Below are 288,358 nucleotides of genomic sequence, written 5' to 3' on the forward strand. Positions count from 1 at the left end.
TGCATTTTGCTTCTCATGACATATATTTTTCAAATCATTCATTACATTGCATGAAATTTCATCCTATGACCATTTGCTCATTCATGACCATTTTGGAGGGAAATTTGTAAATTCAAAATTGGTTAATCACATGAGCTAATTACCATTGCCATTGTGTTCATTGGAAGATTTTAAGTGAATTTGAGCATCCATATGCTACTGTTCACGTGTGGATTTGCATGGCACCTCACAATTTCCATTTTTGGTCACACACCTTATTTTGCTTAATCTCAATTAACCAATGCAAATGTGGATTAGCAATGTGATTAAGACACCATATAAATACCAAATCATAACAGAATTCTGGAGTTTTTGCTCATTCTAGATCCAAATTTCTCTTCCCTCCAAATTTTTCTCTCCATTGAAACTTGAATTTCTTCCACACAAGCCATTGATTTCATTGCATATTCTTGTTCTCTGATCCTCATTTAGTGCAGATCAAGCTTTGATGTGAAGAATTCGAGTGGAAATTAAGGACATGAAGCTCAAGAACATGACAATGGAAATTGAAATCTGAGCTAGATCCAAGCATCTCCAAGCCTCAATTATTGCACAAAGCTTCAAGTTATCATCTCAGGAGTAGATCTGGATCAATTGAAGCCTTGAATCGCTCGTTTTCTCATACTTCTCTTCAAGAGGTAGGTTTTTCGAACCTCTTAATTCTCCATTCTTTTGCTATGTTTATGTAGAGCTTCTCATGCTGAGCATTCTGGTAGTTATAGAATTGAAATTGGTCGTGTATTGAGCAAGTTATGATGATTTGAAGTTTTGAATGTCAAACTATTTTTGCTCGATTCTCATGATTTGTGATGAATTAGACTTAGTTAATGCTTGATCTGTATTCCTCATTGAATAAGCGTTCCAATGACGTACATATTGCATGAATCTGGAATTTTTTTTTGATGTTGATCACTGTAGCGCCACCGTCTTCATGAGGAAGACGGTGGTTTCCACCGTGCATGGCCGTGTGAGCACTGTAGCTAGGGTTTTCTGGTTCGTTTCTGGAAAATGTATTGTCCAAGCGCCTTTAACCGAAGCCTTGGGTGTTCGACCCTTCCTTGTTGCATTTTATTTGTTTTAATTCATTTTGACTAGCGCTTGCATGGCATCCTATTGTCGCTTCTATTGGTTCATATTCGTTGAATGCCTCCATGCAGGCTTTGACCAGTGATGTGGCTTGCCACATCAATAAATGGAACGGTGCGTTTTGAGGCGCGCCTTGAGCCTCTAGTTCTTGTGTTCGATTCTGGCAGGATGCGTTTCTAATTTCCATTATCCATTTCATATTATATTTCATGTTTTTACATTTTTATTTCATTTTCATTCATGTATTTCAAAAAATCATAAAAAATAGAATAATGATCCAAATCACTTCCAATTTTTTTTCTACATGATCATGTGAATGTCTTCTATTTTTTGATGTGAGTCTCTGGAATTGTGCCTTGCTGGAATTTTAAATGTGATGTATTCTTTGAACATGTATGCATATGTGACATGCTTCATTCATACTATTGTGAAATGCTCAATAATGATCCAATTGCCATGAAATTTTGTATGCTGGTTCCCAGCATGTTGCTTGATGTTTGAGGCTTGGTTGTGCATTTTTAGCATTTTTCATCTCTGTTTTAGACACATGATTGTGAGGTGTGACAATGTGTGTAACACAATTTGATGTCCTACTTGTGCATTTTCATTTCTAGGTCAAATGAACTCTGTTGAATCTAATATTTGGCATGGTGATTATGTTTGACATGTTGTGTGCACATAAAAATTTCCAGAATTGTTTGTTTCATTTCTGTTTTAATATGGAATTTCCATTCTTGATGATCAATTGTGTGCTTTGAATTTGTCTTTGCCATAGCTTGCTCATGAGATGACTTTGCTTGATGCTTTTGACTTGGTCCTTTTTAGGACATGTTCATGATTGATTAAATGAGCTTTATGTTGAATATTGGTTGCTGTTTTGACTTTTTGATTTACCTTTGACCCTAGGCTTTACCCTAGGGGTTTGTACTCACAATTTGAGCTTTGCATTTCAGGTTCATGCAATAAGTCCTAATGGATGATGTGATCTCCTTGCTTGAAATATAATTTGCTTTGTTTAACTAATGTTGATTGTGTTGTAGGTCCTTGGGTGGCTAACTCATTTGAGTTGTTGACTTACATTGTGTATATTGGTTGTCTGACTGTTGACTGTCTGTTTGGTTTGTCTGAATATGGATATTGACTTGTTTGATTTTCTTACAGGTAATTTAGTAGCTTTAACTCATTATTTGAGTTGCTTTGCTTTGCTTGTGGTTGGCATACCACTTAGGTAATCTCTTTAACTCCATGTAGTCTGGAAGACCTGCTATCTTTGGCAGGCACCTGTCTGAAGCCCTCCTTAAGAGGCTATGTTCTTGATTGTTTAATTTTGTGCTAAAGACCTCAATGAGGCATGGTTACATATTAAGACCTCCTAAGTGAAGAGGCATTGGCAAATAGAAGGGATGTGCAATCCATCCCCTGCTATTCAGTTGAGTCTTTCATCTTGCTCGCACTATGTGCTGATGCATTTGAATAAACACCCAAGATCATTGTATATGGAGTCAGTCATATGGAGTAGAGTTCCTCATTCTGGACTCCCACACTTTCTTTGACTCAAGCTCACCCCGGCCAGGGTTAAGAGCTATGAGGTCTAATCCTCATTTCCCATTTCATCTGCTCACCCTGATGGTCAATGTCAGAGGTTAAGAGCCTGAACACCCTTACATATCTGGCTTGTTTGTCGAGGTTGATATGACCCCTTGACTAAAGCCCAGCCTTGTATGAGCCTTTTGATTGTGTACAGAATGTGCTAATTGATTGATTGTTTGCTTACTTGTGCATCCTTCATGTTGCTTTTGCATATTGTTTTCATTTTGCTTTTGTCTTTGTTATTTGTTTTGTTTGAGGAGTCAGATGTAAGACGAGTGATTGGCTATCTGTTTCCTGTTCCTTTCGGGGAGCTGGATATAAGACCATTTAGTGGCAATCCATTTCCTGTTTTATTTCTTTTGTGGAGTCAGATGTAAGACCAGTGATTGGCTATCTGTTTCCTGTTTTATTTCTTTTGAGGAGTCAGATGTAAGACCAATGATTGGCTATCTGTTTCCTGTTTTATTTCTTTTGAGGAGTCAGATGTAAGATCAGTGATTGGCTATCTGTTTCCTATCTTGTTTTCTTTTTGTGGAGTCAGATGTAAGACCAGTGATTGGCTATCTGTTTCCTATTTTGTTTCTTTTGTGGAGTTGGACGTAAGACCATTTATTGGCACTCCGTTTCCCTTTTTTTTTTCGGAGTTGGATGTAAGACCATTTATTGGAAATCTATTTCCAGTTTTGTTCTCTTTGAACCTGCTTACTTGCTTATTGCTTTGTTGCTTATTCCAAAGGATGGTACTTACTTGGATCATCTACATATGATCTCAAGAGAGGAACTCCTAATGAAGTTTTACTCCTCATTCCCACCTTTTGATTCCTTACAACCTCCACTTGCATTTTTAACCCATACCAGAAAACTTTGTGCAAAATTTTCATCTCTTTTCAAACTTGAAACCTAGGCCTTAAGCCTCTGATTTTCAAACTTCATTTTCACAATACTTCTTCTGAATTGAATCTAATGTCAACTTTGACCATTTTTTGTGAATACTCTAATTGCTTAATTTCACTCACTCAATTACTTTTGTGGCCCTTGTCCATTTCTTGATAAGTCTTCATGCATTAGCCGTAGATCTGAATTATCTTAGTGGTTGATGTGAATCTCACCGCATCCTTAGTGAGTTGATTGTAAGACTTCCATACTTGTTATAGGGTTAACCCCTCACTAGTATGTTGAAGCTATCCTCGCATGGTGGATTGTTGGTTCAGGTTGAGTGTTCTCCCTTTGATAATGAAAGACCTTAAGGCTCTTATTTAAAATCAATCCACTCACTTTTTTGGAAATCTTTTAGCCGAACTACGAGGTTTTGATCCTGTAAAGGTACGTAGGCAATGGGTTCATCAATCCAAACACAAAAATAATAAATTTGTACATTCTTTTCTCACCTCTTCCCTCATGTTTGCACAATAAATATTTTCATAAAACAATACTTTTTACAACAAGTTGTGAAAAGGGTTCCCTAGGAGTACCTAGGATGCATTGGGTGCCTAACACCTTCCCTTTGCATAATTACCCCCTTACCCAGATCTCTGTACCCCTTTTATTAGTTTTCTTTGTAAAACTTCTTAGGCTTTTGTTCGCTTTCTAGCCATTCCTTTGGATAAATAGAAGTGCGGTGGCGACTCTATCTTTGTATGCTTTGCTTTTGATTTAGTCAATAAATCTAAAGGCGATGAATACACCGCTACAGAAAAGTGGCGACTCTGCTGGGGAATGTCTTTCCTAGTGGTTTTGCCAACTTTTTACACTTTGTTGTATTATATTGTTTATTGTTTATGACATATTTTTGTGCAATTTGGGATTACTGTATTGTTTGTAATGATTGATTTGCTTGATATATCAATTGCTTGCTTGCTTAGTGATTTCTGGGAGATGAGTTCTATACCCGAACTCGAGTGCACCTTATGATAGGAGAATGGCATAGTCTCGTCGACTTGTGTGGAGTTATTCCTTAGCAAGTTGACTTGCGAGTCCATTCACTTGGTGGAGGTCATGTTGGATTAATGGTATCACACAAGTTATTTATGGTTAGGCATTATTCTTCCAATATGTGCCTTAGAAGCTAAGGACCTTAGTTTACCAAGCCCATCTTGGACTATTTTTAGGATGTAGTGCGGAGGTCGTTCAAATGTCAGATTTGATGCGATTGTTACGCGATACTACACTCATAAGAGTCTCTCTTGAGAATATTTTTGGAATACGAGTATTCGTTCCTCCGATAATATTCGAAAGATGGGATGATGACTATGGGAACCTCTGGTAGAACATGTTCGGCAGGTTTAAACCATAGTACACTCCCTTTGGGTGGTTCTTAACCGAGACTCCATGCTCGTGACTCACAACAAACCCGTGATTCACGGTTGATCCGTTCAACTATCGTTAATATCAATGGAACTTGGGTGTCGGTAAGGTGCAAACCCTAATCCATCAAAATAGATGATTGATATTAAGGATGGTTGAACCGTTTGTATATCGTTAATATCAATGGAACTTGGGTGTCGATACGGTGAAAACCATAATCCACCAAAATGGATGATTGATATTAAGAATAATACGAGCTATCCCATGACCTTTGTCTAGTGTGCTTTGCTTGATCCTTGAGTGTGATTGTTGCATTCATGCATTCATGCATTCATCTGCATCCATATCATCAGAAAAAAAAAGAAAATTTTCAAGGAACTTAAGGGGTTTATTTGCAAAATTTTCAGATATGGAAAGACTAAAAAGGCATACAAAGAAGTACAGCTTCAGACAACCCGATCTGAAAGAGTTAAGGAATTTGACATCCTATGTATTAGATCCCTTGGGTTTCAAAGCTCGTTATGGGAAGCTTTTGCCTCTTCTGACTACTCAGGTTGACGAAGGATTGATGGGCACTTTGGTGCAGTTCTATGATCCTCTGTATCATTGCTTCTCTTTTCCAAACTTTTAGTTGTTGCCTACCCTTGAGGAGTATGCTCATCATGTGGGTATTCCGATTCTGGATCAGGTGCCGTTCATTGGCTTGGAGAGTATTCCTACTTCTCGAGAGATAGCAGACTTGTTGCACATAGATGAATCCTTGGTTAAAGCTCATATGACTTCCAAAGGTGGAATTCAAGGTCTCCCTTCTGAGTTCCTCATTGCTCAAACTACCGTTTATGGGAAGGCCATGAGTGAGGATGCCTTTGAAGCCATATTTGTGCTTCTCATCTATGGATTGGTATTGTTCCCCAACATCGACAAATTCGTGGATGTGAACGCTATTAGGATCTTCTCTGTTCTTAATCCCGTTCCGACTCTATTGGGTGATGCATATGTCTCTTTGCATCTGAGGAATGCAAAGGGTGGTGGCGCTATTGTGTGCTGTTTTCCTCTGTTGTATAAGTGGTTTATTTCTCACTTACCTCAGACAGTCGCTTTCAATGAGAACAAGGGATGTCTACGGTGGTCTACGAGACTCATGTCTCTCACTAATGATGATATCTCTTGGTATGATCGTGCATATGACGGTGTCCAGATCATCGACTCTTGTGGTGAATTCTCCAATGTGCCTCTTCTTGGTACATGTGGTGGGATTAGCTACAACCCTATCTTAGCACGTCGTCATCTTGGGTTCCCCCTAAAGGATAAACCTAATAACATTCTGTTAGAAGGTGTGTTCTTTCAGGAGGTTAAAGATCCCCAAGGCTTGAAAGCAAGGATGGTCCGCGCTTGGCGCAAGATTCACAAGAAGGGTAGAAGTGAGTTGGGTCCGAAGAACTGCATGGCTTTGGAGCCGTATACTACTTGGGTGAGGAAGAGAGCATCCGAGTATCTCATGCCTTATGATTATCCGAGACCTACACCTTTGGTTGTGGCTGGGCCTTCAACCCTCCCTAACCAAGGAGTAGAGGAGTTGAGAGACGAAGACCTTTCACGTGCCTGGATCCGTGAAAGAGAAGAGTTGCTTCAACAGCTTAAGGAGAAGGACGCCCTGATCGAGTTCCTCGAGCATCAGGTCATCGATGATCGGAACGATGCATGAACTTCTCTACTTCCTCAGTCTTCCAAGTTCTGGAAAAGGAGGTATGACAGACTCGCCAAAGAGAAGGCGGATATGGAAGCAGCATATGAGAGAGAGGTTAAAAGGCTTCGTGCAGCTTATCTTCCGGCATCCCGAGCTTCTAGGGATCCATAGGATGTTTATTTTCCTTTTCTCTTGTAATTATTAACAATGTTGTACTTCTTTTTCTCAAATATATTTGATGAGATATTTTCCATATGCGATAAAATGCTTAATATTCAAAAATTTGCAAAACAATACCCTAGAGTTCCTTCAAAAATGAAAACAAATCATATGCACTAGCATTGCATGCATCATTTGCATAAGCAGGTGTTTGTTCCGGTCTTCTTGTCTGTGGCCTAACTCTGTGCTCTTCATTTATTTTGAAGACAAGCTGACTCATCGGTACTACACCAGAGCCAACTATTCTAGATTGATGGATCATCTTGAACAAGAGAACCGCGAGCTCAAAGAGGAAGTCGCCAGACTGAGTGCCTTGATGGAGTCGTTCTTGTCGCGGCGGGATTTTTCACGAGATTAAGTATTGATTGAACTTAACCCGTTTGAAAAATATTTTAAATGCAAGAGTCGCCACCGTCTTTTATTTTATCCAAAAAGAGGAAGGGAAAAATAACGATAAATCCCTTTAGAGTTACGGGTTCGGGGGTTGGTTATGCAAAGGGAAGGTATTAGCACCCTCTACATCTGTGGTACTCCACAGGAACCTTTTTGCTTATGTTTATGTGAATGCTTTGCTTTTTTCGCTTTGATCGTTTGATTGGGGAGATGAGAAAAGAACTTGATTTTATTGCTTTTTGGACTCGATAAAGTCGTAGACTTCATGCCTACGTATCTCCAAGGCGCAATGGAGAAATCAGAATCCACGTAGTTCTCCCAAAAGAAAAGGGGAAAGTCTGTTTTGTTGATTTTAGATTGGCGTGTCTTGCCATCTCTTGCTCGAGCTAGGCGAGAGGCTTCGAGACTGACACGTCCTTTTGAAAATGTTTTTAAACTGAAAAGCCAAAGCTGGCAAAAGATTTGAATGAGCCTAAACCCTGAAACAATAAATAAATGGGCTCATTATAAGGAAGCCCAAGAGTAAGCTTGTGAGTGTGTGAAAAGGGTTTCTTAAACGACGACCGTTGGAATCGCGTAGGGTTTCTCTTTTTTGGATTTTTCGATTTTTTAACATAAAACGTGAACAATACGATTAAACACACAATACAGAACATAAAAAATGCGAGAAAGTAAATTATTACAACATAGTTAGCTATGAATAGTTAGTATTACAAATAGTTAGTGGAGTTAATCGAGCTGAAACTGAAACGAAACGGTTAGTAACAACATAAACAAATATAAAAAAACAATATAAACATTTACTTTAGACAAAATAAACATTTGATCTAAATAAACATTTAATTAAAATAAACATTTAAACAAATAATTAATTTAACTAACATTTAAATAAAACATATATCCAAAATAATAATAAAAGATAAACAATATTTAGTAAACAAAAGTAATATATATATATATATATATATATATATATATATATATTGACAAATAATATATAATAGACAAAGATAATATATATATATATATATATATTTAGATAAATAATATATTAAAACACATGTCGGCAAGCCGGAACTTTGCCGATTTCAGAGATAAGTGAAGAATATTACCTTGTGTGAAGAGGATGAACTTCTGATCGTCCAAATGATCGACCGAAAGCTGGAAACCGTCACTGACGCAGTGCTGGCTGCCTTCGTGAGTACCTGACTTCAACGTCGCTTTTGATCGGTGAAACGACGCCGGAATGAAATGAACCTTGGATATTTGTGACCTGGACTCAAAGAACTTTAAAGATATGAAATCGGTTTTGTGTTTCGGTGAATAATCGGGACGATTTTGGGTTACCGAAAATGAAGAACAAGTGAAATACGGTAATGCTTTTGGAAAAATAATTCTTTTCAATTCTCTGTTTCTCTCACCACACGTTTTTTCCTTACTGATCCACCTCCTCTTTTTCTTACTAACCACATCTATATATATATATATTTAGATTACTTAAACAATAAGAAACCCAAAAAATATCTAACATAAATTAATAATATATATTTAGATTACTTAAACAATAAGAAACCTAAAAAATATCTAACATAAATTAATAATATATATTTAGATTACTTAAACAATAAGAAACCTAAAAAAATATCTAACATAAATTAATAATATATATTTAGATTACTTAAACAATAAGAAACCTAAAAAATATCTAACACAAATTAATAATATAATTTATATATTATATAATAATAATAATAATAAACTAATATAATATTAATCCTAATTAAATAAACTAATTAACAACTAAACACAATTAATATTAAGCACAAATAATATTAAACGGCACACGATTAAAATACGATAAAATCGAGCGACACAAACGTGATAAAAACGATGACAATTTGCACAGCAAAACAGACAAATTGATAAAACCAATAAACCAGTAAACCGGTAAACCAGTAAAATCAACAACACGACTCAAACAGACTCGATTAAATCACACGACACAACACGTAATTAAATAAACAACCCTAGGCAATAATAAAATCAACACGACATCACGAAAACGCTGACAAACACAATCACAAAGAATCGGACAATACGAAAACTCTAATATATTCGAAATACAGTCAAAATACCGACAAACAAACAATTAAAAAACCGCACAAAACCTAATCGAAGCGATGCCACGCACAAAAGAGATAAGCGAGATAAATACGAGGCAACGATATCGGCCAGGTTTTGCTAAAACAACGAAATACAACACTGTAAGCAACGAAAACACACAAAACCTAATCAAACCAGTTGTCATGCGAAGTTTAAGAAATTGAGATGAATACGAGACAACGAGATTAATCAAGATGTGGTCAACAAAGCCAAAGTCAAATTTTGGGGTGCGACAGATGCCCCTATTTAATTAACTTAGGCCAGATAGCCGGAGGCTATCGAATGGCGTAAGGTAATTAATTATGACAAACGCCACAAAATTTGACCGCAAATGCATGTATGCATGATGCAAAAGACAGACAGACACAGAGACACAGGAGTGCAAACTCTACTGGGGAAGGACATACACCGACTAAATGCATGAAGGTAAACACTGAGAATACTCAGCTGGGGAAGATTCACTAACTATTCATAGATGGAAAATAGGAGGAAAAGAGATATCGACTTAATGTTGACGATACATCACTATCTCATAGATGAAAGTGGGAAAAGATCAATATAACAAGAGTACGGATGTGACAGTACATTACCAACTCAAAGATGGAGGTAACAGAAAAGATGAATACCAACTCAAGGATGAAGGTATAACAAGGGCATAATAAGAATCGAATTGCGTTAACTCATTGTTGACAGCTCACTACCCACTCATTGATGAGGTAAACAGGACATGCCAACTCAAAGTTGAAGGCAAGCTTCAAAAGATTGATAATAACACTGCTAGGGAAATCAAATTCCAACTCATTGATGATGGTGTAGATGAAGAATCAGATCTAAGGATCATTGTGCAGACTTACAGTTGAATGCACACTACCAACTCATTGATGAGGTAGACAGAGAAATGCTGACTCAAAGTTGAAGGCAACCACCGATTCATTGACAAAGGTGTTTAAAAGAATTTAGAACATATTCTCCTGGAGACGTTTATCATTACCGACTCAAAGATGACGGTGGAAGGACAAAATGTACCTAACTCATAGATGAAGGTACTCCATCAACTCAAAGACGAAGATGGAATCAGAAGTTATCTGTGCAGACTCAAAGATGAAAGCACACTATCAGTTCAACAAGGATCAAACATACCCTACTCATAGATGAAGGTACTCCATCAACTCAAAGACGAAGATGGAATCACAGGAAAATGTCCGAACTCAAAGATGAATGCATACTACCAGCTCATAGATGAGGGCTCACTATGTACCTAAATCATAGATGAAGGTACTCCATCAACTCAAAGACGGAGATGGAAACATAAGAAAATTGTGCTGACTCAAAGACGAAAGCACGTTACCAGCTCAAAGATGAAGGTAACAGGATAAAGTGTACCTAACTCATAGATGAAGGCATTCCATCAACTCAAAGACGAAGATGGAATCAAAAGAAACCTGTGCAAGCTCAAAGATGAATGCACACTACAAGCTCATAGATGACGGTACTTCACCAACTCAAAGACGAAGGTGGAATCAAAAGAAATCTTGCTAACTCAAAGATGAATGCATATTACCAGCTCAAAGTTGCAGGTACTTCACCAACTCAAAGACGAAGGTGGAATCAAAAGGAATCTGTGCTAAACTCAAAGACGAAAGCACGCTACCAGCTCAAAGTTGCAGGTAGAACCATGGAACTTTCTGTGAGAATGTTATCAACTCACGGATGTAGGTAACTCAAGTTTGTAACGGGTACCAACTCAAAGATGAAGGTATAAAGGACTTGGACACAATATCTGTCATGTCTGTTTTACTGAATGAGAGTCACAAAGACTATATTGTTGCCTTCTTTTACTGGCAATTTCTGAGCTTTATCTGGAGACACGAGGTTCAAACTAGGATAGAACTAGAATGAAACGGTCGAACAAGACTTCAACTGAAGAGGAATGAACTCATTAGGATTTACAACTGAAACAACCATCTTCCACGAGGCATAGATCTCTGTGGGGAACATGACCAATAAAAGGTATTTTGCTGCTTATGGGGATACTCTACATGGAGAGATTGACCCAAACCACGACATAAAAAAAAGCAAAAGGGTGCATATGAATGCAAGAATGATATGTCACAGATATGCATGAATATTTAGTAATGAATGCATGATGGACAGACAAAACTAGGAATAACTAAAAATGTTAACAGCTGCATAAGGACTTGCTGGAGATTTGCACTGAGACTCGCTGGGGAGTAGTACAAAGACTTGCAGGGGAATTGGTACAAGAGCACCATATCCAGGTTTCTTTAAAAGTCTGTCTCTGCTGAGGATTCCGTAGAAGAATGGAGATGCCTTCTACTTCAAAAATGCAGGAGATTCCCTGTGGTTCTTGAATTTGTGAGGTATATGAGGATTGGACCTTTCTGAGGACTCCGCTGGGGATACAAGGTGTTATCCTCTGGAAATAAGATGATATTGTAAGAGAAGTCCTGCAATTCTTGAATTTGCTGATAATGCAGAAGGGATTATTCTTCTGGAAGACTCCGCTGGGGATAAAGTCTGCTGGGGATAGGTGGTATCTTTCCAGGGAATAAGAATATAGGGGAAATCTATCCTTGATTTTTTTGCTTTAATTATCATGGAGACTTTCTGTATCTCAAGACTCTGCAGGGGATTATGGTGTCTGATATCTGGTTACGAGATCTTTCCTCTAGGAGACTCTGCCGGGGAACAGTGATGTCTGACCTTTGAATATAAATGAGAATTCAGGAGAAATCCTGCAATTCTTGAATTTGCTTAAAATGCATAACACACTCTTCTTTTACTACAAAACATTACTAAGGAGGATACATATCCTTCTATTGAATGGACAGAGAGCAACAGGAGATTCCCTGTAGTTTCTGAATATCAACTTTCTTCACTCGCTGAGGGATGGAGACCTCTGTATTACTCCTGCTCAGGGAAATCAAATCTTCCTTCTCATCCTCTGCTGGGGACATTGCTGATCCCGCTTTAATAAATTACTGGGGAAATACCTGTAGTAATCCCATAGGCCAAATCTGTAACTTAAAACCCTGGATCAAAGTCTTCATGATCAATTAACCGGGGAGTCTTCATGATCAATTAAATTGGGGAGTCTTCATGATCAATTAACAGGGGAGTCTTCATGCCCCAAGTGAAGGGAATAAACTTCTTGAAATATTTCTTGCATGATCTCTTGAGGAAAACTAGGAAGCATAGCTGGGGATATCCTGAATCACAACCTCTGCTGGAGAAATATTACTGCCAAGACACTTGTGGAGATTTTTTTCATCATATACATATAAGGATAGTAATATGAACATGTCTAGTTGGAATCACATGATTTCAGAATTACTGGGACCACGTGTCTCAATCCTTTTATTGATGTCCACAAATCAAAATAAATAATCTTTATATTTTTCAAAAACTGTTTTTAATTCAAAACTTTTGTTTCAAAACATATCTGTCAAAGTAAAAGAACTTTCGTAAATTGAAATGAAAATTAAGAGTGCCAAGAAATATAGAAAGGCTCAAATTGATTTGATAGGATGGTAATCAGCCAACAGCGTGATTCCATAGATCTTTACAAATTGGAAAATGGTAATTTCGTGGAAAAAGGGTACGTTGAACTACAATGACATCATTCTCTCTTCCACTTTTGACACCTGTATTGCAGCCTTAAGAAAGTTGGAGAACTGTTGAAAATATTCTGATACTTCAATGATCTTGTCTCCGTTATGCAGTTACTTGCCTGAAATCCCTAACTTTTGCCTAGATTGCCCTTTCGGGTTTTCAATCTACCGGGATAATATTTTCTTTGTTTTTTATGTCTCTAATTTTTGCCTGGACCGCCCTTTCAGGTTTTCAGTCCACCGAGACGCTCATTTTTGCCTAAGCCGCCCTTTCGGGTTTTCAACTTAGCGAGCTGTTCTTTTCATTTTTTAGGCGAAGTATTTCTTGACTGCATCTGTATTCACGGGACGTGGAAGCTCTTCACCATCCATGTTTGTAAGAATTAAAGCACCGCCTGAGAAGGCTTTCTTGACAACATAGGGTCCTTCATAGTTAGGAGTCCACTTGCCCCTAGAATCATTGTGAAATAGTATCATCTTCTTGAGTACAAGGTCACCCTCTTTGAATTCTCTCGGCTTAACCTTCCTATCAAATGCCTGCTTCATTCTCTTTTGATGTAACTGTCCATGGCACAAGGCAGTCATTCTTTTTTCTTCAATCAAATTCAACTGATCGTATCTGCTTTGACACCATTCAGCCTCTGACAACTGAATTTCCCTTAGTATCCTCATTGATGGAATTTCAACCTCTATCGGTAACACAGCTTCCATACCGTATACAAGTGAAAATGGGGTTGCCCCAGTTGAAGTACGGACTGATGTTCTATATCCGTGTAGTGCAAAAGGCAGCATTTCATGCCAGTCTTTGTAGGTAACAACCATCTTTTGAATGATCTTCTTGATATTCTTATTTGCAGCTTCAACTGCCCCATTCATCTTGGGACGGTAAGGAGAAGAGTTGTGATGCTCGATCCTGAAACTTTCACATAATTCATCCATCATTTTGTTGTTCAGATTGAGCCATTGTCAGTGATGATCTTGTTTGGAATGCCATATCGGCAAATGAGATTATTTTTGATGAATCTGACCACCACTTGCTTTGTCACCTTTGCATACGAAGCTGCTTCCACCCATTTGGTGAAGTAATCAATTGCCACGAGAATGAAACGGTGTCCGTTGGAAGCTTTGGGTTCAATCATACCGATCATGTCAATGCCCCACATTGAGAATGGCCAAGGAGCAGAAATCACCTTAAAAAAGGTTGGTGGTACATGAACCTTATCAGCGTAGATCTGACATTTGTGACACTTCTTTACAAATTTGCAGCAATCTGATTCCATGGTCAACCAGTAGTAACCAGCTCTCAACATCTTTCTTGACATAGAGTGGCCGTTTGCATGAGTACCAAAGGACCCTTCGTGAACTTCTTTCATCAACATTTCTGCTTCCTTTTTGTCAACACATCTGAGTAAGACCATGTCATAATTCCTCTTATAGAGCACATTCTGATTAAGGAAGAAACTGCCTGACAATCTTCTCAAAGTCTTTTTATCTTTTTCTGTTGCTCCAAGAGGATACTCCTGAGTCTGAAGGAAATGCTTGATATCGTGGTACCATGGTTTATCATCAAAACTGGCCTCAGCTGTAAACACATGTGCTGGTCTATCAAGTCGCTTGATCACAATTCTGGGTACTTCGTTTGGAAAACCCACTTGATACATTGAAGACAACGTAGCTAGAGCATCCGCCATCTGATTCTCATCCCGAGGAATGTGATGCAACTCAACCTTGGTGAAGAAAGTCAACAATCTTCTTGCATAGTCTTTGTATGGGATCAAGCCAGGGTGGCGTGTTTCCCATTCTCCTTTGATCTGATTGATAACTAACGCTGAGTCACCATAAACAGTAAGATTTTTGATGCGGAGGTCAATGGCTTCTTCAAGACCCATGATACAGGCTTCATATTCAGCAATGTTGTTTGTACATTCAAAGCAAATTCTTGCCGTGAAAGGAATATGAGAACCTTCTGGAGTGATAATGACTGCACCTACTCCATGTCCATAAACGTTGGAAGCTCCATCAAATACTAAACCCCATTGAGAATCTGGTTCAGGTCCTTCTTCAGGAAGTGGCTCTTTACAATCTCTGGATTTTAGGAACATGACATCTTCATCAGGAAACTCATCCTCATTATCATCGTGATCTTCAACGGGTTGGTGAGCAAGGTACTCAGCCAACACACTGCTCTTGATAGCTTTCTGGGTATGATACTCAATGTCGTATTCTGATAACAGCATCTGCCATCTGGCAATCTTACCAGTGAGTGCAGGCTTCTCAAAAATGTACTTGATTGGATCCATTTTTGGATATCAACCAAGTGGTGTGACTTAACATATACTGCCTCAATCTCTTAGCAGCCCAAGCCAATGCACAACATGTCTTCTCGAGTAAGGAGTATCGTGATTCACAGTCAGTAAATTTCTTGCTTAAGTAGTAAATGGCATGCTCTTTCTTTCCAGTTTCGTCTTGTTGACCCAGAATACAGCCCATAGAATTCTCAAGCACTGTCAAATACATAACCAACGGTCTTCCAGCAACAGGTGGTAACAAGATAGGAGGCTCCATGAGGTACTCTTTGATACTGTCAAATGCTTTCTGACAATCCTCTGTCCAAACACAATTCTGACTCTTTCTCAGCAATTTGAAGATAGGTTCACAAGTGGCAGTCATGTGAGAAATAAACCGGGATATGTAATTCAATCGTCCTAGAAAACCTCTCACTTGCCTTTCGGTTTTTGGTGCGGGAATCTCTTTGATAGCTTTTACTTTATCTGGATCAACTTCAATGCTTTTTTGCTGACAATGAAGCCCCAGAGTTTACCTGACCTGACGCCAAATGTGCATTTGTTCGGATTGAGGCGAAGACGGAACTTCCTCAATCGTTGAAACAACTTCAATAGATCTACTAAGTGACCTTCTTCTGAACGAGACTTCGCGATCATGTCATCCACATAAACCTCAATCTCTTTGTGCATCATGTCGTGAAAGAGCGTTGTCATGGCTCGCTGGTAAGTAGCACCTGCGTTCTTCAACCCAAACAGCATCACTTGATAACAAAATGTTCCCCATGGTGTTATGAATGTAGTTTTTTCCATGTCTTCGGGAGCCATTTTGATCTAGTTATACCCGGAGAATCCGTCCATGAAGGAGAATATGTCAAACTTTGCTGTATTGTCTACCAACATGTCAATGTGAGGCAGGGGGAAATCATCCTTTGGGCTTGCTCTATTTAAGTCACGATAGTCGACACACATTCGTACCTTCCCGTCCTTCTTAGGAACTGGCACAATATTTGCTATCCACTCTGGATACACTGAAGTGGCAAGAAAACCAGCATCTATTTGCTTCAGAACTTCTTCTTTAATTTTGACGGCCATATCTGGATGTGTTCTTCTTAATTTCTGTTTGACCGGTGGACATTCTGGCTTCAAAGGTAGCTTGTGCTCTACGATGTCAGTGTCGAGACCAGGCATACCTTGATAAGACCAAGCAAACACATCTACATACTCTTTCAACAGGCTGATCAATTGCTCCTTGACCTGTGGGGATAACAATGCTCCAATTTTGACTTCTTTCACATTTTCTTCCGAACCCAAGTTGATTGTTTCCAAAGGTTCCTTGTATGGCTGAATAGTGTCTTCTTCATTTTCAAGCTGGCGGGCGACCTCTTCTGGAATCTCATCCCACTCTTCCTCTTCAGCTTCGAATACAAAATGTTCAAAGTAGGGAGAGGGCATGATGTCATTGTGTTCAACGGGTTTAAGTAACCTGTACAAACAATTGTTTTTAGAGGACTGACCATGACATGCAAAAATGTGTTCTTTTTAAGGTTTTTTGTGTTACCATTTTCCGAAAAAGCTGAAAAGATAAAAGGACACAAGTGTATAGGAACACAAAAGATCTTTTTCATGGATAGTACGTTTTTGACAAAAGTGCCCATTTTACAAAATTAATGCTTCGCGCTTTGGGCTAAAGCGGAAGATTTTTGAAAACTGAAAAGCTTAATCATTTTGATATGTGGACACAATGTGGGATGTCAACTGCGGTCCAGTTCTTCATAACTACTCCAGTCGCCATTCTGTCTTTCCCTCGAAGAGCTTTTATCTCTTTTTGTAATTCCGCAAACTGATCCTGGAATTCATCCATTCTATCATTGAGACCAGGATCCTCACTTGGGGTAGGGTCGTGATAGACAGGTTCTCCTAGGTGAGGAGTATAGTGAACTACGGGAGGCACATTAGTGAAGACAGGAGCATTTGGTGGAACGAACTCTTGTTGATATCTATCTTGATTAAGATCCCTGGGTATTTCCCAAGGACGGGATGCTGTGATGGTAACAGAAGTGACTGGGACAGCGTTGATTTCTGAAGCGATGACTGTAGTGACGGGTGCTGCTGTTGTCTGATCCTGAATTTGAGGTTGATTCTGTGCCGAAGTCTGTCCTGAATTATGAACTTGAGCCCTAGCCTGGGCTTCCTCTGCTTGTAGACGGGCGGTTAACATTTGGTTACGCATCTCTGCTGCCTGTGCTTGCGCCTGGATCTGTGCATCTTGTGCTTCGGCAACCTGAGCTTGTGCTGTTTGAAGTTGAGCAGCTTGGGCTGCTTGGTTTGCTATCAATGTCTCGACCATAGCAGAAAGGCGGTCAACCTGAGCTTTCAATGCTCGGTTCTCGTTATCTGTTATCTCCATTCTTCTTTTGTAGTTGGCTCTTGTGTTGTAATTATGCGTCAGCTTGAAATGGATCTGCTGGCGGGAAGCAACTGTTAGAAGACTGGACCAAGACAGACAACCTGTATGCACGTGATGCATGGATATGCAAAATGAATGATTTTCCAAGGAACTCTAAGTGGAGGAAAAGATAGAATTGCAAACATTTTTGATAACAAAACAAAATTTTCATTTTAAGCATTTTTATCAAAATATACAAAGTTATCAACCCAAAATACAACCAAGAAAACCATTTAAGGATATGTGTCATCAGGATGAGCATAAACAAGTAGTAGTTGTCCTTCAAGTCTCTCAATTCTTTCTTCATAGGCCTTCTGCATAAAAGCTTTCTCCTTCACCAAACTGTCTACAAGACCTTTCCATGCACCTGAGGACTGTGGAATCTGGGAGTAATCTGTTGTGCCTGAGGAAAATAAATCCTCTTGCACCCTTGGACGTTTACCTGCACGATCTTCTCCACTCTGCTCCTTTAACTGTCTCTGAAGTTCTTCATTTTCCATTTCGAGCACCTGGGCCTTATCCTTCCAAGCGTCTCTCTCTTTCTTGACCCTCTCCAAGGTGGCTTGAAGTTCTTCTTTGTCATCTAGCGGAAGGTAGGGGGTCTTCAACGGAGCGGGTTTGATAGGATCATGATGTGGGTATGGCATTTTCAACTGTATAGCTCTGGCTCTGATCCACTGGAGGTACGGCTCATATGAGGTACAATCTTTCTTACCCAATTCAAGTCTCCCTTTGCGACAAACACGATGCCAAGCTCTTACTACTCTCTCTTTCATGGTAGGGTCCTCCTCGTTATCCCTCAAGAAAATACCTTCTAAAAGAATGTTAGGAGGCTTGTCCTTCATAGGGTAATCGAGTTGTCTCCTAGCAAGTACTGGATTATAAGAAATGATTCCCTTTGTGCCCATGAGGGGCACATTGGGGAACTCCCCGCAACTATCAATGATCTTCACATCGTCTAAAACTCTACTATACCATGCAATATCTGACTGGGTAAGAGACATAATCCTCTGTGACCACTGAAGTCCTGACTTGCGATCCCAAAAAGTAGCTGACTTAGGAAGATGAGAGACAAACCATTTGTAGAGTAACGATATACAGCAGACTATGGTTCCTCCTCCTTTCAAAGTACGGTAATGGATGGAATGATAGGTGTCTCCGAGCAAAGTTGGAACAGGATTATCACTTAGGAAGATGCGTATAGCATATGAATCCACAAAACCTTCAATATTAGGAAATAGTAACAAACCGTAGATCAACAAGGCGAACAGATGCTCCACAATAATATCACAACCTTGACTGGCAAAATAAGAAACCTTCCCCATTAAGAACTTGGCAGTGAAACCTGGAAGTCCTCCTTTGGTGGTGAAGTTATTCTTGAATTCTGACTTCTTCATGTACAACACTTTTGCAAGAGAACTGTGCTCGGGTAACTTTTCTGAACCAGAGAAAGGTACTGTATCAGCAACTGGGATGTGAAGCAACTGGGCATACTCTTCCAATGTAGGCTTGAGTTGAAAGTCTGGGAATGTGAAACAGTGATAGACTGGATCATAGAACTGTACTAATGTCTGCAATAACCCTTCTTCCATCCTAAGCGTCAATAAAGATATAAGTGCCCCATATCTGTCTCTGAAACCAATAGGATCTGCGATCGAAGAAACCAGTTTCTTTAGTTCATCTATCTTTGGATTGATGAGATTGTACTTTTTCACACTTCTCCGTCCAAAATCCATGTTTCCTGCAATATTTGCAATCCTCACTTTAAGTTCCTTGGAAAAAGGTTGAAATGATGGGAATGAATGCATGTCATGCATGAATGCAACAAACACAAACATGGTCAAACAATACAAGGCTCAAAGTTCATCACCAGCATGGAGTTTAGGACAAAGCCCCAAGATAAGTTCTAAGGTTCACCTGCCAAACGGGTTCTAAAAGTTCCCAAGGTTATGGATCCTTCTTCGGATAATACCGGGTTAAGCAACTGCTCGCTTTCCAATATTATTCTCAAAAGAATCTCGCTTGAGTGTGATATCGCGTATCAACCAAACCAGACTTTTGGTCCGAAGTGGTCACCGCATCACATCCTAAGTAAGGCCAAGATGGGGTAAAGGTAAACTAAGGTCCTTGGCTTCATGGGCCCGTCGAAAGCAACAATGCCTCACAAATGACTTGTTTAGCACTATCACCCTCAAAGAGGCCTCCACCAAGCGGACAAAGGCTCAAGTCAACTCGGTAAGGATAGTCTCCTATCAAGTCAACCTGAATTATCATCCATCCTATCTCAAATGTGCCCCAAATTCGGGTATAGGATTTATCACAAGTATCCCCCAAAACCCAAAATAACAAACATTACAAACAATACAATTTAGCAAATATTCACAAAGCAAACATATAAACAAGCAAAGATAGGCTAAACCCTCAAATAAGTTTAATCATGATGTCCCCAGCAGAGTCGCCATTCTGTCGCGGCGGGATTTTTCACGAGATTAAGTATTGATTGAACTTAACCCGTTTGAAAAATATTTTAAATGCAAGAGTCGCCACCGTCTTTTATTTTATCCAAAAAGAGGAAGGGAAAAATAACGATAAATCCCTTTAGAGTTACGGGTTCGGGGGTTGGTTATGCAAAGGGAAGGTATTAGCACCCTCTACATCTGTGGTACTCCACAGGAACCTTTTTGCTTATGTTTATGTGAATGCTTTGCTTTTTTCGCTTTGATCGTTTGATTGGGGAGATGAGAAAAGAACTTGATTTTATTGCTTTTTGGACTCGATAAAGTCGTAGACTTCATGCCTACGTATCTCCAAGGCGCAATGGAGAAATCAGAATCCACGTAGTTCTCCCAAAAGAAAAGGGGAAACTCTGTTTTGTTGATTTTAGATTGGCGTGTCTTGCCATCTCTTGCTCGACCTAGGCGGGAGGCTTCGAGACTGACACGTCCTTTTGAAAATGTTTTTAAACTGAAAAGCCAAAGCTGGCAAAAGATTTGAATGAGCCTAAACCCTGAAACAATAAATAAATGAGCTCATTATAAGGAAGCCCAAGAGTAAGCTTGTGAGTGTGTGAAAAGGGTTTCTTAAACGGCGACCGTTGGAATCGCACGTGAATAATACGATTAAACACACAATACAGAACATAAAAAATGCGAGAAAGTAAATTATTACAACACAGTTAGCTATGAATAGTTAGTATTACGAATAGTTAGTGGAGTTAATCGAGCTGAAACTGAAACGAAACAGTTAGTAACAACATAAACAAATATAAACATTTACTTTAGACAAAATAAACATTTGATATAAATAAACATTTAATTAAAATAAACATTTAAACAAATAATTAATTTAACTAACATTTAAATAAAACATATATCCAAAATAATAATAAAAGATAAACAATATTTAGTAAACAAAAGTAATATATATATATATATATATATATATATATAATATATATATATATATATTATATTATATATATATATATATATATATATATATATATATATATATATATTATATATATATATATATATATATATATATATATATTTATATTTATATTTTAGACAATAAATATATAGTAGACAAAAATATATATATGTACATTTAGACAAATAATATATAATAGACAAAAATAATATATATATATATATATATATATATATATATATATATATAGACAAATAATATATAATAGACAAAGATAATATATATATATATATATTTAGATAAATAATATATTAAAACACATGTCGGCAAGCCGGAACTTTGCCGATTTCAGAGATAAGTGAAGAATATTACCTTGTGTGAAGAGGATGAACTTCTGATCGTCCAAATGATCGACCGAAAGCTGGAAACCGTCACCGACGCAGTGCTGACTGCCTTCGTGAGTACCTGACTTCAACGTCGCTTTTGATCGGTGAAACGACGCCGGAATGAAATGAACCTTGGATATTTGTGACCTGGACTCAACGAACTTTAAAGATATGAAATCGGTTTTGTGTTTCGGTGAATAATCGGGACGATTTTGGGTTACCGAAAATGAAGAACAAGTGAATTACGGTAATGCTTTTGGAAAAATAATTCTTTTCAATTCTCTGTTTCTCTCACCACACGTTTTTTCCTTACTGATCCACCTCCTCTTTTTCTTACTAACCACATCTATATATATATATATTTAGATTACTTAAACAATAAGAAACCTAAAAAATATCTAACATAAATTAATAATATATATTTAGATTACTTAAACAATAAGAAACCTAAAAAATATCTAACATAAATTAATAATATATATTTAGATTACTTAAACAATAAGAAACCTAAAAAAATATCTAACATAAATTAATAATATATATTTAGATTACGTAAACAATAAGAAACCTAAAAAATATCTAACACAAATTAATAATATAATTTATATATTATATAATAATAATAATAATAAACTAATATAATACTAATCCTAATTAAATAAACTAATTAACAACTAAACACAATTAATATTAAGCACAAATAATATTAAACGGCACACGATTAAAATACGATAAAATCGAGCGACACGAACGCGATAAAAACGATGATAATTTGCACAGCAAAACAGACAAATTGATAAAACCAATAAACCAGTAAACCGGTAAACCAGTAAAATCAACAACACGACTCAAACAGACTCGATTAAATCACACGACACAGCACGTAATTAAATAAACAACCCTAGGCAATAATAAAATCAACACGACATCACGAAAACGCTGACAAACACAATCACAAAGAATCGGACAATACGAAAACTCTAATATATTCGAAATACAGTCAAAATACCGACAAACAAACAATTAAAAAAATGCACAAAACCTAATCGAAGCGATACCACGCACAAAAGAGATAAGCGAGATAAATACGAGGCAACGATATCGGCCAGGTTTTGCTAAAACAACGAAATACAACACGGTAAGCAACGAAAACACACAAAACCTAATCAAACCAGTTGTCACGCGAAGTTTAAGAAATTGAGATGAATACGAGACAACGAGATTAATCAAGATGTGGTCAACAAAGCCAAAGTCAAATTTTGGGGTGCGACAGTTCTTAGCAGCTCAGAATCAGCCGTCTTCAACACCTGCAACTCCTCCCCAGAGGACTGTTATCTCTGAGGTTGCTTCCTCAACAGTGCCAGCTGCCAGTGTCCATTTTGTGCCAACAGCCATGCCAGCCGGGTTTCCGTGGGGTATGCGTCCTGGCTTTATGCCTGATATTCCTGCACCAACATTTGCTTATATACCGGCATCTAGCCCGGTCATTGTTGTGCCTCCTCCTGTCGTGCATACCGTTCCCAGGGTAGACGACACCATCTATCATTCTGAGCTATCTGAGGGCCCAGATTTTCATGAGAAGATGGATGCTATGAATGACCAATTTCTTGAACTCCGCAAGGAATTGAAGACCCTTCGAGGAAAGGATTTGTTCGGCAAGTCTGCAGCCGAGTTGTGTTTGGTTCCCGGTGTGAAAATACCTGTCAAATTCAAAGTCCCAGACTTTGAGAAGTATAAGGGGAACACCTGCCCGCTCAGCCATCTGGTTATGTATGCATGATAATGTCTACTCAAACGGATAATGATTAGCTGCTCATTCATTATTTCCAGGACAGTCTGTCTGGTGCTGCACTGCGATGGTATATGAGTTTGGACAGTGCAAACATTCGTTCCTTCAGTGATCTTGGCGAAGCCTTCGTCAAGCAATACAAATACAATGTGGATATGGCTCCCGATCGGGATCAGCTCAGGGCCATGTCCCAGAAGGACAAAGAGACATTTAAAGAGTACGCCCAGAGGTGGCGAGAGCTGGCAGCTCAGATTACTCCTCCGCTGGAAGAGAAGGAAATGACCAAGATCTTTCTAAAGACCTTGAGTTCATTTTATTACGAGCGGATGATTGCTAGCGCTCCTTCTGACTTCACCGAGATGGTGAACATGGGGATGCGTCTAGAGGAGGGAGTCCGTGAAGGACGTTTGACCAAAGATGAAGGCTCTTCTAGCAAGCGATATGGGGCATTTGCAAAGAAGAAAGATGGAGAGGCACATGCTGTGCAATCCCATGTGAAATCCCGAAGACCCTCTGCCAGGAGGAAGACCGCACGTCCAGCCGGTAATCAGCACCAGGTGGCTCATATAGCACCTGTTTTCAGGGATAATTCGCAATATCAACAACAGCATCGTCCTCAGCAACAGGCTTACCATCCTCGCAACAACAGTAATCAAGCTAGTACGAGTTATGAGAGGAAGAAGATCGCTTTCGATCCGATTCCGATGTCATACGCAAAGCTGTATCCCTCTTTGATAGAGCGGAAATTGATTACTCCCAGGGACCCACCGGCTGTACCTGCTAACCCTCAGTGGTGGTATAAGCCTGATCAACATTGTGTTTATCATTCGGGTGCTCCCGGCCATAATGTGGACAACTGCTTTCCATTGAAGACTAAGGTTCAAGACCTTATGAGGTGCGGAATTTTGTGCTTTGAGGACATTGGTCCCAATGTTAAGAAGAACCCATTGCCCGAGCATGGGAAGTCTGTTAACATGGTCCAGGGTTGCCCTGGCAAATACAAGGTCAAATATGTTAGCAATATTCGACAATCGCTTGTTGAGTTGCACCGTCTGCTATGTCAGTACAGTCATTTGGAGCATGATCATGATAAGTGCCGAATTTGTTCCGTTAACAGATTGGGATGTCGCCAAGTGCGTAGAGAGTTGCAAGAATTGCTGGATGATGGGACCATCGAGATCCTTCAGAATAGAAATGTTGATGAAGATGAGCCAGAGGTCAATTTGATTTCTCCGGTGTTCAGGATCCCTGAGCCTGTTGTCATTCGATATGATGGTAGCAAGCAGAAGGTTTCTCCTGCCCTGATTATCAAGCCTGCCGGCCCTGTCCCTTATTCTTCTGATAAAGCAATTCCATTCCGCTATAATCCTATTGCTGTTGAAGATGGGAAAGAAGTTCCCTTGCCTTCTCCCTCTGTTGTGAACATAGCTGATGTGAGCGGATTGACCCGTAGTGGTCGCGTGTTTTCACCCCCGAAGCCTCAGTCTAGAGCTGACTCTGTTGAGCGTCCGGTTCAGAATGCTGTGAATTCTCCGAACCCGACACCTGTTGTTAAACCCTCCTCTGTACAAAAGACTCCTACTTCTTCTGTGGCCCTAGTGGCACTGTGAATGAAGACTGTGATGAGATGTTGAGGCTCATCAAGAAGAGTGAGTACAACGTTGTAGACCAGCTTCTACAAACACCGTCCAAGATCTCCGTGTTATCCTTACTTCTGAATTCAGAACCCCATAGGGAGGCTCTGCAGAAAGTTTTGGACTTGGCTTATGTTGATCATGACGTCACTATTGAACAGTTTGACAGCATTGTTGCAAACATTACTGCTTGCAACACATTGAGTTTCTGTGACGCTGATCTCCCTGAGGAGGGAAGAGACCACAACATGGCTTTACATATATCCATGAATTGCAAGAGCGACGCCATGTCCAACGTGCTGGTGGACACTGGGTCATCTTTGAATGTATTGCCGAAATCCACTCTCTCTAGATTGTCATATTAAGGGCCTCCCATGAGGCAAAGTGGAGTTGTTGTGAAAGCTTTTGATGGGTCGCGTAAGACTGTGATTGGGGAAGTTGATCTCCCAATCAAGATTGGACCAAGTGATTTCCAAGTTACCTTTCAGGTTATGGATATCCACCCATCTTATAGCTGTCTCTTTGGTAGACCATGGATTCACGAGGCTGGCACCGTGACATCCACCCTACACCAGAAGCTGAAATTCGTTAAGAACAAGAAATTGGTTGTGGTAGGGGGAGAAAAGGCTCTCCTGGTTAGCCACTTGTCTTCTTTCTCATACATTGATGCTGAGGATGAAGTTGAAACGCCTTTCCAAGCTTTGTCTATAGCGGAGCCTATTGAGAAGAAAACTCCTTCATTTGCTTCCTATCGAGATGCGAAACTGGCCATTGAATGTGGTGCAGTTGCTGGTCTAGGAAAAATGATCGAGCTTGAAGACAACAAATCCCGGGCTGACATTGGCTATTCTTCTGGGGTCTTCAACGACAAAGGGCTGTTCAGGAGTGGAGGTTTCATCCACGCCGATCAGAGTGAGGAAGCTGCTGCTATTTTGGAAGAGGATGCGGAGGATACTGACAATTTTGTCATCCCTGGTGGGATCTGCAACAATTGGGTCGTAGTGGATGTTCCTACGGTCATTCATAAGTCAGCGTAATATGTTTTATTTGTTTAAAAACCCTTCTCCCATGCCAAAAGGAGAAGTGATGACATTGTTGGCAACATTTATACAATGATATTTCATTCAATAAATTCATGTTAAATATTTGTTTTTCCATTTGTTTTCACTTTTTGCTTTTTGCATGAAATTGGTGATCACAAAAAACCCTAAAAACAAGAATAAAAGCAATCTTTTCATCTGCATAATGATTGCCTTGTGTGGTTTCTAAAAAGCTTTTATATTCAAAATCATTATGCAGGTTGGTTCTTAAACCCATTGAACATAATGGTCCAACGCCATCTCCCAATTTTGAATTCCCTATGTTCGAAGCAGAGGAAGATGATGTTGAAGGGATTCTGATGAGATTACCCGTCTGCTTGAGAACGAAGAGAAGATCATTCAGCCGCATCTTGAGAATCTGGAAACAGTCAATTTGGGGTCTGAAGATTGTGTTCAATTAGTGAAGATTGGGGCACTCCTTGAAGAGTCTGTCAAGAAGGGGTTGATCAATTTGCTACGAGAATATTCCGATATCTTTGCTTGGTCGTACGAAGACATGCCAGGTCTAGATACAGATATTGTGCAACATTTCCTGCCTCTGAAGCCTGAGTGCGTGCCAGTGAAGCAGAAGCTCAGAAGAACTCATCTAGATATGGCAGTGAAGATCAAAGAGGAAGTTCAGAAGCAAATTGATGCGGGGTTTCTGGTGACTTCCACCTATCCTCAATGGGTGGCCAATATTGTGCCTGTGCCTAAGAAAGACGGAAAAGTCCGTATATGTGTTGATTACAGAGATTTGAATAAGGCTAGTCCGAAAGATGATTTACCTCTACCACCCATTGATATATTGGTAGACAATACAGTCAAATTCAAACTCTGTTCGTTTATGGACGGATTTTCCGGATATAATCAAATCAAGATGGCACCCGAGGATATGGAGAAGACAACATTCATCACACCTTAGGGAACATTCTGTTATCGAGTGATGCCCTTCGGTTTGAAGAACGTCGGACCCACGTATCAACGAGCAATGACTACCTTGTTTCATGACATGATGCACAAGGAGATAGAGGTCTATGTCGATGATATGATTGCTAAGTCACGAACGAAAGTTGAACATGTTGAGCATTTGTTGAAGCTTTTTCAGCGTTTGAGGAAGTTCAAGCTCCGTCTGAATCCCAACAAATGCACATTTGGAGTCCGTTCTGGCAAGTTATTGGGTTTTGTTGTCAGCGAGAAAGGTATTGAGGTTGATCCTGCAAAGGTCAAAGCAATACAAGAGATGCCTGCGCCCAAAACTGAGAAGCAAGTCCGAGGTTTTCTTGGTCGCTTGAACTATATTTCCAGATTTATATCCCCCATGACTGCCACATGTGCACCGATATTCAAGCTCCTCCGGAAAGATCAACCTCATGATTGGACCAAGGATTGCCAGAAAGCTTTCGACAGTATCAAAGAGTATCTGTCTGAACCTCCGATCTTGTCTCCGCCTATAGAAGGAAGACCCTTGATCATGTATTTGACTATTCTTGAAGACTCGATGGGTTGCGTACTCGGTCAGCAAGACGAATCAGGGAAGAAAGAGTCTGCTATCTACTACCTGAGTAAGAAGTTCACTGATTGTGAGTCTCGATACTCTATGCTTGAGAAGACGTGTTGTGCTTTAGCTTGGGCTGCTAAGCGTCTACGCCAGTACATGATAAATCATACAGCTTGGTTGATATCTAGAATGGATCCAATCAAGTATATCTTCGAGAAGCCTGCTTTAACCGGGAGGATTGCCCGTTGGCAGATGTTGTTATCTGAGTATGATATCGAGTATCGAGCTCAGAAAGCTATCAAAGTTAGTATCTTGGCTGACCACTTGGCACATCAGCCGATTGAAGATCATCAGTCTGTTCAGTACGACTTCCCAGACGAGGAGATTCTGTATTTGAAAATGAAAGATTGCGACGAGCTTACACTCGATGAAGGGCCAGAGCCTAGATCCAGATGGAGTATGGTGTTTGATGGCGCTGTAAATCAGTACGGAAATGGAATTGGGGCGGTAATCATTACTCCTCAGGGCACACATATTCCATTTACAGCAAGGCTAAATTTCAAATGCGCGAATAATATGGCTTAGTACGAAGCCTGCATTATGGGATTAGAAGAATGCATTGATCTATGGATCAAGCACCTAGTCTCATTCCATACAGAGATTATGCGAGGAGGATTTCAACGTTCTTTACAGAAGTTGACTTTCATCATATCCCTCGAGATGATAATCGAATGGCAGATGCTCTTGCTACACTTGCTTCAATGATTGTGGTCAAGTATTGGAATGAAGTTCCCAATATCACCGTGATGCGCTTGGATAGACCAGCTCACGTGTTTGCAGTTGAAGAAGTGAATGATGACAAGCCTTGGTATTATGATATTAAATGTTTCCTCCAGAACCAGGTCTACCCGCCTGGGGCATCTGTGAAAGATAGGAAAACTCTGAGAAGGTTGTCAGGCAATTTCTACCTCAGTGGAGAAGTGTTGTATAAGAGAAATTTTGACATGGTTTTGCTCAAGTGCGTGGATAGACACGAAGCAAACCTGTTGATGACTGAGGTCCATGAGGGTTCATTTGGTACTCATTCCAATGGACATGCCATGGCTAGAAAGATGTTAAGAGTAGGCTACTATTGACTGACAATGGAGTCTGACTGCTGCAAATATGTGAAGAAATGCCACAAGTGTCAGATTTACGCGGATAAGATTCATATTCCTCCGACACTTCTGAATGTGACTTCATCACCATGGCCGTTCTCTATGTGGGGAATCGACATGATCGACATGATTGAACCGAAAGCGTCCAACGGACACAGGTTTATTCTCGTAGCAATTGACTACTTCACCAAATGGGTTGAAGCAGCGTCGTATGCTAATGTGACCAGGCAGGTGGTCGTGAAGTTTGTCAAGAATCAGCTGATATGCCGTTATGGTGTGCCTGATAAGATCATTACTGATAATGGATCTAACTTGAACAACAAGATGATGGAAGAGTTGTGCGTTGAGTTTAAGATTGCACACCATAACTCATCTCCTTACAGTCCCAAGATGAATGGGGCTGTTGAAGCTGCTAATAAGAATATCAAGAGGATTATCCAGAAGATGATAGTCACGTACAAAGATTGGCACGAGATACTGCCATTTGCTTTGCATGGATATCGTACATCTGTCCGCACTTCAACAGGGGCAACCCCTTTCTCTCTTGTTTACGGCATGGAGGCTGTTTTCCCAGTAGAGGTGGAGATCCCATCAATGAGAGTCTTGATGGAAGCCAAGTTGACTGATGCTGAATGGATTCAGAGTCGTTATGACCAACTGAATTTGATTGAAGAGAAGCGATTGACTGCCATGTGTCATGGTCAGTTATATCAGCAGAGAATGAAGAAAGCATTCGATAAGAAGGTCAAGCCTCGTGTGTTCCGAGAAGGTGACCTTGTGCTCAATAAAGTCTTGTCTTTCGCGCCCGATTCTAGGGGCAAGTGGACTCCAAACTATGAAGGTCCATATGTTGTCAAGCGAGCCTTTTCAGGCGGTGCTTTGATGCTTACAACAATGGATGGGGAGGATTTCACTCGTCCTGTGAATTCAGATGCAGTCAAGAAATACTTCGCCTAAAAAGAAAAACAGAATAGCTCGCTAAGTTGAAAACCCGAAAGGGCGGCTTAGGCCAAAATGAGCGTCTCGGTGGATTGAAAACCCGAAAGGGCGATCCAGGCAAAAATTAGAGACATGAAAAAATGAATTTTGCATCCCGCTAGATTGAGTACCTCTCCCTGGGGCAATCTAGGCAAAAATTAGGGATTTGGCAAGTAACTGCATCCTGACAAGACTTTCTGTTTCACAACTGTCTTTTCGTCAGAGATTCTCGCTCAGTCATCGTCAACTGATGCTTCGAATACATCGGATTCAAGTTGGTAGAGAAATGGTCATTATGTTCAATGTAGCTCTCTTCCAATATATATCACCGATTTCAAATTTTGTACAGATCTATGGAGTCTTGCCATTTGCAGGCTACCATTCCATCAAATAAATTTGAGCTTTTATCCAATTATTTGCACTCTTATTTGTTTCAATTCAACAAATGTTTTGCATGTTTTAATTGATAAAATGTCATTGTTTTAAACAAATAATTTTTTTCAAATTTTGTTTTTAAACAAAGTGAACATTCACAATGATAAAAGGATACTTAAGAATTTCTCAGTGCTCTCCCAAGGGTGGCATGTTTTCCAACAGGGTAAGACATTTGTTCATATTCCTGGCATGGTTGTATCCTTTTTCTCCAGATTGTTGTTGGGGTTTCTCCCCAAGCGGAGCTTCTGTTGAGATTCTTTCTCCCAAGCATGGTGTTTGTTGGGATTTCTCCCGAGCAGTTTTTTGTTGAGCAGAGCCTTTGTTAGGACTTCTCCCCATCAGAGTGCTTGTTGAGGTTTTCACCTCTCCTCCCTTCAGCAGAGCAGTGATTCTTTCCTCCTCAGCAGTTGTGTTTCCTTTTGGAAGGTTCAGTATTTGGTGGTTGATCCCCAGTTCTCCTTCTCTGCCTCAGATAAATCCCCAGTAGATTTGTGGATGGCGCCTGTGATGATTCCTCCCACGCAGAGATTGGGTGATTTTTTGATGTTTTTGATCCCCAGTAGAGTTGCTTGTGTGGCAGAATCTACTTATGTGATCTTTTCTCCCTCAGTGGGTTTCCCCCCAGTGGAGTTTGTTTGGAGTTGCTTTCGTGGCAGTTTTCGCCTGTGCAATGAGCTCCTGTTCCCCAGCTGGGACTGATGATCCATCCTTGCAGATGATCTTGTTGTTTCCTGATCCCGGCAGATTGTTTATTCTCCGTGGATCCTGGCTTTCTCTCCTGTGGTGTAGTACCGAGCGTTTGATTCCTGGACCTGTTTGTGTTAAAAATGTCTGTTTTGTCAGCATTCATCAAACATAAATCACGCATATTCATGCATACTTTCAACATTCAGATATTCATGTTGCATTTTTTGCCATATATCTTTTGTTTGTTGTCTCCTGCTAATGGTGATATAGATCTCCCCAATAGGTCTCCCTAAGCAGATGCCGGGTGTCTAATCTCTCGATATAGAGTCAGCCCCTTAAGCAGAAAGTGTCTGTCCTTTCCTTCTGCATTTCCCCACTGAGATATATCCTCGTGGATGACGGTTGTTTCCGTTTCCTCCCAACACATATATTGGGATGGGTTTTCCCTTTTGAGTTCTTTCCTCATTAGGACGAGTCTTGATTCAGTTTGCCTTTTAGTTTGATCCTAAATTGGCCTTTTCGCAATTGTCTCTTGTGCTTCCCTGTGGAATAAATGGATAAATGCTCGGTAACCGGCAATCATTCACTTTATCCTCAGCGGAATTTGTGGCCTCTACCCAGTAATCAGTAGTTGTAAGTCCTAACCTTCGTGGTTTTCTACCCAGTAACCGGTAGTTGTAAATCCTATATACCTTTTTCCCGCTTTGCGGAATCTGTGGTTGTTTACCCAGAGATTGGTATTTGTGAACCTTTTGTTCCTCAGCGAGAGTCGGTGGTTTTCTACCCAGTATTCGGTAGTTGTAAATCCTATTTTCTTTCTCTCCAGCAGGGTGTGTGGTGTTCTACCCAGTATATGGTAGTTATAAACCCTTTTTGTTTTCCCCGTGCGGAGTAGTGATCCTTTCGCTCCCCACGCAGAGTTTGTGGCTTCTACCGAGTAACCGGTAGTTGTAAGTCCTATCTTTGTGGTATTCTACCCAGTAACAGGTAGTTATAAATCCTACTTTCATCCCCTAGCGGAGGTGACCTTTGTGGTTCATCCTGGTTGATGGCGGATTTTGCGGTCTTCTACCCAGTATTCGGTAGTTGTAAATCCTATGTTGTTGTTGTCTCCCTATCGGAGTCTGTGCTTCCTTGAGGAATAGTTGGATAATTGCTCAGTAACCGGCAATCATTCGCCTTATCCTCAGCTGAGTTTATGGTCTTCTTCCCAGTATTGGGTGGTTGTAAATCCTAATCTCTCCCCTTTGCAGAGTTAACCTTTTGTGGCTCATCCTAGTCGATGACGGTTACTCTTGGTGGTTATCAATATCCAGTATTCGATGTTGATCTTTCCTCACCCTCTTCTGGGTAATTGCTCTGAGTAAGCAATTGTATCCCCAGCATGTCTTTTTTTTCCTCCTTGTGGATAATTGCCGTATGCTAGCAGTTTTATCCTCAGCGGGTCCTTTCACCGTTTGCCAGTGATATGTTCCCCAGATCATTGATTTTTTATCAATGCATCCCCGGTGAGTCCTCTTTCATTTACCCTTTTGTTGGTAATGACTATTGCTCCCTTTGATCGGTCATCTTTATATACCTAGTTTTGGTATCCCGATGTCCTTTCTTTTCGGTTGGCTTATCCTTTATTAACCCAGTAACCGGTTGTGGATAATCTTCCATGCGAGTATATTATCCACGTTCTGACGATAATGGATAATATATCTCATGCACTCTTCAGTCGAAGCCTGTTGTGTTTCCCCATTTGAGTAAGATTCGTGTTCCTTTTGCGGAATCGAATATTCATTTCTACCCCTTTTGAGCGTATCTCCCAGTAACCGGTGATATGTCTCTTGGATAATTTCCGTATGCTTGCAATTTATCCCAGCGAGTTATCTTTCGTCTACCCTGTTGTTGTTGGTAACGATTGTTTCTCTTTTCGGTCGGTCACCTATTATATACCCAGTAACCGGTATCCCTGGTGTTCCTTCCATGCGAGTATACTATCCATGTTCTGACGGTAATGGATAATATATCTCATGCACTCTTTGGTTGAAGCCTTTTGTCTTTCCCCATTTGAGTAGGATTCGTTTTCCCTTTGCGGAGTCGAATATCCATCCTGTAAGTCGATTTGCTTTTTCAAGCCCTCCTTTTGGATGATGAGTGTTTTGGAAGTAAACCCTAATTCACGCTTTGGTTGGTCACCTATTATACCCAGTAACCGGTATCCCTGGTGTCCCTTCCTTTCTGCTCCCTATTATGACCTTGGTCCCCTGCGGAGTCAGATTTTCCTGAGTTGATATACCTTTTTCAGGTCTTCCTCAGATGTTTTGGTTGATTGATATCTCTCACCCTTATACCGGTCTTAGATATTCATTCTTCCTGAGCTTGTTGTTCTTTCACCCAGTAACTGGTGTTCAGATCACATGTCTCTTTGAGCTTGTTACCCAGTAACCGGTAACACCTCATCCTTTTGCTTCCTCTGGAGAGTCTTTGTTAAACATTCCCCAGCGGATTTTCTGTTGTGATTCACCCCTTTGTTGTGTTGGCGTTTTCCCCAATACATGCATTTTCCCCAGCAGGGAGGTTCTGTGTGAATCTTTCCCCAGTCCGAGTCCGGATTTTTATCCGAAGTATCCTTTGTGGATAGTTTTGTTGTATTGGCGTTTCCCCAATACATGCATCTTTGAGTCAGTTTGAGTCTTTCCATCGGATTTGTTCCCTTTGGAGCTCTTTTTCCCAGTGTCAGTCCTTTACTCCCCAGTAAAGTCTCCAGTTCCAAGCCGTGTCCTGCTCACGCATTCTTTTTCTTTTTTATATCCCCATGAGAGTCCCGTCAGAGTCTCTGTTCCATTAGGAAGTGTATCATTCATGTGGATTTGTCTTGTCTCCTGATTTTCTTCTTTGTGGACCTATGTTCCCCACAGAGCTTGTTTGTTTTGCATTCATACATTTGCATCATGAGGTCTCTTAGGGACCAAAATTTGTCTCATTGTTGTTATTTAAGCCCATTCTACCACGTCGAGACGAAGATTTTAACCTTCATTTCTCCGGCTAGAATGACCTTAAATAGGGGCATCTGTAGGACCCCAATTTTGTCACTAAGATCCCTCATGGCATCATATCATAGCCTTACATAAACCTCAAGGATCATTGGACACCTTGCTTCCTTCCCTGTGGGTGGGATCTTTCTTGAGAGTGATTCTTGATCACCAAGCATTGCTTGCATTTGTGTATCATTGCTTTTCTTTTAATCACTAACCAAAAATGTACAAAAATATGTCATCTAACATTTGTCTTGCAGCTTAAACAGTCAACAGGTCAAGGGAATTCAAGTGAATCCTTTGTGCAAGATATGAGGGTTCCATTGAGATATGGATAATGTGATCATTATATTGAGCTTATATGAGCTAGAGGTTCATTGTGAAGCAAATTCCTCAGGTGGTTGAGGCCCAAGTTCATCATAATATTTTCAGGTCATCTAAGGGCCTATGCCAGTCAACTGAAAATCAACTAGGGTTTTTGAATTGGGAAATTGAATTTCTTTATCCCATTCATTTTCAAACAAGGCCTATTCATCATGTCAATCATTTATATTGAAGAATTTGAAGCCAGTACAAAAGTTTCCAAAAATGGAAAGTGACCTGTAAATTCAAGTTTCCAAAAATGGAATGTTTTTGGACCAAATTAAACTCAACTTTCCAACATCAAAGGAGCTTCAAATGAATATTTGTCCAACATGAAAGTTTAAGATCTCTCTCTCCCATTTCCAAAAAGTCTAAGATCATGAGCATCTGATGAATGGTTGAGGAGATATGATCCAATCATTGCCAAGTGTGCATGGAACTTCAAAAGGCCATAACTTTTGACTCATAGCTCCAATTTGAGTGCCTCTTTTTGCATTTTGATTCTCATGACATATATTTTTCAAATCATTCATTACATTGCATGAAATTTCATCATATGACCATTTGCTCATTCATGACCATTTTGGAGGGAAATTTGCAAAATCAAAATTGGTTAATCACATGAGCTAATTACCATTGCCATTGTGTTCATTGGAAGATTTTAAGTGAATTTGAGCATCCATATGCTACTGTTCACGTGTGGATTTGCATGGCACCTCACAATTTCCATTTTTGGTCACACACCTTATTTTGCTTAATCTCAATTAACCAATGCAAATGTGGATTAGCAATGTGATTAAGACACCATATAAATACCAAATCATAACAGAATTCTGGAGTTTTTGCTCATTCTAGATCCAAATTTCTCTTCCCTCCAAATTTTTCTCTCCATGGAAACTTGAATTTCTTCCACACAAGCCATTGATTTCATTGCATATTCTTGTTCTCTGATCCTCATTTAGTGCAGATCAAGCTTTAATGTGAAGAATTCGAGTGGAAATTAAGCACATGAAGATCAAGAACATGACAATGGAAATTGAAATCTGAGCTAGATCCAAGCATCTCCAAGCCTCAATTATTGCACAAAGCTTCAAGTTATCATCTCAAGAGTAGATCTGGATCAATTGAAGCCTTGAATCGCTCGTTTTCTCATACTGCTCTTCAAGAGGTAGGTTTTTCGAACCTCTTAATTCTCCATTCTTTTGCTATGTTTATGTAGAGCTTCTCATGCTGAGCATTCTGGTAGTTATAGAATTGAAATTGGTCGTGTATTGAGCAAGTTATGATGATTTGAAGTTTTGAATGTCAAACTGTTTTTGCTCGATTCTCATGATTTGTGATGAATTAGACTTAGTTAATGCTTGATCTATATTCCTCATTGAATAAGCGTTCCAATGATGTACATATTGCAGGAATCTGGAATTTTTTTTGATGTTGATCACTGTAGCGCCACCGTCTTCATGAGGAAGACGGTGGTTTCTACCGTGCATGGCCGTGTGAGCACTGTAGCTAGGGTTTTCGGGTTCGTTTCTGGAAAATGTACTGTGCAAGCGCCTTTAACCGAAGCCTCGTGTGTTCGACCCTTCCTTGTTGCATTTTATTTGTTTTAATTCGTTTTGACTAGCGCTTGCATGGCATCCTGTTGTCGCTTCTATTGGCTCATATTCGTTGACTGCCTCCACGCAGGCTTTGACCAGTGATGTGGCTTGCCACATCAATAAATGGAACGGTGCGTTTTGAGGCGCGCCTTGAGCCTCTAGTTCTTGTGTTCGATTCTGGCAGGATGCGTTTCTAATTTCCATTATCCATTTCATATTATATTTCATGTTTTTACATTTTTATTTCATTTTCATTCATGTATTTCAAAAAATCATAAAAAATAGAATAATGATCCAAATCACTTCCAATTTTTTTTCTACATGATCATGTGAATGTCTTCTATTTTTTGATGTGAAGTTCTGGAATTGTGCCTTGCTGGAATTTTAAATGTGATTATTTCTTTGAACATGTATGCATATGTGACATGCTTCATTCATACTATTGTGAAATGCTCAATAATGATCCAATTGCCATGAAATTTTGTATGCTGGTTCCCAACATGTTGCTTGATGTTTGAGGCTTCGTGGTGCATTTTTAGCATTTTTCATCTCTATTTTAGACACATGATTGTGAGGTGTGACAATATGTGTCACACAATTTGATGTCCTACTTGTGCATTTTCATTTCTAGGTCAAATGAACTCTGTTGAATCTAATTTTTGGCATGGTGATTATGTTTGACATGTTGTATGCACATAAAAATTTCCAGAATGGTTTGTTTCATTTCTGTTTTAATATGGAATTTCCATTCTTGATGATCAATTGTGTGCTTTGAATTTGTCTTTGCCATAGCTTGCTCATGAGATGACTTTGCTTGATGCTTTTGACTTGGTCCTTTTTAGGACATGTTCATGATTGATTAAATGAGCTTTATGTTGAATATTGGTTGTTGTTTTGACTTTTTGATTTACCTTTGACCCTAGGCTTTGCTCTAGGGGTTTGTACTCACAATTTGAGCTTTGCATTTCAGGTTCATGCAATAAGTCCTAATGGATGATGTGATCTCCTTGCTTGAGATATAATTTTCTTTGTTTAACTAATGTTGATTGTGTTGTAGGTCCTTGGGTGGCTAACTCATTTGAGTTGTTGACTTACATTTTGTATATTAGTTGTCTGACTGTTGACTGTCTTTTTGGTTTGTCTGAATGTGAATATTGACTTGTTTCATTTTCTTACAGGTACTTTAGTAGCTTTAAATCATTATTTGAGTTGCTTTGCTTTGCTTGTGGTTGGTATACCACTTAGGTAATCTCTTTAACTCCATGTAGTCTGGAAGACCTGCTATCTTTGGCAGGCACCTGTCTGAAGCCCTCCTTAAGAGGCCATGTTCTTGATTGTTTAATTTTGTGCTAAGACCTCAATGAGGCATGGTTACATATTAAGACATCCTAAGTGAAGAGGCATTGGCAGATAGAAGGGATGTGCAATCCATCCCCTGCTATTCAGTTAAGTCTTTCATCTTGCTCGTACTATGTGTTGATGCATTTGAATAAACACCCAAGATCATTGTATATAGAGCCAGTCATGTGGAGTAGAGTTCCTCATTCTGGACTCCCACGCTTTCTTTGACTCAAGCTCACCCTGGCCAGGGTTAAGAGCTATGAGGTCTAATCCTCATTTCCCTTTTCATCTGCTCACCCTGACGGTCAATGTCAGAGGTTAAGAGCCTGAACACCCTTAAATATCTGGCTTTTTTGTCGAGGTTGATATGCCCCTTGACTAAAGCCCAGCCTTGTATGAGCCTTTTGATTGTGTATAGAGTGTGCTAATTTATTGATTGTTTGCTTACTTGTGCATCCTTCATGTTGCTTTTGCATATTGTTTGCATTTTGCTTTTGTCTTTGTTATTTGTTTTGTTTGAGGAGTCAGATGTAAGACCAGTGATTGGCTATCTGTTTCCTGTTCCTTTTGGGGAGCTGGATATAAGACCATTTAGTGGCACTCCATTTCCTGTTTTATTTCTTTTGTGGAGTCAGATGTAACACCAGTGATTGGCTATCTGTTTCCTGTTTTATTTCTTTTGAGGAGTCAGATGTAAGACCAGTGATTGGCTATCTGTTTCCTATCTTGTTTTCTTTTTGTGGAGTCAGATGTAATACCATTTATTGGCACTCTGTTTCCCTTTTATTTTCGGAGTTGGATGTAAGACCATTTATTGGCAATCTATTTCCAGTTTTGTTCTCTTTGACCTGCTTACTTGTTTATTGCTTTGTTGCTTATTCCAAAGGATGGTACTTACTTGGATCATCTACATATGATCTCAAGAGAGGAACTCCTAATGAAGTTTTACTCCTCATTCCCACCTTTTGATTCCTTACAACCTCCACTTGCATTTGTAACCCATACTAGAAAACTTTGTGCAAACATTTTCATCTGTTTTCAAACTAGAAACCTAGGCCTTAAGCCTCTGATTTTCAAACTTCATTTTCACAATACTTCTTTTGAATTGAATCTAATGTCAACTTTGACCATTTTTTGTGAATACTCTAATTGGTTAATTTCACTCACTCAATTGCTTTTGTGGCCCTTGTCCACTTCTTGATAAGTCTTCATGCATTAGCCGTAGATCTGAATTATCTTAGTGGTTGATGTGAATCTCACCGCATCCTTAGTGAGTTGATTGTAAGACTTCCATACTTGTTATAGGGTTAACCCCTCACTAGTATGTTGAAGATATCCTCGCATGGTGGATTGTTGGTTCAGGTTGAGTGTTATCCCTTTGATAATGAAAGACCTTAAGGCTCTTATTTAAAATCAATCCACTCACCTTTTTGGAAATCTTTTAGCCGAACTACGAGGTTTTGATCCTGTAAAGGGACGTAGGCAATGGGTTCATCCATCCAAACACAAAAATAAAAAATTTGTACATTCTTTTCTCACCTCTTCCCTCATGTTTGCACAATAAATATTTTCATAAAACAATACTTTTTACAACAAGTTGTGAAAAGGGTTCCCTAGGAGTACCTAGGATGCATTGGGTGCCTAACACCTTCCCTTTGCATAATTACCCCCTTACCCAGATCTCTGTACCCCTTTTATTAGTTTTCTTTGTAAAACTTCTTAGGCTTTTGTTCGCTTTCTAGCCATTCCTTTGGATAAATAGAAGTGCGGTGGCGACTCTATCTTTGTATGCTTTGCTTTTGATTTAGTCAATAAATCTAAAGGCGATGAATACACCGCTACACTTTCAAAAACCAAACATCATTCATCATCAATATACCATACACCTGGTCATTTAAGATAACACATTTCACTTATCATGAATATTCAAGAATATGTGTCGCAGCGGAAAATAATGAATACTCATGCTTTTCATAAAATGATCCATGTCCCATACCATGATCATCTCTCAATAATCTCCTCAAGATAAAATAAACCATATCCAGAATATTTGGCACTATGGCATCTCAAACAGCAATTGCAATCAAACATGTTCACAAGTAATAACATAATACGTATCCAAATAAGATATGAGTTCAATACTACTAATCTACCCCGTGTTACATGACCAGAGCATTGACTCACTACCTAGTCTCCAAACAAGAATACGGAAGCTCTCCGGCTAAATCTCGAATGAGCTACCTTCCACTTACTTCAGCAATACTACTCTTGAGTATCTGCGCGATGCCCATGTAAAGGAAACATTCAAACAGAAAGGGTGAGAATTCAAATCATTATGAAGAAGCATAATAAGGCACAATGATTAAATCAACAATTAAAGGAATTCATCACACTTTGTATAACCATGTAAATAATACTAACCAATATTTATTTCACATGTTTCAAACATCCATCAAAACTCAAGGAGTATAATATTCAAATCCAATACTATATTCCCAAATATACACATAACTACAATTATCACAGAATCACATATTTTGCCAAGTTAAGTATCCAAACATCACCAAACTCAATTACCATATCTCATACACACATCACAATCACAACAATGCATACACTCGATGATCACATAACTTTAATGTGACTCAATGCAAGACATGTGACTCTATGCATGTGGTACCTCAATGTGAACCCAACGTTTCACCGCTTTCCGATTCAATATCTAGAATCCAAGCCACGCTTCCGATCCGGACAAGATCAAAGCCACTACGTCTATTTCCAATTACGAATCAACGTCTACTACGCCTATTTCCAATTAAGGATCAACGTATGCTACATCTACTACGCCTATTTCCAATTAAGGATCAACGTATGCTACATCTACTACGCCTATTTCCAATTAAGGATCAACGTATGCTACCATGTGAACCCAAAGTTTCACCGCTTCCACCATGAAGCCGACCATGCCATGAATGAATGTACAAATACCAACACATATGCAATTAAGATCATCTCTACCATCTTAACATTCCACATATCACCATAATTCAACTTTATGAATTATCCACCAATGGTACATATACACATTCATAACAATTACACCATTCACATAATATGCAATTAAGACCATCTCTACTATCTAAACATTCCACATATAACCATAATTCAACTCTATGAATTATCCACCAATAGTACATATACACATTCATTACAATCCACTATTCACATATATATGCTAATTATCAAATACACACACCTAGATTTCATTCCAAATTGAATACAACTTTTAAAATCTCAATTTTTCATTTTTCACAGCAAGTAACCGGTTAACGCTCGGTGGGTAACCGGTTAACATAAAACAGAATCAATTTCCTGCGTAGATTTTCAAGCAAGTAATCCAGTTTCCTTTTATAGCAGGTACAACCATATCAGTTACCATGACAATGAGTATGTCAACTGAAACAATCCTGCAGCATATGTCTTCCATTTAAGCTCCAGCAGGTACAACCAATATCAGAAGCCTTGTCAATGTATGTGGCATTCTGAAACAATCCTGCTTGCATATGTTCTTCATCTTCAGCAGGTACATAGGATATCTCATGTTAAGACATCACACAAGACATCTTGTGAACACTCTTTGTTTTACCAAAATTGCTGCCAACTCTTAGAATCAACAAACTCCCCCTTTGGCAAATTTTGGCTAAAACATATATCTGTCCTTTTTGTTCACAGGGTAAACTATCAGCAGTTAAACCATATAACAGTAGTTTAATCAGCAGCAGAAGCAAAACAATTACTAGCTATGGCTACTAGTAATACACATATGCACATGGGTACTTCTCCTCCCCCTCAATATGTGCACTAATCAACAGAATTACTAGTTATGGATGCAACTAGTAAAACACACAAATGCACAATACACCAGGGTACTTCTTCTCCCCTTAAATCTGTGCATTCAACAAAAACAGCTACTGAAATCTCCAGCAACTGTACCAGCCAGAATGTCATATGACATCTGCTACAACATCAACACCTGTGCACAATATCAGACATCATGTTTGACATCTGTAAACATACAACCATACTGTTGTAGCACCTGTGCACTTCTTCCAATAATAGCTGTCCTCCAGTCCAACCACATACAACTTCCATAACAGCACTTCTCCCCCTTTTTAGTCAAAATTTACCAAAGGTGACCAATCAGACAAAATAAATGTCTATTAGTCTAGCAGAGAAAGTTAAAACATATGTTATAACACTAAGCATGTTAAAACAGAATATTCAGGAAGTACACAACATCATTATACACAGCAGACAGCTGAGATAATGAACAAATTCAAGGAACTCATTAAGAGCCCTAAATATTACATAACAATCATCACGAGGACTGCCACAAAATACAAAAGCAGAAAGAACATCAGCTTTCCAAACAGCAGCAACTTCCACCATCCCTTCCAGCACCCCTCCAAGTCTTTAATACATCCAAGGACAATTAATCAGAAGAAGTATCTTCTTCCCCTTCACCTTCATCTTCACCTGTACCTTCAGAACTTTCTGAGCTTCCAGAACTTCCACTGGATTGGGATTTTGATCTTGTAGTTGAGTCATTCCCAGCCTTTTCTACTTCTTCCTTCTCTAGGCTACAGATAAGAACTTCTAAAGCCTCTTTTCTAGCCTTTACCACCTTTATCATATTGTCCAATTCCTTGCAGGTCTCTCTTAGTTGGTCAATCAGACTTCCTTTGGGTGCAGACTCCCTTCTGGCAGATGTCATGACATCATTGACATGACTTCCCTCAAACAGCTTATAATGGATGGACAAAGGGGTTTTCCTCCTGCTTGGAATATCACTTGTACTCAGGATTCCTGGTTGTTGACTCAGGATGATCCCACAGATGATAGATGGGAATGATATGGGCAACTTAACAGCATTGGTGGAAGCATGTCTAATGGTTTGTTCAAATATGAACTTGCCAAAATCATAGTTAACCCTTGTTCCAATAGCATGAATGATCCTCCCAGGAGTAATGGAGATGGTTGATATGTGATTAGTAGGAACCCAATTTGCAGAACCAATCTTATGCAAGAAGGCATACTGTCAAAGGCCTTCTGGCAATCCTCGGTCTAATCATGACGTTGATCTTTCCGGAGAGGCTTGAATATTGGCGCACATGTGGCAGTCATGTGGGATATAAATAAGGAAATATAATTCAAGCGACCAAGAAAACCTCAGACTTGCTACACAGTTTTGAGCGCAGACATCTCTTGTATTGCTTTGACCTTGGCAGGATCAACTTCAATACCTCTCTCGCTGACAATAAAGCCCAATAACTTGCCGGAACGAACTCCAAATGTACACTTGTTGGGATTCAGACGGAGTTTGTACTTCCTCAAACACTAAAAAAGCTTCAACAAGTGCTCAACATGTTCAACTTCTGTTCTTGACTTTGCAATCATATCATCAACATATACCTCAATCTCCTTGTGCATCATATCATGAAACAAGGTAGTCATTGCTCGTTTATACGTGGCTCCGGTGTACTTCAAACCGAAGGGCATCACTCGATAACAGAATGTTCCCCAAGGTGTGATGAATGTTATCTTCTCCATATCCTTGAGTGCCATTTTGATTTAATTATAACCGAAAAATCCGTCCATAAATGAGAAGACATTGAATTTAGCTAGATTGTCTACCAACATATCAATATGTGGTAGAGGAAAATCATCTTTCGGACTAGCCTTATTCAAGTCTCTATAGTCCACACACACTCAGACTTTTCCATCTTTCTTAGGCACGGGTACAATATTGGCCACCCATTAAGGATATGTAGAAGTCACCAGAAACCCCGCATTAATTTGCTTTTGAACTTCTTCTTTAATCTTCACTGCCATATCAGGATGAGTTCTTCTGAGCTTCTGCTTCACAGGTAAACACTCAAGCTTCAAAGGCAGGAAATGTTGCACAATATCAGTATCTAGACCGGGCATGTCTTCATATGACCAGGCAAAGACGTCGACATATTCTCGTAGTAACTCAATCAACCCCTTCTTCACAGACTCTTCCAGAAGTGCTCTAATCTTTACCTCACGAACACAATCTTCAGACCCCAAGTTGACTGTTTCCAGATTCTCAAGATGCGGTTGAATGATCTTCTCTTCGTGCTCAAGCAGACGAGTAATCTCGTCAGGAATCTCTTCAACATCATCTTCTTCTGCCTCAGATACAGGGAACTCAAAGTTGGGAGATGGTGTCGGATCATTATGTTCAATGGGTTTGATCAACCTGCATAATGATTTTGGATATAAAAGAGATTTTAGAATTCAAACAAGGCAAATCATTATGCAGATGAAAATATTGATTTTATTTTCTTTTTTAGGTTTTTTTGTGATCACCAATTTCATGCAAAAAAGCAAAAAGTGAAAATAATTTGGAAAAACAAACATTTAACATGAATTTATTGAATGAATATCAATGTATTTATGTGCCAACAATGTCATCACTTCTCCTTTTGGCATGGGAGAAGGGTTTTTTTTAAACAAAAATGAACATTACGTGGGCTTATGGACAACTGTTGGAACACCAACAACGACCCAATTATTGCAGACCCCTCCAAGGATGATAAAGTTGCTAGAATCTCCACTACAGCAACTGCATCTTGGTCTTCGATCGTGTGGATGAAACCACCACTCTGAAATACACCATGCTTGTTGAAAGTGCCTGAAGAGTACCCTATGCCAGCCCGAGATTTATTGTCTTCCATCTTGATCATTTGTCCTAAACCAGTAGTTGCACCATGCTCAATGGCCAACTTCGCATCATTGTAGTACGCAAATGAAGAAGTTCCTTTCTTAGAAGGCTCAAAAATAGACAAGGCTTGGAACGACGTCCCAACCTCATCCTCGGCATTAATATAATAAAAGGAAGACATATGGCTTACCAAGAGAGCCTTCTCTCCCCCTACCACCACCAACTTCTTGTTCTTCACGAACTTCAAATTTTGGTGTAGGGTGGATGTCACGGTGCCTGCCTCGTGAATCCACGGTCTGCCCAACAAACAACTATATGATGGGTGGATATCCATGACCTGGAAAGTGATCTGGAAATCACTAGGTCCTATCTTGATTGCGAGTTCAACGTCGCCAATCACAGTTTTACGCCATCCATAAAAAGCATTGACCGCCACTCCACTCTGCCTCATGGGAGGCCCCTGGTATTAAATTTTCGCCAAAGTGGATTTTGGCAACACATTCAGTGATGATCCTGTGTCTACCAGCACATTAGACAGAGCATCATCCTTGCAGTTCATAGAGATGTGAAATGCCAAATTGTGGTCTTTTCCCTCCTCGGGGAGATCAGCATCACAGAAGCTCAGGTTGTTACAAGCAGTTATGTTTGCAACAATGCTATCGAACTGTTCTATGGTAATGTCGTGATCTACGTACGCCACGTCCAACACCTTCTGCAAAGCTTCTCGGTGTGGCTCCGAGTTCATCAACAAAGACATCACTAATATATTTGAAGGGGTTTGTAGCAGCTAATCTAAAACATTATACTCACTCCTCTTGATGAGCTTCAACATCTCACCCACAGACCTCTCTTCACATGCCATTCTGGCCAGCAGGGACAGGAGTTCTAACAGCAGCGGTAGGTTTGTCAACAGCAAGTGTCGGATTCGGACAAGAAGAAGAATTCCCCAAAGGATGGGTAGCACTATCAGCAACATTAGCTCTTCTGGTGTCAGCCTGGTGTTTCGGCGGCGCCGAGAATACACGACCATTGCGGGTCAAACCACTGACATCAGAAATATTCACAATAGAAGTGAAGGGTAAAGGCACCTCCTTCCCATCTTCTAATGCAAATGCATTATATTGATAGGGAACAACCTTGTCGGAAGAGTATGAAACAGGGCCAGCTGGCTTAATAATGAGAGTTGGAGAGTGTAAAACCGTAATTTTGACCCTAAGATCCCCCAACGATCATAAGCATCTTGGTTTCCTTTGCCTTTGGGTGGGATCTCTTGTGAGTAGCTTGAGATCACCAAGCATGCTTGAATTGTATATTATTGCTTTTCTCATTTTTTTTACCAACCAAAAGTACAAAAATATGTCACTAACCTCTTTTGTTTGTAGCTTGGGATCAACAATTGTATCAAATCTTACACTTGAACGACCTTCGCACTACGTCCGAAAATAGGCCAAGATGGGCTTGGTAAACTAAGGTCCTTGGCTTCTAAGGCATATATTGGAAAGAGTAATGCCTAACCACGAATACTCGTGTGACATTATTGATCCCAACATAACCTCCGCCAAGTGAATGGGCTTGCAAGTCAACTTGCTAAGGAATAACTCTACACAAGTCAACAAGACTATGCCATTCTCCTATCATAAGTGCACTTGAGTTCGGGTATAGAACTCATCTCACAAGAGACCACCAAGCACACAAGCAATTAATATATCAAGCAATTCATACATTACAAATAATACAGTCATCCCAAATTTGCACAAAAATATATCACAAATAATATAAACATACAATACAACAAAGGCAAAAAATAGGCAAAACCCACTAGGCAAATGGATCCCCAGCAGAGTCGCCACTTTTCTGTAGCGGGGTATTCGTTACCTTTAGATTTATTGACTAAATCAAAAGTAAATCATACAATTCGAGTCGCCACCGCACTTCTATTTATCCAAAGGAAAGGTTAGAAAGCGAACAAAAACCGAGAAGTTTTATCAAATCAAAAACGAATAAAAATGTCAGAGATCTAGGTAAGGGGGTTGGTTATGCAGTGGGAAGGTTTTAAGCACCCAAAACATCCTTAGTACTCTAAGGGAGTCCTTTTTACAAATGTTGTAAGGTAGGTTGGTATTTGTGAAAATATTTGTGCAAACATGATTGGGGAGATGAGAAAAGAATATACAAGTTATTTACAATTTTTTGTGTTTGAATGGATAAACCCATTGCCTACATAGCATCTTAAAAAAGGTAGGATCAAAACCTCTTAGTTCGGGGTAAAAATCTCAAAAGAAGTTGGTGAATTGATTAGTCAAAAGCCTTAAGGTCTTTTGTTATCAAAGGGAGAAAACTCAACCTAAAACCACAAATCCACCATGTGAGGAGAGCTTCAACATGCTAGTGAGGGGTTAACCCTATAATAAGCATGGAAGACTTATAGTCCATCACTAAGGATACAGGTGAGTATTATATCAACCTCTAGGATAACTCAAACCTAATAGCTAATGTTTATGAAAAGCTTTAACACAAATGGTCATTGGAACCACAAAAAACAATTGAGTGAGTTGTATTTACAAATGAAAAGTATTCACAAAATAAGGTCAAAGTTGACTTAAGATTCAAGTCAAAATAAGTGTTATGAAGAGTTTGAAAAAATCAAAGGCATAGTGCCTAGGTTTCTAATTTTTGAAAACAATGTTAATGTTTGCACAAAAAGTTTGACTTGGGTTAGAGTGGAGAGAATAAGAGAATGGCTAGGTCCTAAACATGCAAAGATGAGGGAAGAGAAATAAAACCACTTGGAGTTCCTTTCTTGAGATCATAAAGATGATCCAAGTTGCCTCGTGAATCCATGGTCTGCCCAACAAACAGCTATATGATGGGTGGATATCCATGACCTGGAAAGTGATATGGAAATCACTAGGTCCTATCTTGATTGGGAGTTTAACCTCGCCAATCACAGTTTTACGCGATAAATCAAAAGCTTTGACGACCACTCCACTCTGCCTCATGGGAGGCCCCTGGTATGTAATTTTCGCCAGAGTGGATTTTGGCAACACATTCAGCGATGATCCTGTGTCTACCATCACATTAGACAGGGCATCATCCTTGTAGTTCATAGAGATGTGAAATGCCAAATTGTGGTATTTTCCCTCCTCGGGGAGATCAACATCACAGAAGTTCAGGTTGTTAAAAGCAGTTATGTTTGCAACAATGCTATCGAATTGTTCTATGGTAACGTCGTGATCTACGTACGCCACGTCTAACACCTTCTGCAAAGCTTCTCGATGTGGCTCCGAGTTCATCAACAAAGACATCACTGATATCTTTGAAGGCGTTTGTAGCAGCTGATCTACAACATTATACTCACTCCTCTTGATGAGCCTTAACATCACATCACAATCCTCTCTTCACATGCCATTCTGGCCAGTAGGGATAGGAGTTCTAACAGCCGCGGCAGGTTTGTCAACAGCAAGTGCCGGATTCGAACAAGAAGAAGAATTCCCCAAAGGATGGGTAGCACTATCAGCAGCATCAACTCTTCTGGTGTCAGCCTGGGGTTTCGGCGGCGCCGAGAATACACGACCACTACGGGTCAATCCACTGACATCGGCAATATCGACAATAGAAGTGGAGGGTAGAGGCACCTCCTTCCCATCTTCTAATGCAACCGCATTATATCAATAGGGAACAACCTTGTTAAAAGAGTATGGAACAGGGCCAGCTGGCTTAATAATGAGAGTAGGAGAGTGTAAGATCCTAATTTTGACCCTAAGATCCCTCATGGCATCATGACATTTCATTTGCATAGCCTCAAGGATCATAAGCATCTTGGTTCCCTTTGCCTTTGAGTGGGATCTCTTGTGAGTGGCTTGAGATCACCAAGCATGCTTGAATTGTATATTATTGCTTTTCTCATTTTATTTACTAACCAAAAGCACAAAAATATGTCACTAACCTCTTTTGTTTGTAGCTTGAGCAGTCACAAGGTCTAAAGGCTTCTAGGAGACCCTTTGTGCAATAATATGGGCAAGAGAAGATGAAAGCAAGCATGGTAATGATTCCCAAAGCTCTCATCCATCAAATATGCCTTCCAAGTATCTCAATTCATCATTTTGATCAAAGCTAGTCAAGGGGTTTGAGGCCTGTTTCCCAAGGAAACCCTAATTCATCTGTTCATCAATTATGCCTTGCTCATGAAGCAACCTCAGCCCATGGTCAAATACAATCAAGGGAAGTTCTTTAATTAATCATTTCATGCATATTTGAACTTACTTGAGTGTCCTCAATCATCCATTCATCAAGATATGAGGTGTGGACTTGAGAAGTTGTTCAGTCAATTCATCTGACTATTTTGAAATACACTGAGATCTAACTTTTTATGTGTTGGTCAAATGGAGATGACCCCAAGAGAAACAATTTTATTAAGAACAATATGAACAACTTTCATGTTCATCAAAAATTTATGTGAAGCTTGGAAGGTCATCATCCATTCCAAGACATTATAGGTCATTTTGATTGAAACCCTAATTTTGGGTCAACTTCCCAAGAACATAACTCATTCATTTTTCATGATTTTGAGGTGAGACTTAATGCACTGGAAATATTATTGTGTCTAATTCAAATATTATGTTGAGAAAAATTGCAAAATCTCAAAATAAATACATGTGATAATGCAAAACATTATAGGTCACTTTGGACCAAATGCATTGAAATGTGAAAAAGTCCAACTTCAAGTGCCCATAACGTCTTCATCAAAAATCCAAATGATGCAAAATTTAAGTCCAACTTAATTTTATTGAAAAGATCTACAACTTTCATGTTGAAGAGTTTATCATTTCGAGCTTTCATCATTGAGACATAGGGGCTTGAACATTGGCCAATTTGGGAAATTTCACATGTGCATATTTTGCACCCTACACTTCAAGCTCAAATTTCATTAATTCCCAAGGCCCAATTGGAGTTTTGATCAACATAGTATTTGTTCCTTATGCAACAAGCTTTCCAACCATTACCCATAAGCCTATGTTTCAATTTTGGAAATATCATTTTCGAAGAGGAGAACATTTTAGTGCATTTTTGGAAATTCAGTTGAAACACATTGCATGAGCTCATGATATCGTATCTGCACGTCCATTCCTTCTAATTATGATATAAGCAATCAATTCCAATCAGAATTGGGCCCTCCATGCGCCTGTACAGGCCCATGCATGGACGCCCTCTTCTCCCATGCACACTTTGTTCATGCATATCAGATGGCTTTGGCTAAAAATACATGGCATATGAGCTCTCATTTCTTAACCTAAAGGCGCCTAAACCTCTGCTGAATTGAATCCACACCCATACCAAAGGAACAAATCTCAATTTTCTCTAAATATTTCAGATCTAGAGTTCAGTTTCCTCGACTTTTTTCTTAAGATCTAAAGTTCCTAGACCTCTTCACCTTGATCCATAGAAGCTTCTGTTTGCAAAAGAACTCAAAGATAGTGACTCAATTCATCTCAATTCCAAGGTTTTGCTCAACTGCATTTTGCTTCGAAACAACTCATATATTGTTCCATTTGCCTTGATTTTGTGTGATCTGAAGTCCTCTGCATAGAGCCATCATTATTGTGTTCTTAATTTTTGAAATCAAGCAAGTTCAGTTGAACACCACCAAAGATCCATCTCTGATTTCTCTCTCAATAGGGATCTAGAGTGGAATTGAGTGGCATAGGAGTGATGTACATCACTCCACCTTTCATTTGGTACCTGGATCGTGCGTTTTGGTGAATATTTGTTCTTCTGCAAATTTGAGCTCTCACTGGAGCTAGCCGGAGTAGACGGTGGTGCTGACCACCGTCTGGTCTCCAGATCTAATCGTGGCCGTCCATTTTCATTTCCAGATTAGATCTAGGTTGTCCAATGTTATGACTATTTTTAAATGTTTGTGTGGTTGCATTGACTCACGTGTATTGTGGAAGCGCGCTCAGATCCGTCTGATCTGCCAGGTCAATTAATGAACTGGATCCAACGCCTCTCCTTTTTTCTTATTTTTAATTTCTGATTTCTATTTTCTTTTATTTCTTTTAATTCCATTTTGTTTCTAAAATTCATATCTCTTTCATTATTGGTCCAAAAATTATTGGACCAATTGCATTATTTCTCTTTTATTTTCTACTTTCTAAAAATGTTTTTTAATATTTTTTTATCTCATCATTTTCTATTTTTTAGTAATATTCTCTTTTCTGGTTATTTTTAATTCATTTTAAATAGTTTTTGATATTCAAAAAATACAAAAATATTTTCTCAACCTCTTTGAATGATGATAGATATATGAAAAATATTCTCATCAATTTATTAATTGATTTGAGATTTTAGTTCAATTAGGTTATTTTTATGCATTTTTAATAGATTTAAAATAGTTTCTGACTTTTAAAAATGCTGAAATTTTTTGTCAAACTTTGTTTGACCTTGTTGAACTTGGGATAATTCACTTGGACTTTTCAAAGTTGATTTAAAGTGAGTTTGAAGTTTGACCTATCTTTATTATTTTAATTCAAGTTTTATTTTAAATATTAAAAATGCCAAAAATATTTTGTTTATTTCTTGATTTCTAATTTTCATCTTGCTTCTATTTTCTATTGTTTAAACTTGATTTTCTCTATCTTTGGTCAACATTTGTTGATTAATACATTCCATTTCATTTAATGCACTTTAATATTTTTCTTCTTCTTCTCCTTCTTGTTTTTCCTTTTTTTGATCAATGAGTTAAAGATTGGTGGTTAGTATTGATTAAGGAGGTTTAATCTTCCTTGATTCAAATCTAATTCACTTTGATCATGGATCAAGTGAATGGCTTTGCATTAAGGATAGATTGCTTTCTAAATCATGCAAAGAACCTAAATCAATACAAGATCATTTCTCATCTTCTTTTTGGCATGGCAAGTTGTTGGAGTTTGATTCACTAATCAAGACCTCATTCATGACCATTTTGGAGGGAAATTTGCAAAATCAAAATTGGTTAATCACATGAGCTAATTACCATTGCCATTGTGTTCATTGGAAGATTTTAAGTGAATTTGAGCATCCATATGCTACTGTTCACGTGTGGATTTGCATGGCACCTCACAATTTCCATTTTTGGTCACACACCTTATTTTGCATAATCTCAATTAACCAATACAAATGTGGATTAGCAATGTGATTAAGACACCATATAAATACCAAATCATAACAGAATTCTGGAGTTTTTGCTCATTCTAGATCCAAATTTCTCTTCCCTCCAAATTTTTCTCTCCATGGAAACTTGAATTTCTTCCACACAAGCCATTGATTTCATTGCATATTCTTGTTCTCTGATCCTCATTTAGTGCAGATCAAGCTTTAATGTGAAGAATTCGAGTGGAAATTAAGCACATGAAGATCAAGAACATGACAATGGAAATTGAAATCTGAGCTAGATCCAAGCATCTCCAAGCCTCAATTATTGCACAAAGCTTCAAGTTATCATCTCAAGAGTAGATCTGGATCAATTGAAGCCTTGAATCGCTCGTTTTCTCATACTGCTCTTCAAGAGGTAGGTTTTTCGAACCTCTTAATTCTCCATTCTTTTGCTATGTTTATGTAGAGCTTCTCATGCTGAGCATTCTGGTAGTTATAGAATTGAAATTGGTCGTGTATTGAGCAAGTTATGATGATTTGAAGTTTTGAATGTCAAACTGTTTTTGCTCGATTCTCATGATTTGTGATGAATTAGACTTAGTTAATGCTTGATCTATATTCCTCATTGAATAAGCGTTCCAATGATGTACATATTGCAGGAATCTGGAATTTTTTTTGATGTTGATCACTGTAGCGCCACCGTCTTCATGAGGAAGACGGTGGTTTCTACCGTGCATGGCCGTGTGAGCACTGTAGCTAGGGTTTTCGGGTTCGTTTCTGGAAAATGTACTGTGCAAGCGCCTTTAACCGAAGCCTCGTGTGTTCGACCCTTCCTTGTTGCATTTTATTTGTTTTAATTCGTTTTGACTAGCGCTTGCATGGCATCCTGTTGTCGCTTCTATTGGCTCATATTCGTTGACTGCCTCCACGCAGGCTTTGACCAGTGATGTGGCTTGCCACATCAATAAATGGAACGGTGCGTTTTGAGGCGCGCCTTGAGCCTCTAGTTCTTGTGTTCGATTCTGGCAGGATGCGTTTCTAATTTCCATTATCCATTTCATATTATATTTCATGTTTTTACATTTTTATTTCATTTTCATTCATGTATTTCAAAAAATCATAAAAAATAGAATAATGATCCAAATCACTTCCAATTTTTTTTCTACATGATCATGTGAATGTCTTATATTTTTTGATGTGAAGTTCTGGACTTGTGCCTTGCTGGAATTTTAAATGTGATTGATTCTTTGAACATGTATGCATATGTGGCATGCTTCATTCATACTATTGTGAAATGCTCAGTAATGATCCAATTGCCATGAAATTTTGTATGTTGGTTCCCAACATGTTTCTTGATGTTTGAGGCTTGGTGGTGCATTTTTAGCATTTTTCATCTCTATTTTAGACACATGATTGTGAGGTGTGACAATGTGTGTCACACAATTTGATGTCCTACTTGTGCATTTTCATTTCTAGGTCAAATGAACTCTGTTGAATCTAATTTTTGGCATGGTGATTATGTTTGACATGTTGTATGCACATAAAAATTTCCAGAATGGTTTGTTTCATTTCTGTTTTAATATGGAATTTCCATTCTTGATGATCAATTGTGTGCTTTGAATTTGTGTTTGCCATAGCTTGCTCATGAGATGACTTTGCTTGATGCTTTTGACTTGGTCCTTTTTAGGACTTGTTCATGATTGATTAAATGAGCTTTATGTTGAATATTGGTTGTTGTTTTGACTTTTTGATTTACCTTTGACCCTAGGCTTTGCTCTAGGGGTTTGTACTCACAATTTGAGCTTTGCATTTCAGGTTCATGAAATAAGTCCTAATGGATGATGTGATCTCCTTGCTTGAGATATAATTTGCTTTGTTTAACTAATGTTGATTGTGTTGTAGGTCCTTGGGTGGCTAACTCATTTGAGTTGTTGACTTACATTGTGTATATTAGTTGTCTGACTGTTGACTGTCTTTTTGGTTTGTCTGAATATGAATATTGACTTGTTTCTGGCATACCACTTAGGTAATCTCTTTAACTCCATGTAGTCTGGAAGACCTGCTATCTTTGGCAGGCACTTGTCTGAAGCCCTCCTTAAGAGGCCATGTTCTTGATTGTTTAATTTTGTGCTAAGACCTCAATGAGGCATGGTTACATATTAAGACATCCTAAGTGAAGAGGCATTGGCAGATAGAAGGGATGTGCAATCCATCCCCTGCTATTCAATTGAGTCTTTCATCTTGCTCGTACTATGTGCTGATGCATTTGAATAAACACCCAAGATCATTGTATATAGAGCCAGTCATGTGGAGTAGAGTTCCTCATTCTGGACTCCCACACTTTCTTTGACTCAAGCTCACCCCGGCCAGGGTTAAGAGCTATGAGGTCTAATCCTCATTTCCCTTTTCATCTGCTCACCCTGACGGTCAATGTCAGAGGTTAAGAGCCTGAACACCCTTAAATATCTGGCTTTTTTGTCGAGGTTGATATGCCCCTTGACTAAAGCCCAGCCTTGTATGAGCCTTTTGATTGTGTATAGAGTGTGCTAATTTATTGATTGTTTGCTTACTTGTGCATCCTTCATGTTGCTTTTGCATATTGTTTGCATTTTGCTTTTGTCTTTGTTATTTGTTTTGTTTGAGGAGTCAGATGTAAGACCAGTGATTGGCTATCTGTTTCCTGTTCCTTTTGGGGAGCTGGATATAAGACCATTTAGTGGCACTCCATTTCCTGTTTTATTTCTTTTGTGGAGTCAGATGTAACACCAGTGATTGGCTATCTGTTTCCTGTTTTATTTCTTTTGAGGAGTCAGATGTAAGACCAGTGATAGGCTATCTGTTTCCTATCTTGTTTTCTTTTTGTGGAGTCAGATGTAATACCATTTATTGGCACTCCGTTTCCCTTTTATTTTCGGAGTTGGATGTAAGACCATTTATTGGCAATCTATTTCCAGTTTTGTTCTCTTTGACCTGCTTACTTGTTTATTGCTTTGTTGCTTATTCCAAAGGATGGTACTTACTTGGATCATCTACATATGATCTCAAGAGAGGAACTCCTAATGAAGTTTTACTCCTCATTCCCACCTTTTGATTCCTTACAACCTCCACTTGCATTTGTAACCCATACTAGAAAACTTTGTGTAAACATTTTCATCTGTTTTCAAACTAGAAACCTAGGCCTTAAGCCTCTGATTTTCAAACTTCATTTTCACAATACTTCTTTTGAATTGAATCTAATGTCAACTTTGACCATTTTTTGTGAATACTCTAATTGGTTAATTTCACTCACTCAATTGCTTTTGTGGCCCTTGTCCACTTCTTGATAAGTCTTCATGCATCCTTAGTGAGTTGATTGTAAGACTTCCATACTTGTTATAGGGTTAACCCCTCACTAGTATGTTGAAGATATCCTCGCATGGTGGATTGTTGGTACAGGTTGAGTGTTATCCCTTTGATAATGAAAGACCTTAAGGCTCTTGTTTAAAATCAATCCACTCACCTTTTTGGAAATCTTTTAGCCGAACTACGAGGTTTTGATCCTGTAAAGGTACGTAGGCAATGGGTTCATCCATCCAAACACAAAAATAAAAAATTTGTACATTCTTTTCTCACCTCTTCCCTCATGTTTGCACAATAAATATTTTCATAAAACAATACTTTTTACAACAAGTTGTGAAAAGGGTTCCCTAGGAGTACCTAGGATGCATTGGGTGCCTAACACCTTCCCTTTGCATAATTACCCCCTTACCCAGATCTCTGTACCCCTTTTATTAGTTTTCTTTGTAAAACTTCTTAGGCTTTTGTTCGTTTTCTAGCCATTCCTTTGGATAAATAGAAGTGCGGTGGCGACTCTATCTTTGTATGCTTTGCTTTTGATTTAGTCAATAAATCTAAAGGCGATGAATACACCGCTACACTTTCAAAAACCAAACATCATTCATCATCAATATACCATACACCTGGTCATTTAAGATAACACATTTCACTTATCATGAATATTCAAGAATATGTGTCGCAGCGGAAAATAATGAATACTCATGCTTTTCATAAAATGATCCATGTCCCATACCATGATCATCTCTCAATAATCTCCTCAAGATAAAATAAACCATATCCAGAATATTTGGCACTATGGCATCTCAAACAGCAATTGCAATCAAACATGTTCACAAGTAATAACATAATACGTATCCAAATAAGATATGAGTTCAATACTACTAATCTACCCCGTGTTACATGACCAGAGCATTGACTCACTACCTAGTCTCCAAACAAGAATACGGAAGCTCTCCGGCTAAATCTCGAATGAGCTACCTTCCACTTACTTCAGCAATACTACTCTTGAGTATCTGCGCGATGCCCATGTAAAGGCAACATTCAAACAGAAAGGGTGAGAATTCAAATCATTATGAAGAAGCATAATAAGGCACAATGATTAAATCAACAATTAAAGGAATTCATCACACTTTGTATAACCATGTAAATAATACTAACCAATATTTATTTCACATGTTTCAAACATCCATCAAAACTCAAGGAGTATAATATTCAAATCCAATACTATATTCCCAAATATACACATAACTACAATTATCACACAATCACATATTTTGCCAAGTTAAGTATCCAAACATCACCAAACTCAATTACCATATCTCATACACACATCACAATCACAACAATGCATACACTCGATGATCACATAACTTTAATGTGACTCAATGCAAGACATGTGACTCTATGCATGTGGTACCTCAATGTGAACCCAACGTTTCACCGCTTTCCGATTCAATATCTAGAATCCAAGCCACACTTCCGATCCGGACAAGATCAAAGCCACTACGTCTATTTCCAATTACGAATCAACGTCTACTACGCCTATTTCCAATTAAGGATCAACGTATGCTACATCTACTACGCCTATTTCCAATTAAGGATCAACGTATGCTACATCTACTACGCCTATTTCCAATTAAGGATCAACGTATGCTACCATGTAAACCCAAAGTTTCACCGCTTCCACCATGAAGCCGACCATGCCATGAATGAATGTACAAATACCAACACATATGCAATTAAGATCATCTCTACCATCTTAACATTCCACACATCACCATAATTCAACTTTATGAATTATCCATCAATGGTACATATACACATTCATAACAATTACACCATTCACATAATATGCAATTAAGACCATCTCTACTATCTAAACATTCCACATATAACCATAATTCAACTCTATGAATTATCCACCAATAGTACATATACACATTCATCACAATCCATTATTCACATATATATGCTAATTATCAAATACACACACCTAGATTTCATTCCAAATTGAATACAACTTTTAAAATCTCAATTTTTCATTTTTCACAGCAAGTAACCGGTTAACGCTCGGTGGGTAACCGGTTAACATAAAACAGAATCAATTTCCTGCGTAGATTTTCAAGCAAGTAATCCAGTTTCCTTTTATAGCAGGTACAGCCATATCAGTTACCATGACAATGAGTATGTCAACTGAAACAATCCTGCAGCATATGTCTTCCAATATCAGAAGCCTTGTCAATGTATGTGGCATTCTGAAACAATCCTGCTTGCATATGTTCTTCATCTTCAGCAGGTACATAGGATATCTCATGTTAAGACATCACACAAGACATCTTGTGAACACTCTTTGTTTTACCAAAATTGCTGCCAACTCTTAGAATCAACAAACTCCCCCTTTGGCAAATTTTGGCTAAAACATATATCTGTCCTTTTTGTTCACAGGGTAAACTATCAGCAGTTAAACCATATAACAGTAGTTTAATCAGCAGCAGAAGCAAAACAATTACTAGCTATGGCTACTAGTAATACACATATGCACATGGGTACTTCTCCTCCCCCTCAATATGTGCACTAATCAACAGAATTACTAGTTATGGATGCAACTAGTAAAACACACAAATGCACAATACACCAGGGTACTTCTTCTCCCCTTAAATCTGTGCATTCAACAAAAACAGCTACTGAAATCTCCAGCAACTGTACCAGCCAGAATGTCATATGACATCTGCTACAACATCAACACCTGTGCACAATATCAGACATCATGTTTGACATCTGTAAACATACAACCATACTGTTGTAGCACCTGTGCACTTCTTCCAATAATAGTTGTCCTCCAGTCCAACCACATACAACTTCCATAACAGCACTTCTCCCCCTTTTTAGTCAAAATTTACCAAAGGTGACCAATCAGACAAAATAAATGTCTATTAGTCTAGCAGAGAAAGTTAAAACATATGTTATAACACTAAGCATGTTAAAACAGAATATTCAGGAAGTACACAACATCATTATACACAGCAGACAGCTGAGATAATGAACAAATTCAAGGAACTCATTAAGAGCCCTAAATATTACATAACAAGCATCACGAGGACTGCCACAAAATACAAAAGCAGAAAGAAGATCAGCTTTCCAAACAGCAGCAACTTCCACCATCCCTTCCAGCACCCCTCAAAGTCTTTAATACATCCAAGGACAATTAATCAGAAGAAGTATCTTCTTCCCCTTCACCTTCATCTTCACCTGTACCTTCAGAACTTTTTGAGCTTCCAGAACTTCCACTGGATTGGGATTTTGATCTTGTAGTTGAGTCATTCCCAGCCTTTTCTACTTCTTCCTTCTCCAGGCTACATATAAGAACTTCTAAAGCCTCTTTTCTAGCCTTTGCCACCTTTATCCTATTGTCCAATTCCTTGCAGGTCTCTCTTAGTTGGTCAATCAGACTTCCTTTGGGTGCAGACTCCCTTCTGGCAGATGTCATGACATCATTGACATGACTTCCCTCAAACAGCTTATAATGGATGGACAAAGGGGTTTTCCTCCTGCTTGGAATATCACTTGTACTCAGGATTCCTGGTTGTTGACTCAGGATGATCCCACAGATGATAGATGGGAATGATATGGGCAACTTAACAGCATTGGTGGAAGCATGTCTAATGGTTTGTTCAAATATGAACTTGCCAAAATCATAGTTAACCCTTGTTCCAATAGCATGAATGATCCTCCCAGGAGTAATAGAGATGGTTGATATGTGATTAGTAGGAACCCAATTTGCAGAACCAATCTTATGCAAGAAGGCATACTGTCAAAGGCCTTCTGGCAATCCTCGGTCTAATCATGACGTTGATCTTTCCGGAGAGGCTTGAATATTGGCGCACATGTGGCAGTCATGTGGGATATAAATATGGAAATATAATTCAAGCGACCAAGAAAACCTCAGACTTGCTACTCAGTTTTGAGCGCAGGCATCTCTTGTATTGCTTTGACCTTGGCAGGATCAACTTCAATACCTCTCTCGCTGACAATAAAGCCCAATAACTTGCCGGAACGAACTCCAAATGTACACTTGTTGGGATTCAAACGGAGTTTGTACTTCCTCAAACACTAAAAAAGCTTCAACAAGTGCTCAACATGTTCAACTTCTGTTCTTGACTTTGCAATCATATCATCAACATATACCTCAATCTCCTTGTGCATCATATCATGAAACAAGGTAGTCATTGCTCGTTGATTCGTGGCTCCGGTGTACTTCAAACCGAAGGGCATCACTCGATAACAGAATGTTCCCCAAGGTGTGATGAATGTTGTCTTCTCCATATCCTTGAGTGCCATTTTGATTTAATTATAACCGAAAAATCCGTCCATAAATGAGAAGACATTGAATTTAGCTAGATTGTCTACCAACATATCAATATGTGGTAGAGGAAAATCATCTTTCGGACTAGCCTTATTCAAGTCTCTATAGTCCACACACACTCAGACTTTTCCATCTTTCTTAGGCACGGGCACAATATTGGCCACCCATTAAGGATATGTAGAAGTCACCAGAAACCCCGCATTAATTTGCTTTTGAACTTCTTCTTTAATCTTCACTGCCATATCAGGATGAGTTCTTCTGAGCTTCTGCTTCACAGGTAAACACTCAAGCTTCAAAGGCAGGAAATGTTGCACAATATCAGTATCTAGACCGGGCATGTCTTCATATGACCAGGCAAAGACGTCGACATATTCTCGTAGTAACTCAATCAACCCCTTCTTCACAGACTCTTCCAGGAGTGCTCTAATCTTTACCTCACGAACACAATCTTCAGGTAGGCCTGCTGTTGCGGACGATGCGGTTGTTGCTGATACTGTTGATGTTACTGTTGCTGGTTCTGATGTTGATAATGTTGGTTTTTTCTAAAAGCAGGTGCTATATGAGCCACCTGGTGCTGGTTACTGGCTGGATGCACAGTCTTCCTCTTCACAGAGGGTCTTCTTGATTTAACATGGGAGGACACAACATGCGCCTCTCCATCTTTCTTCTTAGAAGAGCCTTCTTCTCTGGTTAGGCGCCCTTCCCGGAGTCCCTCTTCTAGACGCATCCCCATGTTCACCATCTCGGTGAAGTTAGAAGGAGCGCTAGCAATCATCCGCTTGTAGTAGAAAGAGCTTAATGTCTTGATAAAGATCTTCGTCATCTCCTTCTCTTCGAGCGGGGGCACAATATGTGCAGCCAATTCACGCCACCTCTGGGCGTACTCCTAAAATGTTTCTTTCTCCTTCTGGGACATAACCCTCAGTTGGTCCCTATCGGGAGCCATATTAACATTGTATTTGTACTGCTTGACGAAGGCTTCGCCAAGGTCGTTGAAGGAGAGGATGCTCACACTATCCAGGCCCATGTACCATCTCAAAGCGGCACCGGACGGACTGTTGTGGAAGTAGTGGATCAGGAGTTGATCGTTGTCGGTCTGAGTCGACATCTTGCGTGCATACATCACAAGATGGCAGAGCGGGCAAGTATTTCCTTTGTACTTTTCAAAGTCAGGCACTTTGAATTTGACAGGAATCTTGACCTTAGGCACGAGACAGAGCTCAGTAGCCGATTTGCCGAAGAGGTCCTTCCCTCTGAGAGTTTTAAGTTCCTTGCGCAACTCAAGGAATTGATCGTTCATAGCATCCATTTTCTCATACACGTCTGGGCCCTCAAATGGCTCAAAGTGATAAATGGTGTCATCTACTCTTGGCAAAGTATGCACGACTAGAGGTGGCACATCGAGGACCGGGCTAGATGCCGGTAGAGAAGCAAAAGTTGGGGCGAGACCCTCTGGAACAAAGTTAGCAGGCATTCCCTAGGGAAACCCAGATGGCATAAGAGATGGCGCAAAATGGGCAATGGCAGCAGGTACGGTAGAGGAAGCAACCTCTGAGATGACCGTCCTCTAGGGAGGAGTTGAAGGTGTTGGAGAAGACTAGGGAGGAGTTGAGGGTGTTGGAGAAGACTGGCTTTGAGTCAATCTTGCCACTTCCTCCTTCAGTTCTCTGTTCTCTTGCTCGAGGTAATCCATTAGCTTTGATGAGTTGGCTCTGGTGTAGTACTGGTGGGTCAGCTTGTCTTTAAAATAAATGAAGAACGTAGACTTAGACCACTGCACAAGAAGCCCTGGAACAAAACCTGCTTATGCACATGATGCATGCAATGCTTGTGCATATGATTTTATTTGTTAATCAATGGAACTTTAGATCTCTATTTGCAAATATTTGGAAATATTAATCATTTAGACATATAATGGAATAATCATATCAATAATATCTGGAAATTTTTTACACCAAAGAAGTACAATCTTGGTAACCAAATACAATACAAGAGAGAAGGAAAATGAACATCCTATGGAACCCTAGAAACAATCGTCCAAAGCTCTCGAGACCGGAAGATAAGCTACACGAAGCCTCTTCACCTCTTGAAAGAACACACCCTCTAAAAAAATGTTATTAGGTTTATCCTTTAAGGGGAACCCAAGCTGACGACATGCCAAAACAGGGTTGTAGTTAATCCCACCACATGTACCAAGAAAAGGCACATTGGAGAATTCACCACAAGAGTCAATAATCTGCACACCATCATATACACGGTTATACCAAAAAGATATCATCATTAGTGAGAGACATAAGTCTCGTGGACCACCGTAGACATCCTTTGTTATCCTTGAAGTCGAGCGTCTATGGCAAGTGCGAAATGAGCCACTTGTACAACAGAGGCAAACAGCACACAATGGTACCACCACCCTTTGCATTCCTCATATGCAAAGAGAAATAAGTATCACCCAACAGAGTCAGAACGGGATTAAGAGTATAAAAAATCCTAATAGCATTCACATCCAAAAAGTTGTCGATGTTGGGGAACAACACTAGCCCATAGATGAGAAGTACAAATATGGCCTCAAAGGCGTCCTCACTCATGGCCTTTTGATACATAGCAGCTTGAGCAATGAGGATATCAGATGGGAGACCTTGAATTCCACCTTTGATAGTCATATGAGCACCAACAATAGATTCATCTATATGCAACAGATCAACAATCTCTTGAGAAGTAAGGACTCTCTCCAAGCCACTGAGCGGCAACTGATCTAGAATAGGTATACCCACAAGATAGGCATACTCCTCAAGTGTAGGCAAAAGCTGGAAATCCGGAAATGTGAAAGAACGGTACAAGGGATCATAGAACTGCACCAACACACTCATCAGACCCTCATCCACTTGAGTAGCAAGAATAGATAGAAGCTTCCCATGACGTGCCTTGAACTTCAAGGGATCTAATACATAGGATGTCAAACTCCTTAACTCTTTTAAGTCGGGTTGTCTGAAACTATACTTCTTCGTATTCCTTCTTTGCTTATCCATGTCTGAAAATTTGCAAATAGACCTCTCAAGTTCCTTGAAAATTTTCTCATTGTTGATGATATGGACATGTATGAATGCATGAATGCATGGATGCAACAATCACACTCAAGGATCAAGCAAATCACATCACACAAAGGTCATGGGATGGATCTAGTCATCCTTAATGTAAATCATCCATTTTGGTGGATTATAGTTTACACCTTATCAACACCCAAGTTCCATTGATATTAAGGATATAATAGAACGGATCAACCATGAATCAAGGGTTTGTTGCAAGTCACGAGCATTGAGTCTTGGATAAGAACCATCCAAAGGGAGTGTATTATGGTTAAACCTGACAATCATGTTCTACAAGAGGTTCCCATAGTCATCATCCCATCTTTCGGATATTATCGGATAAACGACTACTCGTATTCCAAAATAATTCTCAAGAGAGACTCTTATGAGTTATAACAATTGTATCAAATCTTACACTTGAACGACCTTCGCACTACGTCCGAAAATAGGCCAAGATGGGCTTGGTAAACTAAGGTCATTGGCTTCTAAGGCATATATTGGAAAGATTAATGCCTAACCATGACTACTCATGTGACATTATTGATCCCAACATAACCTCTACCAAGTGATTGGGCTTACAAGTCAACTTGCTAAGGAATAACTCTACACAAGTCAACAAGACTATGCCATTCTCCTATCATAAGTGCACTCGAGTTCGGGTATAAAACTCATCTCACAAGAGACCACCAAGCACACAAGCAATTAATATATCAAGCAATTCATACATTACAAACAATAAAGTCATCCCAAATTTTCACAAAAATATGTCACAAATAATATAAACATAGAATACAACAAAGGCAAAAAGTAGGCAAAACCCACTAGGCAAATGGATCCCCAGTAGAGTCGCCACTTTTCTGTAGCGGGGTATTCGTTACCTTTAGATTTATTGACTAAATCAAAAGAAAATCATACAATTCGAGTCGCCACCGCACTTCTATTTATCCAAAGGAAAGGTTAGAAAGCGAACAAAAACCGAGAAATTTTATCAAATCAAAAACTAATAAAAATGTCAGAGATCTAGGTAAGGGGGTTGGTTATGCAGTGGGAAGGTTTTAAGCACCCAAAACATCCTTAGTACTCTAAGGGAGCCCTTTTTACAAATGTTGTAAGGTAGGTTGGTATTTGTGAAAATATTTGTGCAAACATGATTGGAGAGATGAGAAAAGAATATACAAGTTATTTACAATTTTTTGTGTTTGAATGGATAAACCCATTGCCTACATAGCATCTTAAAAAAGGTAGGATCAAAACCTCTTAGTTCGGGGTAAAAATCTCAAAAGAAGTTGGTGAATTGACTGGTCAAAAGCCTTAAGGTCTTTTGTTATCAAAGGGAGAAAACTCAACCTAAAACCACAAATCCACCATGTGAGGAGAGCTTCAACATGCTAGTGAGGGGTTAACCCTATAATAAGCATTGAAGACTTATAGTCCATTACTAAGGATACAGGTGAGTATTATATCAACCTCTAGGATAACTCAAACCTAATAGCTAATGTTTATGAAAAGCTTTAACACAAATGGTCATTGGAACCACAAAAAACAATTGAGTGAGTTGTATTTACAAATGAAAAGTATTCATAAAATAAGGTCAAAGTTGACTTAAGATTCAATTCAAAATAAGTGTTATGAAAAGAGTTTGAAAAAATAAAATGCATAGTGCCTAGGTTTCTAATTTTTGAAAGCAATGTTAATGTTTGCACAAAAAGTTTGGCTTGGGTTAGAGTGGAGAGAATAAGAGAATGGCTAGGTCCTAAACATGCAAAGATGAGGGAAGAGAAATAAAACCACTTGGAGTTCCCATCTTGAGATCATAAAGATGATCCAAGTTGCTCCCTTTCCTTTGGAATTAGTAAGAAATAAGCAAATAACTCAAGCAATCAAGCAAACATCAATCAAGCTCCTAGGAATCTTCCAATTGGCTTTTGTATCTCTTATCTTGGATGTCCATGACAATGGTTCTTCTAATTGGCTCAAGTTTGGGATCCCTAGTACACAAGAACACACAAATCAAAAAGTTCCACAATGCAAATAAAAGAATGGGCAAGAGTGAGTTTAGAATTAGGGGTCCTTTCAATTCATCTTCAAGATTAAGCATTCTAAAGACATGAGGCCTAGTTGCTCTTTGACAATTTTTGCATTCTAAAGGCATGAGGCATAGTTGCTCTTCAAACTCCATTAGCATAAGTAAGGTCCTACATCTAAGTCCTTTCTCCATTTGCATTGGGTTCACATAATCAAAACAAAACAAACACAATAGTATATACACAGTAATGTGCTCAAGTGAGCAAAAGGCAAATTGCATTAACATAAACATGAGCTCAAGTGAGCAAAGGGCGAAGCCAAATGAGTTAATGAGCAAGAAATTAAATTGCATTAAAGTAAATTGCAAGAATTAAATGCTTGAATTAAAAGTTAGTCATTAGTAGTTAGTGTTAGTGTGCCATAAGGCAATTTAGCGCCATGTTAAGCAATCGTAAATGGACTAATGTAGTAGTCACACCAATCTGAGGCTGGTCAATAAAACTATAGGTAACAAACAGAAGTTAGAGACCATGACTAGTAAGCCAAGCTCCTACAACTTGTCATGCCAAAAGAAAAGAAGAATGATCTTGTATTGATTTAGGTTTTTTGCTTGACCAAGAAGCAACCTATCTCTAATACAAAGCAATTCACTTGATCTTTGATCAAGATGAATTTGATTTCAATCAAAGAAGGTTAAGCCCCTGATAGATCAAGGCTAACCACCAATCTTTAACTCATTGATCAAAAAGAAAAAAGAAGAAGAAGAAGAAATGGAATGTACATAAATGGAATTCAAATAACATAACCAAAACTCATTGATCAAAACATGAATGGAATCAACATCAATCAATGGTAAACAGAAGTGAGATGAAACATAGAAGTCAAGAAACAATAAAAAATTTTTTGGTATTTTTTGGAATTAAAATAATACTTGAATTAAACTAAACAAATAAAGGTCAAACTTCAAATCCAATTCAAATCTACTTGGAAAAGTCCAATTGGATCATCCTAAGTTCAACATGGTAAAACAAGGTTTGACAAAAAATTTCATCATTTTTTGATAACAAAAACTAATTTTAAACAATTAAAAAATGAAGAAAAATAACATAATTGAACTAAAATCTCAAATAAATCTAAAATCAATTAATAAATTGATGAGAATGTTTTTCATAGATTCATCATCATTCAAAGATGTTAAGAAAATATATTTGGCATTTTTGAATATTGGAAACTATTTTAAATGAAATAAAAATAACCAGAAAAGAGAAAATTCACAAAAAATATTAAATGGAATCATAAAAAATATTAAAAATCATTTTCAGAAACTAGAATTTAAAAGGGAAATATTGTAATTGGTCCCATATTTTTATGATTAAAAATGAAGAAGTTATGAATTTTTAAAATAAAATAGAATTAAAGAAAATCAAATGAAATAATAAGAAATTAGAAAAATCATGGAGCGTCTGATCAAGAATCATTAAATGACGTGGATCAGCATAAGGCTGAGAGATGCACGCGCATGGTAGACCAAAGTCAAAAGAGAAACACGTTGATTAAATGAAAGTCATAACAACCAAGTGTCTAGATTAGATCAGAGTCAACAGATCCAATGGCCATGAACTCGTCCACGTGGGGACGATGGTGGAAACCACCGTCTTCTCCGGCGAGACTCACCGTTCCGGCCAGAATTTGCAGGTTTTAAAAACTTCACCAAAATGCACGATCTATATATCTTTAGAAAGCTGGGGTGATGTACATCACCCATGTGACCTTGGTTTCCACTCAAGATCTCTATGGAGAGAGAAATCTGAGATGGAAATTTGTGGTGTTCAATCAGAGTTTGCTCAATTCATGAAATTAAATGCACAGATCAATTGCCTCTCACATGAGGACTTCAGAGGTACCAACAAACACAAGAAATGATCAGTATTCAAGGAGTTTTGAATCAAAAATGTTTGAACAACAACCTTTGAAGTGCAACTTTACAAGACTTGATCCACTCCAATTCTTTGATGCAGTGTGTTCTTGAGATGGCAAAAAAGTTTCGAATCAAAAAAGTTTGGACAACAACCAATGAAGTCGAAATCTGAGCTTGAAAATTTGAGAGAAAAATCAAAATTCCTTTGAGTGAAAGTTAGGGATTCAATTGTGCAGCAGTTCAGGCGCCTTGAGGTTGGATTTTGAAGAGGAATGGAGCTTCTATTTATAGCCAAACATGATGCAAGCAATGAAAAATCTGTGTGTGCATAAGCTTGGGTCCTCAATGAATGGGCCTGTACAGGCGCATGGGAGGCCTAAATGCAATGGAAATTGAGTGCTAAACATCATCCAAATGAAATTGGACGTGCATATTGGAATGTGTAAGCTTGTGCATGGAGTTTTGATATGTTATGCATAATTGGAACCAAAACTTCTCCTCTTCAAAAATACCATTTGCCAAATTGAGACATAGCCATGTGGGTAATGGTTGGAAAGGTATTGACATGAGGAACAAATGTTATGTTGAACAAAAGTCCATTTGGTGTTGGGAAATTTATGAAAACAGGCCATGAAGTTCAATGTACAAAACATATGTATGATAATTTTGCCAAAATGGACCAACTTCAAGCCCTTCTGTTTCAGTGATGAAAGCCTCAAATAACAAAACATCCAACACCATAGTTGTAGATAGTTTCAGAAAAATCAAGTTGGACTTAAATTTTGCATCATTTGGATTTTTGATGAGAAAGTTATGGGCACTTGAAGTTGGACTTTTTCACATTTCAATGACTTTGGTCCAAAGTGACCTATAATGTTTTGTATTATCACATGTGTTTCTTTTAGGATTATGGAATTTTATGAAACATAACAATTGAAGTAAACATCTTAAACTTTCCAATTCACTTGGTCCCACATAAAAATAATAAAACATTAAGGAGTTAGGTTCTTGGGAAGTTAACCCAAAATTAGGGTTTTAGTCAAAATGACCTATAATATTTTTGAAATGAATGATGACCTTCCAAGTTTCAAATCAATTTTTGATGAAAATGAAAGTTGTTCATATGGTTCTTAAGAACATCTTTTCTCTTGGGGTCATCTTGATTTGACAAACACATCAAAAGTTAGGTCTCAGTGAATTTCAAAATAGTCAAATGCATTGATGATTGAGGACACTCACATAAGCTTATATATGCATGAAATGATGAATTAAAGAACTTCCCTTGAATGTATTTGATCATAGGTTGAGGTTGCTTCATGAGCAAGGCACAGTCACTGCACATCTGAATTAAGGTTTCCTTGGGAAACAATCCTCAAGCCCTTTGGTTTATCTTGATCAAAATGACAAATTGAGATACTTGGGAGGCATATATGATGATTGAGAGCTTTGGGAACCATTCTCATGCTTTCTTTCACTTCCATCTGGCCATTCTTTGAGCATAGGGGCTTCCTAGGAGCCTTGGATCACATGATTGCTCAGCCTCAAAACAAACAAAGTTAGTGACATATTTTTGTGTTTTTGGTTAGTAAACAAAATAAGAAAAGCAATAATATACAATTCAAGCATGATTGGTGGTCTCAAACCAACTCAGACAAGTCCCAACCCAAGGGTTAAGGATTCAAGATGCTATGATCCTTGAGGAAAATGCAATGTGCAATGATATGATGCCATGAGGGATCTTAGGGTCAAAATTAGGGTCTTACACCATGCACCCATGCATCATCCATGACCAAATTTGGAAAGTGATTTCAAGTGTTCAAATAGAAATGGATTCAGCTATACATAAAGCCTCATATGCTCAACAATAAACACACATTCGCGCCAGCTTTGATCCCCCATCTCAAACCGTCACTTTGCAAAGGATAAACCTGAGAAATTCATTTGAATTTGAGGTTGAATTTCCACTGTTTTGAAATTCAAATCTCAATGAATCCACAACCTTTTAAGCATCCAATCCTTCTTCTGCAAGCAAGTGGAGTGAGATCAAGCACAAGCAAGATCAAGATCAGTTGAATCAAGACCTCCATTGAAGGTATTTTTCAGAAATTTTGATCTCTTCGATTCTCTCAAATTCTTGCTCAATTCCATTGATTCTTTGGTTGTCTGAAGTCCTACCAATGTAGGCAAGAAGATTGAGTTGCTTTGAGGCAAAATCGAAGCAACTCAGTTCATGTACCTCAAATTTCAACTCCATGTATCTCTCAAGATACTTGGAGTTAGAGTGAATTGAGGCCAGATTCGAGCTCAGTGCCATTTTTACTTTGAAATCATGTCCTTGTTTTTAATTTTGGTGATGGTTGATGGTGGACCAGTCCGGTGAGGTCCATCGGAGAAGAAGACCAGAGCTACAGCTCCGACCATACGCAGGCATGTCTCACAGCCAAATGATCTTGTTATTTTGTTTTAATCTCACACGTCCATTGTGATTACCAACTGTGAAGCGCACTGACTAATGTCCATCGTGGATAGCGCGTTTTTGGCCGCTTGATCTGCCACCTCAATTAATGAGGGAGATCAAGTGGTCCACGTTTTTTTTGATATTTTAATATTCATTTTAATTGCATTATTTTCAATAATTCTTATTAAATTCAATATTGATCCAAAAAATATGGGACTTTCACCAAAAAATTTCAAATATTTTTCTCTTTCGTATTCTGAATTAAAATTAATTTTTGGATCATTATTAATATTTTTCATGAATTAGTTGATTTTGCATTTGTTTTTAATTGTTTAAGAATATTTTTAAATGTCCAAAAATTATGAAATTTTTTCTCCAAGGTCGTTTGACCTGGTTTGACCTATGATAAATCTCATGGCCATTTCTTTGGTGTTTTTGTGAGATTTTAGGAATTGGACAAACGATATTTAATTTAAATGCACTATTTTAGTATTTTAATTTGAATAAATGCCAAATAAATTTGTTGACCAATTGTGATGACTTGTTTATGTTTGACTCTTGTTGTTGGGCCTTGGTCAAGGTTGATTTGACTTTGTCAAGTTAATATCATTGGATTTAGGGGATTGATGGAATGTACATTCCATCTCCCAAACTAAATGGACGGTATTAATTTGGTAAAAGTCCTCCTTTGACCAATTTGTGTTTTGATCCATTCCCCTCCCATTTCATCTTATTCCTCTTCTTCATTCATTCATTCCATTTGGCCTATGACATCTCAAAGTCCTAATGGTAGTTGATTGAAAAATTGACATGAGTATGGATGAGATTAGGCCACACCTTTTGCATATTATTTTTGTGTGTGGTATGTTTCATGAGCATAGTCCATTATACTATTTATCTAACATGCAATAACACCAAAATTCTATTGCCCAACCTTAAATAGTTGCGACTTCTACATAAGTCCAATTACGATTGCTTAACATAGTGCTAAATTTGTGACATAAAAGGCATAAGCGTTCTAGTTAGTAAGATTGTAAGTCTCCCCTCTTTCATGGTATTGTGTGGAAACTTGCCTTCTTTCCTTCCTTTGGAAGATGTCTTGGCTCAAGGATTCATGCTTGTGATAAGTGGGTTGAGTGTTCTCCAAAGAATTTCTTGAAATGAAAAGCAAAAGCAAAACAATACTAACTTCTAACCAATTAACTACTAACCTTTAATTTCAAGCTTTTACTTTAATGCAATTTACTTTTAGCACTCTATTTCATTTGCCATTGTTCATATCATTCTAATTGTTTATGTTAATGCAATTTTTACTTTGTCCATTTGGACCATATTGTGTGATATATTTTGTTTGTGTATATTTTGCTTGTTTGAGTGGTCTTTGACCATTAATGTACATAATAATAACAAAAACCCTAAAAAACTTTTGAGTGGACTGTTGGCTTGATCTTGGACAAATGGCATTCGAATCTTGTGCATTTGTGTGTTGCTTGATTCTAAAAGTCCAAGGGAACTCTGGATTTCTATTGATATTCTTGTCTATTGGATTGCTACCCATTTGGTCAGATCTTTTCAACTCTAAACTTTTAATTTTGTACATAGGATAGTCTCTTCATCACTTCCCCGTTTCTTTAATTTCAAAAATCTCTCCCTCCATTTTTCAAAATCTTCTTTGTGTGAACTACTATTGTTCTAAACTTTGACCATTTTTTTTGCAAAAAGATAGAAACTTTTGCCTTATGCCATTGCATTTTCAAACTTCTTTTCTTAAATCAAACTTGTAAATAGACTTAACTATACTTGACTTAAACTTTCAAAAAGCCAAAAAGAACTAACTCATTCAAACCATTTTTAGGCCTTTGTGCCTTTCAAACTTAAATTTTGTTAAAAGCAATGCATCCATTTTGAAATTTGTATCAAGAACTACGAGGTTTTGATCCCTCATTTTCATGTCGGTACGTAGGCACAAGACTGAAGGTCTTGTCAAACACAAAAATATAATTAATGAATTCTTTTCTTATCCCCCCATTCTATTTGTTTATAAACATCACTTTGTACAAAATACATATGCACACAAAAAGGGCTCCCTAGGAGTACCTAGGACACTTTGGGTGCTAACACCTTCCCTCTATTTAACCAACCCCCTTACCTGTGATCTCTGACTTTTTATTAGTTTTGATTTGAAAAATTCTTACTTTTGGGTTTTGTTCGTACTTTTTCCCTTTTCCCTTCGAAACAATAAAAGCACTGTGGCGACTCTTGTTATTAGATCTCTAGCTTGTCAATAGCTTGATGATCATGAATTTCCCGCTACAATCTGATAAAGTTATGCTGTATCAGTATAATTCTACGATGATTAAGGATGGTCAAGAGGTCCCGTTGCCTACGACCAGTTCAGTAGTGAGCATTGCTGATGTTACAAAGGTGACCCGCAGTGGTCGAGTGTTTGGGTCGATGTTCCCAAAGGATAAAGAGGAAACAATTGTTGGTAAGAAAGTGGAGGTGCCTGTTGCAGATCCAGTTGGTGTTTCAAAGGATAAGTCTGGGGAATCCAGCAATTTGAAAACCAACGATGATGATGAGGTACTCCAAATAATCAAAAGAAGCGAGTTTAATGTGGTGGAGCAGCTACTCCAAACCCCCTCAAAGATCTCAGTGTTGTCTCTGCTCATAAATTCTAAAGCGCACAGAGAAGCACTGCAGAGAGTTCTATAACAAGCTTTTGTAGAACATGATGTTACAGTGGATCAATTCGATCATATTGTGGCTAACATCACTTCTTACAATAATCTCAACATTTGTGATGAAGAACTCCTCGAGGAGAGCATAAATCATAATTTGGCTTTGCACATCTCGATGAATTGCAAAGAAGATGCTTTGTCAAACGTGCTTGTTGACACCGGTTCGTCACTAAATGTGCTTCCGAAGTACATTTTGTCAAAGCTATCTTACCAAGGAGCGCCCATGAGGTATAGTAGTGTAATCGTCAAGGCCTTTGATGGTTCGCGCAAAATGGTTATTGGTGAAGTGGACCTTCTAGTCAAGATAGGTCCGAGTGATTTTCAGATTACTTTTCAAGTAATGGATATCCATCCGGCCTACAGTTGTTTATTGGGAAGACCATGGATCCATGAGGCAGGGGCTGTTACCTCAACGTTGCACCAAAGGCTCAAATTTGTGAAGAATGCAAGCTAGTGATTGTTGTTGGAGAGAAAGCGCTGTTGGTTAGCCATTTGTCATCTTTCTCTTACGTTGAAGTTGAGGATGAGGTTGGAACTCCGTTCTAAGCCTTATCTATTGCTGTTGAAAAGAGGGTTGGGGCACCTATGTCCTCATTGAAAGATGCCAAGAAGATTGTGGAAGAAGGTACTGTTGATCAGTGGAGACGCATGGTAGAGGTCTCCGACAACAAAGGCAGAATCAGTTTGGGGTTCCAGAAAGGCTCATCAACTGCAAGGACTGAAGATATGCGACTTAGCTTCCATAGCGGAGGGTTCATTCATGGAAATGAACAACACTTAGATGCTGTGCTAAGGGGTGACGAAGAGGAAGACTGCACCAATTTTGTGACGCATGGAAAGACTTGTAACAATTGGACTGTTGTTGATATTCCTATTATTTTGCATCAACCTATGTAACTCCTTTTATGTTTTTAAAATCCTTCTTGTATGCCTAAGGGAGAAGTGAACATTTTTTGGGCATTTTCAAATTGATCATCTGTAAAATTAATTCTATTCATCCACATCTATGATGTTTGTTTTCACTTTTTGCTTTATTCAGAAAATAGTAATCACAAAAAACATAAATAAACAATATATTTGTCCATCTGCATAATATTTGGTCACAAATTCACTTCTCTAAAATCAAAATATCAAATCATTATGCATGTTGGTTCCTAACCCCATTGAATATAATGTTCCTTCTCCTTCTCCAAATTTTGAATTCCCTGTGTTTGAGGCCGAGGAGGAAAGTGACGTAAAAGTGAGTGATGAATTGTCTCGTCTTCTTGAGCAAGATGAAAAGACCATTCAGCCGTTCGAATAGCAGATTGAACTAGTCAACTTGGGTTCCAAAGATGATGTGAAGGAAGTCAAGATTAGGGCTCGACTGTGTCCAGAAGTCAAGAAGGGGTTGATTGATCTTCTTCGAAAGTATTCAGATGTGTTTTCTTGGTCCTATTAAGACATGCCTAGGATGGATTCTGAGATTGTGGAACATAGATTTCCGTTGAAGCCAGAATACCCGCCAGTCAAGCAGAAGTTGAGAACAACGCATCCTGATATGGCTGTGAAGATCAAAGAGGAAATGCAGAAGCAGATTGATGTCGGTTTCCTTGTAACTGCTAAGTATCCGCAGTGGGTGGCCAATATTATGCCTGTACCGAAGAAAGATGGAAAAGTCCGCATGTGTGTTGACTTTAGAGATTTGGATAAAGCAAGTCCGAAAGATGATTTCCCTTTCCCACACATTGATATGTTGGTAGACAATACTGCTAAATTCAAAGTCTTTTCGATTATAGATGGATTTTCCGAATTTAATCAAATCAAGATGACACCCGAAGATATGGAGAAGACCACATTCATTACACCTTGGGGAAAATTCTGTTATAGGGTGATGCCTTTCGGTTTGAAGAATGTTGGTGCAACATAGCAGAGAGCAATGACTACTCTTTTTCATGATATGATGCAGAAAGAGATTGAAGTTTATGTCGATGACATGATTGCTAAATCAATTGATGAACAGGAACATGTTGAGCATTTGCTGAAGCTATTCCAGTGTTTGGGGAAATATAAACTCCGTTTGAATCCCAATAAGTGTACTTTTGGTGTTCGTTCTAGTAAGCTGTTGGGCTTTATCGTCAGTGAAAAGGGTATTGAAGTTGATCCTGCCAAGGTCAAAGCAATACAAGAGATTCATGCGCCCAAAACTAAGAAGCAAGTCAGAGGTTTTCTCGGTCGCTTAAATTATATTTCCATATTCATTTCCCACATGACTGCCACATGTGCGCCTATATTCAAGCTTCTTCAGAAAGATCAGTCTTGTGATTGGACCGAAGATTGCCAAAATGCTTTTGACAGTATCAAGGAATATTTGCTTGAACCTTCGATTTTGTCTCCACCTGTTGAAGGAAGACCGTTGATCATGTATTTGATTGTGCTTGAAGATAGTATGGGTTGTGTTCTTGGTCAGCAAGATGAGTCTGGAAAGAAATAATTTGCAATCTACTACCTCAGTAAGAAGTTTACCGACTGTGAGACTCGATATTCTATGCTTGAGAAAACTTGTTGCACATTGGCTTGGGCTGCTAAGTGTCTGCCCAATATATGTTGAATCATACCACTTGGTTAATGTCCAAAATGGATCCAATCAAGTATATATCTGAGAAGCCTGCTTTAACTTGAAGAATTGCCCGTGGGCAGATGTTGTTATCAGAGTATGATATCGAATACCGATCTCAGAAAGCAGTCAAGGGTAGTATCTTGGATGACCATTTGGCTCACCAACCAATTAAAGATTATCAGTCAGTGCAGTATGGCTTTCTTGATGAAGAGTTTTTGTACTTGAAAATGAAAGATTGTGATGAACCATTGCTTGAAGAAGGGCCAGAACCTGGTTCCCATTGGGGCATGGTATTTGATGGAGCTGTTAATCAATATGGAAATGGCATAGGGGTAGTGATTATTACCCCTAATGGCACGCATCATCCATTTATGGATAGATTGACTTTCAAGTGTACAAACAATATGGAAGAATATGAAGCTTGCATTATGGGGTTTGAAGAGGCCATGAATCTCAGAATCAAGTATTTGGATGTCTTCGGTGATTCGGCTTTGGTTGTGAACCAAATCAAAGGAGAATGGGAGACAAATCAACCCGGTTTGGTACCATATAGAGATTATGCGAGGAGGATTTTAACTTTCTTTACAAAGGTTGAGTTTCATCATATCCCTCGAGATGAAAATTGGATGGCAGATGCTCTTGCCACATTGGCATTAATGATCATAGTGAAGTATCGGAACGAAGTTCCCAATTTGTCTGTGACGCGTCTTGATAGGCCAGCTCACGTGTTCGCAGTTGAAGAAATCAAATACGATAAGCCATGGTATTACGACATCAAATGTTTCCTCCAAAGTCAGATTTACCCGTTTGGGGCATCTTTGAAAGATAAGAAGACTTTGGAAAGATTAGCCTGCAATTTCTACTTGAATGGTGATATACTGTACAAGAGAAACTTCGACGTGGTTTTTCTCAGATGCGTGGCTAGACACAAAGCAGACATGTTGATGACTTAAGTGCATGAAGGTTCCTTTGGTACTCATTCCAATGGACATGCAATGGCGAAGAAGATGTTGCGAGCAGGTTACTATTGAATGACAATGGAATCTGACTGTTGCAAGATTGTGAAGAAGTGCCACAAGTGTCAAATTTATGCTAATAAGATTCATGTTCCTCTGACACTATTGAATGTTATCTCTTCCCCATGGCCTTTCTCCATGTGGAGAATTGATATGATTGGGATGATTGAACCCAAAGCTTCGAATGGACATCGTTTCATTTTAGTGGCAATTGATTAGTTCACAAAATGGATTGAAGCGGAATCGTATGCAAATGTAACCAAGCAAGTTGTTGTAAGGTTTATCAAGAATCAGATTATATGCCGTTATGGCGTGCCAAGCAAGATCATTACTGATAATGGATCAAACTTGAATAATAATATGGTGGAAGCTCTTTGCAAATATTTCAGGATTTGCACATCATAATTCTTCTCCCTACAGACCCAAGATGAATGGGGTTGTTGAAGCTGCAAACAAGAACATTAAGAAGATTATTCAGAAGATGGTTGTCACATACAAGGATTGGCATGAGATGCTCCCATTTGCTTTGCATGGGTATCGTACATCCATCTGCACTTCAACAGGGGAAACCCCTTTATCTCTTGTGTATGGTATGGAAGCAATGCTCCCCGTAGAGGTTGAGATTCCTTCATTACATGTGCTTATGGAAGCCAAGTTGACTGAGGCTGAATGGTATCAGACCAGGTTTGATTAGTTGAATTTGATTGAAGAGAAGCGATTAACTTCCATGTGTCATCGTTAATTATATCAACAAAAGATGAAGAGAGCTTTTGAAAAGAAGGTCAGACCTCGTGTGTTCAGAGAAGGTGACCTTGTGCTCAAGAAGATTTTGACGTTTAAGTCAGATTCTAGGGGAAAATGGACTCCTAATTATGAAGGCCCATATGTTATTAAGAGAGCCTTTTCAGGCAGTGCATTGATTCTTACAACTATGGATGGTGAAGAGTTCACTCGTCATGTGAACGCAGATGCAATCAAGAAATACTTCGTGTAAAAAGAAAAGAAAAGCTCGCTAAGTTGAAAACCCGAAAGGGCGGCTTAGGCAAAAATGAGCGTCTTGGTGGATTGAAAACCCGAAAGGGCGATCCAGGCAAAAATTAGAGACATAAAACAAAAAGAATTTCCCGATAAGTTGAGTACTCCACCTTGGGGCAACTTATGCAAAAATTAGGGATTATGGAAAGTAACTACATTATGCTGATCTTCGGTGTTTTGAAGACTTTTTTAAGCACAAGGGTTGACATCAATTCATCATCCCAGCGGCGGTCGAGAGCACAATGGATATCAAGAGTTGGTAGAAGGATTAAGGATCATTTGTATTCAATGTAACCCTTGTCCATGTAAATTACCATTTTCGGCTTTGTAAAAATCTATGGAGTCTTGTCATTTACAAACTACCATCCTATCAAATAAAGTTGAGCTTTTATCCAATTGTTTATACTCTTATTTACTTCAGCCAATAGTTTTAAATTTTATTATGATCATTTTGAAATATTTTTTTTAATCAAAATCAGTTTTCTTAAAACATATAAAAGCAAGTCCTTGAGTGCAATTAAAAAGCAATTAAAAAGGAATATCAACAACATTTCGATGGATAGCAAGTCCTTGAGTGCGAAACATCAAAGGTTTCCCAAGCAGTTAACCCTTCGGGTATCCCTAGTTGATTGTGTTGATTCAGTTCCTCGGCGGAGATTTTGATTCCCAAGTGGAGCTTCGTTCCTTTTCCCCAGCTGAGTTGGTTAATTCAAACACCCTGCGGCTTGTTCCCCCCCCCCCCCCCCCAACAAAGTTTTTGCCTTCCCTAGCAGAGTTTGTGTTCCTTCAGCAGAGGTGGTTGATCTCCCCAGTAGATCGCGTTGGTTTCCTCGCCAATCGCCATTCGACTTGCTCCCCAGTCAGAGTTTCCTCCTGGTTTCTGAGTAGTTTATTTCCCTGTAGGGTTGTCTCCCATTTTTATGGTGTTGACCTAAAATTCCCCACGAATTTGATGACATTTCTCTTTCCTCAGCATATCTCCTCCTTCCCCAGTTAGGGTTGGGCTTTTTGAATTGTTGATCTCTCTGTTCTACAGCAGTAGTCTCCATATTTTGTGGATTGACCAAGGATTGTACCGATGATTCAAATTCTTTGCGACACCTTTGTATCCTTTGTGATCGTCCTTATCATATACATATACATTCGTATAATTTCATATTTGCATATTCGCATATTTGATTAAATTGATGGTTTGAGATTCTCATTCCCTGTATGGAGGTACTTTATCCCCATTCAAATTTCGGTGTCTGTCCTCCCTCAATTGTAGAGTGTCATCCCCTTAGGCAGAAAGATTTTAACCGTTCTCCTCTTCCCCACTGAGTTGTTTCCTCGTGGATGATTATTACTTCAGTTTCCTCCCTAGTTGTTTATCTGGATGAAACCACTCCCCTTGAGTTATGTCCTCATTGGGTTGAGTCTTGATTGACTGTTTCTTTCTAGCTCCTACCTAGATAGATACTTTGATTCCCCAAAGAGTCTATTACCCAGTAACTGGTAATATTCTTCTTAGTTTGCAGTTTGTTACTTCTTGCCCAATACCCGGCAAAAGGATCCCAGTTTTTCCTAGCAGTAGAGTCCCCAGCAGATTTGATTCCCCATAAAGTGTATTCTTGATATGTTCATCCTAACTGTTGACGGATATCTTTCTCTCCCATGCTTGAGTCTATCCTTGATATGTTCATCCTAACCGGTGACGGATATTCTCTTTTTGGTATTCTACCTAGTAAAAAGGTAGTTATAATCCCTATCATTGTTTCCAAGAGAGTTAATCCTTGATAGGTTCATCCTAACCGATGACGGGTTTCCTTCTCTTTGCTGTCTTCTACCTAGTAACCGGTAGTTGTAAATCCTGTATTTGTTCCCTCCACAGAGCTAATCCTTGATATGTTCACTTTAACCAGTGACAGATTCTCTCTCTTGGTATTCTATCCAGTAACTGATAAATGTAATTCCTATTTTATCTCCTCACAGAGTCTATCCTTGATATGTTCATCTTAACCGGTGACGGATTTTATCTTTGACGGTATTCTATCCAGCATTCGATAGATGTAATTCTTACTTTTTGTTCAGTTGGTTTATCCTTGATATGTTCATCTTAACCGATGATGGGTATCCTCCTTGAAGGTCCCAGAAAAGTCTATCCTTGATATGTTCATCCTAACCGATGAGGGATTTTCTTCCCTGTTGAGTTTATCCTTGATATGTTCATCCTAACCCATGACGGATACTCTCACCCTTGGTCTTCTTCCCAGTCACTGGTAGTTGTAAATCCTATTTTTCTGCAGTTTTCCCTAGTAAGGCCATTCTTACCCAGTAACTGGTAATGAATTTTTCCTTCTATAGTTTCCCAGCGAGTCATCCTTGATATGTTCATCCTAATCAGTGACGGATGTTCTCTTTGTCAGATCTTTATTATCTCCTTACCCAGTAATAGGTAGTAGATAATAGATTTCTGCTCCTCTTCTGTTGAAGTTTATTTCTCCCCAATCGAGTTGAGTGCGCATTTCCTTAGTGAAATCGCCTTTCCCTACATGATTCAAGTATTTCAGTTTTACCCTGACTTACTCTGATTCCCTGCAGATGTTGTTAGTTCCCCAGCCGAGTCTTTTCCATGTTTGTATGGAATCCCTCGAGTCCCCCAGTAGTTTTAAGCTGTAGCCTGGCCTGTGCATAACTCCTTTATCCCCCAGAGTCTTTGTCTCCCTAGTGAGTTTTCCTTGTGGAATGTATGATACTCCTGCGGACCTTTGGTCTCTCTGATTTCTTTTCCATTGTGGTAATATTTCCCCACAAAGAATTTACTTTTGCATTCATATCATATGCATCATGAGGTCTCTTAGGGACCAAAGTTTGTTTATATATGTTGTTATTTAAGCCCATTCTACTGAGTCGACATGAAAATTTTAACCTTCACCTCCTTAGTTAGAATGTCCTTAAATAGGGGCAGCTGTAAGACCCCAATTTTAACCCTAAGATCCCTCATGCAATTTCATCATAAGCATTATCATTGGGATCATACCTTGGCATCCTCCTTACCCTTCTTTCTTTGAGTGTGTTTTGGGAGAGATCACCAAGCACTTTGTGATTGTATCATACTTGTATTTTATCATTTTACTAAGCAAAATACAAAAATATGTCTTTGCATTTTCCTAACCCTTTTGTAGGTAGGGCATGATCTCCATTGATCTATCAAGTTCACATATAGGGTTTGAGACCCTCATGACCAAAGAGGACAACCATGAATTGATACAAGAATGGTTACAAGTATCATATATGAGTTCCATTGATTCCTACAAGTTATACTGATCAAGTTTTCTTCAAGAGTTTAGGGTGATTTGCCTTGGAAACCCTAGTTTGACTAGGTATTTTGAGTAACTTCTCCAACAAGCTATCTTACCATTTGATCAAATATCTCAAGGGACACTTCAAAATTCATCATCTTATGCATATATGATCTACCATCAGCCAACAAAGTCAAGAGATTTGAAGATTAGCAAGTTGGTTGATGGTGCGTGGCCAAATGAATTCATCTAACCAAAACTGGGTCTCCCTAGATCCTATCTCCTACAATTTTCACCATATGAAAATGATTCAAAGATAAAACTTACTTTAAATGACCTTCCAAACAACTTTCATGTTGATACCTAGAGCAATTTTTGCTTGGAAAATCATTTTCTATGTTGAAACATTATAGGTCATTTTGTCTAAACCCTAATTTGAAAGTCAAATTCCCAAGGCCATTACTTGCTCAATTTTTATGAGATGAAAGATTTACAAGTTTCAAAATCAAATTCAAGATGTCTAATTTAACTTTTATATTTGGAGTGAGAGCTAATACAACTTTTATGAGCATGTGATATGAGGCTACATTATAGGTCACATTTGAACTATGCCATTGAACACGTGATTTTCCCAAACTTCAAAAATGCATAACTCTATCACTACAACTCCAAATGGCATAAATTGGTGACCATTTTGAAGGTCTTTGAAAGAGCTACAACTTTTATGAAGACACTTTTCTCATTTGAAGCTTACATAAAAAGTTAAACAAGGTGGAATATTGAGACATATGGCTTGACATTTAGAAAAATTTGTGATATGTTAAAATTTTAAAACTTCCACCTCAAAATTCATCATGATACAAGCTCCAAACTGAAAAGTGTTGAACATGAAAGTTCTTCTTCTTGATCTAACATTTCCAAAAAGTCCAAGTTCATCCCTTTTGGACAAGAATTGCTAGGGCTGCGCATGGCATGAACATGGTATCATCATTTGGAAAAGATCAAACTTCAAATCTTCACACACAGTTTCCTTGTAATCCAAGTTGATTTCAGACTCTCTCACACTCATTTGTGGACCTAAATCAATGATCTCGTGGGCCTGTACACGGCTATGCACCCATGCATCATTAGTTGCCAATTTTGGAAAGTGATTTGGAAGGTGCAAATATCATGAGCTGCAGCTATAAATAGAGACCTCTAGCATTAGAATTTCACACATATTCGCGCCAACTTTGATGCCAAACCTCTGACCCTTCCATTTGAGAGGATAATACTGAGAATTTCATTTGAAATTGAGTTTTAATTCTCACTCTTTTGAGATTCAAAACTCCAGGGATCCAAGACCTTTTGTGCATTCCATTCTACTTCGGCAAGCATTCTGAGTGAGATCAAGCACAAGCCAAAGCAAGAATAGTTGAATCCAAACCTACATTGAAGGTATTTTCCAGAAAATTTCATCTCTTCGATTCTCTCTCAATCTTGCTCAATTCACTTGATGCTTTGGTTGTCTGAAGTCCTATCAATGTAGGCAAGAAGATTGAGTTGCTTAGAGGTCAAATCGAAGCAATTGAGTTGACATACCTCAAAATTCAACTCCTCATATCTTTCTATATGTGAGGAGTTAGTTAAAATTGAGGTGATATTCGTGATCTATGCCATTTTTTCTTTCAAATCATGTCCTCCTTTTTCATTTTTTTGATGGTGATGAGTGAACCAGTACGACAAGGGTCACCGGAGAAAAGGACCGACCTTTGGACACCGGTGATGTGTTGGCATGGTTCAGAGCCATCAATCCCTTTTAATTTGTTTTAATCTCGTGCATTGCTTATAATTACCATGCTTGTGCCGCGTTGACTCAACTCTACCATGGAACGCGCGCTGGTGGCCACTTGATCTGCCACCTCAAATTAATAAGGGAGATCAAGTGGTCCATGTTTTTTCTGATTATTTGAATTTCATTTTAATTGCTTTATTTTCATTAATTCATATTAATTTTAATATTGATCCAAAAAATATGAGAGTGTCACCAAAAATTTTCAAATAATTTCTGTAGCGGTAAATTCATGATCATCAAGCTATTGACAAGCTAGAGATCAAATAACAAGAGTCGCCACCGCACTTTTATTGTTTCCAAGGGAAAAGGGAAAAAGTACGAACAAAACCCAAAAGTAAGAAGTTTTCAAATCAAAACTAATAAAATGATAGAGATTACAGGTAAGGGGGTTGGTTACACAGAGGGAAGGTGTTAGCACCCAAAGTGTCCTAGGTACTCCTAGGGAGCCCTTTTTGTGCGCATATGTACTTGGTATAAAGTGATGTTTACAAACAAATAGAATTGGGGGATGAGAAAAGAATTCATTAATTATATTTTTGTGTTTGACAAGACTTTCGGTCTTATGCCTACGTACCAACATGAAAATGAGGGATCAAAACCTCGTAGTTCGTGATACAAATTTCAAAGTGGATGCATTGTTTTTAACAAAAAATAAGTTTGAAAGGCACAAAGGCCTAAAAATGGTGTGAATGAGTTAGTTCTTTTTGGCTTTTTTGAAAGTTTAAGTCAATTATAGTTAAGTCTATTTACAAGTTTGATTTAAGAAAAGAAGTTTGAAAATACAATGGCATACGGCCAAAGTTTCTATCTTTTTGCAAAAGTGGCCTAAATTTAGAACAAAAGTAGTTCACACAAAGAAGATTTTGAAAAATGGAGGGAGAGATTTTGAAATGAAAGAAATGGGGAGAAGATGAAGAGACTATCCTATGTACAAAATTAAAAGTTTAGAGTTAAAAAGATCTGACTAAATGGGTAGCAATCCAATAGACAAGAATGTCAATAGAAACCCAAAATTGCCTTGGACTTTTGGAATCAAGCAACACACAAATGCACAATTATATTATCTTGAAGAGAAAGGCATCAAATACAGATGGCCACATCCGAGCTTATCCATTCCATGATCTTTTTCAAAATATCCCCTGTAACAGATGAATTCCACAAGTCACAGGTTCATAATAACAGCTTCACAATGATCATGTTGCAGATGAACTTAGAGAGCTCTTCAAAGATGTATCAGATGAATTTTCAAATTGCAAGCACTTGAACTTTCGTTCTCGACTTTGCAATCATATCATCAACATATACCTCGATCTTCTTGTGCATCATATCATGAAACAAGGTAGTCATATCACGTTGATACGTGGCTCCGACGTTCTTCAAACCGAAGGGCATCACTCGATAACAGAATTTTGATTTTATTTTATTTTTAGGGCTTTTTGTGATCACCAATTTCATGCAAAAAGCAAAAAGTGAAAAATAATTTTGAAAAAAATACATTTAACATGTAATTATTGAATGAATATCATTGTATTAATGTGCTAACAATGTCATCACTCCTTCTTTTGTCATGGGAGAAGGATTTTTTAAACAAAATGAACATTACATGGACATATGGACAAATGTTGGAACATCAACAGCGACCCAATTATTGCAGACTCCTCCAGGAATGACAAAGTTGCCAGATTCTTCCTCTGCATCATCTTCCACTATAGCAGCAGCCTCCTGGTCTTCGACCGTGTGGATGAAACCACCACTCTAGAACAAGCCATGCTCGTTGAAAGTGCCTGAAGAATACCATATGCCATCCCGGGATTTATTATCTTCTAGCTTAATCATTTGTCCTAATCCATGAGTTGCGCCATGCTCAATGGCCAACTTCGTATCATTGTAGGACGCAAATGAAGAAGATCCTTTCCTTAAAGGCTCAGCAATAGATAAGGCTTGGAACGGCGTCCCAACCTCATCCTCAGCATCTATGTAAGAAAAGAAAGACAAATGGCTAACCAAGAGAGCCTTCTCTCCCCCTACCACCACCAATTTCTTGTTCTTGACGAACTTTAACTTTTGGTGTAGGGTGGATGTCACGACGCCTGCCTCGTGAATCCATGGTTTTCCTAACTTGACGACATCCCCCCTCATTGACAGTGCAAACACGGCAAATATCATGGTCATGCTCATAATGACTGTATCCACATAACGGTCTATGTATCTCGACCAAAGATTGTCTAATATGGCTGACATACCGGACCTTATACTTGTCAGGGCAACCATGGACCATATTAACAGTAGATTTCCCATGCTTGGGCAATGGGTTCTTCTTTACATTTGGACCTACGTCCTCGAAAAACAATATCCCACTTCTAACAAGGTCTTGAACCTTGATCTTCAGAGGATAACAATTCTCCACATCATGTTCGGGAGCACCAGAATGATAAACACAGTGAAGCTCGGGATTGTACCACCACTGAGTGTTGGTTGGTACAGCAGGTGGGTCACGTGGAGTAAGCAGATTCCTTTCAATCTATGAAGGATATAGATCTGCATAAGTCATCGGAATAGGATCAAAAGTGACCCTCTTCCTATCATAGCTAGTGATGGTTTGGTTGTTGCTTCGAGGCTGGTAGGCCTGCTGTTGCGGACGATGCTGTTGCTGTTGATACTGTCGATGTTATTGTTGTTGGTTCTGATGTTGATAATGTTGATTTTCCCTGAAGGCAGGTGCTATATGAGCCACCTGGTGTTGGTTACTGGAAGGGCACACAGTCTTCCTCTTCAAAGAGGGTCTTCTTTGTTTGATATGGGAAGACACAACATGTGCTTCTCCATCTTTCTTCTTGGCAAACGCCCCATAACGTTTGGCAGAAGAGCCTTCTTCTCTAGTTAGGCGTCCTTCCCTGACTCCTTCTTCTAGTCGCATCCCCATGTTCACCATCTTGGTGAAGTCAGAGGGAGCACTAGCGATCATCCTCTCATAGTAAAATAAACTCAAGGTCTTTAGAAAGATCTTGGTCATTTCCTTTTCTTCAAGTGGAGGCACAATCTGTGCGGCCAATTCACGCCACCTCTGGGCGTACTCCTTAAATGTTTCTTTCTCCTTCTGGGACATAGCCCTCAATTGGTCCCTATCGGGAGCCATATCGCCGGTGTACTTGTACTGCTTGACGAAAGCTTCGCCAAGGTCGTTGAAGGAGAGAATATTCACACTATCCAAGCCCATATGCCATCTCAATGTGACATCGAACAGGCTGTCCTGGAAGTAGTGGATCAATAGTTGATTGTTGTTAGTCTGAGGTGATATCTTGCATGCGTACATCACAAGATGGCTGAGCGGGCAAGTGCTTCCTTTATACTTTTCAAAGTCAGGCACTTTGAACTTGATAGGAATCTTGACATTTGGCTCGAGGCATAGCTCAGCAGCAGATTTACCGAAGAGGTCCTTCCCTCTTAGAGTTTTTAGTTCCTTGTGCAGCACAAGGAATTGATCATTCATAGCATCCATTTTCTCATAGACATCTGGGCCCTCAGACGGCTCAGAGTGATAAATGGTGTCATCATCTCTCGGCAAAGTATGCACAACTGGAGGTGGCACAGCAAGGACCGGGCTAGATGCCGGCAAAGAAGCAAAAGTAGGGGCGAGACCCTGTGGAATAAAATTCGCGGGCATCCCCCAGGGAAACCCGACTGGCATAGCAGACGGAGCAAAATGAGCATTGGCATCAGGCACGATAGAGGAAGCTACCTCTGAAATGACCGTCCTATGGGGAGGAGTTAAAGGCGTTTGAAGAGTTGGCTGTAGTGTAGTACCGGTGCGTTAGCCTGTCTTCAAAATAAATGAAGAACACAGAGTTAGACTACTGATCAAGAAGCCCTGAACAAAACCTGCTTATGCACAAGATGCATGCAATGCTTCTGCACATGATTTTATTTTTAATCAGAGGAACTTTTAGAGATCTATTTGCAAACATTTGGAAATATTAATCATTTAGACATATAATGGAATAATCATATCAATAATATATTGAAAAATTTTACACCAAAGAAGTACAGTCTTGGTAAGCAAAAATAATACAAGAGAGAAGGAAAATGAACATCCTATGGAACCCTAGAAACAATCGTCTAAAGCTCTCGAGACCGGAAGATAAATTGCACAAAGCCTCTTCACCTCTCTCTCATAGGCTGCCTCCATATCTGCCTTCTCCTTGGCGAGTCAATCGTACTTCCTCTTCCAAAACCTAGATGACTGAGGAAGAAGAGAAGTAATCACATCATTAGGCTCGTCGATAACGTGATGCTCCAGAAATTCTATCAAAGCATCCTTATCTCTGAGTTGCTGAAGTAGTTTCTCTCACTCACGGACCCAAGCACACGAATGGTCTTCATCATCTCAACTCGTCTACTCCTTGGTTAGGGAGGGTTAAAGGCCCAACCATAACCATAGGTGTAGGTCTCGGGTAGTCATAAGGCATGCGATACTCAGAAGCTCTCTTCCTCACCCACGGGGTGTAGGGTTCCAAAGAAATACAATTCTTAGGACCAAGCTCTTTCCTTCCCTTCCTATGGATCTTGCACCAAGCGCGGACCATCCTGCCATTCATGTTTTGGGGATCTTTACCCTCTTGAAAGAACACACATTCTAAAAAAATGTTATTAGGTTTATCCTTTAAGGGGAACCCAAGATGACGACGTGCCAAAATAGGGTTGTAGTTAATCCCACCACATGTCCCAAGAAGAGGCACATTGGAGAATTCACCACCAGAGTTAATAATCTGCACACCATCATACACACGGACATACCAAAATATATCATCATTAGTGAGAGACATAGGTCTCGTGGACCACCGTAGACATCCTTTGTTCTCCTTGAAGACGAGCGTCTGTGGCAAGTGCAAAATAAACCACTTGTACAACAGAGGCAAATAGCACACAATGGTACCACCACCCTTTGCATTCCTCATACGCAAAGAGAAATAAGTGTCACCCAACAGAGTAGGAATGAGATTAAGAGTAGAGAAAATCCTAATAGTGTTCACATCCACAAAGTTGTCTATGTTGGGGAATAACACTAGCCCATAGATGTGAATTACAAATATGGCCTCAAAGGCGTTCTCACTCATGGCCTTCCCAAAATGAGTAGCTTGAGCAATGAAGAAATCAGATGGGAGACCTTGAATTCCATCTTTGGTAGTCATATGGACACCAATATCAGATACATCAACATGAAGCATGTCATCAATCTCTTGGGAATGAGGAACTCTCTCCAAGCCACTGAATGACAACTGATCCAAGATAGGTATACCCACAAGATAGGCATACTCCTCGAGTGTAGGCAAAAGTTGGAAATCTGGAAAAGTGAAGCAACGGTACAAGGGATCATAGAACCACACCAACACACTCATCAGACCTTCATCCACTTGAGTAGCAAGAATAGACAGAAGCTTCCCATGGAGAGCTTTGAACTCCAAGGGATCTAATACATAGGATGTCAAACTCCTTAACTCTTTCAAGTCGGGTTGTTTGAAACTGTACTTCTTCGTATTCCTTCTTTGCTTATCCATGTCTGAAAATTTGCAAATAGACCTCTTAAGTTCCTTGAAAGTTTTCCTGTTGATGATATGGATGCAAATGAATGCATGAATGCATGGATGCACCAATAACACTCAAGGATCAAGCAAGTCACGCCACACAAAGGTCACGGGATGGATCAAGTCTTCCTCAATATCAATCATCCATTTTGGTGGATTATGGTTTACACCGTATTGTAGCGAGGTATTCGTTACCATTAGAGATATTGACTAAATCCAAGGTAAACTATACAAGTCGAGTCGCCACCGCACTTCTATTTATCCAAAGGAATGATTAGAAAGCGAACAAAAACCTAAAAATTTTATCGAGTCAAAAACTAGTAAAAATGTCAGAGATCGGGGTAAGAGGGTTTGTTATGCAATGGGAAGGTTTTAAGCACCCAAAACATCCTAGGTACTCCTAGGGAGCCCTTTTCACATTTGTTGTAAGGTTGGTATATTGTGAAAATTTGTTTGTGCAAACATGATTGAAGAGATGAGAAGAGAACATACAAGTTTATTTACAATTTGTGTTTGGATGGATAAACCCATTGCCTACGTACCATCTTAAAAAAGATTAGGATCAAAACCTCGTAGTTCGGGGTAAAAATCACAAAGATGAGTTGGTGAATTGATTGATCCAAAAGCCTTAAGGTCTTTTGTTATCCAAGGGAGAAAACTCAACCTAAAACCACCAATCCACCATGTGAGGATAGCTTCAACATGCTAGTGAGGGGTTAACCCTATAATAAGCATGGAAGACTCATTTTCCATCACTAAGGATATAGGTGAGTATTACATCTACCTCAAGGATAACTCAAACCTAATAACTAAGGGTTATGAAAAGTTTTGATTAAGAAAGTGGCCATTGAAACCACAAAAAGAGTATTTGAATGGGTTATGTCGCATTACGTGAAAAACCGGCAGGAAAAGACACAGAGCCTCCACCGTGCGTTGTTTATCCCAAAGGAGGGAAAGGAGACGCTCGAAGTAAACCTGGAAAGGAATGGTCTCACGACCAGAGATGCAAGGATCAGGAGTCGGTTATGCGAAGGGAAGGTATTAGCACCCCTACGCATCCATCGTACTCGACGAGATCCACGCTCATAAAGAATAGAAGAAAGGTTGCTAAATAACTGCTCGAAAACTGCACAAAACTGGGACGAAACACAGGAAAGACGGAAGAAGCGGACTCGGCAGGATATCGCATCCTGGGCCTACGTAGTTTGTCAGACACAAACATTAGAGTCGACGTAGTTCGGGGAAAGGGGAAAACGTGCTCGCTAGGATGTCGCATCCTATGCATACGTATCTTCTCTAACCAGAGTATGAATCAGAGCACTCGTAGCTCGGCTAACGCACGCCAAACAAAGACACTGAAACGAGACGCTGAGATGTCTAACGAAACACACAACAGGAAACGGAATGCCAATCGCTGGTCTTACATCCAACTCCACACAAAACAAACAAACGGGAAACCGAATGCCAATCGCTGGACTTACATCAGACTCCGAACAAACAAACACACGCAGGAAACCGACAGCCAATCGCTGGACTTACATCACACTCCAAACACACCCAAGAGGGTTGGAAAAGAAAAAAGGGCGCCAGGAGAGATCAGCTCAATCTCCTGCCTACGTACCTCATCTGGTATGAGGATCAGGGCGATGTAGTTCCCCTTAACAGGGAAAAAACTTCTATCCTAACTAGAGACTAGGGAGATAACAAGCTACTAGAGAGACTACTACTCGAGCCTAGAAGTTGTCATGCATACGATCCCTAAGTTGAGGTCTCTAATCAGAACCTAACTCGCACCGGTAGCAAGCTAGCCTAAACAACAAATAAGCAATCACAAGCACAGGTATCACACACTATATGCAAACAATTGGCTCATACAAGGCTGGGCTTTAGTCAAGGGGTCATGTCAACCTTGACAAACAAGCCAACTGGAAGGGGTATCTGATGAAGCTCTTAACCACTGACATTAACAGTCAGGGTGAGCAGATGAAAGGTGATGAGGATTGGTCCTCATAGCTCTTAACCCGGGTATGGGTGAGCTTCAATCAATGAAAACGTGGGAGTCCAGAATGTGGGACTCAACTCCACTTGACTGACTCTATATACAAGGATCTTGGGTGTTTATTCAAATGCATCAGCACGTAGTGTGAGCAAGATGAAAGACTCAACTGAATAGCAAGGGATGGATTGCACATCCCTTCTATCTACCAATGCCTCTTCACTTAGGAGGTCTTTGAAGTACATGGCACAAACATAAACAACCACAAACATTGCCTCTTAAGGAGGGCTTCAGACAGGTGCCTGCCAAAAGAAAATGACAGGTCTTCCAGACTACATGGAGAGCAAGAGTGCTTACCTAGGTGGTATGCCAACCACAAGCAAAGCAAAGCAACTCAAGCAATGAGTTAAAGCAGCTAAAGTACCCGTAAGAAAAGCTAACCAATCAGTACTATGTTCAGACAAACAGTCAACAGACAAACAATAGTGATTTCCAATATACATAACAAAAAAGTCATAAGAGCACTCATTCAAATGAATCCACCACCAAAAGACCTACACACAATCAAATGTTAGCAAGCAAAGCAAATATTAGAGCTCAAGTGATGAGGCAACATCAAGCATGGAGATTGGATGCTTGATCCTGAAATACACAGCTCAAATGTGAGTATAAACCCCTAGGGCAAAGCCTAGGGTCAAAGGTGGAGAAAAAATTCAAAACAGAAGCTAATACTCAACATGAAGCAACTTTAAACCATCATGAACCTGTCCTAAAAGGGATCAAATCAGAATCACCAAGCAAAGTCATGTAGTGAGCAAGAGAAGACAAAGGCAATTTCTAGGCACACAATTGGACATTAAGATTCAAAATTCCAAATTAAAACAGAAATGACTCAAACAATTCTGAAAATTTTTACGTGCACAAAATATGTCAAACACAATCATCATGCCAAAAATTATAAAGAGAAGAGCTCAATTGGCAAGGCAATGAAAATAGAGAAGATCAACATCAAATTGTGTGACACACATTGTCACACCATATTAGCACGTGCCTAAAACAGAAATGAAAAATGATAAAAATGCACAACCAAGCCTCAAAAATCACACAAAACAGAGAATTGTGCTGCTCGAAAATCTGACCTCTTGAAGAGCAGTCGCTGAATTCTGGTGATTCAAGGCTTGGCACGTGTGTAGATCTACTCCTGAGCACTTGTTATGAAGCTTTAAGTAGAAACTGAGGCTTGGAACGACCTAGATCCAACTCAAAAATCAGTTTCCATCTTTATGTTCTTCCTTGGATTATGCACGAATTCTGGCCAAAATCAATGATCCAATGCTTGATTCCTCATCCACTACACTCAATGAACCAGAATATGGAAGAAAAATGCAATGCTATGTGGTGAATTTTCATGTTTTGATTGAGAGAAAATTTTGGAGGGAAGAAGAATTTGAGATCTAGAATGAGCCAAAAAACTCCACAATTCTGTTATGCTTTACTATTTATACGATGTGTTAATCCATTTGCTAATCATGCTTAGACTTGGTTAATGGAATTTTAAGAAGAAAAGAGGTGTATGACCAAAATTGATTTTTTCACCTCATGCATGGAAATCCCACGTGAACAGTAGCCAATGGCCATGCAATTTCACTTAAAACCATTTTATGAACATGTTGGAATGATCAAAAGGTTCATGTGATGCACCAATTTTGAATTCATGATTTTCCCTCCAAATTGAGCATGAATGAGCAAATGATTATGTGATGAAATTTCATGCAATGCAACATTGGATTTGGAAATTATAGGTCATAAGGAGCAATATGCAAAAAGAGGCACTCAATTTGGAGTTCTAGATCAAAAGTTATGGCCTTTTGAAGTTCCATGCATACTTGGCAATGATTTGATCATATCTCCTCAACCACTCATCAGATGCTCATGATCTTGGACTTTTTGGAAATGGGAGAGAAAGATATTCAACTTTCCTGTTGGACAAAATTTCATTTGAAGCTTCTTTGATGTTGGAAAGTCAAGTTGAAAGTGGTCCAAATCAATGCATAAAGGATCTCTTAGAAGCCTTTGACCTTGTGACTGCTCAAGCTACAAACAAAAGATGTTAGTGACATATTTTTATGCTTTTGGTTAGTAAATAAAATGAGAAAAGCAATAATATATAATTCAAGCATGCTTGGTGATCTCAAGCCACTCACAAGAGATCCCATTCAAAGGCAAAGGGAACCAAGATGCTTATGATCCTTGAGGCTATGCAAATGAAATGTCATGATGCCATGAGGGATCTTAGGGTCAAAATTAGGGTCTTACAGATGCCCCTATTTAAGGTCATTCTAGCCGGAGAAGTGAAGGTTAAAATCTTCGTCTCGACGAGGTAGAATGGGCTTAAATAATAACAAAGAGACGAATTTTGGTCCCTAAGAGACCTCATGATGCAAATGTATGTATGCAAAAGGTAATACTCTGTGGGGATATGTGTCCACAAAGAAGAAAAAAAATCTGGAGAAACTGACAATCCATATGAGTAATTCACTCCATGGGACAAAGACTCTGGGACTCTTATGGGGATAAGAAAGGAGATAAATTGCGTGAGCAGGTCACGACTTAGAACTTGCTGAGACACGAGAGGGATTCCATGAAAATAAATCAATGGAAGGACTCGAGCTGACTCAAAAATGCATGTATTGGGGAATATGTCAATACAGTGGAACTATCCACAAAGGATACGTCGGATGAAAATCCGTACTCAAACGGGGAAAATCCACTAAGGGACTCCATTGAGGAATGTCCAAACAGGACTCCTCCGGGGAGACACCAGGGTGAGGTATTACCGATTACTGGGTAATAAGCTCAAGGAGACCCGTGATCGAAACACCAGTATGAGGGTGAAAGAACAACATGCTCGAGGAGAATGAATATCTACGACCGGTATAAGGGTGAGAGATATCAAACATCCAAAATCATCTTAGGAAAACCTGAAAGGGTATATTTCAACTCAGGAAATCTGACTCCACAGGGGACAAAAGTCATAATAGGGAGCAGAGAGGAAGGAACACCAGGGATACTGGTTAATGGGCATATAATAGGTGACCAACCAAGGCGTGAATTGGGGAATATTTCCAAGACACTCATCATCCAAAAGAGGGCTAAAAGGCAAACTCGATTTCAAGATGGGCATTCGACTCCGCAAACGGGGATACGAATCTTACTCGACTGGGTAAGAGCAAAAGACTTCGACCAAAGCGTGCATGTGATATGTTATCTATTACCGTCAGAACATAGATAATACACTCGCATGGAAGATTATCCACAACCGGTTACTGGGTTAATAAAGAATAAATCGACCGAAAAGAGAGGACATCGGGATACCGAATACCAGGTATACAATGATGACCAAATCAAAGGGAGAAACAATCATTACCGACAATCGGTAAATGAAAGATGACTCGCTGGGGATACATTGACAAAGGCAATGATCCGGGAGATATATCACCGGTTACTGGGAGATATACTCAAAAGGGTGAAGCACTATCGATACCGAATATTGGATAAATATAACCGTCAAGGAGGGGATTACATCTACTAGCATAAGGGTAGAAAACGACGGAAGAGTAACCGTCATAGGTTAGGATGAACAAAAAGGTTAACTCTGCAAAAGGATAAAAATAGGGTTTACAACTACCGGTATAAGGGTAGAAACCACAGACTCCGCCCAGGAAAAGATTGGATGATTACTGGTTACTGAGTAATCATTCATCTAAACTACGGGGAAGCGCAGAAAAAAAACACGAGAAGCCAATCTAGGAACAAACTAGAGAGGCACGATGAAACAAGACTCATCCCTATGAGGATATAACTCAGGGGAAACTCCATCCCAATATATGTGTTAGGAGGAACAGAAGTAACAATCATCCACGAGTACATAACTCAGTGGGGAGTATGGAAGAAAGGATAGACGCTTTCTGCTTACGGGGCCGACTCTACATGGGGAGATCAGACACAAACATTTGCTTGGGGAGATATATTACCAACTAGCAGGAGATAACAAACAAAGATTTTTATGGCAAAGAATGCAACATGAATATCTGAATGTTAAAATTATATGCATATATGCGTGGTTTATGTATGATGAATGCTGACAAAACAAACATATCTAACACAAACAGGTTCAACGATCGGTGAACAAACATCCGGTACTACATCTCGAGAGAGAAAACTAGGCCCACTGGAGAACATCCCATCTGATGGGGACCAGAGTTACTATGAAACAGAGATCTCTGCAAAGGAATGAACATCAGTCATTCTAGCTGGGGACAAGATCATCTTACCGATAAAATCTGCCGTAGAAGTCACTCTACTGAGGAAATTATCAGAGGGGAGGATGGATCTCTGTGGGGAACAACCACCAATCAGAAGCTTCCAAGGTTACCACCATATACTGCACTACCAAAGAGATCACATCTGCTGAGGAGGAAAGATTACTACTCTGCCGAAGGAAAGAGAGATGAATATCTTTACCAACCACTCTGCTCAGGACAAAAACACAAAAGGCTCCGAAGGAAGAGGATACAAACATGTCAGGAATATGAATGATGTGTGCTTTTCGCAAGTATACGAACGCGTCAGAGTAATATAAAAGATTATCGAATCCACATAGACCAAGTGTCAATCTATCGTTATCTATTGTTATGGTGTTTATCAAAGGCAGTCAAAATAGGTGTTTTTGTAGTGTGCAATGAAAAGTAAAGTATTGAAATAGAATATAATTAATAAAGACAGGGTCAAATGTAATTCACGTAATCAATTGATAATCCAAGTACTTGCTAATAGAACTACTTATGGGCAATGTTTCCTACTTTGAAAAGAACTAACTTAACAGGAACTGTCGTTTTCGCGTATTCAGAACCGAGTTGTACTCCCTAATCAAACCCTTTTATTGTCACTTATAAAAAGGCGCACATTGCGTTAGAGTAGTAAACCTATTTTTAAGAAATATAGTATCTTGACTAAGTTGATAAGTATTATAACCTGGATTTCTTAACCAAAAGAGGTTCTCACGAACCAGACTCTAAACTTATAAACGCGTCCGAAAATAGTTTTAAAATCTCTTTTCTTCTTGATGTTAAAAACTCCTAATGAACTAGACAAAGCGCTTTCGCTGTTTTTGAAATAGTTAAAAACAATTAAGTTTATAAAGACGTTGGACGGCTTTCGATCTTTCCCAACGGAATTGAAGTGCGGGAAAACTTAATTTGAAAGTTAAAATAGCCCTTTAAGTGTTCCTACGAACAATTGTACGGATTACTGGCTTAATTACGATCCTTACATTCTAGCCTTATAAATTTAGCTAGACATGGTAAAGTAAAAGTGCATTAAAATAAATAAAAGTAGTGCAAGTGCGGAAAGTAAATAATTTAAAGCGAGTGCGAGGAAATAAATAAAAAGTAAAAGCGAGTGCGGAAAAAAAATAAAGTAAAAGCGAGTGCGGGAAATAAATAAAAGTAAAAGCGAGTGCGGGAAATAAATAAAGTAAAAGCGAGTGCGGGAAATAAATAAAGTAAAAGCGAGTGCGGAAAATAAATAAAGTAAAGGCGAGTAATAAAAACCTGCTCCAATCGGAGGGCTGAGTAAGTTGCAATGCGGAAAAGAAAATGGAGGCAGGATTAACTTCCTTCCAAAGTGCTCCAAACTCGATTACAGACTCTATCACAGACTTGATTACATAATTGTGGTAACACTCCAATGCGAAGCGATTACCACTATAAAATACTGAATATATGCCTTAGTGAAACAGAGTTGCTTCTGAGTTTGCCTCTGTTCTAAGTTTGGATCTTCGTCTGCTCTAAGTTTGGATGGTTGTAAAAGTGAATTTGCGTTTCTATTTATAGGCAAGTAAAAAGATGGAAATGACTTGGATGCCCTTCAATTGAAAATAGGAGGGAACCGTTTTTCCTCTTGTGGCGCCCGCAACAAGCACAATGTGGGGAGCCTTAGTGGATGTAGTGGGAAAACGTGGGAGTTGATGGAAGTTGAATTTGACACGTCATGGCTTGGTCTGTGGCGCCCGCCCTTGGGTAGGCCATAAGAACAAAAAGCTGAATTTTAGGGTTTTTGGCTCTTTTTCGCTCCTTTTCTCGATCGGGGCTCCGATTAAAGTAAAAACCTGAAAACAAAGGAAAACATAATAATAACACAACAAAATGATAATAAAACAACTAGAATGCATGTGAAATCGGAGTCGAAAATACGTAAATTTTAGTGTGATCAAACTCTCCCACACTTAAACCTTTGCTTGTCCTCAAGCAAAACATTGAAAAGCTCATAAAAAAAACCGGTGTAAACGAGTGCTTCAGGTAGAAATTCTAAGTTCAAGTCGGGATGTAGTGATAGGTACTAATTGAGTGAACTAAGGGTATCATGATGACACTAATCCGTGAATACGGACATAAACTTCATTGCTATATTAACCAACCCATATTATCCCACAATACCTAGGCCTGCCTCTTCATCTCTTTTGTGTCCTTTTCATTCAGGCACAATCACATTAAGCCCGTTATCCGTACATACTTCATAGTAGAGTGGTCTGTTAGTGATTATGATCAAAGCTTGGGGTTTCTGGCACATAAACATGTGTAAACCCTTTTATTGGACCCAACTGTAGTTGTGGGGGATCGGATCGCAATCCGCCCTACCGAGTTCAGTGACAGATACCTCTGAAGCAACTAGTAGTGAGTACTGCTTTTCTTTTTCTTTTTCTTTTTCTTTTTCTTTTTGTAGCAATTTTTTACAATTCTTTGGTTTAAATTACTTTATGAGGGTCACCTATACCGGAGTTGCCTTTTTGCTTTCTTTTATTATTATTTTTCTGGATCATTTACTTATTTGCATCGGTCCCCTACGTAGAGGATGCGTAGGTCGGAGCTGACTGCTGAGATAAACTACTAAGGACTTATACGGAAATGATGATTAAGGCCATGGTATATGGGGTTTCGGGAATGATTCCTATATTTACGAAGCTTATGGTGCTAAAAAAGATACTGATGTTTCGCAAAGTTCTCCCAAGTGACCGCATCCTTACTCAAAACATGTCCTTAAAACCTGAAAACTTTCGAAATAACACTATTTTCTTTTGCAAAAAAAATTTGGTGGGGCTAAAGGTATGGGGAGGTAGGATTGTACTAAGGATCTACTATATTTGGTGATTCGTCAGACTCATGCATTATACTAAAAAGACAAAATAAACAACTAAAAGGGAAATTAAACAATCTAAAAACAACAAATAAAAATGATAAAGGAAAAGCGAGAAAAACAATAAAGAAAAGACGATAGAGTCTTTTCCCACACTTAAATCGAACATTGTCGCCAATGTTTCAAAATAGGATAAGGAAGAGTTACCTGGCAACCTATTGCTGACCACTAGTGCCCTCGCCATCCTGAGGTGGACGACGGGATCGGGTACGACGACGATCTCTCTGATCCATCCTCGCCTGCAGGGCATTCTGAGCGGTCCTCACCTCTTGAAGGTGACCTAAAATGGTACCCTGACTGTTTTCTACGAGAGCAATGTGTTGCTGGTGGTAATGTTGTTGACGGGCTTGTGAGTCTGTGATCACTTGCAGAGACCGTAGAACAGTTTCATAGGACTTGTCTGTGCTCCGCTGCGATTCTTGCATGAAGTTCATATTGTCCGTCATTTGTTGCTGGAGGTAGAGAGTAGGTCATCTCGCCTCTGCTCTCTAGCCATGTGGTCTCGCCACATCTCCTCTGTAATATAGAAGCCAGGAGTGGTACCTGCAGAAGAAGAAGATGGTGCAGTGTGTGGTGATGAAGGATGATGGGGGGACACATGTGGTACGGGAGATCTCTCTCTCCGATCATATTCATCATCAGTGTCTGGTCCCGCCTCATCAGGAATGTTAGGAGGAAGAGGACCCAAAACAGGTGGAGCATCTAAATCGTAGGTCCAATTCCTCTCATCACGTATATCTGTACGTCTAGTGCAAGGTAGAATAATAGATGGGATGGCTACACCATGAATCATAAGTGTATAACCTCCTTCTCTCCTTGAGCGGCACAATTTCATGTCTCTCAGAAATTTTAAGTTAATTGTGCGAGGAGGTAAGGGGTCTAGGGTAGCCATCTCATTGTTCAGGTTAAGTGCCCGAGCAATAGACGTAATCAATCCACCAAAAGAAATCGGTCCCGCCTTATTCAAAGTTAAAATCATATGGGCGAGCATAAACGGAACCGAATTAATTCTCCTATTTGTGAGGCTCCCTTGCAAATATAGAAGCTCTCTAGCGTTAACCTTATTTGGATTCTCCCGGCCAAAAATAGTGCATGCCAAAAAATATCTAAAAACTCTGATGGCCGGGTTATGGATAGTTGAGGCAAGAACTCCTTCAAAAGAGTTAATGGAAGTGTTTGATAAACGCTCCCAGAAGGAAAATACCTCAACAGACCATTCGGAATCCAAAGGGGCCTCACAAATAGCACCTTCCCCATGAGGGATCCTTAACAGACTGGCTAGTTCATCGGTACTGAATTGGTATTCAACAGCAAACATTCTAAATTTGACAGTACCGACTGTGCTAGCAGTGTTAGGGTTGACAATATAGATTAAGGAACTTAAGAATTCGATTGTCAACCGCTCATAGGTGGGTTCTTTGTTGATAAAGAAATTATGCAAACCTAAGTTGTCTAATAAATGGAAAATGCTATGGTAGATACCTAAAGTGTAGAGACAGTTTTCGTCAACATACCTTGTCGGGAGGATTTCCTGATTTTGCAACCGTTCAGTGATTTTTCTTTGTCTCTCCCCCGGTTTCCCTCCTCGAAGAATGAATCCGTTGAAATCCATTTGAATGCTCTTGAATAGTGGATGAAGAAGATGAAGTGGTTGGTGAAAAGGTTGGATTTTTACAAAATCCGGTGGATGAAATCGAAAATGGAAAGTGGATTAATGATTTGTGTGGTATGATGGTTAGGAAAGTATGAGCTTTTTGTGGGTTCAAGGGCTTTTTTCCAAGGTGGAAAAATGGGTTTTGGAGGTTGTAGGTTGCAAAAATGGTGATGAAAAGTGGTCTGCCCCGACCATTTACAGACGCTGTGGCGGGCGCCACAGGTCCTATGGCGGGCGCCACAAGGAAAAATCTGGCTGGGCCAGATTTTGGTCCTTTGGTTTGGGCTTCGCTTGTCTTTTAGCTTTGAGGGGTCTGGATAGCATTTGTCTTGTGATTCTCCTAGTTTCTTTGACTTGCATAATTTTATAAAAGTAAAAACGAAAAATAAAAAGTGAAACTGAAACAAAAACAAAAACATAAATAAAATATAAATAAATAAATAACTAAAAAGTTAAAATGCAAATAAAATAAATATAAAACATATATAGATAAAAATAGAAATACTAATGTATGGTAGTAGTTTTTATAATATTCAAATGCGATAATAATGAGTAATGCAAATACGATAAATATATAAAAGAGAAATAAAATGAAATGGTGAGATCAGGTATTAGGGGTGTCGTATGCCTGAGTGGATCCACGGAGCATGACTATCTCCTGCCTGAGCTCTACGATCTCCTGATATAGACAATCGACTTCAGTAGCATGGGTGAGATCAGACACTCCCATCTGTAAAGTTAAGTCCGCCACTTCCTGTCTAAGCTCTGCAATCTCTCTACGGCACTTAGCAATCTGGGTGCGTATGTCGGGTGTCTGCAATGAATGATTATTAGAGAAAACAGTGATTCTATGAGATGGTGGTGTAGGCGTGTATTCAGCAGCGGGTGGTGATCTCGGTGCCTCGAAGGTCTCTCCCTGGCCCTCTAGAGCATAACTCCAATTCGCTGGATCATGCACACTGGTTATCATAGGGTCTGGCAATGTGAAGTAATGGATAGCCTCACTGTCGACTAGCAATCGGAACTGACATTGGTGGAAAGAGGCTCTCCTCATCAATCCTCTGGTTAAACAGAAATCGATGTCCATGGTAGTGTATCCACAGTAGGTCTGAAGATGCAACAGCTTGCGAGACAGACCTAAAGCGACATCAATCTGTGTGATGATTCCACCAAGATGTATGACTCCTTCGGTGGATCTAGAGATACCGCTGAGATTATTCAATAAAAAGTTCCCACATGCTACTGGGCGAGACTGGGATGCACAAAATAATAGGAAGATCTCCTCTTCACTCAGTAGTGTCTCTGCATCCTATCTTCCCAAGAAGGAATGTGCTAATATCATCTGAAAATATCTGAAGGCTGGGTTATGTATGACATAAGATAACTGCGTAGATGGATCCTGCCTTCCGCCACCTGATATATCACTCCAAAACTTCTCCACTTCCTTACCCAGGAAGCATCCCATAGATGTCTTCAGGATAGCATCAGGAGTGGTCTGGAAACCCAATAAGTCGCCGAACTCTTTCTGGCTGAAGGAGTACTCAACTCCAAAAAGTCTGAAAGCAGCATTCCCATCTGGTCCAGAATATGGGTCATAGTCGAATGAACTCAGGAACTCCAAAGTCAGGTTCCTATATCTGTTACTCAAGTCATTAGCAAATTCGTCCCAGTGGAGCTGGTGGCTAAGGAATCGAATACTAGGCTCGATACCCAGTGCCTCCATACAGTGCTGATCAGGGTAACGTGTGGGTGCAATAGGGCGCTGATACAAAGCAATGTAGCGCTCCCTCTGAGCATCGTCTCTATAGGCAACATGCATGTCATCAAAACCCTGCATCCTGTAAAAGTTAGGAAAATGATCCTGAAAATGCAAACCATTCAAATCTTAGTCTCAATGCAAAATAAGATAAAATAAAATAAAAATAAAAATAAATGTAAATAAATGCGAAAAAAGTAAAATGAAAAGAAAAACCATAGGTTGCCTCCCACGCAACGCTTGTTTAACGTTATTAGCTTGACGATCAGAATTTATACACCTGTAGTAGTAGGAATCGGTGGATCAATCAGGGTGTGGCTTGAGTAGTATGTTGGAATGTATCCTCCTTCGTAGAGCTTCAGTCTTTGTCCATTTACAATGAATGGGATACAGGTTTGGTTCTTGATTTCTACGGCTCCGGATCTCAGAATCCTGGATACTTCGAAAGGACCAGTCCATCTTGAACGTAGCTTTCCAGGGAAGAGTCGTCACCTAGTGTTGAAAAGGAGAACAGAATCGCCTACATTGAAGTTTTTCTTTACTATTCTTTTGTCGTGATAGGCTTTTGTCCTCTCTTTATATATTTTTGCATTCTTGTAGGCAGATTGCCTAAGTTCTTCTAATTTATGAATGTCTAGGGTACGCTTTTCTCCAGCGGCTAGGTAGTCTAAATTCAAAGTATTAATGGCCCAATAGGCTTTATGCTCTAACTCGAATGGTAAGTGACATGATTTTCCATAGACTAGTTGGTAAGGAGTAGTTCCTATAGGGGTTTTGAAAGCGGTTCTATAGGCCCATAATGCTTCTTGAAGCTTCTGAGACCAGTCTCTCCTAGAAATAGAAACAGTTTTCTCTAGGATTCGTTTTATCTCCCTATTAGATACTTCTACTTGGCCACTAGTTTGTGGGTGGTACGGTGTTGCTACTCTATGCCTAACTCCATATTTTCTTAAAAGTTTGTCATATATTCTCGATATAAAGTGTGATCCTCCATCGCTTATGACTAAACGTGGTGTTCCAAATCTAGGGAATATATAGTTTTTAAATAGTTTGATTACTACCCTAGTGTCGTTTGTGGGTGCAGCTATAGCTTCAATCCACTTAGACACATAGTCTACAGCTACTAAGATATACCTGGTTCATAAGGATGGTGGAAAAGGTCCCATGAAATCTATACCCCATACGTCGAAGAGTTCTACTTCCTGAATGTTTCTCAAGGGCATTTCATCACGCCTCGAAATGTTTCCAGTGCGTTGGCATCTGTCACATTTGACAATGCAAGCATAGACATCATGCCACATGGTAGGCCAGAATAGGCCAGCTTGAAGAATCTTGGCGTATGTCTTAGAGGTGCTCGCATGTCCACCATAGGGTGCAGAATGACAATGCTCGATAATACTATTTACCTCTTCTTCTGGAACGCAACGGCGAAAAATGCCATCTTTACCCCTTTTGAAAAGGAGCGGTTCGTCCCAATAGAAGTTTCTCACATCGTGGAAGAATTTCTTCTTGCTGTGGTAGTCAAGATCAGGGGGTACTATATCAGCAGCTAGGTAATTAACGAAATCTGCGTACCAGGGTACGCTACTTATTGCTAAGGAATTTTGGGGGTGCTCATAAGGATCTAGGTTATTATCTTCAATGGTTTCTACTATAGCGATCAGTTTATAATAGGCGAAATCATCATTTATAGGTACTAGTTCAGGTTTTAGATGTTCTAGCCTAGAAAGGTGATCGACTACTACATTCTCAGTGCCTTTTTTTATCTCTTATGTCTAAATCAAACTCTTGTAGTAATAGAATCCATCGGAGTAACCTGGGCTTGGCATCTTTTTTACTTAATAGGTAACGAATGGCAGCATGATCGGTGTAAACAATAATTTTTGCTCCTACAAGATAAGATCTAAATTTGCTTATAGCGAAAACTACAGCGAGTAATTCTTTTTCGGTTGTTGTGTAGTTAAGCTGGGCAGCATCTAGGGTTCTACTGGCATAATAAATGACATGTAATTTTTTATCTTTCCTTTGTCCTAGAACGGCTCCAACTGCATAATCACTAGCATCGCACATTATTTCAAACGGTTCCGACCAATCGGGCGGTTTCATAATGGGTGCAGACACTAATGCTTGTTTTAAAAGATTAAATGCATCATTACACTTTTCATCAAAAATGAATTCAGTATCTTTCATTAAAAGTCCAGTTAAAGGTTTTGTGATCTTGGAGAAGTCCTTAATAAAACGCCGGTAGAATCCAGCGTGTCCAAGAAAGCTTCGGACTTCTCTGATGGTTTTTGGGGGTTTTAGGTTTTCTATAACTTCTATTTTAGCTTTATCTACCTCTATACCTTTTTCGGAAACTATATATCCTAAAACAATTCCTTCAGTTACCATGAAATGACATTTTTCCCAATTTAGCACGAGGTTCACCTCCACGCATCTCTCCAGGATTTTCTCAAGGTTAGCAAGACAATTGTGGAAATCGAATCCGCAAAGCCGAGAAATCATCCATAAACACTTCCATGATACCATCTAGGTAATCTGCGAAGATTGACATCATGCAGCGTTGGAAAGTAGCTGGAGCATTACAGAGGCCGAAAGGCATTCGTCTGTAGGCAAAGGTTCCATAAGGGCATGTAAAGGTATCTTTTTCTTGATCTTCGGGGTGAATAGGTATTTGGAAGAATCCAGAGTATCCATCTAGATAACAGAAGTAAGAGTGTCTGGCTAGACGCTCCAACATTTGGTCTATAAATGGTAAAGGGAAATGATCCTTCCTGGTTTCCTTATTTAATTTTCTATAATCTATACACATTCGCCATCCTCCTTCTAAACGTTTTGTTCGCCTTTATCGTTTTGCACGATTGTGATGCCTCCCTTTTTAGGTACTACATGCACAGGGATCACCCACTTACTATCCGAGATCTGGTAGATTATACCTGCCTCAAGTAACTTAAGAACTTCCTTTTTAACAACATCACTCATTATAGGGTTTATTCTTCTCTGATGCTCCCTAGAGGGTTTTGAATCTTCTTCTAATGAAATCCGATGCATGCATATGGATGGGCTTATACCTTTCAGGTCAGAGATATGATATCCTAAGGCTGAGGGATGTCTTCGTAAAACGTCTAAAAGTTGGTTCGTCTCCTGTTGGCTCAAGGTAGCACTGACTATAACTGGGCGGTTCATCTTTTCATCGAGGAACTCATATCTCAGGTTCTTAGGCAGTTCCTTAAGTTCTAAGGTTGGTTTCTTAGGGCATGGCATAGGATCTGGGATAAGGGATAAACATTCGTAAAGGTTATCATCGATGTAAGGTTCTTTAAAGTCATCATCTTCCTTTATGGGGGTTGATGGTAACTTAATTGTTTTTATAATTTCTTTTTGTTCTAATTCTCTAACACATTCATCAATGATATCTAAGGCATAACACGAGTCTCCTATCACAGGTGCCATAAGAAATTTCGAAAGTATAAATTCTATTTTCTCGTCACCTACCTCAAATGTCAACTTTCCTTTCTTGACATCTATTATGGCTCCTGCAGTCGATAAGAATGGTCTACCTAGAAGAATTGGTATATCATTGTCCTCTTTGATGTCCATGACAACAAAATCCGTAGGGATAAATAGTTGACCTATCCTAACAGGGACATCTTCTAAAATGCCTATCGGATATTTGACAGATCTATCGGCAAACTAAAGTGACATCTTAGTGGGTTGTAACTCTCCTAAGTTTAACCTCTCACAAACTACTAGAGGCATTAAGCTCACACTAGCTCCTAAGTCTAGAAAAGCTTTTTCGATGACATGATTACCCAAAAGGCAAGGAATGGAGAAATTTCCAGGATCTTTATCTTTCTTTGCTAATTTATCCTCGGAAATAGCATTACACTCCAAAGGCTTCGGATCGTCAAGTCTACATTTGTTGGTAAGGATGTCTTTGAGAAACTTTGCATAAGAAGGTATTTGGGTGATGGCTTCTGTGAAAGGGATTTCTACATGAAGTTTTTCTATAACTTTAATAAATTTTTGATACTGTTTATTGATCTGGGTTTGTTTGAGTCTTTGGGAATATGGTATAGGTGGTTTATATGGCGGGGGTGGTACGTAAGTTTTATCTTTAGGTTCTTCTCCTTTATCTCGACCATCCTGGTTTTCAAATTCCTCTGGTTCCTTTACTTCGTCCGTGGGTTTGGTACATTCCTTAGAAGTTTCGGGTTCACTCAATCTTGGGTTTGGTGGCTCATCATAAGCGTTCCCACTTCGTAGGGTAATGGCATTGGCTTGTCCTCTCGGATTTTGTTGAGGTTGTCCAGGGAATTGTCCTCCTGGTGTAGTCTGAGGGGATTGGTTTAAAGCTACCTGAGAGATCTGGGTTTCAAGCATCTTGGTATGAGTAACTATTTGGTCAACCTTGGTTCCTAACTAAGTAATCAATTCGTTAACATGAATGTTTTGGTTCATGAACTCCTTGTTTTGTTGGGTTTGAGCGGTGATAAAATTTTCCATAATTTTCTCAAGGCTCGGTTTTGGTGGTACAGGTTGCGTAGGTTGATTTGATCTAGGGGCTTGATAACTAGGTCTCGGAGGTGCATTATTTTGAATAGGGTTATTGTTTTTATAGGAGAAGTTCAGGTGATTCCTCCATCCAGGATTATAGGTATTTGAATATGGGTTCCCTTGGGTGTAGTTCACTTGCTCAAAGTGGGTTTCGTTTAATAGATTGCATTCTGCGGATTGGTGTCCTTGGGTTCCACATATCTCACAATCCGACGAAACTGTGGCTACAGTATTCGGGTTCGTGTACATATGCTCGACTTTAAGGGCTAATGCGTCCATTTTAGCTTGCATCATGCCTATAGAGCTTAATTCATGCACTCCTCCTTGGGGTTTCTTCTTCTCAACTGTCGCTCGTTCGACTCCCCATGATTGATGGTTTTGAGCCATATCTTCAATGAGGGCACTAGCTTCAGGGTAAGGTTTGTTCATCAGAGCACCGCCTGCGGCAGCGTCGATGGTGATTTTTGTGTTATAATGAAGTCCATTATAGAAGGTTTGAATGATTAAGAAATTTTCTAAGCCATGATGTGGGCATGCTCGTAACAACTCTTTATATCTCTCCTAAGCTTCGAACAGCGATTCTCCATGGTTTTGGGTAAATCTAATTATATGGTTTCGAAGAACGGCGGTCTTACTTGGGGGAAAATATCTAGCAAGAAAAACTCTTCTAAGGTTATCCCAAGTCGTAATGGAATTGGGTGGAAGGGAATCTAACCATGATAGGGCTTTATCTCTGAGGGAAAAAGGAAATAGTCTTAAACGTATTGCCTCAGGAGAAGCTCCATTGGTTTTAAAAGTATCTGCTAAATGAAGAAATATTTTTAAATGTTGGTTAGGGTTCTCGGTAGCGAGACCCGCGAATTGTCTCTGTTGCACTAGTTGCAACAGGGATGGTTTAAGTTCAAAATTATTGGCTGGTATGATTGGGTTTACTATACTAGAACTAGGTTCTTCGTTAGATGGTTGAGAAAAATCTTTAGGAGGTCTTTGGTTTTGATCTTCGGCCATAGCTCTCTTAATTCTATGAAAGAATAAACGTGCGCGAGCATAACGTTCACATTCTGCCAGAGGGTATACTAAACTTAAACTTCCGGTGCTGCGAGTTCTTCGCATCGACCGGCGGGAATAACCTAAGTCTAAACGATATAACAATCGGAAAAAGAAATTTGACGAAATTGGTCCCCGGCAACGGCGCCAAAAACATGATGCGTGCTTTTCGCAAGTATACGAACGCGTCAGAGTAATATAAAAGATTATCGATTCCACAGAGACCAAGTGTCAATCTATCATTATCTGTTGTTATGGTGTTTATCAAATGCAGACAAAATAGGTGTTTTTGTAGTGTGCAATGAAAAGTAAAGTATTGAAATAGAATATAATTAATAAAGACAGAGTCGAATGTAATTCACGTAAGCAATTGATAATCCAAGTACTTGCTAATAGAACTACTTATGGGCAATGTTTCCTACTTTGAAAAGAACTAATTTAACAGGAACTGTCGCTTTCACGTATTCAGAACCGAGTTGTACTCCCTAATCAAACCCTCTTATTGTCACTTATAAAAAGGCGCGCATTGCGTTAGAGTAGTAAACCTATTTTTAAGAAATATAGTATCTTGACTAAGTCGAAAAGTATTATAACCTGGATTTCTTAACCAAAAGAGGTTCTCACGAACCAGACTCTAAACTTATAAACGCGTCCGAAAATAGTTTTAAAATCTCTTTTCTTCTTGATGTTAAAAACTCCTAATGAACTAGACAAAGCGCTTTCGCTGTTTTTTAAATAGTTAAAAACAATTAAGTTTATAAAGACGTTGGCTGGCTTTCGATCTTACCCAACGGAATTGAAGTGCGGGAAAACTTAATTTGAAAGTTAAAATAGCCCTTTAAGTGTTTCTACGAACAATTGTACGGATTACTGGCTTAATTACGATCCTTACATTCTAGCCTTATAAATTTAGCTAGACATGGTAAAGTAAAAGTGCATTAAAATAAATAAAAGTAGTGCGAGTGCGGAAAGTAAATAATTTAAAGAGAGTGCGAGGAAATAAATAAAAAGTAAAAGCGAGTGCTGGAAATAAATAAAGTAAAAGCGAGTGCGGGAAATAAATAAAAGTAAAAGCGAGTGCGGGAAATAAATAAAGTAAAAGCGAGTGCGGGTAATAAATAAAGTAAAAGAGAGTGCGGGAAATAAATAAAGTAAAGGCGAGTAATAAAAACCTGCTCCAATCGGAGGGCTGAGTAAATTGCAATGCGGAAAAGAAAATAGCGGCAGGATTAACTTCCTTCCAAAGTGCTCCAAACTCGATTACAGACTCTATCACAGACTTGATTACACAATTGGGGTAACACTCCAATGCGAAACGATTACCACTATAAAATACTGAATATATGCCTAAGTGAAACAGAGTTGCTTCTGAGTTTGCCTCTGTTCTAAGTTTGGATCTTCGTCTGCTCTAAGTTTGGATGGTTGTAAAAGTGAATTCGCGTTTCTATTTATAGGAAAGTAAAAAGATGGAAATGACATGGATGCCCTTCACTTGTGGCGCCCGCCACAAGCACAATGTGGGGCGCCTTAGTGGAAGTAGTGGGAAAACATGGGAGTTGATGGAAGTTGAATTTGACACGTCATGGCTTGGTCTGTGGCGCCCGCCATTGGGTAGGCCATAAGAACAAAAAGCTGAATTTTAGGGTTTTTGGCTCTTTTTCGCTCCTTTTCTCGATCGGGGCTCCGATTAAAGTAAAAACCTGAAAACAAAGGAAAACATAACAATAACACAAAAAAATGATAATAAAACAACTAGGATGCATGTGAAATCGGAGTCGAAAATACGTAAATTTTAGTGTGATCAATGAACAAATGTCCTACCCTATTGGGAATCATACCATCTTTGGGAGAGCACTAAAGACCTCCTAAGTATCGTTTTGTCACTGTGAATGTTCACTTTGTTAAAAACAATTTATGAAAAATTTATTTATTTAACAATGATATTTCTCAATTAAAGCATGCAAAACATTTGTTGAATAGAAACAAATAAGAGTGTAAATAATTGGATAAAGGCTCAAATTTATTTGATGGAATGGTAGTCTGCAAATGGCGAGACTCCATAGTTCTTTACAAATTTGAAATTGGTGTTATATATTGGAAAAGGGCTACATTGAACATAATGACCATTTCTCCACCAACTCTGAATCCGATGTATTTGAAGCTTCAGTTAACGATGACCGAGCGATAATCTCTGATAGATGACAGTTTGTAGAACAAAGTCTTGTCAAGATGCAGTTACTTGCCAAATCCCTAATTTTTGCCTAGATTGCCTCAGGGTGAGGTACTCAATCTAGTGGGATATATATATTCATTTTTTCATGTCTCTAACTTTTGCCTGGATCGCCCTTTCGGGTTTTCAATCCACCCAGACGCTCATTTTTTGCCTAAGCCGCCCTTTCGGGTTTTCAACTTAGCGAGCTATTCTGTTTTTATTTTTAGGCGAAGTATTTCTTAAATGCATCTGAATTCACAGGACGAGTGAAATCCTCCCCATCCATAGTTGTAGGTATCAAAGCACCGCCTGAAAAGGCTCACTTAACAACATATGGACCTTCATTGTTTGGAGTCCACTTGCCCCTGGAATCGGGCGCGAAAGACAAGACTTTCTTGAACACAAGATCACCTTCTCTGAACACACGATGTTTGACCTTCTTACCAAAGGCTTTCTTCATCCTCTGTTGATATAACTGACCATGACACATTGCAGTCAATCTCTTCTCTTCTATCAAATTCAGTTGGTCATAACAACTTTGAACCCATTCAGCATCAGTCAACTTGGCTTCCATCAAGACTCTCATTGATGGGATCTCCACCTCTACTGGGAGCACAACCTCCATGCCATAAACAAGAGAGAAAAGGGTTGCCCCTGTAGAAGTGCGGATAGATGTACGATACCCATGCAAAGCAAATGGCAGCATCTCATGCCAACGAGGCCAGGATGATTCGTCTCCCATTCACCCTTAATCTGATTAACAACGAGGGTCGAATCACCGTAAACATCAAGATGTTTGAGCCTAAGATCAATACATTCTTCCAATCCCATAATACAGGCCTCATACTCAGCCATATTATTCGTGCATTTGAATGTTAGCCTTGCTGTAAATGGAAACTGTATGCCCTGAGGAGTAATAATCACTGCCCCAATACCATTTCCATATTGATTTACAGCGCCATCAAACACCATGCTCCATCGGGAACTAGGCTCTGGCCCTTCATCGAGCGTAGGCTCATCGCAATCTTTCATTTTCAAATACAGAATCTCCTCATCTAGGAAGTCATACTGAACTGACTGATAATCCTCAATTGGTTGATGTGCTAAGTCGTCAGCCAAGATACTACCTTTTATCGCCTTCTGAGCTCGATACTCAATATCATACTCAGACAACAACATCTGCCAACGGGCAATCCTCCCGGTTAAAGCAGGTTTCTCAAAGATATACTTGATTGGATCCATTTTGGATATCAACCAAGTCGTATGATTTAACATATACTGGCGTAAACGCTTAGCAGCCCAAGCCAAAGCACATCATCTTTTCTCAAGCATCGAGTATCGAGACTCACAATCATTGAACTTCTTACTCAAGTAGTATATGGCATATTCTTTCTTCCCCGATTCATCTTGCTGACGAAGGACACAACCCATTGAGTCTTCAAGAACTATCAGATACATAATCAACGGTCTCCCTTCCACAGGTGGAGACAAAATTGCAGGTTTGGACAAATACTTTTTAATACTGTCTAAGGCCTTTTGGCAATCCTCGGTCCAATCATGAGACTGATCTTTCTAGAGGAGCTTGAATATCGGCGCACATGTGGCAGTCATGTTGGCCATGAATCTGGAAATATAATTCAAGCGGCCAAGAAACCCTCGGACTTGCTTCTCAGTTTTGGGCGCAGGCATCTCTTGTATTGCTTTGACCTTCGCAGGATCAGCCTCAATACCTCTTTCGCTAACAATGAAACCCAATAACTTGCCGGAACGGACTCCAAATGTACACTTGCTAGGATTCAGACGAAGCTTATACTTCCTCAAATGCTGAAAAAGCTTCAACAAGTGCTCAACAGGTTCAACTTCCGTTCTCGACTTTGCAATCATATCATCAACATATACCTCGATCTCTTTGTGCATCATATCGTGAAACAAGGTAGTCATAGCTCGTTGATACGTGGCTCCGGCGTTCTTCAAACCGAAGGGCATCACTCGATAACAGAATGTTCCCCAAGGTGTGATGAATGTTGTCTTCTCCATATCCTCGGGTGCCATCTTAATCTGATTATATCCGGAAAATCCATCCATAAACGAGAAGACATTGAATTTAGTTGTATTATCTACCAACATATCAATATGTGGTAAAGGGAAATCATCTTTAGGACTAGCTTTATTCAAGTCTCTATAGTCCACACACATTCGGACTTTTCCATCTTTCTTAGGCACAAGCACAATATTGGCCACCCATTGAGGATATGTAGAAGTCACCAGAAACCCCGCATCAATTTGCTTCTGAACTTCCTCTTTGATCTTCACTTCCATGTCGGGATGAGTTCTTCTGAGCTTTTGCTTCACAGGCACCACTCAGGCTTCAAAGGCAGGAAATGTTGCACGATATTAGTATCTAGACCAGGCATGTCTTCATATTACCAGGAAAAGACATCGACATATTCTCATAGCAACTCAATCAACCCCTTCTTAACAGATTCTTCCAAGAGTGCCCCAATCTTTACTTCTCTAACATAATCTTCAGACCCCAAGTTGACTGTTTCTAGATTCTCAAGATGCGGCTGAATGATCTTCTCTTCATGCTCAAGTAGAAGGGTAATCTCATCAGGGATCTCTTAAACATCATCTTCTTCCGCCTAAAATACAGGGAATTCAAAGTTGGGAGATGGTGTTGGATCATTATGTTCAATGGGTTTGATCAACCTGCATAATGATTTTGGATATAAAAGATTTTAGAATTCAAACAAGGCAAATCATTATGCAGATGAAAAAATTTATTTTATTCTTATTTTTAAGGTTTTATGTGATCACCAATTTCATGCAAAAGCGAAAAGGGAAAATAATTTGAAAAACAAACATTTAACATGAATTTATTGAATGAAAATATCATTGTATTTATGCGCCAACAATGTCATCACTCCTCCTTTTGGCATGGGAGAAGGGTTTTTAAACACAATGAACATTACTTTGACTTATGGATAACTGTTGGAATATCAACAGCGATCCAATTATTGCAGACCCCTCCAGGAATGATGAAGTTGCCGGAATCCTTTACATCTTCTTCCAAAATGGCAGCAGCCTCCTCATCTTGACCGGTGTGGATGAATCCACCACTCTTGAACAACCATTGCTTGTTGAAGACACCAGAAGAATAGCCTATGCCAGCCCGGGATTTATTATCTTCCAGCTTAATCATTTTCCCCAATCCAGCAGTTGCACCACGCTCAATGACCAACTTAGTATCTTTGTAGGACGCAAATGAAGAAGTTCCCTTCTTAATAGGCTCAGCAATAGATAAAGCTAAGAATGGCATTCCAACTTCATCCTCAGCATCTATATAAGAGAAGGAAGACAAATGGCTAACCAGAAGAGCCTTTTCTCCCCCTACCACCACCAGCTTCTTGTTCTTAACAAAATTCAGTTTCTGGTGTAGGGTGGATGTCACGGCGCCTGCCTCGTGAATCCATGGTCTGCCCAATAGGCAGCTATACAATGGGTGAATGTCCATGACCTGGAAGGTGATCAGGAAATCATTTGGTCCAATTTTGACTAGGAGATCAACCTCTCCAATCACAGTTTTACGGGACCCATCGAAAGCTTTCACCACCACTCCACTCTGCCTCATGGGAGGCCCCTGATATGACAATTTTGCAAGAGTGGACTTTGGCAACACATTCAATGATGACCCAGTGTCCACCACCACATTGGACATGGCATCATTTTTGCAGCTCATGGAGATGTGTTGTGCTAGGTTGTGGTCTCTTCCCACCTCAGGGAGATCAGCATCACAAAAACTTAAATTGTTACAAGCGGTGATGTTTGCAACAATACTGTCAAATTTCTCTATTGTGACGTCATGATCTACATACGCCACATCCAACACCTTCTGTAGAGCTTCTCGGTGTGGTTCTGAATTCATCAGTAAGGATAGTACAGAGATCTTGGATGGCGTCTGTAGAAGCTGATCTACCATGTTGTACTAATTCTCTTGATGAGCCTCAACATCTCATCATAGTCTTCCTTCGCATTGCCACTCTATCCAACAGACGCAGAAGTTTTCAACATAGAGGTAGGTTTGGCAACAAGTGCCGGATTCAGAGCATTCACAGTGTTCCCAACAAGGCATTCAGCATAACCAGTAGTATCAGTCCTTCGAACATCAGCTTGAGGTTTCGGCGAGGCCGAGAAGACACGACCGCTACGGGTCAAACCACTCACGTCGGTAATATTAACAATAGATGTAAAGGGCAGGGGCACCTCTTTCCCATTCTCTAACGCTACAACACTATAGTGATAGGGGACCGCCTTCTCAGAAGAAAGTGGCACAGGGCCAGCTGGTTTAATGGTCAAAGAAGGAGAAGCCTCTTGCTTGCTACCATCATACTTGATAATAACAGGCTCAGGGATCCAAAATACCGGAGAAATTACGTTGACTTTATCAACATCTTCGTCAACATTTCTGTTTTGAAGTATCTCAATGACTCCTTCATCCAGCATTTCTTGAACATCTTTGCGCACTTGGCGACATCCTCTTTGGTTGACAGAACAAACTCGGCATCTGTCGTGGTCGTGCTCGTAATAACTGTACTCACATAGCAATCTATGCATCTCGACCAGAGATTGTCCAATATGGCTGACATATTTGACTTTGTATTTAGCAGGACAACCCTGGACCATGTTGACAGACTTCCCATGCTCGGGCAATGGGTTCTTCTTTACATTAGGACCTACGTCCTTGAAACACAGAATACCACATCTCACAAGGTCTTGCACCTTGGTCTTCAGTGGGTAGAAATTTTCCACGTCGTGTCGAGAAGCACCGGAATGATAAACACAGCGTAGCTCAGGCTTATACCACCACTAAGGCTTGGTAGGTATAACCGGTGGGTCTCGTGGAGTAATCAACTTCCTCTCTATCAAAGAGGGATATAATTCTGCATACGTCATAGGAATAGGATCGAAGGTGACCCTCTTCCTCTCGTAGCTTGTGCTGGCTTGATTACTGTTTCGAGGTTGGTAGGCCTGTTGTTGAGGACGGTGCTGTTGTTGTTGATATTGCGGATGTGGTTATTGCTGATTATTGTTGTGATGCTGATACTGTTGATTATCTCTGAAAATAGGCGCTATATGAGCCACCTGGTGCTGGTTACCGGCATGACACACAGTCTTCCTCCTCACCGAGGGTCTTCTAGATTTAACATGGGAGGTCACAGCATGTGCCTCACCATCTTTCTTCTTTCCAAACGTCCCATACCGTTTGGAAGAAGAACCTTCTTCTCTGGTCAGGTGCCCTTCCCTGACTCCTTCTTCGAGGCGCATCCCCATGTTCACCATCTCAGTGAAATCGTAAGGAGCGCTGGAAATCATCCGCTCGTAATAAAAAGAACTCAAGGTCTTCGGAAAGATCTTGGTCATCTCTTTCTCCTCCAGCGGGGGCACAATCTGTGTTGCTACCTCTCGCCACCTCTGGGCGTATTCCTTGAAAGTTTCCTTGTACTTTTGGGACATGGCTCTCAATTGATCCCTATCGGGAGCCATATCCATGTTGTACTTATATTGCTTGACAAAGACCTCGCCAAGGGCGTTGAAGGATCGGATGTTCGCACTGTCCAAGCCCATGTACCAACGTAGGGCAGCATCGGCCAAACTGTCCTGAAAGTAGTGGATGAGCAGTTGGTCGTTGTCGGTCTGAGTCGACATTTTCCTGGCATACATGACCAGGTGGCTGAGAGGGCAAGTATTCCCCTTGTACTTTTCAAAGTCGGGAACCTTGAACTTTACAGGGATTTTGACTATCGGAACCAGGCAGAGTTCAGCAGCAGACTTTCCGAAAAGGTCTTTTCCTCGAAGAGTTTTCAATTCCTTACGGAGCTCAAGAAATTGGTCATTCATAGCGTCCATCTTTTCATAGACATCTGGGCCCTCAGACGGCTCAGAATGATAGATGGTGTCGTCTACTCTGGGCATAGTATGCACGACAGGAGGAGGAACAACAAGGACCGGGCTAGATGCCAGTAGAGAAGCAAAAGTGGGTGCAGGACCCTCAAGCATGAAGTTGGGAGGCATCCCCCACGGAAACCCGGCTGGCATGGCTGTTGGTGCGAAGTGTGCGCTGGCCGCAGGCACAGTTGAAGAGACAATCTCAAAAATGACCGTCCTCTGGGGAGGAGTTGAAGGTGTCGGAGATGACTGGCTCTGGGCTGTGAGCAAATTCATTACTTTAAATAAGTTTTGAATGATAGAAAATTGTTTGATCATTGTCTAATTTTTGGTTGTGCATTATTTTACATGTTTCATTTGTGTTTTTAGCCTATACTATTGTTTCGTGTCTATACATAAAGATCCACATTGATACATTTTTTAAAAGAACTCATAAAAACTGTTTTGTGTCAGCATGTATCAATACATGCTCCTGCATCGATACATCAATTTGTTTTAAATCACAAAACGTTTTTGCTTCAGTATGTATCGATCCATACGAGCCTTGCATCGATACATAAATTTGTGTTAAATCACAAAACGTTTTTGCTTCAGTATGTATCGATCCATACGAGCCATGTATCGATACATGCTTAGTTAAAATGTTCTATGTATCGATACATACGAGCTTTGTATCGATACATGCTTGTATTAATTCTCAAAAATTAATCAAAGCTACAGTATGTATCAATGCATAACCTTTTGTATCAATACATAATTCTGTTTTTCTACTAACAACTTCTGTCTTTCACATATAAGAAGCATTTTTGACAGTTTAGTAATGTACGAATTCACAAGTGAAAAACAGTTGTAACACCAATCAAAGGAGTGTGTAGCAGCAATTATTTGAGCAGTTAGAAACCTGAAAGAGACTTCATCTTCTTCATCTTCTCAATCTCTTTTCTTCAAGAACATCAACACATAATCATTCTTGTTCTTTGGATTAAAGGATCAACGAGATAACGTTCAGTGGAACGATCAAGGATCTAGCTGAGGTGTTCAGTGGAACGATCGAGGATCTAGCTGAGTTGAAGGTTGAAGGGGGTTTCGAGGAAAAACCAATTGGTTTGTCCTTCAAGAACTGGAGTGTTCTTGCGGGTTTATTAGTCACGTTTGCAGAACAGATTCAGGCGTAGCGTAAGGTTTGGAAATTGGGTAATTTCGCAAACAGGTCGTGGAACCGGTGAATTGTTTGCAATTTCTTGCAGGAAATTCTTGATCGAGCTCAGATCAAGTGGAGGTTTTATACAAGAAGAAGATCTTGGGATTTAGAATTCTGTCTTTGTATTGTAACCTTGTATCAACGATTTCGGCATAATTGATAATTATAGTTCTCAATTTCATTTGAAATTGAGAGGGAGACGTACCCACACGCGAGGACGACAGTGGGGAACTTCCTTACCAAATCTCTGCGTATCGTATTCTTTCCTTATCTCTCTTTATGTTTTCAATAGTTTTGTGATTTCAGTTGGTGTGTTGTGGCTGTACATTTTGTGATACAATAGTGGCAAGAAAACTTCTTTATCTAAACTCCACCACTATTCATCATTGATCACATACACACCAAACGTTTGACAAAACTATCAGCTGAGTTTTATTCATTGGAATCAGAATTTAGTGATAAGTGAATTTGATTTGATAAGATTCTGGTGTTAATAATCTCTATCGTTCTCATTCAAATCCAGCAATAAATTCGCGTGTCCGGTTTTCTAGTAGCGGTTCAGAATAGACGGAAGTCGATTCGGGACTGTAATTTTCCGCTAAGTTTCAATAACTCTGATAAGATTTTTTAAATCTGTTTATTTTAAAAGAGGTGATCTATTCACCCCCCCTCTCGATCACTAGCCACACCGTCTAGCAAGTGGTATCAGAGCACCGGTTCGCTGGTGTTCTGTGGCTGCCTGTAACGATATGGATTCTGAACCAAAGGGGGCGTATAATAGAACGCCGATTTTCAACGGTGAAAATTACGGCTACTGGAAAGACTGCATGCGGGTTCATATAAATTCTGTTGATAGGCTAGTATGGGCTGCCATTGAAAATGGTCCTTTTCAAATTACTATGACAAATGCGGTTGGCGCCATAGTTCCTAAACCAGAAGGTGATTGGAATGAGAAAGATGAGAAAAAGTGGTCAAGTGATTGGAGAGCTCGAAATATGCTAATTTCAGCACTTGGTGTTGATGAGTATTATCGGGTATCCCATTGCACGACGGCTAAAGAAATATGGGATGCTTTAGAAGTTGCCCATGAGGGTACTACTGAAGTAAAACGGTCCCGCATTAACACTCTCAATCAAGAGTTTGAGCTCTTTCGCATGAAACAAGGAGAATCTATCTCCGACATGCAAAAGAGATTTACTCATCTCACTAATCGGTTAAATGCACTTGGAAAACCTGTTTCCAATGAAATAGCTACTAATAAAATTCTAAGATGTCTTAGCAGGGAATGGCAACCTAAAGTAACAGCTATTAAGGAAGCCAACGATCTAACGACACTTACGATTACAACACTGTTTGGAAAGCTGGAAGAACATCAGCAAGCATTAGAAAGTCTTGAAAAGTTTGAGAACAAAAGTAAGAAGGAAAAGGAGAAGAAGAGAGACAAAGAGGGAGAGAAGAAGCCAATAGCTCTTGTGGCCTCTAGCTCTAAGTCCTCACGAAAAGAGCAAAGTGACAATGATTCTATTAGTGACAAAGACTCGGATGATGAGGAAATGGGACTTTTTGTAAGGAGATATAATAGATTCATTCGAAAGAACGGAGTCAAGCATTCCGACAAAAACCTCATGAAGTTTCGAAGACAATCTACAGATTCAAAACAGGAAGAGAATAAGAAGAGTAGAGGAAGAGGATCTTGTTTTAATTGTGGTAAATCTGGACATTATAAAACAGATTGTCCTATGAAGTATAAGGATCAAGGAAAAGCTCCACCAAAAGGGTACAACAAACAAAGAAGAGCTTACATTGCATGGGAAAGTGATAGAGATTCATCAAGCACACAAAGTTCAAGTGATAGTGATGAAACTGCAAATCTGTGCCTTATGGCTCACACCAAAAATTTGTCCTACCACAAGAAGAAAATCAATGATAAAAAGGTAAAACAAGCCTACTATAATAATTTCTCTTCTATGACTTTTTCTGAACTGAAAATAGCTTTTGAAAAACTGCATAACGAAGCTGTAGATGCTTTTAAAAGATTGTCTTCCGATAAACAAATTTTCTCATTTCTGGAAGGTAAAGTATACAAAGCTGAAAAAGATTTAGAATCGTTAAAAGCTAGTATTGCAGAAAATTCAAAAGATATTGACATTGATGGATGTAGTAAAGTTAGGTATTGTGACGCTTGTCATATTTGGCAAAAAGAGGTAAACACTCTTAAGGTCAAATTGGAAAAAGCTTTACAACCTAAGGTTACTTATGCTGTTGACTCTAGGTTGTTTAAGAAGTCATTAAATCCACCATATGCAAAATACTCTTTCATTCCAAAGGATTTAATGAACAAGAATAAACAAACGCATCATCATGGTTTATGTCATTATTGTTGTCATGTTGGCCATACCATTGAGAAATGCAAGTTTAGGAGATTTCTTGTTCCTAAAGGTATTTATCAATGGAAGCCAAAAGGCAACCATGTTAGCACTTACCCACTTGGACCCAATGAAAATTGGGTACCAACTTCTCTCTTTTGATATTGTAGGATGAGTGCCTTGCTTCCGTAGATAGGAGATGGTTTCTTGACAGCGGTTGCTCAAGGCACATGACCGGTGACATATCGCTTTTTATAGACTTCAAAGCAAAGAAGAAGGGATATGTTACTTATGGAGACAATAACAAAGGAGCTATACTTGGAAAAGGTAGTGTAAGTAATCCCTCTACCACTACTATTTCTGATGTCCATTTAGTAGAGGGGCTTAAACACAATTTGTTAAGCATAAGTCAATTGTGTGACAAGGGTTATAAAGTTTCTTTCACAAAAACTTGCTGCATAATTGAACATGCTGAACAGAATGTTGTGTTTAAGGGTGTAAGAGTAAACAATATCTATATGCTTGACCTTTTTGATGTATCTTTAACAAGTACTAAATGTCTAGTTGCTTTGAATGATGATTCTTGGCTTTGGCATAGACGTTTAGCGCATGTTAATTTCGATTTGCTTAATAAGGTTGTATCTAAGGATCTAGTAGTCGGTCTTCCAAAAATAAAATTTTCAAAAGACCACCTATGTGACGCGTGCCAAATGGGAAAACAAACGAGGGTCTCTTTTAAATCTAAAAATGTAATTTCAACTTCACGACCCCTTGAGCTTCTCCATATGGATCTCTTTGGACCTTCTAGGATAAAGAGCTTAGGTGGAAATTATTATGGTTTTGTAATTGTTGACGACTATTCTAGATTTACTTGGACTATATTCCTTCATACCATAGATGAAACTTTTTCTGCTTTTAAGAATTTTGCAAATCTGTCCCAAAACAAAATGAATTCCAAAATAGTTACAATTCGTAGCGATCATGGTGGTGAATTTCAAAACTATCACTTTGATAAGTACTGTGACAAGTATGGTATTGAGCATAACTTTTCAGCTCCGCGAACTCCACAACAAAATGGCGTTGTGGAGCGTAAAAATCGTGTTTTAGTGGAGTTGGCAAGAACAATGCTAAATGAGGGTGGATTACCAAAATATTTTTGGGCTGATGCAGTTAGCACAACTTTTTATGTTTTAAACAGGATCTTAATCCGTCCTATTTTAAATAAAACCCCTTATGACCTTTTAAAAGGAAGAAAGCCAAACTTGTTACATCTTCACGTATTCGGTTGTAAGTGTTTTGTTTTGAATAATGGTAAGGAAAATATTGGGAAGTTTGATGCAAAAGCGGATGAAGGTATCTTTCTTGGATACTCACATTCAAGTAAAGCATATAGAGTATATAATAAGCGTTTACTTACTGTTGAAGAATCTGTCCATGTTTCTTTTGATGAGTCTTATCCGAAAAGTGTCGGAAAAGGTATTTCTTTTGATGACGCAGGTGTATCTACAGAAGACATACTCAAGGAAGCTATTACGGAAACTGATCAGTCCAGAACAGTTGCCCATGAGAAGGAGGAAGATACTAGTCATGAAGAAGATGAGGAAGAAAGGACAGCTGAAGTGAATGACCTTCCACCAGCTTGGAAATCTTCAAAAGACCATCCTATTGACAACATCTTGGGAGATATTTCAAAGGGAGTAATGACTCGTTCTAAAAATGCCAAAGAGGCCTTGATTGATGAATGTTGGCTAATGGCCATGCAAGAAGAGCTTAATCAATTTAAAAGAAATGACGTTTGGGAACTTGTCCCTCGTCCGCGAGATCATCATATCTTAGGTACTAAATGGGTTTTTAGAAATAAGCTTGATGAAAACGGAGTGATAACTAGGAACAAGGCACATTTAGTAGCACAAGGGTATAACCAAGAGGAGGGCATAGACTATGAGGAAACTTATGCTCCAGTTGCTCGCCATGAAGCTATACGTCTCTTGCTTGCCTATGCGTGTTCTAATAATTTTAAGCTTTACCAAATGGACGTAAAGAGTGCATTTCTAAATGGTGTCATAAATGAAGAAGTTTAGGTCTCACAACCTCCTGGTTTTGAGAATGCTGAAAATCCAAATTATGTTTACAAATTAAAACGAGCTTTGTATGGTCTTAAGCAAGCCCCTCGGGTTTGGTATGAAAGGCTTAGCAAATTTCTAATTAATCATGGATATTCACGAGGTAAAGTGGATAATACTCTCTTTATTAAACACAAGGGAAAGCACATTCTTTTAGTTCAAGTTTATGTAGATGATATAATTTTTGGTTCAACTAACACACACTTGGTCGAAGAATTTTCTAAGGTTATGCAGGGTGAATTTGAGATGAGTCTTATGGGGGAGCTGAATTACTTCCTACGTCTTCAGATAAAGCAACTTGATGAGGGTACAACAGTATGTCAAACAAAGTACTGCAGAGAACTACTCAAGCGCTTTGGAATGAACGACTCAAAATCAATTGACACCCCTATGCCTACCAACGGAAATCTAGATAAAGATGAGCATGGTAAGAGTGTAGATATCAAAAAGTTTAGAGGTATGATTGGGTCTCTTCTGTATATTTCTGCTTCTAGACCTGACATCATGCTTAGTGTTTGTATATGTGCACGATATCAATCAAATCCTAAGGAATCACACCTGAAAGCTGTTAAGCGTATATTTAGATATCTTCATGGAACATCTAAATATGGGCTTTGGTATTCCAAAGGAAACGATTGCAGCTTAGTAGGTTACTCCGATTCTGATTTTGCTGGCTGCAAATCAGATAGGAAAAGCACGAGTGGTACATGTCACTTGTTTTCAAACTCCTTGGTAAGTTGGCATAGCAAAAAGCAGGTATTTATGGCTTTGTCAACTGCAGAGGCTGAATACGTTGCAGCCGGTAGTTGTTGCGCTCAGATTTTGTGGCTAAAGCAACAACTACAAGACTTTAACATTCAACTCAAATGTATTCCAATAAAATGTGACAACACTAGTGCCATAAACCTTACTAAAAATCCTGTTTTACACTCACGCACTAAACACATAGAGATTAGACATCACTTTCTTCGCGATCATGTTGAAAAAGAAGACGTTGTATTTGAGCATGTTGATTCTAAAAACCAGCTTGCTGACATTTTCACTAAACCTTTGGCAACGGAACCGTTCTTCAACATTCGTCGTGAATTAGGGATCTTAGATCTCTCTCCATTGTTGTCTTAAGCATGTTTGTCTTATTTATATTATGCCTCACCTTGGTTGATGAGATTTGTTTTAGATTTCATTTATACCTCACAAGGTTACATCAACAGAGGTAATATCACTCCTTTTTATATCTCTTTTAGAACTATGTGATTGTGTATGTTAGAACAAAATTCCTTATTTTCGTTTATGTGAATTTCTTTGCATATATTGTTTGAACATTAATATCTGATTTGTGAATTATACTTGGGCATCATTATCATGACATACTTCATAATGCATAATCATACTGCATAAAAATTAATTAAAAATTTGGTTGGGCATCAGTATGTATCGATTCAAAGATGTATGTATCGATTCATGTCTTCTTCATTTCAAATCATGAAAATTCTTACATTCTGGAATGTTGCAATCCCTTTAGTTCCTCTCATATCACCATCTGTTGCTCAAGAGTTTGACTCTTCCACTTTATCTCATATGGGATATCGGTGGGACAAGGAATGTCAATGGTTCTATTTCTTTGAAAGGAAATCCAAAACAAGGATCTATAATTTTGATGTTCCTTCTGAACAAATTCATGTAGTTGAAGACCAACCTGATGAAGAAATGCATGATGTGAACGAAGCAGATGTGCCTGCAGCTGATGACAATGCTGGTTGGGGTTATTGGGTGCCACAAAGGTGGTCTCCAACCAACTATGTGCCTGAACCAACAGTTCCTCCGTTCTCCGGCGGTGCTTCATCTTCAACACCTACTGTGCACCTAACTCAAATGCTTCAACAAATGGAGCTTGCCAACCAAGAACGCCATGAAGAGGCACGGTCTTGGCATGTACAACAAAATGAGTGGCATAAGGAGCATCGTGAGTGGCATGATGATCATACACGGATGTACCATAACCAACACTCTTGGCACCTAGACTTGGTTAAGTGGCACCAAGTCTTCTACAATGAAATGTTTGGTTTTATGGACGACTGTCGTGCCAATCCTGGTATTATGGACAGATTCAGAAGTGTTGAAGTTCAGGACCGGTTTAGGCACTACACCTTCATGGGCCAGAATCCAGATGCAATGCCTCCTCCTCCGCCTCCGCCAAGCTTCAGAGATCCTGATAGAGATGACGAGGAGTCCTGTGGTGGCTATAATCCACATTAAACCATCATCATTTCATTTCACTGCATTTCATTGCATGTTGCTTGAGTTTTTTTTCACATTAGTTGTACCTTATATGTCTTGGCTTATGTAATTGTTAAAACACTTTCTACTAGTTAAATGCTTATTTCCTTTTGCTTACATCTGGTGTTATTTCCCTTATTTGTCATTCTTTGTGAGTGATTCTTTACTTTTTAAGCTTCCTTCTTTGTGATTGTTAGCTTCTTTATCATTTTTGCTATATCCTGCTACAACATGTTGCCTTGATAAAACTATTTTTTTTCTTTTTGATGTTGACAAAGGGGGAGAAATGCAGATGTGGTTGACAGATATGCACAAACTCAGGGGGAGTATCACACATCTTGCTAAAAATTTGCCATCATCAAAAAGGGGGAGTTTTCGAGCAAATTCTTTACTTTAAATAAGTTTTGAATGATAGCAAATTGTGTGATCATTGTCTAATTGTTGGTTGTGCATTATTTTACATGTTTCATTTGTGTTTTTAGCCTATACTATTGTTTCGTGTCTATACATAAAGATCCACATTGATACATTTCTTAAAAGAACTCATAAAAACTGTTTTGTGTCAGCATGTATCGATACATGCTCCTGCATCGATACATAAATTTGTTTTAAATCACAAAACGTTGTTGCTTCAGTATGTATCGATCCATACGAGCCTTGCATCGATACATAAATTTGTGTTAAATCACAAACCATTTTTGCTTCAGTATGTATCGATCCATACGAGCCTTGCATCGATACATAAATTTGTGTTAAATCACAAAACGTTTTTGCTTCAGTATGTATCGATCCATACGAGCCTTGTATCGATACATGCTTAGTTAAAATGTTCTATGTATCGATACATACGAGCTTTGTATCGATACATGCTTGTATTAATTCTCAAAAATTAATCAAAGCTACAGTATGTATCGATGCATAACCTTTTGTATCAATACATAATTCTGTTTTTCTACTAACAGCTTCTGTCTTTCACATATAAGAAGCATTTTTGACAGTTCAGTAATGTACGAATTCACAAGTGAAAAACAGTTGTAACACCAATCAAAGAAGTGTGTAGCAGCAATTGTTTGAGCAGTTAGAAACCTGAAAGAGACTTCATCTTCTTCATCTTCTCAATCTCTTTTCTTCAAGAACTTCAACATATTATCATTCTTGTTATTTGGATTCAAGGATCAACGAGATAACGTTCAATGGAACGATCAAGGATCTAGCTGAGGTGTTCAGTGGAACGATCGACGATCTAGCTGAGTTGAAGGTTGAAGGGGGTTTCGAGGAAAAACGAATTGGTTTGTCCTTCAAGAACTGGAGTGTTCTTGCGGGTTTGTTAGTCACGTTTGCAGAACAGATTCAGTCGTAGCGTAAGGTTTGGAAATTGGGTAATTTCGCAAACAGGTCGTGGAACCGGTGAATTGTTTGCAATTTCTTGCAGGAAATTCTTGATCGAGCTCAGATCAAGTGGAGGTTTTATACAAGAAGAAGATCTTGGGATTTAGAATTCTGTCTTTGTATTGTAACCTTGTATCAACGAATTCGGCATTATTGATAATTACAGTTCTCAATTTCATTTGAAATTAAGAGGGAGACGTACCCACACGCGAGGACGACAGTGGGGAACTTCCTTACCAAATCTCTGCGTATCGTATTCTTTCCTTATCTCTCTTTATGTTTTCAACAGTTTTGTGATTTCAGTTTGTGTGTTGTGGCTGTACATTTTGTGATACAATAGTGGCAAGAAAACATCCTTATCTAAACTCCACCACTATTCATCATTGATCACATACACACCAAACGTTTGACAAAACTGTCAGCTAAGTTTTATTCATTGGAATCAGAAATTTAGTTATAAGTGCATTTGATTTGATAAGATTCTGGTGTTAATAATCTCTATCGTTCCCATTCAAATCCAGCAATAAATTCGCGTGTCCGGTTTTCTAGTAGCGGTTCAGAATAGACGGAAGTCGATTCGGGACTGTAATTTTCCGCTAAGTTTCAATAACTCTGATAAGATTTTTTAATTTCGTTTATTTTAAAAGAGGTGATCTATTCACCCCCCATCTCGATCACTAGCCACACCGTCTAACATGGGCAGCCATGAATGACTCCATCAGGGCAGTCAATCGGGCTACTTCCTCCTTAAGCTCACGATTCTCTTGTTCCAAATGATCCATTAGTCTTGATGCGTTGGCTCAGGTGTAGTACCGGTGAGTCAGCTTGTCTTCAAAGTAAATGAAGAATACAGAGTTAGACCATAAAACAAGAAGCTTGGAGCAAAACCTACTGATGCACATGATGCATGCAATGCATCTGATTTAATTTTTATATCAAAGGAACTTAAGAGTCCTATTTGCAAATATTGAAAATATTAAACATTTATCACATGTGGAAATATCGCATCAAATAATATTTGGAAACAATTTTTACACCAAAGAAGTACAGTCTTGGTAACCAAATACAATACAAGAGAGAAGGAAAATGAACATCCTATGTAACTCTAGAAGCAATCATCTAAAGCTCTGGACACAGGAAGATAAGATGCACGAAGCCTCTTCACCTCCCTCTTGTAAGCTACCTCCATGTCTGCCTTCTCTTTGGGGAGTTCATCGTACTTCCTCTTCCAAAACCTGAGAAGTCCATGCATCCTCAGGTTCATTAATAACCTGGTGTTCGAGGAACTCTATCAAAGCATCCTTCTCCTTGATTTGCTGCAGCAACTCCTCTCATTCACGGATCCAAGCACGCGAATGGTCTTCGTCTCTCGACTCCTCTACTCCTTGGTTAGGAAGTGTTGAAGGCCCAACCACAACCAAAGGTGTAGGTCTTGGATACTCATAAGGCATGAGGTACTCGGAAGCTCTCCTCCTAACCCAAGAAGTATAAGGCTCCAAAGCGATACAATTCTTCGGACCTAGCTCCTTCCTTCCTTTCCTATGTATCTTACGCCAAGCGCGAACCATCCTTCCCTTCAAGCCTTGGGGATCTTTACCCTCCTGAAAGAACACACCCTCTAACAGAATGTTATTGGGTTTATCCTTTAGGGGGAACCCAAGCTGACGACGTGCCAAAATAGGGTCGTAGTTAATCCCACCACATGTACCAAGAAGAGGCACATTGGAGAATTCACCACAAATGTCAATAATCTGCACACCATCATACACACGGTTGTACCAAAAGATATCATCATTAGTGAGAGACATAAGTCTCGTGGACCACCGTAGACATCATTTGTTCTCCTTGAAGGCGACCGTCTGCGGCAAGTGCGAAATAAACCATTTGTACAACAAAGGCAAATAGCACACAATGGTACCACCACCCTTTGCATTTCTCATATGCAAAGAAAAGTAAGTGTCACCCAACAGAGTCGGAACGGGATTAAGAGTAGGGAAAATCCTAAAGCGTTCACATCCATAAACTTGTCGATGTTGGGGAATAACACTAGCCCATAGATGAGAAGTACAAATATGGCCTCAAAGGCATCCTCACTCATGGCCTTCCCATACATAGTACCTTCAGCGATGAGGAACTCAGAAGGGAGACCTTGAATTCGACCATTGGTAGTCATATGAGCACCAACCAGAGATTCATCTATATGCAACATAGCAGCTATGTCTTGAGAAGTAGGAACACTCTCTAAGCCACTGAACGACATCTGGTCAAGGATAGGTATACCCACAAGGTAGGCATACTCCTCAAGCGGGGGCAAAAGCTGAAAATCCGGAAATGTGAAGCAACGGTAAAAGGGATCATAGAACTGCACCAATACACTCATCAATCCTTCGTCCACCTGAGTAGTCAGAACTGATAGAAGTTTCCCAAAACGAGCCTTAAAACCCAAGGGATCTAGTACATAGGATGTCAAATTCCTTAGCTCTTTCAAGTCGGGTTGTCTGAAACTGTACTTCTTTGTATTCCTTCTTTGTCTTTCCATGTCTGAAAATTTGCAAATAGACCTCTTAAGTTTCTTGAAAATTTTCTCATTATTGATGATATGGATGCAAATGGGTGCATGAATGCATTAATCACACTCAAGGATCAAGCAAAGCACACCAAACAACGGTCATGGGATGGATCATGTCATCCTTAATATCAATCATCCATTTTGGTGGATTATGGTTTACACCTTATCAACACCCAAGTTCCATTGATATTAAGGATACAAGAACGGATCAACCATGAATTAAGGGTTTGTTGCAAGTCACGAGCATGGAGTCTCGGTTAAGAACCACCCAAAGGGAGTGTACTAGGGTTTAAACCTGCCAAGCATGTTCTACAAGAGGTTCCCATAGTCATCATCCCATCTTTCGCATATTATCGGAGAAACGACTACTCGTATTCCAAAAATATTCTCAAGAGAGACTCTTACGAGTGCAGTATCGTGTAACAATCGTATCAAATCTTACACTTGAACGACTTTCGCACTACATCCTAAGAATAGGCCAAGATGGGCTTGGTAAACTAAGGTCCTTGGCTTCTAAGGTCTATATTGGAAAGAGTAATGTCTAACCACAACTACTTGTGTGACATTATTGATCCCAACAGGACCTCCACCAAGTGAATGGGCTTGCAAGTCGACTTGCTAAGGAATAACTCCACACAAGTCAACAAGACTATGCCATTCTCCTATCCTAAGTGCACTCAAATTCGGGTATAAAACTCATCTCACAAAGATCACCAATCATACAAGGAATTAATATTCAAGAAATTCAATCACTACATACAATACAGTAATCCCAAATTGCACAAAAATATGTCACAAAATAATATACAATACAATATAACAAATATGAAAAGTAGGCAAAACCCACTAGGCAAATTTCCCCAGCAGAGTCGCCACTTTTCTGTAGCGGGGTATTCGTTACCATTAGAGATATTGACTAAATCCAAGGTAAACCATACAAGTCGAGTCGCCATCGCACTTCAATTTATCCAAAGGAATGGTTAGAAAGCGAACAAAAACCTAAAAGTTTTATCGAATCAAAAATTAGTAAAAATGTCAGAGATCGGGGTAAGGGGGTTGGTTATGCAATGGGAAGGTTTTAAGCACCCAAAACATCCTAGGTACTCCTAGGGCGCCCTTTTCACATTTGTTGTAAGGTTGGTATTTTGTGAAAATTTGTTTGTGCAAACATGATTGAAGAGATGAGAAGAGAACATACAAGTTTATTTAGAATTTGTGTTTGGATGGATAAACCCATTGCCTACGTACCATCTTAAAAAAGATTAGGATCAAAACCTCGTAGTTCGGGGTAAAAATCACAAAGATGAGTTGGTGAATTGATAGGTCCAAAAGCCTTAAGGTTTTTTGTTATCCAAGGGAGAAAACTCAACCTAAAACCACAAATCCACCATGTGAGGATAGCTTCAACATGCTAGTGAGGGGTTAACCCTATAATAAGCATGGAAGACTCATTGTCCATCACTAAGGATATAGGTGAGTATTACATCTACCTCAAGGATAACTCAAACCTAATAGCAAAGGGTTATGAAAAGTTTTGATTAAGAAAGTGGCCATTGAAACCATAAAAAGAGTATTTGAATGGGTTATATTTACCAATGAAAGGTATTTACAAAATATGGTCAAAGTTGATTTAAAGGTTCAATTCAAAATAAGTTTTATGAAAAGAAGGTTTGAAAATCAAAAGCATAAGGCTTATGTTTCTAGCATTTGAAAAGAAGTGTTAAGTGTTTGCACAAAAGTTTTGGCTTGGGTTAGAGTGGAGGGAAGAAGAAGAATGGCTAAAGTCTTAATCATACAAGAGATAAGGGATAAGAAACAAGACCACAAATGGAGTTCCTCTCTTGAGATCATATTGATGATCCAAGTAGCTTCCATCCTTTGGAATAAGCAAGCAAAATAAGTGTAAGCTTAAGCAATCAACATAATCAAAAAAGCTTCTTAGAAAATCCCCAATGCCTCTTGTATCTTTCACTTTGGATGAACATGGCAATGATTCTTCAATTTGATCTCTCATAGGATTCCCTAGCACAAAAGCACACACATCAACGAGTCTTATGAAGCAAATCAAGAATGGACAAGAGTGAGTTTAGAGGTCTGGTCCTTCTAATCCATCTTCAACATTAAGGTCCTTTTACTCCAATTTGCTTAGGGAAAGTCCTAGAAACTAAGTCCATTTGTCCATTCCTTTGCATTTGGTCTACAACAATCAAAACAAAACACAAGCACAATGATATATACACAATTATGTGCTCAAGTGAGCAAAAGGCAAATTGCATTAACATAAACATGTGCTCAAGTGAGCAAAGGGGGAAAAGCAAATGAATAATATGTACAAGAATAGTAAATTGCATAAATGTAAAGAGCAAGAATTAAATGTTAATAAATGGTTATTGTTAGTAGGTAGTGTGCCATAAGGCAAATTTAGCGATATGTTAAGCAAACGTAATTGGACTTATGTAGAAGTCACAACTATCTGAAACCGGTCAATAATAATGTAGGCAACAACAAAAGTTAGAGGTCTTGATTAGTGAATCAAACTCCAACAACTTGGCATGCCAAAAAGAAGATAAGAAATGATCTTGTATTGATTTAGGTTCTTTGCATGATTTAGAAAGCAATCTATCCTTAATGCAAAGCCATTCACTTGATCCATGATCAAGATGAATTAGATTTGAATCAAGGAAGATTAAACTTCCATAATCAATGCTAACCACCAATCTTTAACTCATTGATCAAAAAAAAGAAAAAGAAGGAGAAGAAGAAGAAGAAGAATTAAAGTGCATTAAATGAAATGGAATGAGATAATCAACAAGCTATGACCAAAGATAGAGAAGATCAAGGTCAAACAATAGAAAACAGAAGCAAAATGAGAATTAGAAGTCAAGAAACAAATAAAATATTTTTGGCATTTTTAATATTTAAAATAAAACTTGAATTAAAATAATAAAGAAAGGTCACACTTCAAATTCACTTCAAATCAACTTCGAAAAGTCCAAGTGAATTATCCCAAGTTCAACAAGGTCAAACAAAGTTTGACAAAAAATTTCAGCATTTTTAAAAGTCAGAAACTATTTTAAATCAGTTAAAAATGCATAAAAATAACCTAATTGAACTAAAATCTCAAATAAATCTCAAATCAATTAATAAATTGATGAGAATATTTTTCATAGATCTATCATCATTCAAAGAGGTTGAGAAAATATTTTTGTATTTTTTGGATATCAAAAACTATTTAAAATGAACTAAAAATAACCAGAAAAGAGAAAATTCATGAAAAATATCAAATGATAAAATAAAAAATATTTAAAATCATTTTTAGAAACTAGAAATTAAAAGAGAAATAATGCAATTGGTCCCATAATTTTTTGACCAATAATGAGAGAGATATGAATTTTAGAGATAAAATGGAATTAAAAGAAATAAAAGAAAATAGAAATCAGAATTAAAAAAAAAAGGAGAAGCGTTGGATGAAGCTCATTAAATGAGCTGGCAGATCACACGGATCACACATGCGCGCCTACCAAACGCTTCAGTCAATGCAACCACACCTAGCCATTAATTAGGTCATAACATTGAGTGGATCAGATTGAATCTAGAGAAAGCCATGGATGGCCTTGATTTGATCTGGAGACCAGACGGTGGCCAGCGCCACCGTCTTCTCCGGCCAACCTCCGGCCAAACCAGAATTTGCAGAAATTAAAACATCAACCAAAATGCACGATCCAGGTACCATTTGAAAGCTGGGATGATGTACATCACCCCTGTGCCACTCAGAGGTGGAAGTTTTGTGGTGTTCAAGTGAACTCAATGATTTTCAAAAATTGAAAGCACAATAATGTTGCCTCTATGTAGAGGACTTCAGATCACACAATAACAAAGCAAATGGAAAAATATATGAGCTGGTTTGAAGCAAAATGCAGTTGAGGAAAACCTTTGAATTGTGAAGAATTGAGTCAAAATCCTTGGGTTCTTTTGCAAACAGAAAGCTCTATGGATCAAGGTGAAGAGGTCTAGGAACTTTTAGATCTAAGAAAACAGTCGAGGAAACTGAATTCTAGATCTGAAATTTTGAGAGAAAAGACAGAGTTCCTTTGGTGTGAGGGTGGGATTTCAGTTGCACAACATGTAGGGCGCCTTAAGATTGAAGAAATGAGAGGCCAAACACTCCTATATATAGCAAATGGCAAGGTGGGAGCATGAACAAAGCATTGCATGGGAGAAGAGGGCCTCCATGCATGGGCCTGTACAGGCGCATGGAGGGCCCAATTCTGATTGGAATTGCAAGCTAATACCAAATTAAGATGAAATGGACGTGCAGAAGTGAGATCATAAGCTTATGCAATGTATTTTCAATGAGTTTCCAAAAATGCACTAAAACTTTCCCCTCTTCAAAAATGCTACTTCCAAAATTGAATCATAGCCTTATGGGTAATGGTTGGAAATCTTGTTCCATAAGGAACAAATGTCATGTTGATCCAAACTTTATTTGGGCCTTGCAAATTAGTGAAAATTGAACTTGAAGTGTAGGGTGCAAAACATGCATATGTGAAATTTCCAAAATTGGCCAAAGTTCAAGCCCTTCTGTCTCAATGATGCAAGCTCCAAATGACAAAATTTTCAACATGAGAGTTGTAGTCTTTTTAAGACAATCAATTTGGACTTATATTTTGCTTCATTTAGATTTTTGATGAACAAGTTATGGGCACTTGAAGTTGAACTTTTTCACATTTCAATGCATTTGGTCCAAAGTGACCTATAATGTTTTGCATTATCACATGTATTTCTTTTGAGATTTTGAAATTTTTCTCAACATAAAATTTGAGGTAGACATAATAATATTTCCAATGCATTAAGTCTCACATCCAAATCATGAAAAATGAATGAGTTATGTTCTTGGGAAGTTGACCCAAAATTAGGGTTTCAATCAAAATGACCTATAATGTCTTGGAATGGATGATGACCTTCCAAGCTTAAAATCAATTTTTGATGAACATGAAAGTTATTCATATTGTCCTTAAGAACATTTTTTCTCTTGGGGTCACCTCCATTTGACCAACACATAAAAAGTTAGGTCTCAATGTATTTCAAAATAGTCAGATGAATTGACTGATCAACTTCTCAAGTCCAAAACTCATATCTTGATGAATGGATGATTGAGGACACTCAAATAAGTTCAAATATACATGAAATGATGAATTAAAGAACTTCCCTTGACTTTATTTGACCATGGGTTGAGGTTGCTTCAAGAGCAAGGCATAGTTGATGAACAAATGAATTAGGGTTTCCTTGGGAAACAAACCTCAAACCCTTTGATTTGCTTTGATAAAAATGATGAATTGAGACACTTGGGAGGAATATTTGATGGAGGAGATCTTTGAGAACCATAGCCCTGCTTGCTTTCATCTTCTCTTGGCCATATCAATGCACAAAGGATCTCTTAGAAGCTTTTGACCTTGTGACTGCTCAAGCTACAAACAAAAGATGTTAGTGACATATTTTTGTGCTTTTGGTTAGTAAATAAAATGAGAAAAGAAATAATATACAATTCCATCATGCTTGATGATCTTAAACCAAATCTCAAGAGACCCCACCCAAAGGCAAAGTGAACCAATATGCTTATGATCCTTGAGGCTATGCAAATGCAATGTTATGATGCCATGAGGGATCTTAGGGTAAAAATTAGGGTCTTACACTTATCAACACCCAAGTTCCATTGATATTAAGGATATACGAGAACGAATCAACCATGATCAAGGGTTTGTTGCAAGTCACGAGCATAGAGTCTCAGTTAAGAACCACCCAAAGGGAGTGTCTTATGGTTAAACCTGACAATCATGTTCTACAAGAGGTTCCCATAGTCATTATCCCATCTTTCAGATATTATCGGATAAACGACTACTCGTATTCCAAAAATATTCTCAAGAGAGACTCTTATGAGTATAGTATCGCGTAACAATCGTATCAAATCATACACTTGAACGATCTTCGCACTACATTCTAGAATAGGCCAAGATGGGCTAGGTAACCTAAGGTCCTTGGCTTCTAAGGCATATATTGGAAAGAGTAATGCCTAACCACGACTACTCGTGTGACATTATTGATCCCTAAATAACCTCCACCAAGTGAATGGGCTTGCAAGTCAACTTGCTAAGGAATAACTCCACACAAGTCAACAAGACTATGCCATTCTCCTATCATAAGTGCACTCAAGATTGGGTATAGAACTCATCTCACAAGAGACCACCAAGCACACAAGCAATTGATATATATCAAGCAATTCATACATTACAACCAATACAGTCATCCCAAATTTGCACAAAAATATGTCACAAGTAATATAAACATACAATACAACAACACTTTTCTGTAGCAGGGTATTCGTTACCTTTAGATTTATTGACTAAATAAAAAGTAAATCATACAATTCGAGTCGCCACAACACTTCTATTTATCCAAAGGAAAGGTTAGAAAGCGAACAAAAACTAAGAAGTTTTATCAAATCAAAAACTAATAAAAATGTCAGAGATCTGGGTAAGAGGGTTGGTTATGCAATGGGATGGCTTTAAGCACCCAAAACATCCTTAGTACTCTAAGCGAGCCCTTTTTGCCAATGTGGTATGGTAAGTTGGTATTTGTGAAAATATTTGTGCAAACATGATTGGGGAGATGAGAAAAGAATATACAAATTATTTACAATTTTGCTGTTTGAATGGATAAACCCATTGCCTACGAACCATCACAAAGGTAGGGTCAAAACCTCGTAGTTCGGGGTAAAAATCTCAAAAAGAAGTTGGTGAATTGATTAGCTAAAAAGCCCTAAGGTCTTTTGTTATTAAAGGGAGAAAACTCAATTTAAACCACAAATCCACCATGTGAGGAGAGCTTCAACATACTAGTGAGGGATCCACCCTATAATAAGTATGGAAGACTTATAGTCCAATCACTAAGGATAAGGTGAGGTTTACATCAACCACTATGATAACTTAAACCTAATAGCTAATGTTTATGAAAAGCTTTGATAAGAGTGGCCATTGGAACCAAAAATTTTTTTTGAAGTGATTTGGGTTTACCAATTATAAGTATTCACAAAATGAAGTCAAAGTTGACTTAAGATCAATTCAAAATAAGTATTATGAAAAGAGTTTGAAAAAAAAATTAAAGGCGTATGGCCTATGTTTCTAGTTTTTTGAAAACAATGTCAATGTTTGCACAAAATAAGTTTGACTTGGGTTAGAGTGGAAAGAAGAAGAGAAAGGCTAGGTCCTAAACATACAAATATGAGAGAAGAGAAATAAAACCCTTGGAGTTCCTTTCTTGAGATCATAAAGATGATCCAAGTTGCTCCTTTCCTTTGGACTTAGCAAGTAATAAGCAATTAACTCAAGCAATCAAGCAAATATTCAATCAAGCTCCTAGGATCTCCAATTGGCTCTATTTATAGTTGAACCCATTGATATTTTCATACTTGAAATCACTTTCCAAATTTGGTCATTGATGATGCATGGGTGCATAGGCGCGCATAGGCCCATAAAATCATTGCCATAAATGCACAAATGAATGTTAGATAGTCTGAATTCAGCTTGGATTGCAAGGCATGTGTGCATTTTGATTTGAAGTTTGATCCTAACCAAGTGACGACACCATGTTCATGCCATGCGCAATTGTAGCGAGGTATTCGTTACCTTTAGATTTATTGACTAAATCAAAAGTAAATCATACAATTTGAGTCGCCACAGCACTTCTATTTATCCAAAGGAAAGGTTAGAAAGCGAACAAAAACTGAGAAGTTTTATCAAATAAAAAACTAATAAAAATGTCAGAGATCTGGGTAAGGGGGTTGGTTATGCAATGGGAAGGTTTTAAGCACCCAAAACATCCTTAGTACTCTAAGGGAGCCCTTTTTGCAAATGTTGTATGGTAGGTTGGTATTTGTGAAAATATTTATTCAAACATGACTGGGGAGATGAGAAAAGAATATACAAGTTATTTACAATTTTTTTGTTTGAATGGATAAACCCATTTCCTACGTACCATCGCAAAGGGTAGGATCAAAACCTCGTAGTTCGGGGTAAAAATCTCAAAATAATTTGGTGAATTGATTTGGACAAAAGCCTTAAGGTCTTTTGTTATCAAAGGGAGAAAACTTAACCTAAACCAACAATCCACCATGTGAGGAGAGCTTCAACATACTAGTGAGGGATCCACCCTATAATAAGTATGGAAGACTTATAGTCCAATCACTAAGTATAGGGTGAGGTTTACATCAACCACTATGATAACTCAAACCTATGGCTAATTTTTATGAAAAAGGTTTTAACAAAGGTGGTCATTGGAACCACAAAAGCAACTTGAGTGAGTTGTATTTACAAATTAGAAGTATTCACAAAATGAAGTCAAAGTTGACTTAAGATTCAATTCAAAATAAGTATTAATGAAAAGAGTTTGAAAAATCAAGGGCATAATGCCTAGGTTTCTAGTTTTGAAAAAAATGTCAATGTTTGCACAAAATGAGTTTGGCTTGGGTTAGAGTGGAGAGAAGAAGAGAAGGGCTAGTCCTAAACATGCAAAGATGAGGGAAGAGAATAAAACCCTTGGAGTTCCTTTCTTGAGATCATAAAGATGATTCAAGATGCTCCTTTCCTTTGGTCTTAGCAAGCAATAAGCAATTAACTTGAATCTTCCAATTTGGATTTTTTCTCTTTCAACTTAGATGCTCATGACAATGGTCCTTCTAATTTTCTCAAGTTTGGAATCCCTATCACACAAGAACAAACAAATAAAAAAGTTCCACAATGCAATAGAAAGAATGGACAAGAGTGAGTTTAGAATAAAATCCTTTCAATTCAACTTCAAGATTAAGCATTCTAAAGGCATGAGGCCTAGTTGCTATTTAACATATTTAGCATTCTAAAGGCATGAGGCCAAGTTGCTCTTGAAACTCCATTAAGCATAAGTAAGGTCCTAATTCTAAGTCCTTTCTCCTTTTGCATTGGGTTTACACAAACAAAAACAAAACAAAGCACAAGGCAATAGTATATACACAATAATATGCTCAAGTGAGCAAAAGGCAAATGGCATAAACATAAACATGAGCTCAAATGAGCAAAGGGAAAAAGACAATATGAATTAAATGAGCAAGAAATTAAATTTCATTAAAGTAAATTGCAAGAATTATATGCTTGAATTAAAAGTTAGTAATTAGTAGTTAGTTTTAGTGTGCCATAAGGAAATTAAGCGCTATGTTAAGCAATCGTAAGTGGACTAATGTAATAGTCACACCTATCTGAGGTCGGTCAATGAAACTATAGGCAAACAAACACAAGTTAGAGATCATGATAGTAAGCCAAGCTCTTACAACTTGCCATGCCAAAAGAAAAGAAGAATGACCTTGTATGGATTTTAGGTTTTTTGCTTGACCAAGAAGCAACCTATCTTGGACACAAAGCAATTCACTTGATCTTTGATCAATATGAATTTGATTTGGATCAAAGAAGGTTAAGCCTCTCATAACGTCAAGGCTAACCACAAATCATTAACTCATTGGTCAAAAGAAAAAGAAGAAGATGAAGATGGAAATGGAATATACAAAGCTGAAATTCAAAAGACATAACCCAAACACATTGATCAAACATGAATGAAATAAACATCAATCAATGGTAAACAGAAGTGAAAGGAAGATTAGAAGTCAAGAAATGTAAAACATATTTTTGGTATTTTTTGGATTTAAAATAATACATGAAATAAAATGAACAAATAAAAGAAATAAAAGGGAATAAAAGAAAATAAAATGAAAATTCAAAAATTGGAAAAATCCACAGGCGTCAGATACCACTTCATTAACTGACGTGGCTGATCACATGACTGGGAAACGCGCGCGCATGATACACCCTGGTCAACAATGTGGGATTCATCATTAAATAAAGTCATAACAACATATGGCTAGGATTAGATCCGGAAACACTCATCCAATGGTCAGGCTTTGGACGCGTGGGGACGATGGTGGATACCACCGTCTTCTCCGGTGAGAAGGCTAGAAAACGCCACCAGTTGCAGGTTTTATAACCTCAACCATAGCACGTGATCCATATACCAATCGAAAGCTGGGGTGATGTACATCACCCCTGTGACCTTAGTTTTTGCTCAAGAATCTTATGGAAGAAGAAATCTGAGGTTGAAAAACAAGGTGTTTAACCTGAACTTAACCAATTCTCAAAATTAAAACCACCAATCGATTGCCTCTCAAATGAGGACTTCAGAAATGCCAACCAAACCAAGCAATGCACAATAATAAGAGAGATTCGAATCAAAACAGTTATAGTGAAAACCTTTGAAGTGCAGCTTTTGTAAGCTTGATCCAATCCAATCCTTGAGTGCAGCTTGATCTTGAAGTAACAATGAAGCAAGGCTAAGGAATTTGAAGGTGAAGATCAACCAGGGAAGTTGAAATTCAAGCTTGAAATTGAAGTGAAATTTCGAAATTCCTTTGGTGAAAGGGTGGGGAATTAGTTCAGCAGAGGTTCAGGCGCCTTCAGGTTGCCAAATGAAGTGAGCAATGCCTTCTATTTATAGCCACAGCTGATGCAAAATGGTGGGAAACTCGTGTGCATGTGAAGTTGGGTCCTCCATGCATGGGGCCTGTACAGGCGCATGTGAGGCCCAAAAGCAATTGGTTTTACATGCTAAACTCAAATGAATCAAGTTTGGACATGCAGGTGGCAATGCATTAGCTTGTGCATGGAAGTTTAACATGTTATGCATAATTGATCACAAAACTTCACCTCTTCGAAAATGCCATTTGGAAAATTGAAACATAAGCATGTAGGTAATGGTTGGAAAGGTCTTTACATAAGGAACAAAAGTTATGTTGAACAAAAATCCATTTGGAGTATGGAAAATATTGAAAACTAGCCATGAAGTTCAAGGTACAAAACATGTATTTGAGAATTTTGCCAAAATGGACCAACTTCAAGCCCTTCTGTTTCAATGATGCAAGCCTAAAATGACAAAACCTTCAACATAAACGTTATATATATTTTCAAGACAATAAATATGGACTTAAATTTTGCATCATTTGGATTTTGAATGAGAATGTTATGGGCACTTGAAGTTGGACTTTTTCACATTTCAATGACTTTGGTCAAAAGTGACCTATAATGTTTTGTATTATCACATGTGTTTCTTTTAGGATTATGAAATTTTGTCCAACATAACATTTGAATTAAACATCTTAAAATTTCCAATTCACTTGGTCTCACCTCAAAATCATAAAAAATGAAGGAGTTAGGTCCTTGGGAAGTTGACCCAAAATTAGGGTTTCAGTCAAAATGACCTATAATGTTTTGAAATGAATGATGACCTTCCATGTTTCAAATAAAATTTTGATGAACATGAAAGTTGTTAACATGGTACCAAAGAACATGTTTTCTCTTGTGGTCATCTTCTTTTGACAAACACATCAAAAGTTAGGTCTCAGTGGATTTCAAAATAGTCAAATGAATTGACTGATCAACTTCTCAAAGCCAAACTTCAAATCTTGATGAATAAATGATCGAGGACACTCACATAAGCTCAAATATGCATAAAATGATGAATGAAAGAACTTCCCTTGATTGCATTTGATCATAGGTTGAGCTTGCTTCATGAGCAAGGCACAGTCAATGCACAGTTGAATTAAAGTTTCCTTGGGAAACAATCCTCAAGCCCTTTGGTTTATCTTGATCAAATTGAAAAATTGAGATACTTGGAAGACATATATGATGATTGAGAGCTTTGGGAACCATTGTCATGCTTGCTTTCATCTCCATTTGGCCACTTCAATGGGCATAGGGGTCTCCTAGGAGCCTTGGATCACATGACTGCTTGAGCTTCAAAACAAACAAAGTTAATGACATATTTTTGTGCTTTTCGTTTGTAAACAAAATAAGAAGAGAAATAATATACAATTCAAGCATGGTTGGTGGTCTCAAACCAACTCAGACAAGTCCCAACCCTAGGTTTAAGGAGCCAAGATGCAAAGAGCAATGATATGATGCCACGAGGGATCTTAGGGTCAAAATTAGGGTCTTACATACCGTTACAATACTAGGGCCAATTATCCGAAGATAATGGAGAATTTAGAGCAAGAGAACAGGGACTTGAAGGAAGAGATAGCTAGACTGACTACCATGATGGAGTCAGTTCTGGCCGCACTGAGCCAAGCTTCGCCAACTCCTGCAACTCCTCCCGCGAGGACGGTTATATCTGAGATAGCAATGTCAACTGTGCCTATTGCAACATTCCACTTTGCTCTGTCTATGCCATCCGGGTTCCCTTGGGGAATGCCTGCTAATTACATACCAGAGGGTTTTGCTCCTACTCTCGCTTCTTTGCCGACATCTATCCCGGTCCTGTCTATGCCACCTTCCGTTATGCACACTCTCCCACGAGTTGAAGACACCATCTATCATTCCAAGCCATCTTAGGGCCCAGATGTATATGAAAAGATGGATGAGATGAAAGACCAATTCCTTGAGCTAAGCAAGGAATTGAAGACTCTGAGGGGTAAGGACCTCTTTGGTAAAAGTGTTGCTGAGTTGTGCCTGGTGCCCAACATGAAGATCCCTATTAAATTCAAAGTGCCCGAATTTGAGAAATATAAGGGAAATACTTGTCCGCTCAGTCATCTTGTGATGTATGCTCGTAAGATGTCAACACAGACTGACAATGATCAACTGCTGATCCACTATTTTCAGGATAGCCTGACTGGTGTTGCGCTCCGGTGGTATATGGGGCTGGAGAGTGCAAGCATCCGCACTTTCAACGATCTAGGCGAGGCCTTCGTCAAGCAGTATAAATATAATATGGATATGGCTTCAGACAGGGACCAATTGAGGGCGATGTCCCAGAAAGAGAAAGAAACCTTCAAGGAGTACGCCCAAAGATGGTGATAGTTGGCAGCTCAGATAGTGCCACCCCTAGAAGAGAAGGAGATGACAAAGATCTTCTGGAAGACTTTTAGCTCTTTCTATTATGAAAGAATGATTTCCAGTTCTCCTTCAGACTTCACCGAAATGGAGAATATGGGAATGAGATTGGAAGAAGGGGTCCGTGAAGGACGGTTATCCAGAGAAGACAACTCCTCAGCAAAGAAATATGGAGGCTTTTCTAGGAAGAAGGAGGGAGAGACACATGATGTGTCCTCTCATATCAAAAGAAAGCCTTATGTAAGGAGGAAGAACGTGCGTCCTGCCATCGACCAACACCAGGTGGCTCATATAGCACCTGCTTTTAGAGAAGTGCATCATCAATAACAACAACAACATCATCAATAACAACAGGCCTACCAGCCTCGCAACAATAATAACACCAACACCAACAACTGCGAGGGGAAGAGGGTGTCTTTTGACCCGATTCCGATGACATATGCTAAGCTTTATCCTTCCTTGATTGATAGGAAGATGATAACTCCACGAGATCCTCCTACTGTACCAACCAATCCTCAGTGGTGGTATAAGCCAGAGCTTCACTATGTATATCATTCCGGTGCTCCCGGACATGATGTGGAGAACTGTTACCCTCTGAAGACCAAGGTGCAAGACCTTGTAAGAAGTGGGATATTGTTTTTTGAGGACGTAGGTCCGAATGTGAAGAAGAACCCATTGCCCGAGCATGGGAAGGTTGCAGTTAATATGGTCCAGGGTTCTCCTAGCAAGTATAAAGTCCTGTATGTGAATGACATAAGGCAGTCTTTGGTCGAGATGTACAAGTTATTGTGTGAACACAGTCACTACGAGCATGACCATGATAGGTGCCAGGTGCGCACTATCAATGAGAGAGGATGCCGTCGAGTAAGAAAGGACATCCAAGAGTTGATTGATCAGGGAATGATTGAAATACTTCAGAATTGCAATGAGGATGAAGTTGATGTTGTCTCCCCTGTATTTAGAATTCCTGAGCATGTTGTCGTCATGTTTGATGGCAACAACAAGAAGGTATCACCAGCTCTTGTGATCAAGCCAGCGGGCCCTGCTTCGTATGTATCAGACAAAGATGTTCCCTACCGATATAATGCAGTTATGTTGGAAGATGGGAAGGAGGTGTCGTTTCCCTCAACCTTTGTTGTAAGTATTTCAGATGTCAGTGGTGTGACCCATAGTGGTCGTGTTTTCTCGGCGCAGCTGAAACCCCATGAAGACATTGTGAAGAAGGCTATTGTTAATCCTGTCGATCCTGTGGGGACTTCTTCTTCGAACAATCCTGTTTCTGTTGTTGACCATGTTGTTGTCAAGAACAATAACACTCATATCCTGGTTGCCCAGTCTAGCATTTTGAAAGAGGATAATGATGAGATATTGAGGCTCATCAAAAGGAGTGAATATAATGTTGTTGATCAGCTGCTACAAACTCCCTCAAAGATATTTTTCTTATCTTTGTTGATGAATTCTGAGCCACACCGCGAAGCTTTGCAGAGGGTGTTGGACGTGGCATTCGTGGACCACGATGTCACAATTTGGCTTTACACATATCTATGAACTGTAAGGATGATGCCCTGTCCAATGTGTTGGTGGACACATGATTATCGCTTAATGTGTTTCCAAAATCCACTATGGCTAAACTTTCATATCAGGGGCCTCCCATGAGGCAGAGTGGAGCGGTTGTGAAGGCGTTTGATGGATAGCGTAAAACCGTGATCGGCGAATTAGATCTCTCGATCAAGATTGGACCTAGTGATTTCTAGATCACTTTCCAGGTCATGGATATTCATCTGTCTTATAGTTGTTTGCTTGGCAGACCATGGATTCACGAGCCAAGCGCCGTGACATCCACCCTACACCAAAAATTGAAGTTGGTGAAGAACAAAAAGTTGGTGGTGATAGGGGGAGAGAAAGCTCTATTGGTGAGTCACTTATCTTCCTTCTCCTATATTAATGCTGAGGATCAGTTTGGGACTCCGTTCCAAGCCTTTTCTATTGATGAGCCTTCAAGAAAAGGACTTTCTTCATTTGTCTCCTACAACGATGCAAAGTTGGCCATTGAGCATGGTGCAACTATTGGTTTGGGGAAAATAATAAAGTTGGAAGATAACAAGTCCCGAGCTGGCATAGGGTATTCTTCTGGCATTTCCAATGAGCGTGGGTTGTTCTAGAGTGGAGGTTTCATCCACACGGTTGAAGATCAGGAAGCTGCTGCTATCATTGAAGATGATGAAGAGGAAGACCTTGGCAACTTTGTCATACCTGGCGGAATCTATAATAATTGGGTCGTTGTTGATGTTCCAACAGTTATCCATAAGTCAACGTAATGTGTTCATTTTGTTTGAAAACCCTTCTCTCATGCCAAATGGAGAAGTGAAGACATTGTTGGCACAATTTGATTAATACAATGATATTCATTCAATAGTCACATGTTAAATGTTTGTTTTTCCAAATTTTTTTTTGCTTTTTTTGCTTTTTTGCATGAAATTGGTGATCACCATAAAACCCTAAAAAATAAAATAAAATCAATCTTTTCATCTGCATAATGATTTGCCTTGTTTGAATTCTGAAATCTCTTTTATACTCAAAATCATTATGCAGGTTGATCAAACCTATTGAACATAATGATCCAACACCATCTCCCAACTTTGAGTGCCCTGTATTTGAGGCAGAAGAAGATGATGAAGAGATTCCTGATGAGATTACCCGTCTACTTGAGCACGAGGAGAAGATCATTCATCCGCATCTCGAGACTCTGGAAACAGTCAACTTGGGGTCTTAAGACTGCATTCGTAAAGTGAAGATTGGGGCACTCCTTGAAGAGTCTGTTAAGAAGGGGTTGATCGAGTTGCTACGAGAATATGTCGACGTCTTTTCCTGGTCATATGAAGACATGCCTGATCTAGATACTGATATCGTACAACATTTCTTTCCATTGAAGTTTGAGTGTATGCCTGTGAAGCAGAAGCTCAGAAGAACTCATCCTGATATGGTAGTGAAGATTAAAGAAGAAGTTCAGAAGCAAATTGATGCAGGGTTTCTGGTGACTTCTACATATCCTCAATGGGTGGCCAATATTGTGCCTGTGCCTAAGAAAGATGGAAAAGTTCGAATTAGTGTGGATTACCGTGACTTGAATAAAGCTAGTCCGAAGGATGATTTTCCTCTACCACATATTGATATGTTGGTAGATAATACGACCAAATTCAATGTCTTCTCATTTATGGACGGATTTTCCGGTTATAATCAGACTAAAATGGCACCCAAGGATATGGAGAAGACAACATTCATCACACCTTGGGGAATATTCTGTTATCGAGTGACACCCTTCGGTTTGAAGAACGCCGGAGCCACGTATCAGCGTGATATGACTACCTTGTTTCATGATATGATGCACAAGGAGATTGAGGTGTATGTTGATGATATGATTGCAATGTCGAAAACGGAAGTTGAACATGTAGAACACTTGTTGAAGCTTTTTCCGCGTTTGAGGAAGTACAAACTCCGTCTGAATCCGAACAAGTGTACATTTGGAGTACGTTCCAGCAAGTTATTGGGCTTTATTGTCAGTGAAAGAGGTATTGAAGTTGATCCTCCCAAGGTCAAAGCAATACAAGAGATGCCTGCGCCCAAAACTGAGAAGCAAGTCCGAGGTTTTCTTGGCCGCTTGAATTACATTTCCAAATTTATATCCCACATGACTGCCACATGTGCGCCTATATTCATGATCCTCCGGAAAGATCAGTGTCATGATTGGACCGAGGATTGCCAGAAAGCTTTTGACAGTATTAAAGAGTATTTGTCTGAGCCTTCGATTTTGTCTCCGCCTATTGAAGGGAGACCATTGATTATGTATCTGACTGTGATTGATGACTCCATGGGTTGTGTCCTTTGTCAACAGGATGAATTAGGAAAGAAAGAATATGAAATATACTAATTGAGTAAGAAGTTTACTGATTGTGAGTCTTGGTACTCAATGCTTGAGAAGACATGTTGTGCTTTGGCTTGGGCTGCTAAGCGCTTACGCCAGTATATGTTAAATCATATGACTTGGTTGATATCCAAAATGGATCCGATCAAGTATATCTTTGAGAAGCCTGCATTAACTGGGAGGATTTCCCGTTGGCAGATGTTGTTATCTGAATATGATATTGAGTTTCAAGCTCAAAAAGCTCTTAATGGTAGTATCTTGGCTGACCACTTGGCACATCAACCAAGTGAGGATTATCAGTCTGTGTAGTATGACTTCCCTGATGAGGAGATTCTGTATTTGAAGATGAAAGACAGTGATGAGCCTACGCTCGATGAAGGGCCAGAACCTGGTCCCCGATGGAGTATGGTGTTTGATGGTGTTGTTAATCAGTATGGAAATGGTATTGGGGCAGTGATTATTACTCCTCAATGCCCACATTTTCCTTTTACAGCAAGGCTAACTTTCAAATGCACGAATAATATGGCGGAGTATGAGGCCTGTATTATGGGTTTGGAAGAGTGTATTGATCTTAGGATCAAACATCTTGATATTTATGGTGATTCGGACCTTGTTGTTAATCAGATTAAGGGTGAATGGGAGATGAATCAGCCTGGCCTCATCCCATATAGAGATTATGCGAGGAGGATTTCAACTTTCTTTACTGAGGTTGACTTCCATCATATTACTCGAGATGAGAATCGGATGGCAGATGCTCTTGCTACGCTTGCTTCAATGATTGTGGTGAATTACTGGAATGAAGTCCCCAATATTTCCGTGATGCGTTTGGATAGACCAGCTCATGTGTTTGCAGTTGAAGAAGTGAAAGATGATAAGCCATGGTATTATGTAATCAAGTGTTTTCTTCAGAGTCAGATTTACCCGCCTGGGGCATCTGTTAAAGACAGGAAGACTTTGAGGAGATTGTCTGGCAGTTTCTACCTTAATGGTGATGTGCTTTACAAGAGGAATTTTGACATGGTTCTGCTCAGATGCGTGGATAGACACGAAGCAAACCTGTTGATGATTGAAGTCCATGAGGGTTCATTTGGTACTCATTCCAACGGATATGCCATGGCAAAGAAGATGTTGAGAGCAGGCTACTATTGACTGACAATGGAGTCTGACTGCTGCAAATATGTGAAGAAATGCCATAAGTTTCAGATTTATGCGGATAAGATTCATATTCCCCCGACACTTCTGAATGTTATTTCTTCACTTTGGCCTTTCTCCATGTGGGGAATTGACATGATTGGCATGATTGAGCCGAAAGCGTCTAACGGTCACTGTTTTATTCTCGTAGCTATTGATTACTTCACCAAGTGGGTTGAAGCGGCATCATATGCGAATGTGACCAGGCAGGTGGTTGTGAAGTTTATCAAGAATCAACTCATATGTCGATATGGTGTGCCAGACAAGATCATTACTGATAATGGATCTAACTTGAACAACAAGATGATGAAAGAGTTGTGTAGCCAGTTCAAGATTGCACACCATAATTCTTCTCCCTATAGACCCAAGATGAATGAGGTTGTTGAAGCTGTTAACAAGAACATCAAGAAGATTATTCAGAAGATGGTTGTTACATACAAAGATTGGCATGAGATGCTGCCATTTGCTTTGCATGGTTATCGTACATCTGTCCGCACTTCAATAGGGGCAACCCCTTTCTCTCTTGTATATGGCATGGAGGTTGTGCTCCCCGTGGAGGTTGAGATCCGATCAATGAGAGTCTTGATGGAAGCCAAGTTAACTGAGGCTGAATGGGTCTAGAGTCGTTATGACCAACTGAATTTGATTGAAGAGAAGATATTAACTACCATGTGCCATGGTCAGTTATATCAGCAAAGGATGAAGAAAGCCTTTGATAAGAAGGTCAAGCCTCAGGTGTTACGAGAAGGTGACCTCGTGCTCAAGAAAGTCTTGTCTTTCGCACCCGATTCCAGAGGCAAGTGGACTCCAAACTTTGAAGGTCCATATGTTGTTAAGAGAGCCTTTTCATGCGGCGCTTTGTTGCTTACGACTATGGATGGGGAGGACTTCACTCGTCCTGTGAATTCAAATGCAGTCAAGAAATACTTCGCCTAAAATACAAACAGAATAGCTCGCTAAGTTGAAAATCCGAAAGGGCGACTTAGGCAAAAATGAGCGTCTCGGTGGATTGAAAACCCGAAAGGGCGGTCCAGGCAAAAGTTTGAGACCTGAAAAAATGAATACATATATATCCCGCTAGATTGAGTACCTCACCCTGGGGCAATCTAGGCAAAAATTAGGGATTTCGCACGTAACTGCATCCTGACAAGACTTTGCTCTACAACTGTCTTCTATCAAAGATTCTCGCTCAGTCATCGTCAACTAAAGCTTCAAATACATTGGATTCAGAGTTGGTGGAGAAATGGTCATTATTGAAATTCTGGTATCAGATATGAGAGGTCGAATGTAATGTCACGACACTAATATCTGAATTACACTAACAGAAGAAAGATATAGAAAGGTAATGCAGAAAATACACAAGCAATTGTTAACCCAGTCCGGTCCAACTCACCTACATCTGGGGGCTACCAAGCCAGGAAGGAAATTCACTAAAATAGAATCAGTTCAAAGACTCTCTGTACACTTCAACAAGTTACAGTCTTCCTCACCTAATCTCTACCCGTGCAATTTCTACCTAAGCATTCTTAGATATGAGAACCCACTCACTTCCCTACAATCACACATGTGATCTTAAACAACAATCCCTTGAGAAAAGAAAACACTTTTCAATAACACACTCTTGATTTTACTTCACAGTTTCAATCAAGAAGAGACACTCTTGATCTTGCTTCACAAATTTGATCTAGAAGACACACACTTGATCTTGCTTCACAGCTTTGATCAAGTAGACACACACTCTTGCTTAACAGCTTTAGAGTGACAAATTACAACCACAAATCAGTCCAATTCAATCATCAAAAGATGACTTGAATGGCTTACAAGTCTTACGACTAAACAGACACAAACCCTAGCTCTCTCACTATATTTTGCTCAGTATTGGTTGTGTGTTAAAACAGGTTTTCTAAGTCCATTTTTATAGAAGCTTTCAGTTGGGCTTGGACATCTTGAAAACCATAAATCTATTTTCCAATCAAATCTTTTTATAACAGCTGGTTAGATCTCCACGGAAAATAAGTAAATCAGGTTGTAATCCATGATTGAATGCGCCAGCTAATCAGATCTTTAATCATACATAGATTGCCATTAATTGTGCAATCACAAAACACCAAACATTCACATTGAATGTTCTGTGTACAAGATGTCATGACATCGGGTCTGACATCCAGGAAAAATCTTGCATAATTCAATAATTCCTTTTATAACTTCCAGCAGGTACAACCATATCAGATGCCATGACCTTGTGTATGACATCTTGAAACAATCCTGTATGAACATGTCTTTCATTTAAGCTCCAGCAGGTACATCCCATATCAGATGCCATGATCTTGTGTATGACATTCTGAAACAATCCTGCATGAACATGTTCTTGAACTCCAGCAGGTACATAGGATATCTTATGTTAAGACATCACACATAACATCTTGTGAACACTCTTTGTTTTATCAAAATTGCTGCCAATATTAAGAATCAACAAACTCCCCCTTTAGCAAATTTTGGCTAAAACATATATCTGTCCTTTTTGTTCGCAAGGTAAACTATCAGCAGTTAAACAACATAACAGTAGTTTAAACAGCAGCAGAAGCAACACAATTACTAGCTTATAGTTACTAGTAATACACACATGCACAAGGGTACTTCTCCTCCCCCTAATTCTGTGCAACAAAAACAGAATTACTAGTTATGGATGCAACTAGTAAGACACACAAATGCACAAGGGTACTCCTTCTCCCCCTAAATCTGTGCATACATCAAATAACAGCTACTGTAACTCCAGCACCTGTACCAGCTAGAATGTCATTCTGGCATATGCTTCAACATCAACACCTGTACACCATATCAGACATCCTCTTTGACATCTGTAAACATAATAGCATTTTGTTTTAACACTTGTGCACTTCCTTCAATAATGGTTGTCCTTCAGTTCAGCTACATACAACTCACCACTCCACAACTGCTTCCACATTCCACATTAAAACTTCCCCCTTTTTAGTCAAAATTGACCAAAGGTGACCAATTAGACAAAATAAATGTCAATTAGTCTATCAGAGAATGTCAGGACAGATGTTATAACATTAAACATGTTAAAACATAATAGTTAAGCAATACAAACCATCATTATACACAGCTGTGATAGCTGAGATAATGAACAAATCCAAGGAACTCATTAAGAGCCCAAAATATTACAAACAGGTATCAATAAGGACTGCCACAAATTACACATTTTTTTTCAAAAACAATAAAACTTCAGCATCCATACAGCAACAGCAGAACAGCTTCCAGAATATCATCCACCACAATCTTCACAGCACCCTTTACACCATCTTCAGTCTTCAACACACAAAGGGGGAGGGAGGGGGGAACCATCAATCAGAGGAAGAAGTATCACCTTCACCTTCATAGTCTTTAGAGCTTTCAGAGCTGCCACTGGATTGGGCTTTTGCATCTGCATTCTTAGTAGCCTTCTCCATTTCTTCCTTTTCCATGCTGCAGATAAGAACTTCCAAAGTTTCTTTTCTTGCCTTGGCCACCCTTATACCATTCTCCAATTCCGTGCAGGTATCTTTCAGTTGGTCAATTAAGCTCCCTTGAGATGCAGGCTCCCTTCTGGCAGATGTCATAACAACATCATTGACATGACTTCCCTCAAACAGCTTATAATGAATGGATAGAGGGGGTTTTCTTCTACTTGGCATGTCACTTGTATTGAGAATGACTGGTCGTTGACTCAAGATAATACCACAAATAATGGATGGGAAGGCAATTGGCAACTTCGCAGTATTTTTGGAGGCATGTCTGATGGTTTGATCAAATATAAACTTTCGAAAGTCATAGTTTATCTTGGTTCCAATTGCATGAATGATTCTTCCAAGACCAATGGAGATGGTAGAGATATGATTAGTAGGCACCAAATTGGCTGAACCAATCTTGTGTAAGATGGCATATTTGACAGTGAGCTTGCCAGCTGATAAGTGATTCCTACTAGGCCATTGCTTAACTTGGCCAACTGTAATAACCCTATAGACCTCATTGTATGTAGTCTTTAGTCTATTCCTCCATCAGTTCCTCTCCCTAGGAACTTGTTGATGATGGTTGGTAAGAATGTCACACACCTTCCTCTTACAAAAACTTGCAAAATTCCCTGCTGCTTCTTTGAGAAATCTCCTCAGGGATATTTACAACAAATTCTTTCACCAACCCCTCATAGCATTGGAGCAGAGCAACCACAGTCTTTATCAATCCAGCATTCTTGATTAAATCCATGACTTCCTTTACTTCAACAGCCTCTTTTCCCAACTCTCTCTCAACCGCTACCCTCCTCTGAATGACAAACTTCCATTTAGCAGCACCGTCTTCTAAGTGAAAAGAGATGTTGTCTAAATGAACAGCTGCAACTTTTCCTGGACACTTCTTAACAGCCGACCTTTTTGCAGGAGAGATGTCTAGAACATCGCCTTCGACATCCTTGATAACACTGAAATTTACCGTATTTTCGACTCCGATTTCACATGAATTCTAGTTGTTTTATTGTTATTTTATTGTGTTATTGCTATGTTTTCCGTTGTTTTCAGGTTTTTACTTTAATCGGAGCCCCGATCGAGAAAAGGAGCGAAAAAAAGCCAAAAACCCTAAAATTCAGCATTTTGTACTTATGGCCTACCCCATGGCTGGCGCCATAGACCCTGCCATGACGTGTTCAAGCTCAACTTCCCTCAACTCCCACGTTCCCCACTACCTCCACTAAGGCGCCTCATTTTGTGCTTGTGGCGGGCGCCATGGCCTTGTGGCGGGCGCCACAAGAGGAAAGTTTTTCCCTCCCATTTTCAAGTTGAAGGGCATCCTTGTCATTTCCATCTTTTTACTTGCTTATAAATAGAAACTCGAAATCACTTTTACAATCATCCAAACTTAGAGCAGAGGCAAACTCAGAGCAACTTTGTTTCACTTAGGCATATATTCAGTATTATAAAGTGGTAATCGCTTCGCATTGGAGTGTTACCACAATTGTGTAATCGAGTCTGTGATAGAGTCTGTAATCGAGTTTGGAGCACTTTGGAAGGAAGTTAATCCTGCCACCATTTTCATTTCCGCTTTGCAATTTATCCAACCCTCTGTTTGGAGCAGGTTTTTATTACTTGTCTTTATCTTATTTATTTCCCGCACTCGCTATACTTTATTTATTTTCCTCGCACTCGCTTTACTTTATTTATTTCTCGCACTCGCTTTAAATTATTTATTTCCTCGCACTCGCTTTACTTTCATTTATTTCTCGCACTCGCTTTAAATTATTTATTTCCTCGAACTCGCTTTACTTTATTTATTTCCTCGCACTCGCTTTACTTTTATTTATTTCCTCGCACTCGCTTTACTTTTATTTATTTTCCGCACTCGCACTACTTTTATTTACTTTCCGCACTCGCACTACTTTTATTTATTTTAATGCACTTTTACTTTACCATGTCTAGCTAAATTTATAAGGTTAGAATGTAAGGATCATAATTGAACCGATAATCTGTACAATTGTTCGTAGAAACACTTAAGGGCTATTTTAACTTTCAACTTAAGTTTTCCCGCACTTCAATTCCATTGGGTAAGAACGAAAGCCGGCCAACGTCTTTTTAAACTTAATTGTTTTTAACTATTTCAAAAACAGGGAAAACACTTTGTTTAGTTCATTAGGAGATTTTAACATTAAGAAGAAAAGAGATTTTAAAACTATTTTCGGACGAGTTTATAAGTTTAGAGTCTGGTTCGTGAGAACCTCTTTTGGTTAAGAAATCCAGGTTATAATACTTTTCAACTTAGTCAAGATACTATATTTCTTAAAAATAGGTTTACTACTCTAACACGATGCGCGCCTTTTTATAAGTGACAATAAGAGGGTTTGATTAGGGAGTACAACTCGGTTCTGAATACGCGAAAGCGACAGTTCCTGTTAAATTAGTTCTTTTCAAAGTAGGAAACATTGCCCATAAGTAGTTCTATTAGCAAGTACTTGGATTATTAATTGATTATGTGAATTACATTCGACCCTGTCTTTATTAATTAATCTTTATTAAACACTTTAATTTTCATTGCGCACTTCAAAAACACCTATTTTAATTGCCTTTGATAAACACCATAACAATAGATAAAGATAGATTGACACTTGGTCTCTATGGATTCGACAATCTCTTATATTATTATGACGCGTTCGTATACTTGCGAAAAGCAACGCATCAAGTTTTTGGCGCCGTTGCCGGGGACCAATTTCGTCAAATTTTATTTTCCTGTTGTTATATTGTTTAGACTTAGGCTATTTCCCGCCGGTCAATGCGAAGAACTCGCAGCACCGGAAGTTTAAGCTTAGTATACCCTCTGGCGGAACCTGAACGTTACGCTCGCGCACGTCTATTCTTTCATAGAATTAAGAGAGCTATGGCCGAAGATCAAAACCAAAGACCTCTTAGGGATTTCGCTCAACCATCTAATGAAGAACCTAGTTCTAGTATAGTAAACCCAACCATCCTAGCTAATAATTTCGAACTTAAACCATCCCTGTTGAAACTAGTGTAATAGAGACAATTCACGGGTCTCGCTACTGAGAACCCAAACCAACATTTAAAAATATTTCTTCAATTAGCAGACACTTTTAAAACCAATGGAGCTTCTCCTGAGGCAATACGTTAAGTTATTTCCTTTTTTCCTCAGAGATAAAGCCCTATCATGGTTAGATTCCCTTCCACCCAATTCCATTACGACTTGGGATAACCTTAGAAGAGTATTCCATGCTAGATACTTTCCCCCGAGTAAGACCGTCGTTCTTCGAAACCATATAACTAGATTTACCCAAAACCAAGGAGAATCGTTGTTCGAAGCTTGGGAGAGATATTAAGAGTTGTTACGAGCATGCCCATATCATGGTTTAGAAAATTGGTTAATCATTCAAACCTTCTATAATGGACTTCACTATAACACAAAGATGACCATCGACGCTGCCGCAGGCGGTGCTCTGATGAACAAACCTTATCCTGAAGCTAGTGACCTCATTGAAGATATGGCTCAAAACCATCAATCATGGGGAGTCGAACGAGCGACAGTTGAGAAGAAGGAAGCCCAAGGAGGAGTGCATGAACTAAGATCTATAGACATGATGCAAGCTAAAATGGACGCATTAGCCCTCAAAGTCGAGCATATGTGCATAAACCCGAATATTGTTGCCGCAGTTTCATCGGATTGTGAGATATGTGGAACCAAAGGACACCAATCTGCAGAATGCAGTCTATTAAACGAAACCCACTTTGAGCAAGTGAACTACACCCAAGGGAACCCATACTCGAATACGTCTAACCCTGGATGGAGGAATCATCTGAACTTCTCCTATAAAAACAATAACCCTATCCAAAATAATGCACCTCTGAGACCTAGCTATCAAGCCCCTAGATCAAATCAACCTATGCAACCTGTACCACCGAAACCGAGCCTTGAGAAAATTATGGAAAATTTTATCACCGCTCAAACCCAACAAAACAAGGAGTTCATGAACCAAAACATTCATGTTAACGAATTGATTACTCAGTTAGGAACCAAGGTTGACCAAATAGTTACTCATACCAAGATGCTTGAAACCCAGATCTCTCAGGTAGCTTTAAACCAAGCCCCTCAGACTACACCTGAAGGACAATTCCCTGGACAACCTCAACATAATCCGAGAGGACAAGCCAATGCCATTATCCTATGAAGTGGGAACGCTTATGATGAGCCACCAAACCCTAGATTGAGTGAACCCGAAACTTCTAAGGAATGTACCAAACCCACGGACGAAGTAAAGGAACCAGAGGAATCTGAAAACCAGGAAGTTCGAGAAAAAGGAGAAGAACCTAAAGACAAAACTTACGTACCACCCCCGCCATATAAACCACCTATACCATATCCGCAAAGACTCAAACAAACCCAGATCAATAAACAATATCAAAAATTTATTAAAGTTATTGAAAAACTTCATGTAGAAATCCCTTTCACGGAAGCCATCACCCAAATACCTTCTTATGCAATGTTTCTCAAAGACATCCTTACCAACAAATGTAGACTTGACGATCCGAAGCCTTTGGAATGTAATGCTATTTCCGAGAACAAATTAGCTAAGAAATATAAAGATCCTGGAAACTTCTCCATTCCTTGCCTTTTGGGTAATCATGTCATCGAAAAAGCTTTTCTAGACTTAGGAGCTAGTGTGAGCCTAATGCCTTTAGCAGTTTGTGAGAGGTTAAACTTAGGAGAATTATAGCCCACTAAGATGTCACTTCAGTTAGCCGATAGATCTGTTAAATATCCGATAGGCATTTTAGAAGATGTTCCTGTTAGGATAGGTCAGTTATTTATCCCTACTGATTTTGTTGTCATGGACATCAAAGAGGACAATGATATACCAATCCTTCTAGGGAGACCATTCTTATCGACTGCAGGAGCCATAATAGATGTCAAGAAAGGAAAGTTGACATTTGAGGTAGGTGACGAGAAAATAGAATTTATACTTTCGAAATTTCTTATGGAACCTGTGATGGGAGACTCGTGTTATGCCTTAGATATCATTGATGAATGTGTTAGAGAATAGAACAAAAAGAAATTATAAAAACAATTAAGTTACCATCAACTCTCATAAGGGAAGATGATGACTTTAAGAAACCCTACATCGATGATAACCTTTACGAATGTTTATCCCTTACTCCAGATCCTATGCCATGCCCTAAGAAACCAACCTTAGAACTTAAGGAACTGCCTAAGAACCTGAGATATGAGTTCCTCGATGAAAAGATGAACCGTCCAGTTATAGTTAGTGCTACCTTAAGCTAAGTGGAAAAAAACCAACTTTTAGACGTTATACGAAGATATCCCTCAGCCTTAGGATATAATATCTCTGACCTAAAAGGTATAAGTCCATCCGTATGCATGCATTGGATTTCGCTCGAAGAAGACTCAAAACCCTCTAGGGAACATCAGAGAAGAATAAACCCTATAATGAGTGATGTAGTTTAAAAGGAAGTTCTTGAGTTACTTGAGGCAGGAATCATCTATCAGATCTCGGATAGTAAGTGGGTGAGCGCTGTGCATGTAGTACTTAAAAAGGGAGGCATCACAGTCGTGCAAAATGATAAAGGCGAACATGTAACAAAACATTTAGAAGGAGGATGGCGGATGTGTATAGATTATAGAAAATTAAATAAAGCAACTAGGAAGGATCATTTCCCTTTACCATTTATAGACCAGATGTTGGAGCGTCTAGCCAGACACTCTTACTTCTTTTATCTAGATGGATACTCTGGATTCTTCCAAATACCTATCCACCCCGAAGATCAAGAAAAAACTACCTTTACATGCCCTTATGGAACTTTTGCCTACAGACGAATGTCGTTCGGCCTCTGCAATGCCCCAGCTACTTTCCAACGCTGCATGATGTCAATCTTTGCAGATTACCTAGATGGTATCATGGAAGTGTTTATGGATGATTTCTCGGTTTGCGGATTTGATTTCCACAATTGTGTTGCTAACCTTGAGAAAATCCTGGAGAGATGCGTGGAGGTGAACCTCGTGCTAAACTAGGAAAAATGTGATTTCATGGTGACTGAAGGAATAGTTTTAGGATGTATAGTTTCCAAAAAAGGTATAGAGGTAGATAAAGCCAAAATAGAAGTTATAGAAAACCTAAAACCCCCAAAAACCATCAGAGAAGTCCGAAGCTTTCTTGGACACGCTGGATTCTACCGGCGTTTCATTAAAGACTTCTCCAAAATAACCAAACCTTTAACTGGACTTTTAATGAAAGATGCTGAATTCATTTTTGATGAATAATGTAATGACGCATTTAATCTTTTAAAGCAAGCATTAGTATCTGCACCCATTATGAAACCACCTGATTGGTCGGAACCTTTTGAGATAATGTGCGATGCTAGTGATTATGCAGTTGGAGCCATTCTAGGACAAAGGAAAGATAAAAAATTACATATCACTTATTATGCCAGTAGAACCCTAGATGATGCCCAACTTAACTATGCAACAACTGAAAAAGAATTACTCGTTGTAGTTTTCGCTATAGACAAATTTAGATCTTATCTAGTAGGAGCAAAAATTATAGTTTACACCGATCATGCTGCCATTCGTTACCTATAAAGTAAAAAAGATGCCAAGCCCAGGTTACTCCGATGGATTCTATTACTACAAGAGTTTGATTTAGACATAAGAGATAAAAAAAGGCACTGAAAATGTAGTAGCCGATCACCTTTCTAGGCTAGAACATCTAAAACCTGAACTAGTACCCATAAATGATGATTTCGCCTATGATAGACTGATAGCTAGAGTAGAAACCATTGAAGATAATAACCTAGATCCTTATGAGCACCCTCAAAATTCCTTAGCAATAAGTAACGTACCCTGGTTTGCAGAATTCGTTAATTACCTAGCTGCTGATATAATACCCCATGATCTTGACTACCACCGCAAGAAGAAACTCTTCCACGATGTGAGAAACATCTATTGGGACGAACCACTCCTTTTCAAAAGGGGTAAAGATGGCATTTTTCACCGTTGCATTCAAGAAGAAGAGGTAAATAGTATTATCGAGCATTGTCATTCTGCATCTTATGGTGGACATGCGAGCACATCTAAGACATACGCCAAGATTCTTCAAGCTGGCCTATTCTGGCCTACCATGTGGCGTGATGTCTATGCTTGCATTGTCAAGTGTGATAGATGCCAATGCACTGGAAACATTTCAAGGCGTGATGAAATGCCTCTAAGAAACATTCAGGAAGTAGAACTCTTTGACGTATGGGGTATAGATTTCATGGGACCTTTTCCACCATCCTTAGGAAACAGGTATATCTTAGTACCCGTAGACTATGTGTCTAAGTGGATTGAAGCTATAGCTGCACCCACAAACGAAACTAGGGTAGTAATCAAACTATTTAAAAACTATATATTCCCTAGATTTGGAAAGCCACGTTTAGTCATAAGCGATGGAGGATCACACTTTATATCGAGAATATTTGACAAACTTTTAAGAAAATATGGAGTTAGGCATAGAGTAGCAACACCATACTGTAAGACCCTCATTTCGCCCCTAAGATCCCTCATGCCATCATAACATTGCATTTGCATTGCCTCAAGGATCCTTAGCATCTTGGTTCCCTTTGCCTTTGGGTGGGACTTCTTGAGAGTGGTTTGAGATCACCAAGCATGTATGAATTGTATATCATTGCTTTTCTTATTTTGTTTACTAACCAAAAGCACAAAAATATGTCACTAACATCTTTTGTTTGTAGCTTGAGCCATCACAAGGTCAAGAGCTTCAAAGAGATCACTTATGCAATGGTAAGGTCAAGAGGAGATGATAGCAAGCATGGTAATGGTTCCCAAAGCTCTCATCCATCAAGTATGCCTCCCTAGCATCTCAATTCATCATTTTGATAAAAGCAAGTCAAAGGGTTTGAGGTTTGTGCCCCAAGGAAACCCTAATTCATCTGTGCACCACAATGCCTTGCTCTTGAAGAAACCTTATCCCATGATCAAATACAATCAAGTGAAGTTCTTTAATTTATAATTTCATGCATATTTGAACTTATTTGAGTGTCATCAATCATCAATTCATCAAGGTATGAGTCATGGACTTGAGAAGTTGATCAGTCAATTCATCTAACTACTTTGAAATGCACTGAGACCTAACTCTTTAGGTGTTGGTCAAATGGAGATGGTTCCAAAAGAAAAAATGTTCTTAAGGACAATATGAACAACTTTCATGTTCATCAAAAATTTATTTGAAGCTTGTAAGGCCATCTCCCATTACAAGACATTAAAGGTCATTTTGACTGAAACCCTAATTTTGGGTCAACTTCCCAAGGACATAACTCATTCTTTGTTTATGATTTTGAGGTGGGATCAAATGCATTGGAAATATTAAGATGTCTACTTCAAATGTTATGTTGGACAAAATTTCATAATCTCAAAGGAAATACATGTGATAATGCAAGACATTATAGGTCCTTTTGGGTCAAATGCATTAAAAGGCAAAAATGTCCAACTTCAAGTGCCCATAACTTCTTCATCAAAAATCCAAATGATGTAACATTTAAGTCCATTTTATTTATCTTGAAACGATCTACAACTTTGATGTTGGAGGTTTTTCCATTTGAGGCGTGCATCATCAAAACTGAAGGGCTTGAAAATTGGCCAAATTTAGAAACTTTGCCTTGACATGGTTTGCACACTACACTTTAAACTCAAAATTCACTAATTTCCACACTTCAAATGGATTTTTTGCCCAACATAACAATTGTTCCTTACATCAAGATATTTCCAACCATTACTCACATGATCATGTTTGGATTTGGCAATTGGTATTTTCGAAGAGGTGAACATTTAGGCACAATTATGGAATTCACATCATCACCTCATGCACAAGCCAATGCAGCTCTAATTACACGTCCAAATCATTGGCATCTGAGTTTAGCTTGCATTTCCATCCATTTTTGGGCTTTGCACACGCCTGTACAGGCACATGCATGAGAAGTCCAAATTCCATGCACATGAGAATTCACCTTGCTTGCAGTTTGTTTTGCTATAAATAGAAGTGCTCAGCTTCATTCAAACTCAATCTAAAGGTGCCTGAAACCCTGCTGAAGTGATTCCCCAACCTCACCAAAGAAGCTATTTCCATTTTTCTTCAAATTTTTCAGACCCAAAATTCAACTACATCTGGTTGAATCTTTGGATACAAAGCTTCTAAACCTTCATCATTTAGTTCATTGATCTTCTGTTTTGGCAAAGAAAGCAAGGAATCGAGCTCAGGTTTCCAGAATTCAAGCTTACTCTTCAACTGGTATTTTCTTCGAATCTCATCATCCATTCACCTATTTGCTTGGATCTTGTGTTGGCTGAAGTCCTCTCAATAGAGGCGTCATGATTATGCATTTAATTTTTGAAATCCATTGAGTTCATGATGAACACCACAGAACTTCCATCTCTGATTTCTCTTAATATAGAGATCTAGAGTGGAATTGAGTGGCACAGGGATGATGTACATCATCCCAGCTTTCTAAAGAGGTATGGATCGTGCATTTTGGTTGCCTTTTGGATCTCTGCAATTTTGGATCGTGCATTTTGGTTGCCATTCCCAGATGCATTGTGGACCCTTGGATTCATTTTCCAGATTTGATCTTGGCCTTTGATTGTTATGACTTATTTTAATGTTGTGTGTTACGCATTGACCTGGACTCATGGTGATCGCGCGCCTCTGTACCATTTGATGTGCCACGTCAATTAATGAAACACATCCAACAGTCCTTGTTTTTTCATATTATTTCAATTTCTGATTTTATTTTGTTTATTCCCTTTTATTTTAAAAATCATTATCTCTCTCATTTTTAATCCAAAAATAAACTCTAGTTTCTATTTCTGATTTTTAATATTTTTTATTTTGTCATTTGATATTTTTTGTGAATTTTCTCTTTTCTGGTTATTTTTAATTCATTTAAAATAGTTTTTGATATTCAAAAAATACAAAAATATTTTCCTAACCTATTTGAATGATGATGGATCTATGAAAAATATTCTCATCAATTTGAGATTTATTTGAGATTTTAGTTCAATTAGGTTTTTTTATTCATTTTTAATTGATTAAAAATAGTTTCTGACTTTTAAAAATGTTGAAATTTTTTGGCAAACTTTGTTTGACCTTGTTGAACTTGGGATAAATCACTTGGACCTTTCAAGGTTGGTTTGAAGTGATTTTGAAGTTTGACCTTTCTTTTACTTTTAATTCAAGTTTATTTTCATATAAAAAATGCCAAAAAAAAATTTGCTTATTGTTTGATCTCCAATCTTCATCTCATTTATGATTTATCATTGTTTGACTTTGACTTTCAATGTCATTTGGTCAATACATATGGATTGGTACATCATATTTCATTTAATGCATTTTGATCTTTCCATTTCCATTGTTCATTATCCATTCTCCATCTCCTTCTTCTTCTTCTTATTTTCTTTTTGATCAATGAGTTGAAGGTTGATAAGTTAGCATTGATTAGGGAGACTTAATATTCCTTGATCCAAATCTAATTCATCTTGATCAATTGATCAAGTGAATGGCTTTGCATTAAGGATAGGTTGTTTTCTAAATCATGCAAAAGGCTTAAACCAATACAAGATCAATTCTCTTTTTCTTTTGGCATGGCAAGTTGTTGGAACTTGGTTCATTAATCAAGACTTCTAACTTGTGTTGTTTCCTACATTATTGTTGACCGGCCTCAGATAGTTGTGACTTCTACATAAGTCCAATTATGATTGCTTAACATAGCGCTAAATTTTCCTTATGGCACACTAACTACTAACACTAACCATTAACAATTAACATTTACCTTTTGCTCTTTACTTTTATGCAATTTACTATTCTTGCACATATTATCCATTTGCTTTTCTCTTTGCTCACTTGAGCCCATGTTTATGTTAATTCCATTTGCCTTTTGCTCACTTGAGCACATAATTGTGTATATACTTTTATGCTTGTGTTTTTGTTTTGATTGTTGTGGACCAAATGTAAAGACTTGGACAAAATGGACGTAGACTTTAGGACTTTCCCTATGCAAATTTAGAGTCAAAGAGCAACTAGGCATTGGGCCTTTAGAGTGCTATAAAAAGTCAAAGAGCAACTAGGCATTGGGCCTTTAGAATGCTTAAGCTTGAAGATGAACATTGAAAGGACCCTATTCTAAACTCCCTTTTGTCCATTCTTTGATTGTATTATAGAACCTTTTGATGTGTGTTTTCTTGTGCTAGGAGTTCCAACTTGAGCTTAATTGAGGAACCATTACCATGAGCTTCTAAGAGAGAGAGATCCAAGATACATTAAGGAGTCTTTCCAAGAGTTCATTTGACTGTTGATTACTTGAATTTATGCTTATGTGATTGCTTATTCCAAAGGATGGGAGCTACTTGTATCATCTATATGATCTCAAGAGAGGAACTCCTTGTGTGGTTTTGTTCTCTTTCCCCTCACCTCTTGTATGTTTAGAATTTAGCCACTCTTCTTCTTCTCTCCTCTCTAACCCAAGCCAAAACTTTTTGTGCAAACATTTAACCATTGTTTTCAAACATTAGAAACCTAAGCCTTATGGTTATAATTTTTTTTCAAACTTTCTTTTCATAACACTTATTTTGAATTGAATCTTTAAGACAACTTTGACCATTTTTGTATATACATATAATTGGTAAATATAACCCATTCAAATGTCTTTTTGTGGTTCCAATGGCCACTTTCTTAATCAAAATCTTTCATAACCTTTAGCTATTAGGTTTGAGTTATCCTTGTGGTAGATATAATACTCACCTATATCCTTAGTGATGGACAATAAGTCTTCCATGCTTATTATAGGGTTAACCCCTCACTAGCATGTTGAAGTTATCCTCACATGGTGGATTCGTGGTTTGGTTGAGTTTTCTCCCTTTGATAACAAAAGGCCTTAAGGCTTTTGGATCAATCAATTCACCAACTCATTTTTAAGATTTTTACCCAGAACTACGAGGTTTTGATCCTAATCTTTTTATAAGATGGTACGTAGGCAATGGGTTTATCCATCCAAACACAAAATGTAAATAAACTTGTACATTCTCCTCTCATCACTTCAATCATGTTTGCACAAACAAAATTTTCCACAAAACAAACAACTTTGCAACAAGTATGAAAAGGGCTCCCTAGGAGTACCTAGGATGTTTTGGGTGCCTAACACCTTCCCATTGCATAACCAACCCCGTTACCCAGATCTCTGTTTTCTTTTACTAGTTTTTGTTAAAACTATTAGGTTTTTTTCACTTTCTAACCATTCCTTTCGATAAATAGAAGTGTGGTGACGAATAACCCGCTACAGAAAAGTGGCGACTCTGCTGGGGATATTTGCCTAGTGGGTTTTGCCTACTTTTCATATTTGTTGTATTGTATTATCTTGTGACATATTTTTGTGCAATTTGGGATTAGTGTATTGTATGTAATAATTGAATTGCTTGATATTAATTCCTTGCATGCTTGGTGATCTTTGTGAGATGAGTTCTATACCGGACTCGAGTGCACTTAGGATAGGAGAATGGCGTAGTCTTGTTGACTTGTGTGGGGTTATTCCTTAGCAAGTTGACTTGCAAGTCCATTCACTTGCCGGAGGTCATGTTGGGATCAATAATGTCACACAAGTAAGTTGTGGTTAGACATTACTCTTTCCAATATAGACCTTAGAAGCCAAGGACCTTAGTTTACCAAGCCCGTCTTGGCCTATTTTTAGGATGTAGTGCGAAAGTCGTTCAAATGTAAGATTTGATACGATTGTTATGCGATACTACACTCATAAGAGTCTCTCTTGAGAATATTTTTGGAATACGAGTAGTCGTTTATCCGATAATATCCGAAAGATGGGATGATGACTATGGGAACCTCTTGTAGAACATGTCTGGCAGGTTTAAACCCTAGTACACTCCCTTTGGGTGGTTCTTAACCGAGACCCCATGCTCGTGACTTGCAACAAACCCTTGATTTGTGGTTGATTCGTTCATGCATCCTTAATATCAATGGAACTTGGGTGTTGATAAGGTGAAAACCATAATCCACCAAAATGGATGATTGATATTAAGGATGATATGATCCATCCCATGACCTTTGTTTGGTGTGCTTTGCTTGATCCTTGAGTGTGATTGTTGCATTCATGCACCCATTTGCATCCATATCATCAATAATGAAGAAAATTTTTAAGGAACTTAAGGGGTTTATTTGCAAATTTTCAGACATGGAAAGACAAAGAAGGAATACAAAGAAGTACAATTTCAGACAACCAGATTTGAAAGAGTTAAGGAACTTGACATCCTATGTATTAGATCCTTTGGGTTTTAAGGCTCGTTTTGGGAAGCTTCTTCCTCTTCTGACTAGTCAGGTGGACGAAGGATTGATGAGTGTATTGGTACACTTTTATGATGCCTTGTACCGTTGCTTCACATTTCCGGACTTTCAGCTTTTTTCCTACCCTTGAGGAGTATGCTTATCTTGTGGGTATACCTATCCTGGATCAGTTGCCGTTCAGTGGCTTGGAGAGTATTCCTACTTCTCAAGAGATAGCAGACATGTTGCACATAGATGAATCACTGGTTGGTGCTCATATGACTACCAAAGGTGGAATTCAAGGTCTCCCTTCTGAGTTCCTCATTGCTCAAGCTACTGTATATGGGAAGGCCATGAGTGAGGATGCCTTTGAAGCCATATTTGTACTTCTCATCTATGGGTTAGTGTTGTTCCCCAACATCGACAAGTTTGTGGATGTGAATGCTATTAGGATTTTCTCTACTCTTAATCCCATTCCGACTCTGTTGGGTGATACCTATTTCTCTTTGCATATGAGGAATGCAAAGGGTGGTGGTGCCATTGTATGCTGTTTACCTCTGTTGTATAAGTGGTTTATTTCTCACTTACCGCAGACGGTCGCCTTCAAGGAGAACAAGGGATGTCTATGGTGGTCCACGAGACTCATGTCTCTCACTAATGATGATATCTCTTGGTACAACCGTGTGTATGATGGTGTGCAGATTATCGACTCTTGTGGTGAATTCTTCAATGTACCTCTTCTTGGTACATATGGTGGGATTAACTACAACCCTGTTTTAGCATGTCGTCAGCTTGGGTTCCCCCTAAAGGATAAACCTAATAACATTTTGTTAGAGGGTGTATTCTTTCAGGAGGGTAAAGATCCCCAAAACTTGAAGGGCAGAATGGTCCGCGCTTGGCGCAAGATTCATAGGAAAGGAAGGAAAGAGTTGGGTCCTAAGAATTGTGTTGCTATGGTGCCTTACACTGTTTGGGTTAGGAAGAGAGCGTCTGAGTATCTCATGCCTTACGAGTATCCGAGACCTACACCTTTGGTTATGGTTGGGCCTTCAACCCTCCCTAACCAAGGAGTAGAGGAGTTGAGAGACGAAGACCGATCACATGCTTGGATCCGTGAAAGGGAAGAGTTGCTCCAGCAGATCAAGGAGAAGGATACTTTGATAGAGTTCCTTGAACATCAGGTTATTGATGATCCTGATGATGCATGGACTTCTCTACTTCGTCAGTCTTCCAAGTTTTGGAAAAGGAAGTATGATCGACTCGCCAAGGAGAAGGCAGATATGGAGGCAGCCTACGAGAGGGAGGTGAAGAGACTTCGTGCGTCCTATCTCCCTGTGTCCCGAGCTTTAGATGATTATTTCTAGGGATCCATAGGATGATTATTTTCCTTTTCTCTTGTATATGATTGCCAATGCTGTACTTATTTTCCCCGATATTAGTTGATAAGATATTTCCATATGTGATAAATGTTTAATATTTCCAAAAATTCAAGGTCCCTGACTTTGAAAAATACAAGGGAAATACCTGTCCTCTCATCCACCTGGTCATGTATGCCAGGAAGATGTCAACTCAGACCGACAACGACCAATTGCTCATCCATTACTTTCAGGACAGTTTGTCCGGTGCCGCTCTACGTTGGTACATGGGATTAGATAGTGCGAACATCCGATCCTTCAATGATCTTGGCGAAGCCTTTGTCAAGCAATACAAGTACAATGTGGATATGGCCCCCGATAGGGATTAATTGAGGGCCATGTCCCAGAAGGACAAGGAAACGTTTAAAGAGTACGCCCAGAGGTGGCGAGAGTTAGCAGCACAGATCGTGCCCCCGCGGGAGGAGAAAGAGATGACTAAGATCTTTTTGAAGACCTTAAGTTCATTTTATTATGAGCGGATGATTGCTAGCGCTCCTTCTGACTTCACCGAGATGGTGAATATGGGGATGCGTCTAGAAGAAGGTGTTAGAGAAGGACATCAAACTAGAGAAGAAGGCTCTTCTGCCAAACAATATGGGGCGTTTGCGAAGAAGAAAGATAGAGAGGCACATGCTGTGACCTCCCATATGAAACCAAGAAGACCCTCTGTGAGGAGGAAGACCGTGCGTCCCGCCGGTAACCAGCACCAGGTGGCTCATATAGCACCTGTTTTCAGAGATAATCAGTAGTATCAGCAACATAACAACAATCAGCAACCACATCCGCAATATCAACATCAGCAGCACCGATCGCAGCAGCAGGCCTACCAACCTCGAAACAGTAATCAAACCAGCACGAGTTACGAGAGGAAAAGGGTCACCTTTGATCCTATTCTGATGACGTATGCAGAACTATATCCCTCTTTGATAGAGAGGAAGTTGATTACTCCAAGAGACCCACCGGCTATACCTGCTAACCCCCAGTGGTGGTATAAGCCCGAGTTACACTGTGTTTACCATTCCGGTGCTCCCGGGCACGACGTGGAGAATTGTTACCCTTTGAAGACCAAGGTTCAAGACCTTGTGAGGTGTGGTATTCTGTGTTTCGAGGACGTAGGTCCTAATGTGAAGAAGAACCCATTGCCCGAGCATGGGAAATCTGTCAACATGGTTCAGGGCTGCCCTGGCAAGTACAAAGTCAAATATGTCAGTCATATTCGACAGTCTCTGGTCGAGATGCATCGTTTGCTATGTGAGTATAGTCATTATGAGCATGACCATGATAGATGCCGAGTTTGTTCTGTTAATCAAAGAGGATGTCGCCAGGTGCGCAAAGATGTTCAGGAAATGCTGGATGAAGGAGTTATTAAGATCCTTCAAAACAGAAATGTTGACGAGGATAAGCCCGAAGTCAAAGTGATTTCTCCAGTGTTTCGCATCCCCGAGCCTGTTATCATCAAATATGATGGTAGCAAGCAGAAGGTTTCTCCTGCCTTGACCATCAAGTCGGCCGGACCAGTACCATACTCTTCTGAAAAAGCAATTCCCTATCGCTACAATGCTATTGCGGTAGAAAATGGGAAAAAATTGTCCTTACCATCTTCCTCTGTTGTTAACATTGCAGATGTTAGTGGTTTGACCCGTAGCGGTCGTGTGTTTTCAGCACCGCCAAAACACCAAGCTAGTACTGATTCTGTTGAGCGCCCGATTGGGAATGCTGTGAGCACTCCGAATCCGGCACCTGTTCTTAAGCCCTCCTCTACATTGATAATTCCTGCTTCTGTTGGCCCGAGTGGCAATATGAAAGAAGACTGTGATGAGATGCTGAGGCTCATCAAGAGAAGCGAGTACAATGTTGTAGAGCAGCTTCTACAGACGCCATCCAAAATATCGGTGTTATCCTTGTTGTTGAATTCAGAACCACACCGAGAGGCTCTGTAGAAGGTTTTGGATGTGGCATATGAAGATCATGATGTCACAATAGAACAATTCGATAGCATTGTTGCAAATATTACCGCTTGTAACAACCTGAGTTTCTGTGACTCTGATCTCCCCGAGGAGGGAAGAGACCATAACTTGGCATTACATATATCTATGAACTACAAAGACGACGCCATGTCCAATGTGCTGGTGGACACTGGGTCATCACTGAACGTATTGCCAAAATCCACTCTCACGAAACTGTCATATCAAGGGCCTCCCATGAGGCAGAGTGGAGTAGTTGTGAAGGCTTTCGATGGGTCTCGCAAAACTGTGATTGGGGAAGTTGATCTCCCAATCAAGATCGGACTAAGTGATTTCCAGATTACCTTCCAGCTTATGGATATTCACCCATCGTATAGCTGTCTCTTAGGCAGACCATGGATTCACGAGGCAGGCGCCGTGACATCCACCATACACCAGAAACTGAAATTTGTGAAGAATAAGAAACTGGTAGTGGTAGGGGGAGAAAAGGCTCTCCTGGTTAGCCACTCGTCTTCCTTCTCATACCTAGATGCTAAGGATGAAGTTGGAACTCCTTTCTAAGCTTTGTCTATTGCTGGGCCTATTGAGAAGAGAACTCCTTCATTTGCTTCCTATAAAGATGCAAAGTTGGCCATTGAGTGTGGTGCAACTGCTGGTTTAGGAAAAATGATTGAGCTAGAAGACAACAAGTCTCGGGTTGGCATAGGTTATTCATCTGGGGTTTTCAACATGCATAGGTTGTTCAAGAGTGGAGGGTTCATCCACACCAGTCAAGATGAGGAGGCTGCTGCCATTCTGAAAGAAGACGATACAGAGGATTCTGGAAACTTCGTCATCCCTGGGGGAATCTGCAATAATTGGGTCTCTGTGGATATTCCAACAGTTATCCATAAGTCAAAGTAATGTTCATTGTGTTTAGAAAAACCTCCTCCCATGCCAAAAGGAGGAATGATGACATTGTTGGTGCCTTAATACAATGATATTTTAATTCAATAAATTCATGTTAAATGTTTGTTTTTCCAATTATTTTCCCTTTTCGCTTTTTTGCATGAAATTGGTGATCACATAAAACCTAAAAAAATAGAATAAAATCAATCTTTTCATCTGCATAATGATTGGATTGTTTGAATTCTAAAGCTTTTCATATCCAAAAACATTATGCAGGTTGATCAAACCCAAGTAACATAATGATTGTAGCGGGGTATTCGTTACCATTAGAGATATTGACTAAATCCAAGGTAAACCATACAAGTCGAGTCTCTACCGCACTTCTATTTATCCAAAGGAATGGTTAGAAAGCGAACAAAAAACCTAATAGTTTTAACAAAAACTAGTAAAAGAAAACAGAGATCTGGGTAAGGGGGGTGGTTATGCAATGGGAAGGTGTTAGACACCCAAAACATCCTAGGTACTCCTAGGGAGCCCTTTTTATACTTGTTGTAAAGGTTGTTTGTTTTGTGAAAAATTTGTTTGTGCAAACATGATTGAAGAGATGAGAAGAGAATGTACAAGTTATTTACATTTTGTGTTTGGATGGATAAACCCATTGCCTATGTACCATCTTATAAAAAGATTAGGATCAAAACCTCGTAGTTCGGGGTAAAAATCTCAAAATGAGTTGGTGAATTGATTGGTCCAAAAGCCTTAAGGTCTTTTGTTATCAAAGGGAGAAAACTCAACCAAACCACAAATCCACCATGTGAGGATAGCTTCAACATGCTAGTGAGGGGTTAACCCTATAATAAGCATGGAAGACTTATTGTCCATCACTAAGGATATATGTGAGTATTACATCTACCACAAGGATAACTCAAACCTAATAGCTAAGGGTTATGAAAGATTTTGATTAAGAAGTGGCCATTGGAACCACAAAAAGAAATTTGAATGGGTTATATTTACCAATTAGAAGTATGTACAAAAAATGGTCAAAGTTGACTTAAGGATTCAATTCAAAATAAGTATTGTAAAAAAGAAAGTTTGAAAATCAAAAGCTTAAGGCTTAGGTTTCTAATGTTGAAAACAAGTGAATGTTTGTACAAGAAGGTTTTGGCTTGGGTTAGAGTTGAGAGATGAAGAAGAAGGGCTAAGTCCTAAGCAAAACAAAAAAAAAGGTGAGGGAGAAGAAATGAAACCACACTAGGAGTTCCTCTCTTGAGATCATATTGATGATCCAAGTATCTCCCATCCTTTGGAATAAGCAACCACAAAGTATAAGCAATCAAACAAGTCTCACAAGAGATCCTCAATGTATCATGTTTCTTCCACTTAGATGAACATGGCAATGGTCCTCCAATTAAGCTCAAATGGAAACTCCTAGCTCAAAAGCACACACATCAAAAGTTCCATGAAATAAAACAAGAATGGACAAGAGAGAGTTTAGAGATTTGGTTCTTCTAATCCATCTTCACCATTAAGATCCTTTTACTCCAATTTTGCATAAGGAAGGTCCTAGAAACTAAGTCCAATTCTCTATTTCTTTGCATAGGGAAAGTCCTAGAAACTAAGTCAATTTCTTTGCATATGGTTCACCACAATCAAAACAAAACACAAGCAAAAATAATATATACACAATTATGTGCTCAAGTGAGCAAAAGGCAAATGACATTAACATAAACATGTGCTCAAGTGAGCAAAGAGAAAATCAAATGAATAATATGTGCAAGAATAGTAAATTGCATTAAAGTAAATTGCATAAAGTAAATGTTAATTGTCAATAGTTAGTGTGCCATAAGCAAAATTTAGCGCTATGTTAAGCAATCGTAATTGGACTTATGTAGAAGTCACAACTATCTGAGGCCGGTCAATAATAATGTAGGCAACAAACACAAGTTAGGAGTCTTGATTAGTGAACCAAATCCTAACAACTTGCCATGCCAAAAAGGAGAAGAGAAATGATCTTGTATTGGTTTAAGCCTTTTGCATGATTTAAAAGACAACCTATCCTTAATGCAAAGCCATTCACTTGATCAATTGATCAAGATGAATTAGATTTGAATCAAGGAAGGTTAAATCTCCCTAATCAATGCTAACTTATCAACCTTTAACTCATTGATCAAAAAATAAAAGAAGAAGAAGAAGAAGGAGATAAATAGGAGAAATTAAAATGACAAAATGGTAAAAGAAATATAAATGCATTAAATGGAACAATCATATACCAATCCTCATATGTTGACCAATAACATTAAAAGTCAAGGTCAAACAATCAAAAACAGAAGTGAGATGAAGATTGGAAGTCAAGGAATGAATAAACTATTTTTGGCATTTTTTAATATTAAAATAAACTTGAATTAAAATATTAAAGAAAGGTCAAACTTCAAAATCACTTCAAATCAACCTTGAAAGGTCCAAGTGATTTATCCTAAGTTCAACAAGGTCAAACAAAGTTTGACAAAAAATTTCAGCATTTTTAAAAGTCAGAAACTATTTTTAATCAATTAAAAATGAACAAAAATAACCTAATTGAACTAAAATCTCAAATAAATCTCAAATCAATTCAAAAATTGATGAGAATATTTTTCATAGATCCATCATCATTCAAATAGGTTAGGAAAATATTTTTGCATTTTTTGAATATAAAAAACTATTTAAAATGAATTAAAAATAACCAGAAAAGAGAAAATTCACAAAAAATTCAAAATGATGAAATAAAAAAATGTAAAAAATTAGAAATAGAAACTAGAATTTATTTGGGAAATAATGCAATTGGTCCCATATTTTTTGGATAAAAAATGAAAGAGATATTAATTTTTGAAAATAATTGGAATTAAAGAAAATAAAAGGAAAATAAAACAGAAAAATAGAAATTAGAAAAATCGTGGATTGGCTGATCTAAGCTCATTAATTGAGCTGGCAAATCAAGAAGCCACGAAGCGCGCGCCTACCATGGATCCAAGTCAATGCGTGCACATGAGAAAGAATTAAAAGTCATAACAAGCAAGGGACGAGATTAAATCTGGAGATTAGATCACACGGTCCAGATTTAAACTGGAGAGGATGAAGCCACCGGAGCCACCGTCTTCTCTGGTGAGCTCCAGAATTCCGGCCAAATTGCAGAAATTAAAACCTCAACCAAATCGTGCGATCTATACATCAATAGAAAGCTGGGATGATGTACATCATCCTTGTACCATCCTTTTTCCTTCTAGATCTCCATGGTGTGAGAAATCAGAGATGGAAAAATCTGGTGTTCATCATGAACTTAATGAATTGCAAAAATTAAGAGCATAAACATGATGCCTCTATTGAGAGGACTTCAACCAACAGAAAATCACAGCCAATAGGTCAATGGATTAGGAGAATTGAAGAAAATAACAGTTGGAGTGTGTGCTTGAATTCTGGTAGCTTGAGCTTGTTGCCTTACTTGCTTTATCAAAACAGAAATTCAATGAAGTGTATGAGGAAGGTCTAGAAGCATTAGATCTAAGAATACAACCAGATGAAGTTGAATTCTAGATCTCAATTTTTTTGAAGAAAATGCAATTGCTTCTTTTGTGATGGTTAGGGAACGATTTCAGCAGCATTTCAGGTTGAAATTAGGGTGTGAAATGGAGGGAATGAGGTCTCTATTTATAGAGAAAGTGGCAAGGAAAGTGTGGAATGATCCGTGTGCATGGCATGTGAAGCTTCCTTGCATGGGCTTGCATGATCATGCACAAGGCCCAAAAACAAAGCCAAATGAACTCTGAGCATCAGCCAAAAGGAAATGGATGTGTAACTTGCAAAGCAAATGCTCATGTAACAAGATTTCAAGTGAATTATCCAATTGTACCTAATCAATCATCTCTTTGAAAGTACCATTTAGAAAATCCAAGCATAGGCATATGGGTAATGGTTGGAAAGGTCTTTGTATGAGGAACAAATGTAATGTTGGACAAAAACTCATATGGAGTGTGGAAATTTATGAAATTTGGGTTTAAAGTGTGATGTGCAAAACATGTCAATGCAAAGTTTCTAAAATTGGCCAATTTTCAAGCCCTTCTGTTTTAAGGATGCAAGTCTCAAATGGAAAACCCTCCAACATAAAAGTTGTATATCTTTTCAAGACAATCAAAATGGACTTAAATTTTGAATCATTAGAGTTTTTGATGGAGAAGTTATGGGCACTTGAAGTTGGACTTTTTTGACTTTTAATGCCTTTGTCCCAAAAGGACCTATAATGTCTTGCATTATCACATGTATTTCCTTTGAGATTTTGAAATTTTGTTCAACATAACATTTGAAGTAGACACCTTAAGCTTTCCAATGCATTTAATCCCACCTCAAAATCATAACAAATGAATGAGTTATTTCCTTCGGAAGTTGACCCAAAATTAGGGTTTCAGTCAAAATGACCTATAATGTATTGGAATGGGAGATGGTTTTCCAAGCTTCAAATATTGTCCGTAAGAACATTTTTTCTTTTGGAACCATCTCCATTTGACCGACACATAAAAAGTTAGGTCTCAGTGTATTTCAAAATAGTTAGATGAATTGACTGGTCAACTTCTCAAGTCCATGCCTAATATTTTGATGAATTGATGATTGAGGACACTCAAATAAGTTAAAATATGCATGAAATGATGAATTAAAGAACTTCCCTTGATTTTATTTGTAACGGGGTATTCGTTACCATTAGAGATATTGACTAAATCCAAGGTAAATCATACAAGTCGAGTCGCCACCGCACTTCTATTTATCCAAAGGAATGGTTAGAAAGCGAACAAAAACCTAATAGTTTTAAGAAAAACTAGTAAAAGAAACAGAGATCTGGGTAAGGGGGTTGGTTATGTAATGGGAAGGTGTTAGGCACCCAAAACATCCTAGGTACTCCTAGGGAGCCCTTTTCACATTTATTGTAAAGGTTGTTGTCTTGTGCAAATTTTGTTTGTGCAAACATGATTGAAGAGATGAGAAGAGAATGTACAAGTTATTTACATTTGTGTTTGAATGGATGAACCCATTGACTACGTACCAACTTAAAAAAGATTAGGATCAAAACCTCGTAGTTCGGGGTAAAAATTTCAAAATGAGTTGGTGAATTGATTGGTCCAAAAGACTCAAGGAAGAATTCTTTTTGTGCAATCTTTACTTCTCAAGTTCATGACTCATATCTTGATGAATTTGATGATTGAGGATACTCAAATAAGTTCAAATATGCATGAAATGATGAATTAAAGAACTTCCCTTGATTATATCTGACCATGGGCTGAGGTTGCTTCATGAGCAAGGCATTGTAGTGCACAGATGAATTAGGGTTTCTCTGGGGAACAAACGTCAAATCCTTTGACTTGCTTTGATCAAACATGATGAATTGAGATATTAGGGAGGCATATTTGATGGATGAGAGCTTTGGGAACCATTACCATGCTTGCTTTCACCCCCTTCTTGACCATATCTTTGTACCAATGACCTCCTTGAAGCTTTTGATCTTGTGATTGCTCAAGCTACAACCAAAAGATGTTAGTGACATATTTTTGGGCTTTTTGGTTATCAAACAAAATGAGAAAAGCAATGATATACAATTCAAGCATGCTTGGTGATCTCAAACCAACTCACAAGGGATCCCACCCAAAGGCAAAGGGAACCAAGATGCTCAATGATCCTTGAGGCTATGCAAATGCAATGTTATGATGCCATGAGGGATCTTAGGGACAAAATTAGGGTCTTACAGTATTTGACCATGGGCTAAGGTTGCTTCCAGAGCAAGGCATTGTGGTACACAGATGAATTAGGGTTTCCTTGAGAAACAAACCTCCAACCCTTTGACCTGCTTTGATCAAAATGATGAATTAAGATTCTAGGGAGGCATATTTGATGGATGAGAGCTTTGGGAACCATTACCATGCTTGCTTTCATCTTCTCTTGGCCATATCATTGCACAAAGGATCTCCTAGAAGCTTTTGACCTTGTGATTGCTCAAGCTACAAACAAAAGATGTTAGTGACATATTTTTGTGCTTTTGGTTAGTAGACAAAATGAGAAAAGCAATGATATACAATTCAAACATGCTTGGTGATCTCAAACGACCTCACAGAAGGTCCCACCCATTTAAGCAATGATGCCATTAGGGATCTTAGGGACAAAATTGGGGTCTTACAGATGCCCCTATTTAAGGTCATTCTAGCCGGAGAAGTGAAGGTTAAAATCTTCGTCTCGACGAGGGAGAATGGGCTTAAATTATAACAAAGAGACGAATTTTGGTCCCTAAGAGACCTCATGATGCAAATGTATGTATGCAAAGGGATAATACTTTGTGGGGAATATGTGTCCACAAAGGAGTAAGGACAATCAAGAGACACTGACAATCCACACGAGTGATACATTCTATGGGACAAAATTCTGGGGACTCTTATGGGGATAAGAAGAAATGCGTGAGCAGGACACGACTCAAAGTTTGGGGAGCAGAATTCCAAAGGGAATAAACCAATGGAAAGATTCATGCTGACTCGAAGACGCCCGTATTGAGGAATATGCCAATACAGCAAAACTATCCACAGCGGATACTTCAGATAGAAATTCGGACGAAAACAATCCACTAAGGGACCTCGCTTGGGATGTCTAAAAAGACTCTCTTGGGGGAGCAGCGAGATGAGGTGTTACCGGTTACTGGGTAACAAGCTCAATGAGACATGTGATCTGAACACCGACATAAGGGTCAGAGATACAACATGCTCGGGAGGAAATGAATATCTAAGACCGGTATAAGGGTGAGAGATATCAAAACTCCGAAACATCTGAGGAAGACCTAAAAAGGTATATTTCAACTCAGGAAAATCTGACTCCACAGGGGACAAAAGTCATAATAGGGAGCAAAAAGGGAGGAACACCAGGGATACCGGTTACTGGGCATATAATAGGTGACCAACCAAGGCGTGAATTGGGGAATATTCCCAAGACACTCATCATCCGAATAAGGGCTACAAGCAAACTCGATTATAAGATGGATACTCGACTCCGCAAAGGGGAAGCGAATCTTACTCAACTGGGAAGAACCAAAGGCTTCGACCGAAGAGTGCATGAGATATACTATCTATTACCGTCAGAACGTAGATAATATACTCGCATGGAAGATTATCCGCAACCGGTTACTGGGTTGATAAAGGATAAATCGACCAAAAAAGAACAAGGCATCGGGATACCGAAACGAGGTACATAATGATGACCAATCCAAGGGAGAAACAATTGTCAGCAACAACAAGTGATAGACGAGAGATATTTCGCTGGGGATAAATTACGTAAACTGGGCAATTATCTAGGCAAGAGAGGGAATATCAACACCGAATATTGGATGAAGATAACCACCAAGGAGGGGATTACACCTACCGGCTACTGGGTAGGAAACCACGGAAAAGTAATCGTCATCTATTATGATGAACCAAAGGTTAACTTTGCAAAGGGGAGAAAAATAGGGTTTATAACTACCGGTATCAGGGTAGAAAATCATAGATTCCGCCGAGGATAATATGAATGATTACCGATTACTGAGCAATTATTCATTTATACCGCGGGGAAACAAAGGAAACAACTTCGAGGGGCCAATTTAGGATCAAACCAAAAAGGCAAACTGAATCACGACTTATCCTGGTGAGGATATAACTCCACAGGGGAACCCATCCCAATATATGTGTTGGGAGGAAGCGAAAACAACCGTCGTCCACGAGGATAGAACTCAGTGGGGAATGCGGAAGTAAAGATAAACACTTTCTGCTTAAGGGGCCGACTCTCTATATTGAGGGATCAGACACCGACACCTGCTTGGGAAAAATATTACCCACTAGCAGAGGGATAACAAACAAAGATATATGGCAAACAATGCAATATGAATATTCAAATGTTCGAAAATTGTATGCACACATGCGTGGTTTATGTATGATGAATGCTGACAAACAGACATTTCTAACACAAGCAGGCTTCATAGGAATAAGCACACAAACATCCGGTAATACATCTCAAAAGAGAGAGCCAAAATCACCAGAGAGCAAATGATCAATCTGCGGGAGATCAGAGATACCAGGAAACAACCAAATCTCTATGGGGGAGGAATCAATGGTCAAACCGGCTGGGGATAGGAGTTACAATGAGACCACATCCACCACATGAGCAACTCTACTGGGCAGTCTATCCGATGGATAAAGGGATTCTGGGGGTCAACCACCAAAAACTGAATCTTCCAGAGAGAACATATCTGCTGAGGAGGAAAGATCGCTGCTCTGCTGAAGGGACAACCAGTGAACCTCTCAAAATCAATACCACTCGGGGTTCCGGGGGTAGAAAAATATAGTCATGCCAGGAATACGAACAAATGTCTTACCCTGTTGGAGGTCATACCACCCTTGGGAGAGCACTGAGGATCTCTTAAGTATCCTTTTGTCATTGTGAATGTTCACTTTGTTTAAAAACAGGTTATGTAAAAAATGTTTATTTGAAACAATGATATTTTCTCAATTAAAGCGTGTAAAACATTTGTTGAATAGAAACAAATAAGAGTGCAAAAAATTGGATAACAGGCTAAAATTTATTTGATGGAATGGTAGTCTGCAAATGGCAAGACTCCATAGATCTTTACAAGTTTGAAATTGGTGATATATATTTGAAAAGGGCTACATTGAACATAATGACCGTTTCTCCACCAATTCTGAATTCGATGTATTCGAAGCTTCGGTTGACGACGAATGAACAAGAATCTCTGACGGATGATAATTGTAGAACAAAGTCTTGTCAGGATGCAGTTACTTGCCAAATCCCTAATTTTTGCCTAGATTGCCCTAGGATGAGGTACTCAATCTAGCGGGATACATATATTCATTTTTTTTCATGTCTCTAACTTTTGCCTGGACCGCCCTTTCGGGTTTTCAATCCACCGAGACGCTCATTTTTTGCCTAAGCCGCCCTTTCGGGTTTTCAACTTAGCGAGCTATTCTGTTTTTATTTTTAGGCGAAGTATTTCTTGATTGCATCTGAATTCACAGAACGAGTGAAATCCTCCCCATCCATAGTTGTAAGTATCAAAGCACCACCTGAAAAGGCTCTCTTAACAACATATGAACCTTCATAGTTTGAAGTCCACTTGCCCCTGGAATCGGGCGCGGAAGACAAGACTTTCTTGAGCACAAGGTCACCTTCTCGGAACACGCGAGGCTTGACCTTCTTATCAAAAGCTTTCTTCATTCTTTGCTGATACAACTGACCATGGCACATGGCAGTCAATCTCTTCTCTTCAATCAAATTCAGCTGCTCATAACGACTCTGAACCCATTCAGCATCAGTCAACTTGGCTTCCATCAAAACTCTCATTGATGGGATCTCCACCTCTACTGGGAGTACGACTTCCATGCCATAAAAAAGAGAGAAAGGGGTTGCCCCTATTGAAGTGCGGACAGATGTAGGATATCCATGTAAAGCAAATGGCGGCATTTCATGCCACTCTTTGTACGTAACAACCATCTTCTGGATAACTTTCTTAATATCCTTGTTAGCAGCTTCAACAGCCCCATTCATCTTAGGTCTGTAAGGAGAAGAATTATGATGTGCTATCTTGAACTCACTACACAGTTCTTTCATCATCTTGTTGTTCAAGCTAGATCCATTATCAGTAATGATTCTATCTGGCACACCATACCGGCATATGAGTTGATTCTTGATAAACTTCACGACCACCTGCCTAGTCACATTTGCATATGACGCTGCTTCGACCCACTTGGTGAAGTAATCAATTGCTACGAGAATAAATTTATGTCCATTGGACGCTTTCGGCTCTATCATGCCAATCATGTCAATTCCCCACATGGAGAAAGGCCATGGTGATGAAATCACATTCAGAAGTGTCGGAGGAATATGAATCTTATCCGCGTAAATCTGACACTTATGGCATTTCTTCACATATTTGCAGCAGTCAGACTCCATCGTCAGCCAATAGTAGCCTGCTCTCAACATCTTTCTAGCCATGGCATGTCCATTGGAATGAGTACCAAATGAACACTGATGGACCTCAGTCATTAACAGGTTTGCTTCGTGTCTATCCACGTATCTGAGCAGAACCATGTCAAATTTTCTCTTGTAAAGCACTTCGCCATTGAGGTAGAAACTGCCTGATAATCTCCTTAAAGTTTTCCTAGCTTTCACAGATGCCCCAGGTGGGTAAGTCTGGCTATGAAGGAAACACTTGATATCATAATACCATGGCTTATCATCTTTTACTTCCTCAACTGCAAACACATGAGCTGGTCTATCCAAGCGCATCACAGTGATATTGGGAACTTGTAGGTGTTTAATTGGCTGCATTATATGGTAAAACACTAATGTCTTGACTGATGTCATGACATGTATATGTGACTACATTGTAGTTACTGCAGGACTAGCTAACACAGGATTATTGAATGCTGTGACATTCATACCTGTCAACAGATACTAAGGAACAGAAGTTCTGTTAGAACTTAGTATTCATTTGCAGTCTGGTTATCAAGGAAGAACCAGACCTGGCATAAGGCCTACTGACTGAATGTCAAACTGGATGTTGTGACATTCATCATTGACAGCAGCTACTGAAGATTAGGCAGAGTGGTGTTCTGCTATACTTCAGCATAAAACGTAGTTTGTTCTTCAAGAGAATAACAGAACTAACTTAAGGCCAAATGTATAAATGTTAAGTTGGACACTTTGACATTTATTAATGTAAGCTGTTACTGTAGTATGGTCATTTTGATCATGTACAGGTCAGCAAATTGTACAGTCTGTTTTCTGGAAAAACAGACTCAGCATATGGACCTTGATGTCAAGCTGAATGTCGTGACATTCGTGCCTGACAGCATATGCTAAATTGTAGGTTGTTCAGTTTTCTGTTTCAGCTTTTTCTCAGGCTATTCTTTAGGGATTCAACAGCTGAGAGAAAATCCAGGAAATTAACAACCAAGCTACATTCAATGAACCTAACAAATATCCTATTTGTTAGCAACCTAAATATTGAATTTGAGGGAACTTGTGTGACCTAAAATTCAGGAAAATACAGGTGCAAAAGCCCAGGTGCTGCAATATAAAAAGGAAGGCATTCCTTCATTCAGTTTCGGGGATTTTGAAGCGTGAAGAGTCAGTGTGTCCATCATACTTCACTACTGTATTTTGTGAGTCTTGTATTAGACGTATCTTGTAAGCCAAGCCATTATCAAGTAGATGATTGCTTTGGCATAGGGTGTTCATTGAGTTGTAAGTGTTGTGTCACTCAAAGCTTTTAAGCGTGAGTGCTGTGTATCTTGATTTAAGCTGTGAAGCATAATCAAGAGTTGTTTTTGAAGTGTGACTTCAAAGTGTCTTTAATATCACTGAGGTGATTGAGGGGGAGTGAGTAGGAACTCTGATCTTAGGTTAAGATTGAAATTGCATTGGGTAGGGATTAAGTGATAAGTTGTAAACGGGTGAGTTTAGCTTTGAATTGATACTACTAATAGTGGATTTCCTCCCTGGCTTGGTAGCCCCCAGATGTAGGTCATGTTGGACTGAACTGGGTGAACAATTACTTGTGTTATTTACTGCACTTACTGTTAAGTTCTGCATAATCCCTGTCTGTGCAGAATTGGATGTCATAACAACCAGTGTGACATCCAAAGTCTGATAACTAGAATTTCAATTGGCATCAGAGCAGGCACCCTGCCTGTGAAGTTCTGGGTGAGATCTAGGGAAGTTACTTTCTAGTACCATGGACAAGGATTTAGGACACTCAAACAGACCACCCATGTTGGATGGATCTAATTATGATGACTGGAAGCCTCGCATGATAGCCTTCTTAAGGTCTCTAGACAGCAAAGTCTGGAGAGCTGTCAACAAGGGATGGGAACATCCAACGAGGACTGATGAAGATGGAGTCAGTGTGCAGATTCCCGAAGAAGATTGGGACAAGGAACAAGAGGCATTAGCTCTTGGAAACTCCAAATCCTTGAATGCACTGTTCAATGGAATCACTAAAAACATCTTCAGGCTGGTGCACCATTGTGAACTAGCTAAGGATGTTTGGGATACCCTCAAGGTAACTCATGAAGGTACTTCCAAGGTGAAGATGTCCAAACTTCAGATGTTGACAACCAAGTTTGAAAATCTGAGGATGAAAGAGGATGAGACTATTCATGACTTTCACATGAATATTCTTGAAATTGCAAACACCTCTGGTGGACTAGGTGAGAAAATGACTGAAGAGAAACTTGTAAGAAAGATTCTCAGGTCCTTGCCTAAGAGGTTTGCTATGAAGGTCACTGCCATAGAGGAGGCTCAGGACATCAGCAATATGAAGGTAGATGAGCTCATTGGTTCTCTCCAAACCTTTGAAATGGGCTTAGGTAAGTATGCTGAGAAGAAGAAAAGCATAGCCTTTATATCTAATGCTGAAGAGGAGTCAGAAGAAGGATATACTGGAGGTGATGAAAGTATATCAGAAGCCTTAGCCATGCTTGGGAGACAGTTCAACAAGCTCATAAAGAAATTTGATCAGCAGGGTAGATCTAATGTCAAGAACGTCCCGTCTGACATAAAGAAAAGATCAACTCATGAAGTAAAGGCCAACCAAGGCAAGGGAATCCAGTGCCATGGATGTGAAGGATATGGTCATAGTAAGGCTGACTGTCGTACCCTTCTCATGAGGCAAAGAAAAGGGCTATCTGTCACCTGGTCAGAAGAAGACACTGAGAGTGAATCTGAAGGAGAATCGGCCAAACGAGTCACTGCTCTAACCAGTGTTTGTGCCTCAGAGGATAACTCAAGTGGAGATGAACTCACATTGGATGAGCTTGCTGTCTCATATAAAGAATTATGTGTTAAAAGTGCAGAAGTTTGCATCCAAGGAGAAAAGCATAAGAAACTCATCAAAGAACTAGAAGCTGAGAAACTAGAGCAGCTGAAAGTCATAGAGGGTCTGAAGGGTGAGATTTCGTTGCTGATCTCTAAGCTAGACCAAATGACCAAATCCATCAAAATGTTGAATAAGGGATCTGACACCTTGGAAGAAATCCTGAAGACAGGACAAAAGTCTGGAACCACATCTGGTATAGGCTTTGGGAAAAGATCCTCAACTGAACGCAAACGCCCAAAGGCTAAAGTTCAGAAACCCAAAGGGAAGTCTCATCCAAAGTCACAACATCGAGGAACCAGAATGAACAATCATCAGAAGAAGAAATTCAAGAGATGGAAATGTCATTACTGTGGTAGATTCGGTCACATAAAACCATTCTGCTACAGGCTGCATGGTTACCCAAACCAGACCCCTCAAGGTAGGCCCAAGAAAAAGGTGTCTACGTATAATGCCCCCATTAAGAAACCAACATGGGCGGCTAAGCAGACACCACAGGTCAATCCTAAACAACTGGCATCTAAGATGCACTTCTCACCTGAGAATCAACAGTGTGTTGCTAACCTTGCTCACACTTCTTCAAGGGGACATATCAGACAAGATTGGTACCTTAATAGTGGCTGCTCAAGGCATATGACTGGGATGACCTACCTAGTGGTGAATCTACATCCCTCTAACACCAAGTCTGTGACATTAAGTGATGGAACTAAAAGAGAAGTCATGGGTGTTGGGAAGCTGGACTGTCCAGAAACTCCAAAATTGAGTGATGTATTGTTAGTAAAAGGACTAACTGTGAACCTCATAAGCATAAGCCAGCTGTGTGACCAAGGATATAAGGTGGTATTTACCAAGGAAGGATGTGTGGTGTTGAATGGGTGCAATCAAGAAGTGATGAGAGGTGAGAGATCCAAAGAAAATTGCTATCTATGGAAATCTAAAGACTCTATCAACCCTCCCAAGTGTCTTTTGGCCAAGGGAGATCAGGAAGGAACCGATGTCATGGAGGATGTTGAAACATTCCTTGACAGTCCAACTGACAGTCCAGTCAAGCCTGAAGAAGTACAGGAACCTTCTCCTGAATGTGAAGTAGAAGCACCCACCAAAGTGCCATCTATCAGAATTCAGAAAGACCACCCTAAGGATCTTATCATAGGGGATCCCACCAGTGGTGTAACTACCAGGTCAAGAGGAATAAACTCAAATTCCTGCTTTGTTTCCAAGGTTGAACCAAAGAATGTGAAAGAAGCCCTGACTGATGAATACTGGATCATTGCCATGCAAGAGGAACTCGAGCAGTTCACAAGGCATGAAGTATGGGAGCTGGTTCCAAGACCTGAAGGGTCCAACATCATTGGTACCAAGTGGATCTACAAAAACAAATCTGATGAGAAAGGAGTAATTACTAGAAATAAAGCAAGACTAGTAGCTCAAGGATACACTCAAGTTGAAGGAGTAGACTTTGATGAGACATTTGCTCCTGTGGCTAGACTTGAGTCCATCAGATTGCTGTTGGGGGTAGCATGCATCCTGAAGTTTAAGCTGTTCCAAATGGATGTGAAGAGTGCATTCTTGAATGGCTACCTGAATGAAGAAGTCTATGTGGAACAACCCAAAGGGTTCTGTGATCCTAACCAACCTGAGCATGTATACAAGTTGAAGAAAGCCTTGTATGGGTTGAAGCAAGCACCCAGAGCTTGGTATGAAAGGTTAACCGAATTTCTGACCTCAAATGGATACAGAAAGGGTGGCATAGATAAAACCTTGTTTGTGAAGGATGAAGAAGGCAAAATCATGATAGCTCAAATCTATGTTGATGATATAGTCTTTGGTGGAATGTCAGAACAAATGGTTAAAAAATTTGTTCACCAGATGCAGTCTGAGTTTGAAATGAGTCTAGTGGGAGAACTGACCTATTTCCTTGGAATGCAAGTAAACCAAATGGAGGACTCTATGTTTCTCTCCCAAAGCAAGTATGCCAAGAACATAGTTAAGAAGTTTGGTATGGATCATGCCAGGCACAAGAGGACTCCTGCTCCTACTCATCTGAAGTTAACCAAAGATGATGGAGGGCCTAGTGTTGATCAATGCCTGTACAGAAGCATGATAGGTAGTCTGCTGTATCTAACTGCAAGTAGACCTGACATTTCCTATGCAGTTGGAGTGTGTGCCAGATACCAAGTAGAGCCCAAGGTGAGCCACTTGAATCAAGTCAAAAGGATTCTCAAGTACATCAATGGGACGTGTGACTATGGGATGCTGTATTCACATGGGTCTAAGCCTATCCTATCTGGGTACTGTGATGCTGATTGGGCTGGAAGTGCTGATGACAGAAAAAGCACATCAGGTGGATGTTTCTTCTTAGGAGAAAACCTCATATCGTGGTTCAGCAAGAAGCAGAACTGTGTCTCTCTGTCCACTGCAGAGGCTGAATACATAGCTGCTGGAAGCAGTTGCTCCCAACTGGTTTGGATGAAACAAATGCTCACTGAGTACAATGTCACTCAAAATGCTATGACATTGATCTGTGATAATCTCAGTGCCATCAACATCTCCAAGAATCCCATCCAACATAGCAGGACCAAACATATTGACATTAGGCACCACTTCATCAGAGATCTGGTGGAAGACAAGGTGATCACTTTGGAACATGTAGCCACGGATCTTCAACTGGCTGACATATTTACAAAGGCTCTGGATGCTACTCAGTTTGAAAACTTAAGGAGCAAACTGGGAATATGTCTCTCTGAGACCTTATAGCAACCACTGATGTTTGGGATAAATTGTTTAATATCTCTGACTATTAAACAATTTGTACTAGGCTATGATTGGTCAACAGATCATAGCTATGCTGCTTGCAACAAGGGTGGATACAAGAGGGTAAGGAGACACCCTACAGAGAGAAGGCCACTGTACCTGCAGGAGTTCAAGGATGCTGTTCATGCAGGAGTGGTTCTGGATGTCAGAAACAAAATCATGGCATCTGATATGGTGGTACCTACTGTAAAGCAAAAGTGGGTGATCACTTGATCGAAGCTGTGAAGCAAGATCAAGTGGATGTTAACTTGGTTGAAACTGTGAAGTAAAACCAAGTTTGGAACTCTGTCATTGTACTCTGACTATGTTGTTGGCTTTGGCAACATTTGTGACAAAAAGGGGGAGTAATAACCACCAATACCCCTGACAAACAGAGTGGGTCTCTACAACAGACTCTCATGACAGATCTGAAGATTCCCCCCTGCAGCTGATGTTGAAGTTTAGGTGCAACTTCTAATATGTGTGTGCTGCTATGCGAAGTTTTTATTTAACTTCCATGTGTGTGAGTGTGCTGCCACTCTGAGTGTATTAGCTAGTAGTATTCCGCTGCCATGAACTCTGTTATGGGGACCAAAGTGTTTTAGCCAAAAATTTGCCAAAGGGGGAGTTTGTAGGTGTTTAATTGGCTGCATTATATGGTAAAACACTAATGTCTTGACTGATGTCATGACATGTATATGTGACTACATTGTAGTTACTGCAGGACTAGCTAACACAGGATTATTGAATGCTGTGACATTCATACCTGTCAACAGATACTAAGGAACAGAAGTTCTGTTAGAACTTAGTATTCATTTGCAGTCTGGTTATCAAGGAAGAACCAGACCTGGCATAAGGCCTACTGACTGAATGTCAAACTGGATGTTGTGACATTCATCATTGACAGCAGCTACTGAAGATTAGGCAGAGTGGTGTTCTGCTATACTTCAGCATAAAACGTAGTTTGTTCTTCAAGAGAATAACAGAACTAACTTAAGGCCAAATGTATAAATGTTAAGTTGGACACTTTGACATTTATTAATGTAAGCTGTTACTGTAGTATGGTCATTTTGATCATGTACAGGTCAGCAAATTGTACAGTCTGTTTTCTGGAAAAACAGACTCAGCATATGGACCTTGATGTCAAGCTGAATGTCGTGACATTCGTGCCTGACAGCATATGCTAAATTGTAGGTTGTTCAGTTTTCTGTTTCAGCTTTTTCTCAGGCTATTCTTTAGGGATTCAACAGCTGAGAGAAAATCCAGGAAATTAACAACCAAGCTACATTCAATGAACCTAACAAATAGCCTATTTGTTAGCAACCTAAATATTGAATTTGAGGGAACTTGTGTGACCTAAAATTCAGGAAAATACAGGTGCAAAAGCCCAGGTGCTGCAATATAAAAAGGAAGGCATTCCTTCATTCAGTTTCGGGGATTTTGAAGCGTGAAGAGTCAGTGTGTCCATCATACTTCACTGCTGTATTTTGTGAGTCTTGTATTAGACGTATCTTGTAAGCCAAGCCATTATCAAGTAGATGATTGCTTTGGCATAGGGTGTTCATTGAGTTGTAAGTGTTGTGTCACTCAAAGCTTTTAAGCGTGAGTGCTGTGTATCTTGATTTAAGTTGTGAAGCATAATCAAGAGTTGTTTTTGAAGTGTGACTTCAAAGTGTCTTTAATATCACTGAGGTGATTGAGGGGGAGTGAGTAGGAACTCTGATCTTAGGTTAAGATTGAAATTGCATTGGGTAGGGATTAAGTGATAAGTTGTAAACGGGTGAGTTTAGCTTTGAATTGATACTACTAATAGTGGATTTCCTCCCTGGCTTGGTAGCCCCCAGATGTAGGTCATGTTGGACTGAACTGGGTGAACAATTACTTGTGTTATTTACTGCACTTACTGTTAAGTTCTGCATAATCCCTGTCTGTGCAGAATTGGATGTCATAACAACCAGTGTGACATCCAAAGTCTGATAACTAGAATTTCAGAACTTCATTCCACAACATAACCATAATCATTGAAGCAGGCGTGGCAAGAGCATTTGCCATTCGATTCTCATGTTGAGGAATATGACGAAAGTCAACCTCAGCAAAGAACGTTGAAATCCTCCTCGCATAATCTCTGTAGGGAATGAGACCAGGCTGATTCGTTTCCTACTCACCCTTAATCTGATTAACGACAAGGGCCGAATCACCATAAATATCAAGATGCTTGATCCTGAGATCAATGCATTCCTCCAATCCCACAATACAGGCCTCATACTCAGCCATATTATTCGTGCATTTGAAAGTTAGCCTTGCTGTAAAAGGAATATGTGTGCCCTGAGGAGTAATGATTACTGCCTCAATACCATTTCCATACTGATTTATAGCGCCATCAAACACCATACTCCATCTGGAACCAGGCTCTGGCCCTTCATCGAGTGTAGGCTCATCGCAATCTTTCATTTTCAAATACAGAATCTCCTCATCTGGGAAGTCATACTGAACTGACTGGTAATCCTCGATCGGCTGATGTGCCAAGTGGTCAGCCAAGATACTACCTTTGATAGCTTTTTGAGCTCGATACTCAATATCATACTCAGATAACAACATATGCCAACGGGCAATCCTCCTAGTTAAAGCAGGCTTCTCAAATATATACTTGATTGGATCCATTCTGGATATCAACCAAGTCGTATGATTTAACATATACTGGCGTAAGCGCTTAGCAGCCCAAGCCAAAGCACAACATGTTTTCTCAAGCATTGAGTATCGAGACTCACAATCAGTGAGTTTCTTACTTAAGTAATAGATATCATATTCTTTCTTTCCTGATTTATCTTGCTGACCAAGGACACAACCCATTGAATCTTCAAGAACAGTCAGATACATGATCAATGGTCTCCCTTCCACAGGTGGGGACAGAATCGGAGGCTCATACAGATACTCTTTAATACTGTCAAAGGCTTTTTGGCAATCTTCGGTCCAATCATGAGACTGATCTTTCCGGAGGAGCTTGAATATCGGCGCACATGTGGCAGTCATGTGGGATATGAATCTGGAGATGTAATTCAAGCGGCCAAGAAAACCTCAAACTTGCTTCTCAATTTTGGGCGCAGGCATCTCTTGTATTGCTTTGACCTTTGCAGGATCAACCTCAATACATCTTTCACTGACGATAAAGCCCAATAACTTGCCAGAACGAACTCCAAATGTACACTTGTTGGGATTCAAACGACGCTTAGACTTCCTCAAGCGCTGAAAAAGCTTCAACAGGTGCTCTACATGTTCAACTTCCGTTCTTGAATTGGCAATCATATCATCAACATATACCTCAATCTCCTTATGCATCATATCGTGAAACAAGGTAGTCATAGCTCGTTGATACGTGGCTCTAGCGTTCTTCAAACCGAAGGGCATCACTCGATAACAGAATGTTCCCCAAGGTGTGATGAATGTTGTCTTTTCCATATCCTAGGGTGCCATCTTAATCTGATTATATCCGGAAAATCCGTCCATAAATGAGAAGACATTGAATTCAGTTGTACTATCTACCAACATATCAATATGTGGTAGAGGGAAATCATCTTTCGGACTTTTCCGTCTTTCTTAGGCACGGGCACAATATTGGCGACCCATTGAGGATACGTAGAAATCACCAGAAACCCCGCATCAATTTGCTTCTGAACTTCCTCTTTGATCTTTACTGCCATATCAGGATGAGTTTTTCTGAGCTTCTGCTTCACAGGCACGCACTCAGGCTTTAGAGGCAGGAAATGTTGCACAATATCAGTATCTAGACAAGGCATGTCTTCATATGACCAGGCGAAGACATCAACATATTCTCGTAGCAATTCAATCAACTTCTTCTTAACAGTTTCTTCAAGGAGTGCCCCAATCTTTACCTCTCGCACACAATCTTCAGACCCCAAGTTGACTGTTTCCAGATTCTCAAGATGCGGCTGAATGATCTTCTCTTCATGCTCAAGTAGCCGGATGATCTCATCAGAATCTCTTCAACATCATCTTCCTCTGCCTCAAATACAGGGAATTCAAAATTGGGAGATGGCGTTGGGTCATTATGTTCAATGGGTCTAGAAATCAACCTGCATAATGATTTTGGATATGAAAAGCTTTAAAATTCCAACAAGGCAAATCATTATGCAGATGAAAAGATTGATTTTATTCTTATTATTAGGGTTTTATGTGATCACCAATTTCATGCAAAAAGCAAAAAAGCAAAATAATTGGAAAAACAAACATTTAACATGAATTTATTAAATGAAAATATCATTGTATTTATGTTGCCAACAATCATCACTCCTCCTTTTGGCATGGGAGAAGGGTTTTTAAACAAAGTGATCATTACGTTGACTTGTGGATAACTGTAGGAATATCCACAGCGACCCAATTGTTGCAGATCCCTCCAGGGATGATGAAATTGTCCGAATCTTCTGCATCCTCTTCCAAGACAGCAGCAACTTCTTCATCCTGACCAGTGTGGATGAAACCTCCACTCTTGAATAACCCTTGCGCGTTGAAGATCCTAGAAGAAAGGCCAATGCCAGCCCGAGACTTATTGTCTTCTAGCTCAATCATTTTTCCTAAACCAGCAGTTGCACCACACTCGATGGCCAACTTTGTATCTTTGTAGGAAGCAAATGAATGAGTTCTCTTCTCAATAGGATCACCTATAGATAAAGCTTGGAAAGGAGTTCCAATTTCATCCTCAGCATCTATGTACGAGAAGGAAGACAAGTGGCTAACCAGGAGAGCCTTCTCTCCCCCTACCACTACCAGTTTCTTAATCTTCACGAATTTCAGCTTCTGGTGTAGGGTGGATGTCACGGCGCCATCCTCGTGAATCCATGGTCTGCCTAAGAGACAGCTGTACGATGGATGAATGTCCATAACCTGGAAGGTAATCTGGAAATCACTTGGTCCAATTTTGATTGGGAGATCAACTTCCCCATTCACAGTTTTACGCGATCCATCGAAGGCCTTCACAACTACTCCACTTTGCCTCATGGGAGGCCCTTGATATGCTAGTCTTGAAAGAGTGGACTTCGGCAATACATTCAGGGATGACCCAATGTCCACCAACACATTGGACATGGCGTCGTCTTTACAGTTCATAGAGATGTGTAATGCCAAGTTGTGGTCTCTTCCCTCCTCAGGGAGATCAGAGTCACAGAAACTCAAATTGTTACAAGCAGTAATGTTTGCAACAATACTATCAAACTGTTCTATTGTGACATCATGATCTACATATGCCACATCCAAAACTTTCTGCAAAGCCTCTCTATGTGGTTCTGAATTCAGAAGTAATGATAACACGGATATCTTGGATGGCGTTTGTAGGAGCTGGTCTACAACATTGTACTCACTCTGCTTGATGAGCCTCAGCATCTCATCACAGCCTTCTTTCTCATTGCCACTAAGGCCAACAGAAGTAGGAGTTTTTAGTACAGAGGAGGGTTTAACAGCAAGTGCCGGATTCGGAGGTCCCACAACATTCCCAATCGGGCGTTCAACAAAATCAGCATTAGCTTGGGGTTTTGGTGGTGCCGAAAACACACCACCGTTGCGGGTCAAACCACTTACATCTGCGATATTTACCATAGATGAGGAAGGCAAAGGCACTTCTTTCTCTCCTTCTACAGCAATAGTATTGTAACGAAAGGGAATTGCCTTTTCAAATGAGTAAGGCATAGGACCAGCAAGCTTAATGATTAGAGAAGGTGAAGCCTTCTGCTTGCTACCATCGTATTTAATGATAACAGGCTCAGGCATTCAGAACACTGGGGAAATCACGTTGACCGCTGGCTCATCTTCGTCAATATTCCTATTCTGAAGAATCTCAATGACCCCTCCGTCCAGCATTTCCTGAAGATCCTTGCGCACCTGGCGATAACCTAATCGGTTAACAGGGCATATTCGGCATCTATCATGATCGTGCTCATAGTGACTGTACTCGCATAGCAAACGATGCATCTCAACTAGAGACTGTCGAATATGACTGACGTATTTGACCTTGTACTTGCCAGGGCAGCCCTGGACCATGTTGACAGATTTCCCATGCTCGGGCAATGGGTTCTTCTTCACGTTAGGACCTACATCCTCGAAACCCAGAATGCCACACCTCACAAGGTCTTGAACCTTTGTCTTCAAAGGATAACAATTCTCCACGTCGTGGCCGGGAGCACCAGAATGGTATACACAATGCAATTCAGGCTTATACCACCACTGGGGGTTAGCAGGTATAGCCGGTGGGTCTCTCGGAGTAATCAACTTCCTCTTTATCAAAGAGGGATATAATTCTGTGTACGTCATCAGAATAGGATCAAAGGTGACCCTTTTCCTCTCGTAACTCGTGCTGGTTTGATTACTGTTTCGAGGCTGGTAGGCCTGCTGCTGCGGACGGTGTTGTTGATGTTGATATTGCGGATGTGGTTGTTGATTGGTGTTATGTTGCTGGTACTGTTGATTGTCTCTGAAGACAGGTGCTATATGAGCCACCTGGTGCTGGTTACCGGCGGGACGCACAGTCTTCCTCCTCACAGAGGGTCTTCTTGGTTTCACATGGGAGGTCACAGCATGTACCTCTCCATCTTTTTTCTTTGCAAACGCCCCATAACGTTTGGCAGAAGAGCCTTCTTCTCTGGTTTGACGCCCTTCTCTAACCCCTTCTTCTAAACGCATCCCCATATTCACCATCTCGGTGAAATCAGAAGGAGCGCTGGCAATCATCCGCTCATAATAGAATGAACTCAAGGTCTTCAGAAAGATCTTGGTCATTTCCTTCTCTTCTAGCGGAGGCACGATCTGTGCTGCCACCTCTCGCCACCTTTGGGCATACTCTTTGAACATTTCCTTGTCCTTCTGGGACATGTCCCTCAATTGATCCCTATCGGGAGCCATATCCACGTTATACTTGTATTGCTTGACGAAGGCCTCGCCAAGGTCGTTGAATGATCGGTGTTCGCACTGTCTAACCCCATGTACCATCTCAGGGAAGCACCGGACAAAGTGTCCTGAAAGTAGTGGATGAGCAACTGGTCGTTATCAGTCTGAGTAGACATCTTCCAAGCATACATGACCAGGTGGCTGAGAGGACAAGTATTTCCTTTGTACTTTTCAAAGTAGGGGACCTTGAACTTCACAGGAATCTTCACGTTTGGAACTAAGCAGAGATCGGAAGCAGACTTGCCGAAGAGATCCTTTCCTCTAAGAGTCTTCAATTCCTTGCGAAGCTGAAGAAATTGATCGTTCATAGAGTCCATCTTCTCATAGACATCTGGGCCCTCAGATGGCTCAGAATGATAGTTGGTGTCGTCTACCCTGGGCATGGTATGCACGACAGGAGGAGGAACAACAAGGACCGGGCTAGATGCCAGCATAGAAGCAAAAGTTGGAGCAGGACCCTCAGGCATGAAATTAGGAGGCATCCCCCACGGAAACCCGGTTGGCATGGCTGTAGGAGCAAAGTGTGCACTGGCTGCAGGCACAGTTGAGGAGACAATCTCTGAGATAACTGTCCTCTGGAAGGAGTTGAAGGCGTCGGAGAAGACTGGCTCTGGGCAGCCAAGAATGATTCCATCAAAGCACTCAGTCTGGCCACTTCCTCTTTGAGTTCACGGTTCTCTTGCTCTAGTTGATCCATCAGTCTTGAAGAGTTGGCTCTAGTGTAGTACCAGTGAGAAAGCTTGTCTTCAAAATAAATGAAGAGCACAGAGTTAGACCACAGGACAAGAGGCCGGAAACAAAACCTGCTTATGCACATGATGCATGCAATACTTATGCATATGATTTGTTTTTATATTTCAAAAGAACTCTAGGGTTTTACTTGCAAATTTTTGGAATCATTTAACATTTATCGCATATAGAAATATCTCAAAAAATAATATCAGGGAAAAGAAGTACAACATTGTCAATCATGTACAAGAGGAAAGGAAAATAATCATCCTATGGATCCCTAGAAACAATCATCTAACGCTCGGGACACAGGAAGATAGGATGCACAAAGCCTCTTTACCTCCTCCTCATAAGCTACCTCCATATCCGCCTTCTCTTTGGCGAGTCGATCGTACTTCCTCTTCCAAAACCGGGAAGACTGAGGAAGTAGAGAAGTCCATGCATCATTAGGGTAATCAATAACCTGATGCTCGAGGAACTCTATCAAAGCGTCCTTCTCCTTAATCTGCTGAAGAAACTCTTCACGTTCACGGATCCAGGCACGTGATAGTTCTTCGTCTCTCAACTCCTCTACTCCTTGACTAGGGAGGGTTGAAGGCCCAACCATAACCAAAGGTGTAGGTCTCGGATACTAGTAAGGCATGAGATACTCAGACGCTCTCTTCCTTACCCAAGCAGTGTAAGGCTCCAAAGCGATGCAATTCTTAGGACCCAACTCCTTCCTTCCTTTCTTATGAATCTTGCGCCAAGCGCGGATCATCCTAGCTTTCAAGCCTTGGGGATCTTTACCCTCCTGAAAGAACACACCCTCTAACAAAATGTTATTAGGTTTATCCTTTAGGAGGAACCTAAGCTGACGACGTGCTAAAACAGGGTTGTAGTTAATCCCACCACATGTACCAAGAAGAGGTGCATTGGAGAATTCACCACAAGAGTTGATAATCTGCACACCGTCATACACACGGTTATACCAAGAGATATCGTCATTGGTGAGAGACATAAGTCTCGTGGACCACCGTAGACATCCCTTGTTCTCCTTGAAAGCGACCGTCTGAGGTAAGTGAGAAATAAACCACTTATACAACAGAGGCAAACAACATACAATGGCGCCTCCACCCTTTGCATTCCTCATATGCAAAGAGAAATAGGTATCACCCAACAGAGTCGAAACAGGATTAAGAGTAGAAAAGATCCTAATAGTGTTCATATCCACAAACTTGTCGATGTTGGGAAACAATACCAACCCATAGATGAGAAGTACAAATATGGCTTCAAAGCCATCCTCACTCATGGCCTTCTCATAGACAGTATCTTGAGCAATGAGGAACTCAGAAGGGAGACCTTGAATTCCATCTTTGGTAGTCATATGAGCACCACCAGGGATTCATCTATGTGCAACATGTCAGCTATCTCTTGAGAAGTAGGAATACTCTCCAAGCCACTAAACGACAACTGATCCAGGATAGGTATACCCACAAGATAAGCATACTCCTCAAGGGTAGGAAAAAAGCTGAAAGTCCGGAAATGTGAAGCAACGGTACAAGGCATCATAAAAGTGTACCAATACACTCATCAATCCTTCGTCCACCTGACTAGTCAGAAGAGGAAAAAGCTTCCCAAAACGAGTCTTGAAACCCAAGGGATCTAGTACATAGGATGTCAGATTCCTTAACTCTTTCAAATCTAGTTGTCTGAAACTGTACTTCTTCGTATTCCTTCTTTGTCTTTCCATGTCTGAAAATTTGCAAATAAACCCCTTAAGTTCCTTGAAAATTTTCTTCATTATTGATGATATGGATGCAAATGAGTGCATGAATGCATGAATGCAACAATCACACTCAAGGATCAAGCAAAGCACACCAAACCAAGGTCATGGGATGGATCATATTATCCTTAATATCAATCATCCATTTTGGTGGATTATGGTTTACACCTTATCAACACCCAAGTTCCATTGATATTAAGGATATATGAACGGATCAACCATGAATAAAGGGTTTGTTGCAAGTCACGAGCATGGAGTTTTGGTTAAGAACCACACAAAGGGAATGTACTAGGGTTTAAACCTGCCAAACATGTTCTACAAGAGGTTCCCATAGTTATCATCCCATCTTTCGGATATTATCGAAGAAACGACTACTCGTATTCCAAAAATATTCTCAAGAGAGACTCTTATGAGTGTAGTATCGCGTAACAATCGTATCAAATCTTACACTTGAACGACTTTTGCACTACATCCTAAGAATAGGCCAAGATGGGCTTGGTAAACTAAGGTCCTTGGCTTCTAAGGTCTATATTGGAAAGAGTAATGTCTAACCACAACTTACTTGTGTGACATTATTGATCCCAACATGACCTCCACCAAGTGAATGGACTTGCAAGTCAACTTGCTAAGGAAAAACTCCACACAAGTCAACAAGACTACGCCATTCTCCTATCCTAAGTGCACTCGAGTCCGGGTATAGAACTCATCTCACCAAGATCACCAAGCATACAAGGAATTAATATCAAGCAAATCAATCATTACATACAATACAATAATCCTAAATTTGCACAAAAATATGTCACCAAAGCAAATACACAATACAATACAACAAATCTGAAAAGTAGGCAAAACCCTCTATGCAAATCTCCCCAGCAGAGTCACCACTTTTCTGTAGCGAGGTATTCGTTACCATTAGAGATATTGACTAAATCCAAGGTAAACCATACAAGTCGAGTCGCCACCGCATTTCTATTTATCCAAAGGAATGGTTAGAAAGTGAACAAAAAACCTAATAGTTTTAACAAAAACTAGTAAAAGAAAATAGAGATCTGGGTAAGGGGGTTGGTTATGCAATGGGAAGGTGTTAGGCACCCAAAACATCCTAGGTACTCCTAGGGAGCCCTTTTCATACTTGTTGTAAATGTTGTTTGTTTTGTGAAAATTTTGTTTGTGCAAACATGATTGAAGAGATGAGAAGAGAATGTACAAGTTATTTACATTTTGTGTTTGGATGGATAAACCCATTGCCTACGTACCATCTTATAAAAAGATTAGGATCAAAACCTCGTAGTTCGGGGTAAAAATCTCAAAATGAGTTGGTGAATTGATTGGTCCAAAAGCCTTAAGGTCTTTTGTTATCAAAGGGAGAAAACTCAACCAAACCACAAATCCACCATGTGAGGATAGCTTCAACATGCTAGTGAGGGGTTAACCCTATAATAAGCATGGAAGACTTATTGTCCATCACTAAGGATATAGGTGAGTATTACATCTACCACAAGGATAACTCAAACCTAATAGCTAAGGGTTATGAAAGATTTTGATTAAGAAGTGGCAATTGGAACCACAAAAAGAAATTTGAATGGGTTATATTTACCAATTATAAGTATGTACAAAAAATGGTCAAAGTTGACTTAAGGATTCAATTCAAAATAAGTGTTGTAAAAAAGAAAGTTTGAAAATCAAAAGCATAAGGCTTAGGTTTCTAATGTTGAAAACAAGTGAATGCTTGCACAAGAAGGTTTTAGCTTGGGTTAGAGTGGAAAGATGAAGAAGAAGGGCTAAGTCCTAAGCAAAACAAAAAAAAGGTGAGGGAGAAGAAATGAAACCACACTAGGAGTTCCTCTCTTGAGATCATATTGATGATCCAAGTAGCTCCCATCCTTTGGAATAAGCAACCACAATGTATAAGCAATCAAACAAGTCTCACAAGAGATCCTCAATGTATCTTGTTTCTTCCACTTAGATGAACATGGCAATGGTCCTCCAATTAAGCTCAAATGGAAACTCCTAGCACAAAAGCACACACATCAAAAGTCCCATGAAGTAAAACAAGAATGGACAAGAGAGAGTTTAGAGATTTGGTTCTTCTAATCCATCTTCACCATTAAGATCCTTTTACTCCAATTTTGCATAAGGAAGGTCCTAGAAACTAAGTCCAATTCTCCATTTCTTTGCATAGGGAAAGTCCTAGAAACTAAGTCCATTTCTTTGCATTTGGTTCACCACAATCAAAACAAAACACAAGCAAAAATAATATATACACAATTGTGTGCTCAAGTGAGCAAAAGGCAAATGGTATTAATATAAACATGTGCTTAAGTGAGCAAAGAGAAAAGCAAATGAATAATATGTGCAAGAATAATAAATTGCATTAAAGTAAATTGCATAAAGTAAATGTTAATTGTCAATAGTTAGTGTTAGTAGTTAGTGTGCCATAAGGCACAATTTAGCGCTATGTTAAGCAATCGTAATTGGACTTATGTAGAAGTCACAACTATCTGAGGTCGGTCAATAATAATGTAGGCAACAAACACAAGTTAGGAGTCTTGATTAGTGAACCAAGTCCCAACAACTTGCCATGCCAAAGAGGAGAAGAGAAATGATCTTGTATTGGTTAAAGCCTTTTGCATGATTTAAAAGACAACCTATCCTTAATGCAAAGCCATTCACTTGATCAATTGATCAAGATGAATTAGATTTGAATCAAGGAAGGTTAAATCTCCCTAATCAATGCTAACATATCAACCTTCAACTCATTGATCAAAAAAGAAAAGAAGAAGAAGAAGAAGGAGATGAATAGAAGAAATGAAAATGACAAAATGGTAAAAGAAATATAAATGCATTAAATGGAACAATCATATACCAATCCTCATATGTTGACCAATAACATCGAAAGTCAAGGTCAAACAATCAAAAACAGAAGTGAGATGAAGATTGGAAGTGAAGAAATGAATAAACTATTTTTGGCACTTTTTAATATTAAAATAAACTTGAATTAAAATATTAAAGAAAGGTCAAACTTCAAAATCACTTCAAATCAACCTTGAAAGGTCCAAGTGATTTATCCTAAGTTCAACAAGGTCAAACAAAGTTTGACAAAAAATTTCAGCATTTTTAAAAGTCAGAGACTATTTTTAATCAATTAAAAATGAATAAAAATAACCTAATTGAACTAAAATCTCAAATAAATCTCAAATCAATTCAAAAATTGATGAGAATATTTTTCATAGATCCATCATCATTCAAATAGGTTATGAAAATATTTTTGCATTTTTTGAATATCAAAAACTATTTAAAATGAATTAAAAATAACCAGAAAAGAGAAAATTCACAAAAAATATCAAATGATGAAATAAAAAAAATTAAAAATCAAAAATAGAAATTAGAATTTATTTGGGAAATAATGCAATTGGTCCCATTGTTTTTGGATAAAAAATGAAAGAGATATTAATTTTTTCAAAATAATTGGAACTAAAGAAAATAAAAGGAAAATAAAACAGAAAAGTAGAAATTAGAAAAAGCGTGGACCGTCTGATCTAAGCTCATTAATTGAGCTGGCAAATCAAGAGGCCAAGAAGCGCGCGCCTACCATGGATCCAAGTCAATGCGTGCACATGAGAAAGAATTAAAAGTCATAACAAGCAAGGGACGAGATTAAATCTAGAGATTAGATCACACGGTCCAGATTTAAACTGGAGAGGATGAAGCCACCGGAGCCACCGTCTTCTCCGGTGAGCTCCAGAATTCCGGCCAAATTGCAGAAATTAAAACCTCAACCAAATCGTGCGATCTATACATCAATAGAAAGCTGGGATGATGTACATCATCCCTGTACCATCCTTTTTCCTTCTAGATCTCCATGGTGTGAGAAATCAGAGATGGAAAAATCTGGTGTTCATCATGAACTTCATGAATTGCAAAAATTAAGAGCATAAACATGATGCCTCTATTGAGAGGACTTCAGCCAACACAAAATCACAACCAATAGGTCAATGGATTAGGAGAATCGAAGAAAATACCAGTTGGAGTGTGTGCTTGAATTCTGGTAGCTTGAGCTTGTTGCCTTGCTTTCTTTATCAAAATAGAAACTCAATGAAGTGTATGAGGAAGGTCTAGAGGCATTAGATCTAAGAATACAACCAGATGAAGCTGAATTCTAGATCTGAAATTTTTTGAAGAAAATGCAATTGCTTCTTTAGTGATGGTTAGGGAACGATTTCAGCAGAATTTCAGGTTTAAATTAGGGTGTGAAATGGAGGGAATGAGGTCTCTATTTATAGAGAAAGTGGCAAGGAAAATGTGGAATGATCCGTGTGCATGGCATGTGAAGCTTCCTTGCATGGGCTTGCGTGATCATGCACAAGGCCCAAAAACAAAGCCAAATGAACTCTGAGCATCAGCCAAAAGGAAATGGAGGTGTAACTTGTAAGGCAAATGCTCATGTAACAAGATTTCAAGTGAATTCTCCAATTGTACCTAATCAATCATCTCTTCGAAAGTACCATTTAGAAAATCCAAGCATAGGCATATGGGTAATGGTTGGAAAGGTCTTCCTATGAGGAACAAATGTTATGTTGGACAAAAACTCATTTGGAGTCTGGAAATTTATGAAATTTGGGTTTAAAGTGTGATGTGCAAAACATGTCAATGCAAAGTTTCTAAAATTGGCCAATTTTCAAGCCCTTCTGTTTTGAGGATGCAAGATTCAAATGGAAAAACCTGAAAAAAAAAGTTGTAGAGCTTTTCAATACAATAAAAATGGACTTAAATTTTGCATCATTTCGATTTTTGATGGAGAAGTTATGGGCACTTGAAGTTGGACTTTTTTGACTTTTAATGCCTTTGTCCCAAAAGGACCTATAATGTCTTGCATTATCACATGTATTTCCTTTGAGATTTTGATATTTTGTTCAACATATCATTTGAAGTAGACATCTTAAGCTTTCCAATTCATTTGATCCCAACTCAAAATCATAACAAATGAATGAGTTATGTCCTTGGGAAGTTGTCCCAAAATTAGGGTTTCAGTCAAAATGACCTATAATGTATTGGAACGGAAGATGGTTTTCCAAGCTTCAAATCAAAATTTGATGAACATGAACGTTGTTCATACTGTCCTACAGAACATTGTTTTTATTGGAACCATCTCCATTTGACCAACACATGAAAAGTTAGGTCTCAGTGTATTTCAAAATAGTCGGATGAATTGACTGATCAACTTCTCAAGTGCATGCTTCATATTTTGATGAATTGATGATTGAGGACACTCAAATAAGTTTAAATATGCATGAAATGATGAATTAAAGAACTTCCCTTGATTTTATTTGATCATGGGCTGAGGTTGCTTCAAGAGCAAGGCATTGTGGTACGCAGATGAATTAGGGTTTCCTTGAGAAACAAACCTCCAACCCTTTGACTTGCTTTGATCAAAATGATGAATTAAGATGCTAGGGAGGCATATTTGATGGATGAGAGATTTGGGAACCATTACCATGCTTGCTTTCATCTTCTCTTGGCCATATCATTGCACAAAGGATCTCCTAGAAGCTTTTGACCTTGTGATTGCTCAAGCTACAAACAAAAGATGTTAGTGACATATTTTTGTGCTTTTGGTTAGTAGACAAAATGAGAAAAGAAATGATATACAACTCAAACATGCTTGGTGATCTCAAACCACCTCACAGAAGGTCCCACCCAAAGACAAAGGGAACCAAGATGCTCAATGATCCTTGAGGCTATACAAATGAAATCTTGTGATGCCATGAGGGATCTTAGGGACAAAATTGGGGTCTTACAATGATCCAACACCATCTCCCAATTTTGAGTTCCCTGTATTTGAGGCAGAAGAAGATGATGTTGAAGAGATTCCTGATGAGATTACCCGTTTACTTGAACATGAAGAGAAGATCATTCAGCCGCATCTCTAGAATCTGGAAACGGTCAACTTGGGGTCTGAGGATTGTGTGCGAGAAGTGAAGATTGGGGAACTCCTAGAAGAATCTGTTAAGAAGGGGTTGATTGAATTGCTACGAGAATATGTCGACGTCTTTGCTTGGTCGTATGAAGACATGCCAGGTCTAGATACTGATATTGTGCAACGTTTCTTACCCCTGAAGCCTGAGTGCGTGCCTGTGAAGCAGAAGCTCAGAAGAACTCATCCTGATATGGCAGTAAAGATCAAAGAGGAGGTTCAGAAGCAAATTGATGCAGGGTTTCTAGTGACTTCTACATATCCTCAATGGGTGGCCAATATTGTGCCCGTGCCTAAGAAAGATGGAAAAGTCCAGATGTGTGTGGACTATATAGACTTGAATAAAGCTAGTCCGAAAGATGATTTCCCTCTACCACATATTGATATGTTGGTAGATAACACAACTAAATTCAATGTCTTCTCATTTATGGATGGATTTTCCGGATATAATCAGATCAAAATGGCACCCGAGGATATGGAGAAGATAACATTCATCACACCTTGGGGAACATTCTGTTATCGAGTGATGCCCTTCGGTTTGAAGAACGCCGGAGCCACGTATCAACGAGCCATGACCACTTTGTTTCATGATATGATGCACAAGGAGATTGAGGTGTATGTTGATGATATGATTGCCAAGTCAAGAACGGAAGTTGAACATGTAGAGCACTTGTTGAAGCTTTTTCAGCGTTTAAGGAAGTACAAGCTTCGTCTGAATCCCAACAAGTGTACATTTGGAGTCCGTTCCGGCAAGTTATTGGGTTTTATTGTCAGTGAAAGAGGTATTGAAGTTGATCCTGCAAAGGTCAAAGCAATACAAGAGATGCCTGCACCCAAAACCGAGAAGGAAATCCGAGGTATTCTTGGCTGCTTGAATTATATTTCCAGATTCATATCCCACATGACTGCCACATGTGCGTCGATATTCAAGCTCCTCCTGAAAGATCAGTCCCACGATTGGACCGAGGATTCCCATAAAGCTTTCAACAGTATTAAAGAGTATCTATCTGAACCTCCAATCTTGTCGCCGCCCGTGGAAGGAAGACCTTTGATCATGTATCTAACTGTTCTTGAAGTCTCAATGGGTTGTGTCCTTAGATAGCAAGACGAATCAGGGAAGAAAGAATATGCCATCTACTACCTGAGCAAGAAGTTCACTGATTGTGAATCTCGATACTCGATGCTTGAGAAGACATGTTGTGCTTTGGCTTGGGCTGCTAAGCGCTTACGCCAGTATATGATAAATCATACGATTTGGTTGATATCCAGAATGGATCTAATTAAGTATATCTTCGAGAAGCCTGCTTTAACAGGGAGAATTGCTCGTTGGAAAATGTTGTTGTCTGAGTATTATATTGAGTATCGAGCTCAGAAGGCTATTAAAGGTAGTAGCTTGGCTGACCACTTGGCACATCAGCCGATTGAGGATTATCAGTCAGTTCAGTATGATTTTCCGGATGGAGATTCTGTATTTGAAAATGAAAGATTGTGATGAGCCTACACTCGATGAAGGGCCAGAGCCTGGTTCCAGATGGAGTATGGTGTTTGATGGCGCTGTAAATCAGTATGGAAATGGTATTGAGGCAGTAATTATTACTCCTCAGGGCACACATATTCCTTTTACAGCAAGGCTAACTTTCAAATGCACGAATAATATGGCTGAGTATGACGCCTGCATTATGGGATTGGAGGAATGCATTGATCTAAGGATCAAGCATCTTGATGTTTATGGTGATTCGGCCCTCGTTGTCAATCAGATTAAAGGTGAATGGGAAACGAATCAGCCTGGTCTCATCCCATATAGGGATTATGCGAGGAGGATTTCAACGTTCTTTACTGTATCATATTCCTCGAGATGAGAATCGGATGGCAGATGCTCTTGCTACACTTGCTTCGATGATTGTGGTTAAACTTTGGAATGAAGTCCCCAATATCACTGTAATGCGCTTGGACAGACCAACTCATGTGTTTGCGGTATAAGAGGTGAAAGATGATAAGCCATGGTATCATGATATCAAGTGCTTCCTTCAGAACCAGGTTTATCCGCCTAGGGCATCTGTGAAAGATAGAAAGACTTTGAGGAGATTGTCAGGAAGTTCCTACCTCAATGGCAATGTTCTTTATAAGAGGAATTTTGACATGGTTCTGCTCAGATGCGTGGATAGACACGAAGCAGACCTATTGATGACTAAGGTCCACGAGGGTTCATTTGGTACTCATTCCAATGGACATGCCATGGCTAGAAAGGTGTTGAGAGCATACTACTATTGGCTGACAATGGAGTCTGACTGCTGCAAATATGTGAAGAAATGCCATAAGTGTCAGATTTATGCGGATAAGATCCATATTCCCCCGACACTTTTGAATGTGATCTCATCATCTTGGCCTTTCTCCATGTGGGGAATTGACATGATTGCCACGATACAACCAAAAGCGTCCAACGGACACAAATTTATTCTCGTAGCAATTGATTACTTCACCAAGTGGGTTGAAGCGGCATCATATGCAAATGTGACCAGGCAGGTGGTCGTGAAGTTTATCAAGAATCAACTCATATGCCGTTATGGTGTGCCAGATAAGATCATTACTGATAATGGATCTAACTTGAACAACAAAATGATGAAAGAGTTATGTAGTGAGTTCAAGATCGCGCATCATAATTCTTCTCCTTATAGACCCAAGATGAATGGGGTTGTTGAAGCTGCTAATAAGAATATCAAGAAGATTATCCAGAAGATGGTTGTCACGTATAAAGATTGGCATGAGATGCTGCCATTTGCTTTGCATGGATATCGTACGTCTGTCCGCACTTCAACAGGGGCAACCCCTTTCTCTCTTGTCTATGGCATGGAGGTTGTACTCCCAGTAGAGGTGGAGATCCCATCAATGAGAGTCTTGATGGAGGCCAAGTTGACTGATGCTGAATCGGTTCAGAGTCGTTATGACCAGCTGAATTTGATAGAAGAAAAGAGATTGACTGCCATGTGCCATGGTCAGTTATATCAGCAGAGAATGAAGAAAGCTTTTGATAAGAAGGTCAAGCCTCGTGTGTTCCAAGAAGGTGACCTTGTGCTCAAGAAAGTCTTGTCTTTCGCGCTCGATTCCAGGGGCAAGTGGACTCCAAACTACGAAGGTCGATATGTTGTTAAGAGAGCCTTTTCAGGCGGTGCTTTGATGCTTACAACTACGGATGGGGAGGATTTCACTCGTCCTGTGAATTCAGATGCAGTCAAGAAATACTTCGCCTAAAAATAAAAATAGAATAGCTCGCTAAGTTGAAAATCCGAAAGGGCGGCTTAGGCAAAAATGAGCGTCTTGGTGGATTGAAAACCCGAAAGGGCGATCCAGGAAAAAGTTAGAGACATGAAAAAAGAGGAATATATGTATCCCGCTAGATTGAGTACCTCATCCTGGGGCAATCTAGGCAAAAAATTAGGGATTTGGCAAGTAATTGCATCCTGACAAGACTTTGTTCTACAATTGTCATCCGTCGGAGATTCTTGCTCATTCGTCATCAACCGAAGCATCGAATACATCGGATTCAGAATTGGTGGAGAAATGGTCATTATGTTCAATGTAGCCCTTTTCCAATATATATCACCAATTTCAAACTTGTATAGATCTATGGAGTCTTGCCATTTGCAGACTACTATTCCATCAAATAAATTTGAGCCTTTTATCCAATTGTTTGCACTCTTATTTGTTTCTATTCGACAAATGTTTTGCATGCTTTAATTGAGAAAATGTCATTGTTTTGAAGAAATGAATTTTTCATAACTTGTTCTTAAACAAAGTGAACATTCACAACGACGAAAAGATACTTAGGAGATCCTCAGTGGTCTCCCAAGGATAGTATGATCTCCAACAGGGTAAGACATTTGTTCATATTCCTGGGATGACTGTATCTTCTTCCTCCGGAGCCTTTTGTGGTTTATCCTACTGAGTGGAATGCTTGTTGAGATATTTACCACTCTCCCCTTTAGCGGAGTAGAAATCTTTTCTCCTCAGCAGATGTGATCTCCTTGGTGGGTACGGTACTTGGTGTTTGATCCCCAGAATCCCTTTACCTCCTCGGATAGATTCCCTAGTAAAGTTGCTTATGCGGCAGATTTTATCTGTGCAATAAACTCCTGTCCCTAGCCGGATTGACCGATGATTCATCCCCTGCAGAGATGTTGTTGCTTCCTGGTATCTCTGATCCCCGACAGATTGGATACTCTCCATTGGACCTGGCTTTCTCTCTTGAGGTGTAGTACCGGATGTTTGTGTGCTTATCCTTTGAAACTGTTTGTGTTAGAAATGTCTGTCTGTCAGCATTCATCATACATAAATCATGCATGTGTGCATATAATTTTCAAACATTCAGATATTCATATTAAATTTTTGCCATACATCTTTGTTTGTTATTCCTCTACTAGTTGGTAATACATTCCCCGCAGATGTTGGTGTCTGATCCCTCAATATAGAGTCAGCCCATTAAGCAGAAAGTGTTTATCTTTCCTTCCGCATTCCCCACTAAGTTATATCCTCGTGGACAACGGTTGTTTTCGCTTCCTCCCAACACATATATTGGGATGGGTTCCCCTATTGGGTTATATCCTCACTAGGACGAGTTTTGATTCAGTTTGCCTCTTTGGTTTGATCCTAAATTGGCCTCTTGAGACTGTTTGTTGTGTTTCTCCGCGGTATAAATGAATAATTGCTCATTAATCAGTAATCATTCATCTTATCCTCGGCGGAGTCTATGGTTTTCTACCCTTATACCGGTAGCTGTAAACCCTATTTTCTCCCCTTTGTAGAGTTAACCTTCTTGTTCATCCTAATCGATGACGGTTACTCTTCCGTGGTTTTTCTGCCCAGTATCCGGTAGATGTAATCCCCTCCTTGATGGTTATCATTATCCAATATTCGGTGGTGATATTCCCTCATTCTTTTGGATAATTGCACTGATTAGGCAATTTTATCCCCAGCAAGCCCTCTTTCATTTACCGGTTGTCGGTAATTTTGGTTGCTCCCCTTGAATGGTCATCATTATATACCCAGTTTCGGTATCCCGATGCCTTTCTTTGTCGGTCGATCTATCCTTTATTAACCCAGTAACCGGTTGTGGATAATCTTCCATGCGAGTATATTTTCTACGTTCTGACGGTAATAGATAATATATCTCATGCACTCTTTGGTCGAAGCCTTTTGTTCTTCCCCAATTGAGTAAGATTCGTATCCCTGTTTTGGAATCGAATGTCCATCCCATAATCGAGTTTGCTTTTTGCCCTCTTTTTGGATGATGAGTGTTTTGGGAATATTCCCCAATTCACGCTTTGGTTGGTCACATATTATGTGCCCAGTAACCAGCGTCCCTGGTGTTCCTTCCTTCTGCTCCCAATTATGACTTTTTGTCCCCTGTGGAGTCAGATTTTCCTGAGTTGAAATATACCTTTTTAGGTCTTCCTCAGATGATTTGGTTGATTGATATCTCTCACCCTTATACCGATCTTAGATATTCATTCTTCCCGAGCATGTTGTTCTCTCACCCTTATACCGGTGTTCAGATCACACGTCTCTTTGAGCTTATTACCAAGTAACCGGTAATACCTCATCCCACTACTTCCCCAAGAGTTTCTATTGGGATCTTCCTCAGTTGAGTCCTTAGGGGACATCCCCACCTAAGTCCGGATTTTCATCCGCAGTATCCATTGAGGATAATTTTTGGCTGTATTGGCATGTTCCCTAATACATGCATCTTCGAGTCAGCTCAAGTTCTTCCATTGATTTATTTCATGGATTCTCTCCGTGTCTCTCAGCAAGTCTCAAGTCGTGACCTGCTCACGCATTTTCAGCCCTTTACTCCCCGGTGGAGCCTCTGTCTCCTTATTGAGTGTATTACTCCTTTGGGATTTTTAGTTTCTCCGGATTTCTTTTTCTTTTGTGGACGCATATCCCCACAGAGTTTTACCATTTTTTTGCATGCATACATCTGCATCATGAGGTCTCTTAGGGACCAAAATTTGTGTCTTTGATATTATTTAAGCCCATTCTACCTCGTCGAGACAAAGATTTTAACCTTCACTTCTCCGGCTAGAATGACCTTAAATAGGGGCATCTGTAAGACCCTAATTTTTCCCCTAAGATCCCTCATGGTATCATAACATTGCATTTGCATTGCCTCAAGGATCCTTAGCATCTTGGTTCTCTTTGCCTTTGGGTGGGACTTCTTGAGAGTGGTTTGAGATCACCAAGCATGCTTGAATTGTATATCATTGCTTTTCTTATTTTTTTTACTAACCAAAAGCACAAAAATATGTCACTAACATCTTTTGTTTGTAGCTTGAGCCATCACAAGGTCAAGAGCTTCAAAGAGATCACTTCTGCAATGGTAAGGTCAAGAGGAGATGATAGCAAGCATGGTAATGGTTCCCAAAGCTCTCATCCATCAAGTATGCCTCCCTAGCATCTCAATTCATCATTTTGATCAAAGCAAGTCAAAGGGTTTGAGGTTTGTGCCCCAAGGAAACCCTAATTCATCTGTGCACCATAATGCCTTGCTCTTGAAGCAACCTCAGCCCATGATCAAATACAATCAAGGGAAGTTCTTTAATTCATCATTTCATTCATATTTGAACTTATTTGAGTGTCCTCAATCATCAATTCATCAAGGTATGAGTCATGGACTTGAGAAGTTGATCAGTCAATTCATCTGACTACTTTGAAATGCACTGAGACCTAACTCTTTAGGTGTTAGTCAAATGGAGATGGTTCCAAAGGCAAAAATGTTCTTAAGGACAATATGAACAACTTTCATGTTCATCAAAAATTGATTTGAATCTTGGAAGGTCATCTCCCATTCCAAGACATTATAAGTCATTTTGACTGAAACCCTAATTTTGGGTCGACTTTCCAAGGACATAACTTATTCATTGTTTATGATTTTAAGGGGGGTTCCAATGCATTGGGAAGCTTAAGATGTCTACTTCAAATGTTATGTTGGAAAAAATTTCAAAATCTCAAAGGAAATACATGTGATAATGCAAGACATTATAGGTCCTTTTGGGTCAAATGCATTAAAAGGCAAAAAAGTCCAACTTCAAGTGCCCATAACTTCTTCATCAAAAATCCAAATGATGCAAAATGTAAGTCTGTTTTCATTGTCTTGAAAAGATATACAACTTTCATGTTGGAGGTTTTTCCATTTGAGGCTTGCATCATCAAAACAGAAGGGCTTGAAAATTGGCCAAATTTAGAAACTTTGCCTTGACATGTTTTGCACACTACACTTTAAACTCAAAATTCACTAATTTCCACACTTCAAATGGATTTTTTCCCAACATAACAATTGTTCCTTACATCAAGATCTTTCCAACCATTACTCACATGATCATCTTTGGATTTGGTAATTGGTATTTTAGAAGAGGTGAACATTTAGGCACAATTATGGAATTCCCATCATCACCTCATGCACAAGCCAATGTAGCTCTAATTACACGTCCAAATCATTGGCATCTGAGTTCAGCTTCCATTTCCATCCATTTTTGGGCTTTGCACGCGCCTGTATAGGCCCATGCATGAGAAGTCCAAATTCCATGCACATGAGAATTCACCTTTCTTGCAGTTTGTTTTACTATAAATAGAAGTGCTCAGCTTCATTCAAACTCAACCTAAAGGCGCCTGAAACCTTGCTGAAGTGATTCCCCAACCCTACCAAAGAAGCTATTTCCATTTTTCTTCAAATTTTTCAGATCCAAAATTCAACTACATCTGGTTGAATCTTTGGATCCAAAGCTTCTAAACCTTCATCATTTAGTTCATTGATCTTCTGTTTTGGCAAAGAAAGCAAGGAATCGAGCTCAAGTTTCCAGAATTTAAGCTTACTCTTCAACTGGTATTTTCTTCGAATCTCATCATCCATTCACCTATTTACTTGGATCTTGTGTTGGCTGAAGTCCTCTCAATAGAGGCATAATGATTATGCATTTAATTTTTGAAATCCATTGAGTTCATGATGAACACCACAGAACTTCCATCTCTGATTTCTCTCAATATAGAGATCTAGAGTGGAATTGAGTGGCACAGGGATGATGTACATCATCCCAGCTTTATAAAGAGGTATGGATCGTGCATTTTGGTTGCCTTTTGGATCTCTGCAATTTTGGTCGGAAAATCCAAGCTCACCGGAGAAGAAGGTGGCTCCGGTGGCCGTCCCATTTCCAGATGCATTGTGGACCCTTGGATTTATTTTCCAGATTTGATCTTGGCCTTTGATTGTTATGACATATTTTAATGTTGTGTGTTAAGCATTGACCTGGACTCATGGTGAGCGCGCGCCTCTGTACCATTTGATTTGCCACGTCAATTAATGAAACACATCCAACGATCCCTATTTTTTCATATTATTTCAATTTCTGATTTTATTTTGTTTATTCCCTTTTATTTCAAAAATCAATATCTCTCTCATTTTTAATCCAAAAATTATGGGACCAATTGCATTAGTCTCCAAATAAATTCTAGTTTCTATTTCTGATTTTTTTTATTTTTTATTTTGTCATTTGATACTTTTTGTGAATTTTCTCTTTTCTGGTTATTTTTAATTCATTTTAAATAGTTTTTGATATTCAAAAAATACAAAAATATTTTCCTAACCTATTTGAATGATGATGGATCTATGAAAAATATTCTCATCAATTTTTAAATTTATTTGAGATTTATTTGAGATTTTAGTTCAATTAGGTTATTTTTATTCATTTTTAATTGATTAAAAATAGTTTCTGACTTTTAAAAATGCTGAAATTTTTTGTCAAACTTTGTTTGACCTTGTTGAACTTGGGATAAATCATTTGGACCTTTCAAGGTTGGTTTGAAGTGATTTTGAAGTTTGACCTTTCTTTTACTTTTAATTCAAGTTTATTTTAATATTAAACATGCCAAAAAATATTTTGCTTATTGTTTGATCTCCAATCTTCATCTCATTTCTGATTTATCATTGTTTGACTTTGACTTTCAATGTCATTTGTTCAATACATATGGATTTGTACATCATATTTCATTTAATGTATTTTGATATTTCCATTTCCATTTTTCATTATCCATTCTCCATCTCCTTCTTCTTCTTCTTATTTTCTTTTTGATCAATGAGTTGAAGGTTCATAAGTTAGCATTGATTAAGGAGACTTAATCTTCCTTGATCCAAATCTAATTCATCTTGATCAATTGATCAAGTGAATGGCTTTGCATTAAGGATAGGTTGTTTTCTAAATCATGCAAAAGGCTTAAAACAATACAAGATCAATTCTCTTTTTCTTTTGGCATGGCAAGTTGTTGGAACTTGGTTCACTAATCAAGACTTCTAACTTGTGTTGTTGCCTACATTATTATTGTCCGGCCTCAGATAGTTGTGACTTCTACATAAGTCCAATTAAGATTGCTTAACATAGCGTTATGGCACACCAACTACTAACACTAACCATTAACAATTAACATTTACCTTTTGCTCTTTACTTTTATGCAATTTACTATTCTTGCACATATTATCCATTTGCTTTTCTCTTTGCTCACTTGAGCCCATGTTTATGTTAATTCCATTTGCCTTTTGCTCACTTGAGCACATAATTGTGTATATACTTTTGTGCTTGTGTTTTTGTTTTGATTGTTGTGGACCAAATGTAAAGAATTGGACAAAATGGACTTAGACTTTAGGACTTTCCCTATGCAAATTTGGAGTCAAAGAGCAACTAGGCATTGGGCCTTTAGAGTGCTATAAAAAGTCAAAGAGCAACTAGGCATTGGGCCTTTAGAATGCTTAAGCTTGAAGATGAACATTGAAAGGACCCTATTCTAAACTCCCTTTTGTCCATTCTTTGATTGTATTATAGAACCTTTTGATGTGTGTTTTCTTGTGTTAGGAGTTCCAACTTGAGCTTAATTGAGGAACCATTACCATGAGCTTCTAGGAGACAGAGATCCAAGATACATTGAGGAGTCTTTCCAAGAGTTCATTTGACTGTTGATTGCTTGAGTTTATGCTTATGTGATTGGTTATTCCAAAGGATGGGAGCTATTTGGATCATCTATATGATCTCAAGAGAGGAACTCCTTGTGTGGTTTTGTTCTCTTTCCCCTCACCTCTTGTATGTTTAGGATTTAGCCACTCTTCTTCTTCTCTCCACTCTAACCCAAGCCAAAACTTTTTGTGCAAACATTTAACCATTGTTTTCAAACATTAGAAACCTAAGCCTTATGCTTTTGATTTTTTTTCAAACTTTCTTTTCATAGCACTTATTTTGAATTGAATCTTTAAGACAACTTTGACCATTTTTGTATATACTTATAATTGGTAAATATAACCCATTCAAATGTCTTTTTGTGGTTCCAATGGCCACTTTCTTAATCAAAATCTTTCATAACTGTAAGACCCCAATTTTATCCCTAAGATCCCTCATGGCATCATATCATATCATACCATTGCCTCAAGGATCATGGTGCACCTTGCCTTCTTCCCTGTGGGTGGGCTATCTTTTGAGTGTGATTTTTGATCACCAAGCATGTTTTGCATTTGTATATCATTGATTTTCATTTGTCTACTAACCAAAAGTACAAAAATATGTCATTTAACCTTGTTACTTGCAGCTAAAGCAATACTAGGTCAAGCCAGTCAAAGGCAAGCATTGAGTAATGAACGGTGGCCATTCTTGAGAATTTGGGCACCATTGATCATTTACCAAGAGTTTATATGAGTTATGACATCATTTTGAATCAAAATCTCAAGTGGTAGAGGCTTGGATTTCATCAGAGCATAGCTAGGTCAATTGAAACCCTAGAAAAGTCAACACAAGTCAACTGTGCATTCAATCATGGATTTTCTGCCAATTTTTTCACGAAACATTGCATGATTCTTCATTGATTCACCATTCACACGCATTGCTGAAGAAGATAGAAGCAAGAATCCTCCATTTCGGTGTTGTTTCAAGAACTGTCAAAGTAAGCTCCATCAATGGCAGTGGGAAATTAGAGCTACATCCAAGACAATTGAGCTTCGATTCTTCACTCATTCATCAACATGAGCATTGTAGAGTTTCTGTTTCACCATTACAAGGCCAAAAAACCTCGAATCCAGATCTGCTACTTCTTGAAGGTCAGAATTCAATGTTCTTGATTCATGAAATTAATGCATGATTCTTGTAGATCTTTGAATGTAGGTTGTAATGAGCTTTAAATCGTGGAATTTCATTGAGTGTTGAAGTAGTTATGCTGATTTTAAAATTGATGCACAAAACTTCTTAAGTTCGATCCATGCTTGATATTGAGATTTAGGTTAAATCGTTGTTAGATTGTTGTTGTACATTGAGGGACGATTGCAATGGTGTATTGTTTGTTGATTTCTGGAACAAATGTTCATCACCTGGAAAATTAGGGAAGAACACGATGAACTTCATAGGGTTTCAGTCTCCAGAATTCGTTTGATCTATTTTTGTTTTGCTTGCATGCGGTTTCATGTTAATTACCATGTATTGGTCTACTTGTACATTGCCTGGCTATTTGGTTGGTCACGATTGCTTCATACTGCCATGTCATCTTAAATGAAACGCGGCGTTTCATCATAGCGCGTGCAGGTTTAAATCCAAACAAGGTTCGATCCTCAGCTGGATCAATTCCACCTTTAGGCTTTGGCATTTTTTTCCATCTACCTCATGTGTTCACCATGCCATTTCACATCTTTTTTTATTTTTCTCCATACTTAAAAATTTCATAACTCCTAAACTATTAATCCAATTGACATGAGATTTTTTGTGCCATGATCCTTATAATGTCTACATTTTTTTGATGATTTTTACTGAATTTGTGCTCGGTTGGATTTAATGATTGCCTAGGGTTTATGTTTACATGTCATTTATTACACATTGCTTGCCATTTCTTTTATGAAATCATGATGCTTGATCCAATGAAGCTGAAAATTTACATGCATAATCTAGACACTTTGATGAGCATTTTGGCATTAAGTTTGCTATTTTTGCATTTTTGGTTTGTGAGTTATGATGTGATTAATGGAGGTGTGACAATGTGTGTCACACCATTTCTTGTCCAATTTGCTGATTTTATTTGCCATGCCATTTGATTGCGAAATAATCTGAATTTTTGCATGATGCTACTTCTGGATGTTAGGTTTGAGAAGGATTTTTCATAGATTTTTTAGATCCATTTCCAATTTGTTTGAGATTTTCTTTGCTGTTTGGTCATAATTGGACTTTTGTTGAGTGTTGAATTTAGATGATTTGTGAAATTCTTGTGCCTTATCATATGGACCTGAAATTTTGTGCATTGATTCCTAACATGTTGAAGTTCATTTTGGTTTTGGTTTGGATCATTTATCATTTGTTATCACTGTTTTATGCTTGTGTGAACTTGATGCACCATTTGTGGTCTTGTTTGAGCTTGTTTATGCCTACCTTGATTTGTTGATTTTAATTGACATGCTTATGCTCATCCAAATGCCATGATTTTTGGTATGTTGCTCATTTGATGTGTTCTGTTTAGACATGATTTTTCTTGGAATTTATTGAGCCATGCTTGATTTGATTTGAATTGGTTCATTCTGTTTACCTCATTGAGCTTCCAACTTGCATACTTTGGCATGATTTGTTTATGAAATGAAATTGGTTGATGCTTTTGATATGAGACCACTTGGATATTATTCTTGATTGATTAAACTTGATTCTTGAGAATTTTCATGTTCTATTTTAAATTTTTTCCCTATCTTGGACCCTAGGCTTTGGCCTAAGGGTTTGCCTCTCATGTTTGAAGCTTTGTTTCAGGTTACACATTCAAGTTACACAATTGATGATGCCTCATCTTGAGAGCATTTGATATTTTCTTTTGATTACTAATGTGTGTTTTGTAGGTTGAAGTTGATTCAATTGGGATTGACTTGTGGCTTATGCCTTTGCTTATTGGTTATCTGTTGATATTAACTGTTGGTTTGATTGTCTGTATAGCATACTGATCTGTTTGATGTTTTCAGGTACATTAGTTGCTTCAGTTCATATTGAACTTGCTTTTGCTTGGTTGCTTAAACAATTAGGTATAACATCTCTTCTTCATGTAGTCTGGAAGACCTGGCTTGTTACTTGGCCAGGCACCTGTCTGAAGTCCTCCTTAAGAGGCAATGCCTGTGATTGTTTATCTTTGTCCCCAAGTAGGAAAAGTCCTTTGATAAGGCAATTGGTAGATAAAAGAGATGTGTAGTCCATCTCCTACTATTCTGTGTGTTTTCCCTTTGCTCACATTACATGTTGTAGCATTGTGGATCTTAACCCAAGATCTATCGAGTCATTAACTTGTGGAGAGAGTTCCAACTTTCTGAACTCCCACACCTTCTATCATTTGAAGCTCTCCCTGACCAGGGATAAGAGCAATGAGGCACACCCCTCATATCCTTTCATCTACTTCACCTTAACTCTCAATGTTAAGGTTAAGAGCACCACTTACCCCATTCCAGTTGACTTTAAAGTCTAACCCTTGCTTGAGCCTAATTGCTTGGATATAGTGTGTGCTAAATGACTTTGTTTGATTGCTTGTTGGTTCATTTGTACATGTTTGCTTGTTTGCCTTTGTGCATTTATCATCATTAATTGCTCATTAGTTCATGATCATCATTTCATATCTTTGTGATCCATTTTTGTTTGCCCATTAAGGAATCAACAGTAAGTCCACTTGTTGGCCATTGTTCCTATGATTTGGAAGGGATTGAGTATAAGACCATTTCATTGGCCACTTATGTCCTCTTTGCTTAGTGTTATTGTTGGTTTGTTGTATGTGAGGATGCAATTATAAGTCCATGTTGTTGGCATTTGTACTCCCATGATCATCCTGTGGAGGTTAGAGTAAGCCCAGATAGATTGGCATCTGACATCCATGTGTTGTTTTGTTTTAGGAGATTAGAGTAAGTCCATATATTGGCATCTGATATCCATGTTTTGTTTTGCTTTAGGAGATTGGAATAAGACCATTTATTGGCATCTGATATCCTTGTTTGTTTTAGGAGACTGGTGTAAATCCATTTATTGGTATCCGGTATCCGCCTTTGTTTGTGAGATTGGTATAAGTCCAGCTATTGGCATCCGGTATCATTTGTTTTGCTTATTTGTTATTGCTCATTGCCTATTCCTAAGGACACACTTGAATCATCTTCTATATGATTTCAAGAAGTGAACTTTCTGAGAAGTTTTACACTCCATTATCCATTCATCCTCTTTGTCCTAAACCTTTTCACATGTTGCTTTCAAAACTTGAAATAATTTTTGTGCAAACATCTTCATGTCTTTTCAAACTAGAAACTTGGACCTTAAGTCCTTGATTTTTCAAACTTCACTTTTGATAATACTTCTTTCTGAATTGAATCTTAATCATACCTTGACCATATTTTGTGAATATCCATAATCAATTAACTTCACCCATTCTGTTGTTTTGTGGCTTTGTCCATTCTTGTTAAGTTTTTCACGCATTAGCCATAGGTTTCAATTACCATAGTGGTTGATGTAAATCTTACCTTATCCTTAGTGAGTTGATTGTAATTCTTCCATACTTATCATAGGGTTAACCCCTCACTAGTATGTTGAAGCCGTCCTCGCATGGTGGATTGTTGATTCAGGTTGAGTTTTCTCCCGTTGGTAATGACAAACCTTAGTGCTTGTGTTTTAAAATGAATTCACAAATTTTTGGAAATCTTTTAGCTGAACTACGGCGTTTTGATCCTTACCTTTCATGGAAGGTACGTAGGCAACGGGTTCATCCGTTCAAACACAAAAACAATAAAAATTGTATATTCTTTTCTCATCATCCCATTCATGTTTGCACAATAATATTTTCATAACAAATAACCTTTCATTCAACAAGTGTGAAAAGGGCTCCCTAGGAGTACCTAGGACGTTTTGGGTGCCTAACACCTTCCCATTGCGTAATTTACCCCTTACCCAGATTCTCTGATCTTTTCATTAGTTTTCTACGTGTAAAACTTCTTAGGCTTTTGTTCGCTTTTTAGCCATTCCTTAGGATAAATAAAAGTGCGGTGGCGACTCGATTCTTTGTATTCTTTGCTTTTGATTTAGTCAATAAATCATAAAGTGACGAATAGACCGCTACAATAACCTTTAGCTATTAGGTTTGAGTTATCCTTGTGGTAGATATAATACTCACCTATATCCTTAGTGATGGACAATAAGTCTTCCATGCTTATTATAGGGTTAACCCCTCACTAGCATGTTGAAGCTATCCTCACATGGTGGATTTGTGGTTTGGTTGAGTTTTCTCCCTTTGATAACAAAAGGCCTTAAGGCTTTTGGATCAATCAATTCACCAACTCATTTTTAAGATTTTTACCCCGAACTACGAGGTTTTGATCCTAATCTTTTTATAAGATGGTACATAGGCAATGGGTTTATCCATCCAAACACAAAATGTAAATAAACTTGTACATTCTCCTCTCATCACTTCAATCATGTTTGCACAAACACAATTTTCCACAAAACTAACAACCTTGCAACAAGTATGAAAAGGGCTCCCTAGGAATACCTAGGATGTTTTGGGTGCCTAACACCTTCCCATTGCATAACCAACCCCCTTACCCAGATCTCTGTTTTCTTTTACTAGTTTTTGTTAAAACTATTAGGTTTTTGTTCGCTTTCTAACCATTCCTTTGGATAAATAGAAGTGCGGTGGCGACTCGACTTGTATGATTTACCTTGGATTTAGTCAATATCTCTAATGGTAACGAATACCCCGCTACACATACCACCCACGGACTAATGGCCAAGTAGAAGTATCTAATAGGGAGATAACACAAATCCTAGAGAAAACTATTTCTATTTCTAGGAGAGACTGGTCTAAGAAGCTTCAAGAAGCATTATGGGCCTGTAGAACCGCTTTCAAAACCCCTATAGGAACTACTCCTTATCAACTAGTCTATGGAAAATCCAGTCACATACCTTTCGAATTAGAGCATAAGGCCTATTGGGCCATTAAAACTTTGAATTTAGACTACCTAGCTGCTGGAGAAAAGCGTACCCTAGACATTCATAAACGAGAAGAACTTAGGCAATCGGCCTACGAGAATGCAAAAATATATAAAGAGAGGACAAAAGCCTATCATGACAAAAGAATAATAAAGAAAAATTTCAATATAGGCGATCCTGTTCTACTTTTTAACTCTAGGTTACGACTCTTCCCTGGAAAGCTACGTTCAAGATGGACTGGTCCTTTCGAAGTATCCAAGATTCTGAGATCCCGAGCCGTAGAAATCAAGAACGATACCTGTAGTCCATTCATTGTAAATGGAAAAAGACTGAAGCTCTACGAAGGAGGAGACATTCCAGCATACTACTCGAGCCACACCCTGATTGATCCACCGATTCCTACTACTACAAGTGTATAAATTCTATTCGTCAAGCTATTGACGTTAAACAAGCGCTGCGTGGGAGGCAACCCATGGTTTTTCTTTCATTTTACTTTTTCGCATTTATTTAATTTAATTTTATTTTATCATACTTTGCATTGAGACTAAGATTTGAATGGTTTGCATTTTCAGGATCACTTTCTTAACTTTTACATGATGCAGGATTTTGATGACATGCACGTGGCCTATAGAGATAATGCTCAGAGGGAGCGCTACATTGCTTTGTATCAGCGCCCTATGGCACCCACACGTCATCCTGATCAGCACTGTATGGAGGCACTGGGTATCGAGTCGAGTATCCGATTCCTTAGCCACCAGCTTCACTGGGACGAGTTTGCTGATGACTTGAGTAACACCTACAGGAACCTGACACTGGAGTTCCTGAGTTCATTCGACTATGACCCATACTCTGGACCAAATGGGTATGCTGCTTTCAGGCTTTTTAGAGTTGAGTACTCTTTCAGCCAGAAAGAGTTCGGCGACCTATTGGGTTTCCAAACCACTTCTGGTGCTATCCCGGAGACACCTATGGGATATTTCCTAGGTAAGGAGGTTGAGAAGTTTTTGAGTGATATCTCAGGTGGTGGAAGCAAGGATCCATCTATGCAGTTGTCTCATGTCATACATAACCCCGCCTTCAGATACTTTCAGATGATATTAGCACATTCCTTCCTGGGAAGACCGGATGCAGAGACACTACTGAGTGAAGAGAAGATCTTCCTATTATTTTGTGCATCCCAGTCTCGCCCAGTAGCATGTGGGAACTTTTTATTATACAGTCTCAGCGGTATCTCCATATCTAACGAAGGAGTAATCCATGTGGGCGAAATCATCACGCAGATTGTTGTCGCTTTAGGTCGGTCTCGCAAGCTGTCACATCTCCGGATCTACTGTAGCTATACCACCATGGACATCAACTTCTGTTTAACCAGAGGATTGATGAGGAGAGCCTCTTTCCACCCATGTCAGTTCCGACTGCTAGTCGACAGCGAGGCTATCCATTATTTCACATTGCCAGATCCTATGATGACCAGTGTGCATGATCCAGCGAATTGGAGTTATGCTCTGGAGGGCCAGGGTGAGACCGTTGAGGAACCAAGATCACCACCCATTGCTGAATACACGCCTACACCACCATCTCCCAGAATCACTGTTTTCTCTAATAATCTTTCATTGTAGACACCCGGCGTCCGCACTCAGATTGCTGAGTGTCGTAGAGACATCGCAGCGCTTAGATAGGAGGTGGCTGACCTCACTTTACATATGGGAGTGTCCGATCTCGCCCATGCTACTGAAGCCGAGTGTCTATATCAGGAGATCGCAGAGCTCAAGTAGGAGGTAGCCATGCTCCGTGGAGCCACTCAGGAAGATGACATCCCCACTATATGATCTCACCATTCCATCTTATTTTATCCTTCTTTTATTTTATTTTTCTCGTATTTACATAACTCATTTTACATTATCGCATTTGAAATATTATATAAACTACGTCTATACATTGATATTTCTACTTTTATCTATATATATGTCTTATGTTTGTTTTATTTGCATTTTTTATTTTTAGTTGTTTATTTATTTATTAGTCTAATATTTAATTTTTGTTTCATTTTTATTTTATTTTTACTTCTACAAAAATTATGCAAGCCAAAGATACTAGGAAAATCACAAGACAAATCCTATCCAGACCCCTCAAAGCCAAAAGACAAGAGAAGCCCAAACCAAAGGACCAAAATCCGGCCCAGCCAGATTTTGCCTTGTGGCGCCCGCCAAAGACCCTATGGCCCCCGCCACAGCGTCTGTAAAAGGTCGAGGCAGAACCCCTTTCTTCACCATTTTTGCAACTTACAACCTTCGAAACCCATTTTTTCACCTAGGAAAAACACCCTTGAACCCACAAAAAGCTCATACTTTTCTAACCACCACATCGTACAAATCATCTTTCCGCATTCCATTTACATTTTCATTCGTCGGATTTCGTAAAAATCCAACCTTTTCACAAACCACTTCATCTTCTTTATCACTTCTCAAGAGCTTTCAAATGGAGTTTAACAGATTCATTCTTTGAGGAGGGAAACCGGGGGATAGACAAAGAAAAATTATTGAACGGTTGCAAAATCGGGAAATCCTCCCGACAAGGTATGTTGACGAAAACTGTCTCTACACTTTAGGTATCTATCATAGCATATTTCATTTATTAGATAACTTAGGTTTGCATAATTTCTTTTCCAACAAAGAACCCACCTATGAGCGGTTGACAATTGAATTTTTGAGTTCCTTAATTTATATTGTCAACCCTAACACTGCTAGCACAGTTGGTACTGTCAAATTTAGAATGTTTGTTGTTGAATACCAATTCAGTACCGACGAACTAGCCAGCTTGTTAGGAATCCCTCATAGGGACGGTGCTATTTGTGAAGCCCCTTTGGATTCCGAATGGTCTGTTGAGGTATTTTCCTTCTGGGAGCGATTATCAAACACTTCCATAAACTCTTTTGAAGGAGTTCTTGCCTCAACTATCCATAACCCGACCATCGAAGTTTTTTGATATCTGTTGGCATGCACTATTTTTGGCCGGGAGAATCCAAATAAGGTTAATGCTAGAGAGCTTCTATTTTTACAAGGAAGCCTCACAAATAGACGTATTAATTCGGTCTCGTTCATGCTTGCTCATATGACTTTAACTTTGAATAAAGCGGGACCGATTTATTTTGGTGGATTGATTACATCTATTGCTCGGGCGCTTAACCTGAACGATGAGATGGCTAACCTAGACCTCTTACCTCCTTGCACAATTAACCTAAAATTTCTGAGAGACATGAAATTGTGCCACTCGAGGAGAGAAGAAGGCTATATGCTTATGGTTCTGGTGTAGCCATCCCGTCTGTTGTTTTACCGTACACTAGACGTACAGATGTACAAGATGAAAGGAATTGGACCTACGCTTTAGATGCCCCACCTGTTTTGGGTCCTCTTCCTCCTAACATTCCTGATGAGGCGGGACATGACACTGATGATGAATATGATCGGAGAGAGAGATCTCCCGTACCCCATGTGTCCCCCCATCATCCTTCACCACCACACACCGCACCATTTTCTTCTTCTACAGGTACCACTCCTGGCTTCTATATTACAGAGGAGATGTGGCGTGACCACATGGCTAGAGAGAAAAGACGTGACGACCTACTCTCTACCATCCAGCAACAAATGGCGGATAACACGCGCTTCATGCAAGAGTCGCAGCGGAGGACATACAGGTCCTACGACACTGTTTATAGTCTCTGCAAACGATCATAGATTCACAAGCCCGTCAGCAACACTACCACTAGAGACACATGGAACTCATTGAAGCCACTCAAGGTTCCATTATGGGTAACCTTCGAGAGGTGAGGACCACTCAGGATGCCCTGCAGGCGAGGATGGATCAGAGAGACCGTCGTCGTACCCGATCCCGTCGTCCATCTTAGGACTGCGAGGGCACTAGTGGTCAGCAATAGGTTGTCAGGTAACTCTTCCCTTATCTTATTTCGAAACATTGGGGACAATGTTCGATTTAAGTGTGGGAAGGAGACTCTATCGTCTTTTCTTTATTACCTTTCTCGTTTTTTCCTTTATCGCTTTTTCTTTGCTGTTTTTAGATAGTTTATTTATTGTTATTTCCTTTTAGTTGTTTATTTTGCTTTTTATTATAATGCATGAGTCTAACGAGTCACCAAATATAATAAATCTTTAGTACAATCCTACCTCCCCATACCTTTAGCCCCACCAAAAATTTCTTCGCAAAAGAAAATAGTGTTATTCCGAAAGTATTCAGGTTTTAAAGACATGTTTTGAGTAAGGATGCGGTGACTTGGGAGAACTTTGTGAAACATCAGTATTATTTTAGCACCATAGACTTTGTATATATAGGAACCACTCCCGAAACCCCATATACCATGGCCTTAATCATCATTTCCGTTAAAGTCCTCAGTAGTTTATCTCAGCAGTCAGCTCCGGCCTACGCATCCTCTACGCAGGGGACCGATGCAAATAAGTGAATGATCCAGAAAAACAAAAAAAAATAAAAAAAAATAAAAGAAAGCAAAAAGGCAACTCCGGTATAGGTGACCCTCACAAAGTCATTTAAACCAAAGAATTTGTAAAAAATTGCTACAAAAAGAAAAAGAAAAAGAAAAAGAAAAGCTTACCCACTGTTAATTGGTTCAGAGGTATCTGGCACTGAACTCGGTAGGGCGGATTACAATCCGATCCCCCACAACTACAGTTGGGTCCAATAAAAGGGTTTACACATATTTATGTGCCAGAAACCCCATGCTCAGATCATAATCACTAACAGGCCACTCTACTATGAAGCATGTACGGATAACGGGCTTAATGTGATTGCGCCTGAATGAAAAGGACACAAAAAGAGATGAAGAGGCAGGCCTAGGTATTGTGGGATAATATGGGTTGCTTAATATAGGAATGAAGTTTATGTCCGTATTTGGGGATCAGTGTCATCATGATACCCTTAGTTCACTCAGTTAGTACCTATCACTGCATCCCGACTTGAACTTAGAATTTTTACCTGAAACACTCGTTTACACGAATTTTCTTTTATGAGCTTTTTAATGTTTTGCTTGAGAACAAGCAAAGGTTTAAGTGTGGGAGAGTTTGATAACACTGAAATTTACCGTATTTTCGACTCCGATTTCACATGCATTCTAGTTGTTTTATTGTTATTTTATTGTGTTATTGCTATGTTTTCCTTTGTTTTCAGGTTTTTACTTTAACCGGAGCCCCGATCGAGAAAATGAGCGAAAAAGAGCCAAAAACCCTAAAATTCAGCATTTTGTACTTGTGGCCTACCCCATGGCTGGCGCCATAGACCCTGCCATAACGTGTCCAAGCTCAACTTCCCTCAACTCCCACGTTCCCCACTGCCTTCACTAAGGCGCCTCATTTTGTGCTTGTGGCGGGCGCCACAAGAGGAAAGTTTTTCCCTCCCATTTTCAAGTTGAAGGGCATCCTTGTTATTTCCATCTTTTTACTTGCTTATAAATAGAAACTCGAAATCAGTTTTACAATCATCCAAACTTAGAGCAGAGGCAAACTCTTTTGGTTAAGAAATCCAGGTTATAATACTTTTCAACTTAGTCAAGATACTATATTTCTTAAAAATAGGTTTACTACTCTAACGCAATGCGCGCCTTTTTATAAGTGACAATAAGAGGGTTTGATTAGGGAGTACAACTCGGTTCTGAATACGCGAAAGCGACAGTTCCTGTTAAATTAGTTCTTTTCAAAGTAGGAAACATTGCCCATAAGTAGTTCTATTAGCAAGTACATGGATTATTAATTGATTACGTGAATTACATCCGACCTTGTCTTTATTAATTAATCTTTATTCAACACTTTACTTTTCATTGCACACTTCAAAAACACCTATTTTGATTGCCTTTGATAAACACCATAACAATAGATAACGATAGATTGACACTTGGTCTCTGTGGATTCCACAATCTTTTATATTACTCTGACGCGTTCGTATACTTGCGAAAAGCAACGCATCAATCCTCATCAGAGTCAGAACTCTTACTTTCTTTCCTCTTCTTAATCTCAACCTTGCTCCATGATTTGGAGGGTCCTACACCAGCAGTCTTCTTCCTAGTCCTGGATTCCATTATTTCAGCCACGGTTTTTCCTTTCCTAGTCTTCAATTTCCTAGCAGCACTTGGTTTCACATGGTGAACCAAGGTGTCCTCCTCTTCCTCTGAGCTTTCTTCCTCCAAATCAATACTATCCTCAGCAGTACCAGGAGACATGCTAGCTGGTTTCTTGCTAGGTAAATTTTTTCCAAGAGAACATAATCCCTCAGTAGCTACTTCCTTTTCTGTCTTAGATGAGTCATCATCTTTCTCAGCTTGGGTTTCCACCTCAGGAGAGGGGACCCTTCTGGACAGAGGGATAAAAATATCCTTGACTCCATGTTCTTCATTCAGAATCGTAGTAACTAGGTTTCTTATGGTGCGATCAGTAAAGTGCATGTCCTCTTTATCAGGAGACTTTTCAGGAATGTTACCTTGCTTAGTTCCAGCCATGGAAGAGGGGCCCGAGACGTCACCTGGTATCATACACAGAGGAGTCACGTCCATCAAATCTTCATCTAGAGACTCCATGGAGGGAGTTCTTGTATGAAAGGGTTTTGAGCTAGATGATGATGGATGTTGAGACATGTTGTTGAACTTTTGAGGAAAATTTCTTTGCCCTAGCAGAGGTTCTTTGAGTAGTTTGATGAAGATGGAAAGAGTTGTGTTCAGGTAGAGCGTGCAAATGGAATAGATACTATTTCCAATACTAGGTAATGATTCATTATTAATGTGGCTCTTTCTTTTAATTGGGCAGACAATATTTTTGTTACCTTTTCCAGTCCACATTAATTGCCATATTTTCTCAAGAATCCAAGTCCCTAATTTCCCCTTTTCATATTCAAGTTGGATATCATCCAAATCCCTTGCAGCCTTGTCAGTTAGTTGCATTTCATGTTGTAGAACTATGAATTTGTTTTCCACATATTTTTTAATTGAGTGATGACAGCAAATAATGTACTTTTTCCAGCTATGCTGAACATGATTTTTGGACATAGTTGCACCATACAAGTTGTCATAATACAATGTCATGACATCGTGTGTGACATTGTATACAATTATCAGTAGTTTCATCGAACCTAGTTGAGAACTGTTGCATTCATCTGATATACTTTCATCATCACCATCATTTTTGTCTTTCACATGTGTAGGATCAGGAGTCCTATCACTCTTCATCTCAATCTTCCCCATATTGTTCTTGGCACACATAGCCCCTTGTGGCTCAATTCCAACAAAGTGAAGGTGAGAAAAACAAGAAAGGGGGTTTGAATTGTTTTAGAAATTAAAAGCTTTTTCAAAAGTAAGAACACACAAAATTTTAGACTGGTTCGCTTATAACACAAAGCTACTCCAGTCCACCCGGCCAAGGTGATTTCACCTTCAAAAAGGACTTAATCCACTAATCTTGAAAGATTAATACAACCAAACATCTAAGAGAATGATCTCTTAGTCCTCCCAAGTATACAGACTGCGCAGAGTCACTTGAGGAATACAAATAATTTAGCAAAAATAAATTTGTAATAGAGAGTGCTTCTAAGAGTAAGCAAATATTATAGCAGAAATATTAAGCAAGTTTTTTCACATATGAGCAGCAGCTCGTGAAAAACTGAGAGAGAATGTAAAGAATTTTTTTCTGTGCGTTGTTGTGTCTCTTAAAGAAGTAGGATGTCCTTTATATAGTGGTGAGAAGGACCGTTGGAGATGACAGAATATGGGCCTTTGATGAGCATTCATTGTCATTACTTTTGTGTTTCTTGCCATAACCAATTTGTCTCCCTGGATGATTTCTTTCTAAAAATACTTCCTTTCCAATTGAAGAAATTTTTTCCGTTACTCTTTCTGGATTAGGAAAATCTTTATCAGAGTCTTTGTTATCTCGGAGTTCTATGTCAGAAGGAGATGTGTTGAGGTTACATCAGAGCTTCTCAGAGTGCTGGTTTTCCAGATCATCAGAACTAAGACCCGTGGATGTTTAGAGCTTCTGGTTCTTCCTTCTGTCTTGCTTTGCTCAGATTCAGAACTTCTTGAGCACACTTCTTCCTCAGATGCGTCTGATCTTCTGATACTTTGTATCTGATCAAAGTTTGTATCTGATAAAACGATCAGATTCCTTTGTTGTTGTTCAGAGTTCTGCACACTTAGAGAATTTTCGTTAGGGTGCCATTTTTGGTTTCATCCTTTGTTATCATCAAAATCTTGGAATTCTATTGTAGAACTAATTTTGTTTTTACACAAAGTTCTCTCCAATATCAGACTGCATATAACTAGTCACATGTCCACCTATTTGATCTAACCTCTCAGCCATTTGGGCCATTATGACCTTTTCTCCCTTGAGAGTAAGGTTAAGTCCGAGCTTCTGGTGTGATATCCTTGTTTGACATTGCCCACAGGCTTGGCTTTCATTACTCTTGAGGGTTCTTCTAGCAGCTGTACTTATCTTCATCCCTTCCTTTTTGTCATAGGTACACTTTGAGGAATGATCCAATTTAGAGATCCACATGTAACAATTGTCTTTGGTCCTGATTCCTTTCATAATCACTTCACTATCTTTGTTAGAAATTAGGCATTCAGTTTTGGTGAAGTTACCATTCAGACCTTGATCACATAGTTGACTGATGCTTATTAGATTTGCAGTCAAGCCCTTAACAAGTAGAACATTGTCAAGTTCAGGAACTCCAGGATTATCAAGCTTGCCTATCCTCTTTATTTCACCCTTTGCTCCATCACCAAAAGTTACATGACTTATGATATGAGGGTGAAGATCAGTTATCAGGTCCATGTTTCCAGTCATGTGTCTAGAACATCCACTATCAAGATACCACTCTTCTTTGGCTAAGATTCTAAAGGGAATGTGAGCTATTAGACTTGCAGCATTAGTCTTAGGAACCCATTGCTTCTTGTTGATAGGCCTGTGTTGTTGATAGTAAGTTTGTTGATGAACAGGGATAAGGTAACCATATAGCTTATAGCAGAAAGGCTTTAGGTGACCAAATTTCCAACAGTAATGGCATCTCCATCTTTGGTGTTTCCTTTTCTGCTATCTTCTCCTCTGACGTTGAGACATCTCAGGAGTGCTCTTACTATTGCTGCATTTAGGTTTGGCTTGAGGTTTGTAACTAGTGTAACTGATATCAGCCTTGGATTTTTTATATCCTATTCCAGATTTGTCTCCTGTGATTAGTCCAGTTTGGAGAATCTTGTCTAAGGAGTCAGATCCATTATTTAACATCCTTACATACTTGGTCATCTCTTCTAGTTTTGAGTTCAAGAACAAAGCTTCTGTTTTTAACTTGGAGATGGTTTCAACATGTTCAGCCTTTTCATCCTCAAGCTGTACTATCTTCTGGCTTTCAACTTGTTGACTTTCATCTAGCTTGACCTTCAGAGCCACTGCTTCTGTTTTTAATTTGGAGATGGTTTCCAATTGTTCTACCTTCTCTTTCTCAAGTTGAGTTATCCCCTTCTTCTGGTTTTCAACGTGTTTACACAGCTCTACACTTTTGTGGAACAACTTTCTGTAGGTAGAGGCCAACTCTTCAAAGGTCACTTCTTCATCACTTGAGTCTCCATCAGAACCCCATTTTCCTGTCAGTGCAGTCACCAGATTTGCAACCTCCTCTGTATCACTCTCATCAGACCAAGTGGCAGCAAGACTCATCTTCTGCTTCTTGAGATATGTTCCACATTCATTTCTAATGTGTCCATACCCATCACATTCATAGCACTTTACTTCTTTTCCTTCTTTGGGCTTTTCATCTGACCTTGCTCTTCTTTCATTGCTGATGTCAGATGTGATGTTCTTGACATTTTCCTTGGATCTTACATCCATCTTTTTTAACAATCTGTTGAACTGTCTCCCCAGCATTGCAACTTCATTGGTCAAATCTTCATCAACATCCTGACTATTTTCCTCTTCTGTGTTTGATATGAAGGCACTGCTTTTGGTTTTCTTCTTAGAACCATCATTCAATCCCATTTCAAAGGTTTGGAGGAACCAATTAGCTCATCAACCTTCATGTTGGAAATGTCTTGAGACTCTTCTATGGCAGTCACCTTCATTGCAAATCTCTTCGGGAGTGACCTAAGTCTTTTTCTTACCAGTTTTTCATCTGTCATCTTCTCTCCCAAGGCTCCTGAGGCATTAGCAATTTCAAGTATACTTATGTGAAATTCATGAATGTTTTCATCTTCTTTCATCCTTAAGTTTTCAAACTTGGAGGTGAGCAGCTGAAGTCTAGACATCTTTACCCGAGAGGTGCCCTCATGAGTGGTCTTGAGAATGTCCCAAGCATCTTTGGCCACTTCACAGTTGTTTACCAACCTGAAAATATTCTTGTCTACCCCATTGAAAATTGCATTCAATGCTTTAGAGTTTCCAAGAGCTAGATAATCTTCCTCCTTGGACCATTGTTCTTCAGGCTTCTTCTTAGTAGTGGCTTCTCCTTCTTTAGTAATGACAGGGTGCACCCAGCCTGTTAACACTGCTTTCCACGCCTTGTTATCAAGAGATTTTAGAAAGGCTATCATTCGAGGCTTCCAATAGTCATAGTTAGAACCATCCAAAATTGGTGGCCTATGAACAGATCCTCCATCTCTCTCCATTGAACCAGAAAGTATTGTCCCTAGATCTCACCCAGAACCAGAGCAGGATGCCTGCTCTGATACCAATTGAAATTCTGGTATCAGATATGAGATGTCGAATGTAATGTCACAACACTAATATCTGAATTACACTAACAGAAGAAAGATATAGAAAGGTAATGCAGAAAATACACAAGCAATTGTTAACCCAGTTCGGTCCAACTCACCTAAATCTGGGGGCTACCAAGCCAGGACGGAAATTCACTAAAATAGAATCAGTTCAAAGACTCTCCGTACACTTCAACAAGTTACAGTCTTCCTCACCTAATCTCTACCCGTGCAATTTTTACCTAAGCACTCTTAGACATGAGAACCCACTCACTTCCCTACAATCACACCTGTAATCTTAAACAACAATCCCTTAAGAAAAGAAGACACTTTTCAATAACACACTCTTGATTTTACTTCACAGTTTCAATCAAGAAGACACACTCTTGATCTTGCTTCACAACTTTGATCAAGAAGACACACACTTGATCTTGCTTCACAACTTTGATCAAGTAGACACACACTCTTGCTTAACAGCTTTAGAGTGACAAATTACAACTACAAATCAGTCCAATTCAATCATCAAAAGATAACTTGAATGGCTTACAAGTCTTACGACTAAACAGACACAAACCCTAGCTCTCTCACTATATTTCGCTCAGTATTGGTTGTGTGTTAAAACAGGTTTTCTAAGTCCCTTTTTATAGAAGCTTTCAGCTGGGCTTGGACATCTTGAAAACCCTAAATCTATTTTCCAATCAAATCTTTTTATAACAGCTGGTTAGATCTCCTTGGAAAATAAGTAAATCAGGTTGTAATCCATGATTGAATGCGCCAGCTAACCAGATCTTCAATCATACATAGATTGCCATTAATTGTGAAATCACAAAACACCAGACATTCACACTGAATGTTCTGTGTACAGGATGTCATGAGATCGGGTCTGACACCCTGGAAAAATCCTACATAATTCAATAATTCCTTTTATAACTTCCAGCATGTACAACCATATCAGATGCCATGACCTTGTGTATGACATCTTGAAACAATCCTGTATGAACATGTCTTTCATTTAAGCTCCAGCAGGTACATCCCATATCAGATGCCATGACCTTGTGTATGACATTCTGAAACAATCCTGCATGAACATGTTCTTGAACTCCAGCAGGTACATAGGATATCTTATGTTAAGACATCACACATAACATCTTGTGAACACTCTTTGTTTTACCAAAATTGCTGCCAATATTAAGAATCAACAATTATGTACAATGCAGCCCTTTTTCAAGTATATACCACCAAATTCAAATTTGTAGAGATCCATGGAGTCTTGCCATTTGCGGACTACCATTCTATTAAATAATATTGAGCCTTTATCCAATTCTTTGCACTCTTATTCATTTCAGTTAACAAATATTTGTATGTTTTAATTGATAAATATCATTGTTTTAAACAAATAAAGCTTTATAAAACTGTTTTTAAACAAGATGAACATTCACAATGACTGAAAGGATAGTCGAAACGTCTTCAGTGCTCTCCCAAGGATAGTACGATTTCCAAAAGGTAAGACATTTGTTCATTATTCTGGCGTGTTTATGTCCTCTTCATCAGCTTTTAGTTTGTCTCCTCAGTAGAAAGTTTGTCTAGAGTGTCGCAACCTGAAAAATACAGTGTGCGAAAAACAACCGGCGAAAGAAAATGACAGAAGAGTCGCCACCGTGCGTTATTTATCCCAAAGGAGGGAAAGGAAACGCTCGAAGTAAACCTGAAAAGAGGAAAGGAAAAGACAAGGTCTCGCAACCAAATCTTGGGTTCGGGAGTCGGTTATGCGAAGGGAATGTATTAGCACCCCTACGCATCCGTAGTACTCTACGAGATCCACTTTTGTAGTTCTAGTCTAAGAGGTGTGAGTTTATCTTGTGTTGTTTACTAAAAAAGGGGTTGAATGAAAATGAATTGCGCGGATGTCGCATCCATTACATACGTATCTCATCTGAATATGAGAATCAGAGTCTTCGTAGCTCGGCTGACCTATGGGTTTGGGGGATGTGTGCTCGCAAAGACATCGCGTCTTATGCCTACGTATCTCATCTGGAATGAGAATCAGAGCAAGCCGTAGTTCGGCTAACTACGGGGTTAAGGATTATGTTTTGGGGGCGGACGACGTTACTATACAATCTACCAGATGCTCGACCTTTGGAGACTTACTCACCTGTAGTAGAAGGAGTAAACGTGTGTTTAGGAGAAGAAAAATCAATGAAGGGTTAGGGTTAGGGATGCTCATGCAAAAAGGAAGTCCTTGACGAAGGAACCTGTAAAAAAAAATAAACACACAAAAACATTGCCTCTTATCGAGGTCTTCCAGCTAGGAAAGCAGTAAAATGCGGGAAAAATATAAAAGGTACCACGCGGATAAAGATCCGAAGTAACAACAATTAGAGGAATGGGAAACCCAGGGATCTTTCCAAGCTAAACACCATCAAAGAAAGTGAGTCAGTACAGGTAATCGGAATAAACCTCCAGGTGGTATCCCACAAATAAAGTGGAACACCAGGCAAGCTATCCCTGCAAGAGTATGTGAGCCCTCACAAAAACTTAACAAAAGGGTTAGTGAAACACGATAAGCATTTTTTTCATGGATAACAGTATGGTTTCAGAAACCTCAAACCCTGTGGCATACACTTCAGAAATTAAACGATTAAGCATTCAAGGCATTTTTTATACATTCATACATAATTATAAACCCGTGGGCAAAAACCTAATGAAATTCATCCATCATACCTCAAACATTCAGAGTATTAAACTTCAAAGCCCAAAGGTAATGGGAATAAGGGCAAACCTGATTGGAGAGCTTGATTGAAATTGAGTTTCACCCGTGAGGTTTACAAAACAATCTTTAGGGTTTATGTGAGGCAGTGGTGATTCTGCGCAGTTGAGTTCCCTTCAGGGTTTGGAGGTTGCTCTGAACTCTGTTAGCTCTTCTCTCACTATCTTTTTCCTCCAGGGTAATAGGAATAGAATGGCCTTTGTTTCACTGAAACTCTAGTATTTATAACCTGATTTTTGTGGACCTGTGGGCTCAAATGAGCTAGGTCCAAGTCCAAGATTTTTCTTTTATTTATTTATTATTTATTTATTTATTTATTTATTTAATTAATTAATTAATTATTATTTTTTTTCGTTATTTTATTTTTTATTTTATTTTTCGGGAAAAATGAAGGGTAAATTTTGGGGTATTACAGCTGCCCCTATTTAATCAACTGGAGACCTGAAATGAAGATAACAGCGGCTTTCGTGCTTTCGAGGTATCAAGGGATTGAATACAATAAAAGCCCGAAAATTTGCACTGAAGTGAAGTGAAGTAACAATGCCTGTCAGAATCGGGAAAGAGGTGGTCTTGAAAGAAGAATTCGTCTGGTACGGTGAGAGTCAGTCTGAATACCGAAAAAGAATGTTAACCTGGATACCAAAATAAATGGTAACACAGAAATAACCATGGCCTGAATGCCGCTCATCAGTCTGAATACTGGAGATGACTTCGATCTGAACATCGGGAGATATAAGATTAGTAATATCAGTCTGAACACCGAGAGGCTGGCCTGAATGCCACAAGTTGCATCGACCTGAACGTCGAAAACTTCTTCGATCTGAACAATGGAAAACTGGCCTGAACGCCACAAGTTGCATCGACCTGAACGTCGGAAACTTCTTTGATCCGAACATCGGAAAACTGGCCTGAATGCCACAAGTTGCGTCAACCTGAACGTCGGAAACTTCTTCGATCTGAACATCGGAAAACTGGCCTGAACGCCACAAGTTGCATCGACCTGAACGTTGGAAACTTCTTCGATCTGAACATCGGAAAACTGGCCTGAACGCCACTTCGGTCTGAATACCGGAAACTTCATGCCTGTCAGCATCGGCAGAAATAGGGAACAATAATAGAGGCGGCGCATGGGCCAATGAGACTTGCTAGGGATAACAAAGGTAAGTCATGAATAATCTTCAGTCTGAGTACTAGAAACAACTTCTGGCTTATCACTTGGGATACCGAGAATGTTTTATGCTTACATGCGTATGTTTGAATTTTTCAATGGCGTAATGCTCCATGAAAATGGAAATGCTACGCGATTTGGGAGGATGCAATGCAGTACGATTCTACATGCAGGGATGCGAAATGCTAGGTAGAATGCCAAGCCGAGGCAAGGGAATCTGCTGGGGAAATGATCACCATCTTCTGGACCCTGACAAGTCTGTTGGAGATGCACAGCGCAAAGAATTCTGTGGGGAAATGACCCGCCACACGGTGTTCTAGCAATGACGAAATACCGAGATTTTGACTGGGGAGAGAACGGCACTGAAAACCTGCTGTTGGGGAAAGCGATAGTGGTTCTGGCAACCACGATCTGCAAGAGATGACTCAGCAGGGGAAGCAAACACCGATACGGTATCGAGGTTCTGCTTCAAGGAAAGAAACCATGGATTTGGCATTGGGATTATCGATCTGGCCTCGAACTCTGAGGAGCAGCCGCTTCTGCTGGGAAGATACAGTCTGGCAATGTCAACTCCGCTGGGGGTATATAGTCTGACACTGTCAACTCTACTGGGGAGTGTATAATCTGAAACCACCGCTTGGGGGGAGGTACAGTGGTGAGAACCTGTTGGGGATTGAAGAATCCAATGCTTGGGCCAGCTCTGCAGGGATAAGATACCATACTCTGATTGTTGGGGGAAAACATCCGCAATCATCTGTAGGGGATTTTAAGGAAATGTCCCGAGGGTACCTGTTCTGAATAGACGATCCAAAGCACTTAAAATTTACAACAATTTTAAATGTTTATTAAGCATGTACCTGTAAAGCTCTTATGTGTCATGATGCAATGTTTTTCAAAAAATTTGGACGTCATTTTTGCAAACAAAACAGAAAAATGAAAATGAAAAAAGAGATATACTGAATAACATGATTTTATTGATTGAACGGCCTCTGAATAGGCATTTACATCAGGAAGCAATCCCTGGAAAGAGGTAATCGCACAACAGATAAAAACAGAAATTAATCTAATTGCAATGTGAAATGGATTTCTATTGGGTTCCAATTCTGCTATGACTTGCTCGTCTTCAAGATCATCCAGATGATCAGCTTTCTGAAAGAGTGATTGGACTGTTTCCTATCCTTCAAAAGTTTCCAGTCATTGACACGAGATGAGATTCAGAACTACTCAGAACGCAGTCATTCGCTTAATCCCTAATTTTTGCCTGGATCGCCCTATTCGGGTTTTCAATCCACCAGGATACCCATTTTTGCCTAAGTTGCCTTTTCAGGTTTTCAACTTACCGGGTGTACAATCTTTTCACTTTTAATCCCTAATTTTTGCCCGAACCTTTTTCATTTTCTTGGTTCGCCGGGATGCCCATTTTTGCCTGGATTACTCTTTTTATTGTCCAGCGGGTCTATTTTATGCGAAGTATTTTTTAACTGCGTCTGAGTTCATCGGGGAAGTGAAGTTTTCACCATCCATCGTTGCAAGCATTAAGGCCCCACCATCAAAAACCTTGGTGACAATATACGGTCCATCATAGTTAGGAGTCCACTTGCCCCTGTAATCTGTCTAAGGAGGAAGGATTTTTTTCAACACCAAATCTCCGCCCTGGAAGCATCGAGGACGCACTTTCTGATCAAAGGCCCTCTTCATCCGACTTTGATACAACTGCCCATGACAAATGGCTACCATTCACTTCTCTTCGATAAGACTCAACTCATGGAACCTTGTCCGAATCCATTCAGCTTCGTCTAACTTGACATCCAACAGGACTCTTAGAGAAGGAATCTCCACTTCAACAGGTAGGACTGCTTCCATACCATACACAAGGGAGTAAGGGGTTGCCCCGGTCGATGTACATACTGAAGTACGGTACCCATGCAAGGCCAAGGGTAGCATCTCATGCCAATCTCTGTACGTAACGACCATCTTCTGCACAATCTTCTTTATGTTCTTATTTGCCGCTTCAACAACACCGTTCATCTTAGGGCGGTAAGAGGAAGAATTGTGATGCTGAATGTTGAAGTTCTGGCACAAATCCTTCATCATTTTGTTGTTGAGATTAGAACCATTATCAGTAATGATTCTTCCAGGAATCCCATAGTGACAAATGATTTCTTTCTTAATAAATCGGGCAACCACATGTCTGGTGACATTCGCGAATGATGCTGCTTCGACCCACTTGGTGAAATAGTCGATGCCACAAGGATGAAGCGATGCCCATTGGAGGCAGTCGCCTCAATCTTTCCAATCATATCAATGCCCCACATAGCGAAAGGCCACGGCGAAGCCATCACATTCAAAGGATTCGGCGGCACATGCACCTTATCAACATAAATCTGGCATTTATGGAACTTCCGAGCATATTTGAAACAATCAGATTCCATGGTCATCCAGTAATAACCTGCTCTCAACAATTTCTTAGCCATTGCATGTCCGCCGGCATGAGTACCGAAGGAGCCTTCATGAACTTCCTGCATTAACATGTCTGCTTCGTGTCTATCCACGCATCTGAGCAAAACCATGTCGAAGTTCCTCTTATACAGCACATCGTCTTTGTTCAAGAAGAAACTACCTGCCAATCTTCTCAAAGTCTTTCTATCATTGTTGGATGCCCCTGCAGGGTACTCTTGATTCTTCAGAAAGCACTTGATGTCGTGATACCAGGGCTTGTCATCAACTACCAGTTCAGCAGCAAACACATACGCGACCCTATCAAGGCGCATCACGTTGATCTTGGGAGCATGGTTCCAACGGATCACGTTGATCATGGAGGATAGAGTAGCAAGAGCATCTGCCATCTGGTTCTCATCACGAGGTATATGGAATAGCTTTACTGTTGTGAAGAAAGTCAACAGTCTTCTCGTGTAATCTCTGTAGGGGACCAGAGTAGGCTGGAGAGTGTTCCAATCACCATTCACTTGATTGATTACCAGAGCTGAATCTCCGAAGATGTCCAAAGTCTTGATTCTCAAATCAATGGCTTGCTCAATACCCAAGATACAGGCTTCATACTCAGCTTCATTATTGGTGCACTCGAAAGTCGGACGAGCGGTGAAAGGCATATGGGCACCTTTCGGAGTTGTAATGACAACACCAATTCCACTTCCTCTGGCGTTGACGGCCCCATCAAACATTAAAGTCCACTTTTCGTCTGAATCAGGTCCCTCTTCAACAAATGGCTCTTCACAGTCTTTCATCTTGAGGAACATGATGTCTTCATCTGGAAAATCAAACTTCATCGATTCATAATCTTCAACCGGCTGTTGAGCAAGATAGTCTGACAGAATACTCCCCTTGATGGCTTTCTGGGAAGTATACTGGATGTCGTACTCTGTCAGTACCATTTGCCAACGAGCAACCCTTCCGGTGAGAGCTGGCTTCTCGAATTTGTATTTGACTGGATCCATTTTGGAGATCAGTAAGGTTGTGTGAGACATCATGTATTGTCTCAATCGCTTAGCAGCCCATGGAAGTGCACAACATGTTTTTTTAAGCATTGAGTATCTCGACTCGCAATCTGTGAATTTCTTACTCAGGTAGTAGATGGCATGCTCTATCCTACCTGTCTCGTCGTGTTGACCGAGAACACAACCCATGGAGTTGTCTAGTACTGTCAAATACATAATCAGCGGTCTCCCTGGGGCCGGAGGCACAAGGATTGGAGGATTCTGCAAATACTCTTTTATCTTCTCGAACGCCCTTTGATAATCATCATTCCACCTGATAGCCTGATCTTTTCTCAACAATTTGAATATTGGCTCACACGTGGCTGTTAGGTGAGAGATGAACCTTGCAATGTAGTTCAACCTCCCTAAGAAACCACAAACTTGTTTCTCTGTTCTTGGCTCAGGCATTTCCTGTATCACTTTCACTTTGTCAGGATCCACCTCAATCCCTTCTCCACTAACAATAAAGCCCAGCAGCTTTCCAGATCTCACCCCGAAAGTGCACTTGTTCGGATTAAGCCTTAGCTTTAACTTCCTCAAACGCTCAAACAGTTTCTGTAGATTCACCAAATGTTCTTCTTCTGTCTGAGATTTGGCAATCATATCATCAATATAAACCTCGATTTCATGATGAATCAAATCATGGAAAAGAGTTACCATAGCTCGTTGATTCTATGTTGCCCCAGCGTTTTTCAGACCAAAGGGCATCACCTTATAGCAGAAGGTGCCCCATGGGGTTATGAATGTTGTCTTCTCCATGTCTTCTGGTGCCATTTTAATTTGATTATAGCCAGAAAAACCATCCATGAAGGAGAATACCGAGAACTGAGTCGTGTTATCCACCAAACGTCAATGTGAGGTAAGGGGAAATCATCTTTAGGACTAGCCATGTTCAGATCCCGGTAGTCAACACACATCCATACCTTTCCATCCTTCTTAGGTACCAGAACGTTATTTGCAACCCATGGCGGATAATTTGTGACTGCTAGAAACCCTGCATCCAACTGTTTTTGCACTTCTTCCTTTATCTTGACAGCCATCTCTGGTCTTGTTCTTCTGAGCTTCTGCTTGACTGGAGGACAACCTTCTTTGAGCGGCAAGCGATGTACCACGATGTCTGTGTCAAGCCCTGGCATGTCCTGATAAGACCAAGCAAAGATGTCAACATACTCTTGCAGCAATTTAATCAACCCCTTCTTCACATTGTCTTCCAAAGCAGTCGCTATCTTGATTTCTCTCTTGGCGTCCTCGGTGCCGAGATTAATCACTTCAACAGACTCTTGATGCGGTTGAATGACCCTTTCCTCTTGTTTTAATAACCTGGTAAGTTCTTCAGGGAGTTCACAATCTTCATCACCCTCTTCTTCAGCTTGAAAGATTGGATTTTCAAAGTCGAAGCGAGCCATAGCAGAACCGTTATCAATAGGATCCAGTGATGTGCATCTGCCTGAGTGATGGTATGTGCTTATGAGTGTGAAAAAAAGAAGTGGAAACTAAACAAAACATTACCATTTTTTTTTGAAAAACTGCAAAAATAGAAAGACAGGGAACGAAATATTTGAATGAAAAAAGACGTCCTTTATTTATGATAAAAAATGCAAGTGTCACATAGATGAGCCCTACAATGAGTCATTACGCCCTGGCAGAACGTAAGACTTGGATATGCATGAATAAACAAAGAAAATTACTCCTCCATACAAGTGGCTTGGACAATCTCCTCAGAAGACCAATTGTTGAGAACTTCACCCGGGATCCTCGGACGCACCCAGTTATCGATGTCGTAATCACTATCCCCATCTTCATTGTTAACCGCAGAGACTAATTTGACTTCTCCTTCAACCATGTTAACGTTGGCTCCACCATGCTGGGGCATGGGATTGTTGACGACATTAGGAGCTGGTGCAAAGTTAACGGCCTTTGAATCAATGAGGTCCTAGACTACATGCTTAAAAGCTTTGCAGTTCTCAATATTGTGGCCAGGTGCCCCAGAGTGGAAGCTACACCTAGCGTTGGCGTCATAACCCACCAGAAGCCTACCAACGGGAGGAGCCAGAGTGCGCAACTGCACAAGTTGTAGTTGTTGATGACTAGAAAGCAACTGAGTGTACGACATTCGAAGAGTGTCGAAACGCCGGTCCATCGTCCTTGGCCTCGGTTGATAGGCTGGTCTATTACCCGGTTGTTGTGGTTGGTACTGAGCTGGTTGACGTTGTGGTTGTTGTTGTTGTAGTGGTGCTGCAGCTGGAATGGTCATAGCCGCAACATACGGCTGTTGATGATGGTTCTGAAAGTTATTCCTCCGGTTATCCCTGTTCTGATAAGAAGATATGGCACTTGCATCCCCTTCTCTCCCCTTCTGTCCCTGAATGAATGACTTCTTCACCCCTGATGAGGATCCACCTCCACTCTGGGTCTTGTATGTCCTCAGGTAATTCTCCACCCTCTCTCAAGTAGAGACTACATCAGCAAAATTGGAGGCATTGCAACCCACCAGGCGCTCCAAATAAGGTCCTGGCAGAGTGATCATGAACATGTTAGCCATTTCCTTCTCCAACATAGGAGGTTGAACACGGGAAGCTGTTTCTCTCCAGCGTTGAGCGTATTCTCTAAAGTTGTTTCTCTCCAGCGTTGAGTTCTGTCTGGAGCCATGTCTGCATTATACTGATACTGCTTCACGAAAGCCTCAGCCAAATCCCTCCAGCAACGGATGTGGGCTCTGTCCAGCCTCATATACCATTCCAGGGATGCCCCAACTAGGCTGTCTCGGAAAAAGTACATAAGCAACTTTTCGTCGTCGGAGTATGCAACCATTTTACGGAAATAGGCTTGCACATGGGTCTTCGGGCAAGAGTTGCCATTGTATTTGTCAAATATCGGGACCTTGAATTTTGGTGGCACTCTCACACCTGGAACCAGCCCCAAGTCAGCAACATCTACTCCCAGAGGATTCTGTCCTTCCACTGCCTTCAACCTCTCATCCAATCTTCTAAACATGGGGTCCACACCCTGACCCATACCAAAGTCTTCCTACAGCAGGGGGAACTGATCGTCCTGATCATCATGAACGGGCTGTTGACCGGAGGTGACATGTAGGAATGGGATAGGCCCCAGTCCATTGGGTCCATTAGCCTCTCCAGCTGGAGGATCAGTCACCGTCTCTGGTTGAGCAGGGGGATTCCTCTGTATCATCTGCCTGAGCTCTTGCTGTACTTGAGCCACCCCTTGAACCACATCCATGAATTGATTCATGCGGATCTTCATCTTGGCGAACTCTTCCTGTAGGCTTTCCATTACTCTCTATTGGTTTCTGCGGGTACCGTACCGGTGAATGCCTGGGTCAGCTATCCTGCTGATGGAACAACAAATAAACTGAGAACACTATGGCGGTACCTGTTATGCAAGACATTCTAATGAATATGTAAATGCAATGACATGTTTATCAATTCCAAAGGTATTCTACCCCCTTGATTCCAGTCTCTCAATAGATAAATGATGTAAAAAAAAGACTAAGCCGTTGATGAGAACCAAGAAAATTCCGACTAGAATCAAGTAGAAGATATAAACCCCACAGAAATGGATAAACATGTGTGAATGATTATGAACGCAAAATTATGTGATGCAAAATGATGTGAATGCAATGCAGTGGCATGGGAATCAGGATCGCTGTATCTGCTTGAACATCTATCAGGTTGCACTGTCTGGAGAGAAATTAAGAGCACACCAAACAAAGGTCGTGGGATGGATCATGTTATCCTTAATATCAACCACCCATTTTGGTGGATTATGGGTTACACCTTATCAACACCTAAGTTTCATTGATATTAAGGATACCCGATCGGATCAACCATGAATCAAGGGTTTGTTGCAAGTCACGAGCATGGACTTTAGGTTAAGAACCACCCAAAAGGAGTGTACTAAGGTTTAAACCTGCCAAACATGTTCTACAAAAGGTTCCCATAGTCATAATCCCATCTTTCGGATATTATTGGAGGAACGACTACTCGTATTCCAAAAATATTCTCAAGAGAGACTCTTATGAGTGTAGTATCGCGTAATAATCGTATCAAATCTTACACTTGAACAACTTTCGCACTACGTCCTACGAATAGGCCAAGATGGGTTTGGTAAACTAAGGTCCTCGGCATCTAAGCTCTATATTGGAAAAAGTAATGTCTAACCACAACTTACTTGTGTGACATTATTGATCTCAACATGACCTCCACCAAGTGAATGGGCTTGCAAGTCAATTTGCTAAGGAATAACTCCACACAAGTCGACAAGACTATGCCATTCTCCTATGCTAAGCGTACTCGAGTTCGGGTATAGAACTCATCTCATAAAGATCACCAAGCAGCCATAGCCAGCCAATAGATACAGCAATGATATGTACACAATGCAATAAGGTAAAGCAGGTAAATAAATAACTGTACAAAAGCATGAACATCCAATAAACAAACAAACTACAAAAGCTAGGAGGGACTCGCTTAGGGAAACCGGGTCCCCAGCAGAGTCGCCAGCTGTCGCAACCTGAAAAATACAGTGTGCGAAAAAATACCGGCGAAAGAAAATGACAGAAGACTCGCCACCGTGCGTTATTTATCCCAAAGGAGGGAAAGGAAACGCTCGAAGTAAACCTGAAAAGAGGAAAGGAAAATACAAGGTCTCGCAACCAAATCTTGGGTTCGGGAGTCGGTTATGCGAAGGGAAGGTATTAGCACCCCTACACATCTGTAGTACTCTACGGGATCCACTTTTGTAGTTCTTGTCTAAAGGGTGTGAGTTTATCTTGTGTTGTTTACTAAAAAAGGGGTTAAATGAAAATGACTCGCGCGGATGTCGCATCCACTGCATACGTATCTCATCTGAATATGAGAATCAGAGTCTTCGTAGCTCGGCTGACCTATGGGTTTGGGGGATGTGTGCTCGCTAAGACATCGCCTCTTATGCCTACGTATCTCATCTGGAATGAGAATCAGAGCAAGCCATAGTTCGGCTAACTACGGGGTTAAGGATTATGTTTTGGGGGCGGACGACGTTACTACGCAATCTACCGGATGCTCGACCTTTGGAGACTTACTCACCTGTAGTAGAAGGAGTAAACGTGTGTTTAGGAGAAGAAAAATCAATGAAGGGTTAGGGTTAGGGATGCTCATGCAAAAAGGCAGTCCTTGACGAAGGAACCTGTAAAAAAAAAAAACACACAAAAATATTGCCTGCTATCGAGGTCTTCCAGCTAGGAAAGCAGTAAAATGCGGGAAAAATATAAAAGGTACCACGCGGATAAAGATCCGAAGTAACAACAATTAGAGGAATGGGAAACCCAGGGATCTTTCCAAGCTAAACACCATCAAAGAAAGTGAGTCAGTACAGGTAATCGGAATAAACCTCCAGGTGGTATCCCACAAATAAAGTGGACCACCAGGCAAGCTATCCCTGCAAGAGTATGTGAGCCCTCACAAAAACTCAACAAAAGGGTTAGTGAAACACGATAGGCATTTTTTCATGGATAACAGTATGGTTTCAGAAATCTCAAACCCTGTGGCATACACTTCAGAAATTAAACGATTAAGCATTCAAGGCATTATTTATACATTCATACATAATTATAAACCCGTGGGAAAAAACCTAATGATATTCATCCATCATACCTCAAACATTCAGAGTATTCAACTTCAAAGCACAAAGGTAATGGGAATAAGGGCAAACCTGATTGGAAAGCTTGATTGAAATTGAGTTGCACCCGTGAGGTTTACAAAACAATCTTTAGGGTTTATGTGAGGCAGAGGTGATTCTGTGCAATTGAGTTCCCTTCAGGGTTTGGAGGTTGCTCTGAACTCTGTTAGCTCTTCTCTCACTATCTTTTTCCTCCAGGGTAATAGGAATAGAATGGCCTTTTTTTTCTCTGAAACTCTAGTATTTATAACCTGATTTTTGTGGACTTGTGGGCTCAAATGAGAGAGGTCCAAGTCCAAGATTTTTCTTTTATTTATTTATTTATTATTTATTTATTTAATTAATTATTATTTTATTTTTTTCGTTTTTGTTTTTTTTTTTTTTTTTTTTTTGTTTCGGGAAAAATGAAGGGTAAATTTTGGGGTATTACATAGAGCAGTTGGTAAAGGGGCGTGCTCCCTTTTTCATCCCCAACATGTCATGATTCCTGCAGCCAAGGCATGACTCCTTTGAGGATTGCTTGCATCTTATCCCTGGCAGGTTACCTGACCCGAATTTGATGATTGGTATTCCCTCTGTGGTTGAAGATTTCTTCTAATTAAGAGATGCTGAGGAAAATGTGTTGTTTCCTTCCCCAACGGAATAATTGTTCTTTCTCCCCTTAGCAGGGACGTCTCTCCATTAGTTAGAAGAGATATTTTGTTGGGTATCTGTTTGGCATTTGTTCCTCACAAAATTTTATACCTTTCCTTGATAAGTTCCCCAGTAGAGTTTCTTCTACAGCGGATCGTATCGATCTTCAGCCACTTGTTCCCGAGAATGGACGAGAAGTCCCTGGAAGTTGGCAGTTGTGACCTTGCTTATCCCCAGTGGTGATCAATGTCTTCCAGTATTTGATCATCCCCGCCGGAACTGGATCTCTTGTAGGTTGTGCCCTTATTCCTGAAATGTTGTGCCGGATGTCCGTTTGTGATTCTCGGTTTTGTTTGTGTTAGATATGTCTGTTCGTCAGCATTAATCATACACAAATCATGCATATATACACATAATCCTAGCATTCAGATATTCATGTTTGCATTCTTTGCCATATATCTTATCTTGTTATCTCCTGTTATTGGTGAAATGTTCTTCCTCAAGCAGATGTTAATGTCTGATCTCTCTATATAGAGTCAGCCCCATAGGCAGAAAGTGTCTATCTTTCCTTCTTCGTTCCCCACTGAGTTATATCTTCGTGGATGATTATTGTTCCAGTTTCCTTCCTAGTTGAATATCGGGATGGAATTACTCCCCCTGAGTTATATCCTCATTGGGTTGAGTCTTGTTCGATTGTGTCTTTCTAGCTTGTTCGATTTGTGTCTTTCTTGTTTTCCCCTACGGGATGGAATTACTCTTCAAGCTTTTTGCTCAAAGCACGGAAACGCTTTTCCCACATATCCTTCTCTTGCTTCATCTTGACGAGTGCGTCTTCCAACTCCTCTACATCTTGGTTAGGGAGAGTTAATGGCTCAACCACAACCATAGACATAGGTCTTTCGCAAGGATAAGTCATCTTCAACTTTGTAGCTCTCTTCTTCACCCAAAGAGTGTAAGCTTCCAATGCTACACAATTCCAAGGACCAAGCTCGGATCTTCCTTTCCTATGCACATTATGCCAAGCATGCACAATCTTCTGCTTCAAATGTTGGGGGTCTTTACCCTCTTGATAGAAAAGACCTTCTAACAAAGTGTTATTAGGTTTGTCTCTCAAGGGGAACCCCAGTTGACGACGAGCCAAAGCAGGGTTGTAGTTAATACCTCCTTGTGTACCAATGAGAGGCACATTAGAGAATTCACCACAACTATCGATAATCTTCAAACTGCTTAAGGACGGATCATACCAAACTAAATCATCATTAGTGAGAGACATAAGTCTTTGAGACCACCTCATACATTGTTTGTTCTCCACAAAAGCAGGCGTCTGAGGCAAGTGAGAAATAAACCACTTGTAGAGAAGAGGAATACAACAGAGAATCGTTCCACCACCCTTAGAATTCCTTAGATGAAAAGAGAAATACATATCACCCAACAAAGTAGGCACAGGATTCCCAATCAAGAAAAGTCTAATGGTGTTAACATCAACAAAATCGTCAATGTTAGGGAACAAAGATAATCCATAGATGAGAAACACGAAGATAGCTTCAAAAGCATCCACACTACCAGCTTGAGCAAGAGTAATAGCTTCCTTGATGAGGAAAACAGATGGCCACCCAAACAATCCTCCTTTCTTCACCCAATGAGCCTCTTTCTTAGACCTCTTCAAGTGAAGAGCTTCAACAATAATACTAGATCGGGGAATCTCCTTCAATCCACTAAAAGGTACTCTACTAGAAATAGGTATCCCCAAAAGATGAGAATACTCCTCCAAGGTAAGCAAAAGCTGAAAATCTGGGAAAGTGAAACAATGGTAGAGAGGATCATAGAACAGCACTAGCACACTCAAAAGGCCTTCAACCACATCAGCATACAAATGGACATAAGCTTCCCATGACGTTGTTTGAAGTCCAAGGGATCTAATACAAAAGATGCTAGCTTCCTTAACTCTTTCAAGTCGGGACATCTGAAACTATACTTCTTAGTGTTCCTTCGTCCATAATCCATGGTCTGAAAATATTTGCAAATGATACCTTAGTTCCTTGAAATTTTCGTGTGATGAATGTTATGATGCGCATGAATGCATGAATGCAACAATCACAAATAAGGGATCACACACAAGGCAAATAAAGGTCAAGGGATGAATCAAGTCATTGTCAAGAATAATCATCCATTTTGGTGGACTATGGTTTACACCTTATCAACACCCAAGTTCCATTGATATTGACAAGACTTGATTGGATCAACCAAGAATCAAGGGTTTGTTTTGAGTCACGAGTATGGAGTCTGGTTTACGAACCATCCCAAAGGAGTGAACTAAGGATAAAAACCTGTAGATCATGTTCTAAAAAGTTCCCAGAGTCTTAATTCCATATATCGGATATTACAGGTTAGGATGACTGACTCATCGACCCATAATATTCTCAAGAGAAACTCGTCTGAGTGTAGTATATCGCGTAACAACTGTTATCAAGTCTACACTTGAACAATTTCTGCATTATGTCCTAAATAGGCCAAGATGGTGTAAAACCCAAATTTTGACCCTAAGATCCCTCATGACATCATTACATTGCATTTGCATAGCCTCAAGGATTATAAGCATCTTGGTTCCCTTTGCCTTTAGGCGAGACCTCTTGTGAGTGGTTTGAGATCACCAAGCATGCTTGAATTGTATATTATTGCTTTTCTCATTTTATTTACTAACCAAAATCACAAAAACATGTCACTAACATCTCTTGTTTATAGCTTGAGCAGTCACAAGGTCTAAAGGCTTCTAGGAGATCCTATGTGCAATGATATGGTCAAGAGGAAATGAAAGCAAGCATGGTAATGGTTCCCAAAGCTCTAATCCATCAAATATGCCTCCCAAGTATCTCAATTCATCATTTTTATCAAAGCAAGTCAAGGGGTTTGAGGCTTGTTTCCCAAGGAAACCCTAATTCATTTGTTCATCAACTGTGCCTTGCTCTTGAAGCAACCTCAGCCCATGGTCAAATACAATCAAGGGAAGTTCTTTAATTCATTATTTCATGCATATTTGAACTTATTTGAGTGTCCTAAATCATCAATTCATCAAGATATGAGGTTTGGACTTGTGAAGTTGATCAATCAATTCATCTAACTATTTTGAAATGCACTGATACCTAACTTTTTATGTGTTGGTCAAATGGAGATGACCTCAAGAGAAAAAATGTTCTTAAGGACAATATAAACAAATTTCATGTTCATAAAAGTTTGATTTGAATCTTGGAAGGTCATCATCCATTCCAAGACATTATAGGTCATTTTGACTGAAACCCTAATTTTGGGTCAACTTCCCAAGAACATAAATCATTCATTTTTCATGATTTGGAGGTGGGATCAAATGCATTGTAAATATTAATGTGTCTAATTCAAATGTTATGTTTAGTAAAATTGAAAAATCTCAAAAGCAATACATGTGATAATGCAAAACATTATAGGTCACTTTGGACCAAATGCATTGAAATGTGAAAAAGTCCAACTTCAAGTGCCCATAACTTCTTCATAAAAAATACAAATGATTCAAAATTTAAGTCCAAATTTATTGCCTTGAAAATATCTACAACTTTCATGTTGGAGATTTTGTTATTTGGAGCTTGCATCATTGAAACAGAAGGGCTTGAACATTGGCCAAGTTTGGAAATTTCTCATATGCATGTTTTGCACCCTACACTTCAAGCTCAAATTTCATTATTTTCCAAGGCCCAAATGAAGTTTTGATCAACATGACATTTCTTCCTTATTCAACAAGCTTTCCAACCATTACTCATAAGGTTGCATTTGGATTTTGGAAGCATCATTTTCGAAGAGATGAAGAATTAGGTGCATTTTTAGAAACTAATTGAAAACACATTGCATGAGCTGATTACATATATTTTGCACATCCATTTGATTCATTTGTGATCTCAGCCTGCCAAATCAAGTGGAATTGGGCCCTCCATGCGCCTGTACAGGCCCATGCATGGAGGCCCTTTCCATTCATGCAAATTTGAAATCACACTTTCAGCATTGCCTTGCCTATAAATACATTGCATTGGAGCTTCATTTCTTCAACCTGAAGGCGCCTGAACCTCTGCTGAATTGAATCCACACCCTCACCAAAGGAACTTTTCTCTTTCTTTCAAAAATTTCAGATCTGAAATTCAATTGCATTGATTGATTTTCTAGATCTATAAGTTCCTCAACCTTCTTCACTTGATCCATAGAGCTTTCTGTTTGCAAAAGAACTCAAAGATCGTGACTCAATTCTTTATAATTCAAAGGTTTTATTCAACTGCATTTTGCTTCGAAACAGCTCATATATGGTTCCATTTGCCTTGATTTTGTGTGATCTTAAGTCCTCTGCATAGAGGCAACATTATTGTGTTCTTAATTTTTGAAATCAAGTAAGTTCAGTTGAACACCACCAAAGTTCCATCTCTGGTTTCTCTCTCAATAGGGATCTAGAGTGGAATTGAGTGGCATAGGAGTGATGTACATCACTCCACCTTTCGTTTGATACCTGGATCGCGCGTTTTGGTTCACATTTTTTCATCTATAAATTTTGGCCTTCGCCGGAGCTAGCCGGAGAAGACGGTGACGCTGGCCACCGTCTGGTCTCCAGATCCAATCGTGGCCATTCATTTCCATTTCCTGATTTAATCCTGGTTGTCCAACGTTATGAATTTTTTTAAATGTTTGTGTGGTTGCTTTGACTGAGGTGTTTGGTAGGCGCGCATGTGTGATCCGTCTGATCTGCCAGGTCAAGTAATGAACTGGATCCAACGCCTCTCCTTTTTTCCTTATTTTTAATTCTGATTTCTATTTTCTTTTAATTCCATTTTATTTCTAAAATTCATATCTCTTTCATTATTGGTCCAAAAGTTATGGGACCAATTGCATTATTTTATCATTCACTATTTTTTAGTAATTTTCTCTTTTCTGGTTATTTTTAATTCATTTTAAATAGTTTTTGATATTCAAAAAATACAAAAATATTTTGCCAACCTCTTTGAATGATGATAGATCTATGAAAAATAATCTCATCAATTTATTAATTGATTTGAGATTTATTTGAGATTTTAGTTCAATTAGGTTATTTTTATGCATTTTTAAGTGATTAAAAATAGTTTCTGACTTTTAAAAATGCTGATTTGAAGTGAATTTTAAGTTGATTTGAACTTGGGATAATTCACTTGGACTTTTCAAAGTTGATTTGAAGTGAATTTGAAGTTTGAGCTTTCTTTTTTTATTTTAATTCAAGTTTTATTTTAAATATTAAAAATGCCAAAAATATTTTATTTGTTTCTTGACTTCTAATTCTCATTTTGCTTATGTTTTCTATTGTTTGACCTTGATCTTCTCTATCTTTGGTCAATACTTATTGATTAGTACATACCATTTCATTTAATGCACTTTAATTCTTTATCTTCTTCTTCTCCTTCTTGTTTTTCTTTTTTGATCAATGAGTTAAAGGTTGGTGGTTAACATTGATTAGGGAGGTTTAATCTTCCTTGATTAAAATCTAATTCATCTTGATCATGGATCAAGTGAATGGCTTTGCATTAAGGATAGGTTGCTTCCCAAATCACGCAAAGGACCTAAATCAATACAAGATCATTTCTCACCTTCTTTTTGGCATGGCAAGTTGTTGGAGTTTGATTCACTAATCAAGACCTCTAACTTGTGTTGTTGCCTACATTATTATTGACCGGCCTCAGATAGTTGTGACTTCTACATAAGTCCAATTACGATTGCTTAACATAGCGCTAAATTTGCCTTATGGCACACTAACTACTAACACTAACCATTAACTATTAACATTTACTTTTTGCTCTTTACATTCATGCAATTTACTATTCTTGTACATATTATTCATTCGCTTTTTCTCTTTGCTCATTTGAGCACATGTTTATGTTAATGCAATTTGCCTTTTGCTCACTTGAGCACATAATTGTGTATATATTATTGTGCTTGTATTTTGTTTTGATTGTTGTGGACCAAATGCAAAGAAATGGACAAATGGACTTAGTTTCTAGGATATTCCCTATGCAAATTGGAGTAAAAGGACCCTAATGTTGAAGATGGATTAGAAGAATCAAACCTCTAAACTCACTCTTGTCCATTCTTGATTTACTTCATGGAACTTTTGATGTGTGTGCTTTTGTGCTAGGGGATCTTATGAGAGCTCAAATTGAAGAACCATTGCCACTTGTTCATCCAAAGTGAAAGATACAAGATACATTGAGGATTTCCTAAGGAGCTTGTTTGATTATGTTGATTGCTTGAGCTATTACTTATTTTTTCTTGCATATTCCAAAGGATGGGAGCTACTTGGATCATCAATATGATCTCAAAAGAGGAACTCCATTTGTGGTCTTGTTTCTTATCCCTTATCTCTTGTATGATTAGGACTTTAGCCATTCTTCTTCTTCCATCCACTCTAACCCAAGCCAAAACTTTTTGTGCAAACATTTAACACTACTTTTTTTAACATTAGAAACCTAAGCCTTATGTGTCGCATTACGCGAAAAACCGGCGGGAAAAAGAAGAAACAACAGAGCCGCCACCGTGCGTTATTTATCCCAAAAGAGGGAAAGGAAACGCTCGAAGTAAACCTAGGAAAGAACATGGTCTCGCGACCAAAGAGAATGGGTTCGGGAGTCGGTTATGCGAAGGGAAGGTATTAGCACCCCTACGCATCCGTAGTACTCTACGGGATCCACGCACAAAAGGAAGGAAAATGGTTGCTAAAACACTGCTCAAACACACACACTGGCTGAAAGAGACACAAGAAAACAAGACTGAAACTGACTCGGCAGGATATCGCATCCTGGGCCTACTTAGTCTATCAGGCATAGACATCAGAGTCGAAGTAGTTCGGACTGGGGAGACGACACATGCTCGCTAGGATATCGCATCCTATGCATACGTATCTTCTCGGACGAGAGAAGAATCAGAGCATTCGTAGCTCGGCTGACACACACACAAACAAACACAGGCAAAGGCAAACATGGAGCCCGAATGCCAATCACTGGACTTACATCAGCATCCGAACCAAGACACACACACTGGAACCCAAATGCCACTCGATGGACTTACATCGGCTTCCAAGCACACAACAACATAACAAGTTAATAGGGAGTCGGGGACTCGAGCCTATAACTGTCAAGCACACATAAAAACAAATAGACAACAGATTGCTAAGGAGTCGGGGACTCGAGCCTAACAACTGTCAAACAACACACACAAAAAGAAAAAGGGTGCCCGGAGAGATCAGCTCAATCTCCTGCCTACATACTTCATCTGGTGTGAAGATCAGGGCGATGTAGTTCCCCTACGCAGGGACAAGGATCTAGCCTAACCAGATAACAGAGGGAGACACAACTCTAGGGAGACTACGACTCGAGCCTAGATGTTGTCATGAAAAGTCGTCCCTAAGTTAAGGTTTCTAGCTAAATGGCACAAGGGCCAACCTATCCTAGACATGACTTGCACAGGAAGCAAGCCACACCTAACCTAACTTGCACAGGAAGCAAGGGTCTCGATTGCAACTAGGGCAAGAGAAAGGGGAGGTCTCAATCGCAACGAGGGCGAGAGAAAAGGATTAGTGTTAGTTGTTAGTCAAACTCGACAAGACATCGCATCTCGTGCCTACGTATCTCATCTGAACATGAGAATCAGAGTTGCCGTAGTTCGGCTACGGAGGGACAAAGGTCTCGATTGCAACCAGGGCAAGAGAAAGGGAAAGTCTTGATCGCAACGAGGGCGAGAGAAGAGAAAAGGCTCGATCGCAACGAGGGCGGGAGAAAGGAAAAGGCTCGATCGCAACGAGGGCGAGAGAAAGGATCGCAACGAGGGCGAAAGCAAACAAGGATTAGTCTAAACTAAACCTAACTTGCACAGGAAGCAAGTCAAACAAACATACAAGCACAGGTAGCACACACTATATACACACAAGGGGCTCACACAAGGGTTAGGTTTTAGTCGAGGGGTCATATCAACCTCAACAAACAAACCTCTGGAAATGGGTGATGGTGCTCTTAACCTTGCCATTGAGGGGCTAAGGTGAAGCAGATGAAAGGTGAGTGAAGATGAGACTTCACAGCTTCTATCCCTGGCCTGGGAGAGCTTAAGACAAGAATGTGTGGGTTCAGAAGGTGGGAACCCTTCTACACATTTGAAACTGACTCAACTGTACAGTTGTACAAGATCTTGGGTTTGTATCTGCAATGCATCAACACAGTGGTGTGAGCAAAGCAGAAGACACACAGAATAGCAGGGGATAGGTTGCTTATCCCTTGGTTCTGCCAATTGCCTCTTCACTTAGGAGGTCTTTGACTCTGTACAAGGACAAATTAAACATACACAAACATTGCCTCTTAAGGAGGACTTCAGACAGTTGCCTGGCCAAGTAACAGGCCAGGTCTTCCAGACTACATGAAGAAAAAGGAATTATACCTCAAGCAAGTTGCTAAATAGCAAAGCAAAGCAAGTTCAAAGAACTTAAGCAACTAATGGTACCTGAAATGGTCAAACAAATCAGTACACAGTTCAACAGTCAAAGCAAAAGGAATTAGGAAACAACAGTCAACACAGAGGGACCAATGTGCAAAGCACAAGACTCAAATCATATGAGTCAAGCCACCTACAAAACCAAGAGGTTAGTCAATGATATTCAAACAGGCTCAATCAAAAAGAAATGATCTCTTGGAAGCATTTGTAGCTTAACCTGAAAACAAGAACTCAAAGGTGATTAACAGGACCACTAGGGCAAGCCTAGGGTCAAAAAGGAATGAAAAAGTCAAAACAGCAAACAATGTCCAATCAAAATCAAATTCAAACATCTAAGGAGCAATCCCAATTGGTTTCATGTTCATATCATGCATCATCATTAATTCACAAGCAAAGGAAGTCAAAGCATGGCAAGGGATAGCTCAAAGAAGTCAACAGAATGACTTGCATCAAAAGTCAACTCAAACATTTTCAAAAATCACCAAATAAATCATGATCAATCCTAACACCTAGCATGGTAAGCATGTAAAATTTCATCACATTTGGACAAGTGGAAGGCAGTCAATGAAAATCATAAAGTCAAAGCAAATTTGAACATGCTCAATGAAGTCAACAGCAAGACTTAGCTCAAAACCAAACATAATCAATTCCAAAAATCATCAAATAATTCATGCTCAAACAAAATCCATAACATGACATGCATATGAAATTTCAGCTCAATTGGAGCATGGGAAGATGGTCAATTAAAATCAGAAAGTCAAAACCAATTCAAGCAAGCACAAAGAAGTCAAACAAACATGTGTCAACTTCAAAAAATCATAACTAAATGAAAACAGATGAGAAATGAATGGGATTAACACCAATGTAAAGCTTAAGATGTCTAGTATGCACATGTAAAATTTAATGATCATCCAATAAGATTTGAGAATTTCCCAAATGGAATGGCAAGATGTGTCACACAAAGTCAACATTTGACTAGGCAGGGAAGAAAAATCTCAAACAAATAGGAAATGGCACAATTAAATCCAAGACAATTCACACATAAACTAGACATATGAGAGAAGATTCATGCAAAATTTCACATCAATTGGAGGTCAGGAAGCATGTCATCAAAAATCATGAAATTGCATATCATTGGTGTGACACAAATTGTCACACCCTACTTCAAAAATTCACAACTCAACAACCAGATAAGATAAAATCATGAACTTTACATAAAAATAACCATGGATGAGTGTAGATTAAGCACAAAAAATTTCAGGGTCATTGGATATATCCTCATCATTTCACAATTGAATTGGTAAGATGTACAAAATATGCATACATGAGCAAAACCCTAATGCCATTAAAAATTCGACCATGCAAAAATTCTGGAAAAATCATGATAAAATACTAGACATCAAGTTGAACACAATGCTGAAATTTTCCTGAATTTTGGAATTAAAATGCACGAGTTATGATTTTTGTAAGGTTGAGTCAAAATGAAATGAATATTAAGAAAATGAAATGAAATACAACATGGTGTAATGGTCAAATGGGGGCACGGTGGCATATTAGTAAATAAGTGGGAAACTAAATGAAACGCAGCGTTGCGTTTATCCTGCGTGGCAAGTGATTACTGGGCAAGGCGATGAAACAGTATACAATCTCATGCAGAACAAGCAGGAAAAAAAACAAAATCTGGGAAAGAAACACGGGAAGCTAGGGTTTGTACAGTAAACCCTCATCATCTTCAGCAATCGAGCAAAAACAATTCACCCAGAAACAAAAAATGATTATACCATCGTGATCATCAAACAACACACATACATATTCCATCATTCATAATCATTAAAACAAACTAAGTAAGCAGCATCAATCAAAAACAAATGTGAGCATCAACCTTTAAACCAACATAACTTGCTAAATACTTGGTCATTTTCAAACATTCAAAGCTCATAATGATCACGGTAAAGAGACCAACACATTGCATACCATGATTTAGGAAAAGAAGGAACTCGAAATCTTACCAAAACTGATGCACAATGATGATTTGGAGGTCGTATGCTTGCAAATCCTCAAAACAGATGTACATGAAGCTTCTAAAAGATGGATAGAGGATGGACTTTGGCTCAGCAGCGTGGATTCCAGCTCAAAACATGATCTGCCATTGTTGAAGCTTGGAAAAACAGAATACGAAAATGGTTGTACAGCTGGTGTTTGATGCTACAAATTGCTTCTAAATGATGGCCAGGTGGTGAATCAACCAAAGGATGCTCGGGCTCTTTGGAGTTTTTGAGCAGAAATTGCAAAATGCAAGAAGAGTGTTTTTTGAGAGAAGAGAGTTTTCTGTGTGTTTTGGCAGCTGCTAGGGTTGCTCAAATGACAGAAAATATCATATATATCATCTGTTTAGGCCTTGCTAATCATGTGCTAACCAAGTTTATGTTAAATGAAGCCAATTGCACAATTGCTAATTTTGACCAAATGGATATGGAGGTATGTAATCTGGCCGAGTTTGGGCCCTTGGCAAGTCAAAAATAATGTTATGAACCAATTCCAAATGGCCAATTGGATGGAAATCACTTAAATCAAAACTTCAAAAATGCACCTCACTTGAAAATTAAGCATGCTAGGTCCAAAAGTGCCATTTTGATCCATAGATTTTTGGTACATGAAATTTACATTTTTGGAAAGAGGAAATGAAATGTGGTTTGTAGGAAAAAACCCCACCAAAATTGGCCAAATGGTTTGAGAGATATGGCCTTTTGAAGTTCAAGATTTTGTGAAAATGATTTGATCATATCTTGACAACCATGCATGGGAATTGAGAGTTCTTGGACTTTTTGGAAATGGGAGAACAAGATCTTCAACCTTCATGTTGGGCAAAAATTCATTTGAAGCTTGTATCATGATGTAAGTTTGGGATCAAGAAGTTTCCATTTTTGGCAGTTAAAATTACAGGTCCAGTTTCTATTTTTGGAAATTTTCTGATTGGCTTCAAATTCTTCAATGATGTTGTTTGCCATGATATATGAGGCCTATTGGGACATGAATAAGCTCTCTCAAACCAAATCCATCCATCAAAACCATAAAATCAGTCACAGTTGACCAAGTTTGACTTTTCTAGGGTTTCTGACTGATTGTGCATGAACTGGTGACTTCTGAACATCCAACCCTTGACTTAAACACTTCAAATGGACCCCCAAGTCATGTGAACTTGTTGGACAAACCCTAGGGCCTTGGCTCCTTGAGAAACACCCTTGCTTGCTTGGTTGACTGATCTCCTGATCAGTTTGACCTAATTTCATGCTTGGCTTGCACTTGAGGCAAATGGGACAATGCAATGCTATGCAGTGGACCATGTTATGCTATGACCTAATATGAGAATGTATGTACAATGATAGGTGCAAATTTGAGGTGCTACAGCTGCCCCTATTCAATCAGCTGGGAACCCGAATGGATGATAGCGGCGGCTGTCAGACTTTAGGGTAAACAGGGATTGAATACAAAAGAACCGTAGAATTTGCACAATGCAGGGATCCAATAATGGAAACGTCCACTGGGATCTGATACTTATTACTGGGTATTTTTGTTTGTTTTTTTTTTTTTTTTTTTTTTTTTTTTTTTCAAAGGGTACGGCCACATCCAGACATCGCAATGACGATGAATGGGAAAAGAAAGCACAACTAGATGCCAACGGACAACTAGGAAAAACTCACGTTTATCGACACCAACGGAGAGGAGGAAAACTCAGCCAGACGTCATAGGACGAAAGGGAGACTCACGTTTATCGACACCAACGGAGAGGAGGAAAACTCAACCAGACGTCATAGGACGAAAGGGAGACTTCACGTTTATCGACACCAACGGAGAGGAGGAAAACTCAGCCAGACGTCATAGGACGAAAGGGAGAAAACTTCTTCGATTTGAAAATCGGAAATTGGCCTGAACGCCACTTCGGTCTGAATACCGGAAAATTGGCCTGAGTGCCATGAGTACGTCGACCTGATCGTCGGAAACTCCTTCGGTCTGAATACCGAAAAATTGGCCTGAGTGCCATGAGTACGTCGACCTGATCGTCGGAAACTCCTTCGGTCTGAATACCGGAAAATTGGCCTGAGTGCCATGAGATATATTATCTATAGCCGTCAAAACGTAGATAATACACTCGCATGGAAGATTATCCATAACCGGGTTGTAGGTTGTTAAATGAATAATCGACCGAAAAGAAAGGCATCAGGGTACCAGGACTAGGTATGCAAAAGATGACCAATCAAAAGAGGATAAAGTTGCTAACTCGGAGCAAATATCCAAAAAAAGAAGGGGAAGACCCAATGGGGACAATACTGCTTGATCAAGGCAAGTATCCAAAGGGGAAAGAATATCAATACCGCAAAGAGGGGATTACATCTACCGGTTTGTAGGCAGACAACCACAGAAAAGTAACCAGTCATCGATAAGATGAGCACACAGGGTTAACTTCACCAAGGGGATGAAAGTGGGATTTTACAACTACCAGCTAGTGGGTAGAAAACCACAAAGATAGGACTTACAACTACCGGTTTGTAGGTAGAGGCCACAGAAAAGTAACCAATCATCATCGGGATGAGCACAAACGGTCAACTCCAACAAGGGGATGAAAGTGGGATTTTACAACTACCAGCTAGTGGGTAGAAAACCACAAAGATAGGACTTACAACTACCGGTTTGTAGGTAGAGGCCACCAAATTCCGCTGAGGATAAGATGAATGAGTGCCGGTTAGTGAGCAACTATTCATTTATGCCCCAGGGAAGCACAAGAAACAGTCGACGGGGAGCCAGTTTAGGATCGATCCAAAAAGGCAGACTGAACAAGACTCATCCTAATGAGGAAAGAACTCAATAGGGAAAACCCATCCCGTGTAGGGAGGGAACGGAAGAAACCGTCATCCACGAGGATGTATCTCAGTGGGGAAATGGCAGGAAAGATTGACACTTTCTGCTTAAGGGGTAGACTCTATATGGAGAGATCAGACACACCCATATCTGCTTAAGGAAAAAGACCCAAGCTGGCAAGACGCTAACAATTGGGGAGTAACACTGCTGGGGATACCCACTCGACTGAGGAATCACTTGTTGGGAAAACACCAACCTCCCAATCATGCTGATGAACCCAATTCTGAAACCGATCCAATGGCGCGATGCTAAACTCTTTCCAACAACCTGAGCTCGGCTGGTCACCACGGCCTAGGACTAATGGATATGTTTGCAATGCTGATGCATGAGTTTTTTTTTGTTTTACACAATGCCCCATGATCATGGAAATGCTATGCACTAATGACGCGATATGCTATGCTTATCTAAATGACGAATGCATAAACACACGTCTCCTCCAGAGACAACACCGGGGAACTCCAGGAACTGTGTTGGGGATCCTATAACCATGTCAACTTCCATCCTGCTGGGGAAAGACAAACTTTTGCTGGGGAAAAACCATCAACACAACCTCTGCTGGGAAGACAACTTCAGACTTGGAAAACAATTACAACTCCGCTGGGGATACGGCAACCTTCAGGCTTGCTGAGGAGACACTGATCTCGAATCTGTTATGGAGGTAACACTCTCACACCTACTGGGGAAATACAGCTTATTAGACACGGAACACCTGTCGAGTCGCCGAACAGCGGCATCCATCGTCCACCCATAGTGTCGGCTTTCCTCTTTTACGAACTTCCAGACGCTTCATGACTTTTCTGCTCCATCGTCTTGTATTCCCAATCTCGTCCGTACTCCATGGAGATCGAACTCCTGGTATTCAGACAAACTTTCCAATCATCAGACTTTGAAGAGTCTTCTTGATTAACTTTCCAGAACCGTCGTCGTAATCCTTCACTGTCCTTTCACCGTTCAACTATCCCTTGCCCCTGATCAGGCTCTGCCGGGATTTTTGTCAACAAGGGTTCACAGTACCACCAGTAAGTGAATGAAGATATCTAACAGTACCTGCATCAGAAATCGTCAGATAGAAGCGTGCCCCAGGTATGCCTTCGGGTGTTTCAATATTTCAACACTTAGGTCACTCAAAACTTCCGAGTAAGATTTCCAGATTTTAATCTCACAAGCATGCATCGGAAAAGACCTCTATGTTTCAAAATGCAAATATTCTTTATCAAAACGAACGGATGTTTTCGTAATCAAAGCGGTAATGAAAACAAAAACAAAACTATTTGACTGAACACACACTTTATTGACTGAAACAAAAAGATGGCTCAGAACTGAGCAACACACAAGAAGCAAACCCTGGAAAGAGGTGATTGCGCACAAAGGAAAAAATCTATCCTATTGGCAATGCGGAACCGTGATCTCATCGGGTTCCAACTCGGTTACACCCCATATGTCCTCAAGACTTTCCGCACTTTCTGTCTTCTGAACAAGACGCTTTCAATCGATCTCTGTCGGAGACTATCCAAGTCATCATGAGCAAAAACGATCATGCTGGACGCAGTTGTTCGTTTCATTCCCTCTTTTGCCTGGACCGCCCTTTCGGGTTTCAGTCCACCGGGATACCCTTTTTTGCCCAAGTCGCCCTTGCGGGTTTTCAACTTGCCGGGTATACAATTCTTTTCTTTTATATCCCTAATTTTTGCCCGAACCTTTCTCTTTTTTCTTGGTTCGCCGGGATGCCCATTTTTGCCTGGACTCTTTATTCTTTTTGTCCAGCGGGTCTCCTTCACGAAGTATTTTCTAACTGCGTCCGTACTCATAGTGGATGGAAATCGTCGTCATCCGTGGTCATCAACAACATGGCCTGGTCTGAGAAGACCTTCTTGACCATGAATGAGACACTCATAACTGTTTATCCATTTGCCCCACGATCGTCTTGAGGAGGAAGGATCCTTTTCAACCAATTCTTCCACGTGGTACGCTCGAGGTCACACTTCTCAGTCAACAATACGCTTCATCCACTGGGTACAACGCCCCAAGACAAGTAACTGTCAGCCCTCTTCCTCAGTTGGGTCAAACGTCATATCGAGTCCTTATCCATTTGGCCTTCTCTGATTTCTCATACATCTGTGAGGAAGACACTGCCCCTAGGTAGATGCACATCCCAAGGTTTGGTACCCAGGATACAGACTTTATGTTCAGCCACCATTGTTGGTGCAACCAACTGTGATTCGGGAAGCACTACCTCATTCATTTTAACTTCCCCATCAGACATCGGAATCCGTTCGGATTCAGGGCCAGGCCCCTCCTCTGGGATCGGTCACTCTCAATCTTTCGATTTGAGTACCTCGAGATGTCCTCATCAGGGACCTCAAACTTCCTTGGTTGATAACCTTCCATGGGTTGCTACTAGCTTTTCAAACACACCTAGCCAAATCCATTTTGGATATCCACGAAGTGGTAGGAATCAGCATACACTGTCTCAGTCGGCGAGCAGCCTATGCCAAAGTACATCAAGTTTTTTCGAACAGTGAGTGTATCGTTTCACCGTCGATAAACTTTTTGCTTAGGTAAATTGCATACTCTTTTCGACAAGACTAGTCATGCTGACTCAGTACGCACCTCATAGACCCCTCGAGGGCTGCCGAGTACCAGATTAACAATCATCCCCCTGGGAAGCATCGGAATCAGAAGTTCCTACGATTTAACCTCTTTTTTTTTTTATAGGATCGACCTCGATTCCTCTGATTTACAACATGCCTCGGCAGCTTGCTGGACAGCACTCCCTAAGTGCGCTAATTCGAACTCAACAGTATGAGTTATCTCTAACTGTCAAACAACTTGATCCATCGGATGCCCCTCTTCTGCTTGGGACTTTGCCATCATGTCATCAACATGGCATTTGCTTTCACGATGAATCATATCATGAAACAAAGTCACCGTAGACCTCTGATACGTGGCACCGGCCTTCTCGATACTGAACGACATCTCCTTAGAACAAGAAGGTGCCCCTTGTGTGATGGACCTGGTTTACTTCATATCATCTGGCAACAATTCAAATCTGATCTTGGCCAGGAAGCCATCCATGAAGATAAACACTAAGACCTGAGCTATATAATCAACCAATACCTCATTGTGAAGTACCGGGAATTCATCCTTCAGATTAGCTCTGTTCACATCATGGTGGTCCATACACCTTCTCATCTTTCAGCACCAGTTTCCGCTTCACTGGAGGACAGTCTTCTCTTAAGGGTAGCTCGTGCCCCATGACATTGGTATTCCGCCCTGGTGTATCTAGATACAATCAGGCATACGTATCAACCTGCTCTTCTAACAGGGCTACCATTCTGTTCTCGACTTGCCTCTGAAGCGGCCTCAACTTTCACTTTCCCTTCTGACCTCGGGGGTACCTGGGATGGCAAACTTGACTCGCTTCTCGTGCGGTTGAATCACCTTCTCCTCTTGTTTCAACAACCTGGCTAATTCCAGCTGATCACCATCTTCTGCGCCTTCTTCTTCGGCATGATAGCTCGGATTGTCGAAGTCATATAGAGGTGTAACCAAATTGTTATCGATGAGCTCAGGAGAAACACTTTTAAGGTCGGAACCAAATGAATCAAAAGGAAAGAGAATAAAAACATTGCCATTTTTATTTTTATTTTTATTTTTAAAACTGCAAAATAAGTGAAAGACAGGGAGCACTGCTTTTAATTACAAAAACATCCATTTATTAATGATGCAGAAATTGCAAAATGAAACATGAGGTGGCCCTTACAATGGACCAGTACGCTTCGGGCAAAACGTATGGCTTTCATGCAAATAAGATTAAAACACAGAAATACTACACTCCTGGATGAGTGACAGTGATGCTTTTGGAGGCCTTCCAGTTGCCTGGTACGCACGACTTTATCCACGCCTCAAGCTCGCGGTCGCTGTCGTCTTCACCCACTGAACGGGCATGACCAGGATCCAACATCCCTGCACTGACGAAGGTGTATGGTGGGCGACATCCTCTATTTGGTCTAGACGATTCTTGACCCGGCTGATAACCGACCCCAAACATGTCTGCTTTTATCACGATGTCAATGATCCTTCCCCAGCCTTGGGCCTCTTTGTTCTTCACCACTTCCAGAGCTTGTTTATAAGAAGAAATGGACAACTTCTTCTCTTTCTCAGCAACAAGGGCCTTCTCTACCTGGACGGTTTCAACTGCCAGACGGGGTGCTCTACACCTCACGTCGTCCATTTCTACTTCCTTCATCTTTTGGGTCGTGTCTTTCATCAATACACTTCCCTCTATGGTGACGGTCGCACAAGAATTAACACTAACAGGGAAAATTCCATCCTGCTCCAGAGGTTTTGGGACCACAGCCATTGGAACCTTTAGCTGATCCTCCTCAGTCATCTCCAATCCTTTCTTGGCCTTCTTCACCATCTTGACTTTTATAGGACCCTTTCTGGGCACAGGGTTGACATCCCCCTTCATAATCTGGGCCAAGTTAATGGTCTCGGAGTCCACCATGTCCTGGACGACATGCTTAAAAGCTCTACAGCCCTCAATGTTGTGTCCGGGTGCCCCAGAGTGAAACTCGCACTTGGCATTCTCATCATAGTTTGGTGGCCTTTTCTGCCGTTCTAGGGGAATTAATATCCTTGGCCGCACTAAAGCAAGATCCATTAACCTTTGGAACAGAAGGGCGTAAGTCACGGGTGGTTCCTCAAACTGACGATCCTCTTTCTTCTTCTTCACCTGGCTTTCAGCTCTCGGTGTCTTCTGTTGAGGTGGCAGTTGTTGCTGTTGAGCAGGTGATTTGCTGACGGGAGTGGATACAGTGGTAGCATAAGGATGATAACGATCTTTACTACGCTCTTTTCGGACAGGCATACCACCTGATTTGACCTTCTTAAGCTGACCATCGCCAGAGGATTTCTGTACCACAGATGACGGAGCATCCCCCTGAACTTTCTCCTTTGTCATCCAGCTTTCAATCCTATCCAACCTCTCAGCAATCGCCTTCTGCCCCAAGGCGAGTCCCTGCACGGCCTTAAACAACTCCCCTATCATCTCTTTCAACTCGAAGATATCGGCGTTGGGAGGATCCATTAGTCTGAGCTACTTGAACGGAAGAGCTATGCACACCAATTAGTCACTGACACCTACAAAACAGCAAAAATGTTAGTATGACTCACGCATGCAATGTCTATCCATACCAGGAAAATTCTGTCCTTTGATTCCGGTTTCATCGAGACAAATAAAATTTTACCAACAACATTCTGACATCTGGATGTCTCTCAACCTGAGTTTCAATTAATTAAAATAAAAAATGGACCCTGAGTATGGACAGGCATGATTTGAATGCAGATGAATGCAAAATGATATGATGCAAATGCATGAATGCAGGTCACTGTGCCACCAAGTCATCTGAAGACCCATTCTCTGAACCAGTTACAGTCATCGGGACTAAGTCACCATAAATCCGACTTGGGGAGTTCCGAAATAAACGGAACCGGAGATTACATCACTATCATCACAAGAACATCCACTGAACGGATGATAGCCAGCTCCTCTGAACCGGTACTCTCAATTCAACCCGGGGATCCGAAATAAACAGAACCCGCTGATAAACCACGGACAAAACTCCGGCGTCCCAGAAATAAATGTCCATAATCCACAGTCACCATCAGTACCGAGAGTCACCAACTGTACCTGTTAAAATGATCAATCCCGCCCCGCTCACGGGTGTTTTCTAGGCCAGGGTAAGGTCGAGAGAAACGCAGCATAAATAACCTTTCGCAGAATATCATCCTGTGCACACCCGATGTATGCACCGATAATATCCCACCAGGGTCTGAACTGCTCGTGATATCAATGTTCCGCTAAGTGGCGCCATACCACCCGCTTCCCATGAATCACTCTATTCCTAGGTTTCCTAGATTTCACTCATAGCCTGGGTATTGGGCCTTTTACCTCGAGTAACTCCCACCCCCAAACAGAGAAACACAGACAGCACAGCCAGGCAGAATGAATAATGAATATGAATGCAAACATTAATGCACACAATAAATGCAAACAGTAAATGAAATGAACAACTAACGAAAGCAATAAATACACACAGCAATAGCAACCAAAACCCTAATCCTAGAGAGCGCTAGGAGAGACTCGCTCAGGGAAGATGGACCAGCATAGGTCAACTTCTCTATATCCCCAGCAGAGTCGCCAGCTGTCGCATTACGCGAAAAACCGGCGGAAAAAAGAAGAAACAACAGAGCCGCCACCGTGCGTTATTTATCCCAAAAGAGGGAAAGGAAACGCTCGAAGTAAACCTAGGAAAGAACATGGTCTCGCGACCAAAGAGAATGGGTTCGGGAGTCGGTTATGCGAAGGGAAGGTATTAGCACCCCTACGCATCCGTAGTACTCTACGGGATCCACGCACAAAAGGAAGGAAAATGGTTGCTAAAACACTGCTCAAACACACACACTGGCTGAAAGAGACACAAGAAAACAAGACTGAAACTGACTCGGCAGGATATCGCATCCTGGGCCTACTTAGTCTATCAGGCATAGACATCAGAGTCGAAGTAGTTCGGACTGGGGAGACGACACATGCTCGCTAGGATATCGCATCCTATGCATACGTATCTTCTCGGACGAGAGAAGAATCAGAGCATTCGTAGCTCGGCTGACACGCACACAAACAAACACAGGCAAAGGCAAACATGGAGCCCGAATGCCAATCACTGGACTTACATCAGCATCCGAACCAAGACACACACACTGGAACCCAAATGCCACTCGATGGACTTACATCGGCTTCCAAGCACACAACAACATAACAAGTTAATAGGGAGTCAGGGACTCGAGCCTATAACTGTCAAGCACACATAAAAACAAACAGACAACAAATTGCTAAGGAGTCGGGGACTCGAGCCTAACAACTGTCAAACAACACACACAAAAAGAAAAAGGGCGCCCGGAGAGATCAGCTCAATCTCCTGCCTACATACTTCATCTGGTGTGAAGATCAGGGCGATGTAGTTCCCCTACGCAGGGACAAGGATCTAGCCTAACCAGATAACAGAGGGAGACACAACTCTAGGGAGACTACGACTCGAGCCTAGATGTTGTCATGCAAAGTCGTCCCTAAGTTAAGGTTTCTAGCTAAATGGCACAAGGGCCAACCTATCCTAGACATGACTTGCACAGGAAGCAAGCCACACCTAACCTAACTTGCACAGGAAGCAAGGGTCTCGATTGCAACTAGGGCAAGAGAAAGGGGAGGTCTCAATCGCAACGAGGGCGAGAGAAAAGGATTAGTGTTAGTTGTTAGTCAAACTCGACAAGACATCGCATCTCGTGCCTACGTATCTCATCTGAACATGAGAATCAGAGTTGCCGTAGTTCGGCTACGGAGGGACAAAGGTCTCGATTGCAACCAAGGCAAGAGAAAGGGAAAGTCTCGATCGCAACGAGGGCGAGAGAAGAGAAAAGGCTCGATCGCAACGAGGGCGAGAGAAAGGAAAAGGCTCGACCGCAACGAGGGCGAGAGAAAGGATCGCAACAAGGGCGAAAGCAAACAAGGATTAGTCTAAACTAAACCTAACTTGCACAGGAAGCAAGTCAAACAAACATACAAGCACAGGTAGGACACACTATATACACACAAGGGGCTCACACAAGGGTTAGGTTTTAGTCGAGGGGTCATATCAACCTCAACAAACAAACCTCTGGAAATGGGTGATGGTGCTCTTAACCTTGCCATTGAGGGGCTAAGGTGAAGCAGATGAAAGGTGAGTGAAGATGAGACTTCACAGCTTCTATCCCTGGCCTGGGAGAGCTTAAGACAAGAATGTGTGGGTTCAGAAGGTGGGAACCCTTCTACACATTTGAAACTGACTCAACTGTACAGTTGTACAAGATCTTGGGTTTGTATCTGCAATGCATCAACACAGTGGTGTGAGCAAAGCAGAAGACACACAGAATAGCAGGGGATAGGTTGCTTATCCCTTGGTTCTGCCAATTGCCTCTTCACTTAGGAGGTCTTTGACTCTGTACAAGGACAAATTAAACATACACAAACATTGCCTCTTAAGGAGGACTTCAGACAGTTGCCTGGCCAAGTAACAGGCCAGGTCTTCCAGACTACATGAAGAAAAAGGAATTATACCTCAAGCAAGTTGCTAAATAGCAAAGCAAAGCAAGTTCAAAGAACTTAAGCAACTAATGGTACCTGAAATGGTCAAACAAATCAGTACACAGTTCAACAGTCAAAGCAAAAGGAATTGGGAAACAACAGTCAACACAGAGGGACCAATGTGCAAAGCACAAGACTCAAATCATATGAGTCAAGCCACCTACAAAACCAAGAGGTTAGTCAATGATATTCAAACAGGCTCAATCAAAAAGAAATGATCTCTTGGAAGCATTTGTAGCTTAACCTGAAAACAAGAACTCAAAGGTGATTAACAGGACCACTAGGGCAAGCCTAGGGTCAAAAAGGAATGAAAAAGTCAAAACAGCAAACAATGTCCAATCAAAATCAAATTCAAACATCTAAGGAGCAATCCCAATTGGTTTCATGTTCATATCATGCATCATCATTAATTCACAAGCAAAGGAAGTCAAAGCATGGCAAGGGATAGCTCAAAGAAGTCAACAGAATGACTTGCATCAAAAGTCAACTCAAACATTTTCAAAAATCACCAAATAAATCATGATCAATCCTAACACCTAGCATGGTAAGCATGTAAAATTTCATCACATTTGGACAAGTGGAAGGCAGTCAATGAAAATCATAAAGTCAAAGCAAATTTGAACATGCTCAATGAAGTCAACAGCAAGACTTAGCTCAAAACCAAACATAATCAATTCCAAAAATCATCAAATAATTCATGCTCAAACAAAGTCCATAACATGACATGCATATGAAATTTCAGCTCAATTGGATCATGGGAAGATGGTCAATTAAAATCAGAAATTCAAAACCAATTCAAGCAAGCACAAAGAAGTCAAACAAACATGTGTCAACTTCAAAAAATCATAACTAAATGAAAACAGATGAGAAATGAATGGGATTAACACCAATGTAAAGCTTAAGATGTCTAGTATGCACATGTAAAATTTAATGATCATCCAATAAGATATGAGAATTTCCCAAATGGAATGGCAAGATGTGTCACACAAAGTCAACATTTGACTAGGCAGGGAAGAAAAATCTCAAACAAATAGGAAATGGCACAGTTAAATCCAAGAAAATTCACACATAAACTAGACATATGAGAGAAGATTCATGCAAAATTTCACATCAATTGGAGGTCAGGAAGCATGTCATCAAAAATCATGAAATTGCATATCATTGGTGTGACACAAATTGTCACACCCTACTTCAAAAATTCAGAACTCAACAACCAGATAAGATAAAATCATGAACTTTACATAAAAATAACCATGGATGAGTGTAGATTAAGCACAAAAAATTTCAGGGTCATTGGATATATCCTCATCATTTCACAATTGAATTGGTAAGATGTACAAAATATGCATACATGAGCAAAACCCTAATGCCATTAAAAATTCGACCATGCAAAAATTCTGGAAAAATCATGATAAAATACTAGACATCAAGATGAACACAATGCTGAAATTTTCATGAATTTTGGAATTAAAATGCACGAGTTATGATTTTTGTAAGGTTGAGTCAAAATGACATGAATATTAAGAAAATGAAATGAAATACAACATGGTGTAATGGTCAAATGGGGGCACGGTGGCATATTAGTAAATAAGTGGGAAACTAAATGAAACGCAGCGTTGCGTTTATCCTGCGTGGCAAGTGATTACTGGGCAAGGCGATGAAACAGTATACAATCTCATGCAGAACAAGCAGGAAAAAAAACAAAATCTGGGAAAGAAACACGGGAAGCTAGGGTTTGTACAGTAAACCCTCATCATCTTCAGCAATCGAGCAAAAACAATTCACCCAGAAACAAAAAATGATTATACCATCGTGATCATCAAACAACACACATACATATTCCATCATTCATAATCATTAAAACAAACTAAGTAAGCAGCATCAATCAAAAACAAATGTGAGCATCAACCTTTAAACCAACATAACTTGCTAAATACTTGGTCATTTTCAAACATTCAAAGCTCATAATGATCACGGTAAAGAGACCAACACATTGCATACCATGATTTAGGAAAAGAAGGAACTCGAAATCTTACCAAAACTGATGCACAATGATGATTTGGAGGTCGTATGCTTGCAAATCCTCAAAACAGATGTACATGAAGCTTCTAAAAGATGGATAGAGGATGGACTTTGGCTCAGCAGCGTGGATTCCAGCTCAAAACATGATCTGCCATTGTTGAAGCTTGGAAAAACAGAATACGAAAATGGTTGTACAGCTGGTGTTTGATGCTACAAATTGCTTCTAAATGATGGCCAGGTGGTGAATCAACCAAAGGATGCTCGGGCTCTTTGGAGTTTTTGAGCAGAAATTGCAAAATGCAAGAAGAGTGTTTTTTGAGAGAAGAGAGTTTTCTGTGTGTTTTGGCAGCTGCTAGGGTTGCTCAAATGACAGAAAATATCATATATATCATCTGTTTAGGCCTTGCTAATCATGTGCTAACCAAGTTTATGTTAAATGAAGCCAATTGCACAATTGCTAATTTTGACCAAATGGATATGGAGGTATGTAATCTGGCCGAGTTTGGGCCCTTGGCAAGTCAAAAATAATGTTATGAACCAATTCCAATTGGCCAATTGGATGGAAATCACTTAAATCAAAACTTCAAAAATGCACCTCACTTGAAAATTAAGCATGCTAGGTCCAAAAGTGCCATTTTGATCCATAGATTTTTGGTACATGAAATTTACATTTTTGGAAAGAGGAAATGAAATGTGGTTTGTAGGAAAAAACCCCACCAAAATTGGCCAAATGGTTTGAGAGATATGGCCTTTTGAAGTTCAAGATTTTGTGAAAATGATTTGATCATATCTTGACAACCATGCATGGAAATTGAGAGTTCTTGGACTTTTTGGAAATGGGAGAACAAGATCTTCAACCTTCATGTTGGGCAAAAATTCATTTGAAGCTTGTATCATGATGTAAGTTTGGGATCGAGAAGTTTCCATTTTTGGCAGTTAAAATTACAGGTCCAGTTTCTATTTTTGGAAATTTTCTGATTGGCTTCAAATTCTTCAATGATGTTGTTTGCCATGATATATGAGGCCTATTGGGACATGAATAAGCTCTCTCAAACCAAATCCATCCATCAAAACCATAAAATCAGTCACAGTTGACCAAGTTTGACTTTTCTAGGGTTTCTGACTGATTGTGCATGAACTGGTGATTTCTGAACATCCAACCCTTGACTTAAACACTTCAAATGGACCCCCAAGTCATGTGAACTTGTTGGACAAACCCTAGGGCCTTGGCTCCTTGAGAAACACCCTTGCTTGCTTGGTTGACTGATCTCCTGATCAGTTTGACCTAATTTCATGCTTGGCTTGCACTTGAGGCAAATGGGACAATGCAATGCTATGCAATGGACCATGTTATGCTATGACCTAATATGAGAATGTATGTACAATGATAGGTGCAAATTTGAGGTGCTACATTATGCTTTTGATTTTCAAACTTTGTTTTCATGACACCTATTTTGAATTGAACTCTTAAATTAACTTTGACCATATTTTATAAATACTTTTCATTGGTAAATATAACTCATTCAAATACCATTTTATGGTTTCAATGGCCACTCTATTAATCAAATTTTCCATAACCTTTAGCTATTAGGTTTGAGTTATCCTTGAGGTAGATATAATACTCACTTATATCCTTAGTAATGGACAATGAGTCTTCCATGCTTATTATAGGGTTAACCCCTCACCAACATGTTGAAGCTATCCTGCTATGGTGGATTTGTGATTTTAGGTTGAGTTTTCTCCCTTGGATAACAAAATACCTTAAGGCTTTTGGACCAATCAATTCACTAACTCATTTTGAGATTTTTACCCCAAACTACGAGGTTTTGATCCTAATCTTTTTTTAAGATGGTACGTAGGCAATGGGTTTATCCATCCAAACACAAAATTTAAATAACTTGTATATTCTCTTCTCATCTCTTCAATCATGTTTGCCCAAACAAATTTTCACAAAATACCAACCTTACAACAAATGTGAAAAGGGCTCCCTAGGAGTACCTAAGATGTTTTGGGTGCTTAAAACCTTCCCATTGCATAACCAACCCCCCTACCCCGATCTCTGACATTTTTACTAGTTTATGATTCGATAAAACTTTTAGGTTTTTGTTCGCTTTCTAACCATTCCTTTGGATAAATAGAAGTGCGGTGGCGACTAGACTTGTATGGTTTACCTTGGATTTAGTCAATATCTCTAATGGTAACGAATACCCCACTACAGAAAAGTGGCGATTCTGCTGGGGAAGATTTGCCTAGTGGGTTTTGCCTACTTTTCATATTTTTTGTATTGTTGTGTATATTATTTTGTGACATATTTTTGTGCAATTTGGGATTATTGTATGTAATGATTGAATTGCTTGAATATTATTTTCTTGTATGCTTGGTGATCTTTGTGAGATGAGTTCTATACCCGAACTCGAGTGCACTTAGGATAGGAGAATGGCATAGTCTTGTTGACTTGTGTGGAGTTATTCCTTAGCAAGTTGACTTGCAAGCCCATTCACTTGGTGGAGTTAATGTTGGGATCAATAATGTCACACAAGTAGTTGTGGTTAGACATTACCCTTTCCAATATAGACCTTAGAAGCCAAGGACCTTAGTTTACCAAGCCCATATTGGCCAATTTTTAGGATGTAGTGCGAAAGTCATTCAAGTGTAAGATTTGATACGATCGTTACGCGATACTACACTCATAAGAGTCTCTCTTGAGAATATTTTTGGAATACGAGTAGTCGTTTCTCCGATAATATCCGAAAGATGGGATAATGACTATGGGAACCTCTTGTAGAACATGTTTGGCAGGTTTAAACCCTAGTACACTCCTTTTGGATGGTTCTTAACCGAGACTCCATGCTCGTGACTTGCAACAAACCTTTGATTCATGGTTGATCCGCTCTTGTATCCTTAATATCAGTGGAACTTGGGTGTTGATAAGGTGTAAACCATAATCCACCAAAATGGATGATTGATATTAAGGATGACATGATCCATCCCATGACCTTTGTTTGGTGTGCTTTACTTGATCCTTGAGTGTGATTGGTGCATCCATGCATCCATGCACCCATTTGTATCCATATAATCAATAATGAGAAATTTTTCAAGGAATTTAAGAGGTCTATTTGCAAATTTTCAGACATGGAAAGACAAAGGAGGAATACAAAGAAGTACAGTTTCAGACAACCCGACTTGAAAGAGCTAAGGAATCTGACATCCTATGTATTAGATCCCTTGGGAAGCTTCTATCTATTCTGACTAATCAAGTGGGCGAAGGATTGATGAGTGTATTGGTGCAGTTTTATGATCCCTTGTACCGTTGCTTCACATTTCCGAATTTTTAACTTTTGCCCACGCTTGAGGAGTATGCCTACCTTGTGGATATACCTATTCTAGACCAGTTGCCGTTCAGTGGCTTAGAGAGTATTCCTACTTCTCAGGAGATAGCTTTATGTTGCATATAGATGAATATCTGGTTGGTGCTCATATGACTACCAAAGGTGGAATTCAAGGTCTCTCTTCTGAGTTCCTCATTGCTCAAGCTACTATGTATGGGAAGGCCATGAGTGAGGACGCCTTTGAGGCCATATTTGTACTTCTCATCTATGGGCTAGTGTTATTCCCCAACATCGACAAGTTTGTGGATGTGAACGCTATTAGGATTTTCTCTACTCTTAATCTCGTTCCAACTCTGTTGGGTGACACTTACTTTTCTTTGCATATGAGGAATGCAAAGGGTGGTGGTACCATTGTGTGATGTTTGCCTCTGTTGTACAAGTGGTTTATTTCGCACTTGCCGTAGACGGTCGCCTTCAAGGAGAACAAAGGATGTCTACGGTGGTCCACGAGACTTATGTCTCTCACTAATGATGATATATTTTGGTACAACCGTGTGTATGATGGTGTGCAGATTATCGACTCTTGTGGTGAATTCTCCAATATGCCTCTTCTTGGTACATGTGGTGGGATTAACTACAACCCAGTTTTGGCACGTCGTCAGCTTGGGTTCCCCCTAAAGGATAAACCTAATAACATTCTGTTAGAGGGTGTGTTCTTTCAGGAGGGTAAAGATCCCCAAGGCTTGAAGGGCAGGATGGTCCGCGCATGGCATAAGATCCATAGGAAAAGAAGGAAGGAGCTAGGTCCGAAGAACTGTATCGCTTTGGAGCGTTAGACTTCTTGGGTTAGGAGCAGAGCTTCTAAGTACCTCATGCCTTATGAGTATCCAAGACCTACACCTTTGGTTGTGGCTGGGCCTTCAACCCTCCCTGACCAAGGAGTAGAGGAGTTGAGAGACGAAGACCGTTCACGTGCTTGGATCCATGAACGAGAGGAGTTGCTTCAGCAGATCAAGGAGAAGGATGCTTTGATAGAGTTCCTCGAGCACCAGGTTATAGATGATCTTGATGATGCATGGACTTCTCTACTTCCCCAGTCTTCCAAGTTTTGGAAGAGGAAGTACGACCGACTCGCCAAGGAGAAGGCAGACATGGAGGCAGCCTACGAGAGGGAGGTGAAGAGGCTTTGTGCATCTTATCTTCCTGTGTCCAGAGCTTTAGATGATTTCTTCTAGGGTTCCATAGGATGATCATTTTCCTTCTCTCTTGTATTGTATTTGGTTACCAAGACTGTACTTCTTTGGTGTAAAAATATTTTCCAAATGTTATTGATATAATATTCCCATATGTGATAAATGGTCCATTATTTGCAAATAGAACTCTAAAAGTTCCTCTGATAAATAAAAACAAATCATATGCACAAGCATTGCATGCATCATATGCATAAGCAGGTTTTGCTCCAGGTTTCTTGGTCTATGGTCTAACTCTGTGTTCTTAATTTATTTTGAAGACAAGCTGACTCACCAGTACTACGCCAGAGCACACATTTCAAGACTGATGGATCATTTGGAACAAGAGAACTGTAAGCTTAAGGAGGAAGTAGCCATATTGACTGCCCTGATGGAGTCATTCATGGTTGCCCAAAGTCAGTCGTCTCCGACACCTTTAACTCCTCCCCATAGGACAATCATCTCTGAGATTGTCTCTTTAACTATGTCTGCGGCCAGCGCACACTTTGCTCCAACAGCCATGCCATCCGGGTTTCTGTGGGGGATGCCTCCCAATTTCATGCCTGAGGGTCCTGCACCCACTTTTTCTTCTCTGCCGGCATCTAGCCCGGTCCTTCCTGTTCCTCCTCCTGTCGTGCATACTATGCCTAGAGTAGACGACACCATCTATCATTCTGAGCCGTCTGAGGGCCCAGATGTCTATGAAAAGATGGATGCTATGAATGACCAATTTCTTGAGCTCCGCAAGGAATTGAAAACTCTTCGAGAAAAGGATCTTTTTGGCAAGTCTGCTGCCGAACTCTGCTTGGTCCCGAATGTGAAAATCCATGTAAAGTTCAAGGTCCCTGACTTTAAAAATTACAAGGGAAATACTTGCCCTCTCAGCCACCTGGTCATGTATGCCAGGAAGATATCGACTCAGACCGACAACGACCAACTGCTCATCCACTACTTTAAGGACAATTTGTCCGGTGCTGCCCTACGTTGGTATATGGGCTTGGACAGTGCGAACATCCGATCCTTCAATGACCTTGGCGAGGACTTTGTCAAGCAATATAAATATAACATGGATATTTTTGGTGTAAGCCCTAGAGGTCAATACTTTTGGTACTTGTATCGAATTATCTATTAATAATAAAAGGCTTGTTCTTTATTATGCTTGTTTAATAAAGTCCCTAGAATAGCTAGTCCGTTTAATGTATCAAGTATGACTTAATCATGAGATCACATTAAACATAAGGACACTATTCTTAAAGTATCCGTAGTCGAGCTTTACTGTGAAGTAGGATAACATTAAAGCATTAAGACTATTATGTTTGTAGACTGATGATCACATCTCATGGATCATGGATAAAGAGTTATCAAGTCTTAAACATAGGTATGAATATTAAGAGTAATATTTACATCGGATTGACCCGCTATGAGAATACTATATAGAATGTCATGCAAAGTGTCATAAGTTATTCTCATGGTGATAATGGTGTATACCACTCTTCGACCTGAAACCACTATGGACCCTAGATGTAGAGTCGAGTGCTTTATTGCTGATCCAACATTGTCCGTAATTGGATAACCATAAAGACAGTTGATGGGTAGTCCACGAAGCATGCTGAGGGACATGAGTGACCTAGATGGAATTTGCCCATCCTGCGTAACAGGATAAATGTCTATGGGCCCAATATTGAACTGGACAAGGATGACACGGTCTATGCCTTGTGTTCAATATAGACATAAGGGCAAAAGGGTAATTATACACATAATTATTATCACAAAAGGACTTGTCAGATCACATGACATTTTCGTGTCTTGGGTAGTAGTGATGTGTTGCTAGATACCGCTCACTGTTTATTATATTAAATACGTGATTTAATATAATTGCCAACGTCGCGAAAACCTATAGGGTCACACACAAAGGACGGATTAATGGGAGATAGAGTAATTAAGGAATACTGTAAGGTACGATTTTCTTAAGTGAATTATAGAAAATCGTAAGGTACGGTGTACTTCGGTAGAATACGAAATATGGTAAGGTACCAAATACTTAAGTGATTTTGGGCATATTATAAGATATGGGCCAAAATACACTTAAGTGGGCTTTTTAGCTTGAATCCCACATAAGTGGTTCTATAAATAGAACCCTCGTGCAGAAGCATTGAGATGACTCTTGCATTTTCGTTTCTCTCTCTCTCTCACTCAAAGCCTTCATTCATAGCAACTAGCACTTAGATTGAAGGAACCCATTCATGTGGACTGAGTAGAGGCGTTGTCATCGTTCAACGTTCATGATCTCCATAAGAGGTAACGATTCTATCACTGATCATGCCCATTCGTAAGGATCATTAAAGGAGAAAATTTTAAATTTCGCTGCGCCTTGGATTGCAATTCTCCTTCAGTGGTATCAGAGATTAAATTGAGATCGATCAAGTTATATATAGGATATAAGTAATCCTGATGCAAAATACATTATATATGATATAGTGTTCTTGTTTCGTTTATTCAAACACTCAATGGTTGTTTTCCTTTGAGCGATCAATGGTCGTTTGCTTCTTGATCCGACATTAGTATGGTGAAGCCATGACATGTTGATCAATCATACTGAAATTGGTGCATCAGGGTTAGTGACGGCACAAGGGTTGTGTTGTCAGAGAGTTATGCGATTGGGGTTGTGACTGCACAAGAGTTGTGCTTTCTAAGCACTTTTTCGAACAGTGTTAACCGGTTAACGCATATGGTTAACCGGTTAACGCAAGACGAAATACTGCCTTTTAAGAGATTTTCAAGCAGTGTTAACCGGTTAACGCATGTGGTTAACCGGTTAACGCAAGAAGGAATACAGTTTTTTGAGAGATATTCAAATAGTGTTAACCGGTTAACACATTTGGTTAACCGATTAACGCAAGACAGAAAGACAATTTTCTAATAGTTTTTCAATAGTGTTAACCGGTTAACGCATTTGGTTAACCGGTTAACGCAAGGCAAAATTCACCTGTTCGGCTAACTCTGCGTAATGTGACCGGTCGTCGAGATTTAATTTGGTTTTAATTGATTAAAAGAATTAAAATTGATAATAATAATAATGTGTTTATTATTGTCTTGTGGTGATCGGTTATTGCCTTAGTTTTCCTTTATTTTGTTTTGGGTTTTAAAATACGACCTGCGTGTCGTGCCTCTCTTTTAATCTCTCAATGTAACTTCTTTTCTCATCTCACTCCCTCGTATGTAAAACGAGTTTCTTTATGTAGTGTAATGTTATGAAGAAAGAAAAGAAGTCAGTGCGAAAGGAGGACAACCTTGAAGATCTTGCTTGGAGAAGCTTAGATCGTTATTAGGTTAGCTTAGGTTCTCTCATTGGCTTGGGAGAACAACTGCGCTAGGGGCCATAACTGTTTCATTAATTATGTATGTATGTTGATGCATCTGAGAGACGATTTTTATGATAAATAAGCCGGTGAGATAAAAAACATTGCAATTCCCTCAAATTAAATATTAAGTTTATGCTTTCCAAGTTTTAACACTCATCAAGACTAGTATCGGATAATGTAGGTTTCGCCTACGCGAGGTGCATGTTCTATATTAGTAAGGTGTGATGGGATAATTGTAATATCCAACTGTTAAAACAATGGGTCAAACTTAACTAAACAAATTATAATAATATTATATATGTTTGCTTTCCAAGTTTTAGCACTCATCAAGACTAGTATCGGATAATGTAGGTTTCTCCTACGCGAGGTGCATGTTCTGTATTAGTAAGGTGCAATGGGATAATTGTAATATCCAACATCTAAAACGATGGGTCAAACTAATTATAATAATATTATATATGTCTAGAAGCAAGAGTTGGGAATGATCCATATGATGGATTGGAATAAGGAGTTATTCACCCAACCGAAATTTTCGAGAGTTGTATGAGATACAATTGGAAGGAGTTCCTACCTAAATAACCTAGTTTTGTGTCATCCGCCTACACGGACTTAGAACGAAGTAAAATATGGATCTTGACCCACTAGAAAATCTTCCAACGGGATTTTCCGAATCAAATGATGAGGGTCATTTGTTTTAAGTAAAATAGTGGGAGCATATTTAATTAAAGGCCTAATTAAATATGTCAATGATACTTATATTTTCATTAATCCTTATGTAGATTACCATGACAACAAACACCTCAAACGATATCTTGCGATCAATCGTTGACAAAGAAAAATTGTCTGGGACAAATTTTCTGGATTGGTACCGAAACTTGAGGATTGTCCTCAAACATGATAAAGGGAAAGGCAAGGAAGTTGCCGAACCCAAACCCACTATTGCTGCTTTGAAGCCTAGTGGAGGCATAACAAAATAGGGCACCTGCTTCCATTACGGTAAGACCGGACACTAGAAGAGAAACTGCCCAAAGTACCTGGAAGATAGGAAGAATGGAGTAGAGACTTCAACTTTAGGTATTTTTGTTATTGATATTAATTTATCTACTTCTGCATCATGGGTATTAGATACTGGATGCGGTTCTCACATTTGTACAAGTGTGCATGGACTAAAAGGAGTAGAGATTTGGCAAAAGGTGAAGTCGACCTACGAGTTGGCAATGGAGAAAAGGTTGCTGCCATAGCCGTAGGAACTTATGTATTGACTTTACCTAGTGGTTTAATAATTCAGTTAGAGAACTGTTATTATGTATCTGCAATTAGCAGGAATATTATTTCCGTTTCTTGTTTGGACAAGTTTGGTTTTCCATTCATAATAAAGAATAATTGTTGCTCAATTTATTTGAATGATATATTCTATGCTACTGCACAAATGAACAATGGACTATATGTCCTTGATCTTGAAATGCCTATTTATAACATTAACACTAAAAGGATGAAACCTAATGAGTTAAATCCAACTTACCTTTGGCATTGTCGATTAGGCCACATAAATGAGAAACGCATTTCCAAACTCCATAAAGATGGACTCTTGGACTCTTTTGATTATGAATCATATGAGACATGCAGATCTTGTTTAATTGGAAAGATGACAAAGTCTCCATTCACAGGAAAAGGTGAAAGAGCTACTGATCTTTTGGCCCTCATACATACTGATGTATGTGGACTACTGAACATACCAGCCAGAGGAGGTTTTCAGTACTTCATCACATTCACTGATGATTTCAGTAGATATGGTTATGTGTATTTAATGAAACACAAATCAGAGTCCTTTGAAAAGTTCAAGGAATTTAAGAATGAATTACAAAACCAACTAGGTAAGAATATTAAAACTCTTCGATCAGATCGAGGTGGTGAGTATTTAAGCCTAGAGTTTGATGACCATCTGAAAGAGTGTGGGATCCTATCCCAACTCACTCCTCCTGGAACACCCCAATGGAATGGTGTATCTGAGAGAAGAAATCGAACACTGTTAGACATGGTCCGATCCATGATGAGTCATGCCGATCTTCCAAACTCCTTTTGGGGACATGCACTATTGACAGCAGCTTACACACATAACCGTGTTCCGTCCAAAAAGGTTGAGAAGACACCATATGAGATATGGAGTGGTAAGAAACCACATATGTCTTACATGAAGATTTGGGGTTGCGAAGTTTATGTGAAACGACAAATTTCAACTAAGCTTGAGCCCAAATCTGACAAATGCTTATTTGTGGGGTATCCTAAAGAAACAAGAGGGTATTACTTCTACAATCCTTCTGAGGGAAAAGTGTTTGTCACTCGAACTGGAGTTTTCCTAGAAAATGATTTTATTTCCAAAGGAACCAGTGGGAGGAAAGTAGAGCTTGAAGAAATTCAAGAATCACAAAGCATCGATACACCTATGGGGGAATTAAAGCAGGAAACACAAGTGGTTGTGGAAGAGCAACCTGCTCAAGTAGAACAAGACCAACGTAGGTCAAGCAGGATACGTCACCTACCTGAGAGATATGGATATCTCATAACATATCAAGGTGATGTATTACTCATGGATCAAGATGAGCCTGTGACCTACCAAGAGGCCATAACTGGTCCCGAGTATGAGAAGTGGCTAGAAGCCATGAAATCTGAAATGGATTCCATGTTCACAAACCAAGTTTGGAGCTTGGTAGAGCCTCCTGTAGGAGTTAAACCTATAGGATGCAAGTGGGTCTTCAAAAAGAAGACTGACATGGATGGTAAAGTACATACCTATAAAGCAAGACTGGTTGCAAAAGGATATAAACAAATTCATGGGGTTGACTATGATGAAACCTTTTCACCAATTCCAATGCTTAAATCTGTTCGGATTTTACTTGCTATCGCTGCATATCATGATTATGAAATATGGCAGATGGATGTCAAAATTGCTTTCCTTAATGGGAATCTTCTTGAGGATGTGTACATGACACAGCCGGAAGGATTTGACATACCAGAAGAAGCCCAAAAGATATGTTAGTTACAAATATCAATCTATGGATTGAAGCAAGCTTCCAGAAGCTGGAATCTTCGTTTTGATGAAACAGTAAAACAATATGGATTCATCAAGAACGAAGATGAGCCTTGTGTCTACAAGAAGGTTAGTGGGAGCATGATTGTTTTCCTGATATTATATGTAGATGACATATTACTCATTGGAAACGATGTCCCTACCCTGCAACAAGTAAAGTCTTGGTTGGGGAAATGCTTTTCTATGAAGGACCTAGGTGAAGCAGCCTATATATTAGGAATCAGAATCTATAGAGATAGATCACAAAAACTGCTTGGCCTAAGTCAGAGTACGTACATAGACAAAGTGCTGAGACGCTTTAACATGGTCTGTGTCTATCAAAAACACAATCCCCTTCAACTAAGGAAGAAAGGGATCGCATGAATAAGATTCCATATGCATCTGTAATAGGATCTATCATGTATGCAATGTTATGTACTCGACCAGATGTCTTGTATGTTTTGAGTGCAACGAGTAGGTACCAATCTGATCTTGGTGATGCCCATTGGGTAGCTGTCAAGAATATCCTTAAGTACTTGAGAAGGACTAAGGACTCATTCATGATATATGGAGGTCAGGAAGAGTTGGTTGTAATTGGATACACCGATGCCAGCTTCCAGACGGATAAGGATGACTTTAGATTGCAATCTGGTTATGTATTTTGCTTGAACAGTGGCGCTGTGAGCTGGAAAAGTTCAAAGCAAGATACAGTTGTTGATTCTACAACCGAGGCCGAGTATATTGCTGCCTCAAGTGCAGCAAAGGAAGTTGTTTGGATCAAAAAGTTCATTAGTGAACTTGACATAGTTCCTAGCATTGTGGATCCCATTGGTCTCTATTGTGATAACAATGGTGCTATCGCACAAGCTAAGAAGCCTAGATCTCACCAACGATCCAAACACATACTTAGGCGTTATCACCTCATTCGAGAGATAATAGATAGAGGAGATGTGAAAATATGTAGAGTACCTACACTTGACAATATTGCTGACCCACTGACAAAGCCTTTTGCGCAACAGAAGCATGATGGCCATACTAGATCTATGGGCATTAGGGGTATGCCTGATTGGCTCTAGTGCTAGTGGGAGATTGTTGGTTTAAGCCCTAGAGGCCAATACTTTTGGTACTTGTATCGAATTATCTATTAATAATAAAAGGTTTTTTCTTTATTATGTTTGTTTAATAAAGTCCCTAGAATAGCTAACCCGTTTAATGTATCAAGTATGACTTAATCATGAGATCACATTAAACATAAGGACACTACTCTTAAAGTATCCGTAGTCGAGCTTTATTGTGAAATGGGATAACATTAAAGCATTAAGACTATTATGTTTGTAGACTAATGATCACATCTCATGGATCATGGATAAAGAGTTATCAAGTCTTAAACATAGGTATGAATATTAAGAGTAATATTTACATCGGATTGACCCGCTATGAGAATACTATATAGAATGTTATGCAAAGTGTCATAAGTTATTCTCATGGTGATAATGGTGTATACCACTCTTCGACCTGAAACCACTATGGACCCTAGATGTAGAGTCGAGTGCTTTATTGCTGATCCAACGTTGTCCGTAACTGAATAACAATAAAGACAGTTGATGGGTACTCCACGAAGCATGCTGAGGGACATGAGTGACCTAGATGGAATTTGCCCATCCTGCGTAACAGGATAAATGTCTATGGGCCCAATATTGAACTGGACAAGGATGACACAGTCTATGCCTTGTGTTCAATATAGACATAAGGGAAAAAGGGTAATTATACACATAATTATTATCACATAAGGACTTGTTAGATCACATGACATTTTCGTGTCTTGTGTAGCAGTGATGTGTTGCTAGATACCTCTCACTGTTTATTATATTAAATACGTGATTTAATATAATTGCCAATGCCGCGAAAACCTATAGGGTCACACACAAAGGACGGATTGATGAGAGTTAGAGTAATTAAGGAATACTGTAATGTACGGTTTCCTTAAGTGAATTATAGAACATCGTAAGATACGGTGTACTTTGGTAGAATACGAAATATGGTAAGGTACCAAATACTTAAGTGATTTTGGGCATATTATAAGATATGGGCCAAAATACACTTAAGTGAGATTTTTAGCTTGAAGCCCACACTAGTGGTTTTATAAATAGAACCCTTGTGCAGAAGCATTAAGATGACTCTTGCATTTTCGTTTCTCTCTCTCACACATAAAGCCTTCACTCATAGCAGCTAGCACTAAGATTGAAGAAACCCGTTCGTGTGGACTGAGTAGAGGTGTTGTCATGGTTCAACGTTCGTGATCGCCACAAGAGGTAACGATTCTATCATTGATCATGCCGATTCGTAAGGATCATTAAAGGAGAAAATTTTAAATTCCGCTGCGCCTTGGATGGAAATTCTCCTTCAGATATGGCTCCCGATAGGGATCAATATAGAGCCATGTCTCAGAAGGACAAGGAAACTTTCAAAGAATATGCCCAGAGGTGGCGAGAGCTAGCAGCACAGATTGTGCCCCCACTAGAAGAGAAAGAGATGACCAAGATCTTTCTGAAGACCTTGAGTTCTTTTTATTATGAGCGGATGATTGCCAGCGCTCCTTCTGACTTCACCGAGATGGTGAATATGGGGATGCGTTTGGAAGAAGAAATCCGAGAAGGGTGCCTGACTAGAGAAGAAGGCTCTTCTGCCAAACGGTATGGGACGTTTGGAAAGAAGAAAGATGGAGAGGCACATGTTGTGACCTCCCATGTGAAATCTAGAAGACCCTCAGTGAGGAGGAAGACCGTGCGTCCTGCCGGTAATCAGCACCAGGTGGCTCACGTAGCACCTATTTTCAGAGATAATCAGCAATATCAGCATCACAACAATAATCAGCAACAATAACATCCGCAATATCAAGAACAACAGCACCATCCTCAATGGCAGGCCTACCAGCCTCGAAACAATAATCAAGCCAACACAAGATACGAGAGGAAAAAGGTCACCTTCAATCCTATTCCGATGACATATGCAAAATTATATCCCTCTTTGATAGAGAGGAAGTTGATTACTCCACAAGACCCATCGGCTATACCTACTAACCCTCAATGGTGGTATAAGCCCGAATTACATTGTGTTTATCATTCCGGTGCTCCCGGCCATGACGTGGAAAACTGCTACCCTTTGAAGACAAAGGTTTAAGACCTTGTGAGATGTGGCATTTTGTGTTTCAAGGATGTAGGTCCTAATGTGAAGAAGAACCCATTGCTCGAGCATGGGAAATCTGTCAACATGGTCCAAGGTTGTCCTGGTAAGTACAAAGTCAAATATGTCAGTCATATTCGACAATCTCGGGTCGAGATGCATAGATTGCTATGTGATTACAGTCATTATGAGAATGACCACGATAGATGCCGAGTTTGTTCTGTCAACCAAAGAGGATGTCGCCAGGTGCGCAAAGATGTTCAGGAAATGCTAGATGAAGGAGTCATTGAGATACTTCAAAACAGAAATGTTGACGAAGACGCTGATGAAGTCAACGTAATTTCTTCAGTATTTCGGATCCCCGAGCCTGTTATTATCAAGTATGATGGTAGCAAGCAAAAGGCTTCTCCTGCTTTGATCATTAAGCCAGCTGGCCCTGTATCGTATTCTTCTGAGAAGGCGGTCCCCTATCGCTACAATGCTGTAGCATTAGAGGATGGGAAAGAGGTGCCCCTGCCCTCTTCATCTGTTGTTAATATTGCCGACGTCAGCGGCCTGACCCGCAGCGATCGTGTTTTCTCGGCTCCGCCGAAGCCTCAAGTCGATGTTCAAAGGAATGATACTGCTGATTATGCTGAACGCCCGGTTCGGAATGCTGTGAATGCTCCAAATCTGGCACTTGTTTCTAAACCTACCTCTACGTTGAAAACTTCTATCTCTGTTGGCCCGAGTGGCAATGCAAAAGAAGATCGTGATGAGATGCTGAGGCTCATCAAAAGAAGTGAGTACAACGTGGTAGATCAGCTTCTACAAATGCCCTCCAAAATCTTTGTACTATCCTTACTGATGAATTTAGAACCATACCGAGAAGCTATGCAGAAGGTGTTGGATATGGCATATGTGGATCACGACGTCACGATTCAACAATTCGACAGTATTGTTGCAAACATCACCGCTTGTAACAATTTAAGTTTCTGTGATGCTGATCTCCCCGAGGAGGGAAAAGACGACAACTTGGCATTATAGATATTTATGAGCTGCAAGGATGATGCCATGTCCAATGTGCTGGTGGACACTGGGTCATCATTGAATGTGTTGCCAAAGTCCACTCTTGCAAAATTATCATATCAGGGGCCTCCCATGAGGCAGAGTGGGGTAGTGGTGAAAGCTTTCGATGGGTCGCGTAAAACTGTGATTGGAGAGGTTTAGCTCCCAGTCAAGATCGGACCAAGTGATTCCCAAATTACCTTCCAGGTTATGGACATTCACCCATCGTATAGTTGTCTCTTGGGCAGACCGTGGATTCACGAGGCAGGCGTCGTGACATCCACCCTACACCAGAAACTGAAGTTTGTGAAAAACAAGAAACTGGTGGTGGTAGGGGGAGAAAAGGCTCTCCTTGTTAGCCATTTGTCTTCCTTCTCTTATATAGATGTTGAGGATGAAGTTGGAACTCCGTTCCAAGCTTTATCTATTGCTGAACCTATTAAGAAGGGAACTTCTTCATTTGCTTCGTATAAAGATGCGAAGTTGGCGATTGAGCATGGTGCAACTGCTGGATTGGGGCAAATGATTAAGCTGGAAGACAACAAATCCAGGGTGTCGCAACTTGCGAAAAAACAACCGGCGAAAAAAGAAAATGACAGAAGAGTCGCCACCGTGCGTTATTTATCCCAAAGGAGGGAAGGGAAACGCTCGAAGTAAACCTGGAAAAAGGAAAGGAAAAGACAAGGTCTCGCAACCAAATCTTGGGTTCGGGAGTCGATTATGCGAAGGGAAGGTATTAGCACCCCTACGCATCTGTAGTACTGTACGGGATCCACTCTTGTTGTTCTTGTCTAAATGTTGTGGGTTTATCTAATGTACTATTTACTAAAAGAAGGGTCAAAAGAAAATGACTCGCACGAATGTCGCATCCACTGCATACGTATCTCATCTGAATATGAGAACCAGAGTCTTCGTAGCTCGGCTACCTATTGGTTAAAGAGGAGTGTGCTCGCTAAGACATCGTGTGTTATGCCTACGTATCTCATCTGGAATGAGAATCAGAGCAAGCCGTAGTTCGGCTGCCTACGGGTTAAGGGTTGTGGTTTTTTTTTGAACGATGTTACTATGCAATCTACCGGATGCTCGACCTTTGGAGACTTACTCTCCTGTAGTAGAAGGAGTTAACGTGTTCTTAGGAGAAGGAAAATAAATGGGTTTGTTTGTGTTTAAGAAATGTTCATGCAAAAAGGAAGTCCTAGACGAAGGAACCGTGCTACCTTAATTGACATACAAACGAGAGACTATACGAAGTCTAACAGTCCTATGGGGAGACGATAACACCACACAAAAACATATAGCATAAAGTAAACATACCAAAAAGGGGGCTCAAGCATACATGGGTAGGGCTTTAGTCAAGAGGGGTCATATCAACCTCGACAAACAAGCCATGGAAAGGTAATCGAACGGGCTCTTAACCACTGACACTAAACGTCAGGGTGAGCAGATCAAAAGGGTAATGGGGTAATACCTCATAGCTCTTAACCCTGGATAGGGTGAGCTCATGACAAAAAGTGGGAATTCAGAAAGGTGGAACCCTCTCCACTGACCGACCGGACAAAAGATCTTGGGCTTTTGTTCTGAAGCATAGACACGTAGCACGAGCACAAAGAACGACACACTGAATAACGGTGGATTGACTACTAATCCCTTTTATCCGTCAATTGCCTCTTCGTGGAGGTCTTTGGCACTGGTGCCTCTTCTTGGAGGTCTTTGGGCACAAAAGTAAACACACGAAAAACATCGCCTCCTATCGAGGTCTTCCAACTAAGAAAGCGGTAAAATGCGGGAAAGATAAAGGGATAAAGATATCTACCACACGGATAAAAATCCGAAGTAATAACTACTAAAGAAGCAAGAAACCCAGTGATCTCTCAGGCTAGCACCATCAAAGAAAGCAATTCAGCAAAGTAATCGGAATAAATCTCCAAATGGTATCTCTTCGAGAGTCATGTGAGCCCTCACAAAAACTGATTGGAGAGATCGTATGAAATTCAATTGCAAGGTTGGGTTTGCAGAACAATCTTAGGGTTTATATGTGAGGGAATTGGTTCTTTGCAGATGAGTTCCCTTCAGTCTCTGGAGGCTGCTCTGAATTTTGTTAGCTCTTCCCTCTCTGTTCTGCCAGGCTTTTGTTCCACTGAAACTTTTGAATTTATAACCTGATTTTCGTCGCTTTGTGGGCTCAAATGAGAGAGGTCCAAGTCCAAGATTTTTCTGTTATATTTTAAAACGTGTGCGCTTCGCCTAGCGAAGAATTTGCTCGCCTAGCGAGCATGACAGTTCAGACTCGCTAGGCGAACCACGTTGCTCGCCTAGCGAGCATGACAGCTCAAGAACAAACTTTTGCTCCTTCAAGATTAGCGTTTTGAATGATGAATAGACCCCATTTGAACATGTTGGAAGTAACTCAAGTCATTCCCTTGTGTCGACTGATCACCCGGATAAAACCCACAAAGTGTCTTAGATGATATTCAAGCTTCTTGGATCTAATTCTAACTAACATGATGAAATGCAATGTGAAATGTTAAATGACCTAAAAATGCATGAATGAGTGGGGGCAAATTTGAGGTGCTACAGCTGCCCCTATTCAATAAACTGGAGACCCGAAAAGAAGATAGCAACGGCTTTCGCACTTTCGAGGTATCAAGGGATTGAATACAATAAAAGCCCGAAAATTTACACTAAAGTGAAAAAATGAAGTAACAATGCTTGTTAGAATCGGCAAAGAGGTGGTCTTGAAAGAAGAATCCGTCTGGTACGGTGAGAGTCAGTCTGAATACCGAAAAAGAATGTTAACTTGGATACCAAAATAAATGGTAACACAGAAATAACCATGGCCTGAATGCCGCTCATCAGTCTGAATACTGGAAATGACTTCGATCTGAGCATCGGGAGATATGAGATTATTAACATCGGTCTGAATACCGGGAAACTGGCCTGAATGCCACTTTGGTCTGAATACCGGAAAATTGGCCTGAATGCCACAAGTTGCATCGACCTGAACGTCGGAAACTTCTTCGATCTGAACATCGGAAAATTGGCCTGAATGCCACTTCGGTCTGGATACGGGAAAATTGGCCTGAATGCCACAAGTTGCGTCGACCTGAACGTCGGAAACTTCTTCGATCTGAACATCGGAAAATTGGCCTGAATGCCACTTCGGTATGGATACCGGAAAACCTCATGCCTGTCAGCATCGGCAGAAATAGGGAAAGGTAATTGAGGCGGCACGTGGGCCAACGTCCTATGCTGGGGATAATAGGTCATGAACAACCTTCAGTCTGAGCACTGTAAACAACTTCTGGCTTATCACTTGGGATGCCGAGAATGCCTTATGCTTTACATGCGTATGTTTCAATTTTTCAATGGTGTAATGCTCCATGAAAATGGAAATGCTACACAATTTGGGAGTATGCAATGCAATATGATTCTACATGCGGGGATGCGAAATGCTAGGTTAGAGAGAACGCCAAGCCGAGGCAAGGAATTCTGTTGGGGAAATGATCACCATCTTTTGGACCCTAGCAAGGCTGTTGGAGATGAATAGCACAAAGAACTCTGTGGGGAAATGACCCGCCACACGGTGTTCTGGAAAATAACAAAATACCGAGGCTCTGACGTAGGAGAGAATGACATTGAAAACTTGTTGTTGAGGGAAGCGACAGTGGTTCTAGCAACCAAAATCTGCGAGAGAGACGACTCAGCAGGGGAAGCAAACACCGATACGGTACCGAGATTCTGCTTCAAGGAAAGAGACCATGGATCTAGCGTCGAGATATACAGTCTGAGGAGCAGCCGCTTCTGCTGGGAAGATACAGCCTAGCACTGTCAACTCCGCTGGATATATAGTCTGGCACTGTCAACTCTACTGGGGAGTGTATAATCTGAAACAAACCGCTAGGGGGAGATACAGTGGTGAGAAACTGCTGGGGATTGAAGAATCCAACGCTTGGACCAGCTCTGCAGGGATAAGATACCAAATACCAATTGTTGAGGAAAAACACCGCAATCATCTGCTGGGAACTTCAAGGAAATGCCCGGAGTATACCTGTTCTGAATAGACGATCCAAAGCACTTAAAATTTACAGTAATTTTAAATGTTTATTGAGCATGTACCTGTAAAGCTCTTATGTTTCATGATGCAATGTTTATCAAAAATTCGGACATTATTTTTGCAAACAAAACAGTAAAATGAAAAATGGACACAGTGATATACTGAATAACATGATTTTATTGATTGAGTGGCCTCTGAATAAGCATTTACATCAGGAAGCAATCCCTGGAAAGAGGTAATCGCACAAAAGATTAAAAATAGAAATTAATCTGATGTGAAATGGATTCCTATCGGGTTCCAATTCTATTATGATTCGCTCGTCTTCAAGATCTTCCAGATGATCATCTTTCTGAAAAAGGTGATCGGACTGTTTCCTATCCTTCGGAAGTTTCCGGTTATCGACACGAGATGATATTCAGAACTACTCAGAACACAGTCATTCGCTTAATCCCTAACTTTTGCCTGGATTGCCCTTTCGGGTTTTCAATCCACCGGGATACCCATTTTTGCCTAAGTTTCCCTTTCAGGTTTTCAACTTACCGGGTGTACAATCTTTTCATTTTTAATGCCTAATTTTTGCCCGAACCTTTTCATTTTCTTGGTTCGTCGGGATGCCCATTTTTTCCTGGACTATTCTTTTTATTGTCAGCGGGTCTATTTTATGCGAAGTATTTTTTAACTGCGTCTGAGTTCACAGGGGAAGTGAAGTTTTCACCATCCATAGTTGCAAGAATTAAGGCCCCGCCATCAAAAACCTTGGTGACAATATACGGTCCGTCATAGTTAGAAGTCCATTTGCCCCTGTGATCTGTCTGAGGAGGAAGGATCCTTTTCAACACCAAATCTCCGACTTGGAAGCATCGAGGACGCACTCTCCGATAAAAAGCTCTCTTCATCCGACTCTGATACAACTGCTCATGACAAATGGCTGCCATTCGCTTCTCTTCGATAAGACTCAACTCATTGAACCATGTCCGAATCCATTCAGCTTCGTCTAACTTGACATCCAGCAGGACTCTTAGAGAAGGAATCTCCACTTCAACAGGTAGGACTGCTTCCATACCATACACAAGGGAGTAAGGGGTTACCCCGGTCGATGTACGTACTGAAGTACGGTACCCATGCAAGGCGAAGGGTAGCATCTCATGCCAATCTTTGTACATGATGACCGTCTTCTTCACAATCTTCTTTATGTTCTTATTTGCTTCCTCAACGGCGTCGTTCATCTTAGGGCGATAAGGGGAAGAATTGTGATGCTGAATGTTGAAGTTCTGGCACAACTCCTTCACCATTTTGTTATTGAGATTAGAACCATTATCAGTAATGATTCTTTCGAGAATCCCATAAGGACAAATGATTTCTTTCTTAATGAATCGGGCAACCACATGTCTGGTGACATTCACGAATGATGCTGCTTCGACCCATTTGGTGAAATAGTCGATGGCAACAAGGATGAAGCCATGCCCATTGGAGGCGGTCGGCTTAATCTTTCCAATCATATCAATGCCCCACATAGCAAAAGGCCACGACGAAGACATCACATTCAAAGGATTTGGCGGCACATGTACCTTATCAGCATAAATCTGGCATTTATGGCACTTCCGAGCATATTTGAAACAATCAGATTCCATGGTCATCCAGTAATAACCCGCTCTCAACAATTTCTTAGCCATTTCATGCCCGCCGGCATGAGTACCGAAGGAACCTTCATGAACTTCCTGCATTAACATGTCTGCTTCATGTCTATCCATGCATCTGAGCAAAACCATTACGAAGTTCCTCTTATACAGAACATCGTCTTTATTCAAGAAGAAACTGCCTGGCAATCTTCTCAAAGTCTTTCTATCATTGTTGGATGCCCCTGCAGGGTACTCTTGATTCTTCAGAAAGCACTTGATGTCGTGATACCAGGGCTTGTCGTCAACTACCAGTTTAGGAGCAAACACATACGCGGCCCTGTCGAGGCGCATAACATCAGTCCTGGGAGCGTGGTTCCACCGAATCACGTTGATCATGGAGGATAGAGTGGCAAGAGCATCTGCCATCTGATTCTCATCACGAGGTATATGGTACAACTTTACTGTTGTGAAGAAAGTCAGCAATCTTCTCATGTAATCTCTGTAAGGGACCAGATTGGGCTGGAGGGTGTTCCAATCACCATTCACTTGATTGATCACTAGAGCTGAATCTCCGAAGATGTCCAAGGTCTTGATTCTCAAATCAATGGCTTGCTCAATACCCAAGATACAGGCTTCATACTCAGCTTCATTATTGGTGCACTCAAAAGTCAGACGAGCGGTGAAAGGCATGTGGGCACCTTTCGGAGTAGTAATGACAACACCAATTCCACTTCCTCTGGCATTGACAGACCCATCAAACAACAAAGTCCACTTTTCGTCTGGATTAGGTCCCTCCTCAACAACTGGCTCTTCACAATCTTTCCTCTTGAGGAACATGATGTCTTCATCTGGAAAATCAAACTTCATTGGCTCATAATCTTCAACCGGCTGCTGAGCAAGATAGTCTGACAGAATACTCCCCTTGATGGCTTTCTGGGATGTATACTGGATATCATACTCTGTCAGTACCATTTTCCAACGAGCAACCCTTCCGGTGAGAGATGGCTTCTCAAATATATAGTTGACTGGATCCATCTTGGAGATCAATAAGGTTGTGTGAGACAGCATGTATTGTCTCAATCGCTTAGCAGCCCATGCAAGTGCACAACATGTCTTTTCAAGCATTGATTATCTCGACTCGCAGTCTGTGAATTTTTTACTCAGGTAGTATATGGCATGCTCTTTCCTTCTTGTCTCGTCGTGTTGACCGAGAACACAACCCATAGAATTGTCAATTACTGTCAAATACATAATCAGCGGTCTCCCTGGAACTGGAGGCATAAGGATTGGAGGATTCTGCAAATACTCTTTTATCTTCTCGAAAGCCCTTTGGCAATCATCATTCCACCTGACAGCCTGATCTTTTCTCAACAACTTGAATATCGGCTCACACGTGGCTGTTAGGTGAGAGATGAACCTTGCAATGTAGTTCAACCTCCCTAAGAAACCACGAACTTGTTTCTCTGTTCTTGGCTCAGGCATTTCCTGTATCGCTTTTACTTTGTCAGGATCCACCTCAATCCCTTTTCCGCTAACAATAAAACCCAGCAGCTTTCCAGATCTCACCCCGAAAGTACACTTGTTCGGATTAAGCCTCAGCTTGAATTTCCTCAAACATTTAAACAGTTTCTACAGATTCACCAAATGTTCTTCTTCTGTCTGAGATTTGGCAATCATATCATCAACATAAACCTCAATTTCATGATGAATCATATCATGGAAAAGAGTCACCATTGCTCGTTGATACGTTGCCCTAGCGTTTTTCAGACCAAACGACATCACCTTGTAGCAGAAGGTGCCCCATGGGGTTATGAAATTTGTCTTCTCCATGTCTTTTAGCAACATCTTGATTTGGTTATAGCCAGAAAAGCCATCCATGAAGGAGAATACCGAGAACTGAGTTGTGTTATCCACCAAAACGTCAATGTGAGGCAATGGAAAATCATCCTTAGGGCTAGCTCTGTTCAGATCCCGGTAGTCGACACACATCCGTACCTTTCCATCCTTCTTAGGTACTGGAACGATGTTTGCAACCCATGGCGGGTAATTGGTGACTGCTAGAAACAATGCATCCAACTGTTTTTGCACTTCTTCCTTTATCTTGACAGCCATCTTTGGTCTTGTTCTTCTGAGCTTCTGCTTGACCGGAGGACAACCTTCTTTGAGAGGCAAGCGGTGTACCACGATGTCTGTGTCAAGCCCTGGCATGTCCTGATAAGACCAGGCGAAGATGTCAACATACTCTTGCAGCAATTCAATCAACCCCTTCTTCACATCGTCTTCCAAAGCAGCCCCTATCTTGATTTCTTTCTTGATGTCTTCGGTGCCAAGATTAATCGCTTCAGTAGACTCTTGATGCGGTTGAATGACCCTTTCCTCTTTTTTTAATAACCTGGCAAGTTCTTCAGGGAGTTCACAGTCTTCATCACCCTTTTCTTCAGTTTGAAAGATCGGATTTTCGAAGTTGAAGCGAGCCATAGCAAAACCGTTATCAATAGGATCCGGTGATGTGCATCTGCATGAGTGATGGTATGTGCTTATGAGTGTGAAAAAAGTGAAAACTAAACATTGCTAAATATTTTTGATGATTTTTGAAAACTGCAAGAATAGAAAGACAGTGAACAAAATATTTGAATGCAAAAAGACGTCCTTTATTTATGATAAAAAATGCAGGTATCCACATAGATGAGCCCTACAATGAGTCATCACGCCCTGGGCGGAATGTAAGACTTAGACATGCATGAATAAACAAAGAAAATTACTCCTCCAGAAAAGTGACTTGGACAATCTCCTCAGAAGACCAATTGTTGATGACTTCACCCGGGACCCTTGGACGCACCCAATTGTCAATGTCGCAATCATTATCCCCATCTTCTTCGTTGACCGCAGAGACCTGGCCATATTGAATGATGCCAGCACTAGAGAAAGTAATCGGCCCCTGACGAGTCTGAAGTGTTGAAGTTGTAGAAGTCAATGCCGGCTGATACCCAATCCCGAACATGTCTTCTTTCATTGGTAACTCCAACAGACGTCCCCAACCGGGGGCAACGCCCGAATCTACCAAGGCCTGTGCCTGCTTGAAGGACGAGATAGAGGCACCCGCTTTAATTTCTTCCACTAGAGCCACGTCCTTGATCTGAACTTCCTCAAAGGCCTGACATAGGGTCTCATGAAATTCACCTTTTACCTCTACATACTTGAATGAAGAGACTGCCCCAGCATTGTGGATCCAAAGATGACCCAGCAGGCAACTATAGGAAGGACTAATATCCATCACATAGAAGACGGTGTTGAAGGTTTGTGATCCAATCTGAATTGGCAATTCTACCTCTCTGAACACCGACCTTTTAGAGCCATCAAAGGCTCTCACAATAAGATCTGACGGCTTCAGGACCAAACCCTCTACTTCTAACCTTGACAGGGCTCTCTTGGGTAACACATTGAGAGAGGAACCTGTATCCACCAGAACATGCGATAACACAGTGTCTTTGCATTCCATCGAGATGTGCAAAGCCTTGTTATGGTTGCGTCCAACTGGTGTTAAGTCAGAATCAGTAAAACCTAACCCGTTGCTTGCATGAAAATTGGCAACGATCCCTTCTAGTTGGTTTATCGAGATCTCCTGAGGCACATATGCAGCGTTAAGGACCTTCAGAAGTGCCTCCCTGTGTGCCTCTGAACACAATAGGAGTGAGAGAATATATATCTTGGACGGAGTCTGAATCAACTGATCGACTATCTTGTAGTCACTTTTCTGTATAATTCTCAAAAGCTCGCCCACATCCTTCGCAAAAGCAGGCTCAGAGCCAGACTGTGGTGTAGAGGCGCCCTCATTCACGACTTGCTTGCCTTTGGCTTTCGCCGCAGCGTCAGCACTATCAGTTTGGGTAACGGGTGGTGAGAACAGTCTACCACTCCTGGTGAATCGCCCGATTCCACCAACATTGTCCACTGCGGGACCTTCAACTTCAAGATCAGACATCTGACCCTCTTCTACCTTTAGTGGCCATTCTACCCCATGATCATGCGTGCACACACTCCCCCCATAATGCCAAGGAATGGCCCTTTCGCTGGTGAAAGGTAAAGGACCAGGGGTTGTGATAGTCATAGTGGAAGGTCGCACTGGTGGCACCGGTTGCGCTTCTAGTACATTGATCTGATTAGTTGGGTAGAAAATGGTGATAGTAGTAACATCACAGTCGTACTCTGAAATCTCATTCCTTGAAACATAAACATCCGAAACACCGGAATCAAGTTCCATTACATCAGAATCAACCATATTGTTTGGGATATCAGCAACAACATTGGAAAAATTAAATACATCATCATGGACTACAGAATCAGTGGGAACAACATCTGCGAATTCATCAGTAGCATCTTCAAACACCTCTTCCTCAACCCCTTCAACAGACTCTTGGACAGACAAATCTTCAACCCGGAGGGTACCTTTGTCGAGCAAGGCCTGGATACCCTGCCGCAGCTTCAAACAACCTTCACTCTGAGTAGCACAAACCACACAACCCTTCCCACAGCTGGGGAAAACATCGGCCTTCAACAAGTAGCCCTTGATATCCAACAGCGAAGTCTTCAGCTTCAACACATCTTTGACGGATCTGGCTTCCCCTTCCATCATATTAACATTTGCACCACCATGATGCGGCATGGGATTGTTGATGTCATTAGGAGCCGGTGCAAGGTCGATGGCCTTTGAATCTATGAGGTCCTGAACTACATGCTTAAAAGCTTTGCAATTCTCAATATTGTGGCCAGGTGCCCCAGAGTGGAAGCTACACCTAGCGTTGGCGTCGTAACCCACCGGAAGCCTACCGACAGGAGGAGCCAGAGTGCGTAACTGCACAAGTTGTAGTTGTTGAAGACTAGAATGCAACTGAGCGTACGACATTGGAAGAGTGTTGAAACGCCGGTCCATCATCCTTTGCCTTTGTTGGTAGGCGGGTCTGTTACCTGGTTGTTGTTGTTGGTACTGAGTTTGCTGACGTTGTGGTTGTTGTTGTTGTAGTGGTGCTGCAGGCGGAATGGTCACAGCCGCAACATACGGTTGTTGATGATAGTTCTGAAAGTTATTCCTACGGTTACCCCTGTTCTGATAAGAAGATATGGCATTTGCATCCCCTTCTCTCCTCTTCTGTCCCTGAATGAACGGCTTCTTCAACCCTGATGAAGATCCACCTCCACTCTTGATCTTGCATGTCTTCAAATAGTTCTCCACCCTCTCACCTGTTGAGACTACATCAACAAAGTTGGAGGCATTGCAACCCACCAGGCGCTCCAAGTAAGGTCCGGGCAGAGTGTTCATGAACATGTTAGCCATTTCCTTCTCCAACATAGAAGATTGAACACGGGAAGCTGTCTCCCTCCAGCGTTGAGCGTATTCCCTGAAGCACTCATTGCTTTTAAGAGACAGATTCTGAAGTTGAGTTCTTTCCGGAGCCATGTCTGTATTATACTGATACTGCTTCACGAAAGCCTCAGCCAAATCCCTCCAGCAGCGGATGTGGGCTCTGTCCAGCCTCATATGCCATTCCAAGGATGCCCCAGCTAGGCTATCTTGGAAAAAGTACATAAGCAACTTTTCATCGTCAGAGTATGCAACCATTTTACGGAAATAGGCTTGCACATGGGTCTTCGGGCAAGAGTTGCCACTGTATTTGTCAAATATCGGGACCTTGAATTTCGGTGGCACCCTCACGTCTGGGACCAATCCCAAGTCAGCAACGTCTACTCCCAGAGGATTCTGTCCTTCCACTGCCTTCAACCTCTCCTCTAACCTTCTAAACATGGGGTCCATGCCATGGCCCATGCCAAAGTCTTCCTGAAGCAAGGGGAACTGGTCGTCCTGATCATCATGGATGGGTTGTTGACCGGAGTTGACATGCGGGATCGGGACAGACCCCGGTCCACTGGGTCCATTAACCTCTCCAGCTGGAGGATCAGTCAACGTCTCTGGTTGAGTAGTGGCGGGATTCCTCTGCATCATCTGCCTGAGCTCTTGCTGTCCCTGAGCCACCCCTTGAACCACATCCATGAATTGGGTCATGCGGATCTTCATCTCGGCGAGCTCTGCTTATAGGCTCTCCATTGCTCTCTGGTGGTTTCTGCGGGTACCGTACCGGTGAATGCCTGAGTCAGCTATCCTGCTAGTGGAACACCAAATAATATGAGAGCACCGCAGCGGTACCTGTTATGCAAGATATGCAAATGAATATGTAAATGCAATGACATGTTTATCAATTCCAACGGGTATTCTACCCCCTTGATTCCAATCTCCCATCAGACAAAAGTGCAAGAAGACCGAGTTGGAGAGAACCGTAACGATACTTAGAATCAAACCATAATCCTTCCGGAACCCTTCTAGAGAATCATGATCCATTAACTTCATCAGCTATTGAATAGGCTCCAACCAAACCATAAGAAATTTGTAGGCAATATGTCTCTTTCTGCCAATATCCATCTTAAAAGAACCAGAAAAAACCCCGACCGGAATCAAGAAGAAGATGTAAACCCCCCTAGAAATTGATAAACATGTGTTAAATGATATGAATGCAATATGATGTGATGCAATGCAGTGACATGGGAATCAGGATTGCTGTATCTGCTTGAACAACTGTCAGGTTGCACTGTCCGAAGAGAAACCCACTGAAGAATATAATACAAGATCAAAACTCTGCTCTAGAAAACCGGGTTGGTTGGAGGTTAAGGTTTCCTGAATTTAGCCCGCCCCTCACTGGTAGGTTCTAAGAACAGAAGTTCGTCAACTTCGGCCCTTCAGTCGAGAATAATACGTTTACCACTAAAGGTTTGGCATTATTACGGGATAAAAGACCTCCACTGACTCCCCTCAACAGGATATCCTAAAGCAAGTTCCCAGCCTCGGGGTCCTCGGATTGATTAGCGAGAATGCACCCACCAGAGCTAATATAAACGCGTCTCGGAGGAGAGGCCTCAACTGCGTTCTCGGGAAATGGTCACCAGAGTCGACGATTTCTAAAGGAACATCTGTCATTATGGAACACCCATAGGATAAAATATATCCAACAGAAAACTCGTCTGGAATGTGGGTCTCATGAACGACTTAACATAGCAACATGCCACGCAAGCCTCATGACTATCCCCTCTAAAACCTGTGTGTACGCTCAAGCCTGGGTAGTGGGCTTATCACTCATGGAACATCCCACCCCAACAAACAAACAAACCAAACAGAGCCAACAGACACAGCAATAATATGTACACAATGCAATAAGACAAATAAATAAATAACTGTGCAAAAGAATAAACACCCAACAAACAAGAAACTACAAAAGCTAGGAAGGACTCGCTTAGGGAAACCGAGGGTCCCCAGCAATGTCGCCAGCTGTCGCAACCTGCGAAAAAAACAACCGGCGAAAAAAAGAAAATGACAGAAGAGTCTCCACCGTGCGTTATTTATCCCAAATGAGGGAAGGGAAACGCTCGAAGTAAACCTAGAAAAAGGAAAGGAAAAGACAAGGTCTCGCAACCAAATCTTGGGTTCGGGAGTCGATTATGCAAAGGGAAGGTATTAGCACCCCTACGCATCCGTAGTACTCTACGGGATCCACTCTTGTTGTTCTTGTCTAAAGGGTGTGGGTTTATCTAATGTACTATTTACTAAAAGAAGGGTCAAAAGAAAATGACTCGCACGGATGTCGCATCCACTGCATACGTATCTCATCTGAATATGAGAATCAGAGTTTTCGTAGCTCGGCTACCTATTGGTTAAAGAGGAGTGTGCTCGCTAAGACATCGTGTCTTATGCCAACGTATCTCATCTGGAATGAGAATCAGAGCAAGCCATAGTTCGGCTGCCTACGGGTTAAGGGTTGTGTTTTTTTTTAACGATGTTACTATGCAATCTACCGGATGCTCGACCTTTGGAGACTTACTCGCCTGTAGTAGAAGGAGTTAACGTGTTCTTAGGAGAAGGAAAATCAATGGGTTTGTTTGTGTTTTAGAAATGCTCATGCAAAAAGGAAGTCCTAGACGAAGGAACCGTGCTACCTTAATTGACATACAAACGAGAGACTATACGAAGTCTAACAGTCCTATGGGGAGACGATAACACCACACAAAAACATATAGCATAAAGTAAACACACCAACGAGGGGGCTCAAGCATACATGGGTAGGGCTTTAGTCAAGATGGGTCATATCAACCTCGACAAACAAGCCATGGAAAGGTAATCAAACGGGCTCTTAACCACTGACACTGAATG

General features: G+C 39.7%; 2 non-coding genes across 2 annotated transcripts; one reads left to right on the forward strand and one right to left on the reverse strand.

The window, feature by feature from the left end:
- The first annotated feature begins 104,131 nt into the window (after positions 1–104,131).
- LOC127099204 (small nucleolar RNA R71) lies at positions 104,132–104,238 on the forward strand. Its single transcript, XR_007793740.1, has one exon. It is a non-coding gene; the product is annotated as a small nucleolar RNA R71 (small nucleolar RNA).
- Positions 104,239–149,618: 45,380 nt separating this feature from the next.
- Positions 149,619–149,725, reverse strand: LOC127099216 (small nucleolar RNA R71). Its single transcript, XR_007793746.1, has one exon. It is a non-coding gene; the product is annotated as a small nucleolar RNA R71 (small nucleolar RNA).
- Positions 149,726–288,358: the final 138,633 nt, after the last annotated feature.

Source organism: Lathyrus oleraceus, chromosome 6 (assembly GCF_024323335.1).
Source record: "Lathyrus oleraceus cultivar Zhongwan6 chromosome 6, CAAS_Psat_ZW6_1.0, whole genome shotgun sequence".
Classification (NCBI taxonomy): domain Eukaryota; kingdom Viridiplantae; phylum Streptophyta; class Magnoliopsida; order Fabales; family Fabaceae; genus Lathyrus; species Lathyrus oleraceus.